Source organism: Macaca mulatta, chromosome 3 (genome assembly GCF_049350105.2).
Source record: "Macaca mulatta isolate MMU2019108-1 chromosome 3, T2T-MMU8v2.0, whole genome shotgun sequence".
In the NCBI taxonomy this organism is placed as follows: Eukaryota; Metazoa; Chordata; class Mammalia; order Primates; family Cercopithecidae; genus Macaca; species Macaca mulatta.
The window spans coordinates 147252837-147476720 of record NC_133408.1 but is presented as its reverse complement, the minus strand read 5'-3'; the positions used below and the strand labels follow the sequence as shown (position 1 = coordinate 147476720).

The following is a 223884-nucleotide window of genomic DNA, read 5'->3' as shown; positions in this document are numbered from 1 at the left end:
AGCAATTAATCAACAAATCAACATGTAGTACCCACAGGATGTCCAGCACTATACATGCTGTTGTGAAGAATGTAAAAACGTATTGTTCTTTTTTTGTTTAATTTTTTTTTTTTTTTTCTGAGGTGGAGTCTTGCTCTGTCACCCAGGCTGGAGTGCAGTGATACAATCTCCACTCACTGCAACTTCCACCTCCTGGGTTTAAGCAGTTTCCTGCCTCAGCCTCCCAGGTAGCTGGGACTACAGGCAGGCACACACCACCACGCCCGGCTAATTTTTGTATTTTTAGTAGAGACAGGGTTTCACTATGTTGGCCAGGCTGGTCTTGAACTCCTGACCTCAGGCAATCCGCCCTCCTTGGCCTCCCAAAGTGCTGGGATTACAGGCGTGAGCCACCACACCAGGCCATTTTGTTTGTTTAAATTTTATGGAAAATTTCAAACATGCACAAAACAGACAAAGTAGCATAATAAATCTGCATGAATCCATCACTCAGTTTCAACCATGATCAGATTATGGCCAGTATCGCTCTACTGCTCACTTCCCTTCCATTTTATTTTGAGACAAGTCCAAGTAGTCATATAATTTCACCTACAACTAGTTCAATATATATCTGCAAAGGATAAAGATTTTTTAAATATAAGGATTTAAAAGAACAAAATAAAATTTAATTCCATAATGTTATCAAATGTCCAGGCACTGTTCAAATTTCCATTAAGACTTGTTATTCTTAACAATAACATTGACAGGGTTCTTTATATACATCAGGCACTGTGACAAAGAATTTATAAACACTACGCAATTTAATCTTTGCAATAACGCTATGAAGAAGGTAACATTATTATCCTACATTTTATAGCTGAAGGAACTAAGACTCGGAGACGTTAAGAAATTTTCTCTGCTCAATGCCTTCAGAAGGTGAAGAAAACCTGCAGAAACAGAAACCAGGGTCACTTACAGTGGATTGCTGACTTAGAATAATAGGGTTATGTTTAAAGGAAATCTCTCTCTTCTGTACTGACAAAATAACAACAGCAACAACAACATTCTGGTAGACATAGGCCTGATTATCCATAATGCACAACTATTAAGATTTTTGTGTATTCTGTAATAAATACGAATTCTAAAGAAAAGTCATTTCAAGATGCAGTTGAGGAGGTTCTTGCCAGAAATATAAAGGGTCCCACAAATGGCCAGCTTCATTTTTTTGGTCATGAAGCTGTAATATGTGACACAACCAATAGATGGCGGCAACATGGCAGCGATATTAAACGTCTCTGATCCTATCTTGCTCTATCCAGTAACAACCCTGCTTCACTCTGGATTGCTCCAACATATTTCAGCAGATGTCTCAGGACTCTGAGCACTCTAAAGGTAATTTTGGGAACACAGAAAAAGTAAAAGTGCGCCTGTAGATTAGTGTTTCTCAGAGTATGTCTCATACGCCCTCCACCCCCACACACATTATCATCAGTTGGAAGCCTTGTTAAAATGATGGGTTTTGATGACTTGGTACAATAAATAATATGAAACATTTTAATCATCATTTATGTTGATTACATGCTAAAAGAATAATATTTTGGATACACTAGGTTAAATAGAATGTATCATTATATTTAATTTCACCTTTTTTTTTTTTTCCACTTTTTGAAGTGTGGCTACCAGAAAATGTAAGATTACATATGTGGCTTATATCTGTCTCACATTTATGGCTCCCCTTATGTTTCTATTGGACATCTCTGCCCTGTAGAGATAGAGTATGTGACTCAAGCCTGGCCAATCAGAGTAACACATTCCCTTGGCCACAGGAATTGGTTTAGGGACTTAGGACAGAATAAGAAAGAATGAAACACACCCTTGTTCCTCTGAGATGTCCATCTGAGTGGATATAGAAACAAGCCATTGCAACTGTCTTGCCCCTATGCGTGAACCTATGATGGAGCAAACTCTAAAGAATTAGAGGTAATCAAGAAGAGAAATGGCATCACAGTGATACTGAGTCCTAGATGAAGCTGTGCCTGTCCTTATTTCTATTCTGGACTCCCCAGTTGTATGAGCTGATACATTCTCCTTTTTGCTTAATCTAATTTTGGTTAGAATTTCTATTGCCTGTAACAGAAAGATGCCTAAATCAGTACACTTTGGCATTAGTGAGTGAGTTTTGTGAACAAATTTCAGTTAAAAAGAAGCCATAATTTAAGGGATTGAAAACAGAGTGATAAGCAAATATAGGCAGAAAATGTAAACATAATGTTTGGTGGTAAAAGGAAAGACAGGCCGGGCACAGTGGCTCACACCTGTAATCCCAGCACTTTGGGAGGCCCAGGTGGGTGGATCTTGAGGTCAGGAGTTCAAGCCCAGCCTGACCAACATGGTGACTCCTGTCTCTACCAAAAATACAAAAATTAGCCAGATGTGGTGGTATGCACCTGTAGTCCCAGCTACTCAGGAGGCTGAGGCAGGAGAATGACTTGAACCCAGGAGGTGGAACTTGCAGTGAGCTGAGATTGTGCCATTGCACTCCAGCCTGGGCAACAGAGTGAGACTCTGTCTCAAAAAAAAAAAAAAAAAAAAAAGATAGATAAGTCAGAGTCTGCTCAAAGGAGGATTGGTTCAAGGGAAGCAGGTTTTCTGTTTGTTGGTTTGGGGTGATCTGGAATATCCTCATTGCCTAGTTTTCCCTGGGTTGGGGTCAAAAAGAAACAAGGAATGTCTTCTCATCACCCACTCAAAAGTGTAGCATTAAAGTCTAGGCTTTCCTTATCTTAGAAGAGAGACTTCTTGAAGTAACCCAAGCAACAAGTGATACATTCCTGAATTATGTTCATAGAGGTGGAGGGAAGAAAAGAAATTGAGGAGGAAGTGAAGAATGCATAATTAAAAACTAGTGGTTTACTAGATGTAGGGGATAAAAAAGAGAAAGATGGCTGGGCACAGTGGCTCATGTAATTCCAGCACTCTTGGAGGCCAAGGGAGGAGGATCACTTGAACCCAGGTGTTCAAGACCAGTCTGGGCAACATAGGGAGACCCCCATCCCCACCCCACTGCACCCATCTCTACAAAATATTTTTTTAAAAAATTAGCTGGGTGTAGTGATGGATGCCTGTGATCTCAGCTACTCAGGAGGCTGAAATGGGAGGACAGATGGAGGCCAGGAAGCCGAGGCTGTAGTGAGCTATGATCATACCACTGCACTCCAGCCTGGTTGACAGAACAAGACCCTGTCTCAAAAAAGAAAGAGAGAGAGAAAGAGAAAGACTAGAATGACCCTCAGTTTCCTGACTTAGGATACTTGGTTTCTGGTGATGCCTTTCACCTACAATGGAGTACAGTTGCAGGAGCAGGTATGATGGAGGTGCGGGGTGTGTTTTTTTATACATGCCAGTTCATCTCTGTGCTCTCCCAGGGCCACTGGAAGTGGCCTAAGGATGCCCCCTAACCTTTTCTTTCATTTTTCGTTATTCGAAGGGCTACTCCAAGAAACCCTCACTCTCTACAGATCTCCAGACAAGAACCGGACAGCAGTCTTCATGGATATAGAAAATCCGTCACCCTCGGGGACACTCATCAGTCTCTCCTAAATATGCTCAGCTAACTTTCCACCCACAGCCGCACATTTGGCTGCCCAGCTAGTATCCAGCCTGGAATCAAGAAGCCAGTCTTCCCTTCTTGTAGGACCACCGGTCTTTGTGAGTGAGTCTCTCAGAGACCCACAGCACATTGCATGGGAGTGGGATGGGGAAGACACTTCTCGGTGGATGACAGCTCAAGAACTCTCAACTTCTACTCCACCACAAATCACATCCCCTTCCCCAGACCTCTCCTTATTTAGAGGGCAAGTAGTGGAGGGGAGGTAGTAGATGGCAGTAGGGCTGTTTATGGCTACTTCTACGTATGACCTGGGGAAAGAATCTTACCATATTTTTTAGTGGTTTTCTTCAGAACGCTGGGAATCAGAGCTTTTTTGTTTTTTTGCTGGGGTTCCAATCACCAGAGTGCTAGAAGGAATGAGTGAGGCAAACCTGGTGGAGCTGGGGAAAGAAGATTCCGGGCAGAAGGACCAACAAGGCAAAAACCCCAAGGGGGAAAATGTCTCATCATGTTTAAAGATCAGAAGAAGGCACAAATCCCAAGATCCTTTGCACAGCTTATAAGGATCTTGAGGCAATTGGATCTACTTGTCTTTGCCCTTCCCACTCTGTCTTCTGAGCACCCCTTTTCTATTGCTACATAGTAGGCTGCCCCAAAACACACTGACTTGCAACAACAATGATGATATCTCATGATTCTGGGGGTTGATTGGACTCAGCTAGGTGGCTTATGTGTGCCATGTGGTTATTCACATAGGTGTGCAGTTTTGCACATAGCTTCATTCATCTGGAAGCTTAGCTGCAGCTGAAATGTCTAAGATGGCCTCATTCACATATCTGGGTCTTGGTTGTAGACAACTCTGATGTCTTGGTGCTTCTGCACATGGCCTTTCTCTCCACACAGTCTTTCATTGGTCAATAGTCTGACCCAAGTACTTTACATGGCAACTGGCTTCTACAAAGGTGATGACTAAATTTCCCAGCCTTGGAAATTTCACAAGATTACTTCCATTTCATTCTACTAATAAGTCAAGTCACATGACCAGCCCAGAGTCAATATCCCAAGGCTGGATGGGAAGAATGAAAAAGAATTGTGGCTATCTTTAAACTGCCATCCTCCGGCAAAATCAATTTACATTTCTATTTTTTGAACACCATGCTGCTTCATTACATGTGTCTTTGGACATATAATTACTTCTATCTGGACTGGCCTTTGCCTTTCCCTTTCTATTATCTTTATTAGTTACCTTATTAAATTACTTTGCAAATTTTTTATACCTCCACAGTGACCAGTCATTGGATACAGGCAATGACCTTGGGCATGGCAGCTGTCTTCAGTCTAGGGCAATTTCTGGAGAAGGCTGGCAGCCCTGGCAGCTGGAGGAATTAGTATGTTAATTTTGAAGGGGTATCTGAGTGTATAGCACAATGTCCATTGCATCCTACTGTCCTCCCGCATTTTCTGTCTCTGTGTTAGTAATCTGTTTTTTGTTTTGTTTTTTGAGACAGGGTCTTATTTTGTCACCCAGGCTGGAGTGCAATGGTGCAATCATAGTTCACTGCAGCCTTGAACTCCTAGGCTCACGTGATCCTCCCACCTCAGCTTCCTGAGCAGCTGGGACCACAGGTATGTGCCACGACACCTGCTGTTTTGTAGAGCTAATTGTTGTGTTTTTTTGTAGAGACGGGGGCCTCCCTGTGTTGCCTAAGCTGATTCAAACGCGTGAACTCAAGTGATCCACCCACCTCGGCCTCCCAAAGTTCTGGGATTACAGGTTTGAGTCACCGTACCCAGCTGATCATCTGTTCTTGACAAGCCTTATTGGAGGCACTGTTGCTTCTGAACTCCAGCCCAGCAGTTGAAATGATTACCCTTGTTTCCATTCCTCCCTGAGTTTTCAAATATTTACTGTACCTTAACTCACTGCTTTAATTTGTCACATATAGTCTCTAACCTATCCAGTTATCATTTGTTGTGTCTTCTTGAAGCTTACCCTGTTCTCAGTGACCCATTACTTGTCAACAGCCCCCAGATCGTGAGGTTTTGGCTCTCTGTGAATACCAGCTTTTGTTCCCTGGCTCTACCCTTCTAGTGTCTCTCCAGTTTAGGAGGCTTGTCTAATTTCATGGCCGACCCTGTTCGAGTCAGTGAACCTACATATGAAGAAATATTTTAGTTCACTAATATTCACAAAAATGCAAATAAAACAATTATGACTTTTTTTTTTTCATGTGTAAGATTACCAAAGATTTAAAAGGCTGACAAAATCTTTGAAAAATGGCACTACTCCATTTTCTTACACTGTTGGTGTGGTTAAATTGATATGACCTTTCTGGAGAAGAGTTTTTCAACATGCTTATCATCACGTAAATTATCCAGCAATTGAATTTCCAGTCATTTATACTAACAAGTTATTTTTGCAGGTGTGAAAAGATTTATAAATAAGGATATTCATTGTAACAAAATAGGAAAATTGGGAAGATAAACTAAGTGTCCATCAATTAATAAGTAAATTAGGGAATAAAGATACAATTTTATGGAAACATTAAGATGAGGAATAGATTTATATTTATGTACATGAAAATATGTTTATGGTATCACTAAATGATACATAAAATCATGCATACTATGATCTCATTTGTATAAAAGTATAAACATATATTTATAAGTATATATATGCATCAAAAGATATTTGAAAGGTTATTTATCAAAGTGCTCCTATTAAAAAAGTATCATTTGGGGCCTGGCGCAGTGGCTCACACATATAATCCTTGCACTGTGGGAGACCAGTGTGGACAGATTGCTTGAGGCCAAGAGTCAGAGACCACTCTGGGCAACATAACATGACCTAATCTCTACAAAAACTTAAAAACAAAATAGCCAAGCATGGTGGTGTCATGACAATATTCCTAGCTACTTGGAGGCTGAAGTGGAAGGATTGCTTGAGCCCAGGAGTTTGAGGCCGCAGTGAGCTTCGATTACACCTTTGCACTCCAGTCTTGGTGACAGAGCAAGACCCTGTCTCTTTTAAAAATACTATTTGAAGCAAAGATTTGGATAACATAAATGTAAAAAGCATTAGAAAAAATATAGGTGTACATATGTAAAGGTATTCTTATGCCTTATAAGATTAAACAACTAAAATCACAGGAATAGATCAAATACATAAACCTTTGAAATTTCTGTATTGGATAAATATCGTAAACAACATTGAAAGGCAAATGTAAAACTAGGAAACTTTTTTTTGTTGTTGTTAGAGACAGGATCTCACTCTGTCACCCAGGCTGGAGTGCAGTGGTGCAATCACAGCTCACTGTAGCCTTGACCTCCCCGGTCCAAGCGATCCTGCCACCTCAGCCTCCCAAGCAGCTGGGACTACACATGGGCACCACCATGCCAGGCTCTTGCTTATTTATTTTTATTTCTCCTTTACTTTATCAGTTTCACTAGAATGGAAGCTTTAAGAAAGCAGGGACCTGGTCTGTTCTACTTCCAGAGCCGAGAACAGTACCTGTCAAAGAGTAGATACTTGATAAATATTTATTGAATAAAAAGACAATGAGAGATAAGAGTTAAATATCTTGCATCTCTGGTTTTTTCCAGAAATACCTTTTTAGCTTTTATATATTGCAGACTCTTCCCTAATTTCACTGCTTCCTTCCACTTTCCTCCCTTCTCCATTTCTTCCTCTTCTACTTTTGTGGAAAAAAAAATTAAATCTAATTAATTGGGAATGGTTCCAGCTGGAATGCAGAAGAAAATGCATGCAGGTGACATTCAGGATGACTTGTACCCCTTTACATCTACATTTGCCTTTTATTTAATTAGTAAAAAAATTCAAATTCTGCAGAAAGAGAACAAAAGTTGAGGGTCAGGAAAAGGCCAAAGATTAAAAAGTATATAAGGTATAGTATAATGCAGGTTTATGTTTATTGAAGAGTTTATTTCCTTAAAATAGGATTGATAAACATTCATCCAAAAAAGTAATTTGCTTATTACACACTTAAATAAACAAACACTTATTATAGAAATGCAATTATGTTTTCAAAAGAAGCAAGAGTTCTGAATTTATTGACTTCTTCTGAGTCAATCGGGGCAAAGAGTATTCAAAACAAGTTAGAAATTTCTGTACTTTGTCCAGCAAAAGCTAAGGAATGGGCTTGGCTTAGAATACAGGTGAGCAAACAGGTATTCTTTGGGTCAGTCCCAGCCCATACAGTTGTTTTGCCAAAAATTCAAATTCGAAATTGTTTTGAAAAATCATTTTCAATCTACATTGCCAAAAGCAACAACCAGCTGGAGCTCATTAAGTCCTGACAGTTGCCGAGCTTTAACCTCGGACCCAATCTCAATCATCTGTATTTTGCTGACCCCTAGCTTCTTTTCCTTGTGTACATCACTTGCTTGGTCTCTGTAAGTTTTCAAGTTTGAGGTAGCTATCTTAAAACAGAAATAAAAATGTATTAATTTAATACCATACTGAAGTCAGGCCGCTATTCGGCCCATACACAGTGGTACAACCGCATATCTTGCTTAAGCTCAATGATCATTCTGATTGGTCAGCACCATATTGTGTTTTTTAAGGCTTTATTTTTTTTAGAGGAGTTTCAGGTTTGCAGTAAAATTGAGACGAAGGTATAGATATTTTCCATATACCTCCTGCCCCCATGCATGCACAGCCTCTCCCATTATCAACATCCCCCACCAGAGTGGTACATGTTTTACAATTGGTGAACCTACATTGACATTATTATCACCCTAAGTCAATAGTTTACATTAGGGTTCACTATTGGAGTTGTACATTCTATGGGCTTGAACAAATGTATAATGATGCCGGGTTGGTGGCTCACGCCTGCAATCCCAGCACTTTGGGAGGCTGAGGTGGGTGGATCACCTGAGATCAGGAGTTCGAGACCAGCCTGGCTAACATGGTGAAACCCTGTCTCTACTAAAAATACAAAAAAATTCGCCGGCCATAGTGGCACATGCCTTAATTCCAGCTATTAGGAGGCTGAGTCAGGAGAATAGCTTGAACCTGGAAGGCAGAGGTTGCAGTGAGCTGAGATGGCACCACTGCACTCCAGCCTGGCAACAAGAGCGAAAATTCATCTCAAAAAAAAAAAAAAAAAATTAGCTGGGTATGGTGGCACATGCCTGTGGTCCCAGCCATTCAAGAGGCCAAGGTGGGGGAATTGCTTGAAGCTGGGAGGTCGAGGCTGCAGTGAGCCAAGATTGTGCCACTGCACTCCAACCTGGGTGACAGAGCAATACCCTGTCTTAAAAAATATATATACTATCCATCATGATAGTATCATACAAATTATTTTCATTACCCTACAAATCCAAATCCTCTGTGCTTTTCCTATTAATCCCACTGCTTCTTCCCTAGCCCATAAATATAATTCTTTTTTTTTTCTTTTTTTGACGGAGTCTCGCTCTGTCGCCCAGGCTGGAGTGCAGTGGCACCATCTCGGCTCACTGCAAGCTCCGCCTCCTGGGTTCACGCCATTCTCCTGCCTCAGCCTCCCGAGTAGCTGGGACTACAGGCGCCCGCCATCTCGCCCGGCTAATTTTTTTGTATTTTTTTTAGTAGAGACGGGGTTTCACCGTGTTAGCCAGGATGGTCTCGATCTCCTGACCTCGTGATCTACCCGTCTCGGCCTCCCAAAGTGCTGGGATTACAGGCTTGAGCCACCGCGCCCGGCCCATAAATATAATTCTTGCCTAAAATTCTTCTAGTCATATTCTTAAGTTGACAGTTGTTTGAGTTTGCATTATGGATATTCAAATAAATAAAAAAACTTTATTATATAATGAAGGTGAAGAAATTAGACCAGTAAGTAAAGAATTTAAACTCTGATAGATTTAACCTAAAACAAAATAAGCTGTGGATGAGTAGAAATGTTTATCAAATGGAAGAAAATATCCTACAGCATTCTTTAGTAATTCTTTAGGTTAATCCTGTTTACAAAGTACTAAAAGTATTATGGTTTAGGGTATAATTCAGTCTTGAAATTATATATTTAACTACCTATTTAACAACTCCAATGAAATATCCCCAAAGCATCTCAAATATGACCACAAAATATTTGCAGTGATATACAGTAGATTCACCCTGGGTGGGTTTCATTATTATGGTAAAACTCTTTTCATAATCAATAAATGTGTACCTTTGCCCCATGTCTTTACTAAATGAGTGGACAAATGAGTTACAGCCCATGTCTTTGCTGAATTAGTTGATTCTGAAGACACAGGTATTCTCAGCTCTGTAAGTGGGATTCACTATGATCACAGAAAAGCCTTTAGAGCAAATCCCGTAAAACAGATTTCAAATAAAATCACACAAAAGAACATTAAGCCCTCCCCTTACGTTTTGTCTCACTTCTTTGGGAGCCACAGCTGTCCTAAGATGTTTGGATAATCTGCTTTTTTACAAAGTGGGACTGGTGATGAGTGACCCTGAAAGTGGTATTTGTGGCCCCTGGGGTCTTAGACCTCTGCCTGTTTACTGCCTGGTCCTCAGTGGAAATCTGAACTCTCTTTTTCCTGTTGCTCTGTCTTGGAAAAGGATGTAAACAATGATTCAGTGTGAGTGTTTGGGGCCCATGGTAAATGGGTGGAATAATTGAATCATGGAATATTATAGGTGGTAAGAGCCTTTATAGGTGGTTTAATATGTTCTATTTCTTTTACAATTGAGGAAATTGAGCCTCAGAAACATAAAGTGGCTTGCTTATGAGATCTTATAGCCAGTGAATTACAGAGTCAGTTAAAGAACTTACCCTAGGCCTGGTGCAGTGGCTCACGCCTGTAATCCCAGCACTTTGGGAGGCTGAGGTGGGCAGATCACTTGAGGTCAGGAGTTTGAGACCAGCCTGGCCAACATGGTGAAACCCCATCTCTACTAAAAATACAAAAAAAAAAAAAAAAAATGAGTGAGGCATGGTGGTGCACGCCTGTAATCCTAGCTACAAGGGAAGCAGAGGTGGGAGGATTGCTTGAACTCTGGAGACAGAGGTTGCAGTGCGCCAAGATCACGCCACTGCACACTCCAGCCTGGGTGACAGAGCAAGACTCCATCTTATGTTTCTGAGGCTCAATTTCCTCAAAAAAAAAAAAAAAAGAGCTTACCCTATCATTTCAGATAAGCATATTGGTAGCATTGCTACCTTGAATTGGGGAATCAGCATAAGGAAACTTTACAATGGCAAATATACCATGTCTCAGGAAAACTCTGCATTTCACTCTGAAACTTCATGTGTCACCATCCTGCTGAGCAACTTGAAGGCATTTTCTAAATGACAGGATTAATACCATATTCAACTTTAACACTGAGAGTTAAGACTTTTGGAGAGATTTAGAAGACCTGTCAACATGGGCTGCACACTGTGATATGGGGAGGAAAAGAGGAGATTCATTGTTGGTTGTGGTCAGCATGAGCTATGCAGAGGTATAGCCGATCAAGGGAACTCCTCATGCCCTTCTGTTGAAATTTTCACGTGCCTGGCATCATCTGTCGCTCTGGCCTCTCTCCCAAGCTCCCAGCTCAGATCCTTCATTGCCTGTTGAACATTTCTACACATTAAAAAACACATTAAAAAAACAAAGGCTAAGCAAGTCTCAAAGTGTATCTACCATCGTCCCTTTAAAATATATTTAACTTCAAAATATAGGTACTTAGCAGCTCCAACAATGTGTTCCAAAAATGTCTCAAATATAACTTATACACCCTCTTCTTCACCTTGGCCCTCCAGCTCCGCCTGCAAATCTCACTCATCTCAGAAAATGGCAATACCAGCCTTCCAAGATTGCTTGAGCCCAACACCCGAAGACATTCTTGTTCCCTCATTTCCCCTCTACTTTCAGTCCTTCAGAAAGCACTGGTAAATCTTGCTCCAACTGTATCTCAAATTCACCCACTTCTCCCCTTTGCCAGCCCCCGCTCAGGCCATACCCCCTCACCTCTTACCAGCTATAATGTAAAAGCTTCCTAAATGCTCTCTCTGCTTTCATTCTATTCTATGCCACTCTCCAGCACCAAGAGTGACTTTCTTCAAACACAAATTAGAGCAGGTTATTTCTCTGCGTCAAAATCCTTCCCTGGCTTCTTACTCTTCTTAGAATAAAGTCAACGTCAAACTATTTACTATGATCCTGAATTATGGTACCACCAACTCCCCAAACTTAATTCAAGCCTGTCTATTATTTACTCCCCAGCTCTTCACTTTCTCAGCATGCCAAGATCATTCCAGTCCAGGACCTTTGCACAGGCTGAGCCCTCTACTTGGAACTATTTTTCCTGCCACTATTCCAATGGCTGGCTCCTTCTCATCTTCAATGTTGGCCTAACTGGCACTTTCTCAAGGAGCCTTTCCTGACCACCCTTTTAAAAGCATGATGACCCATTACATCCTATCTCAGCAACTTGTTTCCTTTGTAGCATCTGTGACCATTTGTAATTATGTTATTTATGGGTTTCTTATTTTATCTTTGTCTTGCTCACTAAATTGTAAGCCCCAGGAAGTTGAGGACCTTGACTATCTCGTTTATCTTTTTGTCTCTAACTCCTAGCAGGGGGCCTGGCATTTAGAAAGCACTCATTAAATATGTGTTGAATGGATGAATGAAGAAATACCTGCTTACTTCTCTGCACCCCACCCCCACCTCACCCCAGGAGACTGCAAACTCTGTGTGGGTGACAAATCTATCTTGTGATCAACACTTCCAAGCCCAGAGCCTAGCACCATCCCTGGCACACAGTGAATATTCCATAGATATTGCTGAATTAAAATAAAATATAGGAGACCAATTATGAGACCATGGCAAGAATCTAGACAGATGGTAATGGAGACTGAACTAGAAAGATGGAGGGAAGGGCAGAAAGTGGAGGGCACCACCACCACTTATTGCTGGGAAGACACTTGCATTGGTCTTGTCCATCCTAGGCACTATTTGGTGCTATGTTATAAGCACTCTGCTAATCTGATGGCCACCAAACCATGCTACTAAATGAAAACAACAAAGTGAAGAAGTGTAGTAGATTGTGTTCCTATTCCTATAATGTAAAAGTTGTGTTTATATATATGTATAGAAAATTTCAGTGTACTCATGACCTATTAATGATTGCTTCTCAGGGAAGAAGATGGAGACTGTAAGGGAAATCTACATTTTAATAAATATTCTCTCATGTTATTTAACTTTCTTTGCCATCAGCCATGTGTTACTTATTTTAAAAAAACTAGTTAATTTATTAAGCTAATAAATGCCCCTTTAAGTATCCCCTTATGGATTATAGACTTCAGTTCTTAGGAAGCTAGAGTAATTAACACAGGTGTTATTCCCTCATGATGAATTAAAATAATTAACATTAGCATAGTGCTTTTTCATTTCCAAAGCACCTCCATGTATATTATCTCATTACAACCTAGTGATGAATATGTTAGTAGTAGTGGTAACCACATTTTATTTTATTTTATTTATTTTGAGATGGAGTTTTGCTCTTGTTGCCCAGGCAATGGCACAATCTCGGCTCACTGCAACCTCCACCTCCCAGGTTCAAGCAATTCTCCTGCCTCAGCCTCCTGAGTAGCTGGGATTAGAGGCACCTACCAGCACTCCTGGCTAATTTTTTGTTTTTTTTTTAGTAGACATGGGGTTTCACCATGTTGGCCAGGCTGGTCTTGAACTACTGACCTTAGGTGATCCACCCACCTCGTCCTCCCAAAGTTCTGGGATTACAAGTGTGAGCCACCACACCGGGCCGAGTAACCACATTTCATAAAGGAAGAAACACCTTCAAGGTAAACGGTAAATTGTGGATTCAGGGCTTATGAGAGGTCTATGAACATCAGATGGTGGTCTTCCCTCTAAACCCAACTGCTCTTCTGTTCACCAAATCATTTCCGAAATGACAACTTTCTACCTTAACTTCAGATTACATACATATGTTATGTATATTATATAGACTATTGGAGTGTATGGCAATTATTGTAAACATGTTATTGGAGTGTTGGCTATCCCTTTAAAACACTATTATTACATTGCAGGTTTCTTGCATCCATTGAACATCTTGAATAAAGGTTATTCTATTTTTAATTTGTGCTATTCTGTTTTATTAGATAAACTATGGGTAATTTAAGACCTTTTTCCTCTCTGGTATGTATTGATCTGTTATCAACTTTTGATTTTGTTGGCAGGAACTTTCTGTGAGCTGAGGTGCATGATCCTGATATTGATCCCAGACAATTGCTACTTCTGGTGAGTTTTACCACAGCCCTGCTAGTATCAGAGTAGCAAGAGTGAACTCTAGACAGATTGAATTTCAATCCTAATGATATAAAATGGAAGTAGGGGGTTCCAGGGTTCTCCTCTCTCATGTTAGTCTAAGTAACCTGATGGAGCTTTTTGATGAACTGGATAGATATACTCCTGCCACAACAAATAGGAAAGGATCCTCTTTCTTCCCTCCTCACCAAGGGTTCTCAGTCCTGTATGCACATTAAAATCACCTAGAGAGGCTTCTAAAGAAATATATTGATGCATGGGCCCAACCCACAGAGATTTTTTGAGTCAAATTGTCTGAGCTGGCACCTGGAGATTGATATTTTTTCAGACTCTGCAGGCGATGCAATATTAATAAATTCAAACTGTCTGGAGCTGCATTAGGCAACCAACTTGTTTTTGGTCTATGGGACGCAGTTACTCCCTGAAGCAACATTATCCCCCCTCCCTCCTTATCAAAGTACTTTCATGGCCCTCAGTGGTCTTGGCCAGCACCATCTCTCCCACGCTCAGTGATGCTGAACTCTGGGCCTCCAGCTGAGAACTTGCTCAGACGTTTGAGCCAATTCCAGAGATCCTCTTTATAATACACCAGCACTGCCTCTGGCTTCCTGTTGTGCCCTCTGTATGATGAGAGAAGACTCCAGATCTAGGCAAGAATTCAGGTCTCTATATTTCACAACAAGGTAAAAACTTAACCCACTGGCATGCCTGGAATTTAAACCAGATGAGTCTATTTTCAATTAATAACAGAATTTCTACATTTCAGGGCCTGCTAAGGAACACAGCCTGGAACTCTCTGCTCTTCAGTGCCAAATAAAATCTGATTGAAATCATAATCAAATTTCAAGGTCCACGAGAATCATCCTCTTGGCTCAATTCCATATGCTCCATCCCTCTGCATGGAGCTAGCCAGATAGTGCCACACCTGTGCTAGTACTTTAGATTCTATTTTTATGTCACTGCAATGGTAACCTTTAGTATTATGACTTTGGATTTTTACAGTGAGTTAGTATAAAAGGAGTAGTCACAGAAATACCAGTCCTCCAATTTTAAGTAAAACTATATTTGAAATCAATAGCTTGTATTTTGCTCAGTGGACAGTATCAACTATTTCGCTCATTTTATTCAATCAGCAATCATTTACTAAACACCTGCTTTGGAAAGATAGGTACTGGCCATACATAGATAAATCAGATACATATCTATGTTTCCAAGAATTCACAGATAGTGAAGAAAACTGATAGAAATAGTCACAACACAATGAGCCGGGTGCAATAAAAGGGTTTAGCACAAAGTGCACAGATAAGGACCCAGTGCCAACTTGGGGCAGGCAGTTGGAGAAGGCTGCTGGAAAAAGTAAAAGGGGTTAGACAGGAGAACATGGCTTCTCTTTGCAGAAGGTTCACATTTACATTTTAGCAAGGTAATTCTGGAAGCAATGAAAAGGTGGATTTACTGAACAAATGCATGGATAGCGCTCGCCATGACCCAAGACTGTTCTAAGTGCCTACATACAGTAAATCATTTGATCCCTGAACAACTCTTTGAGGTAGGAACGATTATCCCCAATTTACACATGAGGAAACAGGCACACTGAGATTGTGCAACTTGATTGAGGTTGTATGGTAGTTAAGGAGCAAAGCCAAGATTTAGATGCAGGTGGTTTGGTTCCAGGGTCCATGCACTTTGTCATTATATTATGCTGCCTCAGGGAGAGCGTCAGAGTTAGAGAGGAGAGGCAGGTGGATCAGTTGTAAAACCTATGTAATAGTCCAGGAGAGATGGATATGCTATATTTCGGAGGTGAAAACAATGAGAAAAGTGACTGACACTCACTCCTGACTTCTAGCTTGGAGAGGTAGGTAAATTACTAAGCTTTTAACTGAATTTAGGAGTGCTTAGAGGTGGACATTTCAGACATGTAGACCAAAAGGAAGAAGAAAAGAGAAATAACATTTATAAAGCAACATTTACATTCTAGGCCTTCTACATAGTTATCTTGTTAAATTCTTACAACTCTGAGAGGTAGGTATTAAATATAAGGAAATCGAGGTTCAGAGAGGTTATGTAAGGTCACACAATACATTGAATGTTTGTTGGTTTGGGTTGCCTAGCATCCTAAGAGCACCTTGGTTTTCTTTGGGGGAATCCCATCCCTCCCATGCATGCAGTCTTGGTGGGAGCATAATTCCAGGTACCTGCTGCCAACAAGCATCGAGGAGCTGTGCTACTCCTCTTTATGGCTTTTATTATACTCAAGGCATGGTGAGGCTGCCCAGAGCTGTTTTGGGCTGCTTGCAACAAGAAATTCTAACTGAAGTACACAAGCAGCAAAGCCAAAACTCAAACCCCACCCCATCTAATACCCAGTTCATACTTTTCTACTCACCGTGCTGCTCCCAGGGTTTCTGCACTCAGAATATGTGTACATGGAGATTGTTCACAAAGGGCCAATATGAGAGCCTTTCTACAAATCATTTGATGCTTATTCCAGGGTAAGTGAAAAATCTGTTAGGCAATTAAATAAGATCCAGTTTGTTGAGGTATAACTTGCGTACACACAATTTATCCTATTTAGCCAACCAATTCTACGATTTTTAACATGAAACCACCACCAAAAACAAAATATAGAAGGGTTCCATCATCCAAAAAAGTTCCCATGTGTCCCTTTATAGTCAGCCCCTAACATCCCAAACCCCAATTTCTGGTAACTGCTGATCTGTTTTTTATCCCTATGGTTTTGTCTTTTCCAGAATGCCATGTAGGTAGAATTTTGCACTATGTAGTTGAGAGTCATGCATGTGGTTCCCTGATCATTAGTTCATTTGTCGGGTAAAGTTTACTGAATGTTAAATTTGTTAAGTTATCAGTCAATAAATATGTATTAGACTAGGTACTGCTCCAGGTATGGGGGGACAGGAGTGGGAACAGCAGGGACTGCAAGGATCTGAGTTCCTGCCTTCAATGAGCTCATGTTCTCATATTGGACTGGGTTGTAGGTTGGGGGAAAACAAGCAAAAAACACATAAACAGGGCTTTTAAAATAATTTAATTTCAAGTCCTGCTAAGTGCCAGAAGCGGCTTTAATAGGATAATAAGAGAGTGGTAGAAATGGGCAGAGAGGCCAGGCACAGTGGGTCATGCCTGTAATCCCAGCACTTTGGAAGGCCGAGGCGGGCAGATCACGAGGTCAGGAGATCAAGAGCATCCTGGCTAACACGGTGAAACCCCGTCTCTACTAAAAACACAAAAAATTAGCTGGACATGGTGGTGTGCGCCTGTAGTCCCAGCTACTCGGGAGGCTGGGGCAGGAGAATCGCCTGAACCCCGGGAGGCGGAGATTGCAGTGAGCTGAGATTGCGCCACTGCACTCCAGCCCAGGTGACAAGCAAGACTCCATCTCAAAAAAAAAAAAAAAAAAAAAAAACGGTGGGCAGAGAATGCTGATTTATCTAGAGTGGTTTGATGAGAACTCCCTAACGAGGGGATGTGAATTGAGACCCAGATAATGAGAAGGGGACAGCAGTACAAAGATCTAGGCAAGAGGCACGCAGCAGAAGGAAGAAACAAGTGCAAACACCCAGAGCAGGGCTGAGCTTGGTGCATTCGTTCAAGAGACAGAAAGCCGAAGGGACTGCAGTGCCGAGGACCAGGAAGCGAGTCGTGGGTCACTTGGGAGAGCCAGGAAGGAGCCTGATCAGGGGGTTTGGTAGGCCAAGGCTGGAGGGTAAGTTTTGTTCTGGTTGTAAGAGGAAGCCTTGGAGAGTTTTAAACCAGAGAGTTATGTAACCTGAGTTACACTTGGTAAAGATACCTCTGCCTACTGCATATTGGATGGACTGTGCTTGACAGGGAGGAGGGTGGGATAAGACTGGAAGCAGGGAGATGGGCCTGGAGGCTTCCTCAGTGCTGAAGGGGGAGCTGACGGTGACTTGAACCAGACCGTGTCACTGCAAATGCTGAGAAGTGTTGGAACTTACTACTTTCGTGGTATGGTGGAAAAAGAGAAAGAAAAAGAATCCCAAAAGCAGTTACATTTTAGTATTTATTTTAAAAGCTGACTTTAAAAATCTCATTAATGTAAATCTGGAGAAATACACAAAAGTTTAAAACTCTCTATAATACAAAGTGGGTTGGTGACTAATTTGCACAATGCAGGTAAGCTAGTCTTGATACTCGAGGTCAAAAAGCCTAAACTCAGGGGATTCATTTAGTTTTGCTGTATGCACTGATGGAAATAAGCCGGTATCCCCCACAGCCCCCACTCCACTTTGTGTTATGAGGACAGCAGGCAATGAGCACACATGCACTGACTCACATGACACCCACATTCAAAGAGCTTTAATGTGTTGGATGGATTCCAAAGTAAAAAGAATACAGACTCATTGCCATGGTTGTACCTGGTTAAGGTCACACCCCAGCCACACTTCTGAGCCATTTGGCTTAGAAATGGGAAACATTATAAAGTTGAGTCAGGAATATGGCAAACCTCCAACCAGAGTCAACTATTTAAAAATTCACATTTTCTTGTGGCCTTCAGTTTTTTTTTCTCCTTGGCATCCTCTGTTCTATCAAGACATTAAGGCCCACGGCCCATGCAAAAGACACTTGGTGCTGTGTTCTGAGATTATCATTTTGATCTACATCTGACTACCATTTTTCCAGCCAAGACCAGCCTTCCTTGTAAATAAAGATCTGTTCAGAGGATATGAAAGAATACATATTCAAGGAGTGCTCTATTCCTTTAGCTGTTCAAAGGATTTGAGGGCCTTGTTTGTTTTGAAACAAGTAACCGGCCTTCTCTAACCACATAACCTCAACCTCACAGAACAGCCAGCAGGAAGTCAGAAATGAAGAATAGCCGATGACCTGGGTGCGCTCTCTGGGTGCAGCCTGCTATTGTCCTGTCCCCACCCTTGTCCTGTTTTTCACTTGTCTTGTTGTTTTTAAGAAAAATTTTTGTCTGCTCTGAGGATCTTCTGCTCATCTCAGGTTTTTCTTTCAGATAATACATATGACAGGTGCTGGACAGAGTTGAACTGGAACAAGTGTCTGCAGCCATTCACAAAGGGCATGTCAATCTGTGTTCACTCAGGCAGGAGGCAGGAACATGCAGGATGGGAATGGGAAAGTAAACAGGAGTGGCCATGGACTCCTAGCCTCTTCTCTCCATGAGCTTTTCTCACCGTGAGCCTACTCCAGGGAAGGTGGTTGGGCAAGGCCTGGGGGGCAGCTTTGTGAGGCCTAGGAAGACCCCAGAAGAGGACTTTGCTGAGAAGAGAGCAGATGAGAAGTCAGGAGCGGGGTGAGAGCAGCTTCTCCCTCTGCTTGGCGCACACTTGTACATAGGCATCCTCCCTCTATCCCCACGTCCTGCCCCCAGGCCATAAAAACAAGTATGGCCTACTGTAAGGTGTTCCACAATACAGACCTCATTCCTTCTGAAAACTTTTCACACTGTGAGAAGCTTCTTCTGAAAGCAAGCACAGTCACTAGCAATTAACACTGTAGCCACTGCTATTCATCTTTCTAGGTATTAAATAACATCTAGTTGAGGGCAAGAGTAGAACACAAGAGACATTCCAGAAGGAGAAAAGAGAGAGAGAATGAAAAGGGAATGAATTGGTGAAGTGGGATGTACCAATTTTTCCTCAGGGTTGCCTGTATTCAAAATACAAAAACATTCTGTGAATACAAAAGTATTCAAAAATACTCTGTGAGCAACTTTCAGTATACATTCATTTATTTCTCAAATAAGCATTTTTTTGCACCTGACAAATAAGATAAAGTAGCCTCTGGCACATAATAGGTGCTCAATAAAAGTTATTGTTATTACTGGTATTAGTACTGTTGCTGTAATATTACTACTGCATGCCATGTTAACATACCATTCTGGGTTCTAGGAATAGAGAGGGGCAAAACCTAGTCTGTGTCCTCAAGAACTTACAGCCCAGAAGAGGGACAGGTGAGTTAGTAACAGGTCCTGACACAGTGTTAATAAATGCTGTGATTAATGTCAGCATTAATAATGTGACTAATGCTATTAATGTCAGCATAAATGCTGAGCCAGAGTGGACCAGACTTTTATTGGAGTCTACAGGAGAAACACTGGCTAGGGAGGGGGGCAGGGATGAGCACTGCTTTCCAAGAAAATAGTCACTGAGAGGAGTCTCAGAAGACAAATAGAAACTGGCCAGGTAAAACAGAGCCTTTTTTTTTTTTTTTTTTTTAAATAAGAAACAAGGTCTCGTTCAACAGCCTCAAACTCCTGGGCTCAAGTGATCCTCCTGCCTCAGCCTCCCTAGTAGCTGTGACTACAGGCATGCACCATCATGCCCAGCTGTTTTCTGGTAGAGATAGGATCTGTTGTATTGCCCAGGCTGATCTTGAATTCCTGGCCTCAAGTGATCCTCCCACCTTGGCCTTCCAAAGGTGCTGGGATTACAGGCATGAGCCACTGTGCCCAGCCAGTCAGAGTCTTCATTGCAAGTGACAGAAAGACTGGACATTTTAAGCCGAGAATGTATAGAGAGGCTATCAGATCATCACACAATTTCTAGGAAAGTTGGAGAACAAGATTTGGGAAAGTGGTGCCAGCGAGGTCAGGATGCCATTGGTGGTGTGGCATCACAGACTGGCCACTGGAAATCACATGCTGCTGCCCCCTCACTCCTGCCAACCACCATGTACAAAGGGAGTCTTCCTTGCCCTTCTTGTTTGTATCATTACTTCCAGATTCAATATTGCTAATAGGTACAGCTGATGGACTAAGCCAAGGCTACCTCCCCACATCTTAGCTGCCAAGGTAGCTGGCAGATTGAGTGCTGGGTCTTCTCAACTTCTGTAAAGGAAGACAAGCACTGTCTCCCAACAAGACTCACAAGTGAGGAATGTCCTCACACATTTGGAGAAGATTCAGAGGCCATGAGTCAACATGTGCCAACCACTCTCCACCAGGTGAAGCAGGGAGGAAAGAGCCTAGTGGAGAGGGAACATGACCTGAGGGTGTTGGGGGTAAGACACAGCATAGTGCATTTGCAGGATGAGGACAATAACTCACTTTGACGGGAGCATGGAGTATGGGAGCGAGATAACCGAAGAGGAAGCTGGAAAGGTAGAGAGTCTAGACTAAAGAAAAGCCTGTATATTCTGTGCCTGACAAGGAGTTTGGTCTTTATTTTGTGAATGAAGATATAATAAGGATTTACATTTAGGGCTTTGGAGGCGAATAGAGGTGGGGTAGGGATTGGCAAGGAAGATCAGAGTTTTGAAATTTGAGATGTGCACTCACAGGTCTTCCCAGAGAACATATTCTCTGTAGTTCTAGGTCAAGGACATTTATTTAGCTTTTGTCATCATCTTGCCAACCATGGCTTTCCATTCTGCCTTTTTGTGTCATAAGTTAGTTTCACCTTCCCCAGATTGCGTCTATCACACAGGCTGATTTTGCACTGTGCATTGTTCTTATATTTGAGGGATATGTAGACACAGGTAGAAACTGGCCAGGATTGCAAGAACTGTATTTGTTTAGAGCCAACACAGTTAAACGCTCAGCTACAGCTATATTTTCACAATAGCATAAACACTGCACTAAGACACAGAGACAAATTGTGAAAAGCAGATATCCTCTTGTGATCCTAATTCGTCGGGAAAAAGTACAATATAGAGATGTCTGCAGGTGTCACAGCGTAAAGTGGAGGCGTGACAACAATCCAGTTAGTTGGGGGCTGTGGTTCTGATGGAATTTGTAGGCTAGCATGGGAATTTAGTAGAAAACTAGTTTCCCATCACCTGGAGAGTCAAAGCTGTCTGGCTTTCAGGCCAGGAGAAAACACGAAGATGAATAACATCTGGGGAGGCGATGCACTGGGGGAGGCACCGGCAGTTGGTGCAATCACAGACATTGCTGTCTGCAGCATTTGTGTCAAAAGGCAAAGAGGAAATCCATTTCCATCTTTATAGGGGTAAAAGAAAGAAACTAATTCAGACTCTGTTCAACATGTCCTTCCAATTCACCATCTCTCCCCTTCCTGCCCAATCACACCTGCCCACAGAATGAACCGTTGCAGCAATCTCTGTAAAATCATCCCCAGCCCCCTAGTTCAGGAAGACGTGCTGTTCAGGGGTACATGGTTGATAAGCACAAGGCTAGGAACACCCCCAAACCCTATGACATCTTTTCAGTGAGCCCCACCCCAGCTGCCTCTGCTTCCCAGGTCCTTTGTTGAGTTTGTTAATGTCTGGAATTCCTTGGTTGGAACAGATAACAGCATCCCAATAAGTGAGGGTGATTCTTGCACAGTCAGTCCTTGACAGCAAAAGATGCCAGACGTTTCATGATTTTGAGTCTAGAAAACTCTATAATTTCTTTCTGAGGTCTCACAAAAGTTTACAGTGAAAATGCTTTGGATAGCTATATCTGTGTACATGTTTCTATGCAGATTTGGAACTTATGAATTTTAAAGGATTTTTTAAAAATTTAAACTAGGATTTAAAAATAGTAGAATCTTCCCTGCATTAATAGCTTCAGCTCTGACAGAATCACCTTGTTAGCCAATGAATTTAGCTGAGATTTCAAAAAGTATTTTTTAGGCCAGGCACAGTGGCTCATGCCTGTAATCCTAGCACTTTGGGAGGCCGAGGTGGGTGGATCACTTGAGCTCAGGAGTCCAAGACCAACCTGGGCAAGATGGCGAAACCCCGTCTCTACAAAAAATACAAAAGTTAGCCAGGCGTAATGGCATGCATCTGTAATCCCAGCTACTCAGGAAGGTGAGATGGAAGGATTGCGTGAGTCCGGAAGCGGGAGGTTGCAGTGAGCCGAGAGCTGCCACTGCACTCCAGCCTGGGTAAAAGAGCGAGACTCTGTCTCAAAAGAAAAAAAAGAAAGAAAGAAAGAAAAAAAAGAAAAGAAAAGAAAAAGCATTTTGGGGGAGCCAGGGAGTAAATCACTTGGTTCCTTATGTAAACCACATTATTCATTATATAAATATCAGATTGGACTTATATGTACTTCTTGAGGAGTGCCTTGGAAAACCACCCATATGTGAATGGTGAAATGGGCATCTCTGCTCCTCATCCTGGGTGTGGGGTAAAGTGGGGTTTATGAAAATTTCAGCCCCACTGTCAAAACACAGTACAACGACTTTGGGGAAAACATGGTCAACAGCATATTTACTCATCTCAGTCACAGTTTTGTAGATACAAGCACCGTCACATGAATAGAACTCATTGGTTTTTTTTGTCCCCTTACAGTAAGAGCCGTATTTTCACCCTCTTACGCTTGAGTATTCTGGCTGAGCTTGAGTGATGTGCTCTGGGTCAGTTTAGAGACCAAGACATTCCTGGCACTTCTCCACATTAGGCAATTTTTTAAATGTTTATTTTGAAATTATATGCTTTACATTGAACACTTCAAGAAAGAAAATAATTACAATGATTTCAAAATGCAATCCCTAGACTTAATGAATATTCTTTATAATTACATCCAGTCAATATATAGAAATGCACAGAGATACTAAGTCAACTAACAAAATAAGTCAAAGAACTATGTAATGTTTTTAGTGATGGGGAACATACGCTCAAGTCACTTATTTATTTACTTTGGTAGAGACAGGGTCTCAATATGTTGTCCAGACTGGTCCTGACCTCAAGCAATCCTTCTGCCTCGACCTCCCAAAGTGCTGGGATTATAGGCGTGAGCCACCATTCCAGGCTCCACTTGGTTTTTTAAAAATATGATTCACCTGTGTTTCAATTCCATATACATCCGTTGCAAGAGTTAAATGAGACTTCTGATTCTAACAATGTAAACCTGAGTCTCAACACTAATGTTCATGGCAGCATTATTCACAAAACCAAAAAGTAGGAACAACCCAGATGTCCATTAATGGATAAGTTAAATGTGGAATAAACATACAATGAAACATTATTCCGCCTTAAAAAGGAATCCAGTTCTGACGCATGCTACAACATGGTTGAACCTTGAAAACATTATGCTAAATAAAATAAACAAGACACAAAAGGACAAATTTGTATGATTCCACCTACCTTGAGTAGTCAAATTCACAGAGCCAGAAAGTAGAATAGTGTTTGCCAGGAGCTGGGGAGAGGGAAGACTGGAGAGTTACCATTTAACGGGTGGTTTTCGTTTAGGATGATAGAAAAGTTCTGGAGACAGATAGTGGTTCACAATGATGTGAATGTATTTAATGCCACTGAAAATGTATAATTAATATATACTTAAACATGATTAAAGTGGTAAATCTTTTTGTTGTAGTTGTTTTGTTTTGTTTGAAACAGTCTTGCTCTGTCACCCAGGCTGAAGTGCAGTGGCATGATCTTGGCTCACTGCAACCTCTGCCTCCCAGGTTCAAGCAATTCTTGTGCCTCAGCCTCCCAAGTAGCTGAGATTACAGGCGCCCACCACCATGCCTGGCTAATTTTTTTTTTTTTTTTTTTTTTTTGTATTTTTAGTAGAGATGGGGTTTCACCGTGTTAGCCAGGCTGGTCTCCAACTTCCGACCTGAGCTGATCTGCCCGACTCAGCCTCCCGAAGCGCTAGGATTACAGGCATAAGCCACCGCACCCAGCCTAAAACGGTAAATCTTATGTGTATTTTACCACAATTTAAAAACAAAACAAAACGGAGTCTCAAGTGTAAAGGTTTCCAGTTTGCTGAAGACCACCTGGCTTTCTCTTATTCCAGGGCCTTTGCTTGCTCTTCTCTCTTCCTGGAATACTCTTTACCAGCACTTAACATAATTGGCTCCTTCTTAACAGGCAGATGTCAGTTTGAGTTTCTCTTTCTCCAGTCTGAATCACTTTACTCTGTTCATAACTTATTTACGCTTTATCGGCGCCCCTCACTGGAATGTAAACTAAAAAGTTCCATCTGTTTTATTCCCTAGTACGTAGAACAGTCTGAACCTAAGTCACTGCCCAATAAATAGTTATTGAATGACTGACACTTAGAGCATCAGTGCATGTTCTCTATAAACTGACCTTATTGACGTCCAGTGCAAAAACTCAGGACTATGCCTCTGTTTTCTTGAGTATAAATATGTATCATTATACTCTCTCCTCCTCATCCTCACCTTTCAATTTTCTCAGCCCTAATTCCAGTTTAACATCATTTAAGTGAGTAATACTAAGCTTCCAGACTCGGACCTCACCCATGTTAAAGTTCATTTGGCCCACACCCACCATACTGCCCTACCCATACTGGAGAGGTTGGGATTTTAGAGAGGGAGAAGTGATTTGAAAGGTGAAAAAGTCAAACATCCCAGTCCTTGGGGCCTCATGGAAAGATTCCAGAGTGGAATGATGAAATGGCAAGTTTTCCTGCATAGTTACATTTTATTACAGTCATCAGCTAGAGTAAGGCTCACTTCTGGATGTGATAGGCCCAGGAAGGAAAAATACAGTAGGAAAAACCGGGAGCCATCTGAACTGGTCTCCATTCCAACTTCTGCTCTCACAGCAATGATGTATTCGACGCTGACATGTCACATCCCCCAGAGCATTACATTTCCAAGCACAGGGCTCCACTGCCCACAGATGCACCCAAGATCTGGGCTCTGGCTGTGGAAGACCTGGGGTGATCCAAAAGCCTCTATGTTACTGGAAAATGTTTGTGTCAAGTGAGCCCAGGTCTAGCCCTTCAGATGTTAATGGAAGAAAGTTGCATTTATCTACCGCCAGCAGCTATTAATCCAACGACTACAATCCCCAAGCACCCTATGTAAGGCCAAAGACAGATCTGATCTGCCATGGGTGATAAATGGTGGGCAACAGGAGTGTAAAATAACACATACATATATACACACACATATATATGTATACACCCACACCCACACACACACATATATATATATTTGGAGATGGAGTCTTGCTCTGTCACCCAGGCTGGAGTGCAGTGGCACGATCTCAGCTCACTGCAACCTCTGCCTCCCAGGTTCAAGCAATTCTCCTATCTCAGCCTCCCAAGTAGCTGGGACTACAGGCACATGCTGCCACGCCCGGCTAATTTTTTTGTATTTTTAGTAGAGACGGGGTTTCGCCGTGTTGCCCAGGCTGAGCTCAGGCAATCTGAGCTCAGGCAATCTGCCCATCTTGGCCTCCCAGAGTGCTAGGATTACAGGCGTGAGCCACCGCAACCAGCTGCAAAATAACATATTTATTATGGTATACCTTTTTCTAACATAGGGGCTTTACTTGACCTCATTTAATTTACCTGTAATCTTTACTCCGTTCTTCAGCTGTAGACTACAAATCCCCTCTGGCCAGCCATGATACAAATACAGGTTCTGTGACACATGGAGTATTGGGAAAGATATGAGTTCAAATGCATCTGTCTTGGAAAAACTATTCAAGATGCAGAGTAGAGAAAGTAGTTGACAACACATTTGTTTATTTATTTATTTATCTATTTATTAGCATAGTAAAGAATGGTACACAAGGAAAAGAATATGTTTTGGATGATTTTGTCCTAAGAAGTGGGATTACTCAATAAGTTTATTCACATGTGCCCCTTCCCTTAACCACCACTTCACCTCCCTTAATCTTGTTTTCTCCATGAATCAGATTGCTGTGACTATCAAAAGAAGTGGGAACTCCTTTGAAGTTTTGATAAAGTAGCTGAAGAGAGAAAAGCAGTCTAATATTCAAAAATAAAAGTAGACCAGGTGCGGTGGCTCACACCTGTGATCCCAGCGGGAGGCTGAAGCAAGTAGATCCCTTGAGTCCAGGAGTTCAAGACCAGCCTGGGCAACATGGCAAAACCCCAGCCTCTACAGAAAATTAAAAAATTAACTGGGCATGGTGGTGTGTGCCTATAGTCTCAACTACTTGGGAGGCTCAGATGGAAGGATGGCTTGAGCCCAGGAAGTCAAGGCTGTAGTGAGCTGAGATCACACCACTGCTCTCCAGCGTGGGTGACAGAGCAATACCCTATCTCAAAAAATAATAAAATTAAATTAAACTAAAAAGTGTTGTTTATACCTCCTCGACAACTCCAACTGAGCCTTCTCCAGTTCTATCAACTGGAGGATTATGCTCTCCAACTGCAGTTGAACGAGACTCCTCAAGTGCAACACCAAGGGAACAGCCCACTCTTCTTTTCACAGTTTTGAAAAATAGCACAAGTATATGTACAGTGAGAGATGTGTGCAGAAGTTGTACACATGAGTAAGCAGTTTCGTGTGTGTGTTTGAAACAGGGTCTCACTCTGGTTGCCCAGGCTGGAGTACAGTGGCACAATCTCAGCTCACCGCAGCCTCGACCTCCCAGGTTCAGGCCATCTTCCCACCCCTGTCCCACAAGTAGCTGGGACTACAGGAGCACACCACCACGCCCGGCTAAATTTTGTATTTTTTTGTAGAGATGGGGTCTCGCCATGTTGCCCAGGCTGATCTTGAACTCCAAGACAATGAATTTTTGAGCTTAGTGTAGTTTGATTTGAGTGGTCCATTAGTTTGTCTTTCAAGCATAATTTAAAGTGGCTATTTAAGTGTTTCAATGATTGGGTTATTTAAATGGGAAACATAATAAAATCACTTTTATTTGAAATTTCTTTAATAAGAGTTGTTGAGTTAAAAAATGTCAGTTATTTATGGTTACTTGGGTATCATTCTCATTTTTTGATTAATACATAGGTATAGATAATGTATCTGCATACACGTAACCATACATTGCAAAAGGACTTTCCGACATGATTAGGGTTAAGGACCTTGAGATGAGGAGATTATCTTGGATTACCTAGGCTAGCCCAATTTAATTACATGAGTTCTTTAAAGTAGAAAACAGAAAAAAGTAGGCCAGAGAGAGGCAATGTGAGAAGGACCTGATCTGCCTTGGTTGGCCTTGAAGATGAAGGAAAAGACCACAAATCAAGAAATGTGGGCAGCTTCTAGAAGTTGAAAAGGGGAAGGAAACAGATTGTTCCCTAGAGCCTTCAGAGAGGCACATAGCCATGTCAGCACCTTGATTTTAGCCTAGTGAGAACTATGTCAAAATTCTGACATACAAAGCTGTAAGATAATATATCTGTGTTGTTTTAAACCACTAGTTTGTGGTAATTCATACTTCAGAAAGAAAATTAATACACCTAGCAATTTCAGTAATGGCATTCCAAATATCTTCAGCTGTAAAATAGGAGGAACAAGTGGAAAATATAAAAGATTTTAATGGTCCAAAAGAAGAAATCGTCTGCATCCTTATCCTCTAAATCAGCCAGTTTTAAGTTTCATATTCCCTTCTCTCTATATCTACAGATTCTTGGAAAAGGCAAAAGCTCTAGGGACAGAAAACAGATCAGTGGTTGCCAGAAGCTGGGGGTGAAGGAGAAAGTTTGCAACTACAAAGTGGAATTGTTCCAGGTGATAGAACCATTCTGTATCTTGATTGTGGTGGTAACTACACTGCTGTATATGACTGTCAAAACTCATAGAATTACTTGGGGGTGTAATATCTACAGAAGGAAAAAAATCATTATCATAGCTATCATTAACTGAGCTCTTGCTTTTACCATGCACTGTACTAAGTACTACAACTCTTGTCACATTATATCCTCACATTAACTTCCTTGAATAAACTGAGCCTTAAAAGTAAAGAAAATTACCCAACATGACTAGTAGAGATGGGCAGAACCAAGACTGGGATCCAAGTTCCTGTGACTCCAAAGCCTATATGTTGACAATGACCATAACTTTGGTTAATCCAGTTTACCCCAGAGCTTTGTGTATTTCCTCTAGCCCTACCATTGCCATAAAGGTAGTAGGACAAGTGGCTCTAGGCCTGTCCTGTAGGACAAGCATACATCTTAGATTTTCCAGAACTGTCTTGCTGATTTAAAATATTGTCTCTTTGTTTTCAAAAAGTCACCACAATGTCCTAGAAATTCAAGTGTTTCCTCAAAATGGTAAGTGAATAAACATTGTAATAAAATACACAGAGTCCCTCAAAATCATTTGTCAAATCACATTTCCTTACTTGTGATTCAGATAATATGACCCAGATACCACTATGTCACTTAGTCCCTTAGACATGTCATGGTGATTTGATGTCTATTGTATCCAATAAATTCCACCCTACCTAGGGAGGCTAGTTTATGTAGCATAAAGTGAAGGGTAGGTTGAGCCATAATCCAGTTCATGTGATCAGTAGGGCACCTCAAACTGGATGGCAACTCCAGATACACAGTTTAGGAGCTAGTTCCCCACAAGGACATTTCAGTGCACAACCATTCAAGATGTATATTTAAAGCCACACAATTGTCACCCTAGAGACTCCCAAACAGCATAGCTGAGTCCTCAAGCTGCCAAGATCTGCTCTCCAATTACAGGTACTTATGCAGGACCTGAGCAATCAAATTCCAGTCTCCTGGGCTGTGCTACTCATCTGTCTTAGTCTGACCCTGAACCAAATCGTGTCCATTACACACTGAGACATAATCGTGATCTGTGTATGTTCACAATACCTTTGCCCTGTTTAATACTACAGGATGAATGCAAACACCTCTAAAATATGAAAGAATTGGTTTGATCAATACATTACGCAACACCTTCTCAGTCAGTAAATTATTAATTAATAAGTGAAAGCTTTTCCTAATAAAAATGTGATATAAAAATATAATTTCCTATTTAAATCATAGTCCAAGACTCAAATATTGATTTCTTCTCTGGTAATTATAGGCCAAATGTTTAAATTGTAGTCTTATCTGTTAACTAAGTATTTTTTTCCCTCTTCATCAAAAACTACATCCATAGGAACCACTAAACTGAACATTTCTTACTCAGGATTCTCTTAAACATATGTCATTAATTTTTTTGGAATGCAGTCTTTGTAGCTCCTATTTCCTCTGCCTGGGACACCCTTCCCCCGTCTCCTCGTGGCTTACTCCTTCACTTCCCACCAGACTTAGTTCAAAGATCACCATATTAATGGCCCATCACTGATCACGCAGTATAAAATCACATCCATCATCCTCCCCTCCCTGTACTCTGCGTTCCTCTCTCCTGCTTCATTTGTATCCCTCGCACTTATCTCCATCCGCCATTTGTAAATGTAACTCATTTGTTTTGTTTACTTGATGTCTGCTCTCACTGGAATACAAACTTAAGGAGATCAAAGATTTTTTTTAAAACTCTTTTATTTACTATCATATCGCTAGGGCCTAGAACAGTGCCTGGCACACAGTAGGAGATCACTAAATATGTGCTGGATGAATATTTAACAGATTGATGCAATTTATTTTATCAGTCACTTAATACAAAATTAATGGCAATTATCATATCCTGTGTCCGATCCCGCCTGGACAATATTCATTTGTTGGCAAATTTGTTATCTGTTGTTGGCAAGTGGCCATTCAGAGCTCAGGAGCTGCAAGGGTTTCAGGGGGAACTAACATTTCTTGGGTGCTCTTGAGCTATGGACAATCACTAAGTATTTCTCTGAAATTCTCAGCACAAACCAAGCCAAGTATCAGGTGGAGGCAACATGATGGAAACACCACTGTCCTGGGCTCCAGGACTCTGTATCTCTGTGGTGTCAGCCCAGTCACTTAGCTCTCTGAGCCTCAATTGCCTCAACTGTAAAATGGAGGCCAGTACTTGCCCTCCCTCCCTTATCAGGCTAAAGCGTGGGTAAAACGAGAAATCTTTCCCCACTTCCCTATCACACACTGCTTACCCTACTCTCTGGGTCCTACTCTGTTGCAGAAGTCTCATCAACTCACCAGAGCTAATGGGTATTAATGGGTTAATGTACATGGATTTTAAAAAACTTATTGGAGATTTTAGGGAGCTCTTGAACTTAGTCTGAAAGAACAATTTCAGATAAACTATGAAGGTAAGAATTTCAGCCAGAGTATGGAGCAGAGTATGGAGGTGGCAGTTCATTGTTTAGGGGGTGATGTTCCTTTCGGCATGCACTAAATAGGACTTCAGACTGATCCAGGGAAAAATAGCTACAGGCTCTGGAGAATTATTGATCGGATTTTGCAATTCAGGAAATGTCCTGAGTACCTGCTATGTACCTGGTACTCAGTGAACTGGTGGCTCCAGCCAGTTACCTTACATCAGCTACATGTGCATGTTCTCTGATGTGCCACTTCGATCATTGTCTTGCTACAAAGTAGCAAAACACAAGGCACCTAGGAGAGGAACCCCTCCACCCCTCCTCAACAAACCCTCAGTGTTGTCTCTAGATCAGGGATGTGCAATCTTTTGACTTCCCTGGGCCACATTAGAAGAAGAAGAATGGTCTTGGCCCACACATAAAATACACTAACACTAATGATAGCTGATGAGCTAAAAAAAAAAAAAAAAAAAAAAGGCAAAAAAATTTGATAATGTTTTAAGAAAGTTTAGAAATTTGTGCTGGGCTGCATTCAAAGCCATCCTGGTCTGCATGCAGCCACACAAGCTCGTTCTAGATTGATAGCCATCCTGTCTCCAACCCCAAGGAACACTACTACTGTCCTTAAACATCTGAAAATACTTAGGTTAAAATTTACCTACTAGCTTCCGCATTCCTGTCCTTTGTGTCATACCAGATTCCCCTTTCTTTTTGGCTATTTTTCTCCTTCCCTCATGTTTATATCTAGGTTGGCAGTTGACTTATACTGGGAGGAGTATGGTGTGGCGGTGGTGGGTGCAGTTAAACTCATTATACATTGTCAAACCGCATGTCTGTTAAAATCTCATAGAATCAGCTAGGCATAGTGGCACATACCTGTAGTCCTAGTTATTTGGGAGTCTGAGGCAGGAGGATCATTTGAGCCCAGGAGTTCAAGGCTGTAGTGTGCTGTGATGGAGCCTGTGAATAGCCACTGCACTCCAGCCTGGGCAACATAGAAAGACCCTGCCTCTTTAAAAAATAATAAAAAAAAAAAAAACCACTCATAGACTGTGTGTGGTGTTTGGGTTTGGGGCTGGGCTTATTGCATTCTTGGCCAGTTCAGTCTGTGCTTCATAAGGAACATATCTGATGTGGGTCTGTGATGTGCATCTTTGTCCTTTATTAATCTTTCACAGAATAGTTAGGGCCAAAGTCTTCTAAGACTTCTCCTGAGAGAAAGGTTTAGGGGAAAAAATGTATTATCTCCTCTCTGGGCCTTTAAGACTTTGAGTATGGGAAAAAAGAATTAAAAAAAAATTTTTTTTGAACCTCATCCTCCATCCAGACTTTCTGACTAGTACCAACAAAGTGTAATCTTGATACATAGAGTCTCAAAACCCAAGATTTTCATTCTTTCAACAAAAATTAATTGAAGTCTTCCTATGCACCTGAAGATAAAAGAGTGACTAAGACAGACATGGTACCTGCCCTCCAGGAACTTTCAGTGCAGGAGTCTGGCAATAAATAAAGAAAACAAACAAACAAACCTAAATTATGTTAAGTGCTGAGAAGGGGGAAAGCATGGGGCAGTGAAAAATAAATACAGGAGGAGCTCATTTAAAGTTGGGGACAAGGAACAAGAAAAGGCCTCAGGGGAAGAGTAGGTGGAGTCACCTAGGTGAAGGGAACAGGTGTTAAGCTTCAGACTTAGAGTCTTGTTATGAAGGGCTCTAGGATGGGAGTGGGGACCAGTGAGACTGAAGCCCTGGAAGTGGGGCAGAGGGGTAGAGTCCTGGCTGGACAGGGAGAGGTGGGATCAGGCAAGGATGTAGGCAGACTCCCCAAAGTTCCTCCCAAGCCAACTGATGTCCCCCCAGCACCTTTAGGGGATGGAGAGTATGGCGGGACACTGAGCTCTGCCCCAACCTGGTTTCTTTTGGGCAATGTTGATCTTTTCCCTGCAAATGAAGTTCCCATGTTGACTTATTAATTTGGTAAGGACAAAGAAGGAGTGCAGAATGATGGGAAATGCGCAAGAGGCATTTTTGATGTATAAAGTTGAAGCATCACTTCAATTCCAGTCAAAACCAATTTAAACCTGTTTAGACAAAACAAACCAACAAAAAACCCTGCTGGCTCCAGGGAACTAGTGATCTGCCCTGTTGCCACTACCCATTAACTGAATTTCCCCCTTTCTGCACCCGCAGGCTCTTTCCACACTCTCAACAAATATCTTTTTTTTTTTCTCCTCACTAACTCTATCTTATCTCTAAATGCCGTGTCATGTAAAAGTTGGTGGGCCCTGCTGAGGTCAGCCCTGAATACATGAAAATCCTTATTCCCCTTCTAGCTGACCTAGCTGAAGGATATCACCAGGTGAGAAGCAGAGGCCAAATTTAAGAAAGAGGAGATGCTCCCCTAGCTAAATCCTTCAGAGACCACCTGGGTGGCAGAAATGTAGGAGCGACTGCATAATGGCTCCACCATTGCCCACACCGTAATTTGAGCTTGGTAAGTGTTAACAATCCTTCTCCCTGAAGTTTCTCTCCAGAAAATATTTGTCAGGTTGCCTCACATGCCTTAGGCTGCTCAGGCTTCCACACAGTATATGGAAGAAGCAGATACTTCATAAGAACATTTATCAGTAGTTCCAAGCCAACTGACATGTGACCTTGACAGCAGTTCATGACAGATAACCTAGCATACAGCAAACACTTAAAAAGATAGCCACATCCTGATAACGTCAACATGATCAACACATTGCTGCATTTATGACTAACTCAATATCTCCCGCACATTGGGAAAAGAGTTCATCTGTTGCCAACGGGCAAAAGACTTTCTCCACAGTCCGCCTGGTATTTGGGCTTCCTCCTGAGCTATTGAAAAGAATAGCAACTGTTTTTTGTCTGCTTATCATGAGGCAGAGCCTGGGCTAACCATTTATTGAGTTTACTCATCTCTGTAGTCTCCACAGCAGTGTATGAGGTAGGTACTAGAGATGGGGAAAAATCTCTGTTTTAGAGATGGGGAAAAATAGACAAGAAGGTGGTATGAAATTTGGACAATTTATACCCCTAATAAGTGGTAGAGGTGGGAATCCAACTCAGGTAGTTTGACTCCAGATACCCCTTTAAACTATTTAGGATTGTCTATATTTGCTGGCACCACAGGGGACCTGTCAGGTATCATGGTTTCTTATAGTCCCCTGATCAGGGTAAAATTATAGCTAAACTGGAGAATAAGTTCTAGTGTTCTTTAGCATTGTAGAGTGATTATCATTAATAATTTATTCTATATTTTCAAATAGATAGAAGATACAATTTTGTACATTCCCAGTTCAAAAAAATGATAAAGGTGAGAGGCGACGGATATGCTAATTACCCTGATTTGATCATTACACGTTGTATACATATATGGAACTATTGCGCTGTATCCCGTAAGTATGTACAATTATTATGTGTCAATCACATTTTTTGGAAAAGAAAGTAAACGGAAACCACTGGAGTCTAGATGTGATCTGGAGGCCAGGGGATGTGGAGAGAGTGGTTTCTGTGCTCCCCTCATTGTGGGAGTAAAATCGCCATGCACACTTCTCCATACTCATTCATGGATGTGTCTCTTTAGGATTTATTATACCTGCCCAGGTTTTGGATGAAAAGATTGTGCTAAATATGAAAACAAGGACTTTTTTAAAAAATCAGACAGTTTGGTTTCACATAGCTAATGAATTGTGTGAAAAGGAAGTGTGTGTGTGTGTGTGTGTGTGCACACTGTAAAGGTGTTTACTTCCATTAGTGAGTATGGAACAAAAGCATAGGCTGCCAACAAACTTCCCAGTGAGCTGTGATCATGCCACTGCACTCCAGCCTAGGCAACAGGGGTAGATCCCGTCTCAAAAAAAAATTAGTAAGAAGAGGGTCACAAATATTTGCTTCACTCTTTTACTCCACATTCTGCTCTCTATAAAATCACACACAAAGGGATGAACATTGCAGTGATTTTCTAGTTACTGAGTTTTACCAGTATTGACTTTAATTTCTGTCTTGTTAGATCTCTCAGCTGGGTTATCGTGTTATTCAACATTCCACGCATATACCAAGTTTACTGTCTGAAAAGTCTTGAGCTTTTCAAGCTGCTGCAAAGTTAACTAGGAACTTATCAGACCATTTGTAATTACTCTTAAGATTGCTTTAGAAAAAAAGCAACCTATTATATAACCCTTCTCCTGTTTGTGCTCTGGTTGGCCCAGAGCTAAGTGAGACCGGAACACAGATGGGGGTCAGAATAGCCTGTTCCAAGTGGGCTCAGACGTACCTGATGAGGAAAGAAGAGTTAAAGAACAATCATTCTTCTACCATCAGCTCCATCTGGGGCATGTGAGAAATTGAGAAAAGGGAAGGGGATTCACAATTTATGGGCACCTTCCATAGTCCAGGCACTGTGCTAGGAGCTTTCACAAATATTTTACAGTCTAATTGTTTCCATTTTATAGTTGATAGCTAACATTATCAGGCACAATGTGCTATGTGCCTATGTGATTTACAAGTATTAATTCATTTAAGAGTCACAACTGCGTAAAGCAGATTCTATTTATTATCCCCTCTTTAATACATGAAGAAACTGGGTCATAGAGACGTTAAGAATAATTTGTCCAAGGTCATGCAGCTGGTATGTGGCAGAATCAAGATTTAAGCCCAACTCCATAAACACTGACCTCTACCTCTGCACCATACAACCTCTCAGGAGGAGGAAAATGAGACGCAGAGAGGTTATCTGGTCCAAGGTCACACAACTAGAGTGCACAGAGCCAGGGCTCAGAGCCTTGCTTTGCCTGACATCAAAATTCTTGCTTTCAACCAGGTGCAGTAGCTCACACCTATAATCCCAGCACTTTGAGAGACCAAGGCAGGAGGATTGCTTGAGCCCAGGAGTTTGAGATCAGTCTGTGCAACAGAGGGAGATATTGTCTCTACAAAAAAATTTTAAAAATTAGCTGGGAGTTGTGGTGTGCAGCTGTGTATGGTCCCATCTACTCAGGAGGCTGAGGCAGGAAGATTGCTTGAGCTGGAGAGCTCAAGGCTACAGTGAGCTGTGATCATGCCATTGCACTCCAGCCTAGGCAACAGGGGTAGATCCTGTCTCAAAAAAAAAAAAAAAAAAAAAAAGTCTTGCTTCCCACTGTATTTCACTACTGCCTTCCTCTTGCAGTGGCTGAACTATTTCATCCTACCCTTTAGGAACAAATTCAGATAAATCTTTTCCCTTTCTGATTCTCTGTTTTCTCCTCTCTCCTTAATTCTCCCGTTCATTCTTTCCTGTCTCCATTTCTCTTCCTTTTCTCCTATCTTCTTTCTTTTCCTTGTTTCACTTCCTTCTTTTTCCCTCCCTTGCTCATGTCTCAAGTCGGCCAGTGACACCCAGAGTGGGCAATGAGGGCTGAAAAGGTTAATGAGTGCTGGCACTCGTTAATTTAAGCAGAGTAACTGCCAATCTTGCCGAAAGCCCATTAACAACTGAAACAGTGAATGCTTATCTCAACAAACACTGACATGATGAATTGGTCCAATTGTTGTGACAGGAGCATTTCGATTTTCATTATGGTCAGCCTATTGACCAATTAGATCGGATCATTAAGTGCTCACTGGATTAATTGTTTAATAATTTGATCAAGGGTTTGGTTATTGACGTAAATGTTCAGGTTCACCAAATTACATAACCTTACCCTTAGCTGGGTCCTAGAGAGGCCAGCAGGCACAAAAGTATAGCCTGCCAAGAAACTTCCCAGTTTATTGACCGGGGGACAATATGGGTTTATAAGAGACCCCCCATTTTTTCAAATAAAGGGATTAAGTCGTCAATGTTGTTGGGCATGGTGGCTCCTGCCTGTAATTCCAGTGCTTTGGGAGGTCGAGATGGGAGGATTGCTTGAGGCCATGAGTTGAGACCAGCCTGAGCAACACAGCGAGAGCCCATCTGTACGAAATAAAAAAAATTTAAAAATTAGCTGGGCATGGTGGTGCACGCTCGTAGTCCCAGGAACTCTGGAGGCTGAGGTGGGAGGATCACTGGAGCCCAGGAGTTTGAGGCTGCAGTGATCCATGATTACACCACTTCACTCCAAGTTGGGTGACAGAGCAAGAACATGTCTCCAAAAACAACAATAACAAAAAGTCATCAATACCTCAACAACTCCTGAACATTCATTCATGTGTACAATTCTTTTGGTACATGATACCATCTATACATTTTCTATTCAAGTTCTAGTGCTGTCCGGGACTCTGACCCAGATCTTTTTCTTTTATGTGTCTGCCTATTCATTCCCTTTTCTCTTGTTGATGACTAGACTCTCAGCTGATGTTTCTAACAATCTTTCTGAAGCCTCCACTTGGCTATCCCTCAGGCATCCTAAATTCAACCAGCGTTCCTCGACCTTTCCCCATATAATTCTGTTAATGGTATTTTTCAGCCCCATAAGCTAAACTCTTTGATTCGTCCTTGAGTTCTCCTTCTCCTACACCCCATATTCAGTAGGTCTCCAAGTTCTGTTAGTTTATACCATGGAGATGACTTCTAAATACCTTCATTTCTCTATCCCTACTATGATTGCTTTAGTCTCTCATCTCTTATGAGATGATTGCCGCAGGCTTAAAATGAGTATCTGGGATAGAATATGTGTTTGCTTCCTTATTTGTTTTCCTTCACAGTCTCTAAGTTACTTAAAGGCAAGAACTATGTCTTATTTATCTTATTTATCTAATTCCTAGCAGAATGGAGATGCGCTCACCTCACTTTAGTCCACTATTTATATTGCTGCAGAGCTTTGCTTTCTACAAATCAGTCATCCCTTTATTTCCATCAGTTTCCTATTACTTACAGAAGAAAGGTTAACCACATTGCCATGGCATACAAGGCCCTTCACAGTGTGGTCACAACTTAATTATCTCCCTCCTTATTTCCCACCATTCTTCTCTGATATGGTTTGGATCTGTGTCTCCACCCAAATTTCAGGTCCAATTGTAAACCCTAGTGTTGGAGGTGGAGCATGGTGGGAGGTAATTGGATCATGTGGGTGGATCCTTCATGAATGGCTTAGTACCATCCTCTTTGTTCTGTTCTTGTGACAGAGTTCTAGCGAGATCTGGTTGTTTAAAAGTGTGCTGCATTTCCCCCGTCGCTCTCGCTCTTGCTCCCACTCCTGCCATGTCAGATGCCTTCTCCCCTTTGCCTTCTGTCATGATTGTAAGTTTCCTGAGGCCTCCACAGAAGCCAAGCAGATGCTGGCATCATACTTTCTGTACAGCCTGCAGAACCATGAGCCAATTTAACCTTTCTTTCTTTCTTTCCTTTCTTTCTTTCTTTCTTTTCCTTCCTTCCTTCCTTCCTTCCTTCCTTCCTTCCTTCCTTCCTTCCTTCCTTCCTTCCTTCCTTTCTTTCTTTCTTTCTTTCTTTCTTTCTTTCTTTCTTTCTTTCTTTCTTTCTTTCTTTCTTTCTTTTTAAATAAATTACCCAGTCTCAGGTATTTATCTATAGCAATGTGAAAACAGCCTAATACTTTATCTTCCTAACTCTCCAACTGAAGCCATATGTTCCATTTCTCTGAAGAGGCCATGCTCTATGTGTCCCCATGACTTTACACATGCTGCGGCACCTGCCAGGAATCACCTCCTTGTGCACTGACCCCAACACTGCCTGGAAAATGATGGCTTTACCTTTTGAAAACCAGCCCAGTGTCTTTGCCTCTGGGGCTCCTCAGACACCTTCCAGACAGTTCCTTCCTCTGCAACCATCCACCACCTTGATTATTATCTCCATATTTAATGTTGTTCTGGAAGGATTTATTTACTTGCATCACTGTCTGCATTCAATTCCTACGGCTGCTGTAATAAATTATTGGAGTCTGGGTGAGTTAAAAGAACAGGAACTTATTCTCTTGCAGTCCTGGAGGCCAGAAGTCTGAAATCAATATTAGTGTGTTAAAATCAAGGTATCAACAGGGCCATACTCCCTCCAGAGTCCAGAAACTCAAGGGTAGAAATAGTTCCTTGTCTCTTTTAGCCTTTGGTGGCTGCTGGCATTCCTTGACTTGTGGCTGCATCAGTCTAATCTCCGTCTCCATCTTCACATGATCTTCTCTCTCTCTCTTTCTCTCTCTCTCTCTCTCTCGTGTGTGTGTGTGTGTGTGTGTGTGTGTGTGTAAAATCTCCTTCCATCTCCTTCTTATAAGGATTGGCATTTAGGGCCCACCTGGATAATCAGGGATAATCTCTCCAACTCAAGATCTTCAATCATATCTGCAAAGACCCATTTTCCATATATGGTAACATTTACAGGTTCTAGGGAGGATTAGGGTCTGATATTTTGCCCACCATTCAGTCCACTACACTGTCCCAATAAACTGGGACCTCCTAAAGGGCAGGGACAGGGTTCTGCTCATAATTTTATTCCCAGCATTTAGGACTAATAGGGATTCAACAAATGTTTAATGAAGAGTTGGAGAACAAATAAACTAAACACTCTTATTTTGCAGGTATTGACTATGAATTTGTTCAATAGTCATTTATTGATCATTTTTTTAATGTACCAGACACTGTCCTAGGCATAGAACATACAGTAACAACATAAAACACACATAGCTCTGCCTTCAGGGAGCCTACATTCTAGTGGGGAAACCAGACATTTAAAAGGAGCACACACAAACAAATATATAAGTATATGATATAATAAGGGTTAGGAAATAAAAGTGCAAAGATCAATGAGAGAGAATAAAGGTATGGAAGTCAGCAAAAGCCTCTTCATGGAAGTAACTTTGTAAGCCAAGAGCTAAAGCATGCATTATTGCTAAGTGAAGAGTGGAAAGAAGTACATATTCCAGGCAGAGATCATTACTCCAGGCTGTAAGGCAATAAAGAGCTTGGTGAATCCAAGAAATAGAAAGAATTCTGGAGAGGCTGGAGTATAATTTTTCTAAACTAGAAATGAAGAAGTGCTGTCAGGGCAAATCATGCAGCCTTGGGATTATTACAGATTTTGAATTTATTCTGGAAACATTCAGGATTTAAGACCAGTGAGTGACATGACATTATGAGATTTTAATTTTACATTATATCTCTGGCTGCTCATTTGAGTACTAATTGGAATGGTAAAGACAGGAAAGGGGAGACCTAGTGGAAGGTCAATACAGAAGTCCAGATAAGAGTTGATGGAGACTTGGACTGGAGTGGTAGCATTTAATATAGGGAAAAGTGCACATATGAGATATATTTGGCAAGTAGAATGGATAGGTTCCACATGCTAAATCAGAAATGCCTTTAAAAATATATTAAGTTCACATGTTCATCTGGTCTGGTCTGGTCTGGGTAGAGAAAGTGCAAAAGTCAGTGGAGTAGATACCTATAGTTATTTGATTTTTGACAAGAGTATCAAGGCCATCCAATGGCGAAAGAATAGTATTTTCAACAAATGGTGCTGGGACAACTAGATATCCAGAGGCAAGAGAATGAAGCTGGACCCCTACCTTACATCATATACAAACATTTACTGAAAATGTGTCAACTATCTGAAATTGAAGAGATAAAACCATAAAACTCTTGGGAGAAAACATAAGGGTAAATCTTTATAACCTTGGATTTGGCAATGGATTCTTAAAAATAGAAGGCATAAACAGCAAAAAATTTATATAAGTTGGACTTCGTCAAGATTAAAAACTTCTGTGTATCAAAGGATACCATTAATAAGTTAAAAGGGAACCCACACAATGGGAGAAAGCTTATCTGGTAAGGACTTAGTATACAAAATATATAAAGAACTATTATAATTCAATAACAAAAGGCAACTCAGTTTTTTAAAAAAGGATAAATGACTTGAATAGATATTTCTCCAAAGAGGATATACAAATGGCCAAAAAAGCATATGAAAAGAAAAGATTAACAACATCATTAGTCATTAGGGAAAGGTAAATCAAAACCACAATGACATAACACTTCATACCCACTAGAATGGCTGTAATAAAAAAAATGGAAAATAACAGGTGCTGATGAGGATATGGAGAAATTACAATTCTTGTGCATTGTAAAATTGTCCAGCTACTATACAATGTAAATGGTCCAGCTACTATACAAAACAAGTTGGCAGTTCCTGAAAAGGCTAAACATAGAATTACCATATAACCCTGTATGATTCAAGGTGACGCATTACCCACGGTTAAATTCTATCCAATGAGAAGGAGGAAAATGGTGAAAAGAGGGCAATCATGGATCTAGCTAAAAATTCTACTGGAAGCAATAGAAGTCCCTACCTTGGTTCTCATGAGGAAAATCTAACCTGGTAGTGGAGATTACTGAGAACAGCAGAGCCAAGACATTTCTCAAAGAAATGAAGCCAGACCAAGCCTTCCCTGAAGCCCACCTCTGAACTTTTCAGTTGCCTGAGACTTAACACTTTCTTTATTTTTAAACCTATTTGAGCCGGGTGTGGTGGCTCACGCCTGTAATCCCAGGACTTTGGGAGGACGAGGTGGGTGGATCACCTGAGGTTGGGAGTTCGAGACCAGGCTGACCAACATGGAGAAACCCCGTCTCTACTAAAAATACAAAATTAGCTGGGCGTGGTGGGACATGCCTGTAATCCCAGCTACTCAGGAGGCTGAGGCAGGAGAATCACTTGAACCCAAGAGGTGGAGGCTGCGGTGAGCCAAGATCATGCCACTGTACTCCAGCCTGGGCAACAAGAGTGAAACTCTGTCTCAAAAAAACACAAACAAACAAACAAACAAATCTATTTGATTTGCAGTTTCAGTTATTTGCAACTGAAACTATCTGCTTCAGTAACTGTGTAGTACTTTTCAATCAAAACATCTTACAGGGGCTTACCAGTTTATATGCAGTACAGGGACAACATCATAAATTATTTAAAGTTGGAACCACCCAGAACATTTGGGGGAAAAAACAGTCACTGTGTAGTTTTAATATTGATTCACACTCCTCATTAGCTAAAAATTCAACCATAATTTTTTTGCGAAGTCTTGAATACCATGGATTAATGAGTCCAACGTCTTTACTGTACAAGTTGTAAGGGTACAATAGAAGGTAGTATCATTCAACACAAAACTAAGAATATCTTATTGGGGCTAATATGGGGTCTTCATGACTCATGGACTCTGGCTCCTTCCATCTTGTTCTATATCCCCTTAGAGTGTGTGCATATGATCTCAAATAGCTCACCAGCACATCTGAAGTCTCGTCAGCAGGAAAAGTGAAAGGAAGGTCATCCCAAGGCCCTCTGAGGAGTATGTATAAATTTTTATGGAGAGAAATTATCTATCAATAATCCTTTAGGTTTTACCAAAAAAGAACATAAATAAGGGTTATCATTTACATAATTTATTTGAAATTTTAAAACAACGTTTTATTCCCAAAGCAGTAAAATAAAACAAAACACCAAATTATCATAGGATTTAGGAAAATGTTGAGGTAAAGGTGCATTTTAGGTCATCAATTGATGTTGAATGAATGGATGATAAAAGACCGATCACAGAAAACTTGCTAAGAAAATTGCATCAAAAGAGATGCTTATTTCTGTTACATAAATCAGAGATCTTGAGTTGGTACCCCCAAACTCACAATAGATATGAGAATGTTCAATTCATATTTTCTGCTATCAAAAATTTTACTTACAGTCTCAGAGAAAAAGTGTCTAAAAACTTGAATATAAGGAAATGAGTTTTTTCAAACAAACAGGAAAGACAAAAGGGAATATTTGCCATCAGGAAAGGGTTACCAAAGTGGTCTTAGCCTTCACTGCTGAGCCCAGTATCACTTAGCATCTTAATAATATGCTCTGGAAGACACACTGTATAGTCAGACCTTTGTATGTGACAACGTAGTGTTGGAAAATGAAAGGACAAGCCAATAGGACTGACCCTGTTTTGAAGACTTTTAAGGGCTCTATAAATATGCAGAGGTGGAATATGAAATTTGGAGTTGAATACTAATTCAAGTAAAATGTATAAGAGAATGAATTTTTGAGCTTACAGTTGTGTGTCTAGAAAGGGATATAGAATTCACAACGGTCTGTCCTCTGACTTTGTCTGCCTTTCCTTGCTGGATTAGATTGGATCAGCAGGGTGTCAAAGTAAAATATTTTTAATGTTACAGAACAAAAGAGAAAAGCCATTGGGAATTCTGTTTTCTATTTTTTAAAACAGGGCATTGTAGTACTGACTGCAAATACATCAAAGTCAATTATTAATTAGTATTAATTAATATGGTCAAGAAAAATTTCTTTTCAATAAAGGAAGTTATTTTTCCTTCCTCTTCATACCCTACGTCCATAATGCGTGTGTTCCTCCCTCTCTGTTTTTTTGTTTTTTTGTTTTGTTTTGTTTGAGATGGAGTCTCACTCTGTCGCCCAGGCCTTAGTGCAGTGGCGCGATGTCAGCTCACTGCAACTTCCGCCTTCCAGATTCAAGCAATTTTCCTGCCTCAGCCTCCTGAGTAGCTGGGACTAGGAGCGCCCGCCGCCAAGCCTGGCTAATTTTTGTATTTTTTAGTAGAGACAGGGTTTCACCATATTGGCCCAGCTGGTCTTGATCTCCTGACCTCGTGATCGCCCACCTCGGCCTCCCAAAGTGCTGGGATTACAGGCGTAAGCCACTGCACGTGGCCTCTCTCTGTTTTTAAAATTTTGATTACCCAACAAAGAATACATTAAAGTTGGCAACATTTGCATGTTCAATCTCTTCATAATGTATTAAAAAGACTTTCAATGATTATAAATAGTAACACTAGGACAAGAAGTACTTAAACTTACAATGGGTTGCATTAATCAAAGAGGTATAATAATTAATATATACTATTATAATTATAAATAATAAATTAAAATATTGTGATTTTCTCATAGGAACAATGCTGCAATAACAGGGTTATGTTTGTAACCAAATGTCTGATGCCATACATTTTTAAATGACCGCATCATCATATTTAATCAATTCTAAATTATATGCCACACAGTAATACACTTTTTAATGTGTATGTAAACCAATGACCAATTCAGTTCCATAACCAAGTGTAAGAATTATATTTATTTAAGGGAGCCTATGGAGAATTTTGGTGGCAGGAGCAGTGCTGATCTGTAAGAACGGTTGATCATCCCAAGAAATACTGTATCTGGGACTCAGAAAGCGGAGCAGTTCCTAGGAAATGATCTCCATACAGAAGAAACCGGGGCCCTGAAGGTTCAAGACCAATGGAGGCAAGGTAGGCCCCAGTCCATTCTTACACACTTCAGTTGGGAGAACCTGAGGGTGGTCTATCAGCAGAGAGGAGAGAGTCTGAGGACTTAAATATTGAATGCCTAGCAGGGCCAGGTAGTATCTCCTTTTACCCAAGCTTTGGTTGGCCCTGGGGATCTCCTACACAAAGCTTATCTGTTTTGCTCATTTTAGATGTTCTTTGTTTCTAGTTCCTCTGTTCAGCAATAGGAATAGTAGCATTTAATCTGTCCTGTGAGCACATCTAGAGAATGGCATTTTTGCCTCACATTTACCAAAACCTTAAAAAAAAAAAAAAAGATCAGTGCTATTGAAACAGGTACAAAAGGTGAACAATTACAGTTTTTCTTCTCATCTAAGCCTACTAACACTACCAAAATTTCTATCTTAAATAATTCTTGGTTAGCTTTTTTGTTAACAAGTAAAATTGGCATGATAGAAGGGAACTTTCCATTTTACCCTGAAAAAAAGATTTTTTTTTTTTTTACAATGATCTTATGTAACTTTTGCACCAAAAAAAAAAAGTTTTCTATTTTAAAAATGAGCATGGGAAAGACTGTAAAGAAATGGATTGACTTGAATCAAATTAAGGAAAAGTGGAAAATAAAATAAAATAGATACGGTAAAGCTGATTGATGCAAGATCTTGGGTATTGAGTACAGCAGTTGAGGCTTCCCCTGCTTACTGGTTACTTTCTACTCAAATTAGAGCAAAGAGAGTTTACAAAAGGATCTCAAGGATGAGAGTTAAGGGGTTTGACTGTGGGGAAAACTTGTTCCAGGGGTAGCCCCTAACTCTGCTAGTCCAGATCCATGGTAACAGCAACAACCATCTCTTCTCCTTCAGAAGAAATTCTCCAAGAGCCTCATCATCTCACCAGCTGTCATGATGCCAATCTTGTCAATCTGTGATTCCAGAGTAGGGCCATAGCACAAAAGGGAGTTAACAAAGGAATTCAATGATGAAAACAGCATTTCAGAAAATTAACTTGGTAGCAGCATGTAGTATGAACTAGAGGATATAGTAGCAATAGGAAAAAAAACCCTAGAGGGAAAGTAGAAAATAGTGTTTATTGGGCACACACTCTATGCCACAAATTTGATTTTCTTACATAATTTAATCCTAAAATAACCTCTCTTCACTCTGTAGAAGTTATTATTCCTATTTTACATATGAGCAAATTAAAGGGTAATTAAATGGCTTACCCATGTTCTCACTGCAGATAAGTTCAGAATCAGGGCAGAGGCAGCCTTAATGGAGATGGAAGGATGAAGCTAAGAGATGCTGTGGAGGAGGAAGGGGATTTGGTGACTCCACAAGAAAGTTGAAAATGAAAGAGGAATCAAGGCTGATTTCAAACTCCTAAGCCATGGTGTTAAAAGAGTAATGCGAATGAAATTGGGCAAACCAGGAGATAAATTTGTAGGAAAGGAGTGTTTTTTTAAAAAATGTTAACAATAAAACTGTAAGTATTTTTTTAAAATTCAGCAATACAATATGATATATATTGAAAAGTAAAAATCTTCTTCCTTTTCCCATTCCCACTCCCAAATCTTAGTGACTATTTACTGCTTCTTGTGTATCCTTCCTTAAAAGTTACTTTTACACAAATAATGATCATACACTACCATTAATAGTGTATTTTTAAACTGGAGCTTTCCAGGTATGCCTCATTCTTTTTAAAAGCTGCATAGTTTTTCACTGTACTCACTTATCCTTAACCAATTCGGTACTCACTTATACTTAACCAATTCTGTATTGATAAGTATTTTGGCTGTGTTTAGTAAGATTGTTTATGGTGTTGTTTTTGCCACTATTACTGCTTGCAACTACAAAATATTGCTGCAATGCAAATTCTTGTATGAAATTTTTTTCTTTTTTTAATTTTAATTTTTATTTTTGAGATGGTTCCTCCTTATGTTGCCAGGTTGGAGTGCAGTGGCTATTCAGTCACAATTATAGTGCCCTACAGCCTCAAACTCCTGGGTCCCAGCAATCCTCCCTTCTCAGCTTCCTGAGTACTGGGACTTCATGTATGTGCTTCATTTTTAACTGACATATAGCAATTTTACATATTGGTGGGTTACATAATAATAATGTAAAGTGATCAGATCAGGGTAATTAATATATCTATCATCTTGAACATTTATCATTTCTTTGTGTTGGGAACATTCAATATCCTCCTTCTAGTTGTTTGAAACTGTATATTATTGTTAACTCTAGTCATTCTACAGTGGTATAGAACACAAGAACTTATTTATTCTATCTAGCTGTAATTTTGTATCCTTTAGCAAATCTCTCCCTACACCCCTCTTCCTTCTACCTTTCACAGCCTCTAGTATCTCCTGTTCTACTTTTTACTTCTATGAGATCAACTGTTTTTTGACTTCTACGTATGAGTGAGAACATGCAGTGTTTTCCTTTCTGTTCCTGCCTTATTTCACTTAACATAATGACCTCTAGTCCCATCCACGTTCCTGCAAATGACAGGATTTCTTTTTATGGCTGAAAAATATTCCACTGTTTATGTAAACATTTTCTTTATGGCTCTTTATGGTTCATTCATCTGTTTTAGGCCACCTATGTTGATTTCATATCTTGGCTGTTCTGAACAGTGTTGCAACAAACTTGGGGGTGCAGATGGCTCTTTGATATACCGGTTTCCTTTCCTTTAAATAAACACCCAATAGTGGGACTGCTGGATCGTTAGGTAGTTCTCTTTGTAGTTTTTTCCAGAAGCTCCATACTGTTCTCCATAGTGGCTGTACTAATTTACGTTCCCATCAACAATGTATGTGTTCTCATTTCTCTGCAACCTCACCAGGATTTATTTTTTGTCTTTTTGATAATGGTCATCCTAAATGGAGTGAGATTATACTTCACTGTGGTTTTGATTCTGATGATTAGTGATATTGAGCATTTTTTCATATATTTGTTGGCCATTTATATGTCTTCTTTTGAGAAATGTCCATTCAGATCATTTGACCATTTAAAAATCAGAATGTTTGGGTTTTTTGCTGTTGAGAAGTTTGAGCTCCTTGTATATTTGGGATATTAATCCCATGTTTGATGAATAGTTTGCAAATATTTTCTCTCATTCTGTTGGTTGTCTTTTTACTCTGTTGATTATTTCCTTTGCTGTGCAGATGCTTTTTAGTTTTATATAATCCATTTGTTTATTTTTGCTTTTGTTGCCTGTGTTTTTGAGGTCTTATTCATAAAATCTTTTCCCAAACCAATATCCTCAGGCATGTCCCCTGTATTTTCTCCTAGTATTTTTTATGGCTTTGGGTCTTACGTTTAGGTATTTGATCCCTTTTTAGTTGATTTTTGTATATGATGAGAGATGTGGGCCTGGTTTCATTCTTCTGCATATGAATATCCAGTTTTCCTAGCATCATTTATTGAAGAGACTGTCCTTTCCTCCAATGAGTGTTCTTGGTGCCTTTATCAAAAATCAGTTGGCTGTATGGATTCACTTATAGGTTCTCGACTCTGTTCCATGGGACTATGTGTCTGTTTTTATGCCAGTACCGTGCTGTTTTGGTTACTATAGGTTTGTAGTATATTTTGAAGTCTAGTAGTGTGATGCCCTCAGATTTGCTCTTTTTTTCCTCAGGGTTTCTTTGGCTGTTTGGGATCTTTTGGGGTTCTATACAAATTTTAAGATTTTTTTTTCTATTTCTGTGAAGAATGTCATTGATATTTTCATCAGGATTGCACTGAATCTGTCAATTTATTTGGGTAATATTGTATGCAATTTTAAAACATATTTATGAACATGTATTTCTCTCTCTTTTTTTTTTTTTTTTTTCTTTTTGAGACAAAATCTCATTCGCACTGTCCCCCGGGCTGGAGTGCAATGGTGTGATCTCGGTTTACTGCAACCTCCGCCTCACGGGTTCACATGATTCTCCTGCCTCAGTCTCCCAAATAGCTGGGATTACAGATGCACACCACCACACCCGGCTAATTTTTTGTATTTTTAGTAGAGACAGGGTTTCACTATATTGACCAGACTGGTCTTGAACTCCTGATCTCGTGATCTGCCCTCCTCAGTTTCCCAAAGTGCTGGGATTACAGGCAGGAGCCACTGTGCCCAGCCTATGAACATGTATTTCTAAGAGAAATTCATTGAAATGGCAGAGCTGGCTGGGTGCAGTGGTTCATGCCTGTAATCCCAGCACTTTGGGAGGCCGAGGTGGGCGGATCCCCAAGGTCAGGAGTTCAAGACTAGCAGCATGGCCAACATAGTGAAACCTCGTCTCTACTAAAAATACAAAAATTAGCCAGGTGTGGTGGCAGGCGCCTGTAGTCCCACCTACTTGGGAGGTTGAGGCAGGAGAATTGTTTGAACCTGGGAGGTGGAGGTTGTAGTGAGCCGAGATTGCACCACTGCACTTCAGCCTGGGCAACAAGAGTGAAACTCCATCTGAAACAAAAAAAAAGAAAAGAAAAGAAAAAGGGAAAAGAAAAGAAATGGAAGAGCTAGGTCAAATAATTTCTTTTAAATTTTAATAAATGTCTTTTAAATGTTGATAAATACTACCAAATAAACATACTAACAAACAGTCGTACCTACAGAACACAGGAGGGCCTGATTCTCCACACTTTTATTAGAATATATATATGTGTGTGTGTGTATATATGTGTGTGTGTGTGTGTGTGTGTGTGTATATATATATATATAATTTTTTTTTTTTTTGGAAATGGAGTCTCACTGTGTCACCTAGGCTGGAGTGCAGTGTTGTGATTTCAGCTCGCTGCAACTTCTGCCTCATAGATTCAAGTGATTCTCTTGCCTTAGCCTCCCAAGTAGCTGGGATTACAGGCGCCTGCCACCACACTCAGCTAATTTTTGTATTTTTAGTACAGACGGAGTTTCGCCATGTTGACCAGGCTGGTCTCGAACTTCTGACCTCAGGTGATCTGACCTCAGGTGATCTTCCCGCCTTGGCCTCCCAAAGTGCTGGGATTATAGGTGTGAGCCACAGCGTCCAGCCAGACTGTGTATTTTCAAACTAATTCATCTTGCCAAACTGACACATGAATAATGTTACTATATGGTTTTAAGTTGCTGCATGAAATGTTTTTCGAGTTTGAGGAGCTGTAAGGTCACTTACAAAGAGCATTCTTGTAGGTAGCTAGAAGTATAGGATCTACATTTGAATGAACAAGGAGGAGTATAGATGTTGATTTTGGAATCATGCCCACGAAAAACTAAAGTGTTCTAAAAAAGTAAGTGTACAGTTAAAAGAGCAGAGGAACAAAACTAAACTCTGGGGATGAGAAGTGATGACAGAAAGAGGAAGATGAATAAGCAATAAGGAAACTATAAGGCCTAGGAAAATTCAGAGAAATTTAAGATTACAGAAGGCAAAGGAGGAGAGTCCAGGAAGTGAGACGTGTCACATGTTGCATCAAGAACCAGGAAAATAGCCAAAAAAGAAGTTATTTGCTTTGTCAGATAAATGAAAACAGGTTTATTCAGTTTTATTATCCATATGTGGGAACTCATGTAAGCCACATCAATGGTTGAAACCTTTACTATTTATTAGAAAATTCCACCATAACATGACTGATGAGAAACCCAGCCAACTCTTCAAATTTTTCCAGAGATGAAGTTGGCCCATTTCCAGAATGTTAAATAATGCTGGCAATAAAATGGAGAATAGTTTTGAAATGACCATGCTCACCATCCCATCCCAATGTACCCTGCACACCCATTGTTTTACTAGCAGTTGCACGTCTTAAATGAAGACCCTAGCAATGGAAGAGGGCTGAAAGGTTGAAGATAAAAGGTTATCGTGTTATATCTAAATGTATACAATTTAATCTTTATTCCAATACTGCTATAAGAAGTCTATTCACACTACTACACATAATAAAATGAACTGAAATAAGAAGCAATAAAAAAATCATGACTTATTCTTGGAATGAGAATCATGAACCCTAGGTAAATGATGTCAAGACTGTGCAAAGTGTACTTTCTGCCAGTGTCTTAGCATCGCCTCCCACTCCCTTCCTCAGCCACCCACACCCTCCATATATATCTGAAGATGACTTCAACTCTACTATGCCACTCTAATCCAAGCTCTTCCAATGGAAGAAGAATGCCTTATAATTTTATTCTACAGGGTTATTTCTTGTCTTCCTTTTGTACTCTCAAGACTCAGGTTTGACCAAGATAAAAGACATCAGAAAATATAATTTGTTTCTGACTGGTGATTACTCACTGATTTTACTTTTTGCTCTCTATTCTGAAATATGAGTTTTTATCTGATGTCTCTGGACTCATCTGTGTGGTGGTGGTGGTGTTGCTGCTGCTGTTTTAGTTTTTTAAGAGACAGGGTCTTGCTATGATGCCCAGGCTGGAGTGAGGTGGCTATTCAAAGATGCAATTATAGCACACTACATCCTCAAACCCTCTGCGCTCAAGTGATCCTCCCGCCTCAGCCTTCCAAACAGTTGGGACTACAGGTACACACCACAGTGGCTGTCTCTGGACTCATCTTTACACTGAGAGGGATTAGTAGAAATTCATATTAAATTTAGGAATTATATATTTGGTGGGTTAGACTCCTTTTGGGGTCAATCTTTATGAAGTACATAATAATAACTGTCTTGGCTGGGTGCAGTGGCTCACACCTATAATCCCAGCACTCTGGGAAGCTGAGGCAGGTGGATCACCTGAGATCGGGAGTTCGAGACCAGCCTGGCCAGCATGGCAAAACCTCATTTCTACTAAAAATACAAAAAAAATTAGCTGGGCGTGATGCCAGTCACCTGTAATCCCAGCTACTCGAGAGGCTGAGGCAAGAGAATCACTTGAACCCAGGAGTTGGAGGTTGCAGGGAGCCGAGATGGCTCCATTGCACTCCAGCCTGGGCGACAGAGCAGGACTCTGTCTCAAAACAAAAACAAACAAACAAACAAAAGAACAACTGTCTCATTTCCAACTTCTCAGGGAAACAAAAGAGATGCTCTGAATGGACACACTGGGTCCTTGAAAATGAAGCCTGGAGTCATACTGATTTTAAAAAAATCAGTATGATTTGAAGTCAAGGCATAATAGTAAGTCTAGGGGAGGTGAAGTTTTGCTCCCTCCATGACCAAGAGATTTGCCTCCCAGTGTAATTTCTGCCCATTTTGTCAATGATGTTTGGGGATGCACCTGCAGTCAAACACTGGTCAACTCAGGAGAAGGAAAAACAAGTTCATTATTTAAATGAGTCCACTAATTGTTACACACAAATTGTCATAATTGGCCAGTCAGTCTAGCCACAATATTAAGTCTCTTAACTTTACTCTGTAACTTTTCATATTTCTTCACATACACAAGTCTGATGAAAACCATGGGCACTTTCCCCTGAAAAATTCATATTTGCGTACCCACCCCACCCTCTGACACACAAACATGCACACACATGTCTTTTGTAGAGCTTTAATAGATTCCCTGAATTCTAACCACATATCCCTGGGGGTGCCCAGATAGGCACTTCTGTTACCGTTAAATGAGTTTGAGTCAGGAAAATTTTATCCAGAGATTCTTCTAGTAGAATTCAGCACAGCCAAGAGGCCATGCCTTTCAGGCTATAGAGTAGGGTGATACCACACTACTAAATATAAAAATACCCCTCTCAAAAGTGATATGAGTAATGTGCTATCACATCTGGAACAACCCTGTTGGCTTGGGAGAACATGGATGGACCTCCAAAATCCCCTTTTTTAAACAAGTGCTTCTTAAATTGAGTACACATGCAGGCCAGTCACAGTGGCTCATGCCTGTAATCCCAGCACTTTGGGAGGCCCGGGCAGGCAGATTACCTGAGGTCAGGAGTTCAAGACCAGCCTGGTCAACACGGCAATATCCTATCTCTACTAAAAATACGAAAATTAGCCCAGGAGCAGTGGCTTACACCTGTAATCCCATTACTTTGGGAGGCCGAGGCAGGAGGACCAGGATCATCTGAGGTCAGGAGTTCGAGACCAGCCTGACCAACATGGTGAAACTCTGTCTCTACTGAAAATACAAAAAATTATCCAGGCATGGTGGCACATGCCTGTAATCCTAGCTACTTGGGGATGCTGAAGCAGTCGAATTGCTTGAACCATGCAGGCAGAGGTTGCAGTAAGCCGAGATCATGCCACTGCACTCCAGCCTGAGTGACGGAGCAAGACTCAGTCCCAAAAAAAAGAAAAAAAAAAAAAGAAAAAATTAAGTACACTTCCTTCCACCATAAATGAAGAACAGAATGAAACAGGATTTTTACCTCAATCCTAATTTGTAAATGGGGTCACATTAAGATTTCAGTATAAAATTTGAAACTGTTTTTTCTTTTAAAAGAAAGAATAGTGATTCTAGTCTATCATATTTATGCTTTAAATTAATATGCTTGCTTACTTGTTTATTGACTCAACAACCTCATTGAGCACTGGCTACTTGCCCAGCACTGTGCTAGGCACGTGGAACAGAAAGATAAATAAATACACACAGTCCATCTCCAAGAAGTGGGAGAATGGTGAGAAACCAAGAGCGGTATTTAATGCAAGGCATAATGTCAATTACAGTGATAAAGTGTGACAAGCTAGAAAAAGAACTGTTTTCTAGGATATAGAGGTAAGTCAATACATTTGTTGCATTAAGCCTTAAATATTAAATTATTAAGTGTGCTTCTAAGTTATAATCATACAATGGCTTTAAATATAGTTTAGTAACATATACTACCAAAGCTTTAACTCCATGAAACTTGGGCTAAACTTTTAAAGGATATTCCTTATTTTGGTGTTCGAGGAAAAGTTTTTGCTGTTTTTTGTTTGTTTGTTTGTTTGTTTTTTAAGAAATAAAATGAACACTGACCATAATGGCTAAAACTGAAAAGACTGATAGTGCTAAATGGTGGCAAGGATAGGAGCAACTGGAACTCTCATATGTTGAGTGTAGGAATTTAAATCGGTAAAACCACTTTTCGAAAATTATTTGGCATTTTCATATAAAGTTGAATATATTTCTATTCCATGACTCAGCAATCCTCCCAGGACCCAAGAGAAATAAAAATATGTTTACAAAAGACTTTTATAAGAAAGTTTATAACAGCTCCAAATTGGAAACAATCCAAATGTTCATTAACAAGAGATTGTATAAACAGAGTTTGTCATATTCATACTAATGGAATACTATTCAACAATAAAAAGAATGGACAACTCATACACATAACAATATAGATGAACCTCAAAAGTATTGTGCTGTGAGATAGCAGCCAGGCACGAAGAGAACGTACTGTGTGTCCCATTTGTATGAAGTTTTAGAACAGGCCAAACTAATGAAAGATGACAGAAATCAGAACAGAAGTTGCCTCTGTGAGTTGGCTGTGATGAACTGAGAAGAAACATGAAGGAATTTTCAGAGAGAGGAACATTCTCCACGTTGGGAGGGTGAGTGTTACATGATGTGGTAGGCAGAATAATGGCTCCCAAAGATGCCTACATCCTAATACTCCAAACCTGAGACTATGCTATCTTATATGGCAAAAAGGACTTTGCAGATGTGATAAAAGTTAAGGACTTTGCCGGGCACAGTGACTCACACCTGTAATCCCAGCACTTTGGGAGGTGGAGCTGGGGTGGATCACAAGGTCAGGAGTTCGAGACCAGCCTGGCCAATATGGTGAAACTCTGTCTCTACTAAAAATACAAAAGTTAGTCAGGCATGGTGGTGCAAGCCTGTAGTCCCAGCTACTCGGGAGGCTGAGGCAGAAGAATTGCTTGAATCCGGGAGGCAGAGTTGCAGTGAGCCGAGATCGTGCTACTGCACTGCAGCCTGGGCGACAGAGTGAGACTCTGTCTAAAAAAAAAAGAAAAAAATAGTTAAGGAGTTTGAGAATGGGAGATTATCTGCATGGGTCTAATCTAACCATATGAGCCCTTAAAAGTAGAGACTTTTCCCTGGCTGTGGGCAGAGATAATGGTATCAGACAAAAAGGGAAGAAAGATATAATATTGCTGGTGTTGAAGATGCAGGAAGGGGTCATGAGTCAAGGAATGTGGGTGGTCTCTAGAAATGAGAAGAGACCAGCAAATAGATTCTCCTTCAGAACTCCCAGAAAGGAACACAGCCCTGTCAACACCTTGATTTTAGTCCAGTGAGATTCATGTCAAGCTTCTGACCTAGAGAAGTGTAAGATAATAAATTTGTGTTGTTTTAAGTTATTACATTTGTGAAGATTTGTTACAGGATCGATAGAGAACTAACACACATAGGTATATGCATCTGTCAAAACTCATCAAAAGGTACATTCAAGATCTATATATATCGCTGCATGTAAATTATACCTTGTTATGGATTGAACTGTGTTCCCCAAAAAGATACGATGAAGTTGTAATCCCCAGTACCTCAGAAAGCCTTCATTTGGAAATAGGGTCATTGCAGATATAATTAGTAAAGACGAGGTTATACTAGAGAGTGGGATAGGCCCTTAACCCAAAATGACTAATGTCCTTATAAGAAGGGGAAAGACAAAGATATACCGTGAGAATGCCATGCAGTGACAGGGGCAGAGACTCAAGTGACGCAACTGCAAGATGAGGAATGCTAAGAAGTGATCACCAGGAACTAGAAAGAGCCAAGCAGGGATACCACTCAGTGTCTGCTGGGGGCATGGCCTTGCTGACACCTTGATTTTGGAGTTCTAGTCTCTGAAACTATAGAATAAATGTCTATTGTTTGAAGTCACCCAGTTTGTGACACTTTGTTATGGCAACCCTAGGAAGTTAATATACATCTCAAAAGTTTGTTTAAATCTGGAGTAACAAAAAGAAATAAAATAGTACAGATACAGTTGAAGCCCCTTTCATAGTCCTCCCAGTAAACTTCTTCCCTCTCTCCATAGAGGTAACCAGTATCCTTAATTTCTTATCTATCATTCCATTGCTTATTTTTATACATTTACTACATATCTACGAATCAAGCATTTTTGCATGTTTTTATTTTTTCATTTATTGGAACAAAAATAGAAACTCCTCATTTCTTTCTTTTTTTTTGATAAGTGTGTGGTACAATGATTTGATATGCATACACATTATGAAATGACTACCACAGTGAATCTAATGAACACCTCTATCACCTCACAGTTACCTTTTCTGTGTACATGTATGGTGAGAACACTTATGGGCTACTGTCTCAGCAAATTTCAAGTATACAATACAGTATAATTAACTGCAGTCACTGTGCTATACAACAGATCACAACAATTCATTCATCTTATAACTGAAGGTTTATACACCCAGCCTCTGGAAACCACCACTTTATTCTCTGTTTTTATGAATTCAACCTTTGTTTTGTTTTTGTTTTAATGTATTGGTTTGTTTTTATTTTGTTCTGCTTTTTTGAGACCAGGTCTCAGTCTGTCACCCAGGCTGGAGTGCAGTGGCATAATCTCAGCTTACTGCAACCTCCATCTCCTGGGCTCAAGCTGTCCTCCCACCTCAGCCTCCTGAGTAGGGACGACAGGCATGTGCCACCATGCCCAGCTAATTTTTAAAATGTTTTATAGAGATGGGGTCTCAAACTGGATCAGCCCAGGCCGGTCTTAAACTCCTGTGCTCAAGCAATCCACCCGCCTTGGCCTCCCAAAGTGCTGGGATTACAGGTGTGAGCCACCACACCTGGCCTGTACTATTATTTTTTAATAGAAACCACATCACTTCATTTGTTACAGCAAATAATAAATGAGACATAATAATTCAAAAGGGCCCCAAAAAGCTTTCTCTTCCCACAAAATAACAGATTATTAAAATAAGCACCTCTACCACCCGAGCCTTTGGTTAATTTTTTCCTTTGATCCCTGTTCTCTCACCCACATCAGCATGCTGCTTCCAAAATGGAACTTTGCCTTCAACTGTTACACGAGCTAAGATGCTGGTCCATCAACTTGCCTTCATAATATAATGGAGGTCCCTAACTTAGCTGAGGCACCTGGACAAGAATTTGATTTCAACTTCATTCTAAGGCCCATGACTGGTTTCTTTAAAAAGCTGCAGGTGAATGAGGTAGAAAGGACAGAGACATGAGATGGAAACTAGAGAAGGATGAAGAGGATGACTCCCACGCACTATAGGACCACAGGCCTCTCAAGGCTGAAAACTCAAAGAGCAGTGTGACACCTACACAGCTGCGGAGAGCACATGCCTTCAGTTTCTCCTGTAACATGGGCCATGGGGCAAAAGTCTGGATGGCAAATGTCACCATGATGAAGGCATACAGGGACCAGGGAAGGCATGAGGACAGGCAGACAGAAGCAACGACGGCCGTGTTCAAGGACAATGTGATGGATACAATGGCAGCATTGGTGCCACAGTGAAAGATGAGGTGGTCTAACAGCGTGAAGACTGACACAGCACAGATGGTGTCAGTGCTGACACTGTCAGGGTCTTCGACACTAGCAAACAGCCATAGACAAAAGTAATGAAGACTACAGGCTCTTCAAGTCAGCCCACCGGACATGCCCACTCTACTTCCACCCTTCACCTCTATTCAAGATCAAATAAAACATATGCAGTCAGTGAAGAAGCCAGGCCAGTCCCACAAGGCCAGTAGGAGACCAGAAACCCTTTGTCCATGTAACACCAGATAACCACAAAAACATAGACACCATGCAGCTGATGGATCACCACACTCAACTCAAATACCCCAGTCCAATATTGGTATTTCTGAGCATAGATGTTTTTCTGCAGTTCTTTCAGGTCCACATAGTTATCAAGGAAGGGCTGTCACTCACATAAGGCCTTCTGCCACTTGGCCTCCTTAGTGTTAGTTACAGGTTGGCATGATTTCTTTATGCACTGTCTACTGTCCTATTAAGGAGAGTAGATAGCAGATAAAGGGTATTAGGCTATTTATAAGGTCAGTAGACTATCAACCAGACTATCTAGTGGATTGAGGATATTTATTTTCTTTTTTTTTTTTTGCTATTATAAATATTGCATATTTATATATTCTAGAAATATTCATTAACATGAGTCAATGTTTGTTAAGAATACATACTAGTGGAATTGCCAGGTCTTAGAAGATATGTATCTTCAATTTGACAAGACAGTGACACGCTGCTATCAGAAATGACTGCCCCAATTTACAACTCACAATGATAGTATAAGGGTTCCTATTGCTCCACAGCCTCTGTGACACTTGGTATTTTCAGGCATTTCATTTTTACCATCTGATAAACAAAAGCAGATTTACTGTAAAGCAAATGAGGTTTAGGCTTCAGGACCTTTCATTTGCATGGGCCCCTTCAAAGGCCCTGTAGTTAATTTTATATGGGAAATTTTGTAATCTGTTTCTTAAAACAAGATCCACAAATTGCATAATCTTCATGCTCTACTGAAGCTAGTTACAGCCCTGCTAATGATGGATGCGAAATGTATATGGTTGTACTTACTTTTCCCTGATTACTAGTGAACTTGAACATATTTTCATATGTTAATTGGCACTTCAAGTTTTCTGTGAATTTTGCCTTTTGTTTATTGATTTGTAGGAGTTCTTGATATCTTCTGGATATTAATCTTTTTTAAGACTTAACTGGGCAAATACCTTGTTCAGTGTATAGCTTGTCTTCACTTTTGTTGTAGTGTCTTCCATGTTTTAATTTTAATAAAGTTGGATTTATTAACCGTTTCCTTTATGATATGCACATTTATGTGACTTGTTGAAGAAATACTTTTATTCCAGGGTTATAACAGCATACTTTTTCTTCTAAAAGTTTAAAATTTTACCTTTTCTATTTAGGCCTTTGGTCAATTGAAAAAATGTGTGTGCAATTGCTGCGAGATAGAGATCTAATTTTTTTTCATTCCACATGGATAGCCATTTGTCTCAGCACCATTTATTGAATAGTCCATCTTTTCTCTAATGCCATGTAATCTCTATTATATATCAAGTTTCAATACATGTTTCTAGGCCTTCTGTCCTGTTCCATTGGTATGTTTATTTCCCACAGCACGAACATGTAACTGCCATAGTTACTATAGCTTGATAATAAGTCTTTATATCTGCAAAATAAGTTTCCCCATTTTTTCTTCTTCAAAGTTGTCAACAAATGTTGCATGTTCTCACTAATAGGTGGGAGCCAAAAACGCGGATCTCATGGAGAGAGAAAGTAGAATGATGGCTACCCACAGGCTGGGAAAAGTAGCAGGGAGGGGGGATGGAGAGCTGTTGATTAATGAGTACAAAGTACAGTTAGATAGAATGAGTAAGTTCTAGTGCTTGATAACACGGTAGGGTGGCTATAGTTAACAATAAATTATTGTATAGTTCAAAATAGCTAGAAGAGAAAATTTGGAATGTTCCCAACACAGAAATGATAAATGTTTGAGGTGATAGATATCATTATTACCCTGATTTGATCATCACACATTGTATGCATATACCAAAATATCACATATACCCCACCAATATGTACAACTATTATGCATCAATTTCAAAAATTGTCTTGACTTTTCTTGGCCCTTTGTGCTTCCATACAAGTTTTAGGACAAGTCTGTCCAGTTCTATGAAAAAAAAAAAGAAAGAAAAGTTTTTTCATTGTAATAGCATTTATGTAATATATTAATTTGAAGAAAAATCTATATGATATTGAACTTTCACATTCATGAAGATTTATGGCTTTATATTTTTCTTAGGTTTTGTTTTTGTCCTTTACAATGTTTTGTAATTCTCTCTATAAAGTTCATCATTATGTATCTTTAGATAAGATTTACTCCAGCCAGGCACAGTGGCTTGTGCCTGTAATCCCAGCACTTTGGGAGGTCCAGGTAGCAGGATAGCTTGAGGCCAGGAGTTGGAGACCAGTCTAGACAACACAGAAAGAACCCTTCTCTATAAAATAAAATTAAAATTAAAAAATTTACTCCTGTAATCCCAGCACTTTGGGAGGCCGAGGCGGGCAGATCACGAGGTCAAGAGCTCGAGACCAGCCTGACCAACATGGTGAAATCCTGTCTCTACTAAAAATACAAAAATTAGCTGGGTGTGGTGGTGCGCACCTGTAATCCCAGCTACTCAGGAGGCTGAGGCAGGAGAATCGCTTGAACCCAGGAGGCAGAGGTTGCAGTGAGCTGAGACAGCACCACTGCACCCCAGCCTGGGCGACAGAGTGAGATTCCATCTCAAAACAAATAAATAAATAAAATTAGCCAGGTGTGGTGGCATGTGCCTGTAGTCCAAGCTACTTGGGAGGCTGAGGCAGGAGGATCACTTGAGCCCAGGAGTTCAAGGTTTCAGGGAGCTATGATTGAGCCACTATATTCCAGCCTCAGTAACAGAGCCAGACCTTGTCTCTTAAAAATAAAAAACAAAAAGAATTTATTTCTACTTATCTTTGTAGTTTTTGTTGCTATTACCAATGATATCTTTCTTTTTATTACATTTATCACATGGTTATTATTAGTATATAGGAAGGCTATATACTATGTAATATATATATAATGTAATAATTTACCTTTGTTCAGCTTGTATCCATCAATCTTGCAAAACTCTCTTATTTGTTGTAAAATTAATCATTTTTATGCTGATCAATAATTCTGAGTCTCTACCTTTAAGTGCAATATTTTCCAGTTCTTTCATCAGCCAAACCTAAATACAAAATTTAATCAGTGTATAGTGGTTCTGAATAAATGTGCTGTACATCTGTTAAAATAATAAAAAGCAGTATTATACAGTAGTTAAAGACATGACAAAGTTAGGCTTTCTGGATTCTAGCTGGCTTCAATAAAAGCCAATAAAAATAAAAACTTGAGATTTCACCACAAATGAAATCTCAATCTATTCATTTGTAAAGTAGGAACAAAAATACTAAGCTATCTATGGTTGTTATGAGGATTAAATGGGATAAACCCAATAAAATACATTGCAAAGTTCCTAGCCCATAGTAAACACTAATTACAGTTAGCTAATATTGATAAAAGCATGATAAGTGGCACCACAGCTCATTTAATTATGCAGTTAGCACAGGTGTGAGCCAGATTTGAAAACACAGGTAAGATTAATTTCTAACAAACTCTAGTGACCTGTCCACATTCTTTTGGAATTGTCTTATATCAAACATATTTCATTGCTTGAGCTGTCATTGAACCACTATTTATTGAGTCATCGTTCTGTGTTAGATTCATTCTAGGTACTGCGCATACAGTAGTGAATTCACCAAAGTCCTTGCATGCGTGGGGCTTTTATTCTAATGAGAAAGCCAAACATTAGCCAAGTAAATAATTGTGTATTTTAAAATTATGATGCTATGTTTTAAAAAGTACATGCAAATTAATCAAGGGACTGAAAAAATACTCTGAGAGAATACCACAAGAGGGGCTAATTAAGATTAGGAAGTCAAAGTGGTTCTCTTTGAGAAAGTGATGTTGAAGCTAAGCAACAGTCAAACTGAGAGGGAGAGAGAAGCGCATTTAAGCAGAGGAAATGATGTCTGCAAAGATTGGGCAAATTTGCGACTACAAGAGGCCACCATGGTGGGAGTGGAGAAAACAAAAGTAAGAGCAAGGTCGGATGAGGTTGGAGAGTTGTGCAGGGGGAGATCATGCAAAGACTTTGGAAGCCTGTTTTCCTCCATATAATCATCAGCCCCACAAAGAGGACTAGTGTGAAAAGATCATTCTGATTAATGAGTGGTAAAGAGATAGGGAGGGCTGCGAGAGGAAGCAAGAAATGCAGCAAAAGGTAAGAATTAAGATAAAGAAATGATGGCTTTGGGATGTATTTTGGAGGCATACTCAATAGGGCTTAAGGATGGAATGGCTGCGGGTGGGGAGAAGGTCTGCAAGAGGAAGCGTCAGAGATAGTTCCCAGGTCTCTGATGTGAGTAAAGGGGAATATTCTTTACTGAAATGGGGAAGACTAGAGATGGAGCACATTTGGGAGGAAAGATCAAGAGGTCTTAATCTCAGTATGTGTTGTGTTTGAGATGCCTACGAGGCATCCAAGCAAAGATGTGGAGTAGGCAGTTAAATACGTGGACCTAGAGGGCTGGGGTTAGAAATCTGAATGTTGCTGGGAGCCATGGACTCTTATTTAGGGTAAGAGGGTAGCAAGAGAGGAGAAGGAAATTCAGAACAGAATCTTAGGAAATGCCAAAGAAAGAGTTAGAGGAGAAATTGGCAAAAAGGATGAGGTGAAAAAAAAGTGTGTTAAAACATTTTTTTAGCATTTTAAGAAAAGAAGATTTTAGCCTGGCATGATGGCTGAGGCCTGTAATTCCGGCTACTCAGGAGATTAAAGCAGGAGAATCACTTCAGGCCATGAGTTTGAGACCAGCCTGGGCAACACAGCAATACTCATCTCTAAAATGAATTAATTAGTTAAATAATTTTTTAAATAAGAAGAGGAGTTCATGAAAGAGTAGTCAGCAGGGCCAAATGCTTTTAAGTAAGATGAGAGTTGGAAGTATTCATTGTGTTTAGCAACATAGGGTGTATTGCTCTTAGGAAGGGCTGTAGTGGGGGCAGAAATTGGAATGCAAATATGGCCTGTGGCTGGGAGTTGGGTGAGTGTTCCTAATGAGGGCCTTTATCCTACCAGGAGTTAACCTATACACCACACTTTTGTAGCCCATGACAGATTGCATGGAGTCATCCAGACAAAGAACACCACCACTAAGCTCTCATCGAAACAGGTTGGTAAAATGTCAAGGAGATAACCCTTGAGAAGATTCTTTTTTTTTTTTTTTTTTTAAGTCCACGTGTGCATCACTGTGCAAATCTCTGCAAACCAATGAAATTACATACACACAAGTGCAATGGGTGGTTTAATCTCACAAGGAACTTGAGGAAGCAATTTTCATCATCACTGCTGATCAAAGTCTCAAAGGTCAAGACCACATTGCAGTCTTTTCATTGTTGTAAAAGTTAATGAAAGTTAATTATTAAAGCTGACAGAAAGGTAACTTGTCCTCTGTCTTACATAACCTATATATAGACATCCCTATGCATATGGATGCACGCAGAGCCTGTAGACCTGAGTGGATGGACACTGCCTCTTAGAACTAGAACTTTATCTTGAAAATATATCACTGTTGCTGAAGCTCCTCACTGAGTAGGTGTCAGGTAGGAACCAAATTTATGATTGTTATATTCAAACTGGTTTTCTGTTCCTTGAGAATGGTATTTTTTCTGATCAAGCCTATTTAGGAGTTATTATGTTCTTGAGTTTATTCCATGTGTGTGAATATTTTGAATGAATCCACTAATAAGCTATGCATGTATGTCTGGAGTGCTAGCAATGTGGAATAAATATTTAAGTAGACTTTAATTTAACAAGTAAATGGTTGTAAGCATCATTAAGTTTTAAACAGTCTTTTCAAAGATATTAGTGTTCTTGTTTTAATTATTCAGATAATTCCTTTAATTCTCCACTCAAATCTGACTTTATAGATAGATTATCTGCTCTGAGGGTTGGGGGAAAAAAAAGCAAGCTTTAAGGAAATAGTTTCTCCAGGAGACAGAATCGCCTACTAGAAAGGATTCAGAAAGGCCATCTGGTCCCAGCCAGGCATAGGAGCATGTACCTATAGTCCTAGCTACTCAAGAGGCTAAGGCAGGAGAATAGCTTAGCCCAAGAGTTCGAGGTTAGCGTAGGCAACATGGCAACACCTTGTCTCTTAAAAAAAAAAAAAAAAAAGGGTGGGGGGACATCTGTTCTAGAAGTGAGAAATTTATCTAGATATCCTAGAAAGTCCAAGACTAAGGGAAACAGGGAGAGAAGAAAAGGCAACGAGAGTAAGGATAGAGAATGGAAAGAGAAGAGAGATGGGGAGACAATGGTTACTGGAAAGTAGCAGAGTGCCCTATGCCACAAGTAGTATAATATAATATAATATAATATAATATAATATAATATAATATACTTAGTAATATATGGGTACTTATCCCATACATTACTAACTCTACCAAGGTAAAATCTATTTTATTCTTTAAAATGTCAGGAAAAGATTATACAACTTTCTTTACATATGCAAGTGAGGAACAATTTATCAAATTATTGGACTAAATAATTCTCTTTTCTGAAGAAAGTCATTTGGAAAAATTGTGTCATGAAATTTTACTGCATAAACATCATTCCTTTTTTTCTTTTTCTGAGACGGATTCTCACTCTGTCACCCAGGCTGGAGTGCAGTGGCACAATCTCTGCTCACTGCAACCTCCGCCTCCCAGGTTCAAGTAATTCTCCTGCCTCAGCCTCCCAAGTAGCTGATACTACAGGCACACTCCACTGTGCCTGGCTGAATTTTTTTTTTTTTTTTTTTTTTTTTGTATTTTTAGTAGAGACAGGGTTTCGCCATGTTGGCCAGGCTGATCTCGAACTCCTGACCTCAGGTGATCCGCCCACCTCAGTCTCCCAAAGTGCTGGGATTACAGGCACGTGCCACCCCGTCTGACCAAGGATTATTCCTAATGAAAAATTAGGAAGCAACTAATTTGATTTCAGAAACAAGTAAAATGTGGTAACACAATACATACTTTGCCTTCTCCCTCTGGATAAGGGAATAAGTAAGTATATAAAGAAATGAACAAATGTTTAATACCTCCTAAACAGCTCATATTAGACTAAGAAACAAAATCGTTCAGAAAATGAGAATGAACATTTTTCAATTACAAGAATAAATATGTAATAACACATTCTAGCTCTTCTCTACAATAAAGGTCTTGATTCTCCAAGGAGAAACAAAGAGCCTCCTCTAGCCTCTGTGACACTTTGTTGAGAAGCAAGGGGGAGAATAAAGCAAGTCACCTCAAGGAGATTGGGCCCCAGGCCACCAGGCTCATGTTTTGTATTGTGGATATTGAGTAAAGGAGTGTGAGGCTTTCGTGCTCAAAAGCAAGGACCTTGAAGGTGCCTCACCTTGTTCTTTTGCCTTGTCTCTCTTGGGGATAGGGGCTATGCCCCCTGACATTCAATATGTAGCAGAGAAGAACATGTAGTGGAGACAGTCAGTTATTCACAAGATGTGGCTTCTCATCCTGGCTCTGGAAAGTTGAGAAAGTCATTTATCTTCTCTCATCTCAATTTCTTCAACTGTAAATTAGCGATAATACAGCCTATCTTCTCTGCCTCCATCACACAGTAACACTCAAGGAAGAAAAGTGAAAGTGCTCAGAAAATATCAACGCCTTATAGAAATGGCCAGGGATTCTCTTTTGCCTTCTGTGAGCCTCCTGGGTGTGAAACCCCTTGCTATGGTGCATCCCAGCATTTCTCTAATGGTTTAGCCTATGGGCCAACACAGCCTTCTGTTTCAGTGTTTGGAATTCTCACTATTCTTTGACATGATTTGCTTACTCCCCACTGCTTTGTCATCACCCTTGCCAAACCTATCTGTTCTTTAAAGTCTAACCCAAGACTCAGAGTTCCTTCACAAAACCTTTCCTAACTCCAACCCACATTTACATCCCTTCTTCCAATTTATTATCTGCACCAATTATTGTGGGCACGTCTCCTGTATATGTGAACTTTGGTGTTTAGGACTACATCATTTATATATCTTTTGCTAATAGTTCAGTTTATTTCAACAAACTTTCTTGTATACTTACTGTGTCATAGGACCTATGCAAAAGGGGAAAAAATGGTTAAGATTTGGGCCTTGCCCTTGAAAAACTCAGTCTTAAAGGGAAGAGAAACATAAACAAATAATGACCATACTGTATGACATGGAATAGACACATATACAAGGTACTTACAAGAACGAAATTATTAACTCTATCCAGGGATTCCATGAAGGCTTTACATCATTTTCTTATCTTCTACAACTGTGTTGGGAACTGAGTTCCTGACAAATAATAGGCTAATACATGTTTGTTGAAGGAATGAAGAAATGAATCAATGGTCAGCTGAGTTGTTTTGTTTTGTTTTTAGAGACAGGGTCTCTTTATATTGGCCAGGCTGGTCTTGAACTCCTGGCCTCAAGCAGTCTTCCCACCTCAGCCTCCCAACGTGCCAAGATTACAGGCATGAGCCACTGCACCCAGCTGTGCTGAGTATTTTTAAGAATGAATTGGAATCTACCAGGTATTAGAGAAGAAGAACACAAAGGACGTCATGTGTACAAAGACACGGAACTGTTAAATATTATAGTGTATTAGGAACCTGCTGCAATTGTTAAGGAGGAGTGAAGAAGCTTGTGAGATAGACCAGAGCCAAAACATGAAGGGCCTTGTATGCCATTCTAGGAAGCTCAGATAGATAGATTATTTTAAAACTATGTTAAAACAAACTGGGATAAAAATTGAAAACTGCTACTTCTAAAGATAAGCTCAGAGTAAACATAAAGTCATAGAAAAGTTGGCAGCACTAGCATTTTCCAACAGGTTCCAGCTGACTTTTGTCATGTGGACCAGTTGTAAATTCAGTCTAAACAGTCAATATTAAACTCACTCCTGAGACTGCTACCTATGAACATAAGGCTAAGAAGTCTCCCTTTGTATACCCGGCTTTCAGTTTTGAGAACAGTCCTAGAAGGAAAATAATGGTCTCCTTTTGCTATTAGAAAATTGAAGGCTTGGACCAGGTGCTCATACCTATAATCCCAGCATTTTGGGAGGCCAAGGCAGGCAGATCACTTGAGGCCAGGAATTCGAGACCAGCCTGGCCAACATGGCAAAACTCCATCTCTACTAAAAATACAAAAAATTATCTGGGTGTGGTAACGGGTGCCTGTAGTCCCAGCTACTCGGGAGGCTGAAGCTGGAGAATCACTTGAACTCAGGAGGCGGAGGTTGTAGTGAGCCGAAACCGCGCCACTGCACTCCAGCCTCCAGCCTGGGTTACAGAGCAAGACTCTGTCTCAAAGAAAAAAAAAAAAAGAGAAAGAAAGAGAAGAAAAGAAAAATTGATGGCTTGAATCACTGGCTCATAGCAAACATAGTTAAGATATGGCAAGGCAAGGATTTGAAACCTGGTCTGCTTAGTTACCAAAGTCTGACTCTTTTCGGTTGTACCTCCTAATTAAATTAGGTTTGACTTCCTTCTTCAGCATCTTGGGCAATGTAGTAATAGAATTGATGAAAAATAATAGTAACAGTTATTGCTCACTTCAGCCTCTGACCCCTCCTGAGCTCTCTTAACCAACCTCATTGCTGAGACCCCTTCCCTCCAATCACCACTCTGGCCCTCTCCCATTCTGATGCCATCATCTCCGTGTTTCCATCCAGTCTTGTACTAACCAGAATGTGGAGCTTCTTGTGCACTTGATTTCTGATTCCTCTGGCTGCTGATGGAGATCCCTCTGAAGGTGTTCACTGGAGCAATTATTCTGCTTGTTCTCCTGTCTCTCACCCGTTCCCCCAAGTACAGTTATCAGGACACTGCTGTATTTCCCATTGTCCAAGGACTAATTCACGGAACAAGGCTGGCTTACCTCTGGTTTTGCACTGACTGGCTCAGAGATATTTTGAGATCCCTGAGGTGAGTCGTGTTTTCAGCAGATTTCAGGCACAGTATGGGATTTTCAGTGATGTCTCCATGAAGGCCTTCCTCAGCTTGAACAGCTAGGGAGGGGCGATGCTACTAGGAGCTGCCTTGTCCAAGAGTGGAGGCATCTAATGTGACTGCGGAGGGGCTGGGAAGTGTTCTGCACCCTTGCTTGTCTGCTGATTTCAAATGACCGCTAATTAAAGGCAAATCCTAGCACTGCTCATCAGCATCTTGGTTCAAATTAGCTGTTTCCTAGCAAAAGGACAGACCTCTGAAAGACTAAAACCCAGAATACATAAACACTGAGTGAAAAGGTCAGGGTCTTAAGACACTTCTCAGCAGAGTAGGGCAGGCAGAGTGGAGGTTCTTGTAACTGGAGGCCAGGCTGCAGGTTGGAAATGGGTGGAACTTGGAGGGGTGGGGAGGTATATACATGACAATCCCTAGAAACATCAAAAAGTTTTTAATACATGGGAATAGTTAAACTAAGAAACTGAACTTCAGAAATTAATACCAGTATTAAATTTCTGCTCAAAAAGAAAAAAAAAAAAAAAGCAGAGAACAACAATATGTATGACTAAGCCACAGCACCAAGATATGTAGGTATATGAATGTCTACGTGTGTGTCTATGTGCGATATATATATATAAAATAAAGGCCAAAAAATAAATAAAAAGCAAATCATAGGGAAGCAAATAAACGTGGAAATATATACGAATAAGGCTTGGGATTCTACAGTTAGTAAGAGGAAGGGACCCTGAGAATGAATTTCAATCCCCAAATCCACTGACACCCTAAGGACCCAGAGATCCATGAAGATAGAACATGAAAAGGCTTACATTAATATGGGCGTAATATTTGAAATTGGAATTGTGATTCTAGGAACCAGAAAAAAGTGTTTTCCAAGAATTTGTGGCAAAAACATAACTTGTTCGGGTGAAAAAAAAGTTAAAAAAAATCTCTTTTGAATTCCTAATTAAAGATGAGCCAAGATCGCGTCACTGCACTCCAGCAACCTGGGCAACAGAGGAAGACTCTGTCTCAAAAAAAAAAAAAGATCATGCTCAAGAATCTCAGAAACGATGACATGGAGAAAGTCATTAATTTATGACTATCTGGAACATCTCTTCAGCAGAGGCACCATTGGTTCAGAGGCCCACATAGTATGTTACACCTGGAGGCATACCTTTTGGAAGCAGGGATGGGTGCAAGGGGAAAACAGAAAGGCTGGAATGTGGCCCTCAAGATTTCTCTCTAAAGTCTGGAAATATTTTTTTTTTCTTTTCTTTTTTTTTTTTTTTTTTTGAGATGGAGTCTTGCTCTGTCGTCCAGGCTGGAGTGCAGGGGCATGATCTCAGCTCACTGCAACCTCAGCCTCCCGGGTTCGAGCAATTCTCCTGTCTCATCCTCCTGAGTAGCTGGGATTACAGGTGCCTGCCAACGCGCCTGGCTAATTTTTGTATTTTTAGTAGAGACAAGGTTTCATTGTATTGGCCAGGCTGGTCTTGAATCCCTGACCTCAAGTGATCCTCCCGCCTCAGCCTCCCAAAGTGCTGAGATTACAGGCGTGAGCCACCACGCCTGGCCAGAAAGATTTCTTAAGCTCCCCTGATTCCTGCCCTGAGCAGTCCTCTTGCAGGCAGTGCTTGGGTGTGAGGAGGAGGCTTTTACTGGCAGGACAGCCAGAGTTCAGACTCTTGATCCAGCTGGAGGTATAAGAAAGCCCACTAAGGAGACAGCCATAGCCATCCTCAGAGAAGGAAGCTGATTAGAAATGAAGTTGTATTTCTCACATCACTGTCATCGGCAAAAAAAATTAAAATAAAAAATAAAAAAATACGACAGCCAAAAGAATATAAGTACCTTCAAGATCTTTTTTAGGGAAGGTAACTAATAAATTTCTGTGAACTCCTTGAGGAAAGCATGAGTAAAGCAAGCAAAGAAGAATCTTTTTTTTTTTTCTGTCCCCTATAGCAGCATCTGACAGAAGTACAAATACACGGTGCTGAAGTCTTCTTCATCCTAAGGTTTGTTCCTTCAAAGGGTTAAGGCTGTTCTTATAAGATATTCCACATATGCGTTGTGAGAAATCCAAGATGTCAGAAGTGAATGACCATGGATTAGATCTTATTTATTAATGCTCCAACCATGTTGTTGGCAATCAGCAAAAAAGAAAAAAAAAAGACAAAAATCCATGTTCTGCACAGCAATGCACAAGTCACCTCCACTTCGTGAGCAAGTTCTTCTGACAATGGGAAGTACTATCTAGTTAGTGGGGTTTGACCCCTGAAGTGTGGGTGGAGAGATGGAAGAGGGAATGGAAACAAAAGAGAAAACAAGCACTTGGGAGTGGCAGGGGAGGAGAGGCCCAGAAAGAATAGCAAAGGAGGATCTAAATGTCATAACTGAGGCCCTGGTGGTGCACCTGTTAGCTACTTGGGAGGCTGAGGCTGAAGGATTGCTTAAGCCCAGGAGTTTGAGGCCAGCCTGGGCAACATATGAAAGATCCTTGCCTCTACTGAAATATTTTAAAAATTAGCAGGGCATAGTGGCCCACACCTGAGGTCCCAGCTACTCAGGAGACAGGAGGACTGCTTGAGTCTAGGCGTTAAGAGGCCATAGTGAACTGTGATTACACCACTGCACTCTACCCCAAGTGACAGTGAGATCCTGTCTCTAATAATAATAATAATAATAAGGGAGTCATAACTGAGCTCAAAGGAACTCAAATGCTGGAGGTCAAGCCAGAGATTTGAGGCAGAAGCAGTACATTGTGGTCAGAAGTGAGCACAGAGGACTTTAGAGGAAACTTAGAAAATGGGGTGGGAGAGAAAAATGGGTGATCAAAGAGAGGTCAAGTGGGGCCAGCAGTAGAGGCCAGCATCTGATTCCTGGTTGAAACTTGAGCTCTGCAAACATACTGAAAATCCCTTAAGGTATATGAGGGCACGGTGTAACAATATACTATCTAGTGTGAGATAATTCAATTAATCACAGTGATTGAAGTTGAGGAACAAAACTTGGGCATTATGAGTAGTAATACAGAACAAGATTAGAGGGAAAAATGCTAGCAGTTAGTTGCAATGTTCTTCAATGATGTTCATATCAAACAATAGAGAAGCTGTATGACATAGAAAAGATAGCAAAGAAGTCTGAAAATGCAGGTACTGTTTCTGCCATTTTATAAGCTGTATGTCCCAAGAAAAAGTATTTCCATTTTAGTGTGGGTTTGGGGTGTGTGTGATCACTTTATCATTTGTAAGAATAAAATAATAATAACAAAATAATAAGAGTAACTGCCTCAAAGAATTGTGAAGGCTAACTTGGTAATGTGCATTTAAACATGTTGTAAAATTGATCTTTTAAGCATAATAGAAACAGGATTGAGATAAGAATAAAAAACTTAAACATCTTGTGTAGAAAATGCTAATAATTAAAATAATAGCTACCATGTAGTAAATGCCTATAGTGTGTTATATGTAAGCTAGATGCTTCGGAAACCTTATTTACTCTTTACAATCACCTGAAACTTGAATATCTTTATCCCCATTATACAGGGAAGACTCAGAGAGGTTAAGGAACTTGCCCAGGATCATTCCTTTAAAAAGATCTTATTACTCACAAATGAAGTAACCAAATAATATTTAGTTTGTTTCATAGTTTTCTTAACTATAAATTGTAAAACTCTAACTCCTAGAAACAATAAGGAAATAACTGAAATAGGCAATACCTTTGAATTTCACAATTTTTTAAAATTTTACAAGGTAAAAAAATCAAATTTTAAAATTCTGATGGGTAAATTGGAACAGCCTGGACTGGAGTTAGAGGCAATAAATAAACTTTAAATCTAATCTGTCCCAGCACTTCAATGCCTTAACTTTGGAAATATTTCTGGGGAAAAAAAGTTGATAAAGTATCTTGCCTTGTAAGTAAAAAATTGACTAAATGATTCATAAACTGAGTCGATTTTGTTACTTTTTGGCAAATTAAAAAATAAAACAAAAGCTTCTTGTTTACTTACCTAAAAGAGCCATGTCCAGCTCACTGGAATAAACTATTGCTGTCGCAAAACACAATCTAGGTCCCTTAATCCTGCCTTTTTTGATCTTAAAAGGTGGTAACATTCAGTTCGGAGCTCACTCATCTGTAAATTGCATCACATTATCTCTGAGTTATTTAAGAAGCAAGCTCTGTTTGGTTTCAGGCATTTTTAACCTGCTAAAGGCAAGAAGAAGTGTTCACCACATAGTTCGAAAGGTCTTCAACTTGCCACAGCCAACAGAAAAATCAAAATGATTGAACCCTTTGGGAATCAGTATATTGTGGCCAGGCCGGTGTATTCTACAAATGCTTTTGAGGAAAATCATAAAAAGAGAGACAGACATCATAAGACACTTCTGGATCATCTCAGAGTGTGTTTTAGGTAAGATCTTTTTTAAGGTATAGGCATTAGGAATATATTTTTGAAGCACTTTCACCTACATTTTCTAACTTTCCAACTCTCCTTTCTGGCTCTAATCCACAGCCTACAGTCCTTTCCTCTTTGGTTTCCAAACCTCCTACTCCCTGCCAGAGTTGGAAAGGTAGTGCTTAAAATGAACCCCATCTTGGCTTATCAACACAGTCTTTCCAAATCAGACAACAAACAGATGGGAACAGAGGAAAATGCTCATTTGAAATATTACATGATTCAAGCTGAGGATGACAAATAGATCTATTATGGTTAAAGAAAAGCAAGCATTTTAAAAAATTCTTTGTTGGTGACCAGAGGGCAGCTGATTATGGGTAAAGAATGTTACTGGGAGTGAAATTACTAGTTTAATCTTTAGCAAATTACCATCTTTACCAATTTCCCACCGACAGTTAGGTACTAAACTTAAAATTCGATATTAATTGACTGACCTGTGGCTTTCCATGTTTTCAGCTGTTCCCCACAAAAGGCCAAGAGAATTGTCCTCTCTTTGTTCCCCATAGCATCTTGGTTGCCAGCATATCGGCTCAAGGAATGGTTGCTCAGTGATATTGTTTCTGGTATCAGCACAGGGATTGTGTCCGTACTACAAGGTACATTTTTTAAATGTATAATTTATATACCATAAAATTCATCCTTTGAATGTGTACAGCTCAGGGGCTTTTCATATATTCACTAGGTTGTGCATCTGTCACCACTATCCAATTCTGGAACATTTTCACCACCAACAACCCCTAAAAATCACTCACCCATTAACTTCACATCCCCCTCTACCCTTTCTTTATGGATTTGCCTATTCTGGATATTTCATGTGAAAGAAATAATACCATACATGGCACTTTGTGTCTAGTTTCTTTCACTCACTGTAATGTTTTCAAGGTTGATCCATATTGTAGCATGTATTGGTACTCCATTCCATTTTGTGGACAAATAAGTATTCTATTGTATGGACATATCACAATTTTTTAATCTACTCATTGGTTGATGAACATTTCAGTTGTTTCCACTTGGGGGCTATTATGAGTTATGAGTAATGCTATTTTGGACATTTGTGTACAAATTTTTGTGTGAACATGCTTCAATTTTCTTGGGTATGTCACTAGGAGTGTAATTGCTGGATCATATGGTAACTCTACATTTAATCATTTGTGGAATTGCTAACTTATTTTCTAAAGTAGCTATGCCGTTTTACCTTTCCACTAGCAGTGTATGAGGGTTCAAATTTCTCCATATCATCAGCACTTGTTATTGTCCATCTTTTTTCTTTTAGCTATCCCAGTAAGTATGAAGTGGCATCTCATTGTGGTTTTCATTTGCATTTCTCTAATGACTAACAATATTGAATATTTTTTCATGTGTTTATTGGCAATTTGTATATCTTTTGAAAAAGGTCTATTCAAATTTTTTACCCATTTTTAAATTGGGTTATTTGTCTTTTTGTTGTGGAGTTGCAAGGGTTGTTTCTATATTCTGGATACCAGACCCTTGTCAGATACACAATTTGCAAATAACTTTTTCATTCTGTGAATTATTGGTTAACTTTCTTCATAGTATCCTTTGAAGTACACATTTTTAAATAGTGATTAAGTCCAATGTATCTGTTTTTTCACTGGTTGCTTATGCCAGGGGTCCCCAATCCCCGGGCCACAGACCGGTTCAGGTCCGTAGCCCGTTAGGAACCAGGTCACACAGCAGGAGGTGAGTGGCACATGAGCAAGTGAAGCTTCAACTGTATTTACAGCCGCTCCTCATTGCTCTCATTACCTCCTGAGCTCTACCTCCTGTTAGATCAGCAGCAACATCATATTCTCACAGGAGTGCAAACCCTATTGTGAACTGTGCATGCAAGGGATCTAGGTTGCATGCTCCTTATGAGAATCTAATGCCTGATGATCTGTCACAGTCTCCCATCACCCCCAGATAGGACCATCTAGTTGCAGGAAAACAAGCTCAGGGCTCCCACTGATTCTACATTATGGTGAATTGTATAATTATTTCATTATATATTACAATATAATAATAATAGACATAAAGTGCACAAAAAATGTAATACACTTGAGTCATCCCAAAACCATCTCCCCTTCCCTAGTCAGCGGAAAAATTATCTTCCATAAAACCAGTCCCTGGTGCCAAAAAGTTGGGGACCGCTGGCTTATGCCATAGATGTCATTTCTAAGAAACCATTGATGAATCCAAGGTCATAAAGATTTATACCTATGCTTTCTTCTAAGAGTTTTATAGTTTTAGTTCATACATTTATATCTTTAATATATTTTGAATTAATGAGGTAACTTATTTTTAGGGTCCAATCCTAAATACCCTAAGAACCAAATGAGAAAGTCTTTGATTCCTCTTGTACAAAATAAGGACTCTGCTGCTTGTGTGTTTACAGGTTTAGCATTTGCTCTGCTGGTCACCATCCCCCCAGGCTATGGGTTGTATGCAGCCTTTTTCTCAACCATAATCTACCTTTTCTTTGGCACTTCCAAACACATATCTGCGGGTAAGTCAGTTACTGAGCTGATTAATGCTCACATTGTTTTTTCTTTATGAATTTTATTAGCCATACATGGTATAAATTCCAAATTGCACATAATCCAGGAGAAGAGTCATGTTCTCTTGTGAAAATCAGGACCAGGGATTGAGAAGGAGGGCAGGGTCACAGATGGCAGTCATTTTATTTATTTATTTATTTTATTTTTTGAGATGGAGTTTTGCTCTTATTGCCCAGGTCCTTGGAGTGTGATGGTGTGATCTCGCTCACTGCAACCTCTGCCTCCCAGGTTCAAGCGATTCTCCTGCCTCAGCCTCTCAAGTAGCTGGGAATACAGGTGTGCGCCACCACGCCCGGCTAATTTTTTGTATTTTTAGTAGAGACGGGGTTTCTCCATGTTGGTCAGGCTGGTCTTGAACTCCCAACCTCAGATGATCCACCCGCCTCGGCCTCCCAAAGTGCTGGGATTACAGGCGTGAGCCATCACACCTGGCATCGCCAGTCATTTTATATGCTCTTATTCTGTGGTTGAAAGACAATATGCTTTAGGGAGGCATATACTGACCAAGATTCACCCACTGTTAATTAGGTCCGTTTCCGATTCTGAGTATGATGGTGGGAGCAGCAACTGTAAGATTAGCTCAAAATTTACCTGGAAATACAGGATCGTCCAACAACTCAACGAGTAATTCTTCATCACTAGATGACTACAAGGTGATGGTGGCGGCATCAGTCACAGTGCTTTCTGGAGTAATCCAGGTGAGCACCTTCTCATGTAACTTGCCCACCTCAATCTGTTTGCCTTGACTGGTACACATCTCTCTGTTTTTCCTCGCCACTGCCACTCCTCCCCGTATTCCCTTTAGTTTATGTCTCTCCCTCGTGGCCCATAAGAAATACTGTAAGAAGGGTCACTCATCACAACCAGAGGGAGAAGAGTGGGTCAACAGTATAAAAATGAATGAATATGGGTCTAGACAGAAGGAAGAAGGGGAATGGAGAGGCACAAACAGTGACAAGTGAAATGCTTCAACATATATCTGGGAATTGATAGACTCAAGAAACAGCATATCGGGAATTGATAGAGTCAAGAAACAACCGTATGCAAGAAATCATCATACTGGTGGCTTTAGAATTTTTTTCTTTAAATCTTCAGCAACTATAATCTAGTTGGAAGGGATGGGGGCTTTGAACTGCTCATGTCAATTTTAGGGAAAACTGAAAAGGATTATGGTAGAGTCTCACTCCCAAGCCATATGCTGACACCCCTACTGAATAGTGAAAATGTCGTGGACTTTTTGAGATGTTGCCTAAGTTTATGGATAATGATATTATTGGTTAAGACCATTTCTTAAAGAAAGAAAAAGTTAGTTTCTACAAGGACATAAGCATGTGTCTTATTGACAATTTGGTTAGTTATTTCTAATACATTTCTGAACCTAGTATAGAAATGGAACCCAGCTGGGCTTTGGGCAGCCACAGCTCTGGCTGCAGTTTGGAGACATGAGCAGAAAGACAGGTCAAGCATCCAAGGGAAGGAGAATCCACCCAATTTACCTTATTGCAAAACAATGATGCTTTAGGGGGGAATTAACCATCTTTTTCCCCCAGCTAGAACCAGTTACCTCTGATGTCCAATATGCAGTTATGTATTTCTTAAGCAAATTGAGCAACTTTGAGGAAATATCAGTAGACACTCACTAATGCATGCTCCAGCAGCTAGAAAGTATAACTTAAGGCCGGGCGCGGTGGCTCAAGCCTGTAATCCCAGCACTTTGGGAGGCCGAGACGGGCGGATCGCGAGGTCAGGAGATCGAGACCATCCTGGCTAACATGGTGAAACCCCGTCTCTACTAAAAAAAAAAAAATACAAAAAACTAGCTGGGCGAGGTGGTGAGCGCCTGTAGTCCCAGCTACTCGGGAGGCTGAGGCAGGAGAATGGCGTGAACCCGGGAGGCGGAGCTTGCAGTGAGCTGAGATCCGGCCACTGCACTCCAGCCTGGGCGACAGAGCGAGACTCCGTCTCAAAAAAAAAAAAAAAAAAAAAGAAAGTATAACTTAAAATTACATCAGCAAATTTATGAGGGCTGATGCTAGGTAAGATTCTGCTAGAAAAGGCCTATGAGTCTTCCTATGACACTTAAAAATAAGGGTGGGCGAATAAGCCTGTTACTTCTTGGGGGCAAACTAGACTTATATCCTATGTGAATACCATGTAACGTTCCACCTGAAGGATGGGGTGGAAGGGAAGGAGAGGAAGGAGCCTGGATGGGAGGTGTCCCTGGAGGCAGGGACATTTGCTTCCTCAAGGCATATACATACAGGTTGAGCCTTTACATTTTGTGTAATATTATTTCAGTTGCGGATCCTTGAGTTTGCTGAGGCGTACTCCTAATCTATGCTGACAAAGGTTTTTGTTCTCTTTCCAGTTGGCTCTGGGGATTCTGCGGATTGGATTTGTAGTGATATACCTATCTGAGTCCCTCATCAGTGGCTTCACTACTGCTGCTGCTGTTCATGTTTTGGTTTCCCAACTCAAATTCATTTTTCAGCTGACAGTCCCATCACAGGAGGATCCATGTTCAATTTTCAAAGTAAGTATTTCTTTCACTTAAAAAATACTGAAATACATGAAACTCACTGCTGTATTCTTAGAGAGCTTTCCTTTAATGCCTTTGCCATGGGGTTTACCTACAGGTTGTAAAATGTATTCATATTTAAAAAAAAAAAAAAGTAAATCCAGGCATGATGGCTCATACCTGTAATCCCAGCACTTTGGGAGCCTGAGGCAGGAGGATCCCTTGAGCCCTGGAGTTCAAGACCAGCCTATGCAACAAAGTGAAACCTCACCTTTACAAACAATAAAATAATTACCTGGGCATGGTGGTACACATCTGTAGTCCCACCTTTTTGGGAGACTGAGGCAGAGGATCGCTTGAGCCCGAGAGTTAGAGGCAGCAGTGAGCTGTGATGGCGCCACTGCACTCCAGCCTGGGCAACAGAGCAAGACACAGTTTCAAAAAAAAAAAAAAAAAAGAAAAAAGAAAAGAAAAGGTAGCAAGAGAGCAATACTGAAAGTCAACCATATCTACCATACAGCTAATGTGAACAACAAAATTAAGTAACACTTACATTTGACTTAAGTATTTTCCAAAAGGAAAAAATATATATATTTATATTTATATTTATTTATATATATAAAATATTTTATATTTATATATTTTATATATATTTACACACACACATACATATGTATGTTTTTAAAGCTTTACCATTTTGTCCCAACTTTTAAAATGTTTCTAAAAATCTTATTTTGAAAGAAATTTGCTAATTGAGTTACGAGTTTTCCTATTTCTTGAAAAGCAGGTCTCATTCTTTTAGAATTGAAGTTCTTGGGTCCTTTTTGCATCCTATTTAGAAAACAAAAGACAATTTACCAATATGTAGATAAGGCAGCAGTTCTCCCTTCCTCCAGAGGATGCAAAATAGAACAGATAGTGTTCTTAGTTTTACAACTTGGGACAAAATGGTAAAGCTTTTAATAACATAGATTTTGTTTTTTGGAAATATACTTGAGTCAAATATAAGAGAAGTGTTACTTAATTTTTTTTGTTAACGTTAGCTCGATGGTAGATGTGTTTGATTTTTAACAACTCCCAACAGTTTTTGGGAGTTGAGATAGAACTTGCTCCAAATTGGAACCAACACTCTCTCACTTCCATCCAGAGGTATTCCAGAAGTGGAGTGTTCTAGAAGCAATTTGGGATCCAGTTTTGGCCCGCTTGAGCTTTTTGGGGCACGTGGATATGGAACCCAACTAGTTTCAAGAAGTAAGACCATGCATAGTGCACAGTTAGCCAGAAAACTGTTTTCCAAAAGTGACATAGAGAGTCAACTAAGAAATGTGAGGGTATCTAAACCCCCAAAAAGGGCCAGGAATTGAGCATACTAAGCAAAACTATCAAAGATCAGAAGTTATTCCCTGGACAGAGTAGTGATGGCTGTGAAATAAAAAATGATGACCAAAGAGACCTAATAATGGCAGGAGACCAGTGGTAAAAACGTGAAAAGTATCCAACAAAATTTGACACTAGCCAAAGAGATTCCCAGCAAAAATGCCAGAAGCATTCTTAAACTAGTGTGCCGCCTACACTATGCTAGTTTACTCTTCTCATATCTCCATCTCTACTCTCTACAGTTTCACATTCACAATTAAACAGGAGCAGAACAGGAAATCGCTATCAGTCTCTATCAGTCTTTTTGCTTCCATGTTTATTTTTATTCGTTTGGAGATGTGTTGTATCCAAATTATGCATTAATATAGGGCTTTGGTGGTTTTTGTTTTTCTAATTGTAGGTACTATACTCTGTATTCTCACAAATAGAGAAGACTAATATTGCAGACCTGGTGACAGCTCTGATTGTCCTTTTGGTTGTATCCATTTTTAAAGAAATAAATCAGCGCTTCAAAGACAAACTTCCAGTGCCTATTCCAATCGAATTTATTGTGGTAATTGATAATTTTCAGACTTTGTCATAGTTACTCTACTGTTTTTATGTTGTAAATCCTTCACCATCTGTAGCTCAGGAGGTTTTAGTGGGGCAGGTCATCTCTGCAGTTTCTGGGCATAATGTTTCGCATGGTTTTCTTCTCATTCAGAATTTAATAACTTCCTCTTATGATTTTGAGTTAATTTTTTTCCATGTGAGACAAGGAGAGTGCAGAGAGCACGACCTTTGACAAAATGTCGTGGTAGAGCCATTTGAATTAAAGCTGTGGTTCTCAATCCTGGCGGCATGTTAGAATTGCCTCCGAATTTCTTAAAAAGTAACAAAGCCGGGGCTGGAGTTCTTATTTAACAGGTACAGAAGTGGGTTTTGGCAATTTATTTTTTTCAAAGCAAAACTCTTACTTGCATCTCACATTTCTAACCTGGGCCATTTGCAACTTTGCAGACCGTGATCGCAACAGGTGTATCCTATGGCTTTGACTTTCACAGAAGGTTTAACGTGGCTGTGGTTGGGAAAATGAATCCTGGGTAAGTGTGTCTTCCATGATGGCATCACCATGCATGAAGCAGAGAGTTAGCAGTAGTGACAGGCAAGGTACAATCCGAACTGCAGGTCACCCTGCAGGTAACTCTCATCAGAATCCTCCCTGCACCCTGCATCCCTAAAGAAGGCTCACTGCTTTCCTTCTAGGAAGGAGCTACAAAGAAAAGCAGGGTCTGCAGTTCCTTTCTTTTCAGCCTCCCCACAATGAATGCAGTTCTTAATACCAGAAAGTTTCTACTTGTGGAAGAACTCACAAACAAGACAAGCAGGGACGCAGACCAGCAGAAACTCACTTGAAAGTAAACGTTAGCAAACTAGTGAAAGTATACAAATAGGCAAAGTAAGGCCAGACGCGGTGGCTCATGCCTGAAATCCCAGCAATTTGAGAGGCCTAGGTGAGAGGATCACTTGAGCCCAGGAGTTCAAGACCAGTCTGGGCAACACAGTAAGACCCCCATCTCTTGTTTTTTGTTTTTTTAAAAAAAAAAAAAAAATATATATATATATATATATACACACACATATATATATATATAAATAATACAAGGCAAAGTAAATGGCTTCTCCTTATAAAGAAACACCAAGTGAAATCAGATTTCCTTGTCCATAAATTACTATAAACAATATGTAATGCTTTGTTTGAAGTTACTGAAGCCAAGTTCTGAAAGTTCAAAAGAGACACTGAAGGAACACAGGCACGCCACGTGAGCAGTCCAGATAGGCACACTCTGTCCTTTCTCGCGATCAGATTCAAAACAAGGGTAGGGCAACTTTTCCCACTGCCAAAGGATGAGAAGCCCGGTTTGTACAAGAATTTTAAAATGTACTTCATTACATTTCGTGGATTGAGAAGGAAGATCATTTTGTGCTGTTTCTTCTAACCATAGCATCAGTTTCTTCCAACTTACCAATGAAAGGTTTTCCTGTTTTATTTTTTAAAAAAAGACTTCTCTCCCTCTCTATGCTTAACAAGTATTTGAGAATTCCAGAAATCAACATTTATATGTATTTTTTTTTTACTTTAAAACAGCCAAATTCTTTTAAAGGCAAATATATGTATTTTTTATTTTTTTAAAGAAAAAAAAATTTATTACCAGATCTTCATGTGTTATACTTCATGAATCTCAAACGTCACTTTTAATTTTTAAAGTTTTAAAGTGGAAATTAGGCTGAAACTGAAAGACTATTTCTAGGGTTTCCTTCTATTCTGCCACTTTCTTTTTTTTTTTTTTTTTTTTTGAGACGGAGTCTCGCTCTGTAGCCCAGGCTGGAGTGCAGTGGCACCATCTCGGCTCACTGCAAGCTCCGCCTCCCGGGTTCACGCCATTCTCCGGCCTCAGCCTCCCGAGTAGCTGGGACTACAGGCGCCTGCCACCTCGCCCGGCTAGTTTTTTGTATTTCTTAATAGAGACGGGGTTTCACCGTGTTAGCCAGGATGGTCTCGATCTCCTGACCTCGTGATCCACCCGTCTCGGCCTCCCAAAGTGCTGGGATTACAGGCTTGAGCCACCGCGCCCGGCCTATTCTGCCACTTTCAAGTGATTTCACTTAAACGTCTTGGGAGACATAAACCAAATAGAATAAATAAATAAATAAATGTAAAATCAAACAAGATCTTGTCAGAAGGGTTTGGAAAATAAAAGATAAACTTAAGATCACTGAGTTACACCTTAAACACCTCAACAACAGTCTTATTTAGTGAGTATATTTTCAATGTCAGTGTACCTCTTTCCACAGTGTGTGGGGTATGGGAACGGGTAACCATTGCATTCAACAGAGAGGCAGTGTAACCTAGTAGGTAAGCTGAAGTGTTCTAGAGACAGAGTGCCTAAGATTTGATTCTGACTCACTTTTTGAGCTTGAGCACATTACCAAAAACTCTGTGCCTCAATGTCCTTGGCTGTAGAAATGAGGCTAAAAATACTAGCTATCAAGTAGGATTCTTTTAAGAGTTAAGTGAGTTAATACATGTAACATATTTAAGTGCCTGACTTACAATAAATGTTCAAATTACACTACTATTGTTACTAGTTTAACACCTAAATTAGGTAGCAAGCGCTTGAGCTTTTTATGTTCCATTTTTTTTTTCTGGGTGATAATTGAGTAGGTATTTTAGGTTTTTGTTGATTGCAAATAGAATATAACTGGAAGGTAGTGATTATTAATTATTGCTAACCTGCTGTTCATGAGTATTCCACCTTAGAAGTTATTTTGCAAAGTCTCATACACTAAATACAAATAATTTGGCTGAAGAAAAGTGCTCATTGAAACAGTAAAGGAAACATAAGGGGTATATTCAGATTCCAGAGGGATCCTGTAATAATAGCTAACAGGTAATTTGTGTTTTACAGTGTGTAAATAGTATTTGCATTTATTATTTGACCCTCCCACTAAACTGCGAAGAAAAGAGAACAAGGCTGGGAACCATGGCTGACGCCTGTAATCTTAGCACTTTGGGAGGCCAAGGCACGTGGATCACTTGAGGATAGGAGTTTGAAACCATCCTGGCCAACATGGTGAAACCCCGTCTCTACTAAAAATACAAAAATTAGCCGGGCATGGTGGCGGGTGCCTGTAGTCCCAGCTACTTGGGAGGCTGAGGCGGGGGGGTCTCTTGAGCCTGGAAGGTGGAGGTTGCAGTGAGCTGTGCACTCCAGCCTGGGAAACAGGAGACCCCCGTCTCAAAAATCAGAGAACAAGTGTTATTATCCTCGCTCTACAAATGAGGAAATTGTGACTCGGGAAGGGCAAGTGGCAGAGCCAGGAAATGAACCCAAGTCTTTAGACTGTAAATCTTCATCACACCATTCTGTCTACGGTGTTCAGAGACCAGAACAAAAGAATAATAAAGTCCTGGTTATTAAAAAAACAAAGCAACATTCCAAGCTAACCTTTGGATTTATAATGGCATCAGAATATGGTATAATAGTACTTCTTCAAAATTAGAGCTAAAAATGTAGTACCATAGACATTCACAAAATGTGGAAGAGCCATTCAGAAAGAGTTGATTAGACCTAATTAACCCACTTCCAATAAGTCTGATGTCAGAAATAGACATTTACAGGAGTGGAACATTTTAGTAAATTGATGTTGAGTTTGAGATACATGCACCTTTTATAATACAAGTTGTAAATATAATTGAACTGATCTACATTCATGAGGCATAAATACAGAAGTATGCCCTGTGAGTTGAAGGTTTCTCTGACATATATCACCTTAAAGAGAAACCCACTCTCCATTAGGGTCATGGTTGGCTCTAGCATTTCTGTGTAGTGTAAGGCAGTCCAAGGCCCATCTGTTTACCAGGAGTATTCCATGAAAGGTTATTATTATCAATGGAAAGAAGACTTTTTTGCTTTCCTTGTCTCACAATTGTGTTTGCTCAAAGGGCCTTCATCTATGGATAACTATCGGGAGCATTTTGAGTAATACTTTGCAACCCAGCATAACAATACGAGTGGAATAGAAGACATTTTGCAGGAAGCTTATAGGAATACATATGCACATTATAACGTGGTTCTACTAGCAAAATCATATCTCATTTACCACTATCCTTGGATTGAATTTGCAATTTTTTACCAAATTCAGGCAGTGTTGCTTTTCAGCACTAAGAAAGCAGATTGCAAAGTTGTCAGTGGAGCTAAATTCTCGTTAATCATACTCCAAAGTGAGACACAACTCAGCCTAGATTGCATTCATTCATAGATTTGTCCAATGATCATATCAGTTTATAAATTGGTTGGTGACATTCAGACTTGCTTAATTTTGATTTTAGATTTGAGCCCCCTAATGCACCTAATGTGACGGTTTTCCAAGAAACCATAGGAGATTGCTTTGCCATCGCAATGGTTGGATTTGCAGTGGCCTTTTCAGTTGCCAGCGTCTATTCCCTCAAACACGATTACCCACTTGATGGCAATCAGGTAAGTATACAAACTACACTGGGTCTCAATGGGCAACTTTAAATAATATTTTGCACACATAATATCAATGGTGCCACTTCTGAAAAAGGTTCCTTCTTGTTTTCCTGTCAGGAGTTAATAGCCTTGGGATTGAGTAACATAGTCTGTGGAGCATTCAGAGGATTTGCTGGGAGTACTGCCCTCTCCAGATCAGCAGTTCAGGAGAGCACAGGAGGCAAAACACAGGTATGTCAAGATATTTGCTGCAAGCACCGTCCTAGCATTAGTAACTAGGAAATTCAAGCCAGGGGAAAAGTTGAGTTGGTGATAATAATTTTTTATCCTCACAGATTGCTGGGCTTATTAGTGCCATCGTCGTGCTGATTGTCATTCTAGCCATTGGATTTCTCCTGGAGCCTCTACAAAGGGTAACACTGTCTTTGGACAGCATCTCTCCTTTTGGTGGTAAATCAAGGACCCTGGTTCTTAAATTCTGAAAGCACAAACTAAACTAGGGGAAAGGAGGTAATGACAAACTCTCAAGTACTTTTCTTAGCCAATACTCTGTGTGAGCCAAAAATATTTCTTTTCCCCTGGCAACGTGTTCTGAATGTTAGGAACACAGATGCCCAACCTGCCTTACCTCCTCTACACTTTGCATGTGCATAGCCCCAAACAGAATTAATGTTGAAATAGGAGGGCACCTGGCACCACACCTTCAATATGCATGGACTGAGTCGAGGTTTTCTTAAAGGTTAAGGTAATCAGGCCCTCTCTGTAATTCAGAGAATGGCGCTACCAGCCATACAACTCATTCTTAGGAACACACTCTGAAGCTCCTAGAACTTTGGTTTAACTCCAAGAACAACACTGTTGGATTATGGGATGGGAGTGAATAGCCAGCACAGACCTCCCAGCCCTACTCTCATGCTCCTCTGCCTGTAAGCTTGAGGGTTTAGTTTAATGCTTTGTAAACTGTTGCAGCACTCAGATGTAAAACATACCATCAGACCCTGGAAAGCAAAGGCTCTCTAGGAGACAAGATGACAGTAAATACATTGTTCCTGTGGTTTTAATATAATTTTGAGGTGGTACATGGAGCCCTGCTGACCTCCTTCTAATCCTGGCTCTGCCACTTATCATCTATGTGATTTTGGGCAAATTACTAAACCTTGCTGAACCTCAAGCGCATTTGTAAAATAGAAAGAGAAATAATACCCACTATAGAGAGTGACTATAAAAATAAAAAGAGCATGAATGTGAACTACTTAGCTGAGGGTTTGGCATATGATAAACACTTGATAAATGATAGTCATTATTGTTAACATTGTTATTATTCTACATTGCATTACACTTCTGGCTACAAAGGACATAGAGATATGATACAGCCCACCAATGTCTGTTACCTAGGCCTTTTTTCCTTGTTGGTTGGTAGCCGAACGGTGACTTTGGTCCCAGGTTTCTAGACTCCCAATGTGGTCATCTCAAAAAGCTCACTGGCCAAATCCATCTTCAAGCAGGGCAGAGAACAATTTGCTAAAAATATGCATTCTCCATAGGCTATCCTTCTGATTTCAAAATAAGTGGCATAAAAGGAATGAAAAAGTCACCACTAAAGAAACAGAACGTATCTCAATAAAAATAAACACACACACACACTCACCCCTACAGAGAGAACTCCACCCTCTCATACTTCTCCCTGGGTATAAACTTGGGTTCTACCTAGCCCACATCAATTTGGAGACACTAAAGAAATAATTACCAAATCTTGTCCAAGATTTAATCAAAGCCCTTTTTTAAAAGGGTCCTGTGATATGTTCTTTTTAGATCATTGTGGTCAGGAATGTCTTTCTTTCATTCACCTGAATAACTATTTTGCTTCTTTTTATCATATGAAGGCAAAATAACCCATAGTAAAAGCTCATAATAGGTATTTGTTGAGTTCTCACTGCATGTCAGCAGAGCTCTAAGCATTTTATCTTCATTTAATCCTTTATATCAAATGCAGTATGGATACCAGGTTCCTGCGGGAATTATCCCCCTTTCCTTTCTATGATTTCTTAATGCTCTGTAATCTTTACTTTAAAAGTACTCTGTTATATATGTATGTCATTGTAAATTATTTCAAATTGTTTTTCCATAGAATACTGACTAGTTGGGAAATAATGCCCAATAAAAAAAAAGAATTCTCTTCGCCAGGTGTCTCTTGACATAGTTTATACTTAGAGAATTTAAAGTCCCGCAAAGTGGAGAGGCCTGTTGTACAGTCCTCTGAAGTCTTCACCTAGCTACCAAAAGGTGACATCTTACATAGCTGTAGTACAATATCAGTACTATACATTAGTATAGTATGTTAAGTAGATTACAGACTTTATTCAATTTTCAGCATTTTTTAACTGGCATTCACTTGTGTACCAAATTTTTTAAAAGTCACTTAAGACCATATTTCTTCTAAGTTGTGACCTCTATTCTCACAGTTAGTAAAATTAATTGCTTAGATATTATATTATAAGGATTACCTGTGAAAATTAGAAATAGGCAGATCAGTTCTACCATCCTCAAGATATAAAAATAAAAACTGCGTATGGCTTTTCTTTGTACATTGTGTTTTCATGGTATAGCAGTATACAAATTCCATACTCTATTCAGAATAAAACAACGTAAATTGGCAGGGGGAATGGGAGCGTGAGGGGCATGTTCCTACAATTATGTTAAAATCCAAACAACAAAGAGAATGTACTTAGCTATTTAGCATTTTTCACCCTAACTGTCACAATACCTGCAAGATAAAAGATCACATTCTGGCAGTGGAAGAATTGGAAGCCTGAAGTGTGGCTGTAGGGATTAGTACTGGCCTGGGAAATATTCATTCGTTGGTTCAGCCACTCATTCACTGACTAATTTTAAAGCCCCTCCTATATGCATTTAACATAGTAGGTTCTGGGGATACAGCAGGAACTAGATGGATATGTTTCATGCTGTCTCAGAAAGCCCGCCTCAAGATCTCATTCCAGGACCTCAAGCTCCCCAAGCTATTATTATTATTATTTTTTAACAAAGAGCAACCCCCTTCTCCTTGACTCCAATAAACAAACACACATTAGACTGTCTCTGCTTGGGAAGAATTTATTCCAAGTGTTTATCTGTCATATGTCTGAAGGTCTGCCTTTCTCTGTCCCAAGGTGCAGGCTACTAAATGCCATCAGATCATCTATCTCATAATCACAAGAGCAGTCTAGGCCTTGTCACTGTGGTGGGGACAAAGTCATTCATAGGAACAGGTCAGAGTCCCAGTTCTGGTGTGTCCTGCATGGCATCGCACACCGGAAAAGGGTGTATGCTTTGATTTGCTTTGAGGCCCTTTAAAGCACACACTTATCTACAGCCTTCACCTTTGCTTCCATATGATTTATTTCATTAACTTAAAGTACATCTGATGTTTATGTTTTTCACAGTCCGTCCTGGCAGCTTTAGCACTGGGAAACTTAAAGGGAATGCTGATGCAGTTTGCTGAAATACGCAGATTGTGGCGAAAGGATAAATATGATTGTGTAAGTAGAGGCAATAGTATTTGAAAGAGAGATAAATCACAATAGCATTTTAATGTTAATGTGAAATGCATGTTTATATTGTAAATTAAGTGAAATTTTGTTTCTATATATCTGTTCAAAATAACATTAGTTTGTTTTATTTGTTATTTTTAAATTGCATACTCTAATGATCGTTTTCTGGGACTTTAAAAAAATGGGCTACTTTTAATTTAAAAGAAGGGGCTCCATGAAACACTAGTCTGGAACTTCCTTAGGCCTATTCTAAAAGTTCTTGCAGTAATCCGAAATACTACAGAAACTCTTGGAATTTTAGGGTATGCATGGCTTCTGTTTTTCATTACATAATGTGTTTGTTTCCACGAATCTGTGAAGAACTTAATTTCCGAACATTCCTTTTGGAAATACTCTCATTTGGAAAGGCTCCCCCTTGCTCTCACATGCTTTGCTATTTTAACAGGGTCAAAGTCTGTGGTATAAAAATGCTTGTTAACATACCCTTAGGTATTTAAAGATCATAACTAGTAAACTACAGTTGATTTACTTTTGTGGGGCATTTTAACACCCTTTTGGCATGCTAAAATTCTTATAAAGATAGCAACCATCAATTAAATCCACAGACCAAGAGTAAAACATTAGTATAAGCTCTACCAGTTAATTTGTTGATTTTTTTTTTTTTTTTAAGAGATAGGATCTCCCTCTGTCAGCCAGGTTGGAGTGCAATGGTGCCATCCTAGCTCACTATAACCTCAAACTCCTGGGCTCAGGCGATCCCCCTGCCCCAGCCTCCTGAGTGCTATGACTACAGCTGCACACCACCATCCTCAGTTAATTTTTTAAAATTTTTTGTAGAAACAGATTCTCACTATGTTGCCCAACTCCTGGCCTCAAGTGATCCTCCCACCTCAGCCTCCCAAAGTGCTGGCATTACAGATGTGAGCCTTCATGCCTAGTCTAATTTGCTGATTTTAATGAACAGCAGCTGGTTATATTAGGTTGGTGCAAAAATAATTGCGGTTTTTGCAATTATAATTATCACTGTGACAGACAATTCCATTTCCTAAATGGGTTGGAAATGGGATTAGAAATGAATACACTTTCTTTGAATCCTCTTATGTTTGCTTGTGTTTTTGTGGCCCAGAACCTGAGCCAGCAGAAATGACCTCTTGAGACAAGTGTCTTCTGTGCACTTTGCTCCCTTGCCCAAGATGAAAACTTCCAACTTCCACCACGTCTGGCAAAGTTTTTAATTTTTGTTTTTTTTTCAGAGACAAGGTCTCACTGTCTCTACAAAAAAAGAAAAAAAGTTTTTTTAAAGACCCCGTCTCCACATTGTACTTTAATCAAAGTAAATTGTAGTGTATATGTTGCTTTCTTTTCACAGTTAATTTGGGTCACGACCTGCATCTTCACCATTGTCCTGGGACTTGGGCTAGGCCTGGCAGCTAGTGTGGCATTTCAACTGCTAACCATCGTGTTCAGGACCCAATTGTGAGTGCTCAAAGTGCTCTGCATCCAAGCATGCTTGGACCTGCCCAAATCAGAAGAGAAAAAAAAATGTCACTGGCTAAGAGAACAGTAGTTGGTTGATAGGTGTGCATTTCTATCAGGATGGGGTAGTTTATCCTCCCTCCAGTTGCTCATCTCAAGGCCTGAAGGGCAATAGCATGGCCCAGCTTTAGAGTATCAGCCCAGGGAGGACACCTGCTGTTGGTCTGCTCCTGGCTTTGACTCCAGTTCAAATAAATCATATAAATCTCTGAGTCTGTTCTCCCAGCTATAAACCAAAAGTAATTCTATTCCAAGCAGGTTTAATGTCTTTGCCTTGTACTTGTTAAACATGGAAATGTGTTACTGAGACTGAGATTCTTTCCATCTAGTGGATGGATTTCTTTTATAGGTTGTTAGATTGCACTCATACCTTTAAAATATGGAGCTGGATTAGAGAACTTCTCAAAGGCCCCTCTTACCTTAAAATTCTACAAAAGCCGTTTGGAATTCTTGATTTTTAATAATAATTCAGTCCAAGCATCTTTTTTGTTATTATTTATTTATTTATTATTTTTTGAGACAGAGTTTCGCTCGTCGCCTAGGCTGGAGTGCAATGGTGCAATCTCGGTTCACTGCAACCTCTGCCTCCTGGGTTCAAGCAATTCTCCTGCCTCAGCCTCCCAAGTAGCTGGGACTATAGGTGCCTGCCACTGCGCCTGGCTAATTTTTGTATTTTTACTAGAGGTGGGGTTTCACCATGTTGGCCAGACTGGTTCATGAACTCCTGACCTAGGGTGATCTGCCCACCTCAGCCTGCCAAAGTACTGGGATTACAGTCATTAGCCATGGCACCCAGCCTTGATTTTTAAAAATCTTTGCCATGTAACATCACTACCATGTGGTTGCTGAGCCTATTTTGAATTACATGGTGTGACAGAGAAAGAGGCTTCCTTGGGAACTAAGGAGTTCTAGAACAGAAGTTGTTATCACAAAGTCAATCCCTGACTGATGGAATACATCGATATTGAAATACTCCTGCACTCTTTCATTTATTTATATTTCATTCCATTATTTACTGGGAACCCATCAAACATAGAGACAAACTAAATGGTCATAAGCAAGTCATTTTACTTTTTCATGTCCTCATCCATACAACTGGGTAATCATATCTGCCTTACCTCATGGAATAACTGTGATATTCAGAAACAAAATGCCAAAAGCATATGGAGTGCTTTATAAACTGTAACATGACAAATGGGAGGCACCTTTTAGGTGCTGTGAGAGGACACAAAGATAAGTAAAACAAGGTGTTCACCTTCCAGAGTCTCTGATAGCATGATGATTCCCCAACCTTTTACATTTTGAAAAGTGAGCCTGCTTTGGTATGCTGAGGAAAAAAAATCAGTGTTAGCCTTATAGGCTTAACAAACATACATGAATGATTTACTTGGTGTTTTTCTCCCGACAGTCCAAAATGCAGCACACTGGCTAATATTGGAAGAAGCAACATCTATAAGAATAAAAAAGATTATTATGATGTAAGGGAGATTCATTTTTTTCTTTGACTTGCTAAATGATATTAAGTATGGATCTAATGGGCACCATCTAACAATGCTTCTCTGCCTTATAGATGTATGAGCTGAAAGGAGTGAAAATTTTCAGATGTCCATCTCCTATCTACTTTGCAAACATTGGTTTCTTTAAGCAGAAACTTATCGATGCTGTAAGGTTTGGGGTTATTTAATGTTTTTCCTTGTAATCTTACTGAATATCTGGGAATGTCATTATTCTGTAAGGTCATTGTTGAGGCTGGGTTATGTCACATATGTTGAGGTGGGGTTGTGTCAGTGTTTTTTGTCCCATGTCCCAGAGCAGATGAAACTACCTTATGGGAGTTTGTTAACAGGTTGGGAAATAAGCCTTTTCAGCTGACATCTAATATAGAAGAATCCTTTTCTCAAATTCTGCTGTAGAGTAAAAAAAATTTACCACATTTTGGGCTGCTGGCTTTTAGTAGGTGTCATCCTACAGATTTTCTTTGGGTATCAACTTCAGAAACAATGAAGGAGCATTTAATATTTGACTGCATCATCAAGAGATTCAGTATAGCAGTTGTAAATGAATAGTTAATACTGAATAACAATAAATACTGAGTGTCCCTGGCAAACTGAAGAGATGATGACAAGGAAGCAATCTTGACAGTTAACAAAAAAAACTCAGTCCTCCCTCTTGAAATATGCCTTTGGTCTCTCTGTACCTTGCATAGAGCCTCTGCCTTAAACCTTAACTATTATTATTAGTTTGATACGCATCAGATATTTTTCTACCCACTTTTTTGTTGTTGTTTGCAAAATGAGATTATATTGTATATTTGGTTTTCTGTACTGCCCTTTTCTTTTTTTTTTTTTTTTTTTTTTTGAGACGGAGTCTCGGTCTGTCGCCCAGGCTGGAGTGCAGTGGCCGGATCTCAGCTCACTGCAAGCTCCGCCTCCCGGGTTCACGCCATTCTCCTGCCTCAGCCTCCCGAGTAGCTGGGACTACAGGCGCCCGCCGCCTCGCCCGGCTAGTTTTTTGTATTTTTTAGTAGAGACGGGGTTTCACTGGGTTAGCCAGGATGGTCTCAATCTCCTGACCTCGTGATCCGCCGGTCTCGGCCTCCCAAAGTGCTGGGATTACAGGCTTGAGCCACCGCGCCCGGCCTGTACTGCCCTTTTCAATTACTCTAGTAAACTTCCATCTAACTATATTTTTTGTCAAGGATTTGTTTTGTTTTGTTTTGTTTTGAGACAAGGTCTTGCTTTGTCACCCAGGCTGGCACGATCACAGCTCACTGCAACCTCAAACTCTGGGGTTCAAGCAATCCCCCTGCCTCAGCCCCCCAAGCAGATGAGACTCCAGGCATGTGCCACTATACCCCACTAAGTTTTAAATTTTTTGTAGAGACAAGTGCTTGCTTTGTTGCCCAGGCTACCCTTGAACTCATGGCCTCATGCAATCCTCCCACCTCGGCCTCCCAAAGTCTTAGGATTAGAGGTGTGAGCCACCACGCCTGGCCAAGGATTTATTACATAATTTGATCCTCCTCTCTTATTTATCTGGAACTAAATATTACAGCAATAAGAATTCATTAGTGTCAAAAAAAAAGATTACCCTCAAATATAATACTAAAATTATAAAATAAAATTATATAATAATAAATAACATACAATTATATAAATTTTAATGATAAAAATTACATACAAGCAGAATACTTATGTAGGTGCCACTCATACTCAATAAATAGAAAATAAATAAAATAAAACCCCCTAAGAGTTGTGTAGGTTCCAAACACAAACAGATTCAAACAGAGTTTATGTCCATTCATGGATAATTTATGGATGAATCCTGGACTGTGTTATACAAAAACTTTTGACTGTTGGTAACTGCATACAGGTGGAGTAGACCATGGGTCTGACACAATGTTGTTGCTGATGTTGTTTAAACCACGTTTAAATTTTGTCACAAATATTTTTATTATCTGTCCCAATCCCTCAAATCACTCCAGTTAAAGTTGTTAGAATTATGCTATATACATAACAGAATATTGAGTACTCTTGTAACATAGCAATGGGTTTCTCAGGTTGGCTTCAGTCCACTTCGAATTCTACGCAAGCGCAACAAAGCTTTGAGGAAAATCCGAAAACTGCAGAAGCAAGGCCTGCTACAAGTAACACCAGTAAGTTCCTTGACCACATTTCTATGCATTATAGCTAAAAGCTTAGTAAAGGATGATTCAAGGGGTTAGTTCCATTCCTTTAAGTGAAATGCAAGATAAACGAGGGATTTCATGTGTCAATGAGTGTTATATTTTAAAATGACATCCTTTTGAGGGTCTCCCTAAAATTTTTATTCTCCTGGGAAAAGCACCAAACACAAGTGTCTACAATCTTGTTGTTTTGAGACAGTGTCTCGCTCTGTGGCCTACGCTGGAGTGCAGTGGTGCGATCACAGCTCATTGCAGCCTTGACCTCCCAGACTCAAGCGACCCTGCCACCTCAGCCTGCAAGTAGCTGAAACTACAAGCACATGTGCCACCACGCCTGGCTAATTTTTTAATTTTTTGCAGAGATGGGGTCTCACCATGTTGCCCTTGCTGGTCTCAAACTCCTGGGCTCAAGTGATCCTCCCACCTCGGTTTCCTAAAGTGCTGGGATTACAGGCATTAGCCACCACATGTAGTCCAATTCCATTGTTTGGCTCAACTCTGAATCAGTGCTTCTGAAACTCACTGACTATCTCTGACATACACAATATTTTTCTTGGTCACAGTTTTTACGCTTGTTATCCTCTCCTGCAGAAAGGATTTATATGTACTGTTGACACCATAAAAGATTCCGACGAAGAGCTGGACAACAATCAGATACAAGTACTGGACGAGCCAATCGATACCACAGACCTGCCCTTCCAGATTGACTGGAATGATCAGCTTCCTCTCAACATTGAGGTCCCCAAAATCAGCCTCCACAGCCTCATTCTCGACTTTTCAGCAGTGTCCTTTCTTGATGTTTCTTCAATGAGGGGCCTTAAATCGGTAATTTCTTTGTTCTTAATGGAAACAACCAATCAATGACTGAAGGTGAAAAAAAAATTGTATTTGTGGGCTGGGCATAGTGGCTCATGCCTGTAATCCCAGCACTTTGGGAGGCTGAGGTGGGTGGATCACCTGAGGTCAGGAGTTTGAGATCAGCTTGGCCAACATGGTGAAGCCCCGTCTCTACTAGAAATACAGCTGGGCGTGGTGGCATGCACCTGTAATCCCAGCTACTTGGGAGGCTGAGGCAGGAGAATGGCTTGAACCTGGGAGGTGGAAATTGCAGTAAGCCAAAATTGCACCACTGCACTCCAGCAACAGAGGGAGACTCTGTCTCAAAAAATAATAATAATAATTGTATTTGTGGAAGGATGCTCCTTTAGGTAACATGCATTTAATTAGAAGCAAATTATAATCTTAGAGTATTCCATGGAGGGAAAGGTGGTGTTCAGTGGACTCTTGAGAAGGGCATTTTCCATGAGACTGGGTACTATATTGAAGGGAATCAAATCTATAATAATAATGTATGATGAATCTGCTGGTGTACAACTGTGCTCACATTCCTTTCAAATTTCAATTCTGTGGTGTTTTCAAATCTTTGTGGGCATAGTATCTAAATTATTCTGAAATCAGAGAAGATCTGGAAAGGTCCTGGGAAAAAATGTAAGAGTGGATCCTTTTGTTTTATCCTCATTCGCCATAAGCTGATTTTCACATGGCTAAAACCCAAATAGATATATGAAAGAATAAATGTCACATGTGATTTCAAAACACGACTGACAATCAGATTGCAGCCTGTTTTCTTTCCACAGATTTATCACATTTCTAAAATAAATTAGTTTCTAACAGAAATGCAGAAACATATAAAAAGAAAATTTAAGAATTTCTACATCTTTCTCTTTTTCTTGGGTTTTCACAAAAATCTACCCAAGTGAGAGCTGACCTAAGATAAGACCTATTAAGCATGAACTGGATACATGTGAACTGGATACAAAATTAGAAAATGAAAGAATTTTTTTTTAATGTTAACATCATGTAACTCTTAAGTCTACTTGCGTTTTCTTTTCTTTTTTTGGTTTCAGTTTTTGCTTATTTTAGCTTTTGATTACTTTAGCTTACTGTTTCTGCATTTTCACACACACACCCACCCACCCACACACACACACACACACACGTATTTATTTTTTGGTTCTAGCAGTATAACACAAAGGACAAGGGCTCTAATTCTTAGTTAAGTGCCTAGAAGAGGTTCTGAAAGTGTTTACTAATGACGGCAATGATATTAATGATATTAATGATCATCTAACCTGATCAACAATATAAGCTACTTTTCTTACCTTCCATGATCTTACTCATATCACTACTGGTATTTGTTCTTAGCCTAGAGACCAGAAAAATGTATAAAGATTCATTGGTGCTAGATATATCCATTCATTGTGGACAAGAATAATTAGCAACTCATGGTCCGTAGGTTCTTTTTTTAAACTTTTATGCAGCAAGAAAGCTCTAGTTGAGATCATCCCAAAGAATACACTATTTTAAAATTAAATCAGAGTTGTTCTTATGAGTTTGAGACAGAACATTTTCCCATAATACTCCCTTCAAGAATGATCATTTTTAACTTCTTACTGAGGAGAAGGGCTCCTTTATTTGGGTTTATTTCTGTCATAGAGCCTTGGTTTTAACTTTAGTATCTTTTGACACTATTATCTCTTTTCAAAATGTTAAAGCTTCTGAAAGCAATACATCACCCGTAAGGTATAATTCTGATTGTTTTCTTTATATTTCTGACAAGTGAAACTGTTCCCTAAGGAAGATATACTTTCTTTTTAACAGATTTTGCAAGAATTTATCAGGATCAAGGTAGATGTGTATATTGTTGGAGTTGATGGTAAGTGGCTTTATTTTTGCTTTATGTTCTGACAATCACTTCAGGCTCAATGCCAACTCTCAATCTAGACAGCCTCTCCAAAGAATGAGTATTTTATATAAACAAGATGAAAATCTAATTTGCAGCCAACCCAATAAAAATCCCTATGGAAACAGCATCTTTGCATTTTAGTTGTGTTGATATGTAATTAAATAAATTCTACAATTTGAATCCTGATTTCATAGGCAACAAAGGAGGAATATATTAACTATTTTTTACTCTAAATTTCCTGAAAAAGTAGCCTTGTTTTCTGTCTCTCTTCCTCCCTTCCCTTGCACTCTCCAGCCCATAATAATTTGGTTTAGCTTCACCTGCTGATGAGACCATCCTTGCCAAGGTTATCAGCAATGTCCAGATTGTCAGGATTAACTGCCTTCGTCTCAGGTCCCTCTGCAGCAGCGTACTTAAGCATCAGGCGCTCTCTCTAGCATTTGTCTTTGAAACTCTCTCCCTTCCTGACTCTGGCAAGACATTTCTGATTCACCTCCTACCTCTCAAACATCTCCTCAGGGTCAGACATTGGTTCAACTCCCACTCTTTCAGTCTTCCCCAAGCTTCAAACTTACACTCGATACCATGGTTCTAATTCCACAGACTCTTTCTAGTCAATTTCCTACATGTTTATTATTTCATGTATATCTACTTGTTAATGAATCCCCAAACTATACCTCCAGCCCAGACCTTTCTTCTGAGCTGCAGACCAATGGACTCGACTGTCCGGATATCCCCCAGGCACCTCAAATACATATTTTTAATAAACTACGTATATGATTCCCCCTCCCAAAAATACTTCTTTCCTATCACAATCACTGCATCACTGCTTACCCAGTTTTCCAGATAGAAACCCTGAAACCATCACCAATTTCTCCTCTCCTTCCCTCTAGTCAGTGAGTCACCAGGTCCTATAAATATTTCCTCTTAAATCAGTCTCTTCCTATCCATTTCCAGAACTTTAATCTAGACCCTTCTCATTTCTCAACTAGGCCTTCTAGAAGGACTTTCTAACTAATATCCTTGTCCATCCCTATAATGCTGTCCCATCCTATTTTCTGAAGAAAGCTTCTTCAGGCAGTTTTCCGACAATAACTGAAAACATTCTTGCTTCCCCAGGCAGGGCACTGGGTCTTCAGACTGTTTGCATCCACAGAATACACACATATCAAATAACTTTGCAGTTCAGTTTGTGTCCCTACTAGACTATATCTCTTCCAGGGCAGGTATTGTTCTTGCTTACCTTCTTATTTCCTGTCTCTTCCCTAGATCCTAGGACATCATAGGCATTCAGTAAAGACTTACTGAATACCTACTATTTATCAGGCACTGTTCTGGGTGCTGGGAATACAGCAGTGAATCTGACAAGCCCCTGTCCTCATGAAGCTTATAGTCGCATCGGAAAGCCATATAATAAACAAATAAAAGCATATTTCAGGTAGTGATAAGTGCTAAGAAAAAAGCAGGGTTAAGAAACAGAGGCTGGGAGTGGTGGCTCATGCCTGTAATCCTAGCACTCTAGAAAGCTGAGGCAGGCAGATCACTTAAGCCCCAGAGTTTGAGATTAGCCTGAGCAATATGGTGAATCCTCATCTCTAAAAAAAAAAAAAAAAGGCCGGGCGCGGTGGCTCAAGCCTGTAATCCCAGCACTTTGGGAGGCCGAGACCGGCGGATCACGAGGTCAGGAGATCGAGACCATCCTGGCTAACCCAGTGAAACCCCGTCTCTACTAAAAAATACAAAAAACTAGCCGGGCGAGGCGGCGGGCGCCTGTAGTCCCAGCTACTCGGGAGGCTGAGGCAGGAGAATGGCGTGAACCCGGGAGGCGGAGCTTGCAGTGAGCTGAGATCCGGCCACTGCACTCCAGCCTGGGCGACAGACCGAGACTCCGTCTCAAATAAAAAAAAAAAAAATTAGCTGGGTGTGGTGGTATGTGCCTGTAGTCCCAGCTACCCAGGAGATTGAGGTGGAAGGATGGAAGGATCACTTGAGCCTGGGAGGTCGAGGCTGCGGTGAGCTGTGATCATGCCACTGCACACCAGCCTGGGTGACAGAGCAAGACTGTCTCAAATTAAAAAAAAAGAAAAGAGAGAGAGAGAGAGGAAAGAGAGAGAAGGAAGGAAGGAAGGAAGGGAGGGAGGGAGGGAGGGAGGGAGGGAGGGAGGGAGGGAAGGACTGCTGATCAGGGATGTCCAGCAAATGACATTTTTAGTAGAGACTAGAATGAAGTGAGGCAGTCAACCTTGACAGTACTTAGGGGGAGCTTTTTAGGGAGAAGAGACAAGTGGTACACAGGTCCTTCGAAAGGTATAAAATTGGCATCCTTAATCTCTTCCTTTCTACTGGATCCTGTCCCTAAAATATACAGACGTATTCCAGTTTCAAGACTTTAAAAAAAAAACTTTTAAGTTCAGGGGTACACATGCAGGTTTGTTACATAGGTAAACTCATGTCATGGGGGTTTGTTGTACAGATTATTTCATCATCCAGATATTAAGCCTAGTACCCATAAGTTATTTTTCCTGATCCTCTCCCTCCTCCCACCCTTCACCCTCTGATAGGCCCCAGTGTTTATTGTTCCCCTCCATGTGTCCATGTGTCCTCATCATTTAGCTCCCACTTATAAGTGAGAATATGCAGTATTTGGTTTTCTGTTTGCATTAGTTTGCTAAAGGATAATGGCCTCCAACTCCATGTACCTGCAAAGGATATTATCTTGGTTTTTTTAATGACTATATAGTATTCCATGGTGTATATGTACCACATTTTCTTTATCCAGTCTATCATTGATGGGCATTTATGTTGAGTCCATGTCTTTGCTATTGTGAATAGTGCAGCAATCAACATACGCATGCATGCATCTTTATAACAGAATGATTTATATTCCTTTGGGTATATACCCAGTAATGGAATTGCTGGGTCAAATGGTATTTTTGTCTTTAGCCCTCTGAGGAATCGCTACACTGTGCTTATACACTGTTGGTGGGACTGAAAATTAGTTCAACCATTGTCAAGGCTTCCTTATAATTAAAAATATCCCCTTGATCCCAGGAACCTTTAATTTACTAACAATTTTACCCTTTTCCATCATCCCAGATATCTTGGAAAGTATCTGTTCCTGCTGTCTCTACTGCCTGGCATTCTTTTCAGTCTTTATCAAAGATTATCACCTTCCTTGTCATTGCACACCACCCTCTCCATCCCAGATCCTGGTGGCCACAATGCCCTCCATGCTCCCTCTCCCTCTATCACTGAAAGCTTGTCTGTGAACAGAAGAATCCATCTCCATGATTGTGTACCTTCTCTTCCTCCACTTTCTTCCAAATCCTAGGCACTTTTAGATGGTACCTGCTCAAGTTTTCCCAGATACCCACCAAGAGGTAACTTTCTCAGAATTTTCATAGTACTTGATCTATATCTCTCTTATATATTCAACAAAAAATATGAAGACATACTATGTGTTGGGAATTATTCTAAAACTAAGAAAACAAGGAAAAAAACTAGATTGCTCCTTGCCCTCATTATTATACAACACGTTTTCTGTCAGTACTACAGGAATATATAAATAAATGTTCTATCTTCCTTGAGGGCAAGATTCAGGTCTAATTTATCTTTTGATCTTTCTTATTACTCAGCCAGAGTTTTGCACATGGCAGACATAAGGTAATAGTTGGTTGAGTAATCCATGTAAATGAATGCTGTTTAGTGCCTACAAAAATGGGATTTCTCAAAGATGATTAGAGGTAAGTGGTAAGGAAGATGTTATCTTATAAAACCCAGCAGCTTTGCGAAAATGGGCTACAATAAAGAACCACAGCATATCACTGGTCCATAAACATATGTTCCATTTTGGCAGAATCCTAAATTTTAATAAGAAGCCACACTTGATACTCCAATCATTAAGCAGGGAGATCAATTCACTAGGCTCCTGCCTAAATGAGTTTTCTTCTAGGAACTACTGTTTTTCATTTGCTCCTTTGCCTTCCTCCGTTTTACATTAGGGCATTAATTTTTTTTTTATTACAAAGGTATTTGTTAGTTCCAAAAGACATTGTACTAAAGATAGACCAGTATTATACCACTGCAACCTACAAACAACCAAATGTCAATGAAACGCACATTTGCAAATGGAAGGTGAAATTACTAGCCTCAAGGAAAAACTGGTGGTCAAACAATTGTTTTTTTCCTAAAAGTTACTGTTTTTCTCTCTTCAGATGACTTCATTGAGAAGCTTAACCGGTATGAATTTTTTGATGGTGAAGTGAAAACCTCAATACTTTTCTTAACAATCCATGATGCTGTTTTGCATATTTCGATGAAGAAAGATTACAGTACTTCAAAGTTTAAACCCAGTCAGGTACCAGCTCTTTGATGACTTTCACAATTGCATAAGCAGCCACTCCTTAAATTTCTCATTATTTTTCAACATTAAAAAAAACCAGCCCCTAATCCCTATTTCCATTCTCTTTTTCTCAGGAAAAAGATGGAAAAATTGATTTTACCATAAATACAAATGGAGGATTACGTAATCGGGAATATCAGGTAAGATTCTTCAACAGGTTTATCTTCACCTAGACATCACAGCAAAAAAAAAACAAAAAACAAAAAAAAAAACACCTTCAAAGTAGTGAGGCCACTTCCTGCATGTGGCAGAAAGTCCAGCACTTGCTTGAGCCTCTGTGCCTCACCCCTAGAGAACTGAAGCAATGCTAACCAATCTCACAGGGAGTTTTTGGGAAAAGAAACTCAGACCCGTACAAAAAAAGGATGAAAAAATAGTGATAACAGATCTCCGTTAATGCAATATTGAGCATATCTTCCTTTATTTTTCAAACCACTTACAACAATGCTCTTATTCTGGCCCTGTAATAATCCACGTAGCAGGGAAGGTATTGCTATTTCCATTTACAGGTGAATAAGCGATGAAAATAAGCTGATACACACCTCCCAATAGTCAGATGCTTGAGAAGTCCCTAGCACAGTGTCCAGTCAAGCAATGAAACAAGTTTCTATCCTTCCTTACTGGAGTGAGTTGCCAATTCAGCATTTAACTGGAGAGTCCCATTTCATTGCAGATGTTCATTTCTAGAACATCCAGTCCTTTAAAGCAATGTTTCTAGTTTGGGAAAAGTAGAATCACAAATTAAAATGGGTTTCTGCTGTAGGCCAGGTAGATGGCAGGTGTATTACATTCAGTATCTCAATCCTTATAACAATATACAAAGGAGATATCTTCATTTTCCAAATGAAAAAAAAAAAAAAACAGGAAACAGGCTCAGAGAGCTTAATTTGCTTGAGGTCACACACCAAGTGACCCCAACAGGATTGCACTAAGATCTTTCTGATGACAAGACCTGTCTTCTGTTCACTATAGTACACCATCTCTATCCTCTGGTGAAAAACTAACGGATTGAGGGACCAGAGAAAGAATTTAATGATTGTCTTCAAGCATGGCAGGCAGCCAGTGGTATTTCTCTTAGCTGAAAGGTCTCAAAAAAGGAATTTCTAGTCAAAATGAAAAAGAAATGTATAGCATAAGATAAATCTGGAACATTATTAAGAGTGGTATCAAGTAGCAAAGGTCAGATGAAAAGGCCATTCCAGAAAATTGGATAGACCTGAGGTAAGAGGTGAACGTAGATAAGCACCATGATTCTGTCTCCCAGGACTAGATTCCAGAGAACCCCAATAAAACTGGCACCTTGCCTGAGTACCTTATAAGAAGAGCCTCGCACCAGAAATCCTCTCCTCAGTAACTGCATTCACAACTGTCACCAAGTATTGGAGGATAAAGGGTAGGAACAGCATTTAAACTTCATGTCTGACCCAAACACTAGAACCCATTGTCTAACAAATGTAGCTAGCACATTGGTGGACCTTGGCTTCCCCGTATTAAAAAAAGAAACATTTAACACCAGCTCTTTGTCCAGCCTCTAGGAAGGTAAATCATCAGCTGTGGATAGGCCACCAGTGGTGACTGGGGTAAAAGCTGAATGTACCAGGCCAACACAGAGTTCTTTGGAACAAATGTGAAGAAAGATATTGCTACAACACACTGTACCATTACTTTAAGTTAAATTAGGCCTTTGAATTACAATGTGGTATCACATGAATCTATGTTAAACAAGTAGTGATGGAAGATATTTGATCATTAAAATTCAAGACAAAAAAACTGATAACTTTGGTAAATTCTAGCTCCTAAGATGTGATCATTGTAACAGAACTTGACAAGTGTTTTAAAACAGTAACTTTCTGTCTTCTTCCAGGTACCAGGTGAAACAAAATTCTAATCAACATATAATTCAGAGGGATCTTCATCTGACCATGACATAAAAAACAACTTTATACCCAGAAAGTTATTGATAAGTTCATATATTGTATAAAGAGTATTTTTGACAGAATATGTTTCAAACTTTGGAACAAGATTGTTCTAGTATGGCATATTCTTCACATATCTAGTATGAAATTATGTAAATATTCTTAATTTTATATCTTGTAGATTTATCAAAGGACAAAAATTATTTTGTTCGTATGTATTTTTGTAGCACTGACAGATTTCCATCCTAGTCACTACCTTCATGCATATGTTTAGCAGTGTATTGACGCCACTGTTTTGAATGTCATAATTTATACAGGTCACACTATTTCCATTAAAAAAATCAGTTGTACAGTGGATGTGTCTTGTTAAATTTGTTAGCTTTCTGAAACATGCTTGCTGTGGGTCCCGTAATATAGTGGTCTGGCTGGAAACCTGCTACATGAGAATCTTCTAACAGAACCCCTGTAATCAGGCTTCTTTGCTCAGATTTTATGATTATCAGTTTTTTAAAGCATCCAACCTCCTATCCAGATTTTAAACACAATCCTCTAATGTAATATCTGTAACTACATAGATTTAGTATGAAAACTATACAAGCTAAAAAATGAGAAAGCTTTTTTAGCTTTCTAAAAAAACTAAAAGGAAGGTGAAAAGAAAAGATGGGTAGCCAATTCTTCCTGGTCTCAGTGGGAACAAGGAAAACAGATGGCAGAGAAGTAGTACGACTCTTCTTTTTCACTGCTGGTTATTATTTGTAACTCACAGGGCAGAATAACAGCTCTAGAGTTCAATTTATCTGGAGGAGGAGATTCAGTACACCTGCTTCTCCTTTTCCACTGGTATGGCTCTTGGTGAAAATTTGTATTTATGTAATAGTTAGAAATATCAGCACCAAGAGAAAAATATTCAACGCCCTTTATTAAACATCAAACCACTCTGTCAATGGGAAAAGCTGTCCCAATTGTTTTAGATCTTACCTCTGAACATTGTTGTCAAGGTACCTTTCCACTCTGTTAGTGTCGTTGAGAGGGCTTATCTATTGGACTTAAAACTACATACACAAAGGTAAGATACAGGTTATTTACATAGCCAATCTTAAAAGTAGAATATCAGCACTCTCTTATTTTCCCATTTTTTGTAGAGACAGGATCTATGATGCCCAGGCTGTCTCAAACTCCTGGTCTCAAGCAATCCTCCTGCTTCGGACTCCCAAAGTGTTGGGATTACAGATGTGAGCCATTGTGCCCAGCCACAGCACTCTTTATTAAGTGTTTAACTTTTTGAGTCGACACCTTATAGAGTCTCATACACCCTATGGACTTTGGGGGGGGGGGGAACACACACACACACACAAAATTTACATATAAAATGCCCCACAAATCTTGGGTTAAGAACTTCTCCTCTAAAGAGGGCAGGAAGTCGAAATTGAAAACAGGAGCCTATTTACTCAATCATTTGGTTTGAAGTTGAGGCAAATGCCTTATATATAGGATTGTCGTTGAGGTCTCCATCTTCCCAAGCAAAGGTGCCCTCTGCATTCTTCTTGCCAACCAAACCAAACCAAACAACAACAACAACTCAAGAAACAAGCACAAGCACTCCAATTCTTGTGCCCACATCACAGTACATTCAACCTTAACACCTTAGAGGTTTACTTATCCTTATCGTTAAATGTTTTTTTCTTGTAGGCCACTAAGGTTGGGTATACTTCTAGTAATGGGAATACATGGGGCTGAGCTTCTACTTGCCTGCCTCAGAGCACATATTGGAAATTGACTAGTACCAAAATCTGATCCCTAATTTAGGAAGAGGTCAAGAGACCATGTTGGAACATAAAAATAAACTTATGTAAACCAGAGCAAGATTGGAAGGGAAAGGATGCAACTGGGAGACAGAACAACTTGTGAAGAGACAAACACATTACAGAAATTCAGAAAGGGTGAAAGTAATACATGTTGAGCAGTTTATCTTTAAAATTATTGTGTAAGTTATTTAAGCATTTGATACATATTTTTATCTAAACACAGAACTTACCACTTAGAAATGTAAATGAAATATTTTAAATGGTTGACCCTACACTGCATGAACAAGAATATAAAAGAGGGATATTTAATTCACGTTTCTAGCATCTTCATCTGGATTTCAATATGTCACGGCTGACCTGTTCATCTTCCCCTAGTCTCTCTACCAGCATCTTTTCTACCTCAGTTAATGACAACTCCATTTTTCTTAAGCTGATCAAGCCTAAAAATCCACCAGGAAATCCTATTGACTCTCCTTTTAAAATATAGTCATTTAACTCTCAAAATAGCCCCAATAATGTCGGTATTATGATTTCTCCTACTTTTTAAAAAAAAAGTAAATGAAGACTCAAAAGCAAGTAACTAGTCTAAATTAGATAGTCACAGGTGGTAAAGCCAGAAATCTGTCTGGATAGTCTAACCCTATACAACTCAGGCTTTTAATTATTAGAAAACATCACCTCCCAAAAGAAATTAAGACCTAACTAAAAACTGATTACAAGATAAGGACTAAACTCAGGAATAATTATAGGTGCATTCCACAGATTTGTTCCAAAGTCACTAATTTAGCATTGTACAATTATAACCAGAAAAGCAGGTAGGAAATACTAATGTTCAGAATTAAATACATTTCTCTCTCATGGTTTTGCATGTATTTCAGTAATGTATTTTAAACATTAAGATTTATTTCCTGGCCACAATACTTTGAATATAAGGAAAATTTTTGAAGAAAATATAAGGACTATCAAGAATAATTCCTAGGTAAGTTAGAATGTAAGCTCCTAAAGGGCAGAGACCATCTATTTTGTTCATTATCATACACCCACATCTAACATACATAAGTGGTGTTTAACTTTATAAATCAATAATTCATATAAATATATCTTTACGTATATCCTTCCACAAGTCACCCACTTCCCAATTCTTGATACCTGTAATGTTACCACCATCATCTCTTGTGTAAATTATTAAAACACCCTTCTGACTGGTCCCTCTGCTTCTATCTTAGCCTACTTGGTCTTATCACACAGCCAGAATAATCCTTTTACCAAAAAAAAAAAAAAAAAAGTTTTAACATTAAGTGAATAGATTTTTTTTAAAGAGGTCCTACCCAATTGTGAGAACTAAACCCATGACTTATTGTTTCAATCCTGTGCTTCTACGGTGCCAAAAAATTCAAAAATTTTAAAGATGGGGATGTGGGAAAATTAAGCACTAAAGTGTTAAGAATTCTGCCTTAAAACTTCTTCCCTCAGTGATGGAAAACTGAAGGGACATGAATCAAAACAAGACGTTTAAAAATCCAAATTAGGTTTTATTAGCATCACTGCCAAGTATTTTCCCTGGTTTATCTCCACTTCTCGTTAAGCCTAGTATATCTGATATTGCTTTGATTGCACATACGCCATATTAAGTAAACTGATTGGTTTCTAGGCCATAATTTAGCAAATTACAAACCAGTGAAGAAGAGTACGTCCACTTCAATCAGAATACGTTTATATTAGTATGAAGAGTAAGTCCACTTCAATCAGAATATAGTATGTTTATATTAGTATGAAGAGTAAGTCCACTTCAATCAGAATATAGTATGTTTATATTAGTATGAAGAGTTAGTCCACTTCAATCAGAATACAGTATGTTTATATTAGTATGAAGAGTAAGTCCACTTTAATCGGAATATAGTGTTTACACGTTTAACATCAACATACTAATTTGATGGGTAATCTAATGAAGAAATATCTGAGTACTCATGCACTTTTTTCATGTACTCATAATGTACTCATTTTCAAAAACTTTATGAAAGACGGAACTGTAGAGTTTTCCAAAAAAGATTACAAAAGATACTCTTCCAATATATTAGTCAGAACAAAGCCTTCAGCAGTTCTGTATACTTCATACAGCCTCTTATTGAGTTTAAAAGATATGTTCAAATATCTCTTCCATTTACATTTCAGTGGTATTTAATTAGTATTTACACGATAATTTTGAGCAAGTAGTTTTTACAGGGCAAAATGAATATAGTTTCTTATAGTCTTTGCAACAGATATTTCCCCAAATACTGTATATTCTGAATAAACATGCCACTGAAGAAATGTAACATTCAACTTGATGGTTTTAATCTTTTAGAAGTGAACTTAATTATACTGGAGAAAGTTATCAACATAAACATGGAAAATTCTGCATTCTTCCAAATGTGCCAATACATAAAAATTCATCTAGGCAAAATAGTATTTATGCTTCCATTTTATTGTTTTTAAGAATTAAACTGCCACCTCAGTAGTCTTAAGAGCAATATAATGAAACATACATACATTTAATTTAGACTTATGTCCATCATAGCTTCAAAGGCTTCCCTGAAATAAGGCTGGGATTCACATCTTTTTCCGTAAGGAAAGAAGCACTAACAGTAATTTTGTTATCCTTCTACCCACCCACCCTCAAACAATTGATGAATTCAAGTCTAACACGATTTAAAACTTTTGTCTACTACAACATTCATTTGATATGCCTCCCTGCATAACATAGATTTCTTAAACCTAATTGAAAATAAATCATTTTTTTAAAACTCTACAAGAGTTCTCTTAGTTCAAAATTTTATGATACTGATTTTTCTCGTCCAATACATAGGCTAAGTGGTTGCTTACCACATTCAACTCTAGTGACTTTCAATAAAAGCAGGACAGCTCTTCATAAATAGCTGAGAAGCTCTAAAGTGATTTTGGCTATTTTCTTATTACATGGAACAAAGAAATGGTTTGGATTTTTAACAGTAACATTTTAATAGCTCCTAAACAGGGGCATGAAAAGGAATCAAGTTTGCACCAGTCCAAGTACCTACAGTAACATGATAGAAGCACTCACCACCAACATTTCACACTATTTCACTCCCATGCTTTTAATAACAAGCATTTCTCACTAGAAATATTGCATTAACACTGGACTTTCAAACTGTGAAGTGTAGAAAATCACTTGCCTGACTTAAAACAAAAAAGTTTATTAGTTATTTTTGGCCAGTCAAGGTTGAAATGGCCATTTTGTTATTTCTAACTTCTGCTCCTAGGGTTCAGAAATGATTTTGCATCTGATCATTCAAGATGAGAATTTGTTTCACCTGTACCTGACAGAATAAAATGGTAAATTAGCAATCAGTTCACCCTTTGTCAAAAGAAGTATGTTCTAAATGTATATACTACAAACTATCTAATAAATGATATCTGCATACTACACATTTCATGTTTTATTATGCACCATTTTAGTGGGGAGGAAAAACTTCACAGGGATTTATTCAAAGGATATAAATAATATCCTAAGAACGTTGATTTATACACATGAGTTCTGTATAAACTGTTAAGTGGTCATCTTAGCTGAACTATAACAAGCCCCTATAATGTAAAAGCTGACTCTAAAGGCACCATGTAAAGCACTGAAATCCACAATTTAGCTGTTACTTTCCTCTTCTCCAATACAAAATTATCTGGTAGTCTTCACTGTTGACTCCAAGCTAAAATGTTCCAAATTCAGACTGCTTTACCAACAAAAGGAATAGGAAATAAAAGTTTTTAAATTTCAAGTTAGAGGAAAAATTCTATCACACAGCAATGAAACCTGAGCAAATGCAAATTTGTGATTACAAGAATATGTCCTTCATTAATACATTATTCAAATTCCTCCATGGCATTCAAACTGCAGTTGAAAATCCTATAAACAAGAACCCACTTAAACACAGCATCAAACTCTACCATGAAATGAAGAATTACATAAAGCCTATTCAGCCCTATTCAGTTTAAGACAATGAACAAAACAGAACACATTTCATCTAAATAACACCATTTAAACAGCTCTATAAAATAATGTTACTTAAGATCAGTATGTGTGGTGCATATGTGATTCCGACCATTCAGTAAAAAAGCATTAATGAGTAACAGCATTCCCCACCAGCTTGAAGCCTGTAGAGTTGATTACTTTGGCCATCTCTTTCCAAATAATTAGTAATGCCTTTTAACATTACAAACAAATATATCTTAGTACTAGAATTCCAATGTATTTTGGTGCTCCTGAGGCTGCCTAAAAATGAAAAGGCATCCAAGTGAAGTGCATTGTATACTTACTATACCTCGAAACCTCAACATTTCAGTGCCTAAAATGTGAAATAACTCTCTATCATTTAACAGTCTGCCTTACAGCAAATTCTAGATTTTTGCTTTTAGGATTTTATTATAACTTTGGGAAATTAGTGGTAAAACATATGGTTTAAAAAACAGTATGTGGCTGCACTTAAATTCACATAAAAATAGCATTTTTACAATCTTATTGAAATTTAATCCTTTTACACAGGTTAACAAAATGTATCACAAGAAAAACTAAACGTTGGGTTTAACAAAACAATACTTTTGAAGTAAAACAATGAAAAATTTTTTCAAATTTTTTACAAATGGTCACCTCTGGGTCAATTTACTAAATTAGGGGAATAAAGATGTTAAAATATAGCTGTGCTCAACTGAGCCACTTATCTGTACTACAGTATGGTACTTGAAATCAATCTTAAGGTCAAGATTTAAAACCATTTTAAGAAACAAGACCCTATGTGTTTTATACTACCTCGGTAAGAGGTACTCTTCCTTCCCAAAACAGTCAAAGCTTAATTAAAAGATTGACTATACATAGTTTTTTTCCTCCTCATATCTTCAGTTCAAAATACTATTATCATTGGTAATACGGTCTATATCTCGTCTGATCTGGATGATGTGGTCCAGGAAGTGGGGTTTGAGAAGGCGGACCCTGCAATCGTGGAGGAGGAGGTGGCCCTCTTGGTGCAGGCCATATACCAGGACTCATTCCCCCTGGTTGTGTAAATGGAGGGCTCAGAGTTCCTTGATCTTCAGTGAATTGGGGTAATGAGTTAGGATTATAATGGTGAGGAGGGGGTGCAGTTACAGGTGGACCACCATGTTGAGGTGGGGGAGGTCCTGGAGGAGGATGATTCATATAAGGTGGCATCTGGGCAATAATATGTCCAGGGGGAGGGGTTATTGGTGGTGGAGCAGAGGTCATTGGTGGAGGTGGAGCTTGGCTATATACCAAGTGAGGAGTACCTGCAGCCTGGGGAGGATGTGGCATTGGATGGCTTATTGGTGGTGGAGGAGGTGGGGGTGGTGCATAATGTTGCTGTGGAGGCATAATATGATGAGGGTGCGATACCACTGGTTGACCCTGATATTCAGGATGATGGTGAGCAGGTGCTGGGGCAGGAGGTGGTGGTTCTCTAGCACCTGAATTTGAGTCATCCTGAATAGGGACGGTTATTAAATTGCTGTGTTTTCTTGTTGAAATACGAAAGGTTTCCTGACTGACCGATCGAGGTGGAGGTGGAGCCATGGACAATTCTGCTGGAGGAGCACGAATATCCTCATGTGGCTGATTATAGTGCTCATGCGGCACATGTTGCAAAGGAGGTGGTGGCATCATGATGTGCTGCTTTGGCGGAATATGGCTCATATGGTGCTTGTCTGGTGGCATTATAAAACGCTCAGGGATTTCAGTTGGTGGTGGGGCAATAGGAGGATGAACATTTTCAAGTGAAGCACGGGTAACAGGTTTTCCAGCTCTCATATGGCGATGGTTGATATGAGCCTGTAAGTCTCTCTGAGACAAATACGTTCTCTTGCACCCTTGAACAATGCTACACATGAAGAGAGAACCTCGTGTACACTGCTCAATTCGCTGCACAGGATCACTACAGCTAAATCAGAAGGGGAAAAAATGTGATTTACTAAAAGAGAACATAAAAAATTATGTAATTTTCAAAAATATGCCTCTTAAAAATTTGACTGTTACATAAAACATAGCAAAAGTCCACAATTAGAAGTTACAGTTATTCTACATGAACCTTTAATCTTCCCTACTTTGTTGTCTATTAGCCATTAAGCATAGGCATTTCTGTCATCTTCAGAACTCCTAATATCAAACAATATGTTTCAAGAAGAGACCTCATTCTTCCCAAGGCCTAGAATTTAGCTAATTTTCTCAAACAATTCTACGTTTTGCATCCATTTGCCAAAAAACCCAGCAAGAAAAAAACCAACGGGTTGATTACTTACAATCATGGAATTCAAACTTGTATGGTATTATTGAGGGATAACTGTTTGTTGAGCAAACAGTGGAAAACAGTAAGTAGAAAACAGTAAGCAGAAGACACTGCAAGGACTACAAGAAGTAACATCAGCCTCATCATTAGGGTTCTTAACATTAAACATAAACTATTTCAATCTAAGCCTGGACTATTAAAAGTCCTTTAAGGAAGGGTTTTTTTCTGAATTGTCAGGCAAATTTACACTTTCCTAACTTTCTAATTTGTGAGCACTAAATTTAACTTAACATTTTCTTAAAAACTCAGGGTCAAAATTGTAACTATTTTTCATTTACCATATTTAATCCATACTTGCCATTACAGCTTTCTTGACACAGTGGGGAAAGAGGACTGAAATAGGAATCTGAAGATCCTGGATCTGGTATTGGCTCAGTAATTTGAAGTCACTGAACCATTTTTGAGTTTGTTTCTTCATTTGTACAAGGAAGTTAAAGTATCTACCTACTTCACAATGTTCTTACATCTATTTCATATTACTTCAAAGAATATATTTAATATCAAACAACGAAAGTGACAGTATTTAATCCCCAATTAAGCACTATATAAAAATATATGTGTGTATATATATAAGCAATTATCATTGAATATATGTGTCAGGTCATTTGGCACTAAACTAAATGGCTCTATACTCTTGATTTTGAGTTGTCTATCTTTCCATCCTTACTATAAGGCTGGCACTCCTTATTGATGTTATTATGCTTCCCTTTAGTGGCCATCTGGCACACTTGTTTTTTGCTTCTAGTTCACTGTAAACTCTGAACTATCTCGACCTTAACAAGATGAGAGGCACTTTCTCTTGGGTGGTGCTTAAAAACAGTAATACATACTGTTTAACTCTGATTGTCATTTCTTCACTTCCTGATCTGGGTCTGTTAATACAGATAGGCTTCTGTCCGAAAATTGCTACTAAGGACCACATAAGTGAGATGTGACACTTAGTACTTTGTTATATTTAGTCCATTAGTAAGGTTAGTACATTAGTATATTCAGTACATTAGTTACATTTAGTACCTTGAGAACTAATTTCTTTAAACAAGAAGTACCTTTTAATTTCCTTTTAATAAATAAGAGGAAACCTTTAAAAGTCCTCTAAATAATGTTTTATCACATCTGAAATCCTTTATCCCAATGAAGCAATCAAATTTACTATGTAACTTAAAATGAAGGTATACCATGTTGAAAACTTAGGCCTGAGAAAACACCCAAAAAAACAAATGATATATATTTCTAGTGTTTTAACTCTTCTGAATTATAATTCTATAAACGAAATGTTTTAAACTCATAGAAAAATGTTATCATCTGTTACTTTAAAATGCGAATAAAAACATGCCAAGAGAATTAGTTGTCACTGAGCTGTCAATAAATCACCCCTCTCTCCTGCTGATGTTAAATTTTCCTACACCATAAAACGGAATCATTGCTGACAAGTGTCCACAGCTTTGTTATCAATCAATACCACAAATCTTGGTGTAGCTTTAAGCACAGGTTATAAGTGATCTAAGAAGCCTATGGCTATTCCAAGCAAGTATCTCTCATTCTTTCTTAAGCATTCCTTATCAAGAGTTCTGAACTGATATAAAAATTCTTATTCTGTTTTCTTCAAGACTATCCCAAAACGGATCTAGCTTTTTATAATTTGAGACTATGTAATGATGGTGTTCTAAGATATACTCCAGATACAATAATCAGATTTGAAAGTAGCAAGAGCTTATATATATATATATATAGTGCTTACTATATGCCAGCTACTATATATACGTACGTGTGTACATATGTTATATATATAAAACCTCATTTAATCCTAAAAATACCACAAGGAGGTAGGTACTATTATCAGCCTCATTTTATCAATAAAGAATAGTCTATGACAGTAAAACAGCCAATAAATAGCAGAATAAGGATTCACACCCAGGAATTCTAATTCTGGAGTCTTTGCTCTCAATATATCTTAATACTTCTTTAATGTCTCATCAAAAAAGTAACTGTTTTTGGTTTATAATAATACTTCTATAATGGCAAACAGATTTCATTCTGACCAATTTGAGTTGACTGACAGTGTTTACCTTGCCCTATATTAAAGAGAAACGCTAGGCAAGCTGGGCTCACAGAAAAAGATTAGCCATGTCTGTATGTTTGATCTCCTGCCTGATTTGTATCACTCCCTAACCTTTAATCCAACTTACAAATCATTGCACTAAAACTTTATTATTTAAAAAAGGTAATGATAATCTTATCTTACCCTGGACACATCTTATCTCCCTTTTTTTCATGTAAAATAGCACAGTCATAGCAAAAAACATGCTTGCATGGAATCTGTAAACAAAGACATATTACAGTTAAGCATATTAGAACTTAAAATATTTCTTAAAAAAACATATATATAGTGACCTATACATAAGGCAGCTTAGAAGATACTTGAGAATACCTGTTAAAATGAATATTTATTAAGTACTAATTATAATAACCTTTTTCAATCACAAAGCCTTTTGAGAACATCACAAAAACTATGGCCCCTTTCCCAATAAATATACACATATGTATTTGCTTACACTTTCTGGAGGTGTAAACTCTATGAATTTCACCCATGGTACCCAGACGTTTTTTCCTTTTTTTTTAAGAAACAGATCTTGCTCTGTTGCCCAGGATGGAGTCCACTGGTGTGATCACAGCTCACTGTAACCTCGAACTCCTGGCTGATGTTCCCACCTCAGCCTCCAGAATAGCTAGGAACATAGGTGTGTGCCACCACACCAGGCTAATTATTTTATTTTATTGTAGAGACGAGGTCTCGCTAAGTTGTCCAGGCTGGTACCAAACTCCTGGCCTCTGGCAATCCTCACACCTCAGCCTCCCAAAGCTGTGGGATTATAGGTGTGAGCCACCACACCCAGCCCTCTGCAGGTCAAAACCTCCTGAAGAACACTTTAATTACATGGTTTTTTTTTAAATCTTGTTTCTCCTGAAACTATTTGAATGCAGTAAAAATAACAAGTATGTCCTATGTTTAATAAAAGCAGCATCTTCCTCTGGTCGTTTTAAGTTAATCAACTAATAAAAATCTAAAAATCAATCAGAAGGATACAGTAAAATGATGTTAGAACCACATTTTTAAATTCACAGCCTGTTACTATTTCTTTACTATGATGTACAGGAAAGCAACAGTGCATAATCCACGCCATCTACCATCACAGGTACGTTATTGAATTCGATTTTTTTTCTAAACGCAAACGCAAAACTATCTTTTTTGGAGGGAAGAAATGTGAAAATTACTATAAAATTAGTTAGGATTGTAAAATTTTTTTAACGATTAGAATTCAATTTTCAGAAATATTATCAAGCCTCTCTGAGCCTCAGGAAAAAAAGAAATTATAAATATTATTAATGCAGTTTTATGTAAAAAAAATTGTGGCCTTCAAACATAAGTAGTTTTGTTCTATTTATTAAGAAAAAAATTTTTCCTTAATAAACTAGAATAACTGTAAACTAACTGGTATCAAACACTCTAAAGAAATTAGTTTTCAGAAATTATTTTAATTTTCAGTTTTATTTAATATTTTACAAGAATTCAACAATTTGTCAAGATAATATTAAATTCATAGTATTCCAATACTTCCCTTAATTATTTCATACTTATTTAAAATGTCGCAAACTTAGTCATGAAACAATGATAAACCTATCTAAATTTCAGAACCCGACCTCTATGCAAACGCTTACTGACAAAAACAGTATTTAATTATACTTACCATTCGCCCATAGATTTTAATAGGCAATCCACACTTGTCACAGAAATGAACTGGTGTATCATCCTTTTCACCTAAGATGTTTATCTGTTGAAATGATATAATTAAAATTATCTTCTCACACAATTCTAAAGATTGTATCTACACAATGAATTGGTCAGTGTTTTATAAAAGTTGTTAAAACAATTAGAAATAAAAGCTTCTTGGTATAATCTCCATGTATTCCCCACCATTAGCTGTGATACCATTAGTTTTTCTTCTTAGTGTTAATAGTTACTGATTTTACTGAAAAGTACTTCAAATTATTCTTGAAAATAGAGTATTAACAAATGATTTGTACGTACTGAAAATCAGTTACAACAAGTTCATAACATTCTTTATGTATTGTGCATTACTCTAATAAAACATTTTAACTATTTAATACTTAAAATATTTTATTGTTCTAATACAATTTTTCATTTTTAATTATACCTGAAAGTCCCAAAAAAGGTGTCCAGGAAACCTTCGCTGATTTCCAAACAGCTCACCACCTTTACAGTCATACCGTTCTTCTTCATTATAATCAAATCCTTCTGAGAAAAAAAAAAAAGTACTGCCCATTAACTTTCCACATCTCAAATTTCATTTTGGAAGTACATATACATGGCAAAATAGATCTTTTCACTAAAAAGCCCATCTGATGCCTTTCAAAGCTTTTCTAAGAATAAGACAATCAAGATTAGTTTAAAACGTCAGTTAGAAGTGATCTTGGTGATCTAGTCCAACTCTTTCACTTCATTATTGAGAATATTACTATATGGAGACTCATAACAACTCAACATATAGAAAAGTGGCAAAGCCAGGAACAGACCTCAGATCTCTTGACTCCCATTCAAAGGCTCTTATCAATTCATGAAACTATTTCTAATGTAAAATGTTACTGACTACTGATTATCATGCTTGTTGCACAAATTTTTAAGATACTGATCACCATTTATTCTAGTCTAGCTACAAAAATGGTATGCCATGAGACTGATTTTATTGCCAAGAGTATAATGAAAACATAAAGCATTCTATGCATTTTATTAGCAAACAAGTTATCTTCTTCTTTGCCCTAAAATGAGTAATTTAGACACCTTAACATATTCATATTTCATCCTGTCGATTAAAACCACTCCCTGATTAATTACCCAAACAGCAGCCATATCATATCTTATGTATCCTTTCCTACAACGCATTTATCAATATCAATAAACTTAAGATATATGAAGATCAAATGGGCTCAATTTCTCTGGCCTAATTAAAAAGTTGATGGCAATCTTCTCATCTCCTACAAAAGAACAAAAAACCAATCAACAGTCTGATGGGAATTCCAGGTAGAATCCAATTACCTAAAGTAAAGCTGAGCAGACAAATATATCCCTCCAAGGAGCCAGGCTTCTCACGACTCTTTTGGCCCTAGAACTGGTAAACAGAGTAGCCAAGCACACAAGTTTTAACTTTACCCACATGACTAAATTACAGCACCTATACACAGACACAGACACACACACACACAGACACACACTCACATTAACATACAAATAGTGATGCAAGAATTTTTTGAAGCTGATAGACACTTCAGTGTACTGCTATTTAATTACTGCCAATACGAATGTATAATCCAAAGTCAGGGCGCTCTGATAAGCCACACCTGAGAGTTCCTAGGCTCCTCTATCACCTATTTACACCTTAGAAAAGCTGGTGTGATCTAAAATTCAAAATAAGGAAACTCAATTTTTCAAACCCAGAAAATGATTGGGATAATAGCCAAGGAAATCAGGAGCACATTATCATTTTTCAGAGTAGTTCCACCTGTACTCCCATCATTAAACTATATATATTTGTAGAGATACCACACTGACACCCCAAACTCCACATTTTGATTGATGCCTAGGAAAACAACAATCAAAAAAAAAATTTCTTTTACTCCAAATTCCAAGAGGGAAAGGGGGAAAAGGATTTTGGCTTTTCTGCATTGTTTGAACTATTAAAGAATGCATTTGTACACTACCATGTTGTTTTAAAAAATTAGTTTTTTAAAAAAAGCCAAAGCAGGAGTGACCGTAAATTAGAGGTAGTGCAACAGCAGCCCTAGGTTATTACTAACACAATTTGTAACAATTTGACTTCAAATATACTTGTTTAGATGAGAGAGAAACCCTACAATAAAAGAAACCATAATGTATGTTTTAACTAAAGCAGCTTGATCCTACAAAATAAATACAGACAAATTGCTGGAATAGAATAGGAAGTCTAGAAATACAAAAAAATACTTTTAATACAGGGGTCCCCAACTCCCAGACCTTGGACCAGTACCCTTGGCTTGTTAGGAACGCGGCCACACAGCAGGAGGTGAGTGGAGGGCTAGGGAGCATTACCACTTGACCTCTGCCTCCGCCTCCCGTCAAATCAGCAGCTGCATTAGATTCTCATAGGAACACAAACCCTATTGTGAACTGTGCAAGAGAGGGATCTAGGTTGGTGCTCCTTACAAGAATCTAACTAACGCAACAGTTGCATCCCGAAATCACTCCCCGCACCCTGCCATCACTCTCCATCTGTGGAAAAACTGTCTTCCATGAAACCAGTCCTTGTGCCAAGAAGATTGAGGACTGCTGTTTTAACATACATATGATAACAATAAAATTCCTATTCAGCAAGGAAAAGAGTTGGGACAATGTTTTGGGGGAAAAAAAAGCCAGACGCCACCTTTTTTCCCCTTAATAACCAAATACATATCCATAAATGTTCTCAAGCAGTATCAGTGAACTTTTTCTGTGAAAGGCTAAATAGTAAATAGTTAGGCTTTGTGGACCATATGGTCTCAATCACAATTAACTCCACTCTACCATTATAGTGTGAAAGCCCCCATAGATAATACTTAAATGAATGAGCATAGCTGTGTTCCAATAAAATTGTTTATAAAAACAGGGTTACATTTGGCCCACAGACATAGTTTGCTAACCTGTAATCAAGGGTAAGATGGAAAAACTCTTTTATACTGGTGAAATAGGGGAAGGCCTTTCAAAAAATGTCACAAAACCCAGAAGTCATAAAAGCAAAGACTGGATACCTGACTACATAGAATCTTCAAGATTCTCTGCAATAAATATTTTGTATACAAAATTAAAAGACAAGTGTAGAATATATACAATATAGGCCAGGCACAGTGGCTCATGCCTGTAATCCCAGCACCTTGGGAGGCTAAGGTGAGAGGAACGTTGAGCCCAGGAGTTCGAAACCAGCCTGGGCAACACAGCAAGACCCATCACTACAAAAACTAAATACAAAAAATTAGCCAAGCAGGTGGGGCGCACCTGTAGTCCCAGCTACTCAGGAGACTGAGGTGGAAAGATCACTTGAGCCTGGAATATCGAGTCATGATCCCACCACTGCACTCCAGTCCAGGCAAGAGAGTAAGACCCAATTTCAAAAAAAAAAAAAAAATATATATATATATATATATATATATGTATATACACACACACATACATACATAACATATAACAAAAATCCTATTAATTTACAAAAAACTCAGAAGAAAGGATCTAAACAAGAAGGACCAATACTATGAAAAAATATTTGCTCTTTCATAATTAAAAGAAATTTACATCAAAACAAAAATTTTAAAAGATTTCTAGTACTCACTATTGGTGTATGGGAGTAAAAACTAACATACCTTTTTTGCTGCAATTTGACAGTACTTGTCAAACTCTAAAATCCACAGTATCTATCAAGTTTTAAAATATCCAAATTTGTAGTTTTAAAGTCTTTGGAATTAAAAAAAAAAAAAAAGGCCAAATCTGTGCAAAGTACAAATTCTACAAAACACTATGTCCAAGAATATTTGGTGCAACATTTTTTGTAACAGAAAAAAAATGGAAAAACTGTTAAATTATGGTATATCTAAAAATACCCAAACCTGTTTTTTTTAATGAGGTATATCTGCATGTACTGATAAGAAAAAATCTTAAATGCGTATTACATGAAAAAATGTCAACTACACATAAAAAATCAGTACTTTTGTATAAAAAAGTCAACAGGGATTATCTTTGGATAGAAGGATTTTACTTTTAATGTTATGCTTTCTGCAATACTGTTGAGATTATTAAACAATGGGCAGCATTGCTTTCAACAACAAAAGGAATCAAATCAAAAATATTTATAAAGGGAAATAAAAATACAATGTGCTACAATGAGAAGTCAAACAAAAAGGTTGAAGAATAAATATGATATGTAAGATAAAAAAGAGGTAGCTATAAGATCACACAGACTATCTGGAGCAATCAGATAAAACAGAAAGAGTGTTGGACCTATTAGTTAAACAAATTACCTTCATCACCAGGTGGAGCCTTTGCAGGCATCCTGTTTATAGTCCTTTGAGTTCGCGGTGCAGGTTTTGCTTTGTTTGCTTGTTTGGAGATGAGCTTTATAGGAATTCGTCTGCGAACATCAAGACCACCCAAGGATCCAGAACTATTAGTGCCTTGTAACTCATTGTCTATGTCAGGGAAAAAAAAGTTGTAACTTCTTTTAGTTTTTCTTTTTAAAGATTATTCTGCCACAGGTATTAAAACAACATACCTAACATTATCAAGTTTATTAAAGATCTGGGTTCTGATTTTCAATATTACATTAAGTTTAACTGCTAATTTTATTTATTTTGGATCAACACTTAAGGCAATGCTTTTTAACCCTTTTTGAGATATGGAATCCTTTAAGAAACTGATAAAAGTTATAGGACCTCTCCCTAGAAAAGTGAATAAAATTTTTCATATAATTCCAGAGAAGTTTACAGAAACATGAAACCATTCATGAACCCAAGAACCATTGTCTTGAACTACAAGAGATTTTTTTTTTAAAGAAAAAGACTAGGGAGAAAAAGAAAGAAAACCATCCCTATCCCCATGTCTGATCATCAAGCATGCAGATAATAAACTTAGTAAACTGAACTTACTAACACTGATGAAGGCAAAATTAAATAATGCATTTGAAAATGAAGTTAAGAAATGTGATTATTCCTTAAGTGTTAGAGAGTTATTCTAAAAATCATTCAGAATTACAGTAAAAATCATTACACCATTTAGTAGTAAAAACATGCAATAATGTATTGGGCTATAACATATGACTGAGTTCGTAGTCGGCCCTGTAATGGAAAATTATAATTGAAGAGGATGCAAAGTTCCTGTACTACAACTAGGTCTAAACAACTGTCACCTTCTAGTCCCTGGAGTCTTTGCTTGTTATTGTCTATAGAATTAATTCTTGTCCCATGAGTAACAGGAGTATTATTTCATAGAACTGACCCCATCTAAAGCTTAACAGTCACCTTTTTTCAAATAGATGAAAAGATATAATACAGAAAATACTTAACTTGACCTACTAAAGACAAAAAGGAAAATGCTTAAAATAGGAAATACAAATAACATATCTTTAATTTATTGTGTTTTAAACATGACAAGTTATTGAACAAGGTTGTATAACTGCCCCTGCAGGAAATATTACAGTCCAGATAGATAGCAAAACCGTTCACATTAAATTCAGCAAAGCCAAATTTGGAAGTAGTAAGCTAGTACTAATGGCCTCCAAGGCTACTAGGATTACAGACACACACCAAGTTCACATTCATTTGCACTTTTTCTGAACAATATATCAAACAAAATTAAAAATGGGTCCTTAACGATTATTTTAAGTATCTTTCAGTCTACTTACTACTCTCATAACAGCTAATCCTCAAACAAGGGGAGGGCAGAATTACATGGTTAGCTAGAATCTTGAATTGGGGTAAACCCAACTTGATTAGCTTTCAACGCTTCACTAAACAGACTCACGAGCTGATTAATGTATTTGATCTGCTTTCATTGTAGTTGCTTATGTACGTAAAAGTAATTACAAGCAATGCACTGGCCAGAAGAAACATGAATGACTTTTTTTCTTGCTCAAAAAGTATTCCTGACATTCCAATCAACTAAAAAGCAAGTTGTTGTACACATATAATCAGTTCAATGCTGTCCCTCAAATACTAAACATTCAAATATCAAAATGGTTGAATCGTTTTACCTTCGTGAATAATGAAAATACCAACACTTCATCACAAGTCCTTTTCACACCATCCTGAACATTTGAGGTCTCTATTGTTGCTTGCACAGTCTACCACTTTCAAGAGCTGGCTGGCCCTTCTCACTTTGCTTCACAGATTGAAGTTCATGAGGTACAGCATTTAATAGTGGTAATGTTCTGGGGTTTTTTGCGACTTTTTTGCTTTTTGTTGTTTTTAAATTAAGAATCAGAACATAAAGCACTATTTCCTTTTGAATACAGTAACAAATTATAAAGTTCTTAACAACAAAAATTTCTTAGATATTACATAGAAAATGACTAAGGACTACCGGCCACTTAAGATAAATTCACTTTAAAAAGGCACAACACTTCCATATTATATAGTTTTAAAAAGATTGGGGATTTTTATCCTGAATAAAAGGAACCAACAAATATTTTACAAAATCTGGGATATTTTACAAAATCTGGGATACAGTTACAGAAGTGCTAATTCTTAGAATGACCAAAGAATAAATCTAGTGTTAATTGGGAGCCTCTTGGAGTAATTTTTCTGGCAAGATTCTATTAGAACACCTTCATTTTTACATTTGAATGTCAGTATGATCATAAAATGGGTCATTTTTGCATAATGTTCAAGGGTTTCATCAATTTCCCCAAGGAACTCTTAATCCTTTAATATTGAAATTATTCTTTTGAGATGCCTATTCTGTCATGATTCTTCAATTATCTAGCTAAGTGGCATTTCCTCATTTGTCAAAGGCTTTGTGATTTAAACAATTACCAAATTCGTATTTATGAATTTCATGAAAACCAGAATCTTCTGCAAGGTTTTTAATTTTATTTCACAATCAATGCATAGTATTTGATACTATCTTCTGATACTAAGCATCAAAGAGACTGATTCATTAAAAAAATAAAATAGGTAAGAATTTAGTATTAAGCAGAAGGGACATCTGAGCGGGAACTAATTTTTTAAGTGGTTGGCTCATTCGTATTTTCATGTTAGGATGAGTTTTACTTCCTTAGGCAATGTCTAAACTTCAAGAATTAAGATAATAAACACGCTTTACACCCACCCCTATTATGACTTCCTAACATAATAGCCTCTAAACTATGGCAGGAACTTGACTCACAATTCCAGTAGTGGGCTCAAATAAGAATTATTTTCCAAAAGTCGAATGTTTGCTATTCTACCATCAAAATCGCAGTTTCAACTCTATATAAATTCCCAAACACTGGAATTCTTTACAGCCTGGTGCTAGGCCGGCTTCTCCTCTGAACACACCCTTCTTAAGTGGTCTCATCTGTCCTCATGCTTTAAAATACCAGCTATAAATAAAGGTACTAACTTCCAAATACGTATTTTCAGTGCAGATCTTTCCTCTCATCTCCACTTGGCATCTCTCCTGTCTCAATAGTTATCTCACACCAGTAGTCCAAGACCAAACACTTGTTCCCAAATTCCCATCTCACCTCTATAAAAAAAGACTGTTTTCTGCTCCAAGTTTTCCTCAATTCAATAATGGACACTACCTAGTTGCTCAAACCAAAAACCTAGGTATTTCTCCTTTCTCTCACATTCGTTCAAACACCACCAAAGTATTTACAGATGTTGCCCATTCTCCTTCATTTTCACCAAACCAACCTTCCCTTCCCGTCTACTGCAATCAGCTATTTTCCATCATTCTTACCTCCCTCTCTTACACCATTCTCGATAGAACAGCCTATTATATTTTTTTAAAGAGATTGTGTTCCTCCTCTACTTCTGTTCAGTGGCTTCATATTCACTTAAAAATCAAACGTTTACCATGGCTTTCAATGACCTGAATAATGTGCCTGCTGCCCTCCTTTCCAATCTCACTTCAGGACTCTTACACTCTGGTTATTACTAGGCTGCAGCTGACTTCACTACATCTTCCTACCTCAGTGCCTTTGCACTTGCTGGAAATGCTTTTCCTCTTGCTTTTTTCCCAGGGCTGGGATCTTCTCACCCATCAGATCTTAGCTTCCACAAAGACCATTCCTAACAACTCTCTCTGAAATTTCCCCCATGAATCTCTCCACAGCACTGGTTTATTTTCTTCAAAACACTTATAATTCGCAAACATTTAAAAAACAAAAAATTTTTTAAAAAAGAAGATATTGTCTGTGTTCCTCCGTGAAATAGAAGTTCTATCACGGACCTGGTCCGTCTCGTTTACCATTCCATCTTCCATCTCCCGACCTACAGATATCTGTATCTGGCATAAATATACACTACATAAACATACACACCTAATTACATAATCAAGCAGATATCTGATGAGGACAACTCAATACTCAAGACAAAGCCTTTTTTTCTCCATTTGTGATATGGTCGCTGTAAATGTATGGGGCACCTGTTAACTCCAAGAGCACGCATTCAATATCTGAGAACCACATAGAAGCCAAAGGCAGAAAATACATAACAAAGGGTGGAGCTACTCTTACTTGGAGAAAAGTATGAGAATGCCTTGATTTTAAGCTCCTCTTTGTAAATACCCTCAAATGATGAGTACGGACCTCAGTCGAAGCGCGGGGCATGCTTTTGGTTTAGGTAAAAGCTACGAGTTGGATTCCAAAAACTCTATCAGACGCCCTTCTTTCACCTCTCTAGTCCATAAAGGATCTGAGAGACGACAGGAGGTGACCACTGCAGCACCCGCCCAAAGCTGACTGAGACAGCAGGAAGTCTCCAACCCACTCTCGCCCGTCCACTCCCAGCGTAAAGAGGATTCCGCGATTCGGAGACCGCAATCTACCCGCCAGTCTCCATAACGTAGGCCAGAGCAGCTGGGCTGAATAAAACAGAGCCGGCGCTCTCCCTTCCCAAAGGCCTACATTGCCCACCGGTCCGGGTTCGGAGCTCAGAACGAGAGAAGGAGCGGTTGTTGCCGGCACGGAGGAGGTAGGTACCACACCAGAGGGTAGGCCAGGAAACGGCAGGCCCCTGCCAGGCACAGGAAGGCATATGTGAGATTTCTTCTCACTGCCACACCCTAGTGTTGTGGGGCGAGCGTAATCCCTTTTGCCTGCTGGGCAACCAGCCCCAGGCCGGCCAAGGGGGCATGGAACCGGGACCCCCACTGCCTCCGCCTCCTTACCAGTGTGATCCATGATTCGGCTCGCAGAGCACAGTGGGAGCGGAAGTCAACCGCGCCGCAGTCGCAGCGAGCGCGTGCGCACTGCCTTCCGGAGGCCAGGAGGCGGAAGTCCGAGCAGGTTGTCCTAGTTTTGGCCTGCAAAGACTTCCTTCTCTCGCCTGCACTACCCAACTCCTGTGAGGGACTCAGGCATAGTTCGAGCAGAGGCAGAAAGAGCGAGCGCGCGAAGAACTTTGGTATCGAGGTTGCTAAGGCTTCTCCTCATGTGCTTCAAGAGAAAGTAGCGTTTAACTGTGGAAAGGACACCAGGAGGACCGGGGAAGGGGAGAGCAGTGGTAAAAATGAGTGTGAGGCAGATAAACCGACTGCCCGCCCCCGCGGAGAGCTGCCTTCTGGGACTTGTAGTGCGCGGGGGCCCCGGAGCCGGCCGGCTGCGCAGGCTCGGCCGTTGCGCTGGCCCCACCCCGGCGGGCGGAGTAACGGTTTGGAATCCCCCGGGGTCGGCGAGCGCTTGGGTCCTCCGCTTGGTGTAGGAAAAGTGTAAACACATGCGCTTCGGCAGGCGTCCTCCAGTGGGAGGTTGCTCAGGGGATGGCGGAGCTGTGAAACTCGCAGCTAAAACGAAAGTCTCAACGCTTATTGTCTAAATTTTGCTTTGTCGTGACCAGCTACCTAAACCCACGCAGAGGTGACTTGGTATATGCCCCGGTTCCCATCTCTTAAGTCTCTTAACAGTTGAAACACATTTATAATGCTTGACTGCCACTCACTTTCTAGGGAGAGCGCTTGTGACGCTACGAACCTCTTGAACACCTGAGGACTGGGCGCCAGGGCCTGATGGAGGGTGGAGAGCCAGTGCGGCGCAGCTGCCTCCTCTCACGGGGACACCTAGCAGGAATATGCAGAGTGGAGCTAAAGGGAGCAGATAGAAACCGAGAGAGGGGAAGAGCGCGCGAAGGCTTGGCCGGAAGGAGAGGTTAAAAAGGAAAGGCCTAAAATGAGGAAGAGAGTTAACCGCAACAGGCAGTACCTAGTTCCAGGTCTTGGTCCCAGGAGTTTGTGGTTGCTGCTGCTTTCATCTTCAGCCAAAACAAAAGGAAAGTGCCAAGGGGCGATTCCTAGGACTTTCAGTGCAGTCTCCACCTCGCGGACTTGGCTCATTTGTGTCCACTCCTTTCTCCCACGTTTTACACTTGATGCTCTTGGATGAATAGAAAGGAGCACAATTAAGGGAAAACACAAGCTTGGGAGTCAAGGGATTTGGGTTCTATTCTCGTTGTCCCTTGGTGACGACATCATTACCTTGGGTTATTCAAGCTTTCAGTGCCAGAGTTCCTATATCAATAAAAGATTATTACATTGACCTCTTAGAGAAATGTTTTCATGGTACTGAATTGCAAATAAAGTATGTGTAGCAATGTGTTATATCTTTGTAGTTGTACGGTGTTACCTGTGAATCATACTGTGGTGATCACTGCGATTTAAGTGCACCATGTTATTTGGTGATTATTTTCCTGAGATCTTGTAAAAGATTGTTCCACTAAATATATGCAGCTTTATAAACAAGTTTTTAGGTACATTCACAACTAAGGACATTTGTGAATCAAAATTATTCCTGCTTTTTTTAAATGTAAAGTTCTGTATTCCTAAGTGGTTTTCAAGATGCTTTCAGTTTCTGGGATTATTGTTTTGGACATTGGGGCTTGCTTAACCTTTTTCCGATACCTCCCTATTTTTCTAAATACAGTGCTGATATAGTCGGGCTTTTTTCACCAATTTGGGTTTTTTGTTTTTCTTTTTTTAAAGTTTTCACCTAGAAAGTACATCTTTTTCATACCAAAAAAATTTTTTTAGAGATGGGGCGGCCCAAACTGGAGTACAATGGCACAATCATAGCTCACTGCATCCTTGGACTCCTGGGCTCAAGGGATCCTTATGCCTCAGCCTGCGGAGTAGCTGGGACTACAGATGCTCATCACCACCACTGGCTTTGATTTTTTTTTTTGTTCTATCATACTTAGCCTATCAGCTAACGGCTAACGTTCAGATTCATGCAGATCCAGGTTCAGAATAGTATTATTAATGTCTGCTGATGCTAATATTTAAATAATTAGAATTAAGAGCGTTCCTATTGTATTTTATATAATTTATCCTGTACGTCAGAAGTTTTGTTGGCATTTTATGGTGCATCAAGTTATGAAAATTCACTGAGAGAAGATGTACTTATTTTAGATCTGATAAAATGTTAAACATTTGTTTGATTTGATTTGGCATCTGTTACTTTCAGGCATTGCTTTAGTATCTGTGGTCTGTATTTACCCCCTTAATTGTGGTTGCCTTGAATTACCAATGAAGTAGCAGTGTGATAAATTAATTTCTTTACTTACATTTTATTACTGCCCTCTAGTATCTCTTTTCAGTGACCAGCGTGCTGTAACCAGTCACAATTTCTTTATCAAGAGTTGCCATTAGGCCGGGTGCGGTGGCTCACGCCTGTAATCCCAGCACTTTGGGAGGCCGAGGCGGGCGGATCACGAGCTCAGGAGATCAAGACCATCCTGGCTAACACGGTGAACCCCCGTCTCTACTAAAAATACAAAAAATTAGCTAGATGTGGTGGCGGGCGCCTGTAGTCCCAGCTACTCAGGAGGCTGAGGCAGGAGAATGGCGTGAACCCGGGAGGCAGAGCTTGCAGTGAGCTGAGATCACGCCACTGTACTCCAGCCTGGGCGACAGAGCGAGACTCCATCTCAAAAAAAATAAAAATAAAAAAGTTGCCGTTAATATTTATTTGTGTAGCATAAGGTTTATATTGCTTATACATAAGCTATATATAGCTTAGGTACTGACCTAAGGTTTATAAAAGTGAAAACTTATTGTAATGGGCAGTCTGAAGCACTGAGGTGCACCTTTTTACCTTACTGGCAAGACCATCTCCTACCTGTGAATTATAAGGTAGTGGTCTCCAAGATGTTTTGATAGCCTCCCATTTACATAGTTACTGTTTATACTATGAGAAAAGTAAGAGGGGTATCAGAGAGCTTGTCTTCCCCAATAGCCTGTTACAGACTCCTGAGTGCCAAATAAAGACAAAAACCTTCATCTCTTGACGCTCATTCAACTGTATCCCACTGAGTGCCTAAGACTACATAAGGCAAAAGCTATATAAATATGACTCCTAATTCAGGGATCCTACAGGATATAATTTATAGAAATATGTGAAGATCTATATAATTTAGTTCTAAGTGTTGAGAGGAAATACAGTGCTACCTGCATTTAGATAAAGTAGTGGGACTGAGGGTAGTTAGGTTGACTTTATGGAGGGATTTAAGCTGAACCTTGATGAATGGATAAAATTTGGAGAGGAGGAGAGCAATAAAAGGCATATCAAACAGAAGAGCAAGGGTACAGATGTGAGAATTGTATGGTTTATATAGAGGACAGTGAAGAGCTTTACTTGTACTCTTGATCCATGTTTGGGAGTTCTAAAAAAATAAGTTATTATGAAGCACCTTGAAAAAGTAAGATTTCAGAGTAACAGTTAAGAAATAGAGCATTTAACAAAACCTAGCATAATATATTCATATAAACAATATAATCCAGCAAGATATATTCAAAAACAATGAGCAAATCTTAACTTGGGGTGGGGAGATGAATCAGTCGATGAACAATCAATCAGAATTAAGGTGTAATAGTATTACACCTAGACCAAGAACAATTGACCAAGAAGCCAGAGATACCTATGATGGCCAAAATGCCATGAAGTATGAGTGGTTAGTAAAAAAAAAAAAAGATCCAGATAGTGTCCACTATATGTTAACACGTTTGATAAGCAGAAATGGAAAAGGCAGTAAAATATCCTGGTTAGATATATGCCTTATCAAGCTATGGCAGCCAGCTTTTCAAACACCATCAAAAACTGGGCAAGAGACAGATTCAGAGAATAAGAGGGAAATAGACTGTAAAAGCAGAATGTTGCTGATTGAAAGCATTGTCCCATTCCCGTCTTGAAGGAGATTATATTCTTGTTGAGTCCTGGCAATATATGTACTCAATTTGAAAAGGAACGTTTTGATCTAGAGGGATCCTGCAGCCTTCCTTTTCTGAGAAGGAAAATTTTGCAGTGGATATCCTTTGAGCTGGGTAGACCTGCCCCTCACTCTCCCTACAGCTTCTTTGCTAAGATAATTGCCTCCAGCTCACTCCTAAAAGAATGCTTAGGGTATTAAACTGCTCTATAGTAAGCAACTAGTCTGTGTATTGTTTCCTAAACTTAAGGCTTTTGTTCAAGGGCCCCTGACCCTAACCTCGGCTGCCACTCCATGCCAGTTGAAAAAGGCTTTCAGCCTTCCTTGGCGTTATGCTTTTTGAATGAAGATATTCCTCCAAAGTTCGTATGTTGGAACTTAAACCCCAAGGTGGTGATATTAAGAGATTGGGCCTTTTGGGAAGGGATTTAGCCATGAGGGCTTTGCTGTCATGAGTGGTATTGCCCTTAGAGTCTGCAGAGAGCTGCCTGTGAGCCATGTGAGGACACAGCGTTCATCCCTTCCACTATATGAGCGACAAGGTGCTCATCTCGGAAGCAGAGAGCCCTCACGGGACACTAAATCTGCTGACACCTTGATCATGGACTTCCCAGCCTCCAGAACTGTGAGAAATAAATTTTTATTGTTTATAAATTACCCAGTCTCAGGTATTTTGTTACAGCGGTACAAACAGACTAAAACACCTGGTCCACTTGGTTTGTAAATAGATCCTGTTACTGTTAAATAAACGTTTCTGTCAGAAATACATTCTACATCATAGTCCAGTACATAAACTCACAACACCTAAGCATATATTTAAGTGTCATGAAACTATACTTACCCTTTCTATATGCAGTGCTCTCTGCTGTTTTTATTCTGTCCCTTTTTAAAAATATGTTGGTTATAATACACTAAAATAATGTCAAAGTACACTAATTGGTTATAATTCAAGTTTGAAAACCACTGCTTTATATCTCCCATGATTTTTTGAAGAGCTTCTTGTATTGGTCAGGGTCCTCTAGAGGGACAGAACTAATAGGAGAGATAGATCCTATTACTATTAAATTATTAAATATCCTATTATTATTAAAGGGGACTTTAAATATTAACTCACACAATCAGAAGGTCTCACAATAGGCCATCTGCAAGCTGAGGAGGAGGGAGAACCAGTCCAAGCCCCAAAACTGAAGAACTTGGAGTCAGATGTTTGAGGGTAGGAAGCATCCAGCACAGGAGAAAGATGTAGGCTGGGAGGCTAGGCCAGTCTTGTCTTTTCACATTTTTCTGCCTGCTTTATATTCTAGCTGCCCTGGCAGCTGATCAGATGGTGCCCACCCAGATTAAGGGTGGGCCTGCCTTTCTCAGCCCACTGACTCAAATGTTAATCTCCTTTGGCAACACCCTCACAGATACACCCAGGATCAATATTTTGCATCCTTCAGTCAAGTCGACCCTCAGTACTAACCATCATAAGTCTACTTCTTGTCAGCTTGAACCCATACACATCTCCTGAGATCATACATAATCTTCAAATAAAGACAATAAGGTCATAATTACCTCTAACATAATACAACCATCCTTCATACAAACGAAAACGCACCAATCCCCAACCCAAATACTATTACATAAAGTTGACAATACTTAAATGCTGCTGTGAAGTCAATAAATCTTATGTCACATGATAACAGAAAAAGGAAATTGAATGAAGGTATTTTCTTAGTACAAGTGTATACATGCACAAACATGTTTTTAACAAAAGAAGGAAGAAATACGACAGTTACAGTTCTCGTGTCTGCAGCTGGTCATGTGGTCGTAGCTGTTATTGATGACTACCTTCTTCTACTATCTGTTCTGTATTCCATTTGCCTTCAGCAAGCACCTCAGCAGGTCGTGGTTTTTTTCCTGGTGGAGTGACTCAAACCTTCATTCCTGAAGTGTCTGGGCCATTTGTAGTCCCGCCTGGATTGCGCTGTTGTAGTTTCCCATTAATCTTAATCACAGGGCATGGTAATACTAAGACGCCCTAATGGATCTCCCATATTCCACGTGTACTCTTCCCTACCTCTATTGTGGAGTAGTAGACTGATTTTGTCTTGATGGTCAGGGTCAATCACCCCAGGCAACACTGTACCTCCCTTCTTAGCCTGTTGACTTAAAGGTAGTAGGAACCCAAAGTGTCCAGGTAGCAATCTTAACTTCCAGTTTAATGGAATCGTGTCTCCTGGTGGCAGTATTCCTCCCTCTGGAACTAAGACCTCTAGGCCAGCAGAATGTAATGTCACAGGAACAGGAAGCAAAAATTTTGCCAGTGGATCACTAGGGGTGATGGTGAGTGGTGCCACTTCCATTTCCACCGATTGATTCCTGGACCTGTGAATCCTGGCTATGGGAGAAAGAGTACCATATATTGGACGCTGCTTCAGAGCATCCACAGCTTTCTGGAGGACTTAGCCCCAGCTGTGCAAAGTACTGTCATCTAGTTGGCGTTGTGACTTCAAAAGGCCATTCCACCATTCTGTCAATCCAGCTGCTTCAGGGTAATGGGGAACATGATAAGACGAGTGAATTCCATGAGCATGAGCCCACTGCCACACTTCTTTAGCTGTAAAGTGAGTGCCTTGGTCAGAGGCAATGCTGTGTGGAATACCATGATGGTGGATAAGGCATGCCATGAGTCCACAGATGGTTGTCTTGGCAGAAATGTTGCATGCAGGTTAGGCGAACTCATATCCAGAGTAAGTGTCTATTCCAGTGAGGACAAACCTCTGTTCTTTCCATGATGGAAGAGGTCCAGTATGATCAACCTTCCACCAGGTAGCTGATTGATCACCCCAAGGACTGGTGCCATATCGGGGGCTCAGTGTTGGTCTCTGCTGCTGGCAAATTGGGCACTCAGCAGTGGCTGTAGCCAGGTTAGCGTTGGTGAGTGGAAGTCCATGTTGCTGAGTCCATGCATAACCTCCATCTCTGCCACCATGGCCACTTTGTTCATGGGCCCATTGGGCGATGGCAGGGGTGGCTAGGGAAAGACGCTGAGTGGTGTCCACAGAACAAGTGGGTCATCCTATCAACTACTAAAATTCTCCTCTGCCAAGGTCACCCACTGGTGAGCCCTCACATGGGTTACAAATATCTTCACAGTTTTGTATCCCTCAGAGAGGTTGATCCACATACCTCTTCCCCAAATTTGTCACCGATTTTCCAATCATGCTTCTTTCAAGTCCCTGACCATCCAGCCAAACCTTTGGCTACAGACCATGAATCAGTGTATAATCACATTCCTTCCATGCAAAGTGCACAGCCGGGTGCATTGCTCGAAGTTCTGCCTTCGAGGAAGGTTTCCCTTCACCACTGTCCTTCAGGGATGTCCTAGAAAGGGGTGGTAGTGTTGCAGCTGTCCACTTTCGGGTGGTGCCTGCCTATCACGCAGAACCATCTGTGAACCATGCCCTAGTCTTCTCTTCCTCTGTCAACTGATCATAGGGAATTCCCCATGAGGCCATAGGTGCAAGCTGGAGGAGAGAAGGCAGGGTGGCAGGAGTGGAGACCATGGGCATTTGAGGCACTTTCTTGTGTAACTTACTTGTGCCTTCAGGACCTGCTCAAGCCCAATCACGTATATAACACTTCCATTTGCTGATGGAATGCTGCTCTGCATGACCCACTTTATGGCTACATGGGTCAGAAATCACCCAGTTCATGATAGGCAGTTCAGGTTGCATGGTGACTTGATGACCCATAGTCAAACATTCAGTTTCCACCAAAGCCCCGTAACAGGCCAAGATCTGTCTCTCAAAAGGAGAGTAGTTATCTGCAGAAGATGGCAGGGCCTTGCTCAAAAATCCTAGAGGCCTCTGCTGTGATTCACCTATGGGGGCCTGCCAAGGGCCCCAAACAGCATCCCTATCTGCTACTGACACCTCAAGCACCATTGGATCTGCTGGGTCATATGGCCCAAGTGGAAGAGTAGCTTGCATAGCAGCCTGGACCTGTTGCAGAGCCTTCTCCTGTTCTGGACCCTACTCAAAACTGGCAGCCTTTTGGGTCACTCAATAAACAGGCTGGAGTAACACACCCAAATGAGGAATGTGTTGCCTCCAAAATCCAAATAGGCCCACTAGGCATTGTACCTCTTTCTTGGTTGTAGGAGGGACCAAATGCAGCAACTTATCCTTCACCTTAGAAGGAATATCTTGACAGGCCCCACACCACTGGACCCCTAGAAATTTTACTGAGGTAGAAGTTTCCTGAATTTTAATCAGATTTACTTCTGGTCCTCTGGCCTGCAAATATCTCACCAGTAAGTCCAGTGTGTTTGCTACTTATCACTCACTGGATTCAATCAGCATAATGTCATTAATGTAATGGACCAGCGTGATATCTTGCAGAAGTGAAAAGCGATCAAGGTCTCTCTGAATAAGATTATGACACAAAGCCGGACAGTTGATACACCCCTGAAGTAGGACAGTAAAGGTATATTGCTGGCCTTGCCAGCTGAAAGCAAATTGCTTCTGGTGGACCTTATGGACAAGAATGGAGAAAAAGGCATTTGCCCAAGTCAATGGCTGCATACCAGGTACCAGGAGATGTGCTAATTTGCTCAAGCAATGAAACCTGGTACAGCAGCTCCAGTTGGAGTCACCACTGGGTTAAACTTGTGATAATCCACCGCCATCCTCCAAGATCCATCTTTCTTCTGCACAGGCCAAATAGGAGAGTTGAACAGGGATATGGCGGGAATCACCACCCCATCTTTCATGTCCTTGATGGTGGCACTAATCTCAGCAATCCCTCCAGGGATGCAATATTGTTTTTTATTTACTATTTTTCTAGGTAAAAGCAGCTCTAATGGCTTCCTTTTGGCCTTTCCCACCATAATGGCCCTCACCCTACCAGTCAGGGAGCCAATGTGGGGGTTCTGCCAGCTGCTAAGTATGTCTATGCCAATTATGCATTCTGGCCCTGGGGAAATAACCACAAGATGAGTTTGGGGACCCACTGGACCCACTGTAAGTTGGACCCAAGCTAAAACTCCATTAACTACCTGACCTCCATAAGCCCCTACTTTAACTGGAGGACCACAATGACGTTTTCAGTCCCTTGGAATCAACGTCAGCTCAGAGCCAGTGTCCAGTAGTCCCTGAAATGTCTGATCATTTCCCTTTCCCCAGGATACAGTTCCCCTGGTAAAAGGCCAGAAGTCTCCTTGGGGAAGGATGGGAGAACAATACTGTCGGTAATGTAGTGGGGTCCTTCATCAGGCGGACACAGCCTCCTCTTCATTTAAGGGGTTCTGGGTCTGTAAACTGGCTCATGTCTGGAAATTGATTGAAGGGGCATGAGTCTCTTTTTTTATAATTTAAATTAGTATTTATCCATTTGACATAGAAGTTTTCTGCTTATATAAATTAAGTAGGAATGCAGTAGGCTTCCTATCAATGTCACTTCTAGGAACACTGTGATTAATTAGCCAATGCCAGAGCGCTACATGAATCAGACTATTCTGATTGCCACTTTGCCTCTGCTGTCCATTACAGTAGCTACACCCACCTTGCTTTTACAGTTGAGTGCTGCCGCTTTGCCCTTGCTACCTTGGGATCCAATTATTCTCATAGTATTTAAATTTTGTAGTTGAGTGACTGTGGTTCTCACTGTTAGATCTGTCATACAGAGAAGAGCAATTACAGGGCTCTTCAAAGATGCAGGTGCTTTCCTCCCAAATCTATTTTGCAAGGCATTGGTCAAGGATATATCTTCTGGACTCTCTCAGGTGGGATGGGAAGGTCTAAAGTGACTAATCCACTCCACCATTCCAGTCTTCCTAAGCCTTTGGATTCCTTCCTCTACATTAAACCAAGAGAGATCAGGCATTTCCAGCTTACTCACAGTGGGCCATCTTTTAATCCATGTTTTAGCTAACCAAGAAAATAAACTATTAGAACCTTTTTAACTCCCTGAGCTGCAACATTAAATGGTGTCCCTACTTAATGGGCCCAATCAATAAATTCAGGCTGATCCAATTCTGTGTTCCTCCCACCATTATCCCACACCCTTAATATCCATTCCCATGCCTGTTCTCCAGATTTCTGTTTATATAAATCAGAAAACTCAAGCAGTTCTTTTTGAGTGTAATGCACCTCCTTATGGGTCACACTCAACCTCACCTCTAGGCATCTGCTGGGACTTTAGTCTAGTTATAGGTCTAGAAGCAAAGAGAGGTGTTGGGGGTGGCTCCTGAGGAGAATCAACATTATTTTGCCTGGCAACTACCTGAGGAGAGGCCATCACTGTTGCCTCAGGCATCACAGGTGTCTCCTCAGACAAAGGTGGAAAGACTGATAGCAGCATGGGTCAGGGAGGGGATGTTGCTACTACTGCGGATGGGGAAGCTGTTCCTTCTGGCAAAAGAATGTTCATCAGAGCTTACAAGCTCAGTGTCCCCAGCTTCGTCAGGGTTCTCCCACATGTCCCCATTCCAAGTTTCAGGGTCCCTTTCTTTTCCATACAATGCCTTCATTTTAACAGTAGACACCTGGCAAGGCTGTGCATGCACCTTTCATTGCAGGTCAGCCACTCATGTGATAAGAGCTTGTGTTTGTTTTTCCACAATTTCAGCTCTTTCTTTACAGGAGATAAGACTCTCACTCAGGGCAATCTCACAGATTTGAGACTCAGTGTCTGTTTCTGAAGCTGAGAGATAGAATCCCTGAGTTAATTATTTTCTTTCATCATTTTGTCCACTGAACTTAGGAGCAACCAACCAGTTTCATTATGTTCCTTGGTTCTCCACATATGGTCAAAGGTATTTTGTATAGAGTCACTAAATTCCTTGCCTCCCATGAGCAATGAATCAGGAGTGTCAAACGCATTTATTTTGCATAACTCCCTAAACAGTTCACACCAAGGACTATCACTGTTCTCCATACTATTAGAAGTAGTCCTTAGCATTTTTGGGTCTAATCATACTAAGCAGCCACCTCCAGAAACCCCCAAAACTAACCTAACTACTTCATCCTTAATATTCTGTTCCTCTGGAACCACACTTCTGGTACCAAAATCTGTATTAGTCAGTGTTCTCTATAGGGACAGAATTAATGGAATATATATATATATATTAAACTCATATATATATATGAGTTTATTCAGTATTAACTCACACTATTACAAGGTCACACAATAGGCCATCTGCAGGCTGAGGAGCAAGGAGAGCCAGTCCGAGTTCCAAAACTGAAGAGCTTGGAGTCCGATGTTCGAGGGCAGAAGGCATCCAGCGGGGGAGAAAGATGTGGGCTGGGAGGCTAGGCCAGTCTAACATTTTCACGTTTTTCTGCCTGCTTTATATTTGCTGGCAGCTGATTAGATGGCGCTCATCCAAATTGATGGTGGGTCTGGCTTCCCCAGCCCACTGACTCACATATTAATCTCTTTTGGCAATACCCTCACAGACACAACTAGGATTAATATTTTGCATCCTTCAGTCCGATCAAGTTGACACTCAGTATTAACCATCACAAGCATACAGGCAAAAGACAGTCATTTTCAAACATGAAGGAACTCAAGCAACACAACATGCCTGAGTTTTTCTTGGGACAGGAGGGAAATATCTGTGTATATGTGTATGTTTATTTATACACCTACATGCAACAATCAAATACAATTAGAGAAAATTTTAAACTCAGGACGTAAAAAATTGAGAAAACGATTTATTGAACAACAAGTATTTATTAGTGCCTACTATGTGCCAGAAATTCTTCTAGACACTTCAGATACGTCAGTGAACAAAGCAAATAACTCATCCTGCCTGCATGAAACTTACATTTTAATAAAGTATAGCTGGTTTAAACATGTAACTTTACTAATACTAAACAACTATGGAAATTATGATTACAGAATAAAAAGAAAATATTTCAAACCTGGATAAAATAAATATCATGTAACTGAAAAATTGTTGAGGAGAGAGGAGACAAAGCTAGTAGGTACTAATTTTTCACAAAGTGTCTACTTTTACTGTTCAAAATTGAAAAGCAGTTTAAAATATAGTTATATGCTACATAATGATGTTTTGGTCAACTGCACATGCAAAGGTAGCCCCATAAGATTATAATGAAGTTGAAAAATTCTTAGCACCTAGTGACATCATAGCCAACCTAACATAATAGTGCAACTCATTACTCACACATTTGTGGTGTGGCTTAAACAAACTGGTGCTACCAGTCATATAAAAGTGTAGCACATAAAATTATATACAATACACAATACTTGATGATAAATTATTATACTAGTTTATGTATTACTGTAATTTTTATTATTATTATTATTATTTTTGAGATGGAGTCTTGCTCTGTCGCCCAGGCTGGAGTGCAGAGGCGTGATCTCGGCTCACTGCAACCCCCACCTCCTGGGTTCAAGCAATTCTTCTGCCTCAGCCTTCCGAGTATCTGGGACTACAGGCGTGCAACACCATGCCTAGATAATTTTTGTATTTTTAGTAGAGACGGGGTTTCACCATATTGGTCAGGCTGGTCTCGAACTCCTGACTTCATAATCTGCCAGCCTTATCCTCCCAAAGTGCTGGGATTACAGGCATGAGCCACCGCACCCGGCCTTTTTAATTATTATTTTAGAGTATACTACTCCTTGTTTTTTAAAATGTCAGCTGTAAGCCTCAGACAGGTCCTTCAGGAGGTATCCAGAAAAAGACATTGTTATCATAGGAGATTACAGATCTAAGCATGTTATTATCCCTGATGACCTTCCAGTGGGACAAGATGTGGAGGTGGGAGACAGTGATACTGATGATCCTGAACCTGAGTAGGCCTGTGCTGACGTGTATCTTTGTCTTAGTTTTTAACAAAAGGTTTTAAAGTGAAAAACATTTTTTAATAGAAAAAACTTACAGAATAAGGATATAAAGAAAAAATATCCTGCACAACAAAAACACAAACAGTTGTACAATGTGTTCGTGTTTTTAAGCTGTTATTACCAAAAGAGTCAGAGTTAAAAATTAAAAAGTTTATAAAGTTAAAAAATTACAGTAAACTTAATTATTGACGAAAGAAATTTTTTATAATTTTAAGTTAGCCTAAGTGTACAGTGTTTATAAAGTCTACAGTAGCATACGGTAATGTCCTAGGCTTTCCATATATAGTAAGTGCCCTGTACAAGTGTACCATTTTTTATCTTTTATGCCATATTTCTACTGTACCTTTTCTATGTTCAGATATACAGATACCATTGTGCTATAGTTGCCTACAGTATTCAGTACAGTAACATTCTGTATAGGGTTGTAGCTTAGGAGCAATAAACTGTATCATATAACCTAGATGTGTAGTAAGCTGTACCATCTAGGTTTCTGTAAGTTCACTGTATGAAGTTTGCACAACGATGAAGTCACCTAACACATTTCTCAGAACATATCTCCATCATTAAGTGATGCATGACTATTAAGAATAATATCAAGAATAAAAAATTCAGCCTCTTGGAGGTTTTCATAATTTCTTAACCTAGAAAGAGCCTTTGGCAAAAATACCTCCCATGTGAAAGAAAAAAAATGTTTTTGAGATGGAGTTGCTCTGTTGCCCAGGCTGAAGTGCGGTGGCATGATCTTGGCTCACTACAACCTCCATCTCCCAGGTTCAAGTGATTCTCCTGCCTCAGTCTCCCGAGTAGCTGGGACTACAGGCAGGCGCCACCATGCCCGGCTATTTTTTTTTGTAGTTTTAGTAGAGACGGGGTTTTGCCATGTTGGCCAGGCTGGTCTCAAACTCTTGACCTTGAGTGATCTGCCCGCCTCAACCTCCCAAAGTGCTAGGGATTACAGGTGTGAGCCACTGCACCCAGCGTGAATTTTTTTTTTTTTAACTTCGTGTCCTTTTGTTGTATCAAATTTAAATAAAAGTAATTAAAATTAGAACTTTTAAAGAGCATGTATTGTAGAGCAGTCAGGGTCTAACTAGAAACTGCTTCAAGTATTTTAAATGAGGGAATTTAATACATGGAATTAGTTATTCAGGTAATGGAAGAGCTAAATCAAACATGATAGTAGCAGGCGTGGTAGCACACACCTGTAATCCCTGCTACCTGGGAGAATGAGATGGGAGGATCACTTGTGCCCAGGTGTTTGAGACCAGCCTGGGCAACACAGCAAGACCCTGTCTAAAAAACAAACAAACAACAACAACAAAAAACCCAAAACATGATAGTAAGTTAATGTGGTGATTAGTAAGATCCAGAAGCCACTCCGTTTTCGGACTGAAAGGACAAAGCGAGAAAGCAGTGTTCACCTGAACCACGGGGGCCCAAAGAAAGCGCAGCTCGACCAGGCGCGGTGGCTCACGCCTGTAATCCCGGCACTTTGGGAGGCTGAGGCGGGTGGATCACGAGATCAGGAGATCAAGACCATCCTGGCTAACATGGTGAAACCCCGTCTCTACTAAAAACACACAAAAAAAATTTAGCCGGGCTTGATGGTGGACGCCTGTAGTCCCAGCTACTCGGGAGGCTGAGGCAGGAGAATGGCGTGAACCGGGCAGGCGGAGCTTGCAGTGAACCGAGATCGCGCCACTGCACTCCAGCCTGGGTGACAGAGTGAGACTCCATCTCAAAAAAAAAAAAAAAGAGAGAGAGAGAAAGCACAGCTCATATGAAGACTATACCCCTGGCTTCTCCTTTTCTCGCACCCTCCAGTTTCCAAGAGTCTTTCATTGACTGATTCCAGACAGATGTCAGCTGACACACAGGAGCCTGGGAAACGCAGCCTGCAGAGATGAAACCCCTTGCAGTACTGATAGAGCAGAGGCAGGGCAAGGAACGGGCATGTAGGCCTTGGGTTGAATATACAGTACTATAGTACTTTAGAAGTTTTGTTACTATCTACATATATATAGATATATACAGATCTCTCTCTGTATATATAGCTATACAGAGAGATAGTTGGGTGTGCTCTTCACCTGTCAGTGATAGTTGTCTTCATCCATTCAGGTTGCTATAACAAAATATCATAGACTGGGTGGCTTATAACAACAAAAATGCCTTTCCCACAATTCTCAAGGCTGAACAGTCTAAGATCAAGGTGTAGGCAGATTCAGTTTCTGGTGAGGGCCCTTTTCCTGGCTCATAGAAGGTTTTCTAGTTGTGCCCTCGCATGGTGGAAGGGGGAAGGCGGCTCACTGGAGTCTCTTAGTCTCTCTTTTTTTTTTTTTTAGACAGAGTCTTGCTCTGTGGCCCAGGCTGGAGTGCAGTGGGGCGATCTCTGCAAGCTCCGCCTCCCGTGTTCACACCATTCTCCTGCCTCAGCCTCCCTAGTAGCTGGGACTACAGATGCCCACCACCACACCCAGCTAAGTTTTTGTATTTTTAGTAGAGACGGGGTTTCACCATGTTAGCCAGGATAGTCTTGATCTCCTGACCTTGTGATCCACCCACCTTGGCCTCCCAAAGTGCTGGGATTACAGGTGTGAGCCACCGCACCCGGCCTAATGGTAACTCTTGATAAAGAAATTGTGACTGGTTACAGCACAAGAAGACGATATAAGAGAATTATTTTCTTGAGTATAATAATGGTATTTTGGTTAGGAGATGAAGGCTGACTCGGTAGGAGGTAGCATATCATGATGTATAAGTTACTTTCAAAATATATATAGGTAGATAGGCATATAGATAAGGCAAGGATGGCAAAATGTTAACAATTGGCGAATCTTGGTGGGGGGTGGCGTGTACTATTGTATCCTTTCAACATTTCTGGTGTTGAAAATACTGTATAATTAAAAGCTGGGGAAAAAACTCTAGACAGATTCATTTGTAACAAAAATAAATGTAAACAAAAGAAATTAAAATAAAGGATATCTGGTGCTATAAATGGAATATTTGTATCCTCCCAAATCCACATGTTAAAGCCCTAACCCCCAGTGTTTGTGGTGTTTGGAGATGGAACTTTGGATGATAATTAGGATTCAATGGTCATAAGGGTGGGGCTTCATAGTGGGCTCAGTGCCCTTATAAGAAGAGACACTGATGAGCTTTCCTCTCTCTGTCTCTCTCCACACACATGTGCTTAGGAAAGGCCATGTGAACACACAGTGAGAAGGTAGCTGTCTGCAAGCTAGCAAGAGAGGTCTCACCAGAACCCAGCCATGCTGGCACCCTCATCTCAGACTTCCAGCCTTCAGAACTGTGAGAAAATAAGTTTCTTTTGTTTACATCACCCAGTCTATGGTATTTTGTTATGGCAGCCCAAGCTGACAAATATAGATTTTGGTACCAAGAAACGGGGTGCTGTGTTACCAATACCTAAATATGTGGAAGCAGCTTTGAAAACTGGATAATGAGAGACTGGGAGAGTTTTGAGATGCATGCTAGAAATATGAATATTAAGGGCAATTCTGATGAGGTCTCAGACAGAAATGAAGAGCATGTCATTGGAAGAATATATTAATTGGAGGAAAGGTGATCCTTGATATAAAGCAGCAAGGAATTTAGCTGGACTGTGTTCTAGTATTTTGTGGAAGGTAGAACTTGTGAGGCTGAATTGGATATTTTACTAAGCAAAGTGTCAGAGGAGCAGCTTGGTTCCTCCTGACTGCTTATAGTAAAATGTGAAATGAAAGAGGTGAATTGAAGAAGGAATTAAGCAAAAGGGAACCAGAGCTTGAAGATTTGGGAAAATTATCAGCCTATCCATATTGCAAAAAATGAGAAAACTCGTCCTGAAAAGAATACTAAGGATGTGGATGAACATCCATTTGATAAAAAGATCATGAGTGCGGTTCATGGACACAATCAGCCATTTCAACAGAAAGCAGGCATAGAAATGGGATTATATCAGCAGAGACACCACCTGTTTGAACTAAAGGGGACAAAGAAAGAGAGGGCCCAGTGCAGTGGCTCACACCTGTAATCCCAGTACTTTGAGAGGCTGAGGCAGGTGGATCACTTGAGCTCAGGAGTTTGAGACCAGACATGATGAAACCCTGTCTCTACCAAAAATTCAAAAAAAAAAAAAAATTGCCAGGCATGGTGGCATGCACCTGTAGTCCCAGCTACTTGGGGGAGCTGAGGCAGGAGGATTGCATGAACCCGGAAAGTTGAGACTGCAGTGAGCCATGATCATGCCACTGCACTGCAACCTGGGCAGCAGAGCCAGATCTTGCCAAGGAAAGAGGAGGGGAGGGGAGGGGAAAGGAAGGGAGGGGAGGAGAGGAAAGGAGAGGAGAGGGGGGAGGAGAGGAGAGGAGAGGAGAGGAGGCGGGAGGGGAGGAGAGAGGAGGGGAAGGGACGAAAGGAAATCCTGTGAAGGAAAGGAAAGGAGAGGAGAGGGGAAGGAAGGGGAGGGGAGGAGACCCTGTCAAGGAAAGGAAAGGGGAGGAGAGGGGGCAGGGGAGAGGAGGAGAGGTAAGGAGAGGGGAGGAGAGGAGAGGAGAGGAGAGCAGAGGACAGGAGAGGAGAGGAGAGGAGAGGAGAGGAGATCCTGTGAAGGAAAGGAAAAGAGAGGAGAGGGGAGGGGAGGGGAAGGGAAGGGAGGGAAGGGGAGGCAGAGGAGAGGAAAGGGGAGGGAAAGGAGGGGAGGGGAGGGGAGGGAGAGGAGAAGAGAAGAGAGGGGAGAAGAGAGGAGAGGAGAGAAGAGGAGAGGAGAGGAGAGGAGAGGAGAGGAGAGGAGAGGAGAGGAGAGGAGAGGAGAGGAGAGGAGAGAGGAGAAGAGATCCTGTCAAGGAAAGGAAAGGAGAGGAGAGGAGATGGGAGGGGAGTGGGAGGTATGACTGACTTCTTGGATTTTACAGGACAGGACCACAGAGCTATTCAGCTGTGAAAGTGAGCTACTCTTCAAGAAAAGGAAAAACAGACCCCAAAGGCAATTGAGAGATCATCAGGACTGCCACTCCCACCGCAGGCTAAGAGTGCATGGGCCCAGGGGGACGGCGTAGGGCAAGACTGCATCCACCTTGTTTTCAAAGGTCTCTGCCCAGCAAAGCTGCACGTTTGTGGCCGCACATTAGCAGTGGGGGTGATGCTACTACCTCAATGAGTCTGGAAGGCCAAGCATTGAGCCAAAGAGGAATTTCCTCGAGCCTTAAGATATAATGGAATTTGCCTTACTAAGTTTGGGACTTGTTTGGGACCCACACTCCTTCCTTCTTTCCTATTTCTTTATTTTTGAATGGGGATGTCTATTCTATGCCTGTCTCACTATTTTATTTTGGAAGCACATAACTTGTCTGGTTTCACAAGTTCATAGCTGGAGAGGAATTTTGCCTCAGGATGAATCATACCTCAAATCTTATCTGTACCTGGTTTAGATATTTAAATGAGACTTGACTTTAGATTTCAGAACTGATCCTGGAATAAGACTTTTGAGGATTGTTGGGATGAAATAAATGTATTTTGCATGCAATAAAGACATGAATTTTGGGGGACCAGGGGTCAGAATATTATGGAGTGTATCCTCTCCCAAATTCATGTGGATGCTGTAACCCTCAGTGATGATATTTGGGTATGGGGCCTTTGGGAGATAATTAGCATTAGATGAGGTCATGAAGGTTGGGCCCTCATGATGGGATTAGTTTCCCTATAGGAAGAAACACCAGAGAGCTTGCACATGCCTGCCCTGAGGAAAGGTCTTGTGAGCCACACTGCAAGAAGGCTGCTGTCTGTAAGCCAAGGAGGGAGCTCTCACCGAAACCCAGTCATGCCAGCACCCTGATCTGACTTCCAGCCTCCAGAACTATGAGAAAATAAATTTCTGTTGTTTACACCACCCAGTCTATGGCATTTTGTTATGGCAGCCCAAGCTGACTAATATACCTGGGAATGACTTAATTTCCCTGAGTTGCACAGAAAATCCTTTATAGTACCATGAAGATAAAATATACTAGAAAGAGGAAAGATTGGTACTTAATTGCAGTGAATCTCTCATTGAGAGGCTCAAGAATCATATACTCTTTCTTTGTTAGGAATAAACACTCCAGATTGTTGGAACAGAGTGTGAGCTCTCTAATTTGCTATGGGGGAGGGGAGTGTCAGTCTTCACCTAACTTTAGCTATTCTATTTATTGTTACTGTTTGCAATGAGAGGCAATACAAATGATAGCCTAGTTCTTCTTAACCTTTTACCTAGGGCACCAGAAGAATTCAGAATGAATCTTGTCTGCCCAGTGTCCAATTCAGGACATTTCTTTGACCCTTTCTTAATGCCCCAGGGAACAACCTACCTGCTTCCCTGGACCTTGTTAGCATTTAAATCTCTTTCAGCTGTTTCTAGGGTGTTACACCACACCATCAACATTCACTTACCAAAAGAAATTGTGCTGATTTCTTTAATTGTAGAATTGACTCGGTGTTTTAGAATAGTAGTTAAAGGACTTGGGCTCTGGAATTTTAGCTCGGCTATTTACTTCCGGAGTGGACTTCCTTAGGCAATTCACTTAACCTTTTTTTTTCTCAATTTACATTATCTGTAAAATGGGGATACTTGTTCCCACCTGTAGTGTTTTTGTGGAAATTAAAGTAGCCAATGAGGCCAGGTGTGGTGGCTCACACCCGTAATCCCAACGCTTTGGGATGCTGTGGTGGGACAGTTGCTGGAGCCCAGGAGTTTGAGCCTGCTGTGAACTGTGATTGCCCACTGCCTGGGCAACAGAGCAAGATCCTGACTCTAAAAATAATAAAAATAAGTAAATAAAAAATAAATTAGCCAATGAATTTAAATAACTAGCATCACAATTTTCACAATGCCTAACAAATAATAAGCATATAATGACTGTGAGCCATCTTCATCTTTGTCTTCATCATCCTCAAATTTGACAGCTAGATAAAAATCTAGACCGAAACCGTTTTAGGAGATGGTGTCCACTAGGTGGCACCAGCCACAGGTAAATAAAGTCTGCCACGTATGTTTCACCAAAATTTCAGTCATGAAGAGATGTAAAATATATTGCAATGGCAATAATGCAATATATATACACAGAGATATATAAATATATTGTGGCCCCAAAACTAGATATTTCCTCCGAAATAATTACCTAATGGATGTCTTACAAGCAAACATGTTCTGGTTTGTGATGCCCAGGCCCCAGGAGATTCTGATGCAGGCGTCAGCAGACAAACTTTTTTTTTTTTTTTCTTTTTTGAGATGGAGTCTCACTCTGTCGCCCAGGCTGGAGTGCAGTGGCATGATCTCTGCTCACTGCAAGCTCTGCCTCCCGGGTTCACACCATTCTCCTGCCTCAGCCTCCCGAGTAGCTGGGACTACAGGCGCTCGCCGCCACGCCCGGCTTATTTTTTGTATTTTTAATAGAGACAGGGTTTCACCATGTTAGCCAGGATGGTCTCGATCTCCTGACCTCGTGATCCGCCCGCCTCAGCCTCCTAAAGTGCTGGGATTACAGGTGTGAGCCACCACGCCCAGCCGGCAGACAAACTTTGAGAAACTCTCCTATTCTGTATCTGGGTGTGATGGTGTGATACTAAACCTCACCATCTCAAGAGTGTAATTAGGGTCAGGTTTGGCTAACAACTGGAACTTTTGTTTTGCAGAAATATGTTCCTCCTACTTATGTTGTAGCAGGTTGTGATTTGGAGAAGAACCCTGTTGAAGATCAGAGATTTTGTACCTAACATTCTGTGGAAGGAAACTCTGTGGGCAGTAGGGAGGGGAGTAGACAGCTGACATAGGGACAAGAACTTGGTTGGAAGAGCAAGAGTACAAATAAGGTTTTTAGGAAGTTTTTCTACTTGACAAGTAAATATCAGCAATCCTTTTGTAATTGGATGTTTTTCTGATATCTGAGAAACTCTTAGTAAAGCAAGAACAAAATGGGCTGGACATTTGAGTTATAACACTTTTTTACTTTTCTGTCTTAACTGCTTTCTGTTATCCCTAAGCCTTCAAGCAAAATCTTATTAAACATATCCTAGTTACGTTTAAGGGAAGTAAGGCTGTGTCCATCTTTGAGATGTATTATTATACCAGTTGAAACTGAGTTATAGAATTAAGATGATACACTTTTAAAAATGTGAATGCACTCATTAATAGAGAAATTAAATAAAAGCCTGGAATTCCTACATAGGAGGGACTGTTTTGTCATTTGCATGTCAAAGGGCAAGGTGATCCCAGAAGACTGGCCATGGTAGTACTCTAAATCAGCTGAAGACCTAGGGGCTGGAGATGGATCACAGACAGGGAGAAGTTGACAGAAAAAATGCATAAAAGGGTAAAAGTGAAGAGGAGATGTAAGCAAATTGGAACATAATTAAATTGGGTAGAAGTTGAAAAGAGCATTTTGGGAAGTCGATCTGTCCTGGCCTTTCTGTCTTAGAAAGAAATAGAAGAGAGGCCTGTGGCAGAACTATTCCTTCGACTTCCTGACCCCCGACTCCCACCCCATCCTTACTTCCTTTCATCCCAGAGAAAGGGGAGTATTCGTCCTATACAAGTTAGATCCCCTCTTGTCTCTTGTCCACACACCATCAGTTATCTATTCCCTCTTGTACATTTTCAATTCTTTTTTCATTACTAGTTCTACTCTCTAAATATGTATGTGTGTGGGAGGATCCCTTGAGCACCAGGAGTTTGAGACCAGTCAGGGCAAGACCCTGTCTCTATAAAACAAAAAATACAAAAATTATCCCGGCATAGTGTGGCAAGTCTGTGATCCCAGCTACTCAGGAAGCTGAGCGGTAGGTTTGCTTGAGCCCGAGATGTCAAGGCTGCAGTGAGCTGTGTTTGTGCTACTGCACTCCAGCCTGGGCAATAGAGGGAGATCCTATCTCAAAAAAGAAAAAAGTATCAGTAGTCACCAATATTTTTAGTTCTCCTTCCCTCCTTAGACGTTTGGAAGTATTATATTTGCCCACTTCTTTTACTTTGGCCATGGAGAGTAAAATGGCCATTTGGAAATGTGAGTGAACGTTACATGTTGCTTCTGGGTGGAAATATCTGAAGCAGGTTCACAATTCTTGCTTTCTCTATTGTCTCGTTTTGTTCTTCCTTGCCTTCAAGAAAGGTGATCCTGTGTTGAGATAATAGATGTCTAAGATCAAAGCAGCCTAGCATGCTAAGTCATCACATGGAAAAAAAATTGCCTTGACCTACAGCAAATGTTCAGCAAGAAAAAAACACCCCAAACTTTTCTTTATAAGTCACTAAAGTTTTTGCTATTTTTAGTTCTGAGGTGTGAATGTGTTAGGTTACTGCAGTATAATTAAACCTATCCTGGCTAACTTAAATGCTATGCAAACATATATTTTGAATAAATCTATTTTAACCCCCACTTCCAACTAGCTGGCCACCCATAAGCCTCCCTAAACAGAAATTATGGAACTGCCAATGCTTGTAAACTGTCCCTCTTCAGTTCTCCCATATTTCAGTAATTATCATCGCCATCCACTTAGTTGCTCAATCCAGAATTCAAAAACAGGGATTATCTTAATTCTTCCCTCTTCCTCCCCTCACAGTCTGATCACTAAGTTTTCCTAAGTGTGTCTCAAATAGATCCTGAGCATCTGCAATGGCCTTCTTCCTCTTCCTACTTCCAGTCTTGGGATAATATAAATATATATATACCTTCTTGTGGTACAAAATCAGAAGTTAATAAAGGGTCTACAGTAAAAATTCTGCCTTGCAGCCCTGTCCCCAGGTACCCAGTTCCTTCCCGTAGGCAACCGAAAAGACCAGTTCCTTTTGTATCCTTTGAGATACGCTCCGCACATGGAAACAAACAGTCTACACTTCTCTCAGAATAATCTTTTTTTTTTTTTTTTTTGAGATGGAGTCTTGTTCTGGAGTGCAGTGGCACAATCTCAGCTCACTGCAACCTCCGTCTCCTGGGTTCAAGCGATTTCCCTGCCTCACCCTCTCAAGTAGCTGGGATTACAGGTGCGTGCCACCAGGCCCTGCTAATTTTTGCGTTTTTAGAAGAAACGGGGTCCCAACATGTTGACCAGGCTGGTCTCGAACTCCTGGCCTCAGGTGATCTGCCTGCCTCGGCCTTCCAAAGTGCTGGGATTACAGGTGTGAGCCACCGTGCCTGGCCAGAATAATCTTTTAAAAATACAAATCTGACCATATTTTCCCAGTTTTGAAGCCTTTCAGTGCTTTCCCATTATAAACTTTCTATTGTTTAGCATCCTGCTTTGGTGACCTCCTTGCCTTTCCTCCCTCTTACCACCCTGCAGTCCTGTTGCTCTTTCACTTCTGAGACAAGCCCCCTTCCCGCTGAGTTCTTTCCTGACTCAGGGTGTTTACCTGTACTGTTCCCTCTGCCTGAAAACTTTTTCCACAGATCTGGACATGCCAATTCCTTCCTTAAATGTTACCTCTTTAGAGAGCATGCTATTCTTGTCATTCTCTACTATTGCCCTCCATTTGTCACCTTCAGTCTCTACTTCCTTATATTGGCTATAGCTATGTAAGAAGTCATTATATATTTATTGGTATGTTTGCTTCTTTACTGATCATCTCCCACGTTAGACTATAAGTTCCATGAGAATAGAAACTGTCTTTTTTTTTTTTTAACCATTCCCTGATACCCAGCCCCTAGTTCTGTGTCTATTACAAAGTAGGTGCACATTAAATATTTGATGAATGAATGTATGAATGAGGAACTAATGGAAAATCTAATACTTTGGGGTAGGAATGCAGATGGGCAGAGGAAGATGAAACTAAAAAGAGAAACTAGCCTCAACTATTTAAGCAGGCAAATTTGGCCTCCATATTGTTTCTCCCCTAAGTATAGGTTTTTATCCCATGCCTCCTTACACCATGTGGCTGGCTCTGCCTCTGGTTAGGCCAGCCACTTATTATGCAGAAGAAGGGCTGGGGAGAAAGAAGAGCTGAGCATCAGTCCCACACTTTCAAGCCCTTTAATTCTTTTGGAGAAGGTGGCAGTGAGCACAGAATGCTCATTTGCCACAGCTTGTATTTTGTTGTAAACATTTAATAACTGGTTTAAACAGAAATATTGAGCAATCACTCCTTGCTTTGTTTTAGGGACCAAAACTTTCTTTATTACCAGCAAGTAAAATCAGAAGAAACAATGACTTCCACATAGAAACGGTAACATGTTTATAAGGAAACGTTAACTCTACAATCTCAAATCAATATCTACTTCTACCTATATGTTTTTAAATAGCACATATTTCTTTTTCTACTCATAAAAGTAGTGATTCATATAATTATAAATAATAGAATACTAAAATTATCTTAAATGGATAGGCTATGAAAATAAAAATCACATCTGTGGAACAAGCCTTTTATTTCTAAATCACAAAAGCTAGTATGTCTGCTTTCATCTCTTACTCTCTTTGGAAACTAAAAAACAAAAGCCTCATTCATCTCCACTTTAATTTCACCTTCTGAATTTATTTCTGGATACCTAGATCACCTGATTGGATTAGCGAGGTAATGTAACCCAGCCATTTGTCTTTATCTCTTACCACACTGGAGGATAAAACCCAGGCTCCTTTATGTAGTATATAAGGGTTCTCATTTGCTGGCCCCAGGACACCTTGCAGCCTCATTTCTTACCCCTTCTTCCCTTACCCACTTAACGGGGAACTTACCGGAGAAAGGTCACGGGCTCCTGTGTGTGTTCTAAAGGTCTTACCCTCTCTTACTCAACCAAATACTTCTGGGTCAGGGAATAGAAAGATGTCCAGACTTCCTTCTTTTGTATATGGCATAGGCTTGAAGGAATGGGTTAAATGATCCTGCTGTGCTGGTTTATTACAAATCGATGAGCTAGGAAGTGAACGCAACTGGAGAGAGTAGGCTTGACTACTTTGGTCAACATGCAGAAATAAGAACCATCCTCAAGTTTTGGGCAGTGCCACTAGTTTACAAATGCCTTGACGAGACTCATACCTGGTCTTTCTTGTGAAGAGCCTCTCCCAACTTGCAGTACTGGCTGGCCGAGGACTTGTAAAATTCCTTAACGTCTAAAAGATGACCTTTACATGCTCCCCTAGAGCTCCTTCATGACTGAGGAGGCTGTGGGCAAAAATGAAATTGCAGAGAAAGAGTATGTCCTCATGGGAGACTCACCAGAAGTCATTGCAAATGAATTCTACAACAGAATATTCAGTGTTCAACTTACCCTGACTATAGGAAGTCTAATATCAGAGCTATTCCTCCATTTCAGAATGTCTTTGTTCAGCCATAAGTCTGGGAATGGTGTCAGAAGGAGAGGTATATCTGCACTTGGAGTGCATTTTTAAAAGGGTCCCCAGAAGAATTCTTGTGCTGATGGCATAGTTAAGCTTCTTGATTGTGGTGGTGTTTTTGTTTTTTTTTTGTTTTTGTTTTTGTTTTTTTTGAGACGGAGTCTGGCTCTGTCACCCAGGCTGGAGTGCAGTGGCGCGATCTCGGCTCACTGCAAGCTCCGCCTCCCGGGTTTACGCCATTCTCCTGCCTCAGCCTCCCGAGTAGCTGGGACTACAGGCGCCCGCCACCTCGCCCGGCTAGTTTTTTGTATTTTTTAGTAGAGACGGGGTTTCACCGTGTTAGCCAGGATGGTCTCGATCTCCTGACCTCGTGATCCGCCCGTCTCGGCCTCCCAAAGTGCTGGGATTACAGGCTTGAGCCACCGCGCCCGGCCGATTGTGGTGGTGTTTACACAAAGCTATACATGGGACAAAATTGCACAGAGTGCCCCGACACACACACACACACACACACACACACGAGTCCATGTATAACTGGTGAAATGTGAATAAGGTCTATGGTTTATACCAATGTCAATTTCCTGTTGTTTTTTTAAATTGTACTGTAGCTGTGCAAGATGTTAACGTTGTGGAAGCCTGGGTGAGGGGTGCATGGGAATCTTGCCATATATTTCTTTGCAAATTCCTGTGAATCTATAATTATTTCAAAATAAAAAGTTTTAAAGGAGCTGGAAGGGGACTCAGCGCATTGGAGCACTTGATCTAAAACAATGCTTTGGGAATCACCTTGAAACTAGAAGACCTTGTGCAAAAACAGTACCTCAATGTTCACGCCCAAAAATGTTCCTGAAGAAAAGGATGAAGTGGGCTGACTTGGTTGGCATATTCAAAATGTATATAGACGTTAAGAGGGCCTTTAATTCCCTGAAGCTCTGTTAACATACAAGCGAATTCCGAGCCCCTTTTCTGGAGACCAATAGGTAAGGCAGACAGGCAAGCAGGTGAGCTGTCACAGTAAGTCTTTGGAATAGGCCTAAAAGCTCAGGAAACTCTGAATGTCTTATGTACTTAATGACTGCCATTCTCTAATTATGTTAACCTTACTCAGCATCACTGACTTTAGCTTAATGCATTCATCCGACAATATTTATTGCACCTCTACTGTGTGTCTGACACTCTTTACTCTTCTGAATACTTAGGATATGTCCAGGAACAAAATAAAGAATCCTGCCTTGGTAGAGCTTATGTTCTAGTATAAGGGAGGAGGCAGGAAGAGAAACAGTAGTAAGTGAATTACAGAGCATACTAGAAGCTGATATTAATGAAAAGAGATGGGTAAGGGGGACCAAGAATTCAGGAGATGGCATGGCATGTCGGGGAGGGAGTGTTGTTCACTTCTCTGAGTTCTTAAAGGATATGATTGTACTGAAATCAATCCTCTATTTGGATTTTATTTTCCCATTATGAAATTCTCTACCCCACCATTCCTTTCTTCTTCTTAGTCTTTCTCTTCCCTCCACCTTTTATTTTACCTTCCTCTTTATCTTTCTTCCATTAATTTTCCCTTTCTTATTTCTCTTCCTTCCCTAATTGTCATTCTTTTTCTCTGTGGTTCTCTTACCTTTTTCTCCCTTACGTCCCCCTGTGACCTTCCTTTCCTTCTCCCCTCCTTGTTTCTATTTTTTCTCTCTCCTATTCTTTTTCTAGCTATTTGTCATTATGTGGCTTTCTTATGGAACTGAACTTCGTGTGATTTAACTAAAGTTTGTGTGGCTTTTGTTACCCTGTTAAATTGTTTACATGACAAATGCTACTCTAACTGAAACCAAACTTTCTTCAGATACCTAACCTGATGCAAACAGAAAATAACCCTAATTTCATTGATTCTCACCTTATAGATCTAAGCCCCAGATAGAGGAACTCTTCCCGCAAATATTTCTGGAATATGCAAGGATGCCTCACAAGAATGTTCATAGCAGACTATTCATGAAAGCCCAAAACTGGAAACGACACAAATATCCACAAACAGTAGGATGAATAAATAAGTGGTGGCAAATTTACAATGGAATGAATACAGCAGGGAGAACGAATGAATGATTGCTATATTGAATAAGATGGATGAATCTCATGATTATAATGTTGAGTGAAAGAGGACAGACACAAGAGAAAGGGGGAAAAAAGAAATAATCTTTGATTCCATTGCTATGCAATTCAAAAAAACAGGTTTTAGAAGTCAGGACAGTAATTGCCCTCTGGGGCAACCAACTAAGAGGGAGCATGAGAGAGCTTATGCAGTGCTGGTGGCATTCTGCTTGTTGATCTGGGCACAGGCCACTCTGGTGTGCTTGTTTTGTGAAAATTCTTCAAGCACTACACTGTGATTTGTATCCTTTTTAACATATGTGGTGCCAGAATGAAAAGTTTGCTAAAATAATAATAACCATTGCACAAAATAAACTGGAAATATTTGGATAAGAATTACAAGGTTTAACTGTGATATTTGTGAGTAATGTTGTTTATTGCACTGATAAATCTACGAAAAGAAATTACAGACAAATGGAAGTGGTGCTATAAAGAATACCTCATAATGATGACTGATAAGAGCAATGACAAACTTAGAATGAAGTATTTTATTATATTATATTTATTTATTTATTTATTTATTTATTTATTTATTTATTTATTTATATTTAGAGACAGGGTCTTGCTGTGTTGCCCAGGCTGAGACTCTAACTCCTTGGCTCAAGGGATCCTTCCGCCTCAGGCTTCCAAGTAGCTGATACTACAAGGGCATGTGCCACTGCTCCTGGCACATTCTTTATTATATTTAATAGTTTTGTTCAGAAAGGAGACGTCCAAGTAGTTTAAAAGACAACTTTACATTTATTTTTAAATGTGTGCAAATATTTTCAAGTGTGCATGATTTGATGTTGTAATTTATTAAAACTCATATACAATACTGAAATCTTACCCTATAGGTTAAAAATATAACAAAAGGCAACTTTAATTTCAAGTGAAATTTCCATTGATAATACAAAACTAAAAGTATGCTTACTATTCACAAAATACATAGAAGAGACAATATTCCCACAGTTTGCTTGGGAAACAAGTCACACTGTGGACTTACGTCATCACAAGTGAACCCAGAATTTACAACCTCTAGCCTTGTTGTAAAACCTAACTTTGGTATTTCCTTCAAAAAAGTGAGCAGTGCGTATTTCCTTTATTGCACAAAGGTATTCATTCATTTTCTGTAAGACTATTACATTCACTCTTTTATTTTTTATTTTATTTTATTTTTTTTTTTGACACAGTGTCTCACTCTGTTGCCCAGGCTGGAGTGCAGTGGCATGATCTCGGCTCACTGCAAGCTCCGCCTCCCAGGTTCACGCCATTCTCCTGCCTCAGCCTCCCAAGTAACTGGGACTACAGGCGCCCACCACCACGCCCGGCTAATTTCTTTTTTTGTATTTTTAGTAGAGACGGGGTTTTACCGTGTTAGCTAGGATGCTCTTGATCTCCTGACCTCGTGATCCACCTGCCTCGGCCTCCCAAAGTGCTGGAATTACAGGCGTGAGCCACCGCGCCCGGCCTCCACTCACTCTTTAGAGAGATGATTTGTTGTCAATATAAGCAGGTAGTGCTTGAAAATGAGACAGCATTATAATCCTAGTTATGCTGTAACCAGATTTACAACCAGAATTCAGGATCAACCAATTTGTATGATCATTAATCATATTCTTTCAGAAATAGACACATTGTTTCTGGTTATATTTCAGAAGAAAAACAGAGAAGCCATTCTACCTTTGGGCAAGGGTGACTACAGGACTTGAGTGTGTATAAATTTTGGTAAATGCAGGGGTCCTGGAACCAATCCCTGGATTATACCAAGGGATGATGTAGTTTTCATCAAGCAAGACATTCTCAATTGGGGACCTGGGTATTACTTTTCTCTAGAAATGAATTACTTTTCTCTAGAAAAGTTCATTCACTCCAGTGTGATATATATGGAAAAGTCCCCAGGACCAAAGCTTGTGTTATATATAATACCTAGAAAATTGTTGGCACTCAGGAAAAAATAAATAAATAAAAAGATAATATATAAAAACTTTTGGTCAAAAAAACCTGTATTTTCCAGTATGTACATTCCAAACGAATGTTTTTATATTGAGTTCATTTAGAATGCTTTGTCTTTAAAAATGCACTTTAAACATAGACTACTATAGACAGTTCAATTTTTAGAGTTTTTTTTTAAGTGGTCAGAGTTCAGTTAAATATTACTTACTTTACATACTGCTACAATTTTTGAGAAAAAAATATAAACTCATTTTAATAATCATTATTATATAAGCACATCAAAAAATTTTTCACTCAAAATAACACTTTTTTGTCAGATTTTATGTAGATCATACCTATATATGCCTCCATGCAATGATCATTTCTATAGACTAAGATAATTAAAACTGAATTTTTAAACAAAATAATCTGTCATATATTTTTCTTTGATCTCAGTTGTGATCCATGATTATTATCATATCAAAAAATGACTTTTATAAACCATGAAAATCTCTTTATTATTTCATTTGTCTGCATCAATGTTTCAAAATACATTGGCCTGGTTCTGTAGCTTTTAGTTAAACCATTTCCAGGATCAAAGAGATCCTCAATTCTGGTTACATGTAATAACACTTCATTATTAGGTACTAAGCAAATTTGCATTTTTAAAACTCCAGCTTATTATCCAAAGTTATTTTCAAAGGCTTTTATTGATAAATGCATTAATAATTTTATTTCAGCATTTACTAAATGTGACCTTACATGGTGATCAGTGCAGCGCATGGATATCCAGGTTAGTCAAAAATTGATTTTTCTTTATGATTAATCATTCATGACTCACCTGACCACAGAGGCTGTTGGGTCAGCACTCACTCTGACTGAACAGAGATATGCCAGTACCCATGTGAACATTATTAGCAAATCTGTGACATGGATCAGCAGCGTATCATAACACCAGCTTATCCTGGACGCTGCCAAATCGTCTGAATAATTCTCACCATTTTGCACATGTTAGGGGTAAGGTGTTTATTTTATAAATAAATCCTAGAAACAGTCTTAGTGCTTCTCTTTCAATGGCTTAATAGAAAAAAGAATGAGTGTTTCGAGTCTGAAGAAATAGTCAATGCAGAAAATGTTTGCATAGGAGGACGTTAGTGAGGAAGTTTTGTCTTGTGTTCCTTGCTCATAGAGACCTCCTGAGCCCACTTTCAGGATGCAAGTGTACGCATAGCCTGTGGAAGCAAGGGGAAAACAAAGTGTTGATACAACTGAATTCTCCTTAAGTCTGCATTATCTTTTTTATAAATATGTTTTTATAGTATTGGTTGCTTACTGTTACTCATCTTAGGTGTATAGCATCACAATAGAAATAGGGTAAAAACTTAGTTTTGTATTCATTATACTTTTTTTTTTTTTTTTTGAGACTGACTCTCACTCACTGTTGCCCAGGCTGGAGTGCTGTGGCGCGATCTCAGCTCACTGCAACCTCCACCTCCCAGGTTCAAGCAATTCTACTGCCTCAGCCTCCCAAGTAGCTGGGATTACAGGTGCCCACCACCACGCCCAGCTAATTTTTTTTTTTTTTTAGTAGAGATGGTGGTGGGGTTACCATGTTGGTCAGGCTGGTCTCAAACTCCTGACCTCAAGTGATCCATCTGCCTTGGCCTCCCAAAGTGTTGGGATTACAGGATTGAGCCACTGAGCCTGGCCTGTATTCCTCATACTTTAATTGGATTTAATTAAGAGCAATGATTACTGTTTATTGAGCACTTACTATGTACAAGGCACTGCTTTTGTTACTTTACATGTATCCTTTAATTTTCACAACTCTGTGGTATTATTACTACTTTCCATGAAGATACTAATATGAAGACAGGATAAGTAATTTGTCCTGGGGTGCACAGCTAGTAAGTAGCAGAATGAGGACTAGCACCCGGGTCTGTCTGGTTCTAAAGTCCATGCCCTTGAAACCATTGTGCTATATTGTTTCACCATCAATAGAAACCCTCCTTGAATTATTCTTTTATGTGGTAACCAATAAATATCCTAAATAAAGCAGTCTTAAGTTCTAAGTTTGACGAGTTTTTACTCAAACTAAGGCTGCCCTATATCCATAGAGTCATAAACTACAAGAGCTAAAAGGACTTCTCAGGTCAATAATGACTTTCCTGGGCTCACTAAGCTAGTGGGCCAACATGCAGGTACTGTGATTTTCACTGTAGCAATGTATTTCCTCCACAAAAATCTCTGCCTGTCATCCTTACTGCCTGATTTCATTAAAGGGGGTTGGATGTTTTTCTTTGCAACATTTTTTCAAGACCGAGAAAAAGGCAGAGAAGGCAGGCTTATCAGATTTGATTATGACACCAGGTAGGGGATAGTAGGGTAGACAATATCCTGGATGATAGATTTAAAACACGAAACTGGCCAATGCGGTGGCTCATGCCTGTAATCCCAGCAATCTGGGAGGCCAAGGTGGGTGGATTACTTGAAGTCAGGAGTTCAAGACCAGCCTGGACAACATGGCAAAACCCTGTCTCTACTAAAAATAATTAAAAAAAAAAAAAAATTAGCTGGGCATGGTGGCGAGCGCCTGTAATTCCAGCTACTTGGGAAGATGAGGCACACGTGAGAATCTCTCAAACCCAGAAGGGAGAGGTTGCAGTGAGCTGAGATTGTACCACTGCACTCCAGCCCAGGTGACAGAGTAATACTCAGTCACAAATAATAATAATAATAATACAAAATTATGTCAGTAAACAAGAACCAACAAGATGCAATCTAGCAGAAATAGGTGTAGTTCTGTATTAGGGTCAAAACTCAATTAAATAAATATAAGTAGGGAACTCTACTAGACCATAGTTTGTATGAAAATGCCCCAGTCTTTAGTTGGACCCGGCTCAATAGAAGCCAAAATTCTGATGTTGCTATTATGAAAGGAAACACATTTTTAAGCTATAGTAATAGAATATCTTGATGAGATCAAGGTAGGTCATGGTTGAAAAATCTCCATGCTGGCCTGACCACATTTAGGGTTTTGTGTCCCCATCGTGACCACAGAAGCATTGACTGCATGTTTGCAAGGAATAGAAGAAACGAGAAGAGTCTCAACTGGAAGACAGTCTGCTGGAGACATGAGAACTATTCTCAAATATTTGAAGGGCTGTTCAGTGGGAAGGTTTGTATTGCTAAGGAAGGTAGATCTCAATTCATTAGGTGGTTACTACAGAAAGGCCAAATTCAGTTTTGTAAGCACAAGTAACCTTTAGAGACTTCCAACCATGTAACAAACTCCCTTGAGAAGCCACTAGTGGCCAATGTCTGGAAATGCTCACCTAAAAGCTGAATGAACATTCATCAAGGATGGTGTAAGAAGGATTTCTGCATGGGCTAGAATGTTAGACTACTTGATTCTCAGAAATCTTTCAACTTTTTACAATTCTGTGATCTTCCTTCAGTGTTCACCTCTTACCCAGTGGTGAAGCTGCAAATTTTACTCAGATGCTACAAGTTCAGGCAAGTTTCCTAGGAATAGTCTGATGTCACAAGAGCATCTGAAATATACAGAATCAGTCTAAGGTGGGGAGAGTATGTTTTTAAAGCTGTTATCAGTCATATGAAGGAAGGTCATAGGGTTTATGTTCCTCACATACTATTCCTGAGGCTTATAAAATTCCTGGCGTAGAATTTTCCTCTATTCATTATTTTCCTATCGCATGGCCTTCCATCTCTGGAAGAGCAGGATGCGGAGCTGTAGGCAGCAAATCAGGAGCAGTGTGTTGGCTCTTGCCGGTTGCTGATCATCCCCAAATACCTGGGACAAAAGCTCCCCAAGAACTTAACATCTTCAAGGGAGAATTCTTATTTTCTCTTCTTCCCTGCTATCAAGCCATCTTTTTTACATTTGGGAGAATTATGTTCCCTGACAGCTCTTAATCAGATATATTCACTATTTGTATTACTCTAATTATTCAAAATGTAATCCAAATATTTTCTTCAGAAGAAAATGATCATACCTCATCCTGGACATCAAGTTCTTCTTCAGTCAGCTCTGTTTCAATTAATTCAAGGGTATCTTTACAGTCTTGAATGAGGGTGATCTTGAAAAAGAGAACATAGGGTGGAAATAGAATAGCATCAACCCACCTGATGCTCCACTGAAAATGATTTGAAGCTTTCCTGGGGCTTCTCATCTATCTTTACATACTTCAGAATCCTCTTCAGCTGTCTTGTTCTTTTATATTTCCCAACTAAAGATTTTTGTATATCATTTTTTTGCACATTCATAGGTGAACTGGTATAGTTCTCCATTGTCTAAACTCCTTTTCAGCTGTCTTCCCTAACCTCTCGAGTGTATGCCTCTTAACAAGTCACCCCCTCTGCCTAAATGATTCAGCAGTCAACAGTGCATCTCTCAATGGCTAAGCTAAGAGCACTTAGCACAGCATTGAGTGTGCAATGAATGCCCATTGAAGAGCTTGTGACTGATGACAATGAACAGTCACAAATGGAATTGGATGGAAATTAATTCTATTGGAGATGGAAACCAATGTCTATGGACTAATTTGGTTATTCAGAAAAGTTCTACTTTTTAGAGGTGCATGTAATTTAATCTTCTACACAGAGGAAACCTACAATTTTGGCTTTGTGTTTTGCATGGAAAAGGACATTTTCAAAGCAACTCCAAATATATATCCAGGCTAAAATGACATTTTGAAATGCTACTTAGCTACTTTTCAACTCACAAGTAGCCCAATTCTCTTTGCTAGTATGAGAATGAATTAGAGGGTTAAGTTCCTGTGCAAATGGTATGACATAATGGGAAAGGTGGAGGCTAAGTCTAACTACAAGTTGTGTCCTGAGATAGTCCTGTGATGGTAAAATAAAGAGATAGGAAGAGGGTTGTGTCATTGCAGTCACAGTATCTGTGATACAGAGGGACTCTTCTTGAAGGAAAGTACCACAGGTGAGGTTTATCGTCATTCACCTACTTACCACATGTAAAGCTTTGTGCTAGACTCTGAGAAGACACAGAAATATGAGCCTCTTGATCTCACAGGCCACCAGGAATGTCCAACCCACTGTTTAGTGGACCAGTAAGTATATAATACAAGCATTCCATTATGCTTAGTCTATTTGTTCAGGGTCAAAAAAAATCCATCCCAGTCACTCACAATGCCTCCCGGATTGCAAACAAAATTGAGTCTAACCTAGTAGGTACATTCTTGGTTAGTGGTTTTTATGACATTCATGACCTAACATCTTAGTAAGAATGGGTATAAACAAATAAAATAACTGTTTTCATGTTGAGAAAGAACTTGATACCTTGGTTTCATTTTACTTTTAATTTGGGTCTCTTAAAGATACTTCATATGATCCTGCTTTCTTATCACCTATGGGTTAGAGAATTTTAAGTTGGATAGAAAAAGGTTTATGAATTTTCAATGTTAAACAGTTTTTTTTCTTTAGATTTGTAGCTTTACTCTTTTTTTTTTCCATTTTTGTTTTTAAGATCCACAGCTTGGTAGTCAGGACTAGTATTTTACCAAGGAACACTAAATAGAACAATCTCTCCACTGCCAGTGCCTAAAAAGAATAATACAATATCGTTTCCTAAGTTGGTTTTCTTCAATCAACTGCCAATCTACAATAAGGATGTACTTATTCTATTTTTAGAAAAATGGGAAGCAATTTAAAATATCCACTATGACACTGGAATCATTATCGTTATTATATCTTGATAGGTATTTGCTTTAGTTTCCTAAGTTCACCATGAGAAATGAGATTCATGTACCACCAGGCGCACCGTTAGGCCAAGCCCAACGAACCAGACCAGAATGCTCACCTCTTCTGGGTATTTGACAGAAAAACTAACAAAATAATACCCATAGGAAATCAGGGCATATTCTGGAGCCAGACGCACTACTGTTGTGCCACGAGGCCTCCCATCAGGGCCTATTCTATTTTGTAGGGAAAAAACCCTGGGCTTATTTGTGGCTTGATTTTTTAATTGCTTTTGCAAAGATCGCTTATGGCCTGATGGATCCTGTTTAAAGGCATTTATAATTCAAGGTTTTCCAGATTGCTGAAAATTTAAGTGGAATTTATGTGCACAAATCACAGATCACAGAAGATCAAAGATTCAATATTCTAAAAAGACATTATAGCTAATGCCCACTTTTATTAATAAAACTACACATTGTAGAACTATTAAGTACTGGATACTACCAGGTAATTTCCTATAAACTATATTATTTAGTCTTCATATCTACCTAGCAAAGTTAATGTTTTTACTTCCATTTTACTGATGAAAAAACTGAGGCTCCAAGAAGTTATGTAGATAGCTTAAAATTCAACAGCTAGACTAGATTTGTGTAATGTTCGCTATTTATAGAAATCATGATAGTTTAGAAAAGATACATCTGTAGAAAGGTTGAATATTTACCGTTTCTAAAATGGAATCTTGACCCTCTTGGGATTTCACCTGGTTCTGTAGATAGAGTATAGCATCATGGACTGTCAAAAAGAATGTGTCCTTTCTAATGTTGTCGTCAAAGAACCCACATTGCTCCAGCTTTTCTATCACATAATCTTCAAAAGAAAGACACAATGTTTTGTTAGTTCCTAGGAAAAGAAATCTTTTGTTTGTTTTTGAGACAGAGTCTCATTCTATTGCCCAGGCTGGAGTGCAGTGGCACAATCATTGCTCACTGCAACCCCTACCTCCCAAGCTCAAGTGATTCCCCCCACCTCACCCTCCCAAGTAGCTAGGACTACAGGCACATCACATCATGCCCAGCTAAGAAAAGAAACTTTTAAGCATCAACCTATACTAAGTTTCTGTAGCTCTTCCTTTTATTTATTTATTTTTCTCGTATCCAAAATGTGACCCAGCTTTGAAATGACAGTTTCTTTTCCAGTAGCATATAGAATGGTTATTCCATAACTGGTCATAGTCAACCTTGGTGCACGATCATGTCACTTTGGCCAAGCCAGTGTATCCATCCTCCTACTGCTGTGGGCCAGGTTGCTAACGTTTCACAGCTGTGCCCTTCTCTGGAGACTTTCTCTTGCCCATTGGGAGCTGTGTCATCTAAAGAGGACTGGGCCTGTAATTCCAGCGCTTTGAGAGGCTGAGGAGGGTGGATCACTTTGAACCCAGGTATTCTGGGCAATATGGTGAAACCCCAGCTCTACAAAAAAAAAAAAAAAATACAAAAACTAGCCAGGTGTGGTTGTATATGCACCTATAGTCTCAGCTACTCAGGAGGCTGAGATGGCAGGATCACTTGAGCCCAGGAGTTTGAGGCTGCAGTGAGCCACGATTGCACCACTGCACTCCAACCTGGGTGACAGAGCAAGACCCTGTCTCAAATAAATAAGTAAATAAAGAGAATTGGGAGGTTTCATCCCCACGCATGGCTGGCCTGCAGCCACTGACTGATTGATATTGGGGGAGAAAGCAGGTCCCCTTGTCTCAAGGAGGCATAACCTTCTGGTACTCTTCCTGTGGTGGTGCTCCGTGTGAAATCAGGAATCTATGCTGGACTTCAGAAACCATGTCTTTCACCAGCTTCTTCCCCTTCCCTATCCTGCTTCCCTCACTGCTTCATAAATTTCCTCAGGTGTGCTCTCAATAAATCATTTGTGCAAGAATCCCCATCTTGGGCTCTGCTGCTGGAGAATTCAACCTAAGCGTTAGCACTTTCCTACACACATACATTCATAAAGAGACAGACACAGAGACTCACACCCTTGAGAGTCCTCCTGTTGCAAGGAATCTAAGTAATCCCCACCTTTGCTCTCCTCATAACAATATCCCCCCATTGTCAATATCCACCCCACCCCCACCCACTGTCAAGACACACATTTCCATACATTACCAGCTCTATGGCACAAATTGGAAGTAGTATCTTTCTGGGTTTAAAAATGTTCTCAGAGTTTTTATGCTTTTTGTTTTATTTTTGTTTTTGTTTTTGTTTTTTAAATAATAATAAAGATGGGGTCTTACCATGTTGCTCAGGCTGGTCTCAAACTCCTGGCCTGAAGTGATCCTCTGACCTTTGCCTCCCAAAGTGCTGGGATTACAGATGTGAGCCGCCATGCCCGGCCTATTTATTTATTTAAATCTTAACTCTAGCTTGGCAATCGGAGGTTATTTAAAGGTTGTTTCTAAATATGGACTTAGGAAGGAAATCAAAACAAGGCAGAAAGGAACCAGTAGATAGGAAAGATGTGGGAAAAAATTTACAAGTATGAAGATACAAAGAAAATTGAAAAGAGAGTAATTTTTTCTTTTGTACAGGAGAGAACCTTATATGGTCAAAATGATAAGGAGAAAAGAAAAGTAAATCTTTGTCCTAAGGTACAATGCCAATTTTAAAAAAGGAAGTATAGGACAAAATGAAGGTTTAAGCAAGTTGTAGAAGGTTTGTAGAAGATAAATATCATGAAAAATTTTATGTGATTGAGTTAGCTAAAATTAGAAGGGAATCATTTATAAGTTTTATAAGCTCAATAAAAATTGAGCATTAATATTAAAGTACACTGATGGAAGGCTAAAGTTTTGGCCCATGTGTTGGAACAATAGAGTTTTCTCAGAGGATTGGTTTGCTCTTAATAGAAAATTGTGAGAGGATTTTCTTTATCTTCTAGGTAACTGGCCTAGAAAACAGGGATTTCATGTTTCATCAAGATAACTCTTCTTGTGCTTTGTGCCTTTGAACTCTTTTGTCACTTTGGTTTTATTTCATAGTGACCTATGATCCTATTTTGATCAAATGTTTTAAACCTTCGGTGTTTGACAAACTTCTCAAAAATCAAAATTAAGTTTTTTTGACCTTGAACTAACTTTGGGATGTTCCAGAGGACCCTGGAGTTTCTTAAAGAATCTGTAAAGGAGAGATGTTAAACCAAGTGGCCTTATGTTAAATTATATGAGAAGCACTGTTAAAATAAGAAACGATGTTTAACCTTCTTTGAGCTATATTTATATAGATATAGTATTAATATGTTCCAAAATTATATAACATTCCTAGAAATGTGATATGTCTTGGTATAAATGCTACCAGTCATAATTTTGGTTATTTTAAATTGTTGTGTGGCACAGAAATAACCAAATATCCTTGTCAACTGGGTAACTCATTGGGTAACTCAGATCTTTAAATATAGCCACTTTAAGTCTTGTTGTCCACAGTTAATTGTTTTGTTCTGATACTTTTTCTGAAAGCTCTTTGTAAGCCATTGTAATTCTAAAATGCTGTGACTTCAAAGAGTCATATGGGAAGAATGAAAAGGACTCTGACAAATACAAGTTTCTAATAACTTTGAATTCATACCATTCGATGGAATTAAACTGCCAGCCAAGATCAAACAGAGCAAGAATTAATTACATGAGACTGAATGAACTGATGAAGAAGAATTATGAGTTTTATGGCTTTTTTTATTTGAAACATTGCTGGTTTTTTTAATATTTGTTTTCAAGATTTAAAGAAAATTTTTCTTTAAAGCTATCTGTAGTTTAAAGCCACTTGGTTAAGCATACTTTTTTTTTTTTTTTTTTTTTGAGACAGGGTCTCACTCTGTCACCCAGGTTGGAGTGCAGTGACGTCATCTGGGCTCACTGCAACCTCCGCTTCCCCAGCTCAAGTGATTCTCAGCCTCAGCCTCCATGCCCAGCTAATTTTTTGTATTTTTTGTAGTAACGGGGTTTTGCCATGTTGCCAGGCTGGTCTCGAACTCTGAGCTCAAGGCAATCACCCACCTTTTCCTCCCAAAGTGCTGGGATTACAGATGTGAGCCACAGCACCCAGCCTAGTTAAGCATACTTTCATAAACAAAAATTGAAACATTTGCTTTTCCTCTCTACCTGATCCTTCCAGAATTTGGAAACTCTTTGTGAGTATTCTTATTTTTCTGGCAATATGATTATTTACATAAAAGTTCAATAAGAATCTGTTCTTTTAAATAGAATACAATTGGAAAACATTGGTTATATTATCAAGGCTTTGACTAGAATATCATATTTGAAAATGTGCACAGAATTCCTGGCTTCAAGGGCTCCTAGCCTTACAGTGAGTGAATAAAAAGTTGTTGCTTCCTGGGAGGCCCAGGAACTTCAAGATATTAGATACATCAGGCAAAGTCTAATGTCTGCCTTGGTTTTTTTTTTTTTTTTTTTTTTTGAGACGGAGTCTCACGCTGTTGCCCAGGCTGGAGTGCAGTGGCGCGATCTCGGCTCACTGCAAGCTCCGCCTCCCGGGTTCCCGCCATTCTCCTGCCTCAGCCTCCTGAGTAGCTGGGACTACAGGCGCCCGCCACCGCGCCCGGCTAATTTTTTGTATTTTTTAGTAGAGACGGGGTTTCACTGTGGTCTCGATCTTCTGACCTTGTGATCCGCCCGCCTCGGCCTCCCAAAGTGCTGGGATTACAGGCTTGAGCCACCGCGCCCGGCCTCGTCTGCCTTCGTTTAACTTCATAGCATCAAGAAGTTTTAAAAAGTCCAATCTGAGATTCCTTGTCAAAATTTCCGGCAAAGCAATTATTTTTTGGAGACGTGGTCTCACTGTGTTGCCCAGGCTATAGTGCAGTGGCTATTCACAGGCACAATCATAGTGCACTGAAGCCTTGAATTCCTGGGCTCAGGCAATCCTCTCACCTCAGACTCTCAAATAGCTGGGATTGCAGGCATGCAACACCTCACCTGGCTTGGCAAAGTAAATTTAAAATGAGTCACCTATGTAGTTATTCTTGCTGCACTGTGTAAATAATCAATCAGACCAAGTTTGAGACTAAACTTATTTTGTAAACAAATTGGTCTACCATGATTGTCTTTGATAGAAATGGAGGTGACTATAGAAAGAAAAACATATGGTTCAAAAGAAAAGCATAGTAAAACTGTTCTTAGACTGTAGCCCTGTTCAATGTTTATGAGTGTTTATTGTCTACCTGTAGACTGAACTGGATTCTTAATTCTTTTAGCTTTCACTAATATCTGGCTATAACACTCCAATGAAGACCAAGAAGTACTCAATTCCTGAAGCTCTGTAAGTTGAAGCTGAACAACTCAGCATACATTTCAAGAGGTGACTCTCATGCTTAAACTGTGGGCCACAGAGAGAGTTCACCAGAATGCTGGATGCCACAACTAGAGACAATAAAACTACAAACCAAAACGAGAAGTCGCCAACTTCATGCTGTAGACAGCTCCAAGACTGTCAGAACAAGACTCCCTATCATAAGATTCTTATCCCTTTTAATTTTCCCTTACTTTTGCCTACCTCTTTCACTTGGCAGGATAGTGCTGTAGTTAAAATTTCACAATCAGTAGCTTCTTTGGGTAACTTACACTTTCTGCTTTAATTTAAACCAGTCATGGAATGCTAGATTACCTGCTAACTCAACAAGGAAGCATCTGTGCAGTTGGTGACACTTCTTGTTGCACATATATAAATACATCAGGTAACTTGGTTAAAACAGGTAGACTCCTTGTCAGGCTATTCAATTTTAGTTGGTTTGGTTCATGGGAACCCTGGCTAAGGAGCATACTATAAACCCTTGGTGTTATCATCCCAATAGTCATAATAGCAGGTACGTTATACCCTCTCAAAGTTTTAAATGTTTCCACATAGCCACCTGTCAGACATCAAATGGTTTCCCTCTGAAACAACAAAAACTCAGAGAAATGCATGATAATGAGGAGGGCACCATAAGCTATACATGACCTCCTGAGACCAGAAACCCAAAATAATGGTAACAGGGTAGCACTGATCTCCTGCATTTTGTTCACTCTTACCTAGGTGAGAACCTGATCAAACGGGGGGAAATCATCAAATAAAAATGGTGAAGGCCGTTGTCTTAGTCCCCTTGAGTTTTGCCCTCCCAGAGCTTTGCAGCTTCTAGTAGCCAGAATGAAGGAGTAGAGCAGCCTTCGGTGGCTCAAGCAGCTGTGCCCATCCTGCGGTCATGCAAGACACAGGCACATAGTAAAATAAAAAATAAAAATAAAAGGCCATTGTTTTAGACTAAGCTCCTGCACTAGGCCCCAACAGACAAGACTAAAAATCAAAATGGAGTCACTCATGCTAAAGTTTCAAGTTATCCAACCTAAACTAAATTGTTATCTGACCTTTGAAGAAATCAGGAGAGAGGGGTAAGAGCAAATTTCCCAAAACAGCCAGTTTAAATTTCCAGTTGGCATAATAAAGCTTTCTCTGCAATAAACCTCATACAAAAAAGTATCCTGCCATGACCTCATGTTAACTAATCCATTATTTTCCTATTGTTCTGTCTCACTGTCTCTGACTTGCAAGAAAAGTAACTTTGAATGGACTAATAGACTCTTTGTCGTTTGCTTTTGCTGTCTTTGGCCTTTTCTGTCTATGAAACCGACCTCTTCCGCTTAGTTCCTTGGAACACTTATTCTGTTTTATGGAATGAAGCATTGCCAGATTCTAGAATTGCAAATAAATGCAATTGAGATCTTTAAAAGAAAAAAAAAAGGGCCTTTAGACATAATGTGCCCACAGTCCCAGGTAGGAGAAAGGGCTTAGGGGAAAGTCTTACAGGTAGATATGTAGATATATGTATTTACCTTGAAGTGATGCAAAATACACATTCACATCAATTCTTTGGAATTCTTTGACAATCTAAAAATAAAAAAGGAGAGTTTGTAACAATTAATAACCTTATCTGCCCATAATTCAGTAGCATTCAGTTACTTGCTCAGGAGAAACATCATTACTTCCATGGTTAATCAGGACTTTAAGGAAAGGTTATTATTGCAAAACCATGGAGGTTTTCAACCTACAGTAATGGTATAATTAGGATTAGATCTCAAGAGATGGCAACATCCAGCACTCAATAGCACAGCACCTGATAGCATGGAGGTGCTAAATAAATATTTGTGGAAAGAAGAGAGTACAGGAGGCTTCTTAATATAGGCCCTGCTGATTGGAGAAGAGATATGGGTGTGGCTATGCTCATCGGGTTCAAAATGTTACAATTGACCTAAAAGTCAAGGCCTCTACTTTGAATGTCAGTGACCTGACTGTGATTTCATGCTACAGCTTTACAAGGTGTTACTCATTGGGAGAAACTGGGTAAGGGGTACATAGGATCTAAATATTATTCCTTAAAACTACATGTGAATTTATAATTATGTTAAAATAAACATTTAATTTTAAAAAGTCAAGACACAAGACCCTTGGTCAATAACAAAAGAGAATTTGAGAATTATGGAGGAACACAAATTAAGACCTCTGTTCAAGTATAAAGTTTGGAGTCTTCTTTAGCTATCATAATATTTGAAAGTAAATATTTGTTGTGTGGGAAATATTCTGGCATTAAATATGTTAAGACTCTCCCCAAAAGTAATTCATTAAACTCTCTGGCCAATACAATCTACAATGGATCTCAGCCAATGCTTAGAGTGAAATGTACAACAAAGAACAAGAGTGTTTTCAAATGAGCTAATAACAAAATCTGCTAAGAGAACTAGAACAGAATCTGTCAGCATATTCTCATACTCTTTTGCCAAGCACAATCACTTCTCTACCTTACCTACCTAGTACACACATCCTGGAATCATTTCCTCCCCTTACAGAGGTAGCATAGAAGCCCTAGCTAAGCTGAACCTCAGTTAGGAGTCAGCTTCATATTATTACATCTGATCGTTGGTGTCTTGACCTGCTTACTTTTCTGCCTGACCCTCTTGATACCTACCTGAAGCTTCACCTAAACTTGATGCTTCAGGTGATGTTCTATTCATCTTCCTTGGAGCACTTACTACAGTTGTTATTTAGAAGATGACTTAATGTTTGCCTTCTCCTCCAGACTGCTAAGTCCCACGTAGGTAGAAACTGTGTCTACTTCATCACTAGTCTCTTGTGCCTGGCAGAGTGCTTAGCACACATTAGGCATTTCACATCTATTTGTTGAAAGAATTAATGATCTTCAGCTTGCATAACTGGTTTCTGATATCATTATTGTTTCTATCCTGCATACTTCTCAACTCTTGCTTTGACTTTCTAGATGCCTGACCTGCTTGCTTCCTACTCTAACCTCTTAATAATGCCTGGTTTTTCCAGTCCTACCATACACCTGGTATTCCTTATCCTGTTGCTGTTAACATAACAAATAGAAATGTAATACTTAACAAACTTTTGCCATTTTTTCTTCTTTTCATATTCCATGTGCTGTACATTCTCAGAAAGATAAAACATAATAAATGTGAATTAATTTGCTGGGGAGTATCTTTGAATCAGAGATATATATATATATATATTTTTTTTTTTTTTTTTTTTTTTTTTTGAAACGAGTCTCACTGTCGCCTAGGCTGGAGTGCAGTGGCACAATCTTAGTTGCAACCTCTGCCTCCCGGGTTCAAGCGATTCTCCTGCCACAGCCTCCTAGCAGCTGGGACTTTGTATTTTTGGTAGAGACGGGGTTTCACGATATTGGCCAGGCTGGTCTCGAACTCCTGACCTCATGATCAACCTGCCTCAGCCTCCCAAAGTGCTAGGTTACAGGCGTGAGCCACCACGCCCGGCCTGAATCAGATACTCTTCTAAACACCTTATATCTATTAGCGTATTTAATCCTTGTAACAACTTATGAAGGTAGATACCATCATTACCTCCATATTACAGATGAAGAAACTGAGATATAGACAGATTAAGCAACTTGCCCAGGGTCATACTGCTAGTAAGTGGTGAAGCCAGTATCTACCCCAGGTAGTCTGGTTCCAGAGGCTATGCTTTAAAATATTACACTTTTTTACAAAAGCATTCACCTAGAAAAACTACAAAGCCCATGTATTTGCCCTGTTGCAATACTGGACAACCCACATCATTTTACTATTGCCAAAGCTCCGAATGTATAATTCAGGAAACCAGAACCTTACCACCCTCAGTGACCTCACTCCAACAACGTCCAGGAAAGATATAGCTCCACAGTCAAGCACGAGGCTATGGATGGGCACTTTGGGAACGTTCACTTTGACTGGAAGCTCAGAGTTCCAATCCACTTGAATCTCTATTTCTTTGGTTGGGGTATCAAGTTCCTCCGGATCTTCAATATCTTCATCAGGCTCAAAAGCATTATTTGTTGAACCAGCATCACTTATGATGCCATTCTAAACAAAGAAAACACTGTCAACTTAATTGTGAAAGATTTGAAATGTCTTTCAACCATTCATATCAAATTATCCAAAACTCCTACACACTGTTCCTTGGTAAGCAAAACATCAAGGAGATGAATTCTTAAGGATGAGTTTCACCTCAGCCCAAACTTTGATGTTGTCTAGGAAGAAAACTGGGAGAACAGAGGAGCCAAGAAACTTGTTTTCTGGAAGACTGTGGAACTTTGCCAAGAAATACACTGGCCAGAGAGTCTGAGTAAAAGTTAATAGCTCCAAAAGTCTATGGACTTACTGCCTTCTCTGGTGGGTAGTTTTCTGGCATTGAATTTGCACTTATTTTGTTCCTTTCAGTAAAAATAAAGTATAAAAAATAATGCAGACGTTCTTCATGGTGGAGGAAAAAAATCGCATCCTGTGTTTCCAGGCAGCGCTGCTGATTTTATTTCATTCCCTTCTACTCCCTCTTGCCTATAAGAATAGCTCAGTTGTTCTTTGACACGTACATGTCATTTGTTCGTTCACATCTGGATACTAAAGGGGATATATTTAATTTTAGACCATCTAACTGCTCTCATCAGGGAAAGGAAAGAATTTAAGGGGGAAAAGAAAGATGTTGTCTCACCTTTGTTGCTCTTAATTGTCCATTTTTTATGAGTTTCTGTATTTTCCTCAGTGCTTTCAGCCTCTTATTATATACTCTAATGGCATCAAATCCAACCTTTGGAAATAAATGTCAAGTTACTTAAAGTGCCTGGCACCTAAAGCTTGTTAATGGCCACTGTTATCTGTTATCTGGAAAGGCTATTTCTCAAAGGGTATAATTCCTTGAGATATCCTGCCAAAACAGAAATTGTAAGGTCTGGTGGAGTAGATCTCTGTCTACTCCCAGGCTACCCTACTCCTACCCAGAAGCTCAGGGAAGACAGTAGTATATTAAAGGCACCAAGACAGTAAAAGACAAAACAGGAAAAAAAAAAAAAAAAAAAACCCCACCAAATACCCTCTTTAGCTTTAAGTCTGGGTTTTCCAAATTCCCTTGGTATCACAGAGCCCTTTTGTTATTGCAAAATCTGTGAACATTCCTCTGAATCAGTTTGCCCTGGAACTCACTTAGAAAAACACTGATTTAGAGGCAAACTCCAAGTTCAAAGCATAGCATGGCATTCAGTACCAGAATTTTCTACTTATTTATTCCAATAGTATTTTTTACTTTTTGCTGCAACAGGGCAACCCTACCTCCGATATCTGTTTCCACTGTCTCTCAGCTCACATAGTTCTCAAACAATTGACGTGATTTCTTTCCTTCCGCCAACTGCTGCACAAAGCCTGTTAGTCCAACTAACCTGGATCTCTTCCTTCCATGAACTCTCAACTGTCTATACTACTTATTTGGAACTTACTCAAATTCTGCCTAGAAACATCTCTAATGTTTTTGTCTGGCATAGTTATTACTACCTGGATTTTAACATATGTATTTTTTAATCCCCAAATAGACTCTACATTATTTGAAGGCAAGGATGTTATATTTTAATTCTTATCGCCCTACACAAAGGCAAGAGGGTCTAGGGCCTATTCCTGGTTGGAACCCTATAAATACTTGTAGAATGAATGAAGTCTCAAAAGAGGTTAGAAAACAAATTTCTAGTGATAAAATACTTACTGTGGACTTGATACATTTTTTAAAACCATCAACATTGCCATAGAAAATAGGACTGGAAAATCTAAGAATCTTCACTCCTTGAGGTTCTTCAATCTGGCATTAAAAGAAATTGTCTGAGGTTAAATAATTTCAAGCCTCAAGTATTTAATTACATTTCTGGCTATTTAGCAAGGAGCCAGGTCACAGTTGCTCAGAGGAGCTGGGTAGCAGCACTCAACTTTTCTTTTCTTTTCTTTCTTTCTTTCTTTCTTTCTTTCTTTCTTTCTTTCTTTCTTTCTTTCTTTCTTTCTTTCTTTCTTTCTTTTTCTTTCTTTCTGTTTGTTTGTTTTTGAGATGGAGTTTCGCTTTGTTGCCCAGGCTGATGTACAGTGGCACAATCTCGGCTCACTGCAACCTCTACCTCCTGGGTTCAAGTGATTCTCCTGCCTCAGCCTCCTGAGTAGTTGGGATTACAGGTGCTGCCACCACGCCCCCCTAATTTTTCCATTTTTAGTAGAGACAGAGTTTCACCACATTGGCCAGGCTGGTCTCAAACTCCTGACCTCAAGTGATTTGCCCGCCTCAGCCTCCCAAAGTGCTGGGATTACAGGAGTGAGCCACTGTGCAAGGCCTCTTCAACTTTTCTTGAATAGGGAGGCAACCTAGGAGGCAGCAGGTTACAAAAACTTTTGGACTTCTACAGTCTCATAAAAGGTCAAAGTTAGAAAGGGCCTTAGAAAGCAATTTATTCAACACTTTGATTTCCAGATGAAGAAACTGAGGCTTAGAACACTGCCATGATTTGCCTGAAGTTCATACCACTGACTCTCCTGATTTTGCTAACGTTCTTTAAAAGCAGCAAAGAAAAAAAAGCAAAATCAAGGGGATTTGTGGAACTGAGGCCTATGATATCATCTGCTGTTCTCACCCTGACATACAATGGCCACACCCAAAATATAACCCATGAATCATAGAATCATAGACTTTCTGGTCTTCAGGAATCAGCAATTTTAGTCTAGCAACTTCAGATGAGAAAACTGAGGTCCTGAGATGCTGAATGACTTGGGCAAAGTCTCACCAAGATGCAGCCTAGAAGTCAGAATTCCCTAACTCAGCTTAGAGCTCCCTGCCCCAAAGCCAAAAACATCTCTAAATCATTTTAACTCTTAATGGCATTTGGCTCAACATAACGTAAAGATCGCGGAAATAAATTAAGTAGCAGCTACTGAAATCCCAGGTTCAATGTCCAACATTTTTTTAATGTTAAGGTAAAATTAGACTACAACTTCGCAGGGTTCACATTATTATTATTATTATTATTTGCTAAATTTGTATTTTCTTAATTTACTTTCTCTGCTTTTTTATCTTTGTTTCCTCTAGTCATCACTAAGCAATTTTATTTGCAGCTGACACAAGTCAATCAATGGGATGTTTAATTTCTTTGTTTTTCATTTCTTGTGTCATACATTATTTCTTCTAATTCCAGAGATAAAGCAAAGTATCAAATAATAAGGTCTTGGTCATAGAGAACTTGATAATCTCTTGTTAGAACTGAATAAAGAAAATCTTACAGAAGATAAGAATTATATACCAGATAAATACAATTTTGGATGAACGTCTAGAAATTGCCTATTATTTTTAAATTCCTCTTACAATGGTTTTATATTAAAATGACATTCAGCTGGCCAGGCGCGGTGGCTCACGCCTGTAATCCCAACACTTTGGGAGGCCAAGACCAGCAAATCACTTGAGTTCAGGAGTTTGAGACCAGCCTGGGCAACATGGTGAAACCCTGTCTCTACTAAAAATACAAAAATTAGCCAGGCATGGTGGCACCTGCCTGTAATCCCAGTCACTAGGGAGGCTGAGACAAGAGAATCACTTGAACCCAGGAGGCAGAGAGTGCAGTGAGCTGAGATCATGCTGCTGCACTACAGCCTGGGTGAAGAGACTCCATCTAAAAAGAAAAAGAAAAAAAAAAGACATTCAACTAGCATGGATAAAATTCATATAAGACATGGGTGTCAGAAGGTGCATTGGATCAAAAGTTTTCGTGGCACCCCCTATGGACTAACAGACTTTCCCAATAGGTATTTCTCCCTTTGGCTACCTTGTACATAAAACAGAGCTGCTGAAATTTCAGGCTAGTAAATCCAAGTCCAGCAAATGTCTCACAATGGTACTTACGTTTTTGTAATTCTTGGTACTTTTGTAGATATCTGTGCTAGGAATGCTTCCAAGGCCATTCCAAGAAGGACTAGAAGAAAAAATATCAAGGTCAAGATTTTTTGGAACAGCCATATTTTGGAATAAAAAGTTAAAAACAACAGCTACTAAAGAGCCCATCATTCTGGTGTTTTGGACTCTGTCTTTATTGCAGATGACATTTTCCTGTAGCTAACTCTGAAATGAACAGCTGGTGTTTGTGTGGAATCGGCAGGGGAGGGGAGAAACTGTGCCTCTCTTCTGATGGCTGAGAGAAATAATGAGCATCATACTTGCACGTGCACAACACGTTATAGGATAAGCAAAGAGCTTTCACACATGTGAAATCTTATTTAAGCCCTGCCATAACCCTGAAAGGTCATCAGTATTATCCTGATTTTTATTGTTAAGTAAACTTCTTAAGAGAAGTAAGAAAAGGCCTGGAGGCAAAGGGCAGCAGAGTCTCTGTCTTTAACCCCTTGGTCTTGCAGTGCCTGGCACTTCTTTGTGACTTAGTCATTTTTTATAGAAATAGGAGACTGGGAAGACCAGAAATAAGTCCTTCCAGTCAACCAGACTATTGATTTCCTGTTCCTGATGCAATCAGATAAATTCCGTGATTCTTCATGTGTGACTAGAGACATGCTCAATACAATTCCTGAAGAAAGAGTATCTGTTTAGTGTACTTTCAGCATTGTGCTCTCTGGATCAGCATGATAATTACTGGAAATTAAATACTGTGGAGGATACTGCTTTTTGTTGGCTAAAAGCCTAGATACCAAACTAGCAGCTAAAATGTGCCACCAGTTTTACCTTGGCTTGCAGGGTTGTGCTGATTTTTAACTTAAAAGTTCGTAAGCTAATCTCTCTCTGTAAAACCCTTCTTTTCCAACCACATCCACCCAAGAAAAAATAGATACTGAGGCGTATACAGCATGAGAGACAGCATCTTCTAAGGAGAGTTTCTGAGACGTGTCCTCGCAGCAAATTGGGCACTTTGGGAGCCTGCAAACCTTCTCGGGCCCTTGGGCAATCATTTAGGGTGCTGAGGTAGAAAACACAAGCCTTTTGGGTAGGCACCAATACGCCAAGGTAGGGAAGGAGGGCAGGAAGGAGAACTGGCTGGTGGAACAGGAGAGGTGAGCTGATGCTAAGCTGAAGACACCTATCCTGATGTTTTTCCAGGTGTCTTCTTCTTTCATGGCCCAAGCACAGGCAGAGCAGGGGCCAGAAGTCTGAAAAGATGATGGACACCTTGAGGAGGGAGAGAGAGACTCTGTTCCCCTCTAGGCCCAGGAGAGCACTTAACTAATGCCTCTCTAGAATAAAAACAAAACCAACCAAAAAACCACCTACAGGCTCCTCACCTTCCCTCACAGGATGTTTTCCATTATTTAAATCATGTCTTTGCTGCCTTCACTCTGCATATGAGCTAATTGTTTCCTTCACATAATCGTGCGGTTTATTGGTTATATGCCTTATTGGTTATACGACAGGGTTGATTGAATTTTGGCTGTCATCAGCTATTTTAAAGTCCTCCTGTTCTGGGTTATGTAACTTTTGGTTACTAGCTTTAAAAAAAGAAAATGAACTATAATATATAGCAGCTGTCTTGTCCCAAGCCTGTGCCCAGCGCCTTGCATTCCTCATCTCATTTAAAGAAGTAACTACAAAGCCACCTCAGCCTTCGGCTAAACTATGTACCTTTCACTCTTACCACAACTAAATGGAGAGCACAGCAGTGGAGGACATGACTAGGCACATAGGTTCAAATCTTAGCTCTGCCACCTACTAGCTGTGTGATCTTAGGGATGCTTCTTAGCCTTTCTGAATTTCTCTTTTCTCACCTGTAGAATGAGACGAGACTAATCAAACCTATTCAGAGGCTATTTTTGAAGATTAAGTATGTCTGTAAAACACTGTGTGCTTAATGCATAGAAGCACTCAATATACAGTAACTATAATGAAAGAAAGTGGCTTCACTACATTTATCAAAATGGTATAAGAAAGCTCAGAGTGTGTTTTTCTATTTATAGGAAATCTGGGTTTTACGTTACTCACAACTGAACTCTCAGGACCACAGTCAATAGTCCAAATACAAGGCCAGCTAGTAAACCAAGATCCAGCCCCAGAATGATGGACACTATACACGTAAACACCCAGATAACCTACGGAAAAAATAGAAATGAAAATAATTATATTAATGTATCAGGTACCATCATGTGATAACTACCTATAAAAATAAGATCAATTATCCACAAACAAATTACAGTTGTTTTTTTTTTCTTTTGAGACAGGGTCACACTCTGTTGCCCAGGCTAGAGTGCAATGTCACCATCATAGCTCACTGCAGCCTCCATCTTCTGGGCTCAAGTGATCCTCCTGCCTCACCCTCCCAAGTAGCTGGGACTACCCACAGCTACATACCACCACACCTGGCTAACTTTTAATTTTTTATTTGTAGTAGAGACAAGGTCTCACTGTGTTACCCAGGCTGGTCTCAAATTCCTGAGCTCAAGTGACCCTTCTGCCTACCAAAGTGCCGGGATTACAGGCGTGAGCCACTGTGCCTGCCCAAATCGCAGCTTTTTAAAAATATTGTGACTTCATTCATTTTATATTTAAGTGGCTGTAGAAACCGGGCTTCTCAATTAAGACCAACTGTCCCATTTTATTTATTTCTAACCTTTTGAATAGCTAATATATTTGCATGGTTCAGAAGGGAATTATTAAAAAGGGGAAAACTCTCGCTCACAACCCTCCCCCTTCTCCACCCATTCCCAACTTCCCTCCCTCCTTGTATCCACTTTTATTTCTGCCTGTGTCTGTGCTTTTCCCCAGCATTTCTATTCTGGTCTCTTTTTCACTTAACGATTTGTCTTGGAAAATTTTCCATATCAATATGTAGGAAGTCTTCTCATTCTTTTTATGGTTTAAATTAGAGAGGAACTCTGAAGGATTTAACTTCTGATTTTTAGTTTCTCAGAATAGTTGTGAAGGTTATGTTAGTCAGAGTTAAAGTCAGCATGGGTTTTTACATTTCGTATTTTGTTTTTGCATTGTTTTATATGTTGTTTGTCCTTCTAAACTAGGGCGTTTAAACATTTTTTTTTTTTCTTTTTACGTTTAGAAGGCCAAAGGTGTATGAATGAGCCTCATATGGGATTCTTGCTGGAAATTGACCTTCCCAGAGATACAGGATCTTCACAAAGTGCAGTTCACATGGAAGACTTCATGGCTTTGATTTATCCACACAATTCTAATTTCTCCTCTGGAGTTCCCAAAGTGCGAGTGAGACTTAGGGGATAGGGGGAATATAGTGATATGGCAGGAAGCATATAAGAACCAAATCTTATTTCAGATAAAAAGGGATGGTAGGTGACTTACAGCATCAATCTTATTCTGCCTCCACAGACGAGGAATGTCACACACCTGCATAAACATCCCTTTCAGGTTGGCAATCACAACAGCTGCTAAGACCGACTGCCAAGAGAGACAGAGAAGGCTGTGTTATTCAGGGAATGGTTTTCCATGTGATGATTGTTAAATCTCCTCTTATTTATCTGGTAGCAGAGTAGTGAAGGGAAATTACGCAATCGGTATGCCGAGAAGCAGGGTTATACCTTCTGCAAGGGTTCCAGAAGCTTCCCCAGGGCAAGAATAGCGATCATCACAATCCCAGCAGAGATGATGCCAGCAACCTGGAAGACACACACCTCCCATGAAAAGGATTCGTTCTTCTCCCTTGTGTCTTCCAGCTCACTGAATGTGTGTATGAGACAGCCTGTTCACAGACACACTTCATACTTCCCTGCCTCCCCCTTCTGCTCAATACTGGAGAGAAAAGTGAGAGTTATTTGCTCAAACTACAAAACTGAACAAAAATGCTATCTATATATGCTATGGCAGAGAAGTTAAAGAAAATATGGAAGCTGATCCCGTGAAATTAAAGCCAGTTTGACAGGGATTTTATTTAGAGATAGTACACAGCTGCAGTTTCGGCGTTTATTCAGGCCAACCTTCTAGTTATTTGCCATGGCAGGAAACATGGACCAACCCCCCTTTCCTAACAACAGAGATCATTGTCATATCTTGGGAAATAAATTCTCATGGCACATAGCTGATTCTTCTGCATTATTGAAGCTGCAGCTATAATAGCAACTCTGATAACACTTCATACTTGTAGCACATGGTCTCATTACAGTCTCAGAGAAAATAAATTTACTCATCCTGTTGCAAATTCAAAATGCCACATTGGCACATTGAGAGATGGGATTGTGTCTCCTGCTTCCTGGCACAGCTGAATGGAGGCAGGCTCAGAGCTTTGCCCCAAGGCAGCCTGAAACAGTGGCTATGGAGTGACAGGGCAATAGCAGGGGTAAAAGGAAGCTTCAGAAACTTTACCTTCGCTGGCAAAAATAGCTCTCCTAAGATCCATAAATAGGAGAGAGACTGAGGGGGTGGGAACTACTCTCTCGTTTGATTAGATGACCAATGAATTGTCTGTTGAGACAGCTGGGGCAGAGCCGAGGTGAAGATTAGAAGCTCTGAAACAAAGAAGAAAAGGAGGCAGAGAACTACAAGCAAAGCAATCAGAGGGGAAGCAACAGGGAAGATTGTGTTGAGCACAAGTACTGCCTAGTGCAAGAGGTCTGAGTTACAGGAGACAGACACAGCAAATATAAACAGAAAATTAGAAAGCATTCGCTCCACCTGGCAAATTGATCTGGAAAATTAATCTAAACATATTTAGATTATAGTTGGGTCAGCCTGAGGCAATATGATGTGTACAAGGTACTAAAAAGTGTGCTTCATATGTCCGGCTGCCTTTTCTATGCTCTTCCTATCCCCACCCTAGATTCCCAGTTCCCTGGTGCTCTTCCCCTTCTCCTAAGCAGAGAAGCTGATATGCTCCTTCCCTCCCTTCTCTTCGCTTTCCTTCATATCCCTTCCCTTCCTCTCCCTTCTCCTTCCTTCCATTTTCTTCTTTCCTTCCTTCCCTTATTCCTCCCTTCCTTCCTTGCATGCAATTACTCAACCAGTATTTACTAAGCCACTTGCGTCTCACTGTGGATGTGGAGCTCTGTAAACTGGAGAAAGACATGGAGATCTGGGGACAAGGACCACAGTCAGCTGCCAAACTCATGTCAGGAGGGTGACCACCTACTTGCCAAGTATATGTCATAATTAGTCGCCAATGATGGGAGGCCAAGGCTAATTTTGGCCACTATATTAAAATCGGTGAGTGATCAATTATTTGTACTTACTTGATAAGGCTTGTTTGTGAGAAACTCTGTAGACTTTATATCTACAAGCAGATTCAGTTACTAAAAAATTATTCTGTTAAGGGCGGGGGTAATCAGAGCTAAAGAGTGGCTTGTAATCAGAATTACTTTTCCATGAGTCAGAAGAAGTCAGATGGGGGTGAGGGAAAGAAAAGGTTCCAATGTTTAATTCTTCTACAATCTGTAGATGTGCTAAAAACAGTTCATGTCCACCAATACTCATTCTTCCATTCATTCATTCAGCAAATTCATGCCAGGTGCTTCTTATGTGCCAGGTACAATATATGTATCATAGATGCTAAGATGCTATTCTTACCTAAAGGATTGAAACAATGAGCATTTACAAGTATGTGCTAAGACTTTACATTTTCTTAGTTAATCCTCACACTATCCCTATGAGAGGGATGCAATTCTCATTTCCATTTTGTAGATGCTGAAACCAAAGTTCCAATATAAGAGAAAACACAAGAAGCCACATAAGAGAAGCCCTGCCAGTTTATTTGTCCATCAGTCCCTGGATTTCAGTTCAGGCACTTAGACTTTTAACCCCAGAATTTAGTATACATTTCAATAATTAAATATCAAGCCATTTCTTCACTCGTTTCATTCTTCAATGCTGAAATCCTGGCATCCTTCATTCCTAAATATAATACATGCCAGTATGTGGCAGGGGGTATTAGCTTACCAGAACACCATTATCCCCCAAACCCTCTGCCAAGGAGGTAACTTTACATGGGCGTTCTTACTGGGACTGCCAGCCCAGGCCTCATTTGAGCCTGGAGGTAACATCAGGAGAATGGACATCAGCAGTTTGAGATGTGCCTGCACCCGCTGAAGACCATGTGCTCTGGAGAGCTTGGCAATGCTCCGTCTCAAATGAAAGCAGCAGAAGCTCCTACTGCTGACAGCTGCAGCCTGAAATGGGCACAGCTTTGGAAATTGGCTCTGACCTCTTCCCCTTGACCACAGATCTCTGGCTATGCCTCCGGATATGAGCTGTATTATTTTACCTGCTCCCTCAGAGCTGGAAATATTTGCAACAAAAAACAAATTAAGAAAAGTTCTGAAAATAAAAATTTTTGTTGAAAAGCAACCCCAAAACTGGAAGAGGCCAATTCTTCCAAGTCTGTCACAAGATCCATTATAAATAGGAAAGGAGCATCACATGTATATTGGGGACAATTAAAGCTCTCCCTGGGCAAGTCACTGTTAGAGTCATTCGTTTTTTCAGTTATTCTCATATATATATGTATATATTTGACACAGAGTCTCGCTCTTGTCATCCAGGCTGGAGAGCAATGGCACGATCTCAGCTTACTGCAACCTCCACCTCCCGGGTTCAAGCAATTTTCCTGCCTCAGCTTCCCAAGTAACTGGGATTACAGGCATCCCCACCACACCTGGCTAATTTTTGCATTTTTAGTAGAGAAGGGGTTTCACCATGTGGCCAGGTTAGTCTCAAACTCCTGACCTCAATGGATCCGCCCACCTCAGCCTCCCAGAGTGCTGGGATTACAAGCATGAGCCACGGTGCCCGACTTACATTTATTTTTTAAGCGTCCCTGCCTTAATAAAACCCATTTGAAGACTGTGTGTGTGCGTGTGTGTGTGTGTGTGTGTGTGTGTGTATGTGTGTTTATTGCACTATGTAGTTTGTTTGTTGTTCTTTGTAGTCTCAATGTACTTCTTACTCCTAAATAATAGTTCTTTTGTGTTGGGAAGATAAGGCCCTCAAGGCACAAGAGACAGAAGCACAATTCCTGAGTCTGTCCCTTGTGGCCATCTGCTTGGTGTGGTCTCTTCAATTGTGTCCTGCTGGAAAGAGTGGCCTTTGAGCATGGCTCCTGAGCTTTCTGAATGCTGAAGGAGGGATTATCCAGAGATTAACTAGGATGCTGGCTTTTTGGCCACCTTGTAAAGGCAACAACTGCAAACCACATTTAAAAGATAAGATTAAACCCACATGCAGAACTTCAAGAACATGAATCTTACTCAGGAAGAAATGCCAAAAATGTTACAACAAAAATATTCTTGGCTAGCAAGCTGTTGTTCTGTTGGACCAAGAGCCCTGGAGGAAGTTCCTGATCCTTGTAAAGGAAATGTGAATAGAGCTTTTCACTTTCCTGAAAATAGAGTAACTCCTAACGCCAGGAAGCATTTTTACTAGGCCATCTGTCTCCCCAGGTAACAAATTAACAAAAATCAGCATCCTTCATTACTGATTCCTTGTCAGTTGTTATTGACCATGGAGAAGCAGGTAAGTGTAGCTACAAGCCCGGTGAGCACTGACACAAATAGATTTGAGAATCGCTGTATCAGAAAACTATACATGTCGTTTTGTTAAGAGATTTTAGGTGAGGGAGTGGAACAAAAGGAATAGGCCTGAGGTGAATCTGATTAGGAAGTACAAGTCTGAAAGGTGAATTGTCCTGCTAAGCTCTGTGCCAGCCTTCCTCGGTTGCCATGACTCAGCTTGTTTTCTGAGATGGATATCACAAGGCTGTTGCTCCTACCTGTGTCTTTCCTCCAGTGCTCTCCTGGACGGCCGTGCGGGACAGAGCAGTGGTGGCCACAAAACAAGAGAAGAATCCTGAGAAGATGTTGCTGATCCCAAAGGCAATGAATTCCTAAGGGAGAGACTGGATGACAATGATCCTACAAATTGAATCTTTGCAAGACCTTCGCTGAGTATTTCAGGAAGTACATTAAGAACGAAAACTCCCATGCCCACCCTGCCTGGTGGTCCAGTTTAATTTTTACCGTGATAGGTACTCGAGGTCCTTGTACGACATCAGGAGTTTGGACTCCATACCATCCAAGAGCGGTGCTCTCGATAATTTTTAAAGTTGACAAGAAATAGCATGTGATCGTTTGCTAAGCTTTTTCACTGCCTAGTGAATGGAATGTCTGCAGCTCTCACATAAGTGTTTTTCTGTGGCTGAATATTCGCTATGAAGCATATTACGACTAGCAGTGCTGTTATTCTGCTTGATTACTAACCATTTAACTGCTGTCATTGCTATACTGTATCTCCAGAAACGTATAGATACAGAACTTGCAAATTTGCAAGCAGTGTGAAATCAGCTTACCTGGCAATGTCTCACATACCTACAAAAATTGCCTGTATATATTAACTGCACAGTGAACCACCTCAATTTAAAGTGGTCACAACTGTTATTAATGTTTGTTGCACTACTTTGTCACATTATAACTGCCATTAAAAATAATTGCCAAGAGGTACTGGGTTACATGAAGAATTCTCTTTCTGACCTAATATGTTCATTTTGAATGTTATTTATGACCTGACTGAATTAGCTCTTTTAAAATCAGTGTTATTTCAACTTATTTCTTTAAAAAGCAAAGTGATGCAGTGTGTCTATTCCAAAATAATTTCTAATTAGCAAACACGAGAGGAAAACCAACCCAATAAGGTCTGGTGAAAAAAATCCAACCCCTTCTTTAACTGACAGCAAAATCTTTTCCATTTATGTTTTTTTCCTGTTTCCAGCCCTATAAAACCAGTTCAGCAAAAGGGCACCCATACCTGGTTCCCATCGATGGCGTAATCATACTTGGTGGCATATACTTTTCCTACTGACACTGCGATAGCATAAGCCACCACAGCGATGGAAAATGATGCAGCCAGCATCTCCGAGAACAGGCTCACAGGTGGAAGTGCAGGAGGCAAAAACCTAGTGAGTTTTTAAATGAAAAATGCTGTGAAGATTTGACCACTATTCTTTTTCCCCATCTCATCAATTGCTATATCCACTCAGTCACATATTAGATATGAAAGTACTTGATCCAAAAGAACAAAAAGCACTTGAAATGCATACATGATAGTAGCAGCTTTTATAATGTTTAATCAGAAGTTGGTGTTATCTCACTGGCTGATTTCTCTGTCCTCTATTTTCGAGCCTACCCATGCTGCCTCTTCTATATCTCTCACATGAATAAATCTGCTGTTACTGATTCTTTAATATCATACAGCCCCATCCATGTCATTTCACATGTTAGTGTTTCTCCTTCCACAATTCCATCTTAAAGGTCTTTGAATTTAAAAGATATTTTAGCCGTAATATGAGATTTACTGTGTATGAAGAGGTATCAGGTCTGTTAAAGAAACAAAGAATGTATGATGCTAAAAGAGCTCAGTGGAAAATCTTTTTTTGAGAGCTATGACATTTAAAATCTTCTTAAGGCAAAAGAGATTAAATTAATGTAATTATCACAATGCTCCACAGTGACTAAAATATCTCAATGATTGTGGAGTCCAATGACTATTGTTTGACAAAACCAGAGCTACCCTACAAACCGTATAAAAAAAATTAACCTGCAGGTTACATCATGAGGTTGTCTCAAATATGAAAATTTGGGACATGGACCTATGTCTTGATGACTCTCCATATGGTGTAATTCCAGAGGCCCCCAGTCATGAAATGTCTCCCCGACCTACATCACTTATGCCTAAAGTTTCTTTAATAAGGACACTACATTTTCCCGTATAATTAGAGAAGAGTGGTAAAAATAAAATAGAAATAAAGTTCTTAGAGAAAACCATAGAGAAAGTTAAACCTAGCAAGCATCCTAGGTATTGTTGAATCCACCTCTCTTGTTTTGTTGATAAAGGAACTTAGACTTGGAAACGTGAAGTGATTTGCTTGAGGTCAGTTAGTGGGTCCAGGTCTAAATGTCAGATATTAGATGATTTCCTACCTAATAAGATCTGTGTGGTTCTCTGCCCTTGCAGCCTTACTCTCCCTACCAGTGAGGTCAATTTTCAGACTCCTTTTCTCCTTATATCCCATCCTACCCCACAAGGAGACTCTGGAATGAACCCCATCTATAGACAGACAGGATGTTGGAAACCCTGATCTAACAGTTGGGTGACTCAGCATCACATCACCTGCTAGTTGGGATGTGACTTGGGACCACACTTCTCAAAACAGGCTCGTGACTTGCTCCTGAGACCCAGTCAACCCTACTTCAGGTCACTTGGACTTGTCAGAGTAACTTTCCAGTTTCACATACAGTTTAGTTTTGATAGCAGCCTAATGCACACTGCCTGCCTGGCTGCCTAGTTCTCCAAATATAACCTGATCCTTGATTATCCAGGGTTGCAAAGTGTAAAGTGCAAAGACTTAAGTCAAAGGACCAGAATCACTCTCAAATGACTTTGGGCATGTTATTTAACCCACCACGTCCCAGTTTCCTCAGCTGCCAAACGGGGACTGTATACTCTTCTCATAAGATTCAATGAGGAATCACCTGTGTAAGTAATTAGTGTCTATACATATAGTAGGTTCTCGGTATATATTGAGAGGACCTAAGTCTGTCATACTCCTGCCACTCATGTCTGCTGTCTTGCTGAACCCTAAGTGTGCCAATTATTTGCCCCAAACCAATTGAAGTCCCAAACCAATTTGCCCCCAAACCAATTGAAGTCCCGTCTGGATATCTTATAATGACCCGTAAGTAAACCTTTTTTCCTTGCCCTTGCCCTCCTTCTGTGGACATAACTCTCCAAATTTTTTGCTCAGTGGGCCTGTTTGGCCCCAGCCAAGCATGTCAGGCTTGATCATGAGACATCACTACCAAGAGCCCAAGGGGAGTGAGCATGTGAACACACACTTATCTGAAAATATGAAGACTAGGAGAAGTGAACCCTGAAGGGCCCAAAATTCCACAAACAGGCCAGTGTCCTAAACAGAATACCAAACAGAATACCACAATACTTCAGACTGGGTCTGAACACTTAGCAAATGCACCACCACTCCAGCTAGAGGAGAAGAGTAGCCCTCAGAAAGCAGCCAGGAAGAAACCCCTGTGGTTTTGTTGACTTTGCCCCTGCGCTACGCTTTCAAGTACAACTGCAAAGCACATACTTTAAAAACAACAGTAGGCCTGAGTTCCCCAAATCAACTAATGGAACCCAGATTGATGGGACAGGGCATGTTCTGTGGGCCACCTATAACCTGATACATGATAAGAAACCTGACAAAAGGGGTCTGTAACAGTGCCTGTAATCCCACCACTTTGGGAGGCCGAGGCAGGTGGATCACCTGAGGTCAGGAGTTTGAGACCAGCCTGGCCAACATGGTGAAACCCCGTCTCTACTAAAAATTAGCCAGGCATGGTAATGTGCACCTGTAGTCCCAGCTACTCAGGAGGCTGAGGCAGGAGAATCACTTGAACCTGGGAGGCAGAGGTTGCAGTGAGCTGAGACCATGCCACTGCATACCATGCTGGGTGACAGAGTGAGACTCTGTTTCAGGAAAGGAAGAGAAAGAAAGAAAGCAAGAAAGGAAGAAAGGAGAGAGAAAGAAAGAGGAAGGAAGGAAGGAAGAAAGGAAAGGGAAGGGAAGGGAAAGGAAGTGAAGGGAAGGGAGGGAAGGAAGGGAATGAAAGAAAGAAAGAGTAATAAACACGACAACAAGAGGACCTCTGGAACTGACGAGGACAGGAGGCAAGATAGTGAATAGGGACTAAAATTTAGAGGACAGAGTCATCAAACTTGTTATGGATTTACACACACACACACACACACACACACACCCCACAGAGATCATGCCACTGCATTCCAGGCTGGGTGACAGAGTGAGACTCTGTTAAAGAAAAGAAAAAAGAGAGTAACAAACATGACTACAAGGGGACCTCTGGAACTGGCAAGGACAGGAGGCAAGAGAGTGAATAGGGATTAAAATTTAGAGGACAGAATCTTGTTATGGGTTTACACATATACACACATGCGCACACACACACACACACAACACTATAACAGAAGAGGTAAAAGAGAAGCCTAGGGTAGGATGAGTAAGGAACTGGACAGATTACGAGTTGCAGATAAGGACCAGTTGCATGAGAAGAGAGGCACATGACTGGCCCTCATAGTGTCTGCTGGTTAAGAAAGCACCCAGGATGAGAGAATGAGTGAATCCTAGAGGGACGCTTAGATGCCGACTGGACAAGGAAAAGTTGTGTGTTTCTACCAGGAAAGGGAGTGGAGGGAAGGGCATGGAGCCACTGTTTTTGGCTGTCCAATGGGGCATTGTTATTGGGGACAGAGTGATCCTAACATATAGTCCCGACCCTCAATAGGATAAAGGGAGCTACCAGCAGCAGCCTTAATGGAGGATTGAAGCAGGGAGGAGATCAAAAGGGGGCATATCACAATCTCTCTGTCCCTCTTCCTTTCACTGTGCTCACCTCAGGGCCACTTTAATACTCTGCTTGCTCTTTTCCAATCTCTCCACCGCACCCTTTCCTTTTCAGGTTTGTTAATATTGTCAGAATTGCTTCTGTGCTACCAAGTGAGATCAGATAACCAAGGCCTTTGTTGGGGCTTGTTTATAATGACATAGGCTTGGGTATTTTATTCCTTCAACGAGTGTTTTCTGAGAGCTTACTGTGAGATGAGCTCTGTGCTCTGGGACAGAGCTGAACAACACAAATGGGGTCACTGCCCTCGTGGAGGAGCTTAAAGTCCCTGGGGCCAGGCAGGTTAGATTAGCTGACCAAGCTGACCAGGCGGTCTGTCAAAGGATTCAGCTTCATTAAACTCAAGGGCGAGAGGCTAGAAATCTGTTCTCAGGAGGAGCGCACAGGAAGGCTCTGCAGAGGACCTGGAGGGATAATTTAGGGCAGAAGAAATGAGTTCCCCAAACCAACTAATGGAACACGGATGGATGGGACAGGGCCTGCTCTGTGGACCACCTATAACTTGATACATCCTAGGAAGCCTGACAAAAGAGATCTGTAAAGTATCTTTTTCTGTAATTGTTTCTAACTAATGAAATCATCTAACTGTTAGATCAGATTTGTTGATCCTCTCTTAAAGAGTTTCTCCAGTTTCCTTGAGGGCAAGAATCACTTGAGGCACTTTTGAAAAATATTAATTCCTGAGCCCATCCTCTGGAAAGCCTGATTCAATAGGTTTCGGGTGGGAACCAGGAATCTGTGTGAAAAAGGATCCCATGTGATTCTTACAAAAAGGTAAGTTTGAGAAACACTATAATGGATAGCATGTAAATTAAGTCCCATGTAGCCTGTGCTTTTTCAAATAGTTTGGAACAGGTATTAGAAGAAATTATAAGATTCATCAAATGGGAATACAGCAGTTCCCTGTAGAATAAGCTCTGGGAATAAGCTTGCCTGAGGAAGTTTCTACTAAGAGAATGGAAAACAAACACTGGTACCAAACAGTGGCTCCGTGCCCTTCCCTTCCCTCCACTCCCTTTCCTGGTAGAAACACTGGTACCAAACTCTTCTAGTCTTAGGGAAAACTAGTACTTCTTGATTAACAGCAAGTCTAGTCTTAAATGTTATGAGTGAATGTTACAAATATAATAAACATCTAGGCTTCCTTTGTAACCCCATATAAGAAAATTATGGTATAGGGGATCTTGTCTACTCTTTGTCTCATGAGAGATCTCACTGGTGTTTTACAACGAGTTGAGGCTTCAGCTGTTTTCATTATCCTTGTCTTACATAGGAGAATCTCCTCAAGTCACAAAACTGGAAGGTGACAAAGATGAATGAAGGACCCTGGTCTTTTACTCTTCTAATTCACCAAACTACCAAACGTTTCTAAAACTTCCCTTGAAGATAATGCATTTACTTATAGGTAGGAGGGATATAATTATTATCTAAAATTGATTAAACTAAATGGTAGAGAGTTTAGGCCAGATGTCCCTGATTCCTTAAGCAGATTGTTCACAGTGCAATAGATATTACTAAGAAATGATTCTATTTATATTATATTATAATGTTATGTATAAGTTTAAATCAGGAGTCTGGTGTTAACTGTACATGTTTGCCATGTTTTAAGAAAATGAAGAAAAAAGGGCATATGGGGCTGCTTTTAAACAAATGGCTTAATGTTTATCTACAAACATACTGTTTGTCTTATGGTTGTTTCTTCAAGGTCACACACAAATAGGACTATTGAAGGAGCATCAGTGGAATGAAGCTTGTAATAAAAGGTTTCATTTAAATAAAAAGGACTGACTTACTGACTTAATGTATTAGTACTATCTAAGAGGAACACCACACTCACCCCCTTGGGATGGATTTAACAATGCCAGCATTGTAATTTTTTTCCAGGTTGGCTCCATATGAAATGGCAGTAGCAATTATCGTCTAAAATAAAACAAAAGATGTTAAAAACTCAATTGGTTTTAATAATTCCTTGCTTGTCAACCAAATAATGCTGAACTTTCTAACTACATATTCTACTTACCACAATTACTTCTATAGGAATAGGGACTGGGATTTTGTGTCTAAACCGATCGTTTAATTCCTTAACTGCCATACAGACGACAATGGTGAGTAATCCAGCAATGAAATCAGCAAGATTGGTATCACCAATATTTTGAAAAATTTCAACCAGCGTCTATAAAAAGAAAATAATTTTATATACTTCCTGCTGCTACACACACACACACACACACACACACACACACACACAAAACCAATTTTCATATGAATCTTCCCACACGAAAAACCATGATATCAGAGTCAAACAACACTCAAAAGTTTCAGTAAAATGATAAAAATGTGTTGGTTGATACGGAGACCATTACATACATATAATTGCTGCAATATATATATACACCAAGTTTTTTATGATCGTTTACTTGGGAAGGAAAAACTGGATGATTTCTACATTCTTATTTTTGCTTCTGTGTATTTTTTATGATAATAATAAAGATGTCTTACAAGAAAAACATGTCATTATAAACATATTACCTTTTACTTGCAGAAAAGCTTTACAAGTTTGTATCTTAAAATGGGCTTCTAGGTGCTATCAAGTAGACTGATTTTTACTATGGTGATATAGCATTGAAACTAAAGGCTGATAAACCTGAAACTCCCAGTTGATCCGTTGGTTGGTTTGTGTGTGTGTATGCATGTGTGTGTGTTTTCTTTCTTTCTATCTTCCTTTTGTCACAATTAGCCAGTATTTTAGGTAAAGTTCTTTCCTAAACCTGAATGATACAGATAATAACCAAAAATAACAAAAAATCCTAAAATACTTCATATGTGGATACAGGTAGACTGATTCATTCTTTATGGCAAAGAAAAGCTATTGAATTGACATACAGGCCAAGCATAAATTTTTGGAAATAAATTTGGTACTTAATTTTATGTATCAAACTTGAACTAAGATAACACTAAAATTTTTTTTGAGCTCTGTTGCCCAGGCTGGAGTACAGTGGCCTCGAACTCCTGAGCTCAAGCAACCTTCCACATCACCTTCCAGAGTAGCTGGGGCTACAGACAGGCATCTATATTTATTTTCTTTATTGTAGAGACTACAATAAATAGGCCATTTTATTTTCGTAGAGATCTGGGTGGGGGGCGGGGGTGGGTGGGCGGTATCTCACTTTGTTGCCCAGACTGGTCTCGAACTCCTGGCCTTAAGAAATCCTCCTGCCCAACCTCTCAAAGTGTTGGGGTTACAGGCATGAGCTACCACAGCTGGCCAAAAAAAAAAATCTTTAAGTAGACAGATGAATCAATTCAAGAAAAACTAGTTTTGTTTCGTAAATAGGAGACTTCTGGGAATCCAGGGTGTTTTCAAGGAAATTAGCAAGCAAGAATCCCAGGGAAGAACACTAATATCTTTGTTATATTAACCTCAGTCCTATAGAAGGCATTATTAAAGAGGGTATCTTTGAGACAGTTCTTTGAGACAGTCTCCCAGTGAAGAAAACTTTTCTTTAAATGAGCTTTTTTATAGACATATTTTATAGGAAGATAAAAGAATGGAGCATCTTATAGTTTATCACATGTATTTTACTTATTTTCACAGATAAACTACTTTTAAAATAATTATAATGATAATTTGATGACAATTATGTATGAACTGAATGAACTTTAAGTACTTAATGAACCGTAAGTAATCTAGGAGTCACTTTGCCAGCAACCTCAACTCTCTGGAACACAATCAAGAAGAGTAAGGGAATGGGGGAGAAGTTATTATGCAAGCAGAATACCTCCCACCAAGCCCTTGGACTAGAGTCTGGGCATTTAACTTGTAGGAAGACTCTTGAACTTTCACTCCAAGGGTACTTTTGCTCTCACTTGAAACCCGGTACTAACAAATTCACCCTGTCTGCTTTTCAGAGTCACTGAAAATTGCTAAAGGCAGATACACTGACAGAAACAAGATGATGCAGGGGACAGCAGAGTGAAAAAGAAAATGGGATAACTACCACCAGCAGACACAATAACAAGAACTTAGGGCATTTAACACAGGAGCAAACAGCCCCACCTACCCCAGAGGCTTGAAAGTTATCATTGCGGTTTGGTCCTTTACATAATCAGATTTCTGATGGATGACCCTGATTAATTCATGAGCTAGGCATCACATTTTGATGAATTGTCTATTCATTAAAAGTGTACTTTTCAACTGAAGATGCAAAAATTGAAACTTGAAAAACAAAATATTTGGAATCACTATCCAAATCACACAAACATTTTTACCTTACAAAAATAATCACTACAGGATTCCAGTTTAATCCATGAGAATCACTTAGACCTTTGAATAAAAAGTATGTCTGGTGGATTAAAAGTATAACATGAGGTTCAAAAACCAAAATCAGTTTATATTACACAATTGCATCATGCAAGGCATCTGAGTATATAAATAAGTTGCCTACATATTAAGTAATCATTCAGAATCTTTTAAGACAAGCTCTATGATAGGAAGTTTAATCTGTGTAGAAATAAAACTCACCATGTAAACTGAAATAGTCAGATTATACTTAACAACATAGAAATTAGACTCTACAAAAACACTGAACAGTACTTCTAATTTAGTTTACTGTTAAAATACCATAAATATGTTAATAGTATGGATACCCATGTGATTCTGTGTTTTAGCTTAGTATTCCAAATAATTCAAATTATGATAATGAACTTTTTGGTAATAGATAATATTTTACTGTATTTCCTGCTGTGTTTGGACAATTTTAGGACAATTTCATTTAGCTAACTTCTTTGTTCTTGCCCAGGATTACCTGAGTTTATGAAGCCATAAGAAAAAAATTATGCCCAATAATATGTATGAGAAGATTGATCTGTTTACTATTGGAGTTGAATTTATTTTTGTTTATTTTATCTCCAAGAATATCACAAACCCTTCACAACCACCTTTTGCTGTCAGGCGTTTCCTTGCATATCTTTTGTGTATACATGTATAGATCAATCCTTAAAGTGTTACTTTAATATAATGGTATAAATTTTACGTACTGAAATAGGTACAAAGCAGCAAATCTAATCAAGCTTAGTGGTGGCTTTCAAAGCTCTCACCCTTGTCTACTGAGACAAACCATTCAAACTGAATGGTGGGAAATCAACCCCTAAGTGGACTGGGATTTACTTAGATAACTTAGTAGCTGCATAGTAGTATCAAGGATATTAACTAATTCTAAATTGCTGCCAATACCCTGTCATTCTCCCTTCTACCTCCTACATCCAGTATCTCTGGCATTTGTAAATTAACTTATTTCTTTTTCTCCTAATATTTCTTCCTCTATTTCTTTTCATTCATTATTTCTAGTTGTCAGTGCCTCTTTGGGGGAGAGGGTAGGACAAACCAAAGTGCAACCTTAGAACAAAGATTAGTTAACATTTCAGGTAAAGTATTTTACAACAATCTTACAGTCTTTCCTGCGAGAGTCCTCTACTACTCTGCATTTATTGAAGGATTCTTTCATGTATAATTGCAATGGTAATATCATAAGCAAAATTCTCTGTTCAGAGACTAAGCCGCTCACTCAACCCTATGCAATCATTTTCAGACGTGCTGAATCTTTTTTTTTTTTTTTTTTTTTTTCAGAAGAGTAAACTTATATTCACCACCACATAGGGATGATTGAAATACCTTCTCCAACTTGGCTGGCCTGTAAGGAGTTTCTTGCAAAATTCTATGCTGTATGCTAAACTGAGACTTCAATAAAAATATGCAACAGGAAATAAGTTACATAATGACTGCACTTGGTTTAAAAACTATTTTTGATCTTGGTCTAGTGGTTCATGGTCATTTTTGTCCCTGTCAAAGTGAAATCATTTGCAGAAAGTTTCTTCTTAAACATAATCCTATGAGAGCAGAAGAACTATTTCTCCTGTTCTGCAAGGGTCCTACAATGGCCATGGACCCAGGTCAACGATTAGTTTGGACCTCCTGTGATCTGTGTAGATGAAGGCCTAGCAATGTTTGCCTAATGAGGTGAGTATACTCAGTAAGAGATGTCTTGGTAGGTTAAGGAGTCACTGGGTTTGTATAGGGAGTGAACAGTGCCTGGCACATGGTAAGTATTCAATATATGTGTATTGAATAGATAAACTGAATGAATGAGAATGAAGGAATAAATGAATGAACATTTGATGAAGAAAATGTAAAAGTAAGTAAAAAGCAAGATGTGCCAGGGGCTGCAAAAGTTACAGAGCCTGTCCAAATAAGGCAGTCAGAGGTCTCAAAAAGAACTAAGGATTGGCCAGGTGCAGTGGCTCACACCTATAATCCCAACACATTAGGAAGCTGCAGTAAGAGGATTGCTTGAGGCCAGGGGTTCAAGACCAGCCTGGGCGACATTGCAAAACCCCTGTCTCTACCAAAATAAAATCTTAAAATTTTTAATTTTAATTTTAAAATATGGGCTGTACATGGTGGCTCACTCCTGTAATCCTGGAACTTTGGGAGGCCAAGGTGAGAGGATCACTTGAGCTCAGGAGTTCGAGACTAACCTGGGCAACATAGCGAGATATTGCCTCTACTAAAATTCAATAAAGAAAAAGAAAATTAGCCAGGTGTGGTAGTGCATGCCTGTAGTTCCAGCTACTCCAGAGGCTGAGTGGAAGAATTGCTTGACACAGGGAGATGGAGGTTGCAGTGAGCTATGACTGTGCTACTGTACTCCAGCCCGGGCAATGGGGCAAGACCCTGTTTCAAAAAAAAAAAAAAAAAAATTTTTTTTTAAATAGAAAACTGAGGATTTGACAGGAAAAATATACCAAGAATGACCCATATAATGCTGAATCAAAAACTTTTGCTAATGTCTTCTAATAGGCTGGGTCCCAAGGAAATGAACGGTGAACTTCATGGGGTCTATTCATCTGTGATAATAATAATAATAAACTCATTTCTTACTATGTGCCAGATATTGTGCTAAGTGCCTTGCACATATTTTCTTTCTCAATCCTCACAGCTCTAAGAGGTAGTTACTATTACGACTCCCATTTTACAATTGAGGACACTGAGGCTTAGGGAAGTTGAGTATAAATATCACAGGTAGTGGGTGGAGAACCAAGATGCCAACTCAAGTCTGTTGAAGTTCAAAGTCCGTGATCTTTTTTGTTTGTTTTTGGTTTTTTGTTTGTTGTTGCTGTTATTGTTGTTTGAGATGGGGTCTCACTCCCATCACCCAGGCTGGAAGGCAGTGGCATGATCTCGGCTCACTGCAGTCTCAACTTCCTGAGCTCAGGTGATCCTCTCACCTCAGCCTCCCAAGTAGCTGGGACTACAGGTGTGTGCCACCATGCATGGCTAATTTTTTTGTATTTTTAGTAGGGACAAAGTTTTGTCATGCTGCCCAAGCTGATCTCCAACTCATGGGCTCAAGTGATCCACATGTGTCAGCCTCCCAAACTGCTGGAATCACAGGCATGACTCACCACATCTGGCCTCATGATCTTCATCACTATGTGATTCTGCCTCCTGTGTCTATTCTCATTGCTTAGAGTGGTACCTGGCCTGCAGTAAGCACTTGGTAATATTTGTTGAATGGATGGAGTGTAATAGTATGGGATTATGGCACTGTTATGAAATTGAGCAATTCCTGACAACCTCACTGTACATGGCCTTACATTGTTTTAGAAGCCAATAGGTGGGACTTTAAAGACTCAAACTCCATTCTTAATGTTGACACATTGTTTTTGTATGATATCATTCCCCCAAGCTAGGATGACATCATGTTACTATTATCACCATTTTTCAAGCATCAATAACATGCTTTATATAGAACACATTTTTAGATCCAAAACCTTTTTCAAATCTAATTAGTGTGATCTACATCCTGCTTTTGCATTTCTTTTGCATGGTGAATCATCTCTGAATTTAATGTTCCTTTTCATCTATAATTGTTGAGACGTTTACATTATGCATTTTATGGACTCTCATGGTTAGAAAAAGCTTTTAGAGATACATCTCCAATCATTTCATTTCACCAATAAAAAAGATGCCTTGAAATAATCATTTCAAATAACTCCTTTATTTAGAGTACTTGTTATGTACCAGCCCCTGGGCCAAGTGCTTATCTATTCTTATTTAACAATCCAATGAGGTATATACTATTACTAACCCAATTTTGCAGAGAAGGAAACTGAGGCATGGTGATTTGCTCACGTGGCTAGTAGACAGTAGAGCCAGAATTTGAATCACAGTCCATCCAGTTTTAAACCTGAGCTTTCAATTAGCACCCTAACCCTACATGATGTGTCCAGGGTCACTTACCTGTTAGAGACAAAGCTGAGGCTAGAAATCAAGTCTGTTATATTCCAGAGCAGCCTTTAATTCATTAGACCACTTTGTTTTCATTAATGTTTTTAAGTACAATAGTATTTCTAGAGAAGTAACCAAATGTTTTCAATGGCTCCCAAAGTATTCATAGAGAAATGTGGGGTCTCCAGATTCAAGTTTTGTTTTGTTTTGGTTTTGGTTTTGTTTGAAACAGGTTCTTGCTCTGTTACCCAGGGTGGAGTGCAGTGGGGCAATCACAAATCACTGCAGCCTCAACCTCCGGGGCTCAGGAGATCTTCCCACCTCAACCTCCCAAGTAGCTGAGACTACAAGTGTACACCACTACACCCAGAAAATTTTTGGATTTGGGGATTTTTTTTTTTTTCTTTAGAGATGACGTCTCACCATATTGCCCAGGCTGGTCTCAAACTCCTGGACTCAAGTGATCTGCCCACCTCAGCCTTCCAAAGTGCTGGGATTACAGGTGCAAGCTACCACGCCCAGCCCAGACTCAAAGAGAGAATGAATACAGTTGTTTCTGGAATGAACAGTGACCCATGCCTGGAGCAAGAAGCAACACTTACATAGATAATGGAGAGAACTCCATTATAGTTTTTGGTTGAAACATTGAGGACAATCTTTAGCTGTGAGACCAGCACTTGGAAGGCAGCAGCTGTTGTGAAGCCACCAACCAAAGGATCTGCCAAGTACCTCACTATGAATCCAATCTGCAAGCCTCCAAATATCAACTAGGATAAGAAAAAGGAAAGAAAAATTAAACGTTTGCCTGAGATAGAAACCAACTCTCTGGAAATATTAAATCAAGCTTAATACCAATGAAAACACTAGTAGCCTACCTATAGCACAAAAATACTTGTAGAAAAAAATATGAATTTCTTAATGCCTTATCACTCCCCTACCTCCACCACTCTAAACTTTGAAAACGATGCGTAATAAAAACCTTGAAGTATTTCTATACATGTACTCAGAAAAGCAAAAATCCATAGCTTATTTCTATGGCTTTCAGTCCTGTGTCTCTGCTCACCAGAACACTTTTTTCTCATTTATGGATTCCCATATACTTCCCTTCTCTCATCCTCAATTGAATCACACATGTTCTTCTGTGCTTTTTTCTGTCTCTGACTTTGATGATAAGTGAGTCTTAATAAGTGGAGACTTGCTGACTATTTTAGCATCTGACCTAAAACAACGTAATTTATAAAATAATTTTGGGTTCCAGAAAATTACTTTGTTTTGTTTTTAGAAGAATCTTTAAGTCTATATGCTTTAAAGTTAACTTCAAATAAAAATTACACCAATCTATATTTTACTTGTAAGTTCATTACCTGTATGATTCCAACCAGCAGAGTCAGGGCACTGGCAATCAGGACTCTAGCTGTATCTCTAGTTGCAGTGTCTATCATGGTAGTATTTAACACAGTTCCATTGCTGCTGGATACGAGAAAGTGTTCGTTGGGGGCCATGCTCAGAACAACAGATCCCACCATTAAACTCACCACTGGAAAAGGTCCTGGGGAAAGAAAAGTCTCTAACAATTAATCAGTTATTAATCACAAATGTTCAATGTGTCTACATAGGATTTAAAAGATGTATAAAAGATTTAGCTGTGACTAGGAAAATATTGTTTGTTCATGAAAGAAGCTAAGTCGGACCCAGTGACTCACATCTGTAATCCTAGCACTTTGGGAGACTGAGGTGGGAAGATTGCTTGAGCCCGGGAGTTCCAGACCAGCCTAAGCAACATAGTAAAACCCCATCTCTACCAAAATAAGACAAAAATTAGCTGGTGGTGCGCGCCTATGGTCTCAACTACTTGGGAGGCTGAGGTGTGGGGATTGCTTGAGCTAGGGAGGTGGAGGCTGCAGTGAGCTGAGATCACGCCACCACACTCCAGCCTAGGTGACAGAGCCAGATCCTGTCTCAACAACAACAACAAAAAGAAACTAAAAAAGCAGATATCTTGAGGCATTCACGACCCAGAAACAGGCGAGAGAGACATGTAGGTAGATTATCATGATACAACATTCAGGATGCTTTGTGAGTATATCAAAAGGTTGTCTAACCTGTCTATGTGTGATCCTCATGTGTATGGGTCGTGGGGACGGGGATGAGAGTTGTCAGGAAAGGCTTTCTGGCAAAGGTGGCACATACATTGAGTGTTTACTTATTCTACTCAACTTTTGTTTCATATAATCTCATTAATTTCCTAAGTGTCCAATGTCCTAATCTCTGTGGATCTGAGTATCTTGATCAATATCACAGGGTCCAAGTTAGGATTTAAAAAAATAGCAAAGGAGTATGAAGTTTCTCTTTTAGTAAGACAAAACATTTTTTCATATCAAATGTCAATCTGTAAGATTTTATATTTTTAAAAAATATTATTTTTTTCCAGCAACTGCTCCGTTTACTACTGTTATTTTTATCCATGATGATGATGATGATTCTACCCTTTCATCATGGAAGCCTTTATGGTTTTGAGGTCCCAAAACCCAGCCCCAATCACCTGGAATATCTCAATGTATAGAATACCAAAGAGAAAAATCAGCTTCCATGTTCCTCATCCAAGCATTCAACACTAATTGATTCTCCAAGGTGAGGAAGTTCTTTCAATCAGTAACCTCTTTCTGATCTCATTCTCAGGAAATACAACTAAGGACAAAAACATGGGTTGGGGATAAAGTAGATGGTTGCATTTATTTCAAGAGGATCATTGAGGTAGACATGTCTAGCCAGCAGATGGATGTAGGAGCAAAATTTTCTCTAGTATAAATGTCAAAGTCACAAAATAGCATTAAAACACTCATTTACTAGGACATTCTAACAAATGAGAATTCAAATTTTAGGAAGAGCAGTAAAACTTATTATAAGCCATACCAAGAAAGAAGGCCAAGCTTAGCTTCTAAACTGTTTTAGTAAGATTTTGCCAGTCTTCTAATATTAGTGATTTAAAATAAGTATGCTCTTCAATTAAATCATGAATATGTATTTGATGAACATACTTAGTAATTTCTAAGTTAATCCAGTAAAATGGTAGGTTCAAAGACCTTGTGTCATTTTTACCCTGTCATTTTGACTCCAAAAATGGAGTCAAATTTATCACGTTTTTAAAAACCAAAACATGCTAAAATGTTAAGGTAGGCTGTCATTTTCAGTTTCTCAATTTTTCCTCTTCATTAAAAAAAGTTACCTAACACCATTGAATAGAAAAAGTAGGCAAAACACTAAAATCCCATTTCCCTGAGAACATTAACAAAGATATATTAGGTTGGTGCAAATGTAATTGTGGTTTTCACAATTAAAAGTATAACGGTGAAAACCACAATTACTTTTGCTCCAACATAATAGAGGCATAATGCACTTAATATAGCCAAAACACTTTAAGCATGAGCAAATATAATTGTAAAATATGCTTATAATTACCAACTGAGATATGTCTTGATGTTCCAAAGATAAAGTATGTCAGGATAGGGAAAAAAGCAGAGTAGAGACCATATCCAACAGGAACTGCAGCTAGTAGGGCATATGCCATCCCTGCAAGCACATCCAAAGTGATTACATTCACAAACCAAAGTTAAGGTATGCAGAAAGTCCTCAACTTACAATGGTTCCACTTATGACTTTGACTTTATGATGGTGCAAAAGCAATATGCATTCAGTAGAAGCCATACTTTAAGTAACCATACAACTATTCTCTTTTTCACTTTCAGTACATTATTCAGTAAATTACATGAGATATTCAGTATTTTATTATAAAATAGGCTTGTGTTAGATTATTTTGCCCAACTGTAGGTTATTATAAGTGTTCTGAGCACATTTCAGGTAAGACAGCCTAAGCGATGATGTTCCATAGGTTAGGTGTATTAAGTGCATTTTTGACTTAAAATATGTTCAACTTGCAATGGGTTTATTAGGACATAACTCATGATAAGCAGAGGAGCATCTGTCTTTCTACTGCACAAAGAAGGGCCTTTACACAGATACTCTCAATTTACAGTTTCAACAGATCAGCCTGTTCTGAGTTGGTCTCCTTATTTTGCATACAGACTTGCTATGCTAGGATGCAGAACAGGATCCAAATCACCTGGAACAATGATTGCATCTACAAACATCACCTGCTCAGATGAATTGACTCAATTGATCAGTAATTCAGTCGTCCACTAATCAGATCAGTGGGAAAAAACAATCAAGTCCATTGTTGATTAAAAACTTGGTCAGGCCCGGTGTTCCACACCTATAATCCCAGTGCTTTGGGAAGCCATAGGCAGGAGCATCAGTTGAGCCCAGGAGTTTGAGACCAGCCTGGAAAACATAGCAAGACTCCATCTCTACAATAAAATGAATGAGCCCGGCATACTGGTTCATGCCTCTAGACCTAGTTATTAAGGAGGCTGAGGTGGGAGGATTGCTTGAGCCCAGGATTTGAGGTTACAGCGAGCTATGATCGTGCCACTGCACTCCAGCCTGGGCAACACAGCAAGACCTTGTGTCTAAAAAAGGAAAAAAAAATTGGTCGATTCAGTCCAAAGGCTCAGACCAGTTTTGCACAGAGGCAGTTGTGTCTGAGCTCAGTGTTTCTCTGCGTTCTGAGGGACACAGTCATTGTTACCCTGCCCTTTCTCCTTTCTCGGTGGGGGAAGAAAAGTTAGATCTAAAGAAAAAAAATATGATAATTATACACAGCAGCAGACAAGACAACGCTACCCTAATGAAGTTGACCAACGCCTCCACTAGGCAATGCCAGCAGCCCCCAGACCCATGAATTTCTGGCTATAGAGAAATCAACATTCTAGTTTACATGAGGGTTAGAAGAGGATAATGACATTCTTTTCCTTGGTTAAATACTTAGATAGTCAGCATATCTTGCTCCGTTTTACCTCCTCACCCTTCACTCACTCACAATGAGAGAAAATCAAGCCTTTTGACCCTTGAGTCATTAATAAGGAATTATGTTTATAGTAGTTTATTAAAAATGGCAACAGCCTGAATATGCTGGCCCCCACACACTCAATATTACTTATCAGAGGAATGTCCCCAAGCGGGGAAGTGGTTAACTAAGTTATGCTTCATACTCCGTAATTCTATGAAATAAAATTGATGTGATGCTCAGAAGTACATTCACTAACATGGAGAGATATGAACTAAAAAGGAAAAAAGTGAGTAAAATCAAGATTCAAAACTGATAGGTATGTACGCTCCCACTTTTGTAAAAAATACACTCCCATTCCAGCCTGTGGGAGTGTATGCATTAAAAAATCGGGAGGGGCCGGGCGCGGTGGGTCACACCTATAATCCCAGCACTTTGGGAGGCCGAGGTGGGTGCATCACGAGGTCAGGAGCTCAAGACCACCATGGCCAAGATGGTGAAACCCTGCCTCTACTAAAAATACAAAAATTAGCCAGGTATAGTGACGGGCACCTGTAATCCCAGCTACTCAGGAGGGTAAGGCAGAGAATTCCCTGAACCCAGGAAGCAGAGGTTGCAGTAAGCCGAGATCGCGCCACTGCACTCCAGTCTGGGCAACAGAGCAAGACTCCATCTCAAAAACAAGAAAAAAAAATCTGGAGGTATTTTGAATGTAATACGAAGGAATTCAGATATACAAGAAACACAATACCCAATGAATAATACAATAAACTTTCATGTATCCATAATCTAGCTTACGAAATAAATTACTGCCAATGCAGTGGAAACTCTCAGTATATTCTTCCTCAATCACATCCTCTTTCCTCCCTCCACCCTCAGAAGGCAACAATTATCCTGAATTTGGTGCTTATTATTTCCAGATATTTCTTTATACTTTTATATAGATATGTATTTATGTGACTAGAAAGATATTTACTAAAATATTGATGGGTTATCTGTATGGTAGGATCAGAGGAGACTTCTAGTTTGTGGTGGAGGTGTTTTTTCATGTTCCTTATGTGTATTTTCTAGTTTTCTACAATGAGCATTCATTCATTCAACAACAGTTGATTGTGCACCTACCATGTGTCACACTGTTAAAACAGAGTCTATGCCCTTGTGGAGTTTGTATTCTAGAAAAATATATCTATTAGTGCAATTGTTTTAATATATAAATTACAAACAGGAATTGCAATAGTCAGTAGTCCCAAGAGCATGGAATAGAATAGGAAGGTGACTCCACAGAAGGAAGACAAGAAAAGAAGGAGCAGGGGATGAAAGCACAACTTCTCTATTTCATATGGACAGTTTTCAAGTCTTTCTCAAACTTCCATTTCCCTAAACTGGGCTCTGCAGTTCTTAATATGCCTGGAAAAGGGGAACTTTTTAGTTTTCATATAGAGTGTCCCATTGAGGGACTACTACTACTCAAATATATTGTAATCATCTTAATTATAAAGAAACTTGGTACAACAGTTTTAAAATTATACAATTTGTAAAGAAATCTGGAGCCAGGTGTGGTGGCTCATGCCTGTAATCCTAGCATTTTGGGAGGCTGAGGTGGGTAGATCACTGAAGCCAAGAGTTCGAGACCAGCCTGGCCAACATGGTGAAACCTCAACTCTACTAAAAATACAAAAAGTAGCTGGGGGTGGGGTGGTACACGCCTGTAATTACAGCTACTCGGGAGGCTCAGGCACAAGAATATCTTGAATCCAGGAGGCGGTGGTTGCAGTGAGCCAAGATTATACCACTACACTCCAGCCTGCGTGCCAGAGAGACTCTGTCTGAAAAAAAAAAAAATTAAAAGAAATCTGAGTCATTGATTTAAATGATAGAATCTCTGTGTTGGTAGTTATGATGTATAGGATGGTGACATATACTGATGAAGCAGGTGCTAATAAACAGTTGAAATTTACATTAAATTTAAATTTCATCTAAAGGTAAAGCCTTCTACCATGTGAGGACGCAGCAAGGAGAGAGGCTGTCACCAGAAACTGAATCTGCAGGCACCTTCATATTGCAGAAATAAATTCCTGTTGCTTACACAAACAAAGAAATAAAAGTCAAAAGGAGAAAGCAGACAGCAGACTCCTTAAAGCTGTGAATAAAGATAGCCCTACAAGGGTTGCATCGATCTTTTGCTGTCTGATGGGAATTTTTTTAATAACAAAAATCAGAAAGACCCCATCATCCTTAGCAACTTCCTGGCTTCCCAGTAACCTGAGCTGGTCTTCTCGGAGTTGTTCTACTACTCAGCTGCTCAGCCAGTGGTTACATCATGGACATTGTCATCACTGGAAACCACACCACCACCTCCAAAATCTGAATTTTGAGCCTCTCTCAAGCTATAGCCACCAAGCCTTCCAGCTCACCTACCGCAGAATCCTTATTGCAGCATTTATTTGTGGTCATCAGGCTTCTAATCAATTAACCGATCCACTGTCTCCCTATCCTCCGCACCTTCCTGTCTTCACTTCCACCTTTGCCCACATAGATGCCATGGAATTTTGCAAATATTCTTAACTCCCTTTTTTCACTCTCTCCTTCCTTCCTTTTCTTGTCTGGCAAAACCCCAATTTGGCTGACCTCAAACATCCACCTTTTCCATGACAGCCTTCAAGCAGCTAGGTAAACTAAACTGAAGGCATCTACATCTGGGCTAACCAATTTCATGTAAAATGTGTGACCACAAGTGCCAGATGGGCACTCAACACTGCCTGGGGACCCAATTACATTTCCTCAGGGGGTGTGCCTTTCCTTTCTTTGAGACGACTGTTCAAACCTCCCCTACTTACCTCGATCTGCCCAAACCCTTCTCCACCAGACTCAAAGTTAAGAGACATATTCTGCTTTTAATCGAAAACGCAGAATCCATGAGATGCTCCCAAGTTGCTTTTCATCAAAATTTCAAACCTGTCTTCATCTGCACCATTTGGGCTATCTTCCTTTGAAAATGGAAGAAATGTCTCCTGCCTTTAAGGAGTAATTCTCCTAATTCTGTTCTCAAACCCCTCCACACTTGCCCCTTTTTGCTACTTTGCTTCTAGTTATTTCTCCTGTACTTCTTGCACCACAGATCTCTTTCTACTAGGTCATTCCTATCGGTTCACAAATATGTTCTAGTATCTCCCATACTGAGAAAAACAAATTCTCCCTTCACTCTGTCTTTATCTCTTATCTCCCTCTGATTCATGGCAAAACTTCCTAAAAGCAGTCTGTAATCCTTCATCATACCCCACCCCTCAGGCATATTCAACACTCTCATCCCCTCTATGCTTTTTTTTTTTTTTTTTTAACCTTCTCTTTTGGCTTTTGATTCCACATTCCTTTGGTTGTTCTTTGTCTTCAACTTCCTGAGCCCAGCTTTCTCAGGTTCTTGGCTGCCCCTCTCCTTGCCTTCCTAACCTCTAAGCACTCTGACTCTCTTTTCTTCTACACCTGCCCTTTCTTCCTAGGTAATCACAGGCATTCCCACTCTTGTAAATATCACCTCTTTAGCGATGCTTTCCTGATTTTTATGTCTAGCCTAGACCTCCCCTCTGACCTTCACACTTGCAGTAGCTCCCACTTCTCTATGTGGCATCTCCACTTGGAGGTCTCACCCCTGCATCTCAAACTTAGCATATCCAAAAGGAAACTTGATTTCCTATCCCAAACCTGCTCCTCAGCCTGTCTTTGCCATTTAGATAAATGATGTAATGATCTACCCGGTTGCTCAAGCCAACAACGTCGGAGGCATCTGTGATTTTCATCCACACTCATCAGTATGCATCAGTGAATTCTTACTGCACAATATATTCCAGATCTTGCAGCTCTCTTCATAGCCTGCCTCATCCGGTTCAAGCTGACACACCTATTCTCCCTTTAATTCACAGCAATATCCCCACAGGGCCAGGAATAGATGAGGCAAATGAGGTGCCTAGGGCACAATATTTAAAGAGGCACTCACCCACACTACAATTCTTCCTCTTCCTCCCTGGAAAATACTAAGTTTTCTGGCCTCAGGGCCTTTGCACCTTTACCTGGTACACTCTTTTTTCTGCTTATCACATGGCTGTCTTCTTCTCATTCTCTTGTCTTTGACTAAATTTCACCTTCTCAGTAAGGTCTTCCTTGATCATTGTGTCTAAAATAGACCTCCCTTCCTGGCTAGGTGCAGGGGCTCACACCTGTAATCCCAGCAGTTTGGGAGGCTGAGGCAGGCAGATCACTTGAGCCTAGGAGTTCCAGACCAGCCTGGGCAACATGGTGAAACCCTGTCTCTACAAAAAATACAAAAATTAGCCAAGCATGGTGGCACGTGCCTGTAGTTCCAGCTACTGGGGAGGCTGAGATGGGAGGATCACCTGGGCCTAGGAGGCCAAGGCTGCTGTGATCTCACCACTGCACTCCAGCCTGGGCAACAGGGCAAGACCCTATCTCAAAAATATATAAAAATAAAGATCCACCTTTCAAATGAATCCCTATTACAGTATATTTAATCCACCACAATAGATATTGCAATCTATAATTATTTTCATATTTATCTACTTATTTAATTCCCATCCCTACCCCTCAAAATAATTTTACAAAGCTCCATGAGGTCAGCACCTGTGCCTGTTAATGAACCACTGAATCCACATGACTGGATACCTGGCCTACAGAATTCGTTTATAAATATTTATTAAGTGAATGAATGATAAATGAATGTATAAGTAAGCCAGATTAACCTCCCAGAAATTCACCGTATGCAGATAACTTTATAGAGATAATGTTTCTAGAAAAACATGTTACCCATAAAGTAAGGAACTACACAATAGACACCGGATTAAAATCCCAGCTGTACCACTTATCAGCTTCATGACCCTGGGCAAGATTTAATAGATTTCTCACCTACTGAAAATGAAATAATAATAGACCTACCTAGCAGGATTGTTATGAGGATTAAATGAGATAACTGGCAACATTCTTACTTAGCATAGTGTCTCATGCTTATAAACAAAATGAATTCTTATAAGATACTTGCCTATGAAAACTGGGGAGACATGGAGCATGAAACATCATTTTTCATATGTAAAGAGGATTCATTATCAGGAATGCAATTCAATCTTTTTCACTAAATATAACATCTCCTACGTGCCTGTCTCTGTGCTAGGCACCTGCTGAACAAACATGAATTAGGCATGGTTCCTGTCCCCCAGGAGTCACAGGGTGTTGCCATGTCACAGCCCTTAGAGCACAGTGTAGAATACTTGGCGTTGTCTAACTTATGAACCGCGCAGCCCATCCTAGTCTCTCTCCCATCCACCTTTGTGATTAAGAACATGCTTGATCAGGCTGAGGCTCCACCCTGGGTTCATAGGCCATCCTCCTTCTCTGAGGGCATCTACCTGGCCTGATCTGAGCAATCTTGAAAGCTCCATAGCCAAATTTTAGCTCACGATATTGCTCAACATTCATTACTAGCTTCTGAAATAGTCTATTTTCAAGCCATCCCCAACCCACCCTACTTCCCATCACTTGGCAAACTCAGACTTAGCCATCAGGGAAACTCAGTTTTGACATTCAACTTCCAGGAAGCCATTCAAGATCCCCTAAGACTGCTTTGAGCGACCCTCATTTGCACTCCCTTAGCAAGTAATTTGCACTCCCCTGCCGGAGCCCTTTATCACATTGAATTATCTCTTTCTCCATTGGACTATGAGTTCCTTGGAAGCAGAGGATGCATCTTATTCATGTCAGCATATCTAATGCCTGGAACATATTAGGTGTTTCACAAATTGTAATAAATAATAACATTTCTGTTTTCATGATTCAGGGTCTTTGGGAAATTGGTCAGGGTGTTGGGGGTGGGGCAGAAACGAAATGGTGGGGATGGGGGACAGATGAGAATGCCATACTGCTAGGCACTGACTATACACCAGATTTCTAAGATGCTTATGGGAATATTATGGTATGAACTCAGTTTATAAAACAATAAATAACCACCTACGTTGGCACATTTTCCCATAGACTAAAATAAGAGGATGATTTTTTTTTTTTAAAAAGGATGAGAGGCAGACAAAACATTCATGTGGAGTCCAGGCTAGGAAGCTTCCTTTATTTTTCCTTAAGCCAGTTTCAAACTGCACCTCAAGATTCATGTTTGGGAGGCTGAACATGGTAGCTCACACCTGTAATCTCAGTACTTTGGGATACCAAGGCGGGTGGATCACTTGAGGTTAGGAGTTCCAGACCACCCTGGCCAACATGGTGAAACCCCATCTCTACTAAAAACACAAAAATTAGCTGGACATGGTGGCATATGTCTGTAGTCCCAGCTACTCAGAAGGCTGAGGCATGAGAATCACTTGAACCCGACAGGCCAAGGTTGCAAATGAGCCAAGATCGCACCATTGCACACCAGCCTGGGTGACAGAGCAAGACTCTGTCTCTATAAAGCAAAACAAAAACAAAACAAACAAATGAAAAAAATCCATGTGTGGATATAAAATAATGTGCTTCAATCATCATTTTAAAAACCTAAGCATAACAGAACAAAGTGAAAAATTAGCATATTGTAATAAGTATTTTACAGGAACTTTAGATATACATGTACATATCATGATGTAACACATATTTCTTTTTTTTTTTTTTTTAACCTTGACTTGAAACTCTTTACACATTTCTTACTGTGAATTGTGGTCAATAAAAATTGAGAAGCCACTGCCTAATATATGCCTCTAAATTGGAGCTCTGTACCTAGTGTGGCTGCAGTTTCCCAGGAAGAGAACTCTAAGGAAGAGGAGAAAAGAGGTGACTCTCTCCACTAAGGGGCTCTACAGGAAAGATAAAGGCCTTGAAGGGTAAGCAAACATCTGTCACAGACCTATGGTAGCTGGGGAGAAGTGTTAAACTCCTTCTGGAGACCAGAACTCTCAATCCACCAACATCTTACCTTGCAGCGTGGCCACTAGCCCAGTACTAACTCCCGAAACTATGTCACTAAGCAGCCATTCCTTGACTCGGTATTTGGGCAGCCACTCCAAGATGGGCAGGAGAGTCTTTAGCACACCAAAGGCTCTCTTTCTTGAACAACTGTCAAAAAGCAAGAAAACTGGGTTTTCAATCCAATCTCAGTCACAATCAATTTGCAAATCACAAAGCTGTGAGCTGAATTCTGCTGATGTTTGTAGCTATTTAGAAAAAGAATAAGAATTTCATGGAAAATAATAACCCTGAAGTGCTTACCATGCTTTTGCCAAGAACCGTATCTATCCTTTTAAATGCATTCTTCTAGAAAACACAGGATTAGGTGTCCCACCCCTTGCTCACCTTTTTAATCCTCTGAGAAAATATTGCTACACAAAAACCTATTTTCTGGTCCAGCCTGAGACTGATGGATGTGGAGTCTCTAAATGGAGATTAATTTTCAGACTCCTAATCCAGGTGCCTTATTATTATTATTTTCTTTAAAGAAAATAAACACACTGAGTGTATTTGGCAATACAAGCCTGGAGCTAGTTTTTACAAAAATCTTAGCATGAGGAATGTATACCTTAAAGCTTGCTACTTAGTAGTTTTTAAATTCAATGATAAAAGAAAAATATCAAAAGTAGGTGGTATTATGTAACTCCTGATTTGAATAAATTGTTTTTTTAAAATTATGGTATTTATGGAACTATTGGACATTTTAACAATGACTCATTTTTTGATATTAAGGAGTTATTTTTAGATATTAAGGTGTGATCATGAAATGTGGTTATATTTTTTAAGAGTCTTTAAAGATACTCAGTAAAATACATAAAGACAGTATGCTATATGGGATTTGCTTAAAAATAATAGTGGAGGGAGCAAGTAGGTGTCGATATAAGAAACAAGATTAACTTGGAGTTGATCACTGTTGAGGCTGAGTGATGGGTAGAAACGGTGGGGGTGGGGAGTTCATTATACTATTACGTCTACTTATGCATATATTTGAAATGTTCTATAATGAAAGGTTTTAGAAACTAATTTCTTGATGTTCGTGACATCTAGTTACAGCACATTTGGGTTTAGAGACTGAGGGCGGCTCTCCGTAGGGGTCCCACCGCCTGCTGGTGAAGTACTTGGCACACCCCGCGCTCCCCTAGGTTCTAGCTTGCATTCTGGTCTCTAACTGAATGGTAGCTCGCCTACTTAGCTTGAGGGTTTCAAGGACTCCTCCTGGTCAAGAGCTGGGTTTCCCTATTCATTTCATTTAAACGAGCTCCCATGAAGGCAACAGGGATCCACTATACCCCAAGGGGCACTCCAAGTTTCCTTCAGAGAGGAAAAAGAGAGATGGGGCTCCCAGTACCCATCTTCCCAAAGGCGAGTTTCCCAGATAAGTTCAATTCGGGCCCGAGACTGATGGAGTCACCCTCCGACCAGAAGGGCTGCGTGGAGGACTGGAGACCCAAAGTTGGGCCTCTGGGAGAAGCAGCTGGCGCGCAGGAGCTCCGCCGCCCGCACCCCACGCTCGCCCGCAGGGGACGCCCTCCCCCCACGCCAAATCGTGGACGTCCGGCTCTGCTTCTCCCCAAGCGGGCCCGCGCGGCCGCTACCTGCAGCACTTGGCCAGGCTCTCCCGCAGCGTCTTGCGCTCCTGCAGGCGCCGCTCGTGCTGTTGCTGGAAAGCGAGCTCGCTGTAGACCGGCCGTGATACCACATAACTGCAGCTGTATTCGGGGAGCTGCGGCGGCTCCGACCTGCCGCCCGGCGCTGCCATGACCTGCTAGCCAGAGGACAGCGAGGAGGAAGGAGATACGGTGCGGGAGGACTATCTGAGGTGAAGAGCGAGGAACAGAAAGAAGGGTATCACCTGTTAGCTGTCGCCCGGCCCCCCGCCAACTTCAGTCGAACACAGCGAGTCTGGTCCGCGTCCTGCAGCCCTCGGCGCTCGCGACAAGCGCCTCACCGCGCGCACGACCAGCCTGCAAGTGGGCACCTGAGAACCTTTGGATCCCGTGGCCTGCAGCAGCTGAGCGAGGTTCCCCAAACTTGAAGAGAGTGAGCCCTGCTTTGGGGGCTTCCCAAGCTCCATCCAGTCCCCTCCCGCCGGCAGCTAGGGCGCTGTCCGCGTCCTGAAATCTCCCTTAAACCAAGGGACCAAGGGCGCGTGCAAGGCTGGAAGGGACCCTGAGAGTTCCTCCCTCCCCGCACCTGACCCCGGACGCAGCTCCAGGCGCGCACTGGAGGAGAGGTGCAGGCCCCCGGGCCAGGCGTGGAACCCTCAGGGCGCGCTCCGCGGGTCCCCAGGAGGCGGGCGTTGCAGGCACATTCCAGCAGCTGTCGCAGCCCTCCCGGCGGCAGAACTTTCAGTTTATTGAACAACTCTCTCCCCCCGTCCTGTTTTCCGAGCCGCCTGTTCGCTCTCGGAGTCTCAGAAAGAAGGCTGTACTGCCCCCTGTCCGCCTGCTCCGTGCCCCCTCACGAGTCCCATCCGCAACCCTCGAGGCCTCCCGGGGAGGGGAGCCCGGGCCGGGCGGTGTGGGCATCTTCAGGGAGAACTCACCTGTCTCTGCTTGCGCCCCGCCCGGAATGCCCCGGGGACGCCCCTTCCGCTGCCTTTATAGCGCTCTCAGACGGCAGTGGGACGTTTTATTTATGGAGCAACAGAGACACCTTGGTCGAAGGGAAAGACACACACAGGCTGCGGTCTTTCCCAACCGATCTCATCAGGAAAGAAATCCTACCCCTTCTGCATTGCTTCCCTTTCCCGAACCGGGAAGGTTGAGACTCTTTCTGGCTGCCACGCAGGGGCCACCCGGATCCTCACTCTTCCCCATTTACTAATCTTGCGGGCTGCAAGGTCAGGGGCGGGCCGGGCCTTGTGGGACTCCTTACAGGAGAGCAGAGCCCGCCTAGAGGAAGAGGTCCTCGGTCTCGGGGAGTGCTGACCTTCACTCCTAGGTTATGTTATTCAGCGAACTCCACAGCCTGCCACAGGTGCTCTCATACCACATGGGGAAGAGGAGCAGTGGCCAGGTTTCTATATTTATAAGCCCTTGGATTTCTAGAAAGTCTTTTAGGAGTATTCAGTGGGTGGAGGATATAGAGAGTTTACGATCTACTCAGATTTTAGCTACCTATTCTACGCGTGCCTGTGTGTGTGTTTTATTTCACAATCCAAATCAAGCGTCCAGGTGGACCTTTCTTACCCGCTAGACTCTGTTTTTTTCTTTTTTCTCATTCTGCTGGACAATCAGGGAAGGAATAAACTGGACTGCATGGAAATCAAGACTAGAAGAGAGGGAGTAAGAGCCGGAGCTATCCTACCTCACCAGTGCTTTGTCTTCTGTTGGGATAAACTTTGCTAAAACTAATGCATGGTTAAGATGAAGGGCAGAAGGAAGGGTTCGATAAACCAGAACATTCTCGCCTGATTATCAGTGTTCTGAAGTAAATACAGAACCTCTTCGGTTACCCACCTACCTTAATATACAGACCATGACAATTCTGCGAGCTCCTGGAAACAGAACTCAGAACTCGTCTCCAGAGAACCCTGATGCAAATTCTCTGAAATGGTAGTCAGTATGTGTATTTTCCTGAGAAGTGAATGAGTCAACAGCTTTCAACAGATCTTCAAAGGGTTACTTGATCCAATGAAGTTAAGAACCACTGAAGAAGAAACCTAAAAAGAAAATCCAGGTCATGAACTTTGCAATTTTTATTCACATACAGAGAAGAGGGGAGGAATCTCTTGTGTATGTTTCACTTAGGTATACCAGTGGTTCTTAATAAAGGGCTTTTTTGCCCCCAGAGGTCAATGCCTGGAGCCATTTTTTGGTTGTCACACCTAGGGGGATGCTACTGGGATTCAGTGAGTAGAGGCCAGGGACGCTGCTAAACATCTTAAAACGAAGTTTGCTATCACTCTAAGGTTTCGCATGCGACTTAAACTGTACATTTATTAATAAATTGCTACATGTACTAAAATATGTATCTCTCTCCATATATGTATATGTGTGTATTTTTTCTTTATTGTTGGATGTATAGCTCAACTCCACTAAAAGAGAGGAAAGTATTTGTTTTAAAGTAGATTCTGAATGTACTCACTCTGTATACCCTCACCCATACCTCCAAGGTATGGTGAAAACACTGTCTCTTGCATGAACATTCTTTGATGCTGTCGTTCAGAATTAATCCAGTCCCTTTTCTGGATTCTCTTCAGACCTTATCTGATCCTCTCTTAAGTTACCTCTCACTATCTACCTTAGAAACACAATTTTATTTACATACAAGTCCTATCTCCCTCACTAGACAAAAACTTCTTGAGGGCAAGCGCTGTGTCTCCTTTCAACCATTATTATCTTCTCTCATGTTTTTTGAACAAATTTATCTACAGCCCAAACATATCTTTGTAAAAAACTACAAATTACTTTACATATTTGATCTATGGCTTTGTTTTTCTCAATTAAGAGTATGCTATGGATTATCTTTGCAAGTGAGCACATAAGGATTTTTCTTAACCTTGGAGATGGCTGATTAGGATTTCAGAATATCAACTCATATTCGTAGCTCCATGGCAACTCACCTACATAACTCACAACTCTTTATTGAATTAATTAGAAGGCATTCTGTACAAATATAAATATAGTCCATAACCCATTCTAATATGGATTTCTGCTCCTTGTTGCTTGCTATTTTGAACACTTTTAGTCTGGTCCAGTCAGGCCTGTAAACCACTTTGCACCAGAACTTGGCAATGGTTTATTGGATCAGAGGATTGAGGAGTGGGGTAAGGCTGGCGGAAGGACAGAGGAGAAAATACTTGAATAACGACAGGAGGCAAAAGAGTAACTGCCCTTGGCTAATAGAATTCTTATTTGAAATGCATCTCTCTGTATAAGAGTTTGGTTCAATAATCACACTGTAATAAGTCCTGCATGTGTCTGGATGAAGATAATTACTTCTTTCTGTTAAATGCTTTTCTATAGCAGAAATACCTGGGGTAGAACAGAATGGTATCTCTGTTACAGGATTCTATAAGGGTATAGAACTGCTTTTCTCATAGGTAAAAGGCAGACCGTTTGAATTTGGCTGTTTTGAAAACAGAAGAGTAGGAGGAAATAACAGCTTGCTCTCCCCACCCTATTTAATTGTGATATTAAACACCTTAGATTACTCACTTGGGCTTTACAAGGCAACCTTCACCTGTTTCACACAGAGGTGGGTGGTTGTTATTTATCAGATTGTAATCACGTTCAGGACCTGTTTCCAAAGAAATAGATGCATCACTTAAAAATAAATGTCAGACAATATTATTGTTACTCTACAGTACTTATTTAGCAGCAAATACTTTTTTAAAAGGCATTTTCTTATTTATCATTTAGGCATTTGCAGTGTAAGACAAACTCCCTTGTTTGATTATGCATTCACTTGTTCATTCATTCATTGGATTATGCATTCACCTGTTCATTCATTCATTGGATTTATTAGGAAATTATTTGCGCTGGCTGTGGGTACAATGATGAACAAAAGCTTGTACCATGGCCTCATATTTAGGGGTGCAGTAGACATTCACCAAACAGTCACAAAAAGTGTATATTATTTCACTGATTATAAAATACAGATTTTTCACATTTTATCAGGGTTCATGTTATAATTAATGATCTGCTATTTATTATAGTTTAATAACATATTTTGTGATTCATAAAATATGAGTTTTATAATTAATAGCATTCTATAATTAATAAAATATAGATATTTACATAAATGTATAGTATATCTATGCCTTTTTTTTTCTTTTTTAGAGATGATATGTTGCTATTTTGCCCAGGCTGGACTTGAACTCCCAACCTTCAGAATAACCAGAATAACTGGGACTACAGGCGCACAGCACCACACCTGGCAGAGTCTCTATGCTTTCGAGTGACTATGTGTGCTACAAGAATGATTTAATTGAGTCCTTCGTTTATTTAACTTAAGAGCAGTCAATCTTGCTGTATTACTTTTGTCTGAGAGCAAATACTGTGGTATAAATTTTTTCTTTCTTTCTTTCTTTTTTAACAATTTAAAATGTTCTCTCATCAGAAGAATTGCAAAAGAATGCAAACATGTTGGCTGGGCGCTGTGGCTCACAGGGTAATACAAACACTTTGGGAAGCTGAGACGGGAGGATCACTTGAGTCAGGCCTAATCCTGAGCTTTTATTTCATTATGCATGTTAATTTTCTCAAGATAGCAGATGCTAAATTTCTGCCATACTTATATAAAAAGAGAACTGAACTGAACTTTCATTCAAGATTTCTGATCTTTTCTTCTCTGAACAACTTATTGGGCTTATTCTCAGTAATCATACAGTTCTGCACTCAATTGTTTTCTTGTTTTTTTGTTATTTTTATTTTGCACTCAATTGTTTTCTATTTGTTTACTGTATGCTACTTTATTTTCTTCTCCAGTTATAAGATATGTTCCCTAAAGGTATAAATAATATATATATTTTATGGTATTACAAAAATAAGATGTGCCTATAGTAAATAATTTGGAAACTACATTAATGTATAAAATAGTAATCACGTTTTATCTCATTATCCACATAATCATTAAGTGTTTTGCTTATTTCTTTTTTATTTATTCTTTCTATGCAGACATAGGTATACATTTTTATTAAGTAAGATTATAATGCTAGTCTCTTTATTTCCCTACACAATACCTTGACAAATTATGACAAAATAATAGGTACCAGACTTGTTAAATTATTGATCAATTGATTGTTTAACAATGGAATTTTGAGAAACCATTGGGTAGAAATAAAACTAGTTTTAAAAGAAGAGAATCCAACCCTTAAAACATCAAAAAATGAATTATTTATAAATATTATGTGGCAATCCATTCAATTTTAAACAACTTACAGTGTCAATAAAACTATAACTCAATAAATTTCTCAGGCAGTAGAGTCCATCTGCCTCTTCTTTAATATGAATGTAAACTTGATATGTGGTTTAGTAAATTGCTAGAATGAAATAATGGCATAGTTATGGGTTTTGAGGGGTTTTCTGTGTTTGTTTGTTTGAAACAGGGTCTGGCTCTGTCACCCAGGCTGAAGTGCAGAGACACTATCTCAGCTCACTGCAACCTTCACCTCCAAAGCTCAAGCCATTCTCCACCTCAGCCTCCCAAGTAGTTGAGACTACAGGCATGTGCAACCACACCCAGCTAATGTTCGTATTTTTTGTAGAGACAGGGTTTTGCCATCTTGCTCAGGCTGGTCTCGAACTCCTGTGCTCAAGCAATCCACCTGCTTTGTCCTCCTAGGGTGCTGGGATTACATGTGTGAGCCACTACACCCAGCCGGGTTTCTTTTAATGTTTGTTGTAATGATGAATTTTTTTTTCAAGAGATGGGGTCTCGGTTTGTTACCCAGGTTGGTCTCAAACTCCTGGGCTCAAACAATCCTTCCACCTCAGCCTTCCAAAATGCTGATTATAAAATGAGATAACAGGCATGAGCCAACCACACTTAGCCTGGATGTTTTCTTTCTTTTTCTTTTTTAGAGATGGGGGTCTCACCTCAGCCCTTGAAGTAGCTGGGATTACAGGCCTGTGACACTATGTCGAGCCACTAATGGCATAGAATAATTTCAGCAAAGAATAATTTGAGGACCCTTCCCAGTTTCTTATTATTTAAGTGTATTGCACTTTTAAAGTTATCCTTGCCTATCTTATCTCATGAAACCTGTGATTTGTTAATGGAGGGAGAAAAGGGAAGCTTGAGAATTGTTTCAAGTGAACATTGATGTGCTGTGTTACCACGAGTTGGATGTTTAAGTATTCCATTCATTCGTTTAATTATTCATTCATTGATTCATACATTTATTTACTTATATCATGAGTATTTAGTGAGCGCTTGACTTGTATCAAACACTATCTAAGTGTTGGGGATACAGCAGTGAACAAGTTTGTCAAAGTTCCTGCCTTCAAAGTACTTATATTCTGATGGGGGACAGTGACTATCAGCAAAAAAATAAATTAGACAACATTCTGTTGTGATAAAAAGCTATTGGAGAAAGAAACAGAAAGATGTCTTGTGGAATTATTGATGAAGCAACACACAGCAAGGGGAGGGGAAGGACCACTTTAGAGGGGGTGTTCACGGAAGGCCTTTCTCTTTCAGAGGAAATGACATTTGAAGAGACACTGAAGGATGAGAAAGAGACAGCCTTCCTGGAAGAGGAAACAGCAAATGCAAAAACTCTGAGTTAGGAAAGAACTTGATGCACTTAAGAAACAAAAAGAAGGCTGGCACAACTGAAATCCACAAAAGTCAGACCCGAGGACAGAAAACTGGACATCCCCAGTGTGTATGTGGCAATTGAAACCAGGCATTCAGGATGAGGAGAGAGGCAGATAAAAGACCAGCACCAAGCCCTCAGACAGTCCAACATTTAGTCATTTATAGGAAGAGAGGAGGGGCCTCTTCTGTAAAACGCTGAGAATCCTTGAACTCAGGTGGTGAGGAAAAAAACACCTCTAAAACATTTTGAACTTCTTGGAGATATTTCTCTCAACAAAATTTCTTTGGTACCTGTATCTTTTAATGACACTTGTAAAGGGAAAAAAAAAAATCTGAATATTTGAAACTTGCCCCTCCTTTTTTTTTTTTTTTTTTTTTTTCTGAAACAAAGTTGCGCAGGCTGGAGTACAGTGGTGCAATCTCGGCTCACTGCAATGTCTACCTGCTGGGTTCAAGAGATTCTCCTGCCTCAGTGGCACAATCTTGGTTCACTGCAACGTCTGCCTCTGGGTTCAAGTGATTCTCCTGCCTCAGCCTCCCCAGTAGCTGGAATTACAGTCATGAGCCACCACGCCTGGCTAATTTTTGTATTTTTAGAAGAGATGGGGTTTCTCCATGTTGGTCAGGCTGGTCTCGAACCTGACCATGGTTGGTCAGGCCTGGCCTCCAGTGATCCACCTGCCTTGGCTTCCAAAAGTGCTGGGATTAGAGGCATGAGCCACCACCGTACCTGGCTGTGTCCTGCATTATTGCATGTGTAATTAATCATTTTACCTTTTTGGTAATGGTGGAACCTTATACTAAGTCCTCCTCAGTAGTGAAGGACCCCTTGACTACTGGAGCAGAAGCTAATCTAAGCAATCATACTAACGACTTTTGGTAGAAAACAACAGCTTCTCATCCAAGGCAGTTCATCCTTCCTTTTTAAGGGGGATTGGGGGGCGGCTGACAGCTATTTGGCTTTATAAAGAATGCTTTTAAAATGTATTAATATCTCTTGTATTGAACTATACATTAGCAACAACACAACCCTAGAATTTGTTGAGACAGGGTATCCCTTCGTCATTCAGGATGGTATGCGGTGGTGCGATCATAGCTCACTGCAGCTTCAATCTCCCAGGCTCAAGTGATCCTCCCGCTTCAGCCTCCTAAGTAGCTGAGACTTCAAGCTTGTATCACCATGCCTGGCTATTTTTTTAGAAAAAAATTTTGTAGAGACAAGGTCCCACTCTGTTACCCAGGCTGATCTCAAACCCCTGAGCTCAAGCGATCCTTCTGCCCTGGCTTTCCAAGGTGCTGCGATTACAGGCGTGAGCCACTGCACCCAGCCAGAATCTACTGTCTAATTCTTCATTTAAAATGAGTCTTAAATATCAACAGGGAGAAATCCTGTAAAGGGACATATAAAGGGACAGAGAGGTGCAATGAGCAGCAGAAGAATGAAAGAAGGACGAAGCTGCAGAAGGCTGAAGAGAAAGAACCGGAGACCAGGAGGAAGGTTCATGGCAGTATTCGTGCCACGTGGCCTGATGCAGTCTAACTTGAAAGTTGACTTGAAAACTAAACTGCTTTTGAGCATAAGTATTACTTTGAGGTGGGTAATGTTATCCCCATTTTTACAGATGAGGAACTATACACAGAAAAGCTAAATTATTTGCCCAAGGTCATACAGCATGGCTAAGCTGAAATATGAACCCAAGCAGTTTGAGGCCAAAGCTCACTCTCTTAACTACTGCAAAACTACACAGGGTTCCATTATATCATAGAACTTTCAGCCCTCTTGTATTATCTCATCCCAGTCTCCAAAGTCCCTTGGCTACATTTCAGCTTTTAATTTTCATCTTTAAATATAATATTTAAAAGTATGGTATACACAGACAATGGGATACTACGGGATACTATGGGATGTTAATAAGGTAGGTCTATATATATATATGGACATGGAAAGAAACCCAACTATGTTGAGATGAGAAAAAGGCAAAGTACAAAAAGTGTGTATAGTATGTTTATTTTTCAGTAAATGAAAGGAATATATATTTTGGCTGGATGCAGTGGCTGACATCTGTAACCCCAGCACTTTGGAAGCTGAAGTGGGTGGACCCCTTGAGCTCAGGAGTTCAGGACCAGCCTGGGCAACATGGTGAAATCCCATCTCCACAAAATATCAAAAATTAGCCAGGCGTGGTGGCTCACCCCTGTAGTCCCAGCTACTTGGGAGGCTGAGATGGAAGGATTGCTTGAGCCTAGAAGGCTGAGGCTGCAGTGAGCCATGATCACGCCACTGTGCTCCAGCCTGGGTGACAGAGTGAGACTCTGTCTCAAACAAACAAGCATTATATATATTGGCTTAGACCCCGACTAATCTAATATACAAATATATCTATCTATATATTTATTTGTATATTAGATGAGTCAGAGTCTGAGCAAGAAAAAGATGGCACACTCAGATGGTGTTAATAAGGGAACTGCCTACAAATGTGTGGGCAGGGTCAAGGAAAACCAAAAAGGCATGTTGGAGAGCTTCAGGGCTAGCTGAAGGGAGCTGTCATCTGTTGCATCATAGAAAGGAGTTGTCAGCAATTCTAGCCAGGGGGGACAGGAGGAAGGAACTGTTACCAGAAAATACAGTGTTGAAGAGGGCTGCCCAACAGGAGCTGTAGCCTTCAATGGAGGAATAGAAACATTGCGAATTCCACACTCAACGAGGACGAAGCTGGAGAAATAAATCCCCCAACTTCTTCCCTCTGTACTGCTGATTTCAGGCTGGTGCTTCCCCATCCCTCCATTTCTCTGTTGCCCAAATCCTACTGGAAGAAGTGAGAGAGCTAAGGAGGCTGTTGACATTGACCATAAGGCAGCCTCCTGGGCACAGAGCAGAGAAAGGTGGAGAGAGGATAGGGAGAGGTGAATAGAGAATACCCCTATATTAGCGTAAGCTAGTTCTGGGAATATTCACAAGAAACTAGTTTCTGATGGAAATCAGACTTTTAAATGTATATTCTTTATTTTTTGGAACAGCTTTAGATTTATGTAAAACTTCAGAAGATAGTACAGAGAGCTATCATATACTCCATACATAGTTTACACTACGATTAGCATCTTCTTTTGTTTTTGTTATTTAGTTTTGAGACAGACTCTCGCTCTGTCACACAGGCTAGAGTGCACTGGCACAGTCTTGGCTCATTACAACCTCTGCCTCCCAGGTTCAAGCAATTCTTGTGCCTCAGCCTCCCAAGTGGCTGGGGTTACAAACGTGGGCCACTACACTCGGCTAGTTTTTGTATTTTTAGTAGAAACAGGGTTTCACCATGTTGGCCAGGCTGGTCTCGAACTCCTGGCCTCAAGCGATCCGCCCGTCTTGGCCTCCCGAAGTGCTGGGACTACAAGCATGAGCCACCACACCCAGCTACCCCTACTATTAACAGTTTAAATGTGCGTGGTACGTTTGTCACAATTAAAAAACCAACATTACTACATTATTATTAAAGTCCATTATTTGTTCAGATTCCCGAAGATTTTACCTAATGTCATATTTTTGTTCCAAGATCTCATCCAGGTCACCACATTACATTGGGTTGTCCTGTTTCCTTTGGCTCCACTTGGCTGTGATAGTTTCTCAGGCTTCTCTTGCTTTTCATAAACTTGACAGTTTGAGAAGTACTGGCCAAGTATTTTATAGGATGGTCCTCTTTTGGAATTTGCCTGGTCTTTCTCATATTAGACTAGTGTTTTACAGGAGAAAACCCATACAAAGTGCCATTTTCATCATATATTATCAAGGGTACATAGTCAACATGACTTATTGTTGATATTAACCTTGACCACCTGAGAGGTAGTGTTTATTAGGTTTCTCCACAATAAAGCAACTTCCCTTACCTCTCCCCTTTTCCATTCTTCTATAATCTCTCTAACTTCTTTTTTTTTTTTTTTTTTTTTTTCTTGACACGATCTCATTCTGTTGCCCAGGGTGAATGCAGTGGCAACTTCATGGCTCATTGCAGTCTCGATCTCCCAGGCTCAAGCGATCTTCCCACCTCAGCCTCCCAAAGTGCTGGGATTATAGGCGTGAGCCACCTTGTCCAGCCCATTCTGCAATCTTCAGAAGGAAGTCACTATACGCAGCCTACTGAGGAGTGGGGAGTGGAATTCCACATCCTTGAGGGCGGAATACCTAAATAAATTATTTGGAATTCTTCTGCAAGACAGATTTGTCTCTTTTCCTCCATTTATTCATTTATTCAATCATTTCTTTATGTCATAAAATCATGAATATTTATTTTATATGTTGCATTATAAACCAATAGTACTTTTTAAGAAATCAAATTGTTCCAGGCTTGGCCATTAGGAGCTCTTTCAGTTGGCTTCTGTGCCCTTTGGCATAGCCCCACCAATGTAGGGTGGTTTTGTCTTTTGGTTTTGGAGCGCTTTAGTACTTTTTGGCACTGTAAGATGCTCCAGGCTGATCTTGTGTATTTCCTGTCGTAAAATCAGCCATTTCTCAAAGGAACACTGGTTCCTTTTATTGGTGAATGGTATCAGCAACCAAGATCTGGGTGATAGAGTGTTTCTTGCTGCAGGGGAATTGTTGCTCTAGGCCCTTTCAGCTGACAGAGCCAAGAAATATGTGTGTATATTAACCAAGGCATATACACACATCAATAATAGTTCTATATCTAATCATCTATATCTCTATTAAATTAAACATAGGTTCATACTAATTAAGAGATATTTTTATTTTATAATATTTTGTACTATTTGAGGTGATTTTTAAATAGGTCAATTTGTTAGTTTCTCAGTCATTTTAAAAGAAATTATATTATGTTTGAAATGCCCTAGTGATAAGATAAATTATATATATGTATGTCTTGATAGTTGTGGATTACTAGATGCAAAAAAAAAATGGTCTATTGGTGTTGTTTGTTTGTTTGTTTTAGAGACAGGGTCACACTCTGTTACTCAGGCAGGAGTGCAATGGTGTGATGATAGCTCACTGCAGACTTGATCTCCTGGGCTCAAGTGATCCTTCCACCTCAGCCTTCCAAATTGCTGGGATTACAGTCATGCACCACCATACCTGGCTAGTTTTTAATTTTTTGTAGAGATGGGGTCTCACCATATTGCCTAGGCTGGTCTTGAATTCCTGGTCTCAAGTGACCCTTCCGCCTTGGCCTCCCAAAGTTCTGGGGTTTACAGGCGTGAGCTACTGCGCTTGGCCCCTGTATAAAAATTTTGTGAATCAAACTTCTTTAAGTATGTTAGGAGAATTGGATGATTAAGATAACTCACATGAGTTATTCTTTTATTAAATAAAGAATGAGGCCAGGCCCAGTGACTCATGCCTATAATCCTAGCATTTTGGGAGGCTCCGAAGGAGGATTACTTGAGACCAGAAGTTCGAGACCAGCCTAGGCAACATAGTGAGACCTCATCCCTAAATAAAAAAATAAATAAATAAGCCAGACATGGTGGGGCACATCTGTAGTCCTTGCTACCTGAGAGGCTAAGGTGGGAGGATCACTTGAGCCTGGGAGTTCGAGGCTGTGGTGAGCTGTGATTGCACCACTGCACTCCAGCCTGGGTGACAGAGCGAGACCCTGTCTCAAACAAAAAAAGGATGAAAAAGAATGATCATGATCACCACATGCTTTCGTATGTTGCATGACACCTCAACATGGTAAAAAATGAATTAATTACCTTCTTCCAACCCCATTTTTTAACCTACTCCTCTTCTTGGCTTTCCCATCTTGGTGAATAGCATCCTATCCATCCCATTGCCCATGCCAGAAATGTAGCAGCCACTTCAATTCCTTCTTCTCTGTTATCTTTCATGTCATCTATAGTCAAGTCCACATTTTGAATAGCTCTGAAGTTCTGTCTGCTTCTGTCCCTTTCCACCACTACTGCCTGGGGTCAGCTTAGCATTACCCCAAAGCAATAGCCTCCTAATAGGTCTCTTTGCCTCTCCTCTTGTTCTACTCACAAATTATTCTCCAAAGTAGCCTCCAAAAGTCTAAGAAATGCAAATCAGGTCAGGTTCCTCCTTAGTTTAAAATCTTTCAAAGGCTCTCCATTGCTATTAGCCCTGTTTTTCTATGCACCCATGGCACTGAGCTCTCTTTTTTTTTTTTTTTTTTTTTTTTTTTTGAGACGGAGTCTCGCTCTGTCGCCCAGACTGGAGTGCAGTGGCGCGATCTCGGCTCACTGCAAGCTCCGCCTCCCGGGTTCACGCCATTCTCCTGCCTCAGCCTCCCGAGTAGCTGGGACTACAGGCGCCCGCCACCACGCCCGGCTAATTTCTTTTTGTATTTTTAGTAGAGACGGGGTTTCACCGTGTTAGCCAGGATGGTCTCGATCTCCTGACCTCGTGATCCGCCCGCCTCGGCCTCCCAAAGTGCTGGGATTACAGGCTTGAGCCACCGCGCCCGGCCGTGAGCTCTCTTTTATCTCTGGACCTGGTGACTTGCTTATTCCTCTGCCTCGAACTCTTTCCCCCTTTCTCCATTCACAACTTCTTAGTTTAGCTGTCCCTTTGAAAGTTACTTCCCTAATAACCAAAGGCAAGGTTAGATTACCTTCTTACATATATCCTCAGCACTCTTAACTATGTGTGTACTTACCACACTGAAGGGTACTTGTCTAAATCCAGTATTACACTATAAACTTCCTGAAGGTAAGGAGTTTGTTTGTTTTTACAGAGATAGGGTCTTGCTCTGTTGCCCAGGCTAGAGTGCAGTGGTGTGATCCTAGCTCACTGGAGCCTTGCCCTCCTATGCTCAAGCCATCCTCCTGCCTTGGCCTTCTGAGTAGCTGGGACTACAGGCACATGCCACTGTGCCCAGCTAATTTTTATGTTTTTGACATAAAACATATGTTTAGAGATGAGGTCTTGCTATGTTGCCCAAGCTGGTCTTGAACTCTTGGAATCAAGCAATCTTCCCACCTCAGCCTCCCAAAGTGCTGGCATTATAGACATAAGCCACCACCCTCAGCTGGTAAGGACTTTTTAAAGAATATAGTGGAGAAATGTTTTCTCAGTTTCAGTCCTAGCTCTACCATTTTCTACCTGAGTGACCTTGAGCAAGTTATTTAGCTTCCCTTGACTCAATTTTATCATCTTTAAAATAAGATTATGTGAGAATAGTACCTATCTCATAATGTTGGTGTAAAAAATAGTTGCAATGCCTGGCACATAGTAAGTACTTGATGAATGTTAACTATTATAATTGAGGTCTGGAGCCCTGGGAGCGGTTTAAGTTAGATCTTGATATATTTCGAGCTTCGTTCCAAAAAAAAAGGTACATGAGTATATGTATATGCTATTTGATGTTGCCAGGAATAGCTAATTTTATCTGTCAAAAATTTCTTCCTAGCACACTCTTTTGAGTCACGGATTTTGGCTTTTAAGTAAGCTAAAGGTTGTTAATTGGGAGAACGGCCAGAAAAACTTATCCACAGCTTTCGAATCACATGTTGAACAAATCTGGCATCACAAGCGTCAAGCTGCCTTCTGTTTCTAATCATTTTTCTTTCTAATTTAGTTTCTCCCACCCGAAGAAATTATAATTTATTTTCATTGCAGAGTCCATGAAAGATGTCACAAGATGTAAAAGCAATTATTTTCAAGAGGATGAAACTCATATTTGCTGAATATCGCAGTTGGCTTCACCCCAAATGCTAAGCAGTAGCAATACTTCCCCGGATTGAGACAACGTGTTACTGATTTGAGAAGGCTGGCAAAAGTCTTGGCTGAGAAAACCTTTCTTCTCTTCTGTATCTCTAAAATTCTTTAAAAATGAACGTGCGTGCATGCACATGCGTGCGCGCGCGCGCACACACACACACAATGCAACATCTTAATTATGAAAGGTTCTCTAAGACCATACAGGTCAGTGGCTTGGGCCATGAAAGTTTTGAACCCAAGCCATGTTTCAAAATAGACTTCCTTATGGGAGTTTCACTTTTCTTCCTTACGTTTCACTTTTCTTCTCTAAACTTTTCTTTCTTTTCATTCTCAACGTCTACTTCTTGCCCCCTTACTCTAACCTTAAGAGAATAACCTCTTTGCTCTTGATTTCCCCTTACATATCCTATGGTTTTCTAAGTTTAGGCATCTGTCCCTGCTTAGAAGTTCCTATAAAATGATGTAAATCAGGAAATGACCTTTTGTTAACCCTAAAGCCCATATCTTGTAAAACAATAAAATGTTTTAAAAAATTACAAGTATAGAAAAGAACAAAAGTCAGGAACAATGCTGTTTATTCCTTCTTTCTGTTTATCCAAATCTGTTCATCAAGCCTTAGATCACAACCTCCTTTTTCTCCAGGATGTATCACCAGCATCTCCCTTGGACTGAACACTCTTTCCTCAGAGATTTTACTATGTTTTTATTTCTACTACAGATTTGACATTATCTTGTAGTTATGCCAGTTTCTTCTGGGTTTATGTTAATTCCCAGCAGAAATAAGTTTCTTGAGGGCTAATCCTTGTCTGTGACCTTGGGCAAGTTTTCTAACCTTTCTTACAAGTATTAGTAAGTAATAGTCATTCATTACATTGTCATAATAATGAAATACAATGATAGAACTTTCCAGACCATAGTAATGTACTCAATAAAGTTAAATCCTTTCCCTATTTTCCATTGTTTTGTGATTTTCTCTGTGGTGCCCACTGACATCCAGTGAGAGGCGATACAGAGCACTGATTCAGAATATGGGCTGGAGTTTGATTCTCAGCTTAGCCACTCCCTAAGGAATTTAGGAAGCATACTCAGTCTCTTGTCAACATCGAATAATCAAAAGGGTTAGAATCTAGTTTAAAGAGAGTTTATTCAAGCACAAGGTTGAGGATGGCCACTTGGGAAGCACAGATTCCAAAAAACGAAAGTCAGTGTTTGAAAGTGTAGAAGTTTGGGCTCATTTACATAGATAAGTTTGGGGAGCTTCACAGAATTTCAACCCTTTCTATATAAGGCTTTATGTATAGGTACAATAACCTTATTAGTTATGGCAGTCTTTTTCTTTTCAGGAAAGGTAATTTTACATTCTACACTGAAGATGTAACAGTCATGGAATCTTTTGTACCATCTGGCCTGAATTAGGTACAGGACAATAAAAGAGGATGATAATCTGTAACAAAGATTAGTGATTGCAAGGAGAGAGGGTCTGGTCTCTGGTCTCTCCTAGTCATTTACAGAACACAAACAACGAGGAACAAAGTTAATCCATAGTGTAAAAAGCAGATTGGCCGGAGAGGCCTGGTGTAGAAGGTACCTTTATGGGAACTGGAGCTGCTGATTAAGCTTGATTAAGATGACAACCTCCCGAAAGCACTGAGGCTTCATGGCAGAGCCTATGGGGGAAAACCGGTAGGGAGCCTGGCTGGTATTGGTGAAGTGCTGGGGAAGAAGCTGGAGGAAAGGGGCTTTGACAAGGCCTGTGGTGTCCTTGGTCAGTTTCTGGTGCTAAAGAAAGAGGAAGACCTTGCCCAGGTATGGCTGAAGGACACATGTAGCACCAAAGCCAAGCAGCCCCAGGACTGCTTTGGATACCTTCAAGAGTGGTGTGACACCTTCCTGTGATGCTTTCTGGGGAGCCCTCAATGCCCAGCCCCAGCATTGCATCTCCAGAGTTTGCAGCCGAGTAGGGGACTCCTCCTCTGTCCTCTACAAAGGAAATGATTGCTGTTGTTGTGCTTGTATCCAGTGGACTCCAGGGGTGTTTCGGGAGTTTTCTCCCCTAATCATTTCAACTTTTTTGCAATTCTAACTCTTGCGTGCACCTCCCTTCCTTTTCCTCTGCCAGTTCCCTGGTGACACCAACTTTCCTGATGGATTTCTGGCCCTGTCCTTCACCCTTACCTTCACTTCTAGTGTTTCAGGCCATTTGGCTCCTTTTCTTCACAGAACAGTCATTGTCCTTGTGAAGATTTTTAGATCAATAAAGTCAGTGGCTACAAAAAAAAAAAAAAAAAATCAGAAGTTACAATCACAAGCTACATGACTCAGACCACAGTCACATCTCACCCAAAGCTTAAAGTGTTTTATGGGGTTTGAACAGCGTTTTAACTTTTATTTATCTTCACATTTCTGCCTTTTCATCAAGATCTTTCAAAGAAAGCACTGCAGATGATCTCAATAGTTTTGACTTCTTTTATGTTCTGGAGTTTCATGTCCCGTCACTAGGAGGACTCATTACTAGGATGTTATGTTCCATACTAAGGCGGGATTGGATTTCTTAAGGAAGTCAATATCTGGGAGATCTCAGATATCACAAATATATGTGAAAAGTAAGTTGAGCTCTCAGTGTATCCCTGAGGCATGACTGTCCATTGTACTGTCTGCTCTCCCAAGTGAAGGCAAAGAGAAATTGACTGTCTTTATCCACAGGAATACTAAAACATGCACTGCATAAATCTATCACAGTAAAAAACTCACCTTCAGCAGAGATGGTAGTCAACAACATATGGCGGTTTGACACTAGCAGATGGCAAGGAATAACTATGTTGTTAATTGCTCTCAGATCCTTTACAAACCTCCATCCTCTGTCATTTGGTTTTTTTTACGGGAAGGATTAGAGTGTTACATAGGCTTCTACAGGGAATAATCAGACCTCTTTTTATATAGTCTAGAACTATAGGTTGTATTCCTTCTAAAGCCTTTGGCTTTAAAGAGTACTGTTTAAGGAAGGGGAACATCACACACTGGGGCCTGTCATGGGGTGGGGACAGTGGGAAGGGATAGCATTAGGAGATATACCTAATGTACATGACGAATTGATGGGTGCCACACAGCAACATGGCACATGTATACCTATGTAACAAACCTGCATGTTGTGCACATGTACCCTAGAACTTAAAGTATAATTAAAAAAATATATTTACTTAAAAAAAACAGAGAGTACTGTTTAAGGTTTGGAAGAGGTTTTGATGGGTTTATTTAAATTTTGATTGGGGAAGTCAAGATAATTTTTCCAGTATCAGTGAAAGACTTTGACCACAACGAATCAGGTATCGCCTTTAACACTTTTTGTAATTGTTTACCGGTCAATAATTCTGTGTCTTCTATGGCAATATAAATTGTAGCTTGTTAATTTAAAAGGATCAGATTCTGAAAAATTCATGGTGTCTAGTAATTCAACTTTGTCTTCTAATTCTAAAAACATTTTACCCTTTTGGGAAAAAGAAATATGGGTATTATATAGTTCTAAGAAATTTCTTCCTATCAAATGGATAGTGGCTTAGAGAATGAAGAGAAAAATACAAGTATCTTGTAAAGGGCCTACTTGAAAAGCTATAGGGTAAGATTTATGTGCCAATACAGGAATATTAGTGACACCCACCATTTAAACGGTTTACTTTAAGGAATGGGACCTTGTAATAAGGTGAGATATACTACAGATAATGCAGCTCAGTGTCAGTAAGAGTTTATGTTTGTTCTCAATTTCAGATACTTTCTATTTCTCCCAGAATATTAATAAGGAGGAAAGGCAAGGTCTCTTTAAGTTCCTTTTCTTTTCTTCCTTTGCCTGTTGTTGTTGCCTCTATTTTAGTTTTCAGCAATCTTTCTTAAGGTGACCAGGGTGTTTTTGCAATAATGACAAAACAGAGGGTTAAATTCATTCTGAGGTTTTTGGGGTATGTTTTGGAGGTTCGGACTGGGTAGATAATTGTTTTAGTTATAAATTCCTAATATTATTAGCCTTATTCTTTTGTTTGGCTTCTTTTTCCCTTCTTTAGTTAAGGCATGAGATAACTGATTAGCAAAATTACCCAAATCATGAATGTGAGCAATTGTCCAACTACGGTGTTGTTCTTCTACTGTTTGTCCTAATTCTTCATCTAAGTAACCCATTTATGAAATCGAAATTGAGGAGAGTATCATTTTGATGATTAGCCTAATTCTCTTCAGATAATCCTGAATATGGTTTAAATATTTTTTCGAATCTCTCAAAATATGTCATTTCTGACTCATCTGAATTTTGTTGACATTGTTGTATTTTATTCCAGTAGACCATTCTTTGAAAGGTCAACTGAAGGGACGGCTTGAGCAAAGCCTTTGAAACCTCATGGTCACATTTGTGGTCTTCTGAAAATGTATGAAAGTCCTCCACGTGGTTCCTCCAATTTGCCTTAGCTCTTCCAATCTTTAGCTTAACTTTCTGATACTAACATGTGAAATACTTAATACAAATTGGAAAAACCAGGGTTGTAAACTTGAATATTTAGTTCAAATTTCCTGACAAAACCAATAGGGTCCTGGTGGGGATGTGGAAATTCCTTAATTATGCCTTTAACGTCTACCTTTGATCATGGTTGATAAGTTAAGGCAGGTTCTCCTCTACCAGATACCAGTCATTCACAAAATGGAGCTAAAACAACAAGAGTGGGAAGAAGGGGAAAGGGAAGAAAAGAAGGAAAGGCTGGACAGTGTAGTTCAGATGAGGAAGAGATGGGTAATAAAGAGATGGGGAAGCAGAAGAAGGAGTAAAAAAAGATTTGGCAGTTTTGTTGTTGTTGTTTTTAACTTATAAATGGTTTTAGAGGGCTTTACATTTCCTCCCAGTAGAGAAAGAACTTTGTGAGAGTGCTGTTCAGATGCTTCTAAGTACCGTTAGAAGTAACTCCCTCAATTATTTTGTTTAATTTTAGAAATAGCTTTTTCTAATTGTGCACATAAATAAGCTAATTTAGGTATTTCAAAGATAACCCATTTTGGTCATTATTGTTTGGGGTCTTCATGGGTTAAGAAAGACAATTTTTCTAGATATGGACAGGAGGTTGCACCACAAGTATTTTACAGGAACCCAGCTGGAATTTCTAAAGGTGGATCTCTCCTTAAAAAGGAAGACTCACTTTTAGATGGATGATTGCCCATAATTTGGATTCTCTTTTTAAGTCATCAAAGATGAAATGGGAAAGATGTTTTTGATCTGGTATGTTGCTTAATGGGGATTATTCCTTGAGGTGACACCGGAGAATCACTTTTCTCTTCTTACCTGTCTTGGTGAAAGCCAGGAATCCTGGGCACTTAAGGCACTAGAAGATCAGCTCTTCATATGTGCCCACTAGGTTAAGCAAGATTTCCTGTATGTTCTTCTCTGAGAATTCCCTACAGGACTATTGCATGTTATAAGTGATGAGTTCAGACACTCCCACAAGACCTTATTAGCCTAAGATATCTTTTGGCCAGGAGAAACAGTGTCCCTTGTCTTTGATACTTATCTTCATCCTCATAGAAAGCTTTCCTTCCTTCCTTCCTTCCTTCCTTCCTTCCTTCCTTCCTTCCTTCCTTCCTCTCTCTCTCTCTTTCCTTCCTTCCTTCCTTCCTTCCTTCCTTCCTTCCTTCCTTCCTTCCTTCCTTCCTTCTTCTTTCTTTCTCTCTCTCTCT

The 223884-nt window shown here is 39.9% G+C and overlaps 3 protein-coding genes, 2 long non-coding RNA genes and 2 pseudogenes across 15 annotated transcripts; 4 read left to right on the top strand and 3 right to left on the bottom strand.

The window, feature by feature from the left end:
• The first annotated feature begins 15593 nt into the window (after positions 1-15593).
• On the top strand, positions 15594-46798 carry LOC106997604 (uncharacterized). Of its 2 annotated transcripts, XR_013415492.1 has the most exons (6): positions 15594-15731; positions 24350-24474; positions 33063-33223; positions 34020-34148; positions 43799-43965; positions 45202-46798. It is a non-coding gene; the product is annotated as an uncharacterized LOC106997604 (long non-coding RNA). The 2 variants fall into 2 exon arrangements; XR_013415493.1 differs by lacking the exons at positions 33063-33223; positions 34020-34148.
• Positions 46799-48723: 1925 nt separating this feature from the next.
• LOC144340202 (phosphatidylinositol N-acetylglucosaminyltransferase subunit C-like) lies at positions 48724-57615 on the bottom strand (annotated as a pseudogene).
• A 4335-nt stretch (positions 57616-61950) lies between these two features.
• On the top strand, positions 61951-100571 carry SLC26A3 (solute carrier family 26 member 3). Of its 4 annotated transcripts, none has more exons than XM_077997172.1 (22): positions 61963-62084; positions 66186-66438; positions 70652-70870; positions 71372-71511; positions 73311-73421; positions 74002-74171; positions 75842-76006; positions 77769-77921; positions 78368-78450; positions 82242-82389; positions 82501-82614; positions 82719-82796; positions 85824-85919; positions 87301-87407; positions 88876-88945; positions 89038-89130; positions 91027-91122; positions 91744-91977; positions 93814-93868; positions 98113-98255; positions 98375-98440; positions 100165-100571. In XM_077997172.1, exons 3-22 carry the CDS (start codon positions 70740-70742, stop codon positions 100186-100188), a joined length of 2277 nt encoding a protein of 758 aa, XP_077853298.1. In that variant the 5' UTR covers positions 61963-62084; positions 66186-66438; positions 70652-70739; the 3' UTR covers positions 100189-100571. The 4 variants fall into 4 exon arrangements, with proteins under 4 accessions (XP_028702002.2, XP_077853296.1, XP_077853298.1 ...); XM_077997171.1 differs by lacking the exon at positions 66186-66438 and adding an exon at positions 68422-68474 and having other exon boundaries at positions 61991-62084; XM_028846169.2 differs by lacking the exon at positions 66186-66438 and having other exon boundaries at positions 61951-62084.
• Positions 100572-104464: 3893 nt separating this feature from the next.
• Positions 104465-123777, bottom strand: CBLL1 (Cbl proto-oncogene like 1). 6 transcript variants are annotated; one of them, XM_077994763.1, is made up of 6 exons: positions 122360-123777; positions 116481-116648; positions 112598-112695; positions 112130-112213; positions 110626-110699; positions 104465-107978 (listed from the first exon to the last, which is right to left on the bottom strand). In XM_077994763.1, exons 1-6 carry the CDS (start codon positions 122406-122408, stop codon positions 106943-106945), a joined length of 1509 nt encoding a protein of 502 aa, XP_077850889.1. In that variant the 5' UTR covers positions 122409-123777; the 3' UTR covers positions 104465-106942.
• On the top strand, positions 117123-122699 carry LOC106997603 (uncharacterized). Its single transcript, XR_013415491.1, has 2 exons — positions 117123-121133; positions 122107-122699. It is a non-coding gene; the product is annotated as an uncharacterized LOC106997603 (long non-coding RNA).
• Positions 123778-151058: 27281 nt separating the features above from the next.
• On the bottom strand, positions 151059-207352 carry SLC26A4 (solute carrier family 26 member 4). 2 transcript variants are annotated; one of them, XM_077997169.1, is made up of 21 exons: positions 204426-207352; positions 203828-204046; positions 202201-202340; positions 193799-193909; positions 191704-191888; positions 190942-191106; positions 184073-184225; positions 183890-183972; positions 178379-178526; positions 177348-177461; positions 173173-173250; positions 172937-173032; positions 171611-171717; positions 169532-169601; positions 167366-167458; positions 166328-166423; positions 165469-165699; positions 163159-163213; positions 157012-157157; positions 154583-154666; positions 151059-151798 (listed from the first exon to the last, which is right to left on the bottom strand). In XM_077997169.1, the coding sequence occupies exons 2-21, from the start codon at positions 203989-203991 to the stop codon at positions 151775-151777; spliced, it is 2343 nt and encodes a 780-aa protein (XP_077853295.1). In that variant the 5' UTR covers positions 203992-204046; positions 204426-207352; the 3' UTR covers positions 151059-151774. The 2 variants fall into 2 exon arrangements, with proteins under 2 accessions (XP_077853295.1, XP_028702001.2); XM_028846168.2 differs by lacking the exon at positions 204426-207352 and having other exon boundaries at positions 203828-204409.
• A 12279-nt stretch (positions 207353-219631) lies between these two features.
• On the top strand, positions 219632-220077 carry LOC114676761 (barrier-to-autointegration factor pseudogene; annotated as a pseudogene).
• Positions 220078-223884: the final 3807 nt, after the last annotated feature.

Coding starts and splice junctions, on each gene's coding strand:
- SLC26A3 (XM_028846169.2), top strand. CDS start 70,740: ATGATTGAACCCTTTGGGAATCAGTATATTGTGGCCAGGCCGGTGTAT. Junction 82,390..82,500: donor ACCCACTTGATGGCAATCAG/GTAAGTATACAA, acceptor TTTTCCTGTCAG/GAGTTAATAGCCTTGGGATT. Junction 85,920..87,300: donor GAAAGGATAAATATGATTGT/GTAAGTAGAGGC, acceptor TTCTTTTCACAG/TTAATTTGGGTCACGACCTG.
- CBLL1 (XM_028844855.2), bottom strand. CDS start 121,196: ATGCCTTCCTGTGCCTGGCAGGGGCCTGCCGTTTCCTGGCCTACCCTC. Junction 112,699..116,480: donor GGCTCCACCTGGTGATGAAG/GTAATTTGTTTA, acceptor TTTTTTTCTCAG/AAGGATTTGATTATAATGAA. Junction 110,700..112,129: donor TTAAAATCTATGGGCGAATG/GTAAGTATAATT, acceptor CTTTGTTTACAG/ATTCCATGCAAGCATGTTTT.
- SLC26A4 (XM_077997169.1), bottom strand. CDS start 203,991: ATGGCAGCGCCGGGCGGCAGGTCGGAGCCGCCGCAGCTCCCCGAATAC. Junction 191,889..193,798: donor ATCAAGACATATCTCAGTTG/GTAATTATAAGC, acceptor TTCTTTCCCCAG/GACCTTTTCCAGTGGTGAGT. Junction 173,033..173,172: donor TTCTGGAACCCTTGCAGAAG/GTATAACCCTGC, acceptor CTCTCTTGGCAG/TCGGTCTTAGCAGCTGTTGT.